Source organism: Mytilus galloprovincialis, chromosome 10 (assembly GCF_965363235.1).
Source record: "Mytilus galloprovincialis chromosome 10, xbMytGall1.hap1.1, whole genome shotgun sequence".
Taxonomy (NCBI): Eukaryota; Metazoa; Mollusca; class Bivalvia; order Mytilida; family Mytilidae; genus Mytilus; species Mytilus galloprovincialis.
This window is the reverse complement of record NC_134847.1, coordinates 24,302,756-24,591,113: the sequence shown is the minus strand read 5'-3', so window position 1 is coordinate 24,591,113 and position 288,358 is coordinate 24,302,756. Positions and strand designations below refer to the sequence as shown.

Below are 288,358 nucleotides of genomic sequence, written 5' to 3'. Positions count from 1 at the left end.
CCTACTTTCATCCCCTTTACTATTTTTTTGTGAAGCATATCAATTTACTCATTTTTTTTAAGTTTGTCTGATGTTTGGTTGAGAGTTAAAAAGTACTGCTATCAATAATTGTTTAATTGGAATGAAAAAATTAAAAAAAAAATAAATTCTTCAATTAATTGAGTGACTTAATTCATCAATTTATTTGGTGACTTAATACACTATTTTGTGAAGCACTTAATACTTCTATTATACTACCCCCGGTCGTCACCTGGTTCCCGCTCGACTCCCAATTCCATCCAACCTAACTCCCACTCATTCCCATACTTAGTTTCAAGAATCCTGTCCACCTCAGGGAAGGTCCGAGGGTTTGACCCCCTCTTCTCCAGGGTTGAGAACCACCTTTGAAAATGACTTGATCTGCCCCTGCACCCCTCGTATTTGTAATCATAATTGATATATGTACAATACACTAGGGTTCTAATTGGGGGGGGTCTAATTGGCTAAATAGGGTTCTAATTTTGGAAAAAAAAATTATAATTGAATTAGAATTTAATAATTGAGTCAAAGAGAAACAACAGCTAAACGAAATCTTCTGTATCAAAGACACTGTCTTCCGCAGTCAAGCGGTATGATGACCATAATTTATTAATTACCATTATAACAGCTAACAGTAACAGTTATGTAGACTATTTAACAACACTTTAAAGTAAAGAAATATTCGTTTGACCAATATGTAATACACACCTTGTAATAACCCTGTCCCATTGGAACATGAATTTCATATTGCATTACACAGTGTGACCGCTTATGCCTTCGGTCGGCCTGATTGTCACATAATATGCAAAAGGAATATACTTAAGTATAATTATGTAATACACACCTTGCAATTACCCTGTCCCGTTAGTACATGCTTTACACAGTGTGACCTCTAACACTTTCGATCGGCCAGATTGTCACATAATATGCAGAGGTGAAGGGGTATTTGTAAAGAGTCGCCTGCAACGGTCAAATGATGGAAAATTTTCTAAATTTGTGTCGTCTGCAACTGTCAAATGTTCTACCTGGATGGAAAATTTATAAAATTTGACCTATTTGGTCAAATGAATATTTCTTTTCTTTATATTGTTGTTAATCAGTTGTTTTGCACTTCCTTGAAATTAACATTTTATAAAGATAAATTTCCTTACTGTGCACTTTTCTTCGTCATAACTTTAGTATATGTAGGCATATATATAGTGATTGAATAGAACAACTAAAACACTGTATTAATAACCCCTCATTAACACCGAGTTATTATCAGAGGATTCAATTCAAACTTGCTTGCATTATTCAAAATTTTTAGTACAGCTCGTAATACAAGGTCAAAAAATTCACATTCAATTCATACAATTTGATCATATATCATCCAAAGATTATCCACGTCGACAAAAAGAACAGAAATTGTTATGTAAATAACTAGATCAAATGAAATTTTTCGACGATGCTTAAATTCAGGAGTTTAGAATATTAGCTACGAATTAAATATTTCCTTGTAGATTGATATAAGAAAACAAACAAAAAACTAAGGAAATTGCTACACCTACACCGTATATAAGAATATCAATAAGAATCCTCAATAACATGCAGTACGCGATTTCAGACGATTTAAAACGATTTGGTACATGCAAAGTTATGTCCATTAAAACTCTGGGATTGTCCGAACACACTAGGTGAATCCATAAACGCAAACTCCGTATATTCATCAGTTCGTTCCGGAACCACTTTTCTCTACTAAGTTTTGATAAATACCATTACAAATATAATATTTGTCTCAGTGTGTGATGGTCACATGAACATGAGGGTATTCCATTTAGAAAATACAATATACAAGGTTGTCGGGTAAATGTAGATTGCGGATTAAGATGATAGATGTCAAACTTGAATTAACCAACTGAGGCGAATTTAACACGAATATGTATCTTCTTTTCAACAGTGTTTTTATTCTCTGTTCTTTATTTTCATTTAAACTAAGCTAAATACGTTGTTTGGCAATTTAAATTAAAAAAAAACATTTAATGTATTTGAAGTCATTTTGTAATTAAACAACTTGAAGTATAAGATCAGGCAAATATATCACGCATTCCTCAAGAATGATTTTAAATTGAGGAAATTTTTTAACTTGAAATTGTGTTTACGAGTTTAAAATACAGTCTTTTTTTATTTTCTGATAAAATAGTTAAATATATGTCATTATCATAACGAGTCTTTATTTGAATAAAATAAACATGTAACACTTTCTCGGATTCACTGTTCATCGTGTTCATGATTGCATATCCGGGACACTGTTTATATTGTATGTCTAAAATATAATATTCGAAAAATAATTTACAATAGTACTTTGTTAACCTTCTCGGATTATTAAAGAATGACGGATTATGATTTCCATGGGGGTATTTTTTGTTCCGTTACTGAGGCTATTGTTTGACCTTTACGAATTCATATGACAAATTTGACTCCAATAGGGATAAATTTTGTCTCAAAGAAAAAACGGTAGTTTTTATCCGATAGATTTTTTTTTCATTTTTATCGGATATAAAAGTTATTTTGAAAAATACAAACAATTCATCGAAGATTCTAATGCATCTATCAAGATCCAGCAACTTTCTTACATTATGTATGACTTTGTCATTGAATTAACGAAAACAAAAACTATCAAAGAACATTTAAATCAACAGTAATGCATATCGTGATGCAAACCATAAAAGTACACTGACAGTAAATAAATGTAGAAACCCATTGGCGGGTCCAGAGGGGGCGTAGAGGGCGTACGCCCCCCCCCCCCCCCCCCTTTGCTCGGGCTTATTTATTATTTTTTTGTAAAATGATTAATCAGACTAGACTTCGTGAACTTTGCCATTTCCCGTGTACTGTAGTATTTAATTTTTATGCGACAATTCTTTACTTATAAAGATATTTTTCGCTGGAATTTACTGATTGTCAAAGTCATGCATGTCATTATCTATCGTGGAGTTCCGATATATATGAACAAAAAACGTATCGAATTCAGCAATGGTATAGTAATCTTTTTAGATGGTCTGAGTCGCCAACTAAGTAATTTCGTTCAATCATGCTACTTTAAACTAAATTTTAAAAATATACTTAAAAAACTAGATACACAATGTATTCTGTTTTTATTCCTTTTCAAGCGTGTCGTACTATCTATAAAACGAGAGTCGTTTACCTCGCGAATATCTAAAATTTGCTAACCATGCTTGTCGTACACATGTCCTTGAAAAAAACGAATGTCATTGTTCTAAATGATAACATAATTGATATGATGATACAAAACTATACGGTTGCTTTGATATCTATGTCAAACCGGTGCATCAATAAATGATTTAAAACTGTTGAATATTTAAATATGAATGTTTTATGTAAAAAAATAATAACATGTTTATTGGTCATAAGGCTTTTTATTTTCATTTCTTATACATCCTTGGCTTTCAAATCTTCGGCGTTCCTGATGGAGGTTAATTCTATAAAAGCGCTTCGGACGCATTAAATTTATAACGTGTTGTTTTCATTTTTTATAGCACTGGATCGATACCTCTGCTGGTGGACTATGAGTCCCCGATGTACTTCGGTACTGACATGATTTATAACAAACATTTCTAAAATTGCCCGTTTATAAATTTTGAAATTATAAAGAAACTGAGGTTTTCAACTCCCTCAGGCAATATGACCTTAGATGGATTAGATGTCCCAAGTCAGGAGCCTGTAATTCAGTTGTTGTCGTTTGTTTTTGTGTTACATATTTGTTTTTCGTTGTTTTTTACACAAATAAGGCCGTTAGTTTTCTCGTTTGAATTGTTTTACATTGTCTTATCGGGGCTTTTATAGCTGACTATGCGGTATGGGATTTGCTCATTTTTGAAGGCCGTACGTGACCTATAGTTGTTAATGTCTGCGTCATTTTGGTCTTTTGTGGATAGTTGTCTCATTGGCAATCATACCACATCTTCTGTTTTATATTGTTTATGTTTTAAGTACTTTTGGTCATAAAGCTCTTCAATTCTATCTACCGAATGAAAAAGAACTAAGAAATATTTGAAGTCGAATGACACATTCCTAATTGATAATTCAGTGCAATTCTTCAAACAAACTGTAAATACTACATATGTTTTATCGCATTATAATGTTTGGAAACTAAACAGAACTTCAAATGTTAAATATAAGATGACAAATCCGAAAATTATGTATATAATAAGAGCACTATGGAAATTTAATCATTTTAAGCACTTCCAATTTAAACAAAGTTACGTATTTTTTTTATCTGTTTGCTAAATAATAAAAGGTACAAAAACTAAAGGTTTTATGTACCCATGGGTTCTTTTAAAATATATTGACTGCGCATATGATTAGGGCTATGACAACCTACAGGGTAGGGTGTTTATGGATTCATATATTGAACAAGAAGGAACAAATCAATAGTTTAGGGCCCGAATTACAAAATGTTTCCATCGCGGTAAACAGTAACTAAGTCAGTTATATATGTCATACTAACCACAGTTACAGTAAAGCATTGCGAATATATAATAATGTAGTGTTACATGTGAATAGAATGCTGTTTAAAGCAGTGATGTCCCTTGTTGCTACGGCTCGCTGAGATAGCACTCCGCTTAAAAAGTTGATAAAATAGTAAAATTAAGGTAAAATGGATTCAGAAATTCAGAAATTGAATCTATGTGTAAACGTATGACAGCTGATCGTATAAAACGTCTGTTAAGTGTCCTACAAAGTGAAGAAAGTAAAATTATCAGTGATGAAGTGGTCGAACAAAATCAAAACAAAGAAACAATGGCGTCTTTTTCTGAGGTGGTAACTAATCATCAAACCAATCTAAATGTAACATCTCAAAACACTGACAATGACCCAGGGAACTTTGTAAAGCCCATTTTTCTTAAGGACGAAAATGTCCATGGCTCAGGGAAACCTCCGAAATCTCTACGGCTGACAAATGTCGAGATATATAATGCAATAGATGCCAAGGTACCTGCAGAACGAATCAAAGGTATACAACAGAGATGAGAAATGTTAGCGACAGGGTTACACCTGCGTGGCACCTCTGTACTCGCAAAATCCTCGAAATCCGGGTTGGCTACAAGAAAACACCATTCGCATTAAGGTAAAAAATGTCCCTCTATCCGCGGATGATGGGCAAATCCACAGAGCTTTAACATTGCAGGGTTGTAACATCCAAAGTCTTTTCAGAGAATGCTTGAGAATCAATGGTAAAGTAACTGCTTGTCAGACTGGAGACAGAGTGGTTATTAGTAAAGTACTAGATAAAGTAGTGCCAAGAAATTTACAGATTGGTAAATATATGGCTAGAGTATTCCATGCTGGACAACCAGAATTTAATAGAAGTATCAACTATGATACTAGTAGCAATGTAAAGACATGTCATAAATGCTTGAAATCAGGTCAATTAATATATGAATGCCCTAATGATTGGGTTTGTAGAACATGCAACAACAGTGTTCATAAAATGTTAGATTGCCAATCTGACTTACAAACTGAAAAAGAAAATTCAGAAACCAATTTTCTTGCACCAGATGCGCATTTCGACAATACATGTCTCTTCAGTGATGCTCGTGGCCAAAATATTTGAAATCCAAAGCTTATATAAAAGATGAAGAGCTATAATCAAAAAGGTCCAAAAAGTATAGCCAAATCCGTGAAAGGAATCAGAGCTTTGCATGAGGGAGATACATTCCTTAATTTATAATAATTTCTATCATTTTGTAACAGCAAATTTTAATAACACAAAAAAAATCCGTATTTTCATGCCAGTACCGAAGTACTGGCTACTGGGCTGGTGATACCCTCGGGGACTAATAGTCCACCAGCAGAGGCATCGACCCAGTGGTAGTAATAAAATTAACAGTACCAATTTTCTTGCACCAGATGCGCATTTCGACAATACATGTCTCTTCAGTGATGCTCGTGGCCAAAATATTTGAAATCCAAAGCTTATATAAAAGATGAAGAGCTATAATCAAAAAGGTCCAAAAAGTATAGCCAAATCCGTGAAAGGAATCAGAGCTTTGCATGAGGGAGATACATTCCTTAATTTATAATAATTTCTATCATTTTGTAACAGCAAATTTTAATAACACATAAAAAATGCGTATTTTCATGCCAGTACCGAAGTACTGTAAATGTCCAAGAGAGTGAAAGTGAAGTTGTACGGTCCAATGACAATCAGACAATAGAACATATGTCTGAAACAGCTGACAAACAAACATCAAATACAGCTATACTAAAACCATCACATACTAGTAGTACATCCAACAAAGCTAGCACAAAGACAGGTCCAGCTAGGAATGTGCAAAGGTCAAATGTGAGCAACACAGGTCAAGACAAATCGCAACCATCCATTGACAAATTCGTAAATACACCTAAAATCTCAAGAAAATCAGCTGCAAGGAATCACTCCATTTTCACCTACTGAAATCATTGGACCAAATAAATCAAAAGCATAAACCTTATCTAGTCAAATAACTGTTGTATCATAGTTTTAAACCATATAATTTATTAACTAATTATATTTTTCTATATTTTTATGTTATTTAAAAAAAAAATTAAAAAAAAAAGAATAAACATGAAAAAAAGATCAAGCTCAAATACAGAGTTTAATTTAAATGATGATGAAAACAGTAGAGAGTTTTTAAAAAAATGGCTGTATGCAATAGTTAATATAGTGTTGAAAATGATATACATGTGTATGTGCAATACTTTACAAAAGTAAGATGTTATAAAATGTCAATTAATGATTTTAGATACAAAAATATGGTGTAACATATATGATTTAAAAAGACAAGCGCTTATATTTATATCTAAAAAGATGTTCAATCGGACTATATGTAAATTTTTGTTCAAAAACTGTTTCTATATACGAAAAACAACTGATAGACTTTTTCCAAAAAAGTCGTGTTTCCCTTTTATATTTATAGAAACATCATATCGCATAAAATTTGTCACGTAAATTTTAGGTCATTTATTCAAAGGTAAACCATTATTCATTCAAAATAAACCACATGAAATTTCTGTGGAAAGACTTATTGTTTTTCTTCTGATTATTTCCGTGGTGTTTTTCTTTTTTTCTTGCGTAGTATTGTTGTTTCATAAGACGGCGCTTACATATTTGGAATATGATATCACATAGTTTATTCGCTTTAAAAATTTAAAACCGCGTAACAAAATACTTTACGTTGTAAGAGTTATCTCCTCAAACACTGTTTTCCTTGTGGCCACTACTGCTTCGCAACCGTAAAAGATTACGACAATTTATTTTACCAAATTGCTCGTTACATTTTCAGGATAAGACTATTCATTTTGACCAAAGCTATTTGGAGACTCCATATGAGAGTATTCCCCTTTTTTCATTTGATTCAAGTGGTATGGTATGCATTTCTAACTGGTAAACCATAAGTGATAAAGACCTAGGGTCTTCAGATTTGAGGTCCTTGGTCCAAAAAAAATAAAATGAGGTCAAGGTCAAAGGTCAAGGTCATGTTCAAAATTTGATTTTGGCTTATTTTGGCTTATTTTCAAACACTGTATAACATATCGACAAATTATGTTTACTAAATGGTTAAATGTGATATGTCCTAACTTATATATTTAGGTTGAACGGGTACGTAGACAATTAATTGGAATTTTCACCAATCCTTTATTTAGAATTACGCGTAAAGTGATATAACTCATTAACCATACAAATTAAAGACCTAGAGTCTTTTGATTTTAGGTCCTTTGTTTGTAACCTTGAAATTAAGGTCTAGGTCATAGGCTAATTGGACGTTCTAGATTTTGACCTTTGCTTCAAAATTCATATTTATGCATCATAAAGCCATAGGAACTGACATTTAAAACTGATTTATTATATTTTAATATGAAAATAGATCTTTACTAGTAGAAAGACCTTCAATTGTTCTCTGAACAATTGGTTTTTAATTATTATTATTATTTTTTTTTTCTTCGGCCTAATTTTTTTCTAGCGTAATATTGATGTTTCAAAATATTAGATATTTAGAATATGATACCGTATAGTTTATATGCTTTTAAAATTGACAACGGTGTAACCAAATACTTCACGTTGTAAGAGTTATCTCCCCAAACACTGTTTTTCTTGTGGCCACTACTCCTTCGTAACCGTAAAAGATTACGACAAAATTATTTTACCAAATTGCTCGTTACATCTTCAGGATTAGGATTTTAATTTTGACCGAAGCTATCCAGAGACTCCATATGAGAGTTATTCCCCCTTATATATTTGATATAGGTGATATGCGTTTCTAACTGGTAAACAATAAGTGATAGAGACCTAGGTTCTTTTGATTTAAGGTCCTTGGTCCAAAAAAATGAAAATGAGGTCAAGGTCAAAGGTCAAGGTTATAATCTAAAATTGATTTCAGCTTATTTTCACTTATTTTCAAAAACCTTAAAAGAAATCGACAAATTATTTTTATTAAATTGTTAGTTGTGACATGTCGTAACACTAAAACTTTTATTGCGAGGGTACATTGACCGTAAATGGGAGTTTTCTCCACTTTGATATTTAGAATAATGCGTAAAGTGATGTAAATCATTATCCATACATATTACAAGACCTAGGTCAGTAGGGTCTTTTGATTTGAGGACCTTGGTTTACGACCTCGAAATTGAGGTCAAGGTCATATCAAATTCGACGTTTTAGATTTTGACCTTTGCCCTAAATTCATATTTTTACATTATAAAGCCATAGGAATTGACTTTTTAACTGAATATAAATGTTTTCATATCAAAATATAGTGTTAGTGGTGGAAAGACCTTCAATTGTTCTTTGAACAATTTGTTTTTAATTTTTTTTTTTCTTCCGCCTAATTTTGTTCTTGCGATAAATATTTGTTTCGCAATATGTTGCTTAGATATTTGGTATATGATATCGAACAGTTGATGCGCTTTTGAAATTTACCCTGCGTAACCGAATACTTTTCTTTGTAGGAGTTATCTCCCTAAACACTGTTTTCCTTGTGTCCACTACTCCTTCGCAACCGTAAAAGATTACGACAAATTTATTATATAAAATTGCTCGTTATATCCTTCGCCTGATTTGTCCTATTTTGACCGAAGCGATATAAACGCTCCATATGAGAGTTATTTCCCCATATGCATTTGATATAAGTGATATGCATTTCTATCTTGTAAACCATAAGTGATAGAGACCTAGGATCTTTTGATTTGAGGTCCTTGGTGCAAAAAAAATGAAAAAAGGTCAAGGTCAAAGGTCAAGGTCATATACTTATTTTTTGAATTTGGCTTATTTCCACTCATTTCCAGAAACCGTATAAGATATTGACAAATTATTTTTTTCTAACTTGTTAGTTGCGACATGTCGTAACACCTAAATTTTGATTGCAAAGGTATGTTGAACGTAAAAGGGAGTTTTCTTCCCTTTTGTATTTAAAAATACGTGTATGCTGATATAACTCATTAACCAAATATAATTAAGACCTATGGTCTTTTGATTTGAGGTCCTTGGTTTATGACCTTGAAATTGATCTCAAGGTCAAAGCTTAATTTGACGTTCAAGATTTTGACTTTTGCTTTTACCTCATATGTATACATGATAAAGCCATGAGAGTTTTGGCAAAAGGTATCAAACCATTCAACCTTGAAAAAAAACAACCGGAAGTGAACTTGTGTAAACCGGAAGTAGCTATTTTTTGTACTTTATTAATATAAAAGTATATAGAACCAGATATTTTTGGAATCAGTGTCAATTAAATATTCAAATATTATCGAAAGTAACATTTTTCAAACCGGAAGTAACAAACTATCTCCCTTATTTAAAAGATATTGTATAGAAACCATATATTTTTGGAATCAGCGTACAATAAGCCATCATTTCACGATTGAAATGACACTTTAAACTTAATTTTACAACTTTCATATTAAAATACATTGTTTTTGGTTGAAAGACCTTCAATTGTTTTCTGAACAATTGGCTTTTAATTATGATTGGAATGCTAAAGACATTTTATACTTATTTGCTATGTTGGGTTTTTCTAGGTCTATTTTTAGACAGACTTGACGGTATTCAAAATTGTAAAACTATTTTTAAACATACACAAGAATCACTTGTTTTAAATCATAACAAAGTAAATTATAATCACAAATGTGCAATCGATGTTTTAAAGAAATACAAAAGTACTTACCTTATTAAAAATGGACTCTCCTTCAGGACACAGTCGCTCCAAAAACGTTAAAATAAAACAAACAGGCAATCCTGTCTCAATTCTATGTTATTAATTAGATCCTTTCTAGATACAGATATTATTATTTTGAATTTCCACTTATATATTAAGGTTCATCATAACAAATGGACAAATATGGCCGTATTTTCACCTCAAAAACTACTCTGTGTACAGACTTACCTGTGCTGTTTGGAAAGTTTTAATGCCTAGCATCCACTAGATATAAGAAAGTTAAATGCATTTTGTGTTTAAGAAAGATATAATCTTTCTTGGTTTTTGATGGGCATTTTTTTCCTTTCTGCAGAAGGTGTAAAAATAAGCAAACACCTGAATTACTTTGATACTGTCCACTCACTGACTCAGATAAACTCTTTAACTCACCTAAAGCTATGACGATACCTCTTGTCCATGTCAATTAATGACAATCAAAACAATACAAACCGGTTTTTTACCTGAGGAAGCATCTCATAGTTATACCAAAACTTAGTTGATTTTCACACCTTTTGCATGAAGGAAAACCAATTCCCATCAAAATCCAAAAGAGATTTTATCTTTCTGAAACACAAAATGCATTTAACTTTTTATATCTAGTGGATGCCAGGCTTTTAAACTTTTCCAACTTCACAGGTAAGTCTGTACTCAGAGTAATTTTTGGCATGTAAATACAGCCATATTTGTTCGTTTGTTATGATAAACCTTAAGTACATCTGGCAGTTGCGATATACAAGATTCACTTTTTTAGAAAAGTTCAATTCAAACATTTACTGTGTTCCACATATTTTCTATAGACTCCCTAAATTGAGAGTCGTAGATTTATTCATTCAATGCTTAATACGCTATATTACAAATAGTTTGTACCTGGTTACGTCCGTACTTCACAGTTGATAATTAACACGAGGTTAAGTATGGTCACACATTGTTACCTTTTGTCGATTGACAAATTGTATCTTAAGGTTTATCATAACAAACGGACATATATGGCTGTCTTTACATGCCAAAAACTACTCTGATTACAGACTTACCTGTGAAGTTGGAAAGTTTGTATGCCTGGCATCCACTAGATATATTAAAGTTAAATGCATTTTGTGTTTTAGAAAGATAAAATCTCTTTTGGATTTTGATTGGCATTTTTCCCCCTTCGTGCAATAGGTGTGAAAATGAACTAACTTTGAGATGCTCCCTCAGGTAAAAAACCGGTTTGTATTGTTTTGATTCTCCATAATTGTCATGGACAAGAGATATCTTCACAACTATAGGAGAGTTAAAGATTTTATCTGAGTCAGGGAGTGGACAGTATCAAAGTAATTCAGGTGTTTGTTTATTTTTACACCTTCTGCAGAAAGGAAAAAAAATGCCCATCAAAAACCATGACAGATTTTATCTTTCTTTAACACAAAATGCATTTAACTTTTATATATCTAGTAGATGCTAGGCCTGAAAACGTTCATAACAGCACAGGTAAGTATGTACGCAGAGTAGTTTTTGAGGTGGAAATACAGCCTTATTTGTCCATTTGTTATGATGAACCTTAAGGTTTATGACCCCTTCAGTAGCCATTTTTGTACGAACTTTTCAGAATTCAATTGTATCAAAACTACAGATATAATGAATAATAGATAGGCCATTTTGTACATATACCAGGGGGCAACTTGATGCAAAGCATTATTATTTACTGTTTCATTGCATTTAGTAGAAAAAGAGTACATTGTGGCAAATAAACCAATGATTTTATAGAAAATCCACAGCCTTTAATACGGAGATTTTTGTTATTAAATTTTAAATATAGATTACTCACTTGCTTTTCTATGATGTGCTAGTGTTAAGTTTTTACAAAAAGTTCTAACCAACCTGTAAATTCAAAAATACCTCGTGCTGAGTCGCTTAAGTCGAGCGCACCCTCAAAGGTGTACTTGATTTGGTCTATATTATTTGTTTTAACCAATAACTACATTAATCAACTTTTTTTAAGGAAATCAATGCTTGCACTGCATGCAATAATCCTATATCTTTCAGTCATTAAATTGTCAAATATGGGTGTACAAGGATAAAGGCTGTGGATTTTCTATAAAATTTCCATATGTTTAGCATTGAGTCAACAGAAGGGTACATAATCCTTAAAGTAGTAGATCATGTAGATAAATCATAGAAACTAAATACTTTTTTAAACTATCTATACCATTATGAAAAATATTAATTTTTGTACACTTAATGTTAATGGTATAAAAAATAAAGAAAAAGGATTGATGGTTATAGAGTGGATTAAACGCAATAAATGCTCCATTGCCTTATTACAAGAAACTCACTTTAACGAAGACACAGAAACAAATCTTGAAAAAAAGAATCTGATTTTATTTTCTACTGCAGTAATGGCACTACAGCTAGTAGGGAGGTAGCAATCGCTATAAATAAATACGCAGACATCGAGGTAATTGATAAATTCTGTAATAACGACGGGATACTTATCCTATCAAATAGCGTTAAGAAATATTGATAGAAAAAGTTTAAATAAAAATGCACGATTTACCGAGCCTGTTAATAGTTTAAAAACTTTTGTTAAAAATCATAGCCTTATAGATATTTGTCGCTTTCTACACGAAAGCACACAACGATGTACATGGAGAAGAAAAGATTAGACTCAAGCAAGTAGGATAGATTATATTTTAATAGAGATTTCCAATAAAATGACTTTACTCGACATAACCGACCTAACTCAACGTTTTCCGTCTTATTGCATTGAAGCATGACGGAGGGGAGAGTACACTGCATGCATGTTTTGCTCTTTAAACACGCATTGTTTTCTGTAATATACTTAGCCTGAAAATATTAAAATAATGAATTCCGAAGCGAGAAGGTTGCTTTTTTTTTTATTGTTTTGATGTTTAAAGTAGATTCCAACACACCCGAATGTAAAGGATGTACTTCACTATTTAAAAAACAAATCTATAATTTAGATGAAGATTAATTGATGTGGGCAGAAATTCATATCATTGATATATACATCAAATAGTATTTTTTCGTCTTTATCTATACCAATGTATGGGACGGGGGTTTTGTCCATGTATACATAAACGTGCATTCGAGGATACGGGGGCAGAGGGCGTACTCCCCCTTTCGATCGCTAAATAATTTGAAAATCTCATGTTTTCCACAATGTCTATACAAATTTTTAGAGTAAAAAACTATAATCGTCCAAATTATTTTTTGCATCGCTCCGCTCGTCAGCATAAATTCAATTTTCGGGAACTAAACCCTCTTTGAAATATCTTGGATACGACCATAATCACAAATTGTTTTGTACGAAAAAAATCTTTTATGATTGTCGTTTGACTTTGATAAATACTTTTTTAAAACAACAATGTCTAAACATTAGGCATTTGCATGAAATTTAAAAGTTTAAGACTACACACTGAGTTTTTTTTCGTTACTTAGTATCTCGCTGAACACAGAAATGTGATACTGACGTGTAATCTAATGGACACATGGAAACTACCTATAATCTGCAATAGAGTTGTGACGACTTATTGTCCTACATATAATCTCTCTCTCTGCTTTTGACATGACAAAAGGTCTTGCTTTTCTAGACTGTCTATGAGTTTGTTCCACTTAATTTGTACAAAAAACAAGGTGTAGTATATGTTTGCCAATGAGACAACTCTTCACAAGAGACAAAATGACACAGAAATTTTAACAACTATATGCCACCGTACGGCTTTCAACAATGAGCAAAGCTCATACAGAATAGTAAGCTATAAGAGGCAATAAAATGAAAAATGTACAACAACTGAAACGAGAAAACTAACAACCAAATTAATTTGCTGAAAAATTAACGAAAACACAACAACAAACGATAAGCACTGTATCATAGGCTCCTGACTTGGGACAGGCACATCCATACTAATACAATGATGCAACGACATAATTGATCAATATTATAAACTGGATAATTATTTTTTTTTATTTATTAGTTGTAGTTGTTTTTAAGAAAGTGCTCAGCAGATGTGGATACTTTCAGATCGGTACAAGGAGTTTTTTGTGGAAATACTGGAAATTGCTGTTTTTATGCTTTGTTTCGGTCTCACGAGTCAATCCCTTTCTTACTGTTTTAATTATTACATGATCATTTGATAAACATACTTATTTGATTTCTATTGGCTTTAACTTGGATATTTATAAAAACTATGTAGCATAGAGATGCATGCTTAAGATAAGTTCTCGACATAAATTGGCTAAAATATCAGATAAGAATTAAGTCTCAAGTTATCATACTTACGACGAAGAAGCCTCAAGCCATATATAATACATGAACTTACGACGGAGGTTTAGCCTCAAGCTATAGTACTTATAATGATGATGATACTGATGTATGTCTTATATCCAGCGACAGATATTACATATATATTAAGGATGATGAAATGATAATGATAAATGCATATATAAGCTTTTTATACATGCCCAACACTAAGAGTCACATTTTCATATGCTAGTTAACAAGAGAGCGTAACTACTATAAAGACACACTTGTCTTTCTACGAGTAAACCAATACCTGCTCTTACTCGTGAATGCGTCATGCATTAATAATGAAAGTGAAATAGTGAAATAACAATTCGCTTTTTGCAGCCAAAAAGGTTCAATTTTGTCAAATTACGCCAAGAAACATTGATAATCACTAATTCACTTGCAAGTGAATGAGTCGACCTCTTTAAATCCGTATTCATGTGAACTTCAATTTAACCCCTAGTTAGAGATTGACAACGCATGCATTGTACGTGTACTGGTTATTTAAAGAAAAAGAATGTCAACAATGAAGGTGAAACTACGGTAAATCATTTGATTGCTAATTCGATGCACATAAAATCATTCTTATACGGTTAAAAACAATGAGAAACATCTTTTTTTAATCTATTAAATAAAATCAAACAGACCTATAAAAATCCAATTGCACGTGTTGGTTTAATCTATTCATATCTTTATTTATGTTTACATCAGTTATATGGTCATCTGAGGTCAAATTGATAGGTAATTAGATGGCTCTGGACTGAAATACACACGAAACGAACCTATATATAATCTACCCCATGCTCTGTAAACTGTTTATTTTAGACTTTTGATAGTTTGGATAAATGTTTTACATTGTTATAAATCAAATATGAGAATTTGAGTCAAATCGGTGACCATGAATTTGACAGCTAGTGCCCCTTTAACAAAATTAATAGGTTAGCAATAACCGGTCCCGTTACTTGCGTACGTCGAGTTAGGTACGTATGTCATTTTATTGGAAATCTCTAATTGGAAAAGACTTTCAGTCTCTTGTTGAGAATTGTAAAATAAAACCAGCGCTTTTTAAAGAGACTGACCACCAAGGGGTAGTAATTAACATTTGGGTTTTAGATTCTGAAAGAGGGAATGGGTACTGGAAATTAAATAATTCTATATTAAAAGATATTGCATATCAAGAGAAAACCAATAATGTGATAAATAGGTTTAAAGGTCGTATAATCAATAGCGACAGCAGTGATATCCGTTTACTATGGGACAATTTAAAAGTCGAATTAGGGACGAATCTATACTTTACTGTAAAAGAAAATCGAAGTTATCAAGGGAGACAACAAGAAAGTTGGAAAACGAATTAGAGCAACTTACGAAATTAAGAGATGAACAATTAAAGGAAGATGAAAAGTTAACAAATGATATAAAACGATAAGAGGTCAATTTAGAAGATATTTATAAGTATAAAGCCAAGGGGGCTCAAATTAGATCAAGGGAAAAATGGGTGGAATAAGGGGAGAAGAATAACGCTTATTTTTTTAGGATTAGAAAAAACAGCGACAGGTTAAAAAATCTATTAATAAGCTTAGAAACGAAAGAAACGAAATAACAACAAACCAGGAAGAAATTTTGGAAATGATAAAGAATTATTATAAACTATTATACACTACAACATGCCCCGATTAAAATTTGTTACATTCATACGTTTCTGATACTATTATGGAAAAGGATATAAATATTGATGACTTTACAGAATGTGATGGGGAAGTAGCTATAGATGAATGCACTAGTGCGATAAACACGATGACGCTAATTTTATATAAATAAATAACCAGGTCTTGACGGCTTGACTTTGGAATTTTATAAGACTTTCTGGGAAAAATTAAAACCAATGTTAGTTAAAGTTCTTAATAAGGGACACGAAGACAAACTTTTATCGTATACCCAACGGACAGGTATACTATCTTTATTATTTAAAAAGAATGACCCATTATCTTTGGACAATTATCGTCCTATATCATTATTAAATGTAGATTTGAAAATACTATCCTAATTTTTGGCTCAGAGACTTAAAAAACTGCTTCCTAAACTAATTAATGAAGATCAAACTGGGTATGTAAAAAATCGATTTATTTGATTCAATTTAAGGCAAATTCAAGACATTATGGACTATGCAGTATCATACTGAATAGATGGGGCTATTGTATTTGTTGATTTTACTAAAGCTTTTGATTTTTTGGAATGGGAATTCATGTTAAGCGTTCTAAAACATTTCGGTTTTAATGAATCATTTATATCATGGGTGGAAACTTTATATAAGGGAATACAAACATGTGTAATAAATAATGGATGGGTATCTGAGATTTTTGAAAACTCCAGAGGAATCCGTCAAGGGTGCACTTTATTTGCTTTACTTTTTGTTTTGTCAGTAGAAATTATGGCTTTGAGATTACGACAAAATCCCGACATCAAAGGTTTTTCGAATTACTATTGATAAAAAAACACATAGCATAAAAATATCTCAATTGGCGGATGATACAACTCTTTTTTGTAGTTCAAAAACCGACATATCAAATGCTATGAATAGAATAGAAACGTTTGGTTCTTTCTCAATTCTGAGATTAAATTGTAGTAAAACAGAACGAATATGGATAGGGGCGCTTAAACATAGTAAAGATAAAATTGAGGGCGTACGCTGGACGGACAAACCAGTTAAAGCCTTAGGAATTTATTTTGGTCGCAACACAAACGAATGTGAAAAGTTAAATTGGTAAACTAAAATTGATAAAATGAAATCCTTACTTAAGGCATGGAAAAAAAGAAAATTAACTACAATTGGAAAATTATATTTGTGTCACATGGAGAAAAAAATAATAAAGTGGCGAAAAAAATATTGTTTTGGCAAAAGAGGTGGCGAAAAAAATAATTGACCCAGGGGAAACCCTGCTAGTAGATCAAAAATATAATAAAATTGGTATCAATATTTGGACAGGAAATTTAAAGTTAGATAGCAAGCGAAATATGTCATTCGTAAACTATTTTATATTTAAATTTTTAAGAGAGAATAAGATGAAAATGTTTAGATGGAAACTGCTAAATTATATTATTCCCACAAAGCAATTACTATTTAAATTGAAAATTTCTACTTATAGTAAATGTAATTTTTGTCAAACAGAAGAGGAAGATTACTTTCATTTCTTTATAACATGTTCTTTTTTAAAAGACTTTTGGGATAAAGTGGAACATCTTCTTGCACAACCCAATTTTAAAAATAAGATATCGGTTAAACAATTAGTTTTTTGGATACAAAATATCAGATAAGGGTTACTATGGTTTTAACTATTTTTTGACAGTTTTAGGTTTTTGCATTTTCAAGTCATACTATGTTTCAGAGCAAAAATTGAAATATATAGATGTGTATGAATTGTTTATAAAGGAATTGAGAAGGGTTATGAATGAAAGCAAAATAATTTCTCAAAGTGTATTTTTCATAAATTTGAAGAAATGGATTTAATAGAATAATTTGCATATATTGTAATAGTTTATGTAATATTGTTTATTATATTCCGAGTATGTTCCTGTCAACTCAGAAGTTTTTCTTCACAGGAATACTCCTCTGGCACTTGGACAGTGAAGTATAATTGTAACAAGATATCTTTAGAATAAAAAATATATCTGTTGTTAAAAAAAAGCTGTTTAAGCCTCAGAACATCATTTCTATTGGTAGAAACTCATATTGTCAGTGCTAGCTTTATTTGTACTGTTTAACAAATAAGTTACTCCTGTGAATGAATTTTAATTTAATACTTATACTTTAAAGTTTTTTTCTATCAGTCAATTTACAAGTAGTTTAAATTGACCATTGATAACTAATTTCTCGATAACGTTTGAAACAAGTTTGCCACTCCCCCCCCCCCCCCCCCCGGGTATCAAAAGACTGTAACAAATATCAAAATCACCAAACATTACCTGACTTAAGACTTATTCAAAACAAGGCTTATTTAAAAACAAACACACTTAAAACAGTTATCTAATCATTGTACATTCGGTCAGTTTTCTGTAGTAAAAAAATTTTGACGATATATTGGCGATTTATGTCTATGGGCCACTCGATATCTCTCAACCGAAAGTCGGAATAGAATTCTCGGAACGTCTCGAAAGTTTTCGATCATTTATACAGGTAGTTATCTACGTCTTTGAACGGTTCCTCTATGGCTAGGCTACCACGTGACATTACACAATTATCTTCAGTGATGCTTGAGGCCGAAATATTTTCACATCCAAAACTTATGTTATGAACCAGTTAGCATGCATTATTTCATAAATCACATTAATGGTTGGCCACTTGAACGGTTCATCGGAAATCATTGGTAACCACCAGTACAAAAACTAAAGCCAGAGAGATCATCGATGTTATCGTTGAATGAAGACATGTACAATATATAATTTCCTATCGTATTCAATGTTTAATTAATTTTAACAAAATCAATCAAAAGTTTACCTGCAACACCAATATCTTTAGAATCTAGGTATGCTTAAAGGAATTAATTATCATATTATGGAAAAAAGTAAAATCACAAAAATACTGAACTCCAAGGAAAATTCAAAAAGGAAAGTCCCTAATCAAATGACAAAATCAAAAACTCAAACACATCAAACGAATGGATAACAACTGTCAAATTTCTGACTTGGCACATACATTTTCTTATGTAGGAAATGGTGGATTAAACCTGGTATATTAAGATGAGGTGCTGCTGTTTCTTTGTAAACAACAGCGTAATAAATTTCCCAATATGTTTATCATGTTTATATTTAGCATAATTACAAATACGTGCATATGTATGGCTATTTTATTTTCCACCGTTTTAATAACATTAACGGGTTCCAACTTTACTGCACCAGATGGGCATTTTGACAATAAATGTATTTTCAGTGATGCATGAGGCCTAAATATTTTCACATCCAAAACTTATGTTATGAACCATGCATTATGTCATAAATCACATTAATGGTTGACCACTTGAACGGGTCATCGGAAACCATTGGTAACCACCAGCACAAAAACTAGAGCCAGAGAGATCATCGATGTTATCGTTGAATGAAGACATGTACAATATATAATTTCCTATCGTATTCAATGTTTAATTAATTTTAACAAAATCAATCAAAAGTTTACCTGCAACACCAATATCTTTAGAATCTAGGTATGCTTAAAGGAATTAATTATCATATTATGGAAAAAAGTAAAATCAACAAAATACTTAACTCCGAGGAAAATTCAAAAAGGTAAGTCTCGAATACAAATGGCAAAATCAAAAGCTCAAACACATCAAACGAATGGGTAACAACTGCCATATTCCTGACTTGGAACAGGCTTTTTGTTATGTAGGAAATGGTTGATTGAAGTCAGAAGAGGATTTATTTAACTACCCAGTATTTAAATTAAGAGAGTAATGTAACATCTGTTTTTCAACGATTCGTCTGAAACAAAGCCTCATTTCAAACGCAACATGAACTGTCACAGGGGTTAAATTTCTTTTGCTTTTTTCATCACTTCATTCATTTTGTGATTATAGATGTATGGTTATATGTAAAATTGACAGCAGACTTCATATATTATTTTAGTGGCCTTATTGACCATGTTAACCATCATACAGATGCCTACTTGCCTAATTCAGATGATTAACCAGTGAAGAATTGAAGTTCAATATATTTCATTCCACGACCAGGAATAACATTGAGTGTCCCTTTTGTTTGTTAAAGGGAAAAAGAAGAAGACTTAAATGTATAGATATGCTGGACATACCATGTATGGTTGGAGTGATTTTCATTTGCAATGCAATACATAACTTGGTGCATCTCAGAAAATATACTGATAATGATGATGAGTTTCATGAAGAAGAAAATATTCAACCTCCTTATTTAGATGTTGGGTTTTTTTTTTGTATTTCAGACGAGGGATTTGTTTGTGATTTCTATTCTGTTAATTGCATTCAACATTGGCCTTGGGTTTGGTTATTCTGTCCCTCTTTGCGACCACAGATCACTGCATTAAATTGGACATACTTAAAATCATGAGTGTTCCTGATGAAGGAAACATTAAAAGAGTGTTTCAGACTGAAAAATAGTTATTTTTTTAATTCAAATTTATTATTTTTTTACAACATTGTCCTAATTTCAGATTATATTAAGAAGATCTCACTTAAATAATTTATTTCTGTTTTCCAACCATAAACACTAAGTATATAATTAAAAGTGTGGTTATTCCTGTAAAAATTTCAAGACATGGTCATTAACTGAGGCTCAGATATTCCTTTATTCACATAAAAAATTTGGTGATCAATGTATGTACTTTATAATTTAGTAGTTGAGAATTATTTGAAAATATTTACAGTTATGTTAATGATTTCCTGATATAAGATAGCGTTCTGACCCCGCCTTCTATTTAAAGGTGTTTAATCATAAAAACTTATCTCGACTAGGTTCGATGTATTTCAATGTAGTGATTGATTGACTGACAGTACTGAAAACTATCAATTTAACCTCAACCTGTTAATATCTAATTAAATTGTTGATTATTAAAAAAAAATTAAAATCGGTGTTATGATAACTTTTTTGTTCTTCCAAATAACAAAAACTGATTAAAAGAATTGAAATAAGACTTTTAGTATAATATTGCTTGTGACCGAACATACAAAGAAAAGAAAATTCTACCTCCACCAAACACAATGAAACAATAGAAATACATTTATAAAAAATGTCATTCTATTTTAGTAAACTCTATAACCATAGATTTATATATAAGAACTTATGCATACCTGTTTATGGCCTTCTGTGCAGAATGTTAAAATTCTATTGAAATGCATTTTGTTTGAAAAGCAAATTTTTTAGCATGTATCTTGATTCTTTTTTTTAGCTATGATGGTCATAGCGACAAATATTTATGTTTATTTTATTATTAATGATATATTTTCCAAGATTTACTCAAACTGTGCAAATATTTATAACTTCATGTGAACTAATATTATAAAAATACAATTCGCAAAATAAATATAAATATCATAAAGAAAAGTGGAAACCGACTGTAAAATGGTTTGTAGTATTTCATGCAGAATAAGTAGAAACATATGTAAAATTTTAGTTCATAATATATTTATGAACTTAAGTATCCAAAAAGATGTATTGAAGAGATAATGCACTAACTAATAAAAATTCAATCCAATACAAGTATAAATATTTGTTTCTTAACTCTACTGCTCTGTTGTTTTACCTCCAGATAGTAACATTTAAAAAAAAATTGTTTTGTAAAAATCCTTGAAATGTTTGTTACAAGTGTCAGATTTACAAATTTGAACATCTTTCGTAATAACAAATGTATCAATGTTGACCAACTTCCCTTACCCTACAATATGTCATATTATCGCTACATATTTATCGATCGGATATCGAATACCCATACTGTCAGAACATCCGATTATAAAGTAATCTTCCCTTCCTGGTGTGTTTTCAATTGTCTAACTCATTCAAACCAATAGAATCTTAGCCACAGTTATAATCAACTAAATATATATAACTGGTAGCCCCGAATCGTGATGCAAGAATAAAAGGAGATGTGTAGTATGCGTCAATGATACACAAACGGTAAACACATATAGCAAAAATGTATCTTGGGGACAATATACAGTGTTCAATGAAAGATTAGCGTCAATACAATATTTCAAGTTAAGGATGTTTGCTCCTCTATTTTTGGAATTTTTGCCGGATTTCCGGAATCCTCTGGTTTTATCAATATATTACCATTAAGAAATTTTGCCCACTAACCCCTTCTTTTCTTTTTATAATTTTATTACATAAAGTGTAAAATGACATATTTCAAAGTTTTAAAAAATCCTTGTTATGTTTTCATAGTTTTTGAAACAAAAAAGTTGCCAATGTTAAATATATGAAAAATCGAGAGAGAATTATTTCCCGCCAAATTTTCAATGGCTTATATCTCGAAAACAAGCACACGGTCCATCCATTTTTTTCTGCTTTTTTAGTTTCTTCATTTATATACTATCAATTCATAAAAGCCATTTAAAAAGCTTGTTATTTTTAAACAGAGTAGCGAACATCCTTAAGCAATGCCATAATCACTAAATTCTTCTCATTAAAGCAAAAACATCAACATCATGAACATATTTTTGATTGTTTTAAGACTCCCACTCGTGAGGTTCCTGACTTATTGGGTAAAACTAGATTACTGATATCTCCCACTTTTAATCTCTATTGAAAGGACATACTTCAAAGGTCAGTGCAGAAAAGGCGCTATATCTGAAATAAATGTCATAAAATATATATAAAAAAACAAGTGGAAACAGATAAAAAAAACAATGCTGAAATGAAACGATACTGTCCTACAGTCTGATATCGGTTGCTGGTTATATTTTATCAAAATATGCTAGCAGTAACAGAAAGCCAGTTGACAGAAATTAATCTGTTTTTATAAAAAAAAAAACAACTCATGCCTTCATTTCTCTTATATTTGTTGCTAAACACCATCAGTCTTGATTGTTTTACATTAAAGTTAAATACATATTGTGTTCCGTTGTTTTTGTTTTTTTAAGAATATTTATTGTAGCACTTACGGTATTATATATTTTATAACGGGAAGATATTCAAAATTTCAAAATTATATAAAACAGAAAAGCATGGTTGAAACAGAACAACATCAAGAGTAAGACACTAATTGAAGTGAAGTAAATACTAGATGCCTTAGTAAATGGTAAATAATTAGTAAATATAAACTTTTAAATTCTATTTTATATCAGCTTATATTCTTTCTTCTGCAGAGTGTTATTGCTATCATTTAAATAACTTTTATTAGATGTATACTAATATACAACATGTTTTATGGAATGTAACAAATTGCTTTCGTTTCCGTAGTCGGGAGATCTGAGACAAGAGAGGCAATACTTCCTTTTCACCCTGAAAGATTGGTGCAAAAACTTTCTTTCCCATATAGACACACACTAACTTTAGAACACAAGTGAAACATGAACGAATAATTCATAAAGAGCCTTTGAAATCAATTTATTCAGTGGAAATTTGGCAATAACTACAAATTATTTCAGACAAAACCTAAAAGCTGATATACAGAAGATATCGAAGGCCAATCAAAATCGAAAATCGAAAATGACAAACAATACCATGTCATTTAGAAAGAACAGTCCACATAACAAATCACAGAAAACTCACGATTTCCATTTCCATTTCTATTAGAGACCACCGTAGTGCTGTTCGTGTCACGAACAATCCATAAGTAAGGATAGAGACAAAGTTAAAAAACGGGATTGTTCGTCACCTAATTATATTCGTAACTACCTATATGGATCTGTAAAGCCAACGAATGTAAAACGATATTCAAATAACAAACTCTTACAAATAAATCGAATTTTCGCTATCACAAACCTTTACGTAAAGAAATAAATTTTCCGACAATCTGTTAGATCTCAAACTTCCATCTGCACTTAGTAAAGGTCTGTGATAAATGAAACCTCTATCGAACGTTTGAATCAATAACCTTTTAAACCTGCTTGATGCCAGAAGTATAAAATAAGTATAACAGTTGTTTCTAAACCAGGCTTTTAGATGTTTAGTCTTAGATGCATGATTTTTTTATTAGTTGTTAGTGGTTTTGAACTAGCTGTCAGATAACTGCGAGTACTCTTAGATCTGTTCATTGCGTCTTTTTGTGTCGGGATGTATAAGTACCCGGCCACGTCCACTTGTATTTTTGTCCATCTGATGAGTTAAGTCTTTTTCAACTGATTTTTATAGTTCGTTCTTGTGTTGTACTGTTATACTACTGTCCCAGGTTAGGAGGAGGGTTGGGATCCCGCTAACATGTTTAACCCCGCCACATTATTCTTGTATGTGCCTGTCCCAAGTCAGGAGCCTGTAATTCAGTGGTTGTCGTTTGTTTATGTGTTACATATTTGTTTTTCGTTCATTTTTTTTTACATAAATAAGGCCGTTAGTTTTCTCATTTGAATTGTTTTACATTGTCTTATCGGGGCCTATTATAGCTGACTATGCGGTATGGGCTTTGCTCATTGTTGAAGGCCGTAAGGTGACCTATAGTTGTTATTGTCTGTGTCATTTTGGTCTTTTGTTGATTGTTGTCTCATTGGCAATCATACCACACCTTCTTTATTATATTTTATATATCCTGCTTCTAATCCAAAACAAACGTTTAGGACAGTACAAACTCTTAGCCTAAACAATTTTCTCTTATTATAATAGTATGTTGAATTAATTTCGCAAAACATAGTCACAAAAAGGAAAATAACAAAAATACCAAACTCCGAGGAAAATACTAAACGGAAAGTCCCTAAGCAAATGGCAAATTCAAAAGCTCAAACACATCAAACGAATGGATAACAAATGTCATATTCCTGACTTGGTGCAGACATTTTCTTATGTAGAACAAGGTGGATTACATCTTGAGTTATAGCTAGCTGAACCGCTCATTGACAACCAATTTTGAAACGTTGATAGCAGGTAAAATGTCTCTGCACTCAGAACTGTTATAAATGTATTTCAACAGCAGCTTTCAGACATTGAACAATCTGTGTTCAAAATCGTTTCTAAATTTATGTACGAGACTAGACCGATTTTCATGTTTACTACCTCTAAGCATCATCATCATCATATTTCCATCTTTTCTAAAAGCCTTGTACTCAAAGGCAATTTGCCGACTTGATCTTTTTTCAGATAATGCCATAAGCGTATAATTCGATGTTAACGGACTCCTTTTTCTTTTTTTTCTTTTTTTTTTTGTGAAACAAGAGGTCAGCAAATCAACTAACAATAATCGGAAAGTCAATGCTAGAGCCCCTCGCAGTTATATTGAAAGTTGTGTATCTGTTTTTGTACTTTAGTTTCACCGTTATTTGTGTGTTGTTTCTTTTGGTCGTGTGACATTTGACGTGACGTATTTTTCATCCCGCCATCAGGTTTTGACATTTTGACTTCGACCATTCCTGGTGCAGGTGGGTCCTGGTGTGCCATTCAGACACAATGGATTTTTACATTGCTATTTCTATTTTGTTTACCCTTGTTTTCATAATAGTACTTAATTTTTACCTGATCGAAAAAGTGAATATTACATGTCGTATGTACTATCAACGACAAAACATTTTTTGTTGAAGTCATTGCCAAATTGACAACTCTCTACAGAAGACCAAATGCACGGAAATTAACAACTATCGGTCACTGTACGGCCATAGACAATGATTAAAACCCATACCGCATAGTAAACTATAAAAGGCCCCGAAATCACTAATGTCTGTTTGGTTTGTTCATCCAATTTTGTCAATATAACGGAATTATAAACAACTGTCAAATATACGGTAGGTTTAGCTAGCTATAATACCATGTTTAATCTACCATTTTATTCGGAAAATGACTGTATTGAGTTAGGAATATTGAAGCTGTTTTAAACTTGTACTTTTGATTAACATCGTTTTAATTTGTAAGCTTTTATGGACTTCCCTTTTTATAATTGCCTTGGAGCTCGGTATTTTTGTTTTCCTTTTTTATTTCATTGTATATACGTTCTCCTATTTATTTGTATTGTAGTCCTGTAATATTATGTTGTCATTTTCTAAGTTCAGTAATTTTGTGATTTTACTTTTAAATGTGATAGTTAACATTGCCATTAAAGTGCGAGGTTTAGCATGCCACAAAACCAGGTTCAACCCACCATTTATTTCTTTTAAAATGTTCTGTACCAAGTCAGGAAAATGGCCATTGTTATATCGTTTCGGTGTGTGTAACATTTTTACGTTGTGTTTCCGTTGTGCCGTTTGTTTTCTCTTATATTTTACTATAAGACGTGTCACGATACTTTTCTATCCCAAATTCATGTATTTGGTTTTGATGTTCTATTTGTTATTCTCTTCGGATTTTGTCTAATGCTTAGTCCGTTTCTGTGTGTGTTACATTTTAATGTTGTTTCGTTGTTCTCCTCTTATATTTAATGCGTTTCCCTCAGTATTGGTTTGTTACCCCGATTTTGTTTTTTGTTCATAGATTTACGAGTTTTGAACAGCGGTATACTACTGTTGCCTTTATTCATATACCTTTCCATTGCATAATCGTTATACAGTCGGTAATTTAAAACATTAGTCTAGGGTTTTTATTTCTGTATCGTATATTATAACCCCTCAGATTATTATACAATTATAAAATGATAAACAAATAACGTGGTATAATGCGAGCCATTGTTTGGTCCCTTAAATTGCAAAAATAGTTAAGTATTCAACCCTTTTCAAATTATGATATCACTGTTTTTAAACGAACAGGCAATAACCTTGACACATACATGAAGGTCGTTTGTGATGTTACTATGATGGCATGACGCTGTCAACGCATCATAGAACCCAGGATTAAAATTTTTTATGCCAGACGCTCGTTTCTTCTACAAAAGACTCATCAGTGACGTTGAAAAGTTAAAGAAATCAAAAGTTATCATTATAAAAAAAAAATTTATACTATGAAATTTTCAAAAATGTATGTTTTAAAAACTATGAGGTACGAGAAACATTAAGTTTTGAATATTTAAATATACCAAGCACATTTTATCATTGTTATCGTCATGCGTTTTTTTTTTTTTTTATATTTGTATATAAAAATGTCATACATTTGAAAAACCTTTTAGCAACTAATGAGTATGATGGCAAAAAAATATATTGGAGCAAAATATCCGAAGAATAGATATTGGATTTTCTTTAAAAGTATTAATTCCTTATTGTCTGAACTCAGTGTTTCACGGTGTGTTCGATTCGAACGCGTCAACGTCCGGTTTCATCTATATCGGGGTTATACAGGGTGAACTTTTAAGTAGAAAAGTGAATCACATATTTTGTTCACATATAAAAGTAAAAGATTATTAAAAAGAATATGAAATGAATGAGACAACAGTGCACAATATATATTTTAATATAACCTATTAGGTTCGTATGGCTTCACACAATGGTAGGTGATCTTTGGTACAATCAGTAGGAATTAAGTCCTCTGTAGTTGTCTTATTGGTGTGAACCACAGCAAAACCACAACCATGGTTATTAGTGTGTGTAGTTGAAAGGTGTCTAAACTGGCTCCGATCAATAGACTGACCATTGTGGTTCCAAATCCATTTGTGGTGTACATAATGTGCATCGGTCCAAACTCTAGTATCTGTTAAATCAATTAAATGCAGTCATATTACAGTAATGCATTTGTATATGATATATGACTACATCGTATACTGGAATGTCGACCTATTGTAATAATTATTGGTTTCATGGCTAGTTAGAATAGAATAACGCTTGATATCAAAGCGAGTTTCTCAATTTCAATGTAATAATAAACGAGCATTTTTAAATCAGTTTATGTCAAGCGATATCCAATTATGTTTCTCTTATGGTCAGCACTCTCATTTTGTTAAATAAAATATTCCACGAATTGTAGATCTAGTCTTTTGCACATATCAGTGTGACATCATATGTCCGGTTCTGGCGTTAAACTTTAACATAAGACATTTTAAATCTTTTTTGTACACTTCAAAAAGTAATAAATCTTTGTCAAAAAGAAGATTTCTATGTGAAAAGTGTGATTGATTGTATATTATTAATAAAATCACATGTGTCCGTTGCCATGGACGAAATGTACATCCATGACCTAACGAATAGCCAATGAAAATGTCGTAACATCGTCACACAATGCTGGATAAGCCAATCAAATTAACGCAGTTTTCGTATCACTTTTTCGTATCACACTCCGTGCAGTGTGATATGAGATACATCTCTTCATGTAAGAAATAAATATCAGGCCTCAACCGTGAGCGGATTACTTTGATAATAACCACATTTCATATGAACGTACGAGAATAGTCAGAAATATATAATTGATACTGTTTATATATTTTTTCTTCTTTCAACTGTCAGATGCATCCAACTTTGGATTAATACAAAATTCTAGAATTTCGTCGATTTATATGTATTCATTAGAATATGAATTCATGAATGTCGATCAGACAAGGATAACAAAAAATGATACTTTCTACTGACTAAAACTGTCCGGATATATGTGGATAGATGCAAGCTTCAGTGTACCTTACATAATAACCTTTAAATCAATAACAGGATGACGTTCCTCGAGATATTGATCTGATTTTAAGATGTTATATGTAAGTCAGTTTTATATTCTCATTTATTTTTGCATTAAATGATTATTGGTCATATATGAAAATCATATAGTTTTCAATGACGTCATTTTGACATTTTCCTATTATTTGTGTATTGAATTGGATACAGTACAAGTTTCGTATTCATTTATTAATCAAATTTGAAATGTTCATTTCAAGCATTATAGAAACATATATATAGTAAGGAACCAGTAATTTCTCATATATAAAAAAAAAAGGAATTGTAGTATGATTGCCAATGAGACGGCAATCCACCACAGTTCGAATAAAGAGAATGTAAGCAATTATGGGCAACAAGAAGAAAAACCCATGCAAATAATTTGCTATAGAAGGCCCCGACTTGAAAGATATCAAACAAAAATCGATTGACAAAACGCGTTTAATTAGTTTTTGTACAAAATATTTCTCAGATGTTCGTTAGTTTTTTAATTTAAATAAAAATTAATTACAGCCTCTATTGAATTACAACTTGCAGATTTGGATCTTTAGAGAACTTTCAATAAAATTGTAATTCTGGTATCTATGATGAGTTTATTTTCAGTAATAATATGCATTGTACTCGCCTGTGTAATGGCCATGACTATGGGGAACTAGTGATGCAAATATATGTTGCATGTCGTGAAATGATGAGAAGTCTACCAGTCTTCCACAATGAGATGCACAAAATTGCTGAAATGTAAATAAGCACTAAATTGATATGATATTCTCTGGGTAAAAGTTAGCTTATAAATTTTAGAACATGTAAATCCAAATTTTTGGTTGATTCAACAACTTTTTGTTACTTAACTTTGAAAACAAGCTCTTCATGCTGACTTTGTCCTTTATTAATATGAGGCTGACTTCATACATGAACCTTTTAAGAAGAAAGAAATGAACTTCACTTTCTGCTATATAGATAATGTTCTTTCACTAATGATTCAACATTTGGTGACTATGATGAACGTATATACCTCATCGAACTTGAGATAAAGGATACAACATATACGTCTAAGTTTGCCTCATATCTGGACTTACATCTAGAAATCGACAATGTGGGTCGGATGAAACCAAAACTTTACGACAAAAGAGATGATTTCAGCTTTCCCTATTATGAACGTTCCATTTCTATGTATCAACATTCCAGCAGCGCCTGTATACGGAGTACATATCTTCCATTTGAAAAGATATTCCAGGGCTTTTATTTCCCATCAAGATTTCCTTGATAGAGGGTTGCTGCTTACAAGGAGGCTATGAACCAAGAGTTCCAAGTGGTGACGTTGAATTCATTCCTTAATAAATTTTATGAATGCCATCACGAGTTGGTTGATCGTAATGGAATATCTGTTTCGCAATTGACAAAAGATATGTTCTAATTGTCGTGACTACAATCCCATTACTGTTTCCTCGAATGTGACGTACCGAATTAGACTTATCACCAGGTTTGTACTAACAATACGGCGGGTGCCACATGTGGAGCAGGATTTGCTCACTCTTCCGAAGCACCTAAGATCACCCCCAGTTTTTGATGGGTTTCGTGTTGCTCATTCTTTAGTTTTTTATTTTGTGTATTGTGTACTGTTGTTTTTTGTCGTTTATGTTCTTTTGAAGCCATTGCGTTGTCAGTTTGTTTTCGACTTATGAGTTTCAATGTCCCTTTGTTATCTTACCCTCTCTTTTTTAAAATAAAACTATAGCAATGAGGCCCCTCATGGGGGGGTCCTAGTAATCACATAATCACCATTTTTTTGCCAATATAATCACATAATCATTAAATATTTGCTTATCTTTAGTAATCAAATAATCATAAACTAAAAATACAGTCCTAGGTAATCAAATAATCATGAAATATTTGGCTTAATAATCAAATAATCATTAAAAAAAACGGCCAAGTAATCACATAATCAAAAACCCCATGAGGGCCCTCAGCAATTATAATCTTAGGTTTAATGATTTCATAGATTACCTTTGATTCATACCAAGTCATTTTGTGTTGACCAATCATTACACATGTTGATGAAGATGTCGTATATCCGGTTGGACAGTGTCTGTGATTATGAACACATGGATCTTGGTAAGATATAGAAAATGCAGTTATTTTGTAAAACAAATAGTTAGAATCACTTCTTTTTTAGACGAAACGCGAGTCTGGCGTTCAAAATTTCAATCCTGGTATTCATGATGAGTTCATTTAAAAGAAGTTAAAAGGTACGGTCAAGAACAATGTAAGGTTAACACGAAAAACATTAAATTTTCAAAAATAGAAACAACAGTTTCAAAATTCATCGAGATGACATTACACTCATCATAGATACCATGATTAAAAGTGTGTACGCATTACGCACGAATCGTCTACAAAACACTCAGTCAGTGACACAAAGGCGAAATCCTAAATGTGTTGTGTTTCCTTATCCGCTACACACTTATTTCTTATATATACTGGTATATGTATATTGTATAAGTATCTTTACACTCCGTATGAACTTATATTTATTATATTTACAAATATATGGAACATTCTTTATATGTCCAATCTGCTATTCACGTCACCGACAAAAACAGTTTTAGTATAGTACTAATTGTGACAATAGATTGAAAAAGATACTGTTAATAATTTCCTCTCATATAACCAAGTAAGGAACTTTCTACGAAACATTAATGGTGCTTATTAAAACCCAGATATTTCGTTTGGATAATGATAAAACTGAAACTATTATAATAACAATTATAATTTAGGCATTTCTATAGAAACAGGACAAAATCTAAAAGATGTAAAATTCTACGGTAATATGAATATCTGAAATTCTTTATAAGGAACTTACTTACATATTTTTGAACAATATTACAAAACTTTCCAAACATTCAGGTTGTACTGTAAAGTAGTATGGGTTTGTTTTTTTCCATTTCTATGGTTGACCTGTTTGTTATGTTATATTTTTGTCTTTGATACTAAGTAAACTTTTATACAGTCAAATTAACACCAGGTTATGTTTTTTGCGGTTTTATCCTAAGCGCAAAATAATTGAAAGGAATTGAATTAAACTTGAAATGAAGCTTCTTTAGATCAAGAGAAGTTATCTGGGGAAATATTGTTAATTATTTTTTTTTCTGATTTGCATCTTTTACTGATAGGAATATTTATTTTTTTTTTTTTGGCAGTAAACATGCATTTCAAATTTACATATTTTTGAACAATATTACAAAACTTTCCAAACATTCAGGTTGTACTGTAAAGTAGTATGGGTTTGTTTTTTTCCATTTCTATGGTTGACCTGTTTGTTATGTTATATTTTTGTCTTTGATACTAAGTAAACTTTTATACAGTCAAATTAACACCAGATTATGTTTTTTGCGGTTTTATCCTAAGCGCAAAATAATTGAAAGGAATTGAATTAAACTTGAAATGAAGCTTCTTTAGATCAAGAGAAGTTATCTGGGGAAATATTGTTAATTATTTTTTTTTCTGATTTGCATCTTTTACTGATAGGAATATTTATTTATTTTTTTTTTGGCAGTAAACATGCATTTCAACTCAATTAATGGTTAACGATTTATAAGCTTGTGAAATATCTATGATATTACAAAATTTATTAAAGTTTATATATGTATATCGAAATAAAAATGCAATACCACACAGAGCAAAATTTGGATATATGTTTTTCTTTTTCATTTCTGGAATATTTTACCAATAATGGACTTCGTTCATGTCTGTCATATTTGTTTTTCGTGAATTATTTTGTGAAAAATTATGCAATTATTTTGTTTTTTTAATTGAATTGTTTCATATTTTTTATAGCCAACCATACGGGTATGGGTTTTTTCATTGTTGAAGGCCGTACGGTTGCCTAAAATTGCTAACTTCCACTTCATTTGAACTTTGGTGGATAGTTGTCTTATTGGCAATCACACCACATCTCCTTATTTTTATATTGGTTTTGAGCAGGCAACATACCACTTTTCACTCTGTAAACAGCGAGTCTTTTGGAAGCACAAGATTTTTCATAATGTGTCAAATGTGTGGTTTTGAGCTTTTGTCAGACTTTTAAGTCGGTAGTCTGTAAAGAAATTAGGCCAAACTATTGTTAGAACTTCATAGAACATCCTTGGCAATGTGATAATGATAATTTAATCAAATATTAAGAGAGGTTTACAGAATGTTCCCTCCTTAGTATACATCTGGTTATTTATTGACAAATATACTATGTCAATATGAAAGTTGTTTATGATGATTATCATACAATGGATGTTTTTTTATTGCAATAATATTAAATCGATTGCATGCAACGAAATATTGCGATTTCCAAGATAATACTACGTATTAAATATTGATGATGTCTTACTAGTAGGTTTATGTGTTGTCGTTGTGTGGTATTTTTCAAAATGGTCGTTACACAGGTCTGTTTTACAACATCCTCCTTTTAAAGCAAATCCATCTCGTCTTCCAAAGATATTTGCAGTACTTGCTTTGAACCTTGCACACAACTTGTAAAGGACGAAAGAAAAATAGGATAGTTTTACAGGTTGATAATGTTTTATACCAACTACAGATGGGTGCGGTCCTAACCTTGACAAAAGTTAACTTAGAGTTAACTTGTTGACTGCTTTTTAAGTTAACTTGAGAATTTTTAAGCAGACCAGCGAGTTAACTTCGTATACGGTGGACCAGACCTACGGTCTGCTTTTTTATGACTGCTGCAGACCTATCGACCTATCGACCTGTGGACAAGTCTGCTTTTGACCAGTCCTGAGGACAGGTCTGCCCCAGACCAGACCCGTGGACAGGTCTGCTCCTGACCAGACCTGTGGACAGGTCTGCTCCTGACCAGACCTGTGGACAGGTCTGCTTCTGACCAGACATAAGGACAAGTCTGCTATTGACCAGACCTGGGGACATGTCTGCTTACGAAATGTAATCGTTTTTGCGACTTTTCATATCAGACTTGAGCTTTATTAAAATATGTATAAACAACATTCGCATTGTTCTTCTCCAGAAGGCCTCTGATAGCAGATTTCTTTACTCGCTATACTCTACTAGACATTATTCATAACAACACAATTCTTTCTTTCTTTTTATTTTATATATTCTTATATACATTAGTCAATTACTACTGAAATTTTGGTACGTATCAATATTTTGAATAAAAGGAGGACATGCTGGCACCCTAAATTTATGCGAACAAAAATGTGTTGTTCATGTTGTTATTGTATTGCAATATAGCTGTCCATTGTATTATACATTGAATCCTGACATAAAAATATGGCTGATTTACTATGCGGGTATATAGATTTACAAATTAAAGTGCACATATGGTCAGTTTTGGTGGACACAGTCAAATTATTTTGTTGTACAAGTCAGCATGAGGTATTAAAACTTCTGAAATTTTGTTACATATTAATATTTTGAATAAAAGGAGGATATGCTAGCATCCTTAATTTATGCGAACAAAAATGTATTGTTATTGTATTGCAATATTGCTGTCCATTGTAATATACATTGAATCCTGACATAAAAAATATGGCTGATTTACTATGAGGGTATATAGATTTACAATTGAAAGTGCACATATGGTCAGTTTTGGTCAACGCGGTCAAATAATTTTGTTGCACAAGTCAGCAAGAGGTATCAAAACTACTGAAATTTTGTTATGCATCAAAATTTTAAATTAGAGGACATGCTGGCACCCTAAATTTATGCGAACAAAAAATTGTTGTTATTGTATTGCAATATTGCTGTCCATTGTATTATACATTGAATCCTGACATAAAAAATAAGGCGGAATTACTATGCGGGTATATATGGTATATAGATTTACAAATCTAAGTGTACATATGGTCAGATTTGGTGGAAGTGGTCAAATAATTTTGTTGCACAAGTCACCATGAGGTATCAAAACGACTGAAATTTTGTTACGTATCAATATTTTGAATAAAAGGAGGACATTCGAGCACCCTAAACATATGAGCACCCTAAATATATACGAACCACAAAAATTTGTTGTTATTGTATTGCAAAATTGCTGTCCATTGTATGGTACATTGAATCCTAACACAAAAAATATGGCTGATATACTATGCGGATATGCATGGTATATAGATTTACAAATTAAAGTGCACATTTGGTCAGTTTTGGTCAATGGCCCTTGGGGTCAAATCATTTTGTTGTACAAGTTAACATGAGGTATCAAAACTACTGAAATTTTGTTACGTATTAATATTTTGAATAAAAGGAGGACATGCTGGCACCCTAAATTTATGCGAACAAAAATTTGTTGTAAGTTTATTGCAATATTGCTGTCCTTTGTATTATACATTGAATCCTGACATAAAAAAATATGGCTGAATTACTATGCCGGTGGTATATATGGTATATAGATTTACAAATTTAAGTGCACATATGGTCAGTTTTGGTCAATGCGGTCAAATAATTTTGTTGTACAACTGTTAACATGAGGTATCAAAACTACTGAAATTTTGTTACGAATCATTATTTTGAATAAAAGGAGGACATGCTGGCACCCTAAATTTATGCGAACAAAAATTTGTAGTCATGTGTTAAAATGATGCTTTCATTTTGTATAGTAAATTCTATCCTGAAATTAAAATATTGCTGATTGTGGCTACATAGATTCAGGACATATAAATAACAAGGACGTATATAGCTAACATCTAAAATACGTCCTTTTATAAATATATATATAAATAAAGTGCAAATATGGTTGAATTTGATAGGTATTGGAATATATATTCAGTGCCCGTTATCATTGTAACCAAAGATCGTATTTCAATTTATAGATTGGCAGATCACAGATTTTGTGTTACAAGAAACGTTTTATGCGTACTTTATTTTCAAATATTTGTATTAAAACCTGTTTATATAACGGAAGTATTAATTTTACTTTATTTTCGATGTTTATACTACGAAACAAATATTTTTAAAAAATTGATGTAGAGCGGTCCTGGTTACAAGTTAACTTAGTGTTAAGCAAACCAGTCAAAAGTTAACTTGGGAACAGGTCTGGTTTTGATCGGATTTGTCAAAGCAAAAGTTAACTTATGTTAACTTTGTGGCCGGACTGGTTTCGAAGTTAACTTATGTTAACTTTACGACAGGCCTGGTTTCGAAGTTAACTTATATTAACTTTAAGATGGGACTGGTTCAAAGTTAACTTATATCAATAGCGGAACTGTATCGAAGTTAACTTTTTGGCAGACATAAAAACAGTCCTAGGACCAAGTCCGCTTTTCAAGTTTGGCCCTAGGACTGGTCAAAGCAGTCCTAAATCCGGCCACAGGTTAACTTTGACCAGTCAAAATGACTGGTTATCAAGTTAACTTGCTGTACAGGTTAGGACTGCACCCATCTGTATATGTGTGTTTTATAATTCGAAAACAGAATTTTTGAAAACACAGGTTCGCTATACATGTACTAATTAAATTAATGCATAATAAGAACATTGCAACTCTTCATTCATGCAAGGTTTAATCTTAGCTTCGACGTTGGCCAGGTGTCAAATTTTCGAATAACTATTTTAAATATTATCGCCTTTTGACTCCGGATTACATAACTTTTCGACAGGTACCTACTCTGTTGAAGGACATCCTGATACTGCGTAAAATCCAAAAAAATAATTTTCCCCAAAACTGTACTATTTGTAAGCTTGATTTTACTTGTTTAAGTTGCTCTTACCTGACTAAATATCAGGATGTCTTAAAACAGAGTAGGTCGCCTGTCGATAAAAAATAAATTCCGGAGTCAAAAGTTGGAAATATGAAAAAAGTCTATTGATGTTTATACATTTATATAGCTAAGTATGTGGCGAACTCTGATTGTCGACCCACATTTAAGATTTTTTATGGCAGCATATAGGCTGATTTTGTGTTGCGAATTGTTAATCTAATATGCTGTAAACGTTCCAATAAAATCCATACCATTATGACCTTTACTATAATCATTAAAACTCCATCAAAGACATGCACAAAAAACGGGGGTAAAATTTTATGATTCAAGTTAGCTCTTTTATTTGTATTATTTCAAGATGTACTTAGTTAATAATTTCTTTCTACCTGTTCCTCAATACAGCCTACTCTATAAACTGGTTTCAGGTCAGCGCTCAGTGTCTCCAATGTAAAACATTCCTATCGGTATAAATGTGTAATAGTCAGATATGAAATCGTTAAAAGAAAATTAATGAGATGTTAAATAAAAAAAGGAAAAGTCATTGGTAATTAAAAAAGCTAAAAGACAAAAACATGCACCCCAATGAAAATCAGTGAGAGGTCAATCAGTTGTTTTGAAAATTGACACCTGCAAACAATGGAAGATCCCTAGGGGTCACTTGAATATAATTTGTGTGCTCCGAATTTCATTCTCCAATCAAAAGTTGATACACGTGCTACTAAGACTGTAAATTGCGTCACTTATTCATGTTTGGATATCTTTTAATTTACGTTCCTGTGTGTGGATGTAGAAGACTATGTTATCGTCGTTTTTCAACGAAACTTTTCTCATTTCTTTGATATTTTTTTTATCACAATAAAATAAAATTGAAACTAGTTAAATATAAAAGATGGAATATTTGTATTCCACATCTTTTTTTGAGAAACAATAAAATATCTTAAACTCGTGAAAGAGCTTAACACTTCGTCAACAATATTGAATTCAATATTTTTCTCAAGTTAAAAAAAGATGGACGACAGATACCAAAGGGACAGTCAAACTCATAAATCTAAAAATAAACTGACAACGCCATGGCTAAAAATGAAAAAGACAAACAAACAACAGCACACATGACACAACATAGAAAACTAAAGAATAAACAACTATGCAAAATTTGCGGATGATACCAAAGCATATTTAACCTCATAAGTCGAAAACGAAATGACAATGCAATGGCAAAACCGACTAACGACCAAAAGACAATAATAGTCTACGAAAACTAGTGACTGAGCAACAAGAACTCCTCCAAAACTTGGGGGATCTCAGGTCCTCCGGAAGGGTAGGCATATTGATTAAATAAATCAATTTTACCCTACATGACTTATTTGTAAAGTAAAACACTACTTGCTAATGCTAACATATACTGATTAAACTTAGCAATATTCGAATCGTATTCCAGTATTACAGTTATAAGTTTTGAGTAGGTACATCGTGCTTAAAATTTAAGTTTGCTGATGAATATTAAACTACTATTATTAATATACAAAACAGACTGCTTAAATATGTTTTTTTTCTCTAATTTGAATGGATAGAAGGACTTACCATCGTGAACAATATCAATACTGATTTCATATTTATCCTACCGTTTACATAACGTTATTGGTCTCTCTTTATAGTCAAAAATACATGTTGTATAATGTAATTGATGGTTAAGATTGTTCTTATCAAGAAAACCCTGTTTGAAAAGTTTAAAATTAACTTACATGTCCGGAATGGCAGACATTTGTAGAGTTACAGTCGTCGACATTATTAATATCATTGCAGGTGTAACAGTTAACTGCAAATAAAGGACAGCATAGGAATAGAGCTTCGATTACGAATTATTCAATCAACGTTCAAAATAGACGTTACTATGCATGTATATATCCTGAATAACTTCACAGAAACTCAGTAAGAAATGTAACCTAGTGTCTTGTTTCCATAGAAATGGGATACTTTTAAATATATTCAATTTAAAATCATCAATAAGAAAGGGCATTGTTGCGTTTTTTATTCATCCTCCAAACAGGTTTAATTGACAAGAGCAGGCCTTGAAGAAATAAAACTTTACTCAGTGCTTGGAGCACAAAAGTCATGCTCGAAACATGAAATCCAGCAATTTGATTGGTTGATTTTCGAGTCTGAGTACAAAAATCATGCTCGAAAGTTTTATGACCGTGAGGTTTGATGTTTGTCAATTTCCGAAGAAATTCTTTTTTTTCAAATCTTGAAAGTTATGTTTTTTTTTAAATAATGCTGTTTTATAATCAATTAAACGCAAACTCAAATAAGCATAGTTAACATCACCACATAATAAGATACACTTTGCGATAAGGATGCGTGTCTTTGGAAATAAAACTATATTTTATTCTATGATATCAATTTCTAACTGGAAAACAAAGATATTTTTACACTCAAAGTCATTGATGACCATCAATGTATACCATCCTATGAAATAATAACTATAAAAAAAAAGTTCATTGCTAACTGTAGTTAGTTGTAGCAATAAAGGCAACAGTAGTATATCGCTGTTCAAAACTCGTAAATCTATGGACAAAAAACAAAATCGGGGTAACAAACCTAAACTGAGGGAAACGCATTAAATATAAAAGGAGAACAACGACACAACAGAAACGGGCTAAGCATTAGACAAAATCCGATGAGAATAACAAATATAACATCAAAACCAAATACATAAATTTGGGATAGAAAAGTACCGTGACACGTCCTATAGTAATGTGAATTCACACTAAAATATATATAAGAGAAAGCAAACGACACAACGGAATCACTTAAAAAAAAAGTCATGTATGAGTAAGATAATGGATGAATTATATGGACGTCAATATAATACTTCCAAGGTAAGATTAAGAGATTAAGGATTTTAAGTTAGGCTTAACGTACGTTAGACTCTTTTTTACAATTGCAAAGTAAATTAACCGTTCGATACGACAACGTACGTACAATAAATGACTAACGTATACCAAACTACATATTAACACAAAGGGCAATTCTAAAACTAATCTCTATTGTATCAAATTCTCATTTGTTTTTCCAAGACAGATGTGACATTAGAAAGGTTACTTACAGCATTTTCCACACATACGTGGACAAATATTCGACGAAAGACCGTCTTTACTGCATATAAGGTTACTGCTGGATTTTAGTCTGTGACAGGCAACATCGTCTAGATTTTCGCAAGCATTTGGATCAGCAGTGGTATTTACGGACATATCTACAATAAAATGTGTTGTCCTAACTACAATTTTGTAAAATTGTAGTTGTCAACTTCTTAGCTTATTAATTATCACCGGGGAGACATTTTAACGCATTGATAGGTCATTTTAGCAAGAACAATGAACGTTTTAGCCTCAAAGTATAGTATAGCCCATGTTAGCGTCAGATTTTTTTACCAATTTTTAAGGAAAAATGAAACTATCAATGCCCATTTTTGCGGCAGAAATTTCAATAGTATCGAGACAGCACAATATAAAAATATTATGTCCATAAAACTTCAACACTGAAAGTCTAAAAAGTTAATTCAAATGTTTTATTGTCAATGTACGTACCAATAAACGTACATGATGGGCTATTGACATATCTCATATTAAAAAACAATTAAAAAATTGTAATATGAACTATTCCTTCTTTTTATCATGTCTAGATCGACGAGCGAATCATCCGTTCTTCTCATTTTCATTTAAATTATTGTTTGTAATTTGATTAAACTAGTAGTATCAAGAAAACGAAATATGATGCGACTGTCATACAAGTGAGAGGTTTAGCGCTATAAAACCAGGTTCAATCCACCATTTTCAGGAAATGCCTGTACCAAGTCAGGAATATGACATTTGTTGTCCATTCGTTTGATGTGTTTTATCATTTGATTTTGCCATTTGATTAGGGACTTTCTGTTTTGGATTTTCCTCGGAGTTCAGTATTTTTGTGATTTTACTTTTTACATGCACAAACATTACTTTTAGGCTCTTGAAATATGCTAAATAGATTCAATCTCAGACTTGAAGTTATTTAACGTACTAGATGGTGAAGGTGTTGGTGGTATTTCTTGAGATAAAATGACCAATGGTAGCTGGTTATTACAATTGTCAGTTGTGCAACATGCGCCGTTAACATCTACATTTCTTTTTCTGTTCTCTGGACCAAAATATTGCTGGCATTTCTGTGTAAGGTATTTTAATATACATTTTAAATGCAGTTGATATGATTCGAATTTTCTGATTATATTAGTGTCAAACAAACATCCTGCTCCATAAAGGTTTCTTTTTTAACATAATAATCAAGATACAATGTCAAATTGAAAAAAAAAGAATTTACTAAATCATACACGCTTACTTCAAAAAGACAGTAAAATAAACTGAAGGCCCATACACATAGACGGTATTGCCATTTTTGTTTTTGAATGCAGTCTACATTTTTTAACATGAATGATTAAATCGACAATATTGTGCAAATTATGCTCAACGTCATCTTAACTAAAAAATTTAGTCGATATGTTAAGAAGAAAGCTCGATTGCATTACTAAATTATTCGGGATAAACGTCATCTAATCCGTTTTTTCTTACCCTGCTTTCACAAAAGAAGAGGGTTCTTTATACTAGCCTTTTCTTTAGACGTATATATTATTGTTTAGGGGCCAGCTGAACCCAACATTTGGATGTGGGATTTTTTTGCTGTGTTGAAGACCTATTGGTGGCCTTTAGCTGTTGTATGCTCTTTTGTCGGGTATATGTCAATTCTTCCTTTCCATTCTCATTCTTATTATTGCGGGCTAAGGACTATAAAAATACAATCGATCACACAATCTACTAGAATCACCTGTCTACAACTGTTTCATATATTCAGTGTTAAAACAAATAAGAAAACACGTCAATGAGGCAGTAACCCAACCCAACGACATTATTTGTTTAACTTGAAAGATATCTATAAACTCTCTTGTCCGTATAAACAACCAAGAACACAAAACAATACTTACACTTTTTTCAGCACATCCCATTTTATAGACTTCTGAGAAATCATTAGTAAATGTTTGTGTAGTAAAACAATACTAGAAGAGAAAATCTAAATTAAACAATATCTACAGCTAAACTATTAAGATTTGTACTTTAATATTTGGCAATCGTGCTGAAAGTTTGATAATTTTTAAAATTCACACAAATTTTAAAGGTGCAATAAAGACATTTTTGTTTGTTCACAACTGACAATTGCAGAACTCCAGACACATGTATGTTGAAACAGAACTTTGATCATTGTTCTTTTACGGATATCACCTATCTAACGTTTTATGTCTATTTATCATCAAAATATTTTCCTATGAACGTACCAAGTAAATGTTTCTTATTCAAGTAGTTTGTCTGTATTAGAGTCTAAGACTTTTGAACATTTGGCATTTGAAATGATATAACAGTTTTATAACTCGGATTTCGACCTCCTAAAAGGATACATACATGATCCATGGATGGACAGGCAACAAGATGTGTACAGTTTGATGGGTCGTCAACTGCAGGACACTGGTAACATTTTACGGCTATGTAAAGCAATCATAACGTATTAGGTATTGTTCGAAAAATAAGAAGAATATTCATCAAGGAGGATGTTAGATATATGGTAGCACTACAACCATACATTGGTTACTGTTAATGCGCTATAATAAAATACAATGTAGTATTATTCTAGAAAATACATGTTTAGAAGATTTTTCGGAGGTAAATAGGGTTTTAATTTAGAAAACTTATATTTCATTTCATTTTAATTTGATTTATTAATTCTATTTTCAGTTGTAGATTTCACTTTTGCTGAAAGTGATGTGACTGTGTATAATGTTTTGTATTTCAATTATTCAAAGCATGCGCGGAACAATTAACAATATCAATGTGACACCATGAACAATGAAAAGATCACATCCAATACATTATAGAATGGAAATTATCATATACTATTACGAAAAACAAGCAGTGTCACAGTACTATTTATTATACAAGAGTTGAAAACAGAATAGAGCATACATGGTGGTCGAGACATGAGCCTACTCAATAGAATAATTAAGAAAAGAACATCAACATATGAAACAATTGTCTAGACAAACAAGAACGAATGTGGAAAGAATGGAAAGTGTTAGCTAGTGTCAATGTGACAGCAATCTAACAATACAATGAAAGACAAACCCAATAGCATTTAGAGGAAAACATATTACGTGTTTTAAACAAATAAACATAAAGTAAGGTACAGGCACGAGGACATTCAATTTAGTGTTCACTTGTTGATATTATACAGTAAAGATGAACGTACTGAATCAAATGTGATTTGTGGTGAACTTTAAATCATTTCTTTGTCATTTAGAAGAGTTATGAGCACCGTTTTGAATTGTTAGAAGTTAATGGATTATCTGTGTCACAGAGGACTATGGATATCATGGTATCTCGTTGATCTTAATTCATTCATTTTATCACAGAAACTACGAAGGGACCTCATAATAAACATATAAGCAGAAAAATGCCCACATACATACTTAGTATACAAGAGAGGGACGAAAGATACCAAAGGAACAGTCAAACTCATAAATCTAAAACAAACTGACAACGCCATGGCTAAAAATGAAAAAGACAAACAAAAACAGCACACATGACACAACATAGAAAACTAAAGAATAAGCAACGTGAACTCCCAAAATAACTAGGGGTGATACACGTGTAAGTAGAGACGTTACCACATAACGTACACTATACATATCATACAATATAGCAGAAAAGTGGGTACATTATATATAATTATAGTAGAGAAACAGAAATATATATTTGAGTACAGAAGTTTGCGTACAGTACAGAAGTGATTACACAATATTCATACTTATTATAAAGTGACCGCATGGTAGTCATTATTTTCAGAGAAGATCTGCAAACATAAGATTCTGTAACTACTTACGGCATCTTCCGCAGAACCTTGTACAAACGGCAGACAGATCTGCGTCACTACATAAATTAGGTCGTTTAAAGGCTAATAGTTCGCATGCTTTCGTATCTACATCTTCACAAACAGCTGCCAAGGATCCAAGAACGAAACTGGCTACAATGCGATAAGTGTATATTTTTTTATAACCACTCAGTCCTCAAACTTCAAATATATTTCGATAGTGTCTCCTCGGTAATTTTCACATCCAAAATATTCAAAATACAAAAATACAAACGTTGAAGAGATAATAAAACCAAAAAGAATCAACAGTTAAGCCATTCTCGGAGAAGTCATCAGAGCTTTGCATGATGTGGATACGTTCATTAGTCTTCTAAATAATTTCGGATTTTTAAACATCAAATTTTGATAATTAACAAGCTATGATTAAATTATAGATTTAAGTGAACAAACATCACTGTGATATATAAAACGACAATCCCTGACTTGGCCATGCACACCAGCATACGTCTAGCTGTTATTGAGTAAATCAACCTATCTTTCGTATCAATAATCAACATAAGATCAATGGAATAAAAAAGAGAAGGAAGATGTCGAGTTGACATTCAAGAGAATCAAAACTCTAAAGATTACACAAAACACAACATAGAAAGCTATAGACTGATCAACACAAACCCAAACGAAAAATGGGGGTGATGTCAAAAACTCTGGAGAGTAAACAGATACTGTTTCACTAGCGGCAGATACAATCGATGAATGTAAAAACATCTTTAGCTAACAAAGATTAATCTTAACCTTAATTGACACAGATTCTGCATCTGTGACATTATTATCACACCTATTAAGCAAATAATTAAGCACTTTATAGAAATGGCGTTAACATGAACCAGAAATGCTTGATAGAAGCAACCCTCTATAAATGCAGTTCATAAAATTATTGTACAATATGTGCGCTAAATGTAATGATATTTTATGTCTGATAAGGCAATTACATGTTCAAATTATTAATCTGCAAAACTAAACGATTTTACATATGAATCCATATTAACATACAGTTGAATTTATGCTTACCAAAAATTAAAACTTGATTTGCTTCAAACATTTAATGGCCTTTGATAGGGAATTATAAGCTTGTAGATTCTTATCTACATTATTTCTCTGTTAGAATTGGGTTAATATGTCTTTATCTTAATGATTTACTATTGTATCGTGTATACTTGTTCATATCTATATCAACTAATTTTAAAGCGAAAATATCATATATAAGTCAGTTTGTTTACATGGTCAAAGTATGAACATAGGTCATTTCTGATCAAAATAGATGGATGCCATTCGGAAAGTTTGCGGGTTTTTTTCCAACTCATCTATGTATATTTATGTACATTCAGTCAACATTTCTCACAAAGTTAAATTTTGGCTTAAGTAGAAAAAACACGTTCAGAATCTATTCGTCTGGTTTGTCCAATCCCACCCTCGACCGGTTTTTCGTCTATGTCTGATAATTTCAATCTTATTCAAAATAAGCATACATAATTTTAATTGAAACATATTATGTAGTTACTTCACATGTATCATCTTATTAATATATATAAGTAATGCCTCTCTAAATATTATAATATGACACCGTGCAATCTGACAATATTGCTGTGGAAATACATCTGTAATAGAGACCGTTTTCATTTTAACCACATCAAAATGTCGTATCGATAACTTCTTACTAAAAACTAAAATAGATTTGTGAAGTCAGAGGGCAAACCACAACAAGACTAACAACATTAACATTATATAGTAAAGTGTAAACACACTTTTTTCTAAAAACAAAAAGGAAAGTTCCTTTAAAAATAAAGCCATTAAGTAGTACATCGTCAGCCTTAAACAGTTCTATTTAGAATAATATTTACCATAAACATGCGACGAATATTTGGTTGTTTATAAAATTAGATGCATTTCATTTCAACATTTAGTTTATATAGTATAGCAATTGTTTTTATAAATTAAACGAGCAATTATCACCTCATCAATAATTATGGCATTTTCGTTATTTTTCAGAGCCAGAAGATTCCTGGATTGCTTTATCTAATATTTGCCGGTCTCATGTTCCTATGGGCGTTCCTTGTGATTTTGTTACCAGAAACAAACAATAAAGCTTTTGAAGAAACAATTTACTTTGATCCAAACAACTCTATATCAAATAAAATAAAAAAATATTTTTTTTTAAGTTTTTGTTCACCATGAGTCCCAATTCCAAAACCATCATCAATGAACCGTTTATAAAACAATGGTTTCTCTATGAATAGCTCTTAATATTTCGATGATTTCTATCGAATGCATTTTTTTATAAGTATGTCAGTACCTTAAATTTAATCTTTTTATCATAAAAATGGTTTTAGTTATTGAAAAGTTTATTGAATATGCATATGTCAACTGAGACGATGTTGGTATTGACTAAAACGCTTGAATTTTTTTATTGCCTCAATTATCTTTTAAAACCGTAATCGTCGAAAACAATCATGTCTGACAAAACGATGTTTATAAAATATAATGATCGCACACCACTTAATACCGGAGTTGATCGCAGACCACTTAATACCGGAGTTGATTTCAGACCACGTGCTCTCGAAAGGTTAACAGGGCTTGATCCAAATGTGACACCGTCGTGTTGGTCTAAGTACAAGTTCTGAGATAACTCTTATTCGGTGGTGTCACGTTCTGGTGAAGTCTGGTACACATAAAAGAAGACAAAAGGCTCTGTGGTTACAACTTGAAAGGGATAAATAACGGCCAGATTATTTTTCTAGTTTAATAGCTTTTCATCCTATGATAGACAACATCCGACGACGAAAACATCAAGCTCCTTGCTTGGAATTGGGTCATAAAGATTGAGGTCACATGTTTGTGGCTAATGCATCCTCTTCTCAAAAGAACAGTGACTAACAGCATTGCATGTATTTACAACAAAATACTATAATCTACAATAAAATTCTGAACTTCCTTTGGACTTCTTGATCTCCGTTTCTTAAACTTTATTAATCAGTGACAAGTGGTCCATCAAATTATCAAATTGAGTTTTAGCAACCTCATACCTTAAACAAAATAATACGACCAAACAAAGGAATATTCAATACAGTGACAGAAGTACTGTATCACTGGCCTATCAACATCGAGGTGGTAAGTTCGAATCCCGCACTTATCCAGTGTGGTCGAATCTAATTAGACTTGGATTGTTGGTTTTTCTACAGAAAGCCTAGACTTTTCTATCCAGGCACTCCGGTTTTCTGCACCAAAACTGACTGCCACGAAATATCCCAACGGTGCTGAAAGTTGTGTTAAACACCAATCAATCAATCGACCACCAATAGAATGATGACAGTGACACGAGAAAATGTTTTCATCGTATCATTATTTGCTGAAGCTGGTTGTCAAATAATAGACTATGGATCAAAGTTTTTTGTTATCTATTATTATGCCAAATCAAAAGTGTTTCAGTTTTTGTATCATTCTGTACATTCTGCTCACATGTTTTGATACCATCTGATTAAAAACCGCAAATGAGTTTCATCAATCAAAACATACATGATACATGTAGAAATAAGGTATGTTAGACACACATGTAATGGATTCGTCAAACTTAGTTAATGAGCCCTTTAATGTTGTTTTTCCCAACAAAGGATCATTAATTTTCTAATTGCACTCAATTGTTTCTTTACATATGTTATCAATAATAATTTTCTTGTATGTACATAAGATCTATACGTCATTCAGTCCTTCAGATAGAACCATTGAAGTACATGTACATGAAAACGCAACTTAATAGAGTCGGCTATATGCTATCCAAATAACAGCCTGATAGATAGATTGAAAGTCCCGATTGTTAGTATATGTACCGAAAATTGCTTTCGACTCGGGCATCATTGCCTTTGACATTTTAATCTTTTTCGTATTTTTTTAACTGCAATGAGGGAATATCAATTTGAATGTATGTATTTACAAAAAGACTGGGGAATGCAATTTCGTGGGCGATTATATGTGTGTAAAATATACATGTGTATCTAGTAAAACAATCATTTTCGTTTTTACCAAATTATATATTGTGCTTCGTGTTGTTCCATCTTCTTTTGTCTGTGTAGCGGTTTTGGTGACTTATCTGTGTCTTCTTGTCGTTTGTTTCTTAAACGTGGTTCTGTTTATTTTTCTTCGACTGTAATGTACGTTTTGTAGTAGTTCGCGCTATAAAAATTGTCCACTAGATTTAATTATTTTAATATGATAAAATGTTCTATCCCTTTCTTGGCAAACACATCGACTTTAAATACCCATAAAATGCACAATATTGTTTAAAGTCGGGAAAAATTAATGACAGATCAATTTTTTTTATCTCTTCTCTGCCAGATAACTAGTATTGTTGAAAGGAATAGGGTTTACAGAGTACAGAAAAATGGGCATTGTTAAAGACAACAATAGAAAGAATAGAAAACATTAATAGACCACATACATTATATATATATATATATGTTGATGTTGATGTTAAGACGAGTTGTATATAGTACATAATGTACACAGCCATGTATCACCATCATTGCTGGTGATCCGATGGATACATCTGTTGTAGAGTTGTCACTGACTCAGACGTACTTATAAATATAATTATTTTCTGTGACTGTATCTTGCATTAATTTGTAGGATCCTTTACTATAGAGAATTGAGCTGATCTGTAACAATAACATCTCCATGCCTTATATATAATGTACTGTAGTACGACGCTAGATTAAAACTGACGAGGAAAGGTAACACACGGCCACTGAAAGCTTTATTATTGTGCGAAAGCAAATTTACAGATCTAACTTTGTTGGGTTGATGTTAAGACGAGTTGTATATATATATATATATATATATATATATATATATATATATATATATATATATATATATATATATATGTATATATATATATATGTATATATATATATATGTATATATATATATATATATATATATATATATATATATATATATATATATATATATATATATATATATATATATATATATACAACTCGTCTAAACATCAACCCAACAATGTTAGATCTGTAAATCTGCTTTCGCAAATTTTTGGTTCTTCCCTCGCCGGGATTCGAACCCATGCTACTGTGATATCGTGACACCAAATCGCCTGCACTGCAGCCGTCCCGCTAGACCACACGACCACCTGGGCTCTCAAAAAAGAGCTTTCGCTGGCCGTGTGTTACCTTTCCACGTCAGTTTTAATCTAGCGGCGTACTGCAGTACATGATATATGAGGCATGAAGATGTTATTGTTACAGATCAGCTAAATTATCTATAGTAAAGGATCCTACAAATGAATGTAAGATGAATGTATCTTACATTCATTTGTAGGATCCTTTACTATAGATAATTTATCTGATCTGTAACAATAACATCTTCATGCCTCATATATCATATACTGCAGTACGCCGCTAGATTAAAACTGACGTGGAAAGGTAACACACGGCCAGCGAAAGCTCTTATTTTGAGAGCCCAGGTGGTCGTGTGGTCTAGCGGGACGGCTGCAGTGCAGGCGATTTGGTGTCACGATATCACAGTAGCATGGGTTCGAATCCCGGCGAGGGAAGAACCAAAAATTTGCGAAAGCAAATTTACAGATCTAACATTGTTGGGTTGATGTTTAGACGAGTTGTATTGTATCACCATCATTGATGGCGATCCGATGGATACATCTGTTGTAGAGTTGTCACTGACTCAGACGTACTTATAAATATAATTATTTTCTGTGACTGTATATTACATTAATTTGTAGGATCCTTTACTATAGATAATTTAGCTGATCTGTAACAATAACATCTTCATGCCTTATATATCATGTACTGTAGTACGCCGCTAGATTAAAACTGACGAGGAAAGGTAACACACGGCCAGCGAAAGCTCTTTTATTGAGAGTCCAGGTGGTCGTGTGGTCTAGCGGGACGGCTGCAGTGCAGGCGATTTGGTGTCACGATATCACAGTAGCATGGGTTCGAATCCCGGCGAGGGAAGAACCAAAAATTTGCGAAAGCAAATTTACAGATCTATATATATACAACTCGTCTAAACATCAACCCAACAATGTTAGATCTGTAAATTTGCTTTCGCAAATTTTTGGTTCTTCCCTCGCCGGGATTCGAACCCATGCTACTGTGATATCGTGACACCAAATCGCCTGCACTGCAGCCGTCCCGCTAGACCACACGACCACCTGGGCTCTCAAAATAAGAGCTTTCGCTGGCCGTGTGTTACCTTTCCTCGTCAGTTTTAATCTAGCGGCGTACTACAGTACATGATATATAAGGCATGAAGATGTTATTGTTACTATTATTCATCCCTATATATATATATATATATATATATATATATATATATATATATATATATATATATATATATATATATATATATATATATAGGGATGAATAATAGACCATATACATTATATATATTAAAGTAGAAAACATTAATAGACCACATACATGTATATATATAAGGTAGAGAAGAATAAGGGCCAAATAGAGAAAAACGGCCGACAAATAATCACAGAAATAAAGGACTCCTTATTAAGACTCTCCGTTACGTTCTACTGTTTCAATAGTGTTTTCAGACAAATTAAGTCTGTAAAATTTAAAAGATATTTTTTTTTTATTTTCTATCATGTAAACAGATTTGACCACCATTTGATTAGAAATACATTAAAATATGTGTTTGATCTATCAAAAAAATAAAATACGTGATAGAAAGTTAGAATAGACACACATGTTATAGATTCGTCAAACTAACAACTAATGAGGCATTTAACGTTTTATCTTGTTAGGACATAAGATTCGTTTATGTTGTTTATAATTTCATGAAGTACTGTCTTTACACATAATGTTAACACTAGTGACAGTTTTAGTATGGACCTATCTGGCTTTGGTGGGTAAGGTATTTTTAAACTTTTACGTAAGGATATAGATAAAAAAAAAGTATAAAAAGGAAAGGAATAATCTGTAAATAGTAATTATTCATAATAAGTATCTTTTACATTTCGTTCTTTATTACTTATTTTGCTATCATTACCGAACAACATCGATTTCGAAATACAAGTATTTGTAATGAAACTAATCTCTGTAGATAATCGGATATTGGAAGTTATTATATGTTATAAATATATACATATAAAAGACAAAGATGATACCAACAAAATTATAAAAAAACTCGTATGAGAAAACAAACAAGTATACAAAACACTACAGATAGGTTTTATGAGGGAAAAATCAGAAAACGCAAACTAGTAGTTTAATTCTATATCCGAAAGCTGTCTAGAAATATATTATTCATTTATTAACTGCTGTTCAGACTAGTAGTAACAACCAAACTTCCGGGAACCAGTACGCTCTTATATGAAATAAAGGTATATTAAAATTTTTAAAAATATATTTAAAAAGTCAAGATAAGGCATAGTTTTGAAATCATTTTTTAAGAAATTACTGTTACTTTATTTGAACTGTAGAAAATGTGGACATTGATGCTTGAAATTCTAAAATTTAACATAGTAAGCAATAGGCTATCAATTAGTGTCTTTATTCCTGACGTTGATATAATATTTGTCCATGACATTATGAAACCTTTTATCCAAGGTGGTACAAATAAAGAAGCACGATACAGCTTTGCGTCTTGATGCGCAAACAAATCTTTTATATTTTATTAAAAGCGTATATACGCCGTTTCAGCAAAATAGGATGCGGGATATTCATCCATGACACAAAATCATGCCTAGCATTAAACATAAAAAGCTAAGGACTAACGCTTGTATTGTTGTTTTTAATCTAAAGTCAGTATCAAATACTAGTAAAAGGAAACCTGTGTTAACAGTTAATGTAAGTTAGAAATCCAGTTACAGTGACTTGACTGTCAGTGTTGCTCTCCACCAATTGCAACTCATTCAAAATTTTGACCAAATTGCAATTTGTTTTATAAAATCAAATTGTGCAACTGGTCAGATATTTGAACCAACTGCTGTAGAAAACCACAGGCAAGTCATGAAAGTGCAAGGTGATAAAATAAAACATACTTACAATCCTATAAGACTTTAACTCCACTTTAATGATGTTGTGACAAAATTAGTTTATCAGTTTGTATATTTATATTATATTCATTTCCATCCTGAAGGGGAACTGTTTATTTTGAATTGCTATTAAATTGTCCAAACTAAGCTTTCATATAATTTTTCTTTCTAAAAGTATTCTATATTTATAATTTATAAGAATCAGACATTATGTGAATTAAAACATTTCATATTCAGTAAAATATGTGTAAAATTGCAATATATGTTTGTAGGAAGTTTGGGAGATAATAACTTTTCCTTCAAAAAGTCTTTATTCAAAAGAATAATATTTTAGGTTATCTCCCCTGAAAACTTATCAATAGCATATTGTTATTTCACACATATTTTACTGAATATATGATGTTTTATTTAAAATGATATCTGATTCTTATAAATATAGAATACTTTTAGAAAGAAAAACTATACGAAAGCTTAGTTTGAACAATTTTATAGCAATTCAAAATAAACAGTTCCTCTTCAGCATGGAAATGACTATAATATAACTATACAAACTGATAAACTAGTTTTGTCACAACATCATTAAAGTGGAGTTAAAGTCTTATAGGATTGTAAGTATATTTTATTTTATCACCTTGCACTTTCACATTTTGACTGAACAATTTGTTCAATATTCTGACCAGTTGAACAATTTGGTTTAATAGAACAAATTGCAACTTGGTCAAAATTTTGAATGAGTTGCAATTGGTGGAGAGCAACACTAACAGTCAAGTCACTGTAAAAATAGATCTGATGATATATGACAAAAAGTTAATCAGGTACGACTCGTTACAAGATGTATATGTTACAGGGAATTTGTATAATCAGGGATAATGTATAATCACTAGAAAAAACGTCAGGGATTATACATAATAACTGAAATGAAGAAATAATTTTATTTATAAAGAAAATAAATAAAAGTCAAATAAATTATGCTATAAAACCATATTAAAACAGCACATTGTAAAGTGTTAAGCAACAAAATATCAAAATGACAATCCTATTTTTTGTTAAATGTTGGGCACAAAATATCGAAATGTTAAACACAATATATTCCTCACATCTATTTTTACCACAATATCCACATTTTAGAAAACATTTTCCTTCACATATCGAATCAGATTTTATGAACCGCCTAAGACAAATAAATTATTCAGTAAAAACATCTGAAAAAAAAGGAATTAGCAACCTCGAACTGGTTCGAGCAAAAAGATACAGTGTTTTTGGCCAGACGATATCCTTTTTCAAACTTTTGGTGAACAATTACCATTATGTTTTTTTGGGATTCTCTTTCCTTTTTTACCTTGTGGAATTGCTATGAGAACATTACACCAAATGCTAGCTTCCTCTAAAATTTTGTTCTAATTGTCAATCCTTAGTTTTTCTATACATTTAGATGTGTAAGTTCTCGCTGTTTGAATTTCTTGTTCATTTGAACAAAAACAAAAACAAAAAAAAACAAAAAAAAGATGTTCCATAATATTCTTCACCATTTGTTTTACATGTACCACAAATAACATGCTCTGTGGATTTACAAATAGAACATGAATATACATTTGATGCTGGTATTTGATAAACAAACGATACATTTTAAAAAGTTATCGCTATAAAGGGAATCTGGATATTATTAATTTTGAAGTCCCAAACTTTATCTCGAAACCCTGTGTCGGTTTTATCTTTAAGATCATCATCTGTGTTTAAAAGCAAAATTATTTCATCTGGCAAGGAATATAAAAGCAAAAAATGATAATTTGTCTGTATTTATTTAAAAAAAAATATCAAACAAAGGATCCTTAAAATATTTATTATCCCTGAAATTATATTAGGGAACTTGTAGAATAATTATTAAAATGTTCAGTGATTATGTAAAATCACTGGTCATTTTCGGGGATTATGTATATTTACTAATGATTTTAGTGATTCTACATATTCCTTGAAAAATCAATCAGGGATTCTACATAATCCCTGATTATACATATACAAAGGAGAAGGGAACTTTGATACTCAATTGTTTATGATATTAATGAATTCTGTTTTCTGTTTATTCTTTTTCAGAGTCACAAACACGGTATGCTTGCTTAATGTTATTTGATGACGGTCTGTTACCTCTCGGTGGTCTTGGTTCTTCCGAGGAAGTTATCGGGGCAGCAATGGCATTCGGAGGTGGTAGTTCAATGACAGGATCGTTGTCATGTTTGTCTAAACCGAATTCTAAAATTTTAGTTGCACGGATTGTCCATGGGTACGGAAATTCTAGATCCTGTGCTAATCCGGATGAGTCTTGTGATATGGAACTTTTCAGCGATCCTGCTATAGCTTCTAACTGCGATGGGAGAATCACTTGTACTTTAGATGTACTTCCAAAAAGATTAGAAAAGTGCAGCTACACGAGTGATTTTGTGCATGTGGAATATGAATGTGTTGCTGGTAAGATAATCAATGACACAGTTGTCCATTCTCATTGTTTAGGTATATTTATATTGCTTGATCTTTAATTAATACCTGTGTAAAAGATTTGTGGATTGTTGTTTGTTTTGTCGTGTTGGTCGAGGTCAAGGTCAAGTGTTATTTTCGCGACGTCAAACTATGACTTATGGGGAAAAGATGCATTTTTTGCCATATTTTTATCATTAAAACTGATTTAATTTGAAAACGAGTTCATGGACCCCTCTTTTTTAAAATGACATTTGCTAAATATGAGTTATTTCTGAATAAAAAAAAAGGTATAAATCTTTAGGATACTTATAAAATACAGAACTTATAAATTATTTAACAAAAAACAATTTGTGTTTATCTTTTAAAACAAAAAAAATCTGTCTTTCTGTCGAAAGAAAAAATACGGCCACGAATCCGAATTTTGAGCAAATATACCAAATTTCCACCTCATTTTACTCAAAAAGTAGCACATGAAGGTATATTTTTTGTTACATATTTGATTTAATCAGGTAAAAAATAGGCTATATGGAAATTTTTATAATAATGTAAATACCGGATCATAGATGTATCGTATGCCCTTAAAAGCTCAAGATGTAAAGTGATTGTTTGTCCGTTCAAAAATGTATGGGTTTTTATCTAAACCGATTAATGGACGTATTCAATCTCCATTGCTATACAATATGTGTCAGTTGGAAAGTACTGAGTAGCTTAACATATTAAACCTGTTTTCAAAAACGATTTAAACAAAATTTTCTAATGGTCAACCTCTTTTGTTTCTATTTATACTTTTTTATTTGTTTTCTTGCAAATTTTGTTTGCAGTCGTTAACCGTTTATCAATAAAACTTGTGCTTAAATATTTCTTATTTTTTTTTCCAGATAATTCAGTCTTTGATGTTTGTCGGGAAATAACGACGACTGTCTCTGATACGTCATTTTTTGTCGTATCTCCAAATGTTTTCCGAGGCCATTCATCTGAATCCAATCCATGGAAAATATGCGAATGTATTATACTTTCCAGAAATAACTATGACATCATGGCTGACTACATTCATTCGGATATTCGCGTAAGTGGATATAATTGTTCAGAAAGTTACATATTAATAGAGAGCAAAAAATCTCCAAGTCAAGCATCTGTTGATAAGATGGTTGAATTGTGTGGACGTCGGTCAATCACCAACCATTTGTTCCAAGGGTCTGTTCGACTTACATATTACAACAAAAATTTTCAAACAGATGATGGCTTTCTGACTAAATTTAGAGGTAAGTGATTTTGTTAAATTGCGTGTGTTTCCTTGCTTCATTTAGGCACACCAAACGAAACATAGGACAGTAGTAAACACTTGTTTTTGACATTAACCATCTGAATTATAAAAAAAATAAACCGTTAAAAATCGCTAATCAAGTAAAACTAAATTTATCAATAAAGAATGGATTTTTCTTGCAGGTATTAATGTCTAACGTATACTAAACATTAAACGTATACTAAACACGTTAACACACACATATACCATATTATAAAATGCACACAAGTTGGTGTTTACTACTACTTGTCTTGAAATAGTTATGGTAAAAAATCCTTAGGTTTTCTTAATATTTTTAAAGTAAAGACGTATCCAAATAATTTGTTTTAAATAAAACACAACCAAAGTTTAGTAACTGTTTAGCACTATATATTTATGTTTATCAAAGAACAAAGGGATACTTGATGTGTTTTTTTATCCAAAGATCTGCAAGAGGACATTCAATTTACATGTATGACCCTCTTCTAGTTCAAATATGGATAACACATGAAAACAGTAAAAACGAATTGGAAATATAGATTTTTTTATTTGGATGATATATGATTTATCTTTTATTTTATTTTTTTTTTGCATTTCATTATTGTTTTCTTGGGTTCACATTGGACTCTAAATTAAAATCCATTACGCTTTATTTGTAAAGGAAAACATAACAACAAACCATCGATGTATATGACCAATATAGTTCTCTCCTTCTCTTAATCCCTCGGAAATATAGTATTTAAAATATTTTTATTTTTAAGATGTATTCAAATATATATTTCCAGTGACTCAGTCAATGGGTGGACCTGAAATAAAAATGCAATGTGGTCCTGTTACATCAGCAGGACGGGGTACTCCCCGTAACAATTCCCCGAATGGAAACATCCATCGATCATCAGTATGGAGAGATGCCCTTCCGACAACATATCCAAACTTCTTTCCATATAATCGGCCGTTCTGGTATCCGTCGGAGGATATGTATCATCCTTTCAATGACCCATTTACAGGCTATAATTATCAGGGCGGATTTCCCATCAGTCAACCATTAACCTCTACAATCTATAATAATCAGGACAGATTTACCAACAGTCAACCAGTCAGAACAGGTGATCAAAGAACTCTATTGAATCCCTCATCTATCTCAAATGAATCGGGTTTTCAACGGAACGAAAGGATACAATCTACATCTAGCGGTTCTAATCAACCAGTAGATTTTGACAAAACCGTTAACCAATCATTTATTCCGTTCCCCAGGGATCCAAGAAAATTTTCACTGACAAATCCACAGCATATCTTAGTTTCTACTTCACCTAGTGATTCATTTCAATCCAATAAAACTGCGCCTCCCTTGCGACTTTTAGGTGTTGACCCAAGGGTATTAAACAGCAACCGACTTAATTCTAATACAACCAAGAAGATGAATCCGAGTGGGAAACTTGTTTTTCTCAAGAAACTAACGCTTTCATCATCTTCAAATGAGAATATTGTAGCTGAGACCGTGAGAAAGCTTATAAATGTAAATAATAGCAAAGACAGCTCCCTACAAACAGGAAGAACACAAAAGTTGCTTGAAGATGACGATACCTTACCAATGACCACTAAAACAAAAGAGTCCTCTATATCACAAGGCAGAAAAAATAAATCAGAATTAATCATGCAAAACCCAAGGACTCTTCCTCAAACAGGACAAAGACAATTCAAAAAAGACAATGAACTTGGTGATACTATCTTACTACAAGGTATGCAATAATTAATTTCATAATTTTCTTCTCTTAACTTTTTTACAGAATCTTTGCCATTATCACTCCTTATCCAGTGTGAATAGAAAACCTACGTATTCGTAAAATATGTTGACGAAAAAATGCAAAAAGGACTACAGTTTCATGATTGACAATTTCAATCGGCCATTTTTTCCTAGCTTTTTCGTAAAATAATTACATAGTAATCCCTAATTTGCTGTTGTTTTGAGGGGGAAATATCACAATGCGTACATTTAAGGGATATTTGCTGTCGGCGTTTATTCATAAACATTATATTTTTTCAATGAATATGTATAATGCACAAACATGAATAACGAGTAAATCAAACAACATTCAAACTCATTAGTCGAAAACTATTAATGTCATGGCATTTAATGCACATAAATATAGGAAGATGTGGTATGAGTGCCAGTGAGACAACTCTCCATCCAAAAGACAATTTATAAAAGTAAACCATAATAGGTCAAGGTACCGCCTTCAACACGGAGCCTTGGCTCACACCGAACAGCAAGCTATAAAGGGCCCCAAAAATAGCAATGTAAAATCATTCAAACGAAAAAACCAACGGTCCAATCTATATAAAAACGAGAAACGAGAAACACGTATGAACTACATAAACAAACGACAACTACTGTACATCAGATTATTGACAGATGCAAACATTTCCAGCCGGATTAAACGTTTTGATGGTACCAAACCTTCTCCCTTTTCTGAAACAATAGTATGACATCACAACATAGAAAAACACACTATAAAATATCAATTGGAAGGCTTAACTCAATCAAAAAAATTATGAATGTATGAATTTGCAATCTTTAGCCTTTACTAGACTACTCCGTTTCTGCATAGGTAACTTTGCGATAATTACAATTTAGACTGTTTGTATAAACACAATACACTGATATCAATGTTAGTATTTGCTTTACTCTGCTTTTACAATTTTCAGAAGCTTAGCCAGTCTTATAGATAATCTCGTCTGTATTTTAAATACATAAATTAAATTCTTGCCACTTCTGTATATGTTATTCTAATCGGGAATATAGTTTCTATTAATGTTTCCTATGATAATCGTTTTGAAATTATTGTATGCCATGCAGTCACATTTTATTCAAGTAAAGTGCAGCTGCTACTATTCCAGCTACTTACCTTATTTCCTCATCTTTGACATAAAAGGATTCAGTACCAAAATTATGACCATGATATCAACAAGATTTACAATAATTGAAAGTTTTGATACTGATTTATGAACACACATAAAAATGTGACTTCGAACGGCAAATAGCCTAACACTTTTAATATTTAGAACATAATTTATTTTTATTTTGTAGATTCAGAGAGGTTATTGGTGTATATAGTCGCTGTTGTTGGGTTTGTCGCAGTAGCTTTAGCTTGCTTGATAGGTTTCATTTACTGCAAACGACGGTAAGAGTTAGGTTAATATTTAAAAATCCTTACATTCAACCAAGCCGTGTATGAAATCTAAAGTTAAACCACTTTTGTAGACGAAAAGCGCATCTGGCGTATGTACAAAATTTAGTATGATGAGTTTATTTACAACCACTGGGTCGATGCCACTGCTGGTGGATATTTATTTCCTCGAGGGTATAACCAGCCCAGTAGTCAGCACTTTTGTGCTGACATGAATTATCATTGATATGGTTATATTTATAAATTAACTGTTTACAAAATTTTAAATTTTTGAAATACTAAGGCTTTTCTACCTCAGCAATAAATTACCTTAGCTGGATTTGGCAAAACTTTTAGGAATTTTGGTCCTCAATGCTCTTCAACTTCGTACTTTATTTGGTCTTTTTAACTTTTTTGGATTCGAGCGTCACTGATGAGTCTTTTGTACACGAAACGCGCGTCTGGCGTATGTACAAAATTTAGTCCTGGTATCTATGATGAGTTTATTTAGAAGATGAATAAATATAAAATCGTTGATCCTTTGTTTATGAGGAAAATCATATTTTTGTATAAGTTACATACTAATAGTATATAACATTTCAGTTTTAGACGGCGACGTTGAATTCTAAAACAAAAATTATTTGAAAAGAATAATCTTTTTTCATTCATGTATAATAATAAAAGTGCATTTACAGTGTTTTACTTTTCATTTATTTGTATTTAAACCAACTATATGTTTATTGCAGGAATAACGCTAGTCACAATGAAACATCAATGGATGAAGAAAAGAATTACATAAGTTCTACCTACAAACACTGCTGTATCCAACAGCCTTCCAAATAACACTTTCAAATACTAAAATGGTACTAATAGATGTCAGAACAATGATAGCAAAGAATAGGACAATCCCAACAGCGAAAGAAATGACTCCGCCAGAGATAAATGAGATAAACTAAAGTTTATTTTTGCCATGACTTATATGAGAAAATATTTACTATTCCACTTTTTTATTAATAAGTTTTGCTTGTTTGAATTATTAAAATAAAAGCATATTTATTGTTTAATTCATATAAAACATCTTTTGATGTTTCATTTCAAAATACAACCTGTATTTGTTTTACAAAACGATATCTGCTTTTACATTTCTTAAAATATATATTCTTAAATCTTCATCCCTAATCTCAACTACCTCTGCTATTACGTCCTACCGCCTCCGAAACCACCACTGCCTATGCCTTCACCACTGCTTTCGCGTCCACCATCACCATTCTACCGCTTCCGAAACCACCATTGCATGCGCCTACACCACTGCTTTCGCGTCAACCATCACCATCCTACCGCCTCCGAAACCACCGGTGCCTACGCCTACACCACTGCTTTCGCGTCAACCATCACCATCCTACCGCCTCCGAAACCACCGGTGCCTACGCCTACACCACTGCTTTCGCGTCAACCATCACCACCACCACCCCAATAATTTCCACCCCATTCTCGTCACCATTAACACCTAACAGGGGGAGGATATGTGCAAGTGGGTAAAAGGAGAAATGAGAGGATAGATGGAAGAAAGAAGATTAAAGGTAGAAGGAAATCAAAGAAGACTTCAAAAATTGTAAACTATAACACGGAACGAAATCCATTTATCATCAACATACATCGTCAGAAAGAAAAATATTTTTTTCAGATAGTATTTCTTCATTTTTGGAGATCAGCTTCTGACCAACTTGTCCAAGTTAAATAATAATACACGAATTTTTTTTATATATTTTTTTTTTTCTTATTTTTATTATATATATAAGTCGACTGTCGTGCTTTCGATAGAATCATGAAGGTCTAATTCATAAGCTTAGAAATATTGGTATAAGAGGAAACCTATTAAAGAGGTTTATGAGCTATTTACCAAATCGGTAACAAAAAGTTTGTTTTTCTGATCAAACCTCGGATATACTTTTGGTGTAAACGCGGCCGACCCTCAATGATCAATATTAGGCCCTTTGCTTCCTTTTTTTAGTATAATATATAAATGACATGACAACCGACACCGACTGTAATATAAAGCTATATGCTGACGATACTTCCCTTTTCATAGTAGTTGAAGATGAATATGCAAAAAAACAAGCTTAATTCTGATATAGAGACTATCAACAATCTGTCAGTCCAATGGCTAGTTAACTTTAATGCAAAAAGAAATCAGTAAAACCTAATCAGCCACCTCTTTATGTGAATGATAATATAATTTCAGAAGTAGAAAGTCAAAAACACCTTGGTTTAATTTTTCATGAGGATGGTTCGTGGCATTCTCATCTTAATAAATAATTGAAATGATAACACCCAGATTAAATTTATTTCGTGCTTTAAAATTCAAATTGAAAAGAAAGTATTTACAAACTATATATTTAAGTTTTATCCGACCTTAATTTGAATATACAGATATTATTTGGGACAATATTCCAGACTATTTAAGTAATAAACTAGAAAATATGCAATTAGAAGCGGCTAGGATAGTCATGAACTCATGGTGGTACTTAGTTATCATCCAAAAATAAATTATACGACGAAACAGTATAGAAGTTACTATCAAAAGGACGTAAAAAACACTTAATCCCATGCATATGGTGCCTATATTCGTAAAACACACTAAAATAAAAACAAACTTTAGAGAATGTTTTTGTTTTGCAAAACCATTTTTACAAGAACTTTCAAATCTACATTTATAGTACCTGCATTTCTACGCTTAGTGCGTGACTTCTCTGGATCGGGTGTGTAATATCATCACGAACATTATCAGTTATCCTTTGGATAGATTGTCTCCCAAATCTATATCTGGAACGAAGCTGCTCGTCTGTCAAATTATTTAGGGTGGGTAGCCTTTCTCTATACTTTCTTGGTGCCAATGGTTGCCTTATATTACCAGCAAGGTTGCCGAAAAGGAGCATATCTTCCATATTTAATCGATATTTAAATATTTAAAATTACCCCTTTGCCACTTTTAAATTAAAGTAACCTTTAAGTGTTACTTACCTTTAATAAACCTTTGTACAACGTTTGTGCAACCCAGTCCATTTATTTTTAAAAGCTGTTTTATCCCAAAACAACTGTTTAATATTCATAACTATGACACAAGACGAACGACTGACACACAACATATAAAGTGTAGAACAGCATTTTATCAGAAATTGTTCTTCCTTCAGTTATTCGATCCTGGAATGCTATTCCGGACGATATCAGATTAAGTCCATCAAAGTTTACACTTAAACGTCACCTTTAATCAAAGTGTAAGTAAAATACCAAATTATTTTTCTGGGGAAAGGAAAGGACAAATACTTCATGCCAGACTTCGGATGGACTGTAGTAATCTAAACGAAATCTTGTAGAAAGTAAAAACTGTACTTGCGGAAGAATCGAGAGCAGTAAGCATTTTCTTCTCGAGTGTAACAATATATCCCTTGTCCCAATACGTACGATAGAAACAGTTCCGTTACCATACAATATAAAAACTCTTCTTCAAGAGGGAAATCTACTCGTGTTTAAACAAGTGCAACAATTTTCAGTAGATTCAAAGCAATTTGACATAAATATACAATATTAGGTTAATGCCAGAAAAATATAAACTGTTTTGTATGAGGCCAGCTGAGAAACTAGGGAAGTGCTAGGTTTTACCGAGATACAAAAAAAACAATATTTTTCTGACATTGACCTTATATTGTTTTTATACTGCAACTCACATTAAAAAATAATACTTGATCGTTATTTTAAATTGTAACTTTAATTTCATACTTATAATCATCCCTTAATGAATCTCTGATTGTTGAAAAAGTGATGCATGATGAAATTGACATCGCACAAAATATAGCTGTGTTACTATATTAGGAAATAAACACAACTAGTTGCAGTATAAATAGACAATAAGAGTTTAGTGTCTTTAGACTAAGAAATAGACAATAACAGTTACTGTTTAGTGTCTTTAAATATCTACTGTATTTGTACGAGGCTAAGAAACAGGTGAAATGCAAGCTTTAGCAAGCTATGACTCCTGTTTCGAGTCGAGTACAAATACAACTGATATTTAAAGACACTGAACGGTTATTGTCTTTATCCTGCATATAATTCTGTAGATTGTTTGTGCTTTGAAAAACTCGCATTTTTAAATCCCTTGAGCCCGCGTATTAATATTAAAATCACACATTCAGCTGAAGACGGGTTCGCAAAAAAAGAATTTCTAATGGTCAACAACATTACATCGCTCATGGTGAATAATTATCTATTTCAACATGGCAGCTAATTTCAACAGTAAAAACAAATAACAAAACATTATCCAATTTGAAACAGAAGTGTACGAGTTTTCCTACGCTTCAGAATTTTGAGCTGAACTTGACATTCACTTAACATGCATGCTGAAATGGACATGGTTAAATTTGTGACGCATATAATTACATTAGATGTATGTTTCATTATAATATTTTATTCTGATTGGCTAACTGCACATCACGTGTTATTCCGTAAGCAGTTGCATTGCTCAATACAACTTTTCATTCATGATAACACGTGCTCCAACAATAAAGTGCACAGGTGAATTAAAGAATAAAATATATAAAATTCGTGTTTTCATAATCATAGCTAAAAAATGTAATTATAAGTATTGAATGCTTTTTTTTTTTTGTAACTTTATAGGGTTGTAAAAGCGTTGACCGTGCGTACATTTTTAAAATGAAGCGCTTCCGCGCTTCATACAAAATGTACTTCGGTCAACGCTTTTACACCCCAATAAATTTACAAAAAGAAGCATTCAATTCTTAAGTAAACATTCAAGTTTTGAAATCGATGATTGTCAGTCTATGGAAGAAACGATTCGATAAAAACTTTTCTAATATCAACGAGCGATATTATCTTATAGACACGAGTTGCATTGTGGGAAATTTCAGACAAATGTATGACGTTACGCGCGATGTTCGTTCTTCATTGGAAAATCGGTGTAGTTGTCAAGATGCAAGTCCAAAATATATAATTGTGTGATATCATATTCATTGCTATTGTACGTATTTTAAAAAATAACGATTTTTAAAATAAACTATGTTTTATGCTGCATGCGACAAGCTTCACTTTAAAAAAAACGGCGATTTTTAGGTTTACCTTTTAACATATTTCATTTATTGAAACCATTAAACTATGATTTTCGTCAAAACTATTTAATATTTTGAAAAACGTTTTTTTTTTTTTTTTCATTATTAAGGTGGTACCCAACACTTTCACTAAAATTAATCTGGCTCGTTTAATTTTCATAAAATTTTGTCAAAGTATTTACTTTGAGACTTCAATAAAAATATAAAAATTTAAAAATTTTTGAACCAACCGTTGTGTCAGAAAAAATACACTGGTTATATAGCAATTTGACAAACACCAATTTTGATCATTGAGAAGCTTTAATATTCCTTTTACAACACAACGTATAATTAAAACGTTTAGCTGACTTTACAGAGTTATCTCCCTGTAGTGTTAGGTACCACCTAAACAGAATGGTTCCTTCAGTCTTTTATGCATTTTTTATGACGTTATGATGACGTCATAGAAAAAAACGCGTTCCATACTACAAGGGCAAATCTGTCCCGCGGGGGAAAATATTGGGATTCAAGATTTGAAAATCAAAAAACATTTATCTAAAATGAAAAAAGTTTAGTATTTGTATTTACTACATCAATGTACCACCTTAATAATGAAAAAAAAAAAACGTTTTTCAAAATATTAAATAGTTTTGACGAAAATTTAAAAATCTCTATTCGTCAGGCCATCCGTCTGCGGATGCGCAAATATTCAATATCAATAAAAGTGTCATGTGACGTGGAAAGTGTCCCGGATGAGGTGTCGGATAACACACGCGGAATAAGCCTGAAATTAAAGTGAAATTGATGATTTACCCCCATTTACCTTATGGAGGTAAAACGCATTCGGAAAAAATACTATATCAAACTTGCTTGAATGCATTATTTTTTAGTTATACTACAACGCAGATCTATGAACATACTGATATGCCTGGACTGGGAATAAGACACCAGGGTTTGGGTATCCCCCCTTTTTTTGTTGTATCTAATATACATTTTTTTTCTAAAATTTTTTTTATCGAAAACACAATCCTCCTTTTGGGTACAGGTAACACGTGCGTGCCCTTCTCATATTTCATATGAATTCAAAATTGCCGAACAATTTAAATGAAGAATGGTGCATAATCATATGAGGACCTTACTTTAACCAAACTTCACAGAAACTATAAATTCAGGATCTTTTGAAATCATAGATGAAGCCAATAATGATTGGCCCGACTATTTCCCTTACAGGAAATTCATAGGCAGAACAACAAAAGAGAGAATCATTTTTGCCCCCCCCCCTAAACCCAAGTTCCTTTAGAATATTAGAATTAAAAAAATCTGAATCAAATGTATGTTGGTTTTTTTTATATAAGAATGAGGTTTTTTTTTCATAAAACGAGGTTAGACAATATATTTTAAAACAACCCGTGCTTCATTCAAATCCTTCAAAACACGATGTTATATCTTCATCATTATACATTTGGCCGGACAAATAGCGAAAAACCGTAAAATTGCTATTTGTCCGGCTTGCCGGATTAATAGACATTTTTGACTATTTGTCCGGCTAGTGCCTTTATTATATCAATGCGATATTTGTCGTAAATCATAGCGATGATTTTTTAATATCAAAAATTTATGAATGCCATACTTTTTCTAATATAACTGCTATAGTTTTCTAATATAAATGAATACGATAACACGTCACAATGCATGTCAAGAAAACTGCAAACATAATTCACAAACTTAGATCATGACCGGTTTAATGTTTTAGGATCAATATCACTAAAATATAAAATTTCGTAACTGTAACAAAATTAACGCTTACATGAACTTATCATTTCAAAAATGTTGCTTGACCCTATTGATAGTTGAAAGTGTTAACAACCTGTTCAGTCTATTGTTTTAAATCACATGGTTTAACCTTCTAACTAACATGTTTAACCCCGCCACAGTATTTATTTATGTGCCTGTCCCAAGTCAGGAGCCTATAATTCGTTTGTTTATGTGTTACGTATTTGTTTTTCGTTCATTTTTTTTATATAAATAAGGCCGTTAGTTTTCTCGTTTGAATTATTTTACATAGTCTTATCGGGGCCTTTTATAGCTTACTATGCGGTATGGGCTTTGTTCATTGTTGAAGGCCGTACGGTGACCTATAGTTGTTAATGTCTGTGTCATTTTGGTCTTTTGTGGATAGTTGTCTCATTGGCAATCATACCATATCTTCTTTTTTATATTCAAGCAATTCAATCCAATATAGCTCCAAATTACAATAAATAGCCAAGTGGTAAAATAAATAATCCAAACAATTTAAAATGTACAAATGCTGATGTCCCGAACTTTGAAGATACCAACTGAGTAGCCTCAGACTATAAATTGGACAACTTCAGATACAACGAAAATCGATCGAAAATGTATTTATTATTAACATAGAAAAAAAATATTGAGAAGGAAAACAGTTCTTTTTGGATATCAAAGACATTTCCCCTTGGTAAATCGATATCTCTATGAACATAATCAGCTCGCCGCGTGGACGCTCTTTTACATCGCGATGACCGTGAGGGCATTTCGATGTATTGTTGCCACAGAGACTTGACTCTCGTTTTTGACTAGTAACCGATCGTATAATTACGCGAAAATTTCTTAGTGCAAAATAACAATCCGTATCGCTTGTTATAAATTCATTTCATCAATGAGTACAAAAAAAAATGTTTAAAACACAAATAGATAAGATGTAAATGTCTTTTGACGTTAGAAATGTGTATATATCTTTTCTATATTTATAAATTTAGATCGTTCAGTTGGAGGACAGGAAAGCAGTTATTTATAAGGGGAAATTTTAAAGATTGATTTATAGATATAAGAAGACAGTGCATGAGTTCGAATGAGACAACTTTCCATCAAAGTAATAATTTGTTTAAAGTAAACCATTATAGATCAAAGTAGGGCCTAAAACACGGAGCCTTGGCTCGCATCGAACACCACGCTATATAGGAACATGATTGATTGATTGTGGGTTGCTTAATGTCCAGTGGCAAATATTTCATGCATATTCAGGACGAGAACAAGTTCACAATAAATACAATAGGTAGGTCTTGTCACAATAGAGGCCATCTGGGATGATAGTCGGGGAAATTTGGACTGCCACTGGAAAATGAGGGCTTGTCTGTAATTAGTTTAATTCTTATTGCTCTAAAGAAATGTTTGAAAACAAACAGAACGTATAAAAGCAATGGTCGTTAATTCGCACACGGTCAAACAATACTAGTACACCAATGAACTGCAATACACATTCTGAGGTCATGCAGGTTCATACAACACTCGTCAACAGCAATACACAAACGTAGACTAGTCCGGCAGTATGCGGAGCTTTATAGTGATATCTGGGCTGCGTTCAATATCGTAGGTGCTACGTAGCGCTACGTAGATTTTGACTATTGAACGTGTAGCTATATACTAGTTGTTACATAGATATTGATCGCTACGTAGCTGCTACGATATTGAACTCAACCCTGTACAGTATACAGATACATCATAGCTATATCTGTAGGGCTGTATCTCTATAGTAAGACACTCAATTACAGGATAAAGCGTCTTTCATGCATGGTTAGGATCGTAATTGGGTGAGACAGTCTTGACAAAGTCATGGAAACACACACCGCCGCTGATACATATATATACAGGAAAGATCTGACAAAAAAAATCAACTTTTTTATTTGCAGTTATTTCCCTTTATCTTTTTGACAGGGAGACGGTTTAATATTAGGGAAACCTTGTTTCCGAATCCCTTAGTATTAATGTATCATTGTACTTATATGTGTGTGTCATGTACAGGATTTTTTTAAATAAAATGTGTTTGAAGTAAAACAAAAAATATATCATACGTTTGCACGAAAGCACAAAGTCTTGTAATTCAATTGCATTATACATTATTAATAAGTAAATTTGAAATAATAGTGCATATATTTTTAAAATTAGTAATTCAGCTAATCTTGTATGTAGAATGATCATCACTTGATATTTTTTTTCAACTACTTATATGCGACCTTGTATTTCATTTCATTTCGTAATATCAGTTCGCGTGTGGTTTTGTAGTCATACCACGCCGGTTCCAGTGGCATTGCTATAAAATAATGTTTTAAATTAACTTAATACAAGTTGCAACATCTATATCCTCTCATTCCAAACGTCTACGCTATCTTTCATAATAAATCACACCAGTTTCACCCTTCGAGGAACGCAAGGACGTAAAAATAACAGCAAAATATACCAACATGGCTTATAAAATAGTACGCCAACGTCAGTTGTGCGTCTTTTCAATATACATGTAATACTCAGTCTTCACTAGATTTTTTTTTTTTTTTTGGTTTGTTGCCGTTATTTATCTTAAATATACTGATGTTGATTTAATTAGTATTTTCACATCTTCAACTTTCCGTTACCCACACATGTGTTCATCGAGTTTTCCATTTGAGTTTTCTGTTTTTCTGAGCAATGAATCACTTTTCTATGAAAAAAAATATGTTATCCTGGTTCTTTCTGTTATGCCTTTATTAATTTTTAAAACCGTTCTAATGTCATCTGTCGTTCTACGTCTGATTTTTTTTTTCATTCTTGTAATATCAATTATTTTTAAGACTTCAAAATACAAATGTTATGACCTTTAAAACCTTCGGGTCAATACCTGAACCAAGATTTTGGTTGTCAAAAGGGTTGGTAACTTTATTTTTAGTAATTCTATTTATTGCGGTATACTGTATGGCAGAAAGTAAGTAAAAAACTTAATTGCACATTTTATAACAAATATGTTCCCCCATACAAATAACAGTACTAGTATCTTATGTTATCTTATCTTAGTACTAGTATTATTATACAATGATAAAATCTTTGAGAATGATTGTTTTTTCTAATTCAGAGATCTATAGCCCTTCCGTTCTGATTTGTTAAATACAGATTTGATTTTCTTTGATACAGAGGTTTTGGAATCGACGTCAATTGTGTCTTCTAAAGCTCGATTGTTTGTTTCTGGTAACAAAATTACGAAAAATGCTGATAGAAACATAAGGCCGGCAAAAACCATATAGAGCAGACCTGGAATCTTCTGACTCTGAAAAGTAACGGAAATACATGCTTTATTATTAGACATTTATCTCATAGGAAAAATGTTTCCTTATCAAGCAAAATATACTATAACTGAATATACGATTAGGTGTTGGTCTTGTTGATCATAGTACATTGAACTATAACTGAATATACGATTAGGTGTTGGTCTTGTTGATCATAGTACATTGAACTATAACTGAATATACGACTAGGTGTTGGTCTTGTTGATCATAGTACATTGAACTATAACTGAATATACGATTATGTGTTGGTCTTGTTGATCATAGTACATTGAACTATAACTGAATATACGATTAGGTGTTGGTCTTGTTGATCATAGTACATTGAACTATAACTGAATATACGATTATGTGTTGGTCTTGTTGATCATAGTATATTGACATATAGCTGAATATACGATTATGTTCTGGTCTTGTTGATCATAGTACATTGAACTATAACTGAATATACGATTAGATGTTGGTCTTGTTGATCATAGTACAATGACATATAGCTGAATATACGATTATGTTTTGGTCTTGTTGATCATAGTACATTGAACTATAACTGAATATACGATTAGGTGTTGGTCTTGATGATCATAGTAAATTGAACTATAGCTACTTACCGGTATATTCACGCCGTGTTTGACTCAATACAGAAAAATGAATAAGCTGGTCGGTTTTCGTTAAGATCAGTATTGTCTATGTTGATCCATTTATCGTGAACTCATTCTGTGTTTTTTAAGTTATGGTGACTTGATATTAACACTTTCATCATTAAAGTAAGTGCTATCTAAACAATTTCAAAAATCATATATCAAATGATTCTCCCTTGATATCCCCTACTATTAGCATTGGTCGCTTTTTTTTGGTTCAAAATTTAAAAAAAAAAAGAAGAAAGTAACAAAATTTTCAAAAATCGCTTTTTAAACTATATGTTTTAAAATTATGAAAAGAAAAGTTATGATCAGCGGACTTTTTTTCATAACAATATATGGATAGAACCAGAGGATTATGAAAATCTGGCAAAATTTCGAAACAAGAGGCGCAAGCATCATTAAGGTAAATTTCTTTAATATCATGTTACTTACAGCACAAGTGACCATTGGAGCGACCATTGTACCGATTCCACCTGTTGCATTATGTAAACCAGATCCTATACTTCTAAAAAAACGTAATATATTTTGTTAAAGTTTTATTATTGATATATAAGTATGTGAATAAGAGAAAACTTATTCGCTAATCTTCGTTGTGTGACTTATTTTAAAATCGGCAAGACGTCCCTTTGAAACACCTTCACGTATGTCTAAGCTTATTCAGTAAGAAGTAGTTGAAAAGGAATTCTTGGAATTCGAAATTTTTTTTTTTTTTTTTAACGTTCAATTATTTTATCTTAGTAAATAAAATTTAACTTATTTTTCTAATTCATTATTAAACTGCTATTTATTTTGAAGGCTTAAATACGCAGTCTCTGTTGCATTTGATCTACCGTTGTCAAATTTGAAATATTATACCAACTTAGATCGGTTAGAAATGGTTAGGGCCGTTATGTTTGGGACAGTTTTTCCACGCAGTTGTTGTAACATTTTAACCGTCGTATTCTTTGGAATTTTAGAGGTGTGCCAGTTCATATCGCAAATTACTATTTTTATTTTGGCATATCTTTGCAGAATCTTTCGTCGTGTTTGGAAATTATAGAATGGTACCAGCGTCTCTGTTGTTCGCTTAAACTGTTTTTTTTTTTGTTTTTTTTTTTTTTGTATAAATTTCAAGATTGTGATAGTTTTATAATTAGAATAGATTGACATGATTCATTTTACATCGTGATCATACTGATGAAGAATATCTGTTATACGAATTATCTAACATTTGTTCATTTGTTGGTTGTTTTATGGTGATGTTGTACCCTTTTAGACTTGCTATATATATTATTTTGTAGTGTGCTGTATCATAATTATATGATCCATCGCCCCGTAAGATTTATCGTTGACTATTATTCGGTCATTTTATTTATAAAATTATATATATATATATATATATATAACACCTCCCGAAAGGTTAGCTTATTTTGATAAGCTAGAGTTAGAGAAGGGGGTAAGGTCTCTGCGCAATGCTAGGCGGTGTAGTCGTAGAAGTTGAAATAAAAAGTACAGGTCCCAGCTCCGACCGGGGAGGAAGTTACGAATCAAATCTACTCTAACATCGTTAGGTTGATTTTTTATGCACTTCCTCCTCGGCGCCGGGGCTGGAACCTGTACTTTGTGTTTCTAACTTCTACGACAAGACCGCATAACAACAACACCGCCTAGCATTGCGCAGAGACCTTGTCCCCTCCTCTAACTCTAACTTTAAAAAAAATAAGCTTTCGTTTCGGGAGGTGTTTGTTACCTTCTTGTAGGAATTAAACAAGGATCTCTGATACAATACACGAAGTATTTATTTTCCCACCATTTCCAAAAAAAAAAATATTTTGTCGAAATTGAGGCCAATAAACTATCAATATATTAAGCTCATTTGATCCATAGCTTATGCTTTTCGACTTCTAGTATCAATTTTGAATTCTAGATTTTTTTTAATTTCACCATAGTATATCCTTAATCACTTTTATTACCCTACCTGACAACAGTAGGATATAATTCCGCCGTCAGCAACATAAGCGACATCCAGCCAGTAGTCACACATGATTTAGATATGAGTGCAAAAATAGTGACAAATGTCTCCTTATCGTTTATATCTGTAATGAATGTAATTATAATGGATCAACACATTCAGACCCTTGACCTAAAAAACAATTTCGCATTTATAAATATACAAATTTATTGCAAAAAAGCAAATATAGATCAGGCTTACAATTGGAAACTCAAGACGCAAGATTCACGTTTTGTCTATATGCGACTCATGACAGTTTTATTGCGAACCCAATTGTACCTTTCCATAGATTCACCTGATAGTTACCTGTCCATTTAAATTTTGGCAGTTCAATTATCTCAATGAACAAATACAACAGGTATTGTTCTCTGTTTAGTTTATTCACTCAGACTTTTAAATTTCTTTTAACAGAAATCTATCACTCATTGGTTAATTTACCTGATTAAAAAAAATATCTGCTTAATTGATGGAAATAACATGTTTAATATTAATTAAAAACTGCATATGAGTTTGAATTTATTATATTTTCAATCTGTTGAATATAAACACTAATACAAACATTTATAAATGTTGATTTTGGAAAAAAAAATCAACATTATTCATATTTTAAAAAAAATGACAAAAAAACTTAAAAATGATGATGTTTATATATTTATGCCTTCTTAAAAGTATTTTATAACTAAACAAAAATTTAAAAATGCAACTTTTGACAGGAACAATACTATTTTTTTTTAAAAACAAACATTTTATGATTAGATTAGTATTTATTTTGAACAGATTGAAAAACATTTTATTAATTTTATCATATGCAGTTTTTATACGACCGCAAACAAAATTTCAAAACAAAAATCATGTCGTCGGCGTCGTCCAAAGACGGATTTAGTTTCCGGACAATAACTTTAGTTTTAGTGAATGGGTCTCTATAATTTTTTACCAGAAGGTTCAATACCACTAAGGGGAGGACAATAGATTTTTGGGATTATGGTCCCAATGGTTTTGGAATTAGGGGCTAAAAGGGGGGCCGAAAATAAGACTTTTTGTAGTTTTCAAACACTTACTTGTGTTTAAGTGTGTGAATTTCTCTAAAATTATACCACAAGTTTCCATATCACGAAGGGATATTTGGAATTGATTTTGGGGGTTGTGGTCCCATTAGTTCAGAATATAGGGGCCAAAAGGGGACCCCAAATCAGCATTTTTGTAGTTTTCAAACAATAACTTGTGTTTAAGTGTATGAATCTCTCTTAAATTATACCACAGGTTTCCATACCATTAAGGGATAGTTAGGATTGACTTTTGGGGGTTATGGCTCAAAATGTTTTGGAATTAGGGGTAACAAAGGGGGACACTAGGTTTTTCTGGTCAATGGACAATTAAGACAATTTAAAAGCCGTGTAAGGGAGGTAATTCAAAACCATTTAACATACAATTTTGGGTATTTTCGGATTTACCTCCATTACACTACTTGTAAATTATGTATAAAAAATGTCAGGATTTAAACTAAATACAAAAAAGGGTTGGTAGTAGTTTTCAATTTTTTCCCCAAAATTTCTCAAATTTCAAAAAGTTTGAAGAAGAAATCTTTAATTGCACAATATTGTGCAATATATTTGTAAGATCTTGACATTTGTTGTGTGTCAGAAATCCATATTATGTCAAAAATTTGATCACAATCCAAATTCAGACCTGTATCAAGCTTGAATGCTGTGTAAACACTTGTCTTAACTGTCCAGGGTTCGCCCTGTGTGGTCTTTTACATCCGCCCCCTGCGGAGCACCTGGTTTATAAATAGTAAACATGTTATTTCCATCAATTGAACAGACAATTTTTACACCGGTAATTTTTACTCAGGTAGATTAATCAATGAGTGATAGATTTCTCTTAGAAGAAATTTAAAGGTTCCAGTGAATAAACTACACAGAGAACAATACCTGTTGTATTTGTTCAATGGGACAAATGAACTGCCAAAAGTTTAAATGGACAGGTAACTATCAGGTGAATCTATGGAAAGGTATTATTGGATTCGAAATAAATACATCCTCAAATATGTGTTTTAGACTTGTCTATAGTAGAAAGTTATCTTCTATTATTACACTTCATGCTAAAATGCCATATTTTGATTGGCTTACACGAAGGTGTTAATTTACTCTATCACATGGCTGAGCGGGTAACCCTCTGGTCCGGACCAATCAAAATCAATAATTGAAAGGACAAAGAATTGAATTTACATCAAGAAATTAAATACAATGCTGAAGTTCTGCGTATTGGCGCAGATTTTAGTATTTGACTGTCAAAATAAAAACAAAATAAAACACCTTGTCTCATTTTTGTTGTTTTCTACAGCCTCGGTCACACCTTACCGGATAGCACGAGCGGACGCCTAACGGATGAAAATAAAAGTTGTCCATTGACAAAATTGTTATCCGTTTGGAGTACGTTGATGTACTGACCGAATAAAACGGACGTGTAACGAATGCATAACGGACACACACCGGACATGAAACGTACGAGAAACGGAAACGTACCGGACAGAACGGATGTCGAACGTTCACCCAACGGACGAGTACCGCATAAAACGGACACCTAACGGAAGCTTACCGGATAAAACGGATGAACTAGATATACGGAAAAATTAAAGAAATTAAAGGAGACAATAATAATACATGTAAATTGCATAGATATTCAAAATGTTTCTGGGCAACTGGTTTTGGTTTGTACTTCAAAATGCCGCCAAAGGGCATTGTCTGGCCTGAATAAGAGCTGATTGATTACGAAGACATGCCTTTACTCTAAGATCGATTGAATAATAAGAATTCATGAACCTTTAGAAATCTGACATACCAATAATTGGCATTTTTGACGCGAAATTTTCAATTGGCATTTATCCGTTTCAAATCCGTTCATCATCCGTTTTATGCGTTATACGTCCAGTAGAAGTCCGTTTCTCATTCGTTCAACATCCGTTTTATCCTTTAAACGTCCGGTAGGAGTCCGTTGGTGAATTTATCTTCCAAGACCTCCAACGGGTGTATAACGGACACGTAACGGATACAAAACGGAAACGAAACGGACGAGTAACGTACAAAACGGACGCCTAACTGGACGTTCAACGGACATTTTATCTGTTGGACGTCCGTTGAAAGTTTTGAACATGCTCAAAATTTTCAACCGAACATAACGGACGTCGATGGATAAAACATACACTTAACGGACATGCAACGGATATGGACGGACGTCTAACGGATAAGAATGGACGTCTAACGAACATGGACGGATTGAAAGAAAGTTATCCACTAGGCGTCCGTTCGAACTATCCGGTAAGGTGTGACCGAGGCTTTATACCCGTAACGTTGTTATGTACGCGACGTTATAGAAAATACTTTTAAAATAAAATTAATCTGTTAAAGACAACAATGATAGAACATTCAGTATAATATATTAGATAACGCATAGCTGAGAGGGTGATAGAGCAGATTGTAACCCCTCGAAAAAGCATTGTCAACCTTTGCTGCGCCGCGGTTGACAATGTTTTCTCGGGGTAACAATCTGCTCTGTCACCCTCTCAGCTATGCATTATTTATTTTTTTCAACACATACGCTTATAACTGTTGCATTTCATTTGCATTTTCATTTGAATCACTCTAATGCATTTTCGACTCAATATGCAATCTGTCTGATTCGACCTAAATCATCATTTATGAAATTTCAGATGTCGAAAAAAGTCTCAATAAAATTCATTAATTCACACTAAGATAACTACACACAATACATGTCATTTCTTATTCGGCTATATACAATTTAAACGGTGTTATATTACCTAATGTTCGTAATATGCCAACAATGACCCCCGAACATCCACCAATAACAAAGAACATCGAGGTTGTCCATTTTCTTCCAATGCTGTGGATATTAATGATAAGGGTTATAACATTTACTGATTAAGGGGCTCAGCTAAGCCCCAATGTCCACAAACCTGGTTGACCGTAAGTCGCTAAACCCGAATGTCACAAACGTAGGTGACCATAAGTAATTTCACACTTTTAGTTTTCCAATTATGTACTCATAAGATAGGGCTGATAATGGTGGCATTGTGCTGTTTTCTGCTGTTTGGTTCGGTTATTGTCTTATTTCTAACAGTTTTTAGCATCGTTTTCATATTGGAAACCAGGAGGTGGCCATTCGGTGTCGTTTTCATATAGAATTGATAAACTTTAGTTTTATAAACATATTCCTGAATTGACTTCATAAATATAGCACTTTCAATTGTTTGATCATGATTTTATTTACTTTGTTCTTTTCTTTTCTATTGTTGGGGAGAGTCTGCATCATCACAAAGAATTCTGCTGAAAGGGGATTATAACAAGAGGCTCTATAGAGCTTGTGTCGCATCTTTTACAATAACCACTTTTTAGTTCGGCAGGTGTCTTGAAAAGTCTTGTTCATCCAGTTAAGTTGGTTATATTTGATTCCACAATTAAATAATCACGGAGATACACAATAGAGGGCCCTCATGGGGTTTTTGATTATGTGATTACTTGGTCGTTTTTTTTAATGATTATTTGATTATTAAGCCAAATATTTCATGATTATTTGATTACCTAGGAATGTATTTTTAGTTTATGATTATTTGATTACTAAAGATAAGCAAATATTTAATGATTATGTGATTATATTGGCAAAAAAATGGTGATTATGTGATTACTAGGACCCCCCCATGAGGGGCCTCAATATTTATAAATGTGTAACAGGGGCATTAGCTGTCAAATTCATGTTCACCGATTTGACTTCAATTCTCATTTTTCATTTATAACATACTAAAACATACATTCAAATTACAATAAGTCTGAAACAAACAGGTAACACTGCATGTACTCGATAATATATGTATATCAAAAACATAACTAAATATCTTAACTTATCATTCTGGAAATGCTCTGTGACGTTATACTTACCAGTTAGCAAAATACCATCCAGTTACTTGAACAAATCCAACAACATTCAGAAGAATAAGATTTATGTAAATATTTCCTGCAAGTTGTCCTACTCCAAAAAATATTCCGTATGCTCCGTAACCACAACTGAACCTTCAATGTAAATTGAATGTACTATATTAGACATTGATAGTGTAGATTTTAGAAAAATAAATATTCTTGGAGATCATTCCTCCGAAATGAGTTTAGTAATGTTAACGTGTGATCTTCAAAAGTGTAAGTCGATCGTATACATGTAGATAAAGAAAAATATTATTACTAAAAATCCATGGCGTTAAAACACAACCCTTGGGATGTGTTTAGTAATTTTTAGTGTCTGATGTATGATTTTTATTGTTTTTGTCATTTAACTAGCTTTCAGTAACCACGAGTAACTGCGAGTACGCTTATATCGTACTTTCGTGGTAATTTGACCTGTAATTTGTAAAGCATTTTCGTTGTTTATTGTTTACTTCTTTTGCGTTATTTGATGTAGTGTCACTATCTTTATTATATACCACCTTTGACAAGTATTTAGTATGAACTTTAAGATAAATATCCGCATCTGTTCTCGTACAATAAGCAACACATTCCTTTATTTTGTAAACAATAATTTCGTACACCATGTACAGTAACTCCTTACAACTATTTACCTGTGTTTTCTTTCTAATTTTGTTTTACATCACACTTCCTTTCTATCGATTTTGTCTTTGCATTGTGTCATATAACATTTGTTATAGTGCAGTGTACTATGTTTACTTGTTTTTTGTTAATACTTTTTTTTTATTGATTTAAGCCATTTTATAGCGAGTCTTTCTAGGTTGTGATGTTACTATATAATTTCAGGTTACGGTGAAGGTTTGCACCTGATAAATGTTTAAACTCGTTGCATTTGTTTGAACCTGTCCTAAGTCAGGAACCTGTTGTTCAGTTGTGGTCGTTTCTTGATGTGGATCGTAAAAAAATTTCGTTTCTAGTTTTTTATATAGAATAGACCGTTGGTTTTCCTGTTTAAAGGTTTTTATGCTAGTCATTTTGGGGGATCTTTATAGCTTGCTGTTCGATGTGCAAGCTATAAAGATCCCCCAAAATGACTAGCATAAAAACCTTTAAACAGGAAAACCAACGGTCTATTCTATATAAAAAACTAGAAACGAAATTTTTTTACGATCCACATCAAGAAACGACCACAACTGAACAACAGGTTCCTGACTTAGGACAGGTTCAAACAAATGCAACGAGTTTAAACATTTATCAGGTGCAAACCTTCACCGTAACCTGAAATTATATAGTAACATCACAACCTAGAAAGACTCGCTATAAAATGGCTTAAATCAATAAAAAAAAAGTATTAACAAAAAACAAGTAAACATAGTACACTGCACTATAACAAATGTTATATGACACAATGCAAAGACAAAATCGATAGAAAGGAAGTGTGATGTAAAACAAAATTAGAAAGAAAACACAGGTAAATAGTTGTAAGGAGTTACTGTACATGGTGTACGAAATTATTGTTTACAAAATAAAGGAATGTGTTGTTTATTGTACGAGAACAGATGCGGATATTTATCTTAAAGTTCATACTAAATACTTGTCAAAGGTGGTATATAATAAAGATAGTGACACTACATCAAATAACGCAAAAGAAGTAATTAAAACAATAAACAACGAAAATGCTTTACAAATTACAGGTCAAATTACCACGAAAGTACGATATAAGCGTACTCGCAGTTACTCGTGGTTACTGAAAGCTAGTTAAATGACAAAAACAATAAAAATCATACATCAGACACTAAAAATTACTAAACACATCCCACTGAAGGCTTCGTGTTAAAGGCCATACTTTGACATATATGACTTGGATGGAGAGTTGTCTCATTGGCACTCATACCCTTATCTTCTTATATGTATAAACGATCTAAATCAACATATTTAGAGTTCCCATTTTCAAATCATAAGAATATAAAGTGTTGTTTGAACTAACTTAATAGACATTTGCGAAAACTGTCATAAACCTACGATTAGGATTACAATTACACTTTCAGGTAGCATTTGAATCTTGGGTCGTTTCTAAGTGTAAATATAAACCGTCGGTTCAAAACAAAGACTAATTAACTCCTATAATGTTTTTCTATAGTTTAAACAAAAGGATTTTGAAAGATATATCGGTACACAAAATGGAATCTTGACAGCTTGAGGTGGAATCAGGACAACTCGGTTCAAAGCAGACTCAGACAACATGGGTCAAATCAAAGACAAATAAGACTGAGATAACTTGGGTCAAATTAAAGACAATCAGACTGAGACAACTTGGGTCAAATCAAAGACAAATCAGACTGAGACAATTTGAGTCAAACCAAAGACAAATCAGACTGAGACAATTTGAGTCAAAGCAAAGACAAATCAGACTGAGACCACTTAGGACAAATCAAAGACAAATCAGACTGAGACCACTTGGGGCAAATCAAAGACAAATCAGACTGAGATAACTTGGGTCAAATCAAAGTCAAATCAGACTGAGACCACTTGGGGCAAATCAAAGACAAATCAGACTGAGACAACTTGGGTCAAATCAAAGTCAAATCAGACTGAGACCACTTGGGACAAATCAAAGACAAATCAGACTGAGACCACTTGGGTCAAATCAAAGACAAATCAGACTGAGATAACTTGGGTCAAATCAAAGACAAATAAGACTGAAACAACTTGGGTCAAATCAAAGTCAAATCAGACTGAGACCACTTGGGTCAAATCAAAGACAAATCATAATGAGACCACTTGGGTCAAATCAAAGACAAATCAGACTGAGACAACTTGGGTCAAATCAAAGACAAATCATAATGAGACCACTTGGGTCAAATCAAAGACAAATCAGACTGAGACAACATGGGCCAAAGGCAAAGACAACTATGTCTCCTTTTATAGACATCTCGGACCAGTTTGAAACACACATCGGAACAGTTTGAAAGGGCTCTTTTGTAGTTTTTACGGTAAATATTATTTTTGTTTGTTTTTATTTAGATTTTTAGCTTCATATAACAACTTGTCGATTTGTCGCATGTCAATTAGTTCTTTTACTGAAAAATCTTTTATGACGGCCTAACGAGATCAATCAAAATGATTAATCAACGAATATTATGGCAAGCCGTTCTCGTCAAAACTATGTTTAAACCCTTTTTTCGAAAAAAATACACAATGAGGTCCGAGACCACAATTGTCGTCCCTTGTTCACGAATATAGTCCCTAGTGTTGACAGTTTGTTACTTGTCATTTATTTTTATACCCCTTCCAAATTTATTTCTCCATATTTAATGCCTCAAATTGCAAGTAGGGGGTTGAAATTACACTGTAAAAAAATTTGGGTCCAGAATTTTAAAGGAAAGTAGTGATTTGGTCCAGCTGAAAAAGGTTAAAAATGAGCACTTCGGAAGCTGTCAAAAGATTTCAAGACGCCCTAAACATAACATTGTCCATATTTTGAGTAAGAGCCGATGATGTTTTCTATAATTTTGATATAATTTGTCCCAAAAGTAGTACAACTCACTGTAAAAATTTCATTGAGAAAGCGGTGCGATTTTTTTAATTTTCATTTATGTTCTAAAAGAAATGCACTACGAAATAATTGTGTTCTCGGACCATGAGATTAAAAAACCTAAAATAACACACTGAGAAATCGAAATTACATACTGAGATTTTAAAATTACACACTGAGATTAAAAAAAATGAAAAACACACACTGAGAAATTAAAATTACACACTGAGATTTTAAAAAGACACACTGAGATTAAATAAATTGAAAAACACACACTGAGAATTGTTAATTTTTAAACACTGAGATTTCAAAAATACACATTGAGATTAATATGCAAATTACTAATGAATATTCCTGAGATGAGCAATTCAACAGATTAATATCTTGGTCTCTAGAACTCTCGTCTATATAATGAAATGCGGTTCCTTCAACCAACGTTCATGATAAATTCCAAGACTTAACATCGTTTTTTGCTTACTCATATTCATAAGTTATTTTTCAATATAATTCAGATTAATATTATTGCTAACGGTGTATCGGGATTGTTTGCTTAAAACTGTTTAAGTATAGGTGCTTTTTCAAAAGTCTTCAGCTGTTACCCTGATTTCGCAAGGTAATCTTTTATTTTTTTGTTGTTACGTTTATATGTTATAATAGACACTTGGGTGAACATGTCATTGCATTATTTGTCTTTTTGTAGATTGTTCCAATGATTTCTTATAATTTTAATAAAATGTTCACCATTTGGTTATATCAAAGACATGTGATACATGACTCTAATTATATTTTGTAATGAGAGTAAGTGGGTATTTTTCTTGTTCCATTAGTCTTTAACGTTGTATCGCTAATGTATTTTATAAAACATTTGGCACCAGATTGAAGGACTAATGAGTTATGTCCCCTAGTTGTTTTACGCTTGTAATAGATTAAGATTACGTATGCTAATTAGATATGTGCGCATAAAAAGTGCGCACAAATCTCAGTGTGTAGTTTTAAATTCTCAGTGTGTAATTTCAAATTCTCAGTGTGTGTGTTTTCAGTTTATTTCATCTCAGTGCGTCTTTTTGAAATCTCATGTGTAATTTTCAATTCTCAGTGTGTGTTTTTCATTTTTTCGTAATCTCAGTGCGTCTTTATGAAATCTCAGTGTGTAATTTCTAATTCTCAGTGTGTGTTTTAGGTTTTTTAATCTCAGTGTGTTTTTTTTAATATTCAGTGTGTAAAATTTTCGAAAAATGTTTTAAACATAGTTTTGACGAGAACAGAATGCCATAAAATACCTCTCAATGGCTGCAAGAAAATTTAAATTAGATAGATATCGTATTAAGTAATTTCCGACTATTGTTAGCGTCAATGTGATTCAAATTTATACTGTGGTATGTCAAGACGTTATAGAAGGAATAAATATACCCTGATTCGTCAAAATAAATTGATTTTTAATCGTCACAGAGAAATTAACTCTATGTTTCCTTGAGAAGTTTTTGTTGACTTTTGATTCGTCACTTTTTGACATGTTGGAGCCCGACTTATTTCAAATGCCCTTTTACATCGTTTCATTGTTTAAAAAAAACAAAAGTAACTTAATTAGTTGCATATGCATTTCATTTTAAATCAAATCAAAAATTTTAATGTATAGACTTTGTTTAAATTTTCTAAAAGCAGTCTTTTTTAAAGTACACGGATGTAATGTGAACCTAATTTTAGATTAAATGCAATCAAACGATTTTGTTAAACGATGACATTTTTTTTATATTTCTTAAGAAACAAAGTTGTTATATGTTATCAATTAAACTTTCATTACATCCTTTTAGATTAAAGTGCACTTTGCTCTTACAGATATTTGAATGCACACGAATATTTATTCGGAATATATAATGAACTGATATGCTAACGCGAAGTTATGTTGAATGCAGATTTCTTAGACACCAGCAACACATATTGATGGCAAATAAGGGAAAAGAATTACCTTTGCCGACTGAGCCAAATTTGTTTGCAGTCCGACAAAATATATCCGAAAATATATCCAGTATTGACAACTTACATAAGACAAACTTTGAATATGCAGAGGTAGTGTAGGAAATTAAAAAGACATATTATATTCTTCTGAGTAGGGCTTGAACACTCCATCGGAGAATTTAAAAAAAATCTGCATGGGTGTGCCTTCGAAAATAATTTACGAGATATAAAAAAATCATTTGATTTTACTATAAATGTTAATTAGGTTTATTTTTTTATTTTTTGAGACGACCCCTTGTTTTTCGTCAACTGTAATCGTAAGTCTAAGTGTAATTCTAGGTATAGACATAGTTTCCGCAAATGTCTATGATGCAGTATTTCTACATTATAACATTAACATCTTTATACATCATTAATTACTTTATTTAAGTCTTACCAAGCGACCATCAGTAAAAGTGTAAACTTTAAAAGTCTAGGATTATCTATGATATCTAGAATACTGTATTTCTTTTCTTCAGACACTAAATCTTCTACTTGTATTACTTCTGCATGGAATTTTTCATATTCTGGTGATTTTTTATCATTCACTTTCGCTATTCTTTTAATGACTTCATATGCTTTCTGAATTTTCCAATGAGTAACCAACCATCTGAAGCTTTCAGGTACAAACCTTTAAAATATTGTTTTAACATTAATAAAAACAAACAAACAAACAAGCAAACAGACAAATATTTTAGTTGCCAATCACGGCGCCCAAAATGAGAGATAAAAAGCCAGAAATTAGTACTCAATAATGCAATGTGTATTGTTAGTTGCTATAAATATCTCAGGATCATAGACAAATTGAATTACATACTCGTTCCTTTTTCTCCATACTTTTTTATAAATCATTACAATATTTTCAAGACCAGCATTTAGTACTGACACAGTTTTGTTTACTCACCAAATAATTAACAGCAAAAATGGAACAACTAACGTTGCAGTACCTATTTGGATGTACCGCCAATCATGGAGCCACCAGCAAAGACATGCATACAATATTCCAAACACTTCTCTACACGGTAGAAATCTTAGCATTGATCTGGATTCTCGTGTTGTGAACTCCAAAATAAATGTAAAATTTACAGAAGAGACAAACCCACATCCAATGCCGATAAAAAATCTGAGTGCTGCTAACATTTGCCAGGATGTTGAGAAGGCAGCCGCGGTGTTGAATACTAATAATGCAGACAATGCTGAAGCGTATGTTAATTTACGCCCTATTGTATCTGCCATTTGTCCAGAAATAAACCCACCAGCTATTACACCTCCCATTTGTAATGATGTAATGGTGGATGGAATCCAACTTCTTTCACATACCAGGTCCCACTAAAATAAATAATTTACAATTGATATTCATATAAAATAAAACTATGTTAAAACACATACGTTTTATTGAAGATGATTGTTTCTCTTTATTATTTATTTTTCTTTTGTTCATGTTATTCTTATTTTAACATTGATTGGACGAGGAATATAATACATTGTACGAAATATGCATGGACATATTCCAATAAATATCTTTCAAAAGATATTTATTCCTTTTATTTGTTCAAATTACTGACCAAAAGTTTGTTTATTACGTCTATCCCTTTTTATTGTGTTTTGTTCTTTGGATGTACCTGGCATTGGAAAATATAAAGGTAGTAACCGTTACTTTACGAGGGGTTCGTGTTGTTTATTCTTTAGTTTTCTATGTTGTGTCGTGTGTGCTGTTGTTTGTTTGTCTTTTTCATTTTTAGCCATGGCGTTGTCAGTTTGTTTTAGATTTATGAGTTTGACTGTCCCTTTGGTATCTTTCGTCCCTCTTTTACATCGTTTATCCAAAAAAAATTTCATAAAAAAGACTACCGGAAGAATTCTCGTGTAATAAAGTATTTCGAAATATGCAAATCATATCAAAAATATTAAGGAATAAATGCCTTACACTGCATTAGGCAACATTTTTACATGGCAGTTGTCCCCTCATCACCAGTCATTACAAATATCTCAAACATGACTCATTCAGATCATCGTACTAGTGAAAATACCAATACTACACATATACAGCCATGGCATCAACTTAGGCAATATCCTTCATCATAAATTAGTTCAATCGAAAATACATCCTTATTTAAAAGACCAGTCTGTACCAATCATTTCTGATACCTATACCTAACCCATTGCAACTAAAATTTTCAATTACAAGCACGTTTTGCAGGATCTCAGTAATGACGACTTCAAGTCTAAACCTTCTGATTGCACTTGTGCTAGTTCCAAATTCACATATAATCCAGCTGACCATACTTTATTACCGGTGACCTCAACATTGTTTATAACACTTCCCTACGAAATGTGTTATCGAAAGGGCCAAAATATCGTGACTCGAAATCCATCAACTGGAAATACAACTTTAAATAAAATGTTGATGGATTCAGTCGAGGATTATGCCAGGCAATGGGCTAAGAGTGAGTAGGAAGACGTAGACACTCTTTCCGAATGGATTAAGGCAGTGAGGTCGTTGATACCAATTAGAATTAAGAATACTTATAACGTACGTTCGGAGGACGTGTTTTTCAACAGACTATCGGCATTCCAATGGGAACGAATTGTGAACATCTTCTTGCCGACTTGTTTCTTTATTATTATGAGGCTGAATTCATACAGGAACTTCTTAGGAAGAAAGATAAGAAGTTAGCAATATCTATGGCACACAATTTAACTCTACTTTCCGATATATAGATGATGTTCTTTCAATGAATAATTCAAAATTTGGTGACCATGTCGAACGCATCTATCCCATTGAAGTAGAGATAAAGGATACAACAGATACAGCTGAGTCGGCCTCATATCTTGACTTGCATCTAGAAATTGACAATGAGGGTCGATTGAAAACAAAACTTTACGACACAAGAGATGATTTCAGCTTTCAAATTGTGAACTTTCCATTTCTAAGTAGCAACATTCCAGCAGCACCTGCATACGGTGTATATATCTCCCAATTGATACGATATTCCCGTGCTTGCATTTCCTATCATGATTTTCTTTATAGAGGGTTGTTGCTTGCAAGGAAGCTATTAAATCAAGAGTACCAAATGATAAAGTTGAAATCATCTCTTCGTAAATTTTACGGACGCCATCACTAAATAACCGTTTTACAAATGATATCTGATATGTTACTTACGTCGTACCTACAATCCCCTTCCCTTTCATAAAAATGACATACCAAATTAGACTATTTACCGGATTTGTTATCTCATAAGCAACACGACGGGTGTCACATGTGGAGCAGGATCTGCTTACCCTTCCAGAGCACCTGAGATCACCCCATGTTTTTGGTGGTTCGTGTTGTTTATTCTTTAGTTTCTATGTTGTGTCATGTGTTGTATTGTTTGTCTGTTTGTTCTTTTCATTTTTAGTCATGGCGCTGTCAATTTATTTTCGATTTATGCGTTTGACTGTCCCGCTGGTATCTTTCGTCCCTCTTTTACGTTAATTGTACCATGACATAAAATATTTTAACAAGAAGTCGCAAGGTTAAATATTGAACTGAAATCTTTAATCTCTTATTAAACATACCTCAGAGACAACAGTAGACATTTCAGGTTCAAATAGCCTGGAGTTGCACTTGACAGAACTATTACTTGTAGTTAGCTCACAAAATGCTAAGTCCGATATATTATTCTCGTTAATTTCAAGACCGTCTAATGTAGTCAAGTCACATCTCCAATTCGGAACGGCACCTCCAAAGGTCATCATCAAAGTGCTCCAGTTATCCGTTATTTTACTTCCGAAAATAAGTATCACAAGTATCCATTGAAAAAGTCCAAATCCTCCAATATCATCTATAGTCTCTTCTAAATATTCATTTAAGTCTGTCATCTGAAATCTGATCTACTGCAAATAAAGAAATGCATTAAAAGTTAGTTATACATTAAAATTTATCTTAAAAGTTAGTTATACATTAAAATTTATCTTAAAAGTTAGTTATACATTAAAAGTTAGTTATACATTAAAAGTTAGTATAAAAGTTAGTTAGTCTCGCCTGTCGATAGAAAATTCAACAAATGATAAATACTGATGGACATCAACATTGCTTATTAATTCAAACTTGTTTGACTAAGATGATAGAGGACAGCGCGTCAAAATGACCGTCAAACTGAGATGTACTTAAATAGTACTATAAGTAATACAACTTATTAAACTATCAGTGTTTATTATACGTAGTTAATATTAAACAAACGTAAGCAGAAAACGAAACATTGGAAATTGGAAATTCTTTGATAGTATCTGCATGGACCTTGGGGATATGACCTCGAAATAGTCGTCAAACTGATACATGTATTCACTGATAGTAACTAATATATATACAATGTATATGAAACTTTTAGAAAAAAATAGTCGATCTTCACAATTAGTTCCTATCAAACTAACTTAGGCAGAAAACTTAACATTGAACATTGAATATTAATAGAATTTTGCTGGACCATGAGCTAGGATGCAAGGCCCCGGAAAGAGTCGTCAAGCTGATATAATGGTTGATGTGTTACATATTTGTTTTTCGTTCATTTTTTGTACATATATTAGCCTGTTAGTTTTCTTGTTGAAGGCCGTACGGTGACCTATAGTTGTTAATTTCTGTGTCATTTGGTCTCTTGTGGAGAGCTGTCTTATTTGCAATCATACCACATCTTCTTTTTATATGAACTGATAGTAATGTAACTTTTAGAAAATGAAATTAATCAAACATAAGTAGTTCCTACGACGCCTTAAGACAACAAACATGTCTCGCCTCTCTCAAAACTGTTGATGTGTTATTATTATCAATGAGAAATCTACCAAACAGAAACAAAAAGACGAGTAAGCACATATTTACAACTATATATACAAGCGTATGGCCTTCATAGGCCGGTGACCAAAGTCGGATTTATGAAATTTAAATCGTCAAAAATGGTATACAGCTATATCATGTTTCATTGGATTCGGAAATACTTTGAGATTCTTCTGGTCGTGAAAAGAAAATATGGAACATTTTTTTAGAAATCACGATCAAAGGTCACATGTCGTTTTCAAGGAAAAACAACATTGAATATCTATCTTTAATTCAAATACCCTTTTTACTGTAGAATGATTAAAAACTTGAATCTATTTTCTTCTTCATTGAACTTTTCACCGAAAAAGTGGAAACCCATCATTAAATAAGATTTCCGAACACACGTATGCGACTTTACAAAAAGGGGGTAGTTTTCAGTTTTAAATGATGTGGTTTTAAGTAATAAGAACAACGTCTGTCAAAACTTAACACAATTTATAGAAAATTATGAACAAATATGTATTTATTAATATAACCATCTAGAATACCTCAATGAAAGTGAAAACTTAAGCTTTTGCCATATATGTTGAATTCGGTACATGCAAAACAGACAAAAAATAACTTCGGACGCTTTCTATTAAATTATTTTGTATTAATAGGAATATAAATCATTTTACCATAGACTAACAACTTTAAAAATATATGTTTTATTATAAAACAGCATTTTATTCGTTTCAAATGGAGACATTTTCGGTTATTCAATCCCAAACTAAGTGACGCACCATCATGTTTTTTCTATGCAGAATTATTTAACATAGCACTCAATATACGTAACTTAGATAAGTAATTCAGACCTTAAATGACTTTTGTAATGTGGAAAAGTTATTACGAAGTTCTGACCTTTGGCTGAAATACTATTTGTTCGTAAGTGGAAGGTTTAGCAAATCTCCAATGTCAGTATTGGTCTATAGTGTTTAATAAACACGACAAAATCTTAAGCCACGAATTCTATAATAATATTGCGAATTTGAATGTTAAACTTGGGACATTTAACGTGTTGTGCATTGCAAAAGAGTGGTGGTCAAATATGTAAAATTGAGAATGGAAATGGGGAATGTGTCAAAGAGACAACAACCCGACCATAGAGCAGACAACAGCAGAAGGTCACCAACAGGTCTTCAATGCAACGAGAAATTCTCGCACCCGGAGGCGTCCTTCATCTGGCCCCTAAACAAATATATACTGGTTCAGTGATAATAAACACCATACTAAACTCCAAATTGTACACAAGAAACTAAAAGTTAAATAATACAATACTAACAAAGGCCAGAGGCTCCTGACTTGGGTCAGGCGCAAAAATGCGGCGGGGTTAAACATGTTTGTGAGATCTCAACCCTCCCCCTATACCTCTAGCCAATGCAGAAAAGTAAACGCATAACAATACGCACATTAAAATTCAGTTCAAGAGAAGTCCGAGTCTGATGTCAGAAGATGTAACCAAAGAAAATAAACAAAATGACAATAATACATAAATAACATCAGACTACTAGCAGTTAACTGACATGCCAGCTCCGGACTTCAATTAAACTGATTGCAAATTATATCTTCATCATATGAATATCAGGCACAATCCTCCCCGTGAGGGGTTTAGTATCATACCATCATAACATATATGAGAAGAACATAACCCGTGTCATGCCAACAACTGTGCATGATAAATGTGTTTAGTTCCGATGCAAAGACCCTATAAGTGAATCAATATTAACGCCAAAATATGCAATCTTTAATGACCTGACAACAGTATCGTAACTATATCCCTTCTTAAAAAGTCTATTTAAAGGTTTTGTTAGCTTCTGAGGTAAATACGGACATTTTTGCGCTTTATAAAGAATATTTCCATAAAATATTGGATGTGAATACTACATATAGCGAGCTTTCATCCAACATCATTGGACATCAATTTCAAAACATTTCGTCATTGCAAAATACTTTGTCATATCAATTTATAAATAGGGGACATAATCGTCTGAAACATTAGAGCAACTCTAGGACAAATATCAAAAGAATAAAATTGAGAATGGAAATGGGGAATGTGCCAAAGAGACAACAACCCGACCATAGAAAAAAACAACAGCAGAAGGTCACCAACAGGTCTTCAATGTAGCGAGAAATTCCCGCACCCGGAGGCGTCCTTCAGCTGGCCCCTAAACAAATATATACTAGTTCAGTGATAATGAACGCCATACTAATTTCCAAATTGTACACAAGAAACTAAAATTAAAATAATACAAGACTAACAAAGGCCAGAGGCTCCTGACTTGGGACAGGCGCAAAATGCGGCGGGGTTAAACATGTTCGTGAGATCTCAACCCTCCCCCTATACCTCTAGCCAATGTAGAAAAGTAAACGCATAACAATACGCACATTAAAATTCAGTCTAAGAGAAGTCCGAGTCTGATGTCAGAAGATGTAACCAAAGAAAATAAACAAAATGACAATAATACATAAATAACAACAGACTACTGGCAGTTAACTGACATGCCAGCTCCAGACTTCAATTAAACTGACTGAAATATTATGATTTCATCATATGAACATCAGGCACAATCCTTCCCGTTAGGGGTTTAGTATCATACCATCATAACATATATGAGAAGAACATAACCCGTGTCATGCCAACAACTGGTTTTTGAATAAATGTGTTTAGTTCCGATGCAAAGACCCTATAAGCGAATCAATATTAACGCCAAAATATGCAATCTTTAATGACCTGACAACAGTATCGTAACTATATCCCTTCTTAATAAGTCTATTCAAAGGTTTTGTTAGTTTTTATGTGAATACTGACCCCTTTGTGCTTTATACAGAATATTTCCATAAAAAATTGGATGTGAAATACCTGAACGTATAAGAAGTCTGCATGTTGAGCTATATTTACGAATGATGTCCTTATACCGATGATAAAATTTAGTAAATGTTTTGACTAGTTTGTGATATCGAAAACCCTGGTGTAATAATTTTTCAGTAATACATAAATTTCTCTCGTTAAAATCTAAAACATTGTTACATACACGAGCGAATCGTACAAGTTGAGATATATAAAAACCGTAAGATTAGACAAGGGAACGTCACCATCTAAAAATGGATAATTAACGATAGGAAATGAAAAATCATCTCTGTTATCATAAATTTTAATATTCAGGTTTCTGTTAGTGATATAGATATCAAGATCGAGGAAAGGACAGTGGTCATTGTTAGTATTAGCTTTATTTAAAGTAAGTTCAGCAGGATAAATTTCTTTAATATACATACTGAAGTCGTCATTATTGAGAGCCAAAATATCATCCAAATATCTAAAAGTATTATTAAATTTGTTTATCAGATGTTGTTTCGATGGGTCTTTGCTTATTTTTGTCATAAATTGTAACTCATAGCAATACAAAAACAGGTCCGCAATAAGTGGTGCACAGTTAGTCCCCATTGGAATTCCGATAATCTGACGATATACGGAATTCCCAAAGCGAACAAAAATGTTATCTAGTAAAAATTCAAGGGCATATATAGTATCAAAGCATGTCCAATTGACATAGTTTTTTTGTTTATTGCTACTAAAAAATGACCTAAAAGAGTTTGAACATATATATTCACACTCTGACTTTTTAAATGCCCATTTAATTAGGTGTGTGAATTTTTTCTTAATGAGAATGTGAGGCAATGTGGTATATAGGGTAGAAAAATCAAAACTTTGAACAGATTCAAAATCACCAATATAAGCATGCAATTTATCAAGTACTTCCAACGAGTTCTTGACACTCCAAAAGTAATTAATTCAACTATTTTCGAAGGCCTTATTTGAACAATTTATTATCAGATTTTTAATTGTACCAAGTGTGCTGGTAAGAAGAATAGACAATTTAGTAGTGGAACAATGGCTTGAAGACGAAATAAATCTATATTTGTAAGGTGTTTTGTGTAGCTTCGGAAGCCAGTACATAGTTGGGACTTTCATTGTATTTGGCTCTGCCTGTAAAGCGGTAGCTAAAAGTTTATTTTTGTTACAGATGTCGTTTTCTGAAAATGGAGTCAGTTGGAATGTTAGTGAATTGGTGATTTCTTTTTTTCAGAACCTCAATGTAAAATTTACGTCAAACAATAATAATGTTATTAGCAGCTTTATCGGCCGGGACAAAAACAAATTTCATGGCTATAGTTCTTTAAGTTTATGTTTGATACGAGAAATAGGTTTTTTGTGGTTATTGTTAATAATAAAATGTTCTTTAAAATGTTGAACACGTATATCAACTATCTTCATTACTGAATTAAAAAAAGAGTCCAGAGATTTTTTGTCAGCTTTTTTCCCGTTTTATCCATTTCATACAGTAAGTATGGAGTGAGTCGTGGATGATATTACGACACTCATTCCAATTAATAATTGACGGGGGACGATATTTAGGTCCTTTACTGAGGAATGATTTTAACTCTCGGTCTTGAACGATGTTAAGATCTCCTGTTATAACATGGGAAATGGGTCCATAAATATATTCGGAGGTACTACAATTACATGAAGTAGGTGTATTTTCACTGATATTAACATCTTTACACAGTTGACTATAATTAAACACAAATTTCCGGGTAGATTTCTTGTAAATATAACAAATAAGAGGTAGCTCAGTATTGTCAAAATATCTAGGAATTTGTTCTTTAACAGAATGGTCGTTAAATATACCGGCAATATTTACAAAATCAAAACCTTTATTGACATACTTTATTTTAATAAAATGTTTTTTATGATCTTCAGGGCGATCAATTTTGGGAAATAGTTTAGAATAACAATATGCCATAATAATTTGAACAATTTCATACTTAGGACTGCTATATGAAATTGTGTTGCAATCCTCCAAAATTTTATTTAACTTATTAACCGGTAATGAACAGAGTTTTGTTAACAGATAATGTCTTCCGTTGTTTTTTGAAATAGAAATTAGGTCCGAAATATTGGTATGATTAGTCCGAAATTTTCTTTGATTGCGATTTGTTCTACGGCCGTGAGAACTGTTTTTACGAACAGTTTTAGAAACTATATCCAAAATGTTAACGGAATCGGTTCTAGATATATTACCAATTCCCATGATATTATCATTAAGACCGAGAGGGTAGACTGTTTGTAATTTTTTAATCCAATTTCATTCAATTATTTTCCATGATCGTACAAACTTTGAATGAGATTCACCAGGCTGCTTATTTACTACTTCTAAAGGTTGAACTGCTAAATATTTAAAAGGATGGTTGTGTTTTTTAAGGTGTTGGTAAATGATACTTTTGAATTTATTGGGTCTTTTAAAACGATACAGATGTTCTTGAGTGCGTTTAGATAAATATCGTCCAGTTTCTCCTACGTACTGAATACCACATCCCGGTTTGTTTCATGTGAGTAAATAAATAATACTGTTTGTTTTTCAAGTTATATCAGTTTCAAAATTCTGTATTGAAAAAAAAACGTCTTGTCCTGCTGCTTGCAACTCAAAATATCTTTAAACAAAAGTTAAGAAAAAACTCATCCCTGATCGACAGTATATACTTGCCATGAGTACATGACTGAAGTCTGCGGAATATTTCCGATTGTCGTGGTAGTTGTGCCCTACAGTCTGGTCTGTATAATTTATTTGATACCTAAACTAGGGTTAGCATTTTTATCGCACGCCTGATGCATGGTAATTTCTTCTTTGAATGTCCTTGTGATTTAGAATACAAATTGACTCCCAGTAATGGTTTGTAGAGGCTGTATGACAAATCAGCATTAAACAGCCTATACTTAGATGTTCTGTTTTGGGAAAAGAAATTCCTTGTATTGGTTGTAGATTTTTTTACGATAGATGCAAGCATATGAGAGACGAAATATACCACAGGGACATTAAAGTCATAAATCGAAAATAAACTGAAAAAAGTTATGGCAAAAAAAAAAAGGAAAACACCCACAGACAAAGAATAGTTCACAGAGCACAATCTTTGATAGCCGTGACTTCGATTTCTTGACTTAAGTCGGCTGCTATTTTATCTGTATGTCTTAAAGAAACATTAGAGGCAACAATAGTTAACCGATGTTTATGTTTTAAACAAAAGCTAGGGAAACTCCAAAAAAAAAAAAGAGTTCAGTTCGGTTGTCTTATCGACATGTAGCCCGTGTCATGCGAATCAAAAGTATCAATATGTTACAAACAGAAATAGAACACAAATTAATTGCAAATTTTATGATCTGATCTGATACGTACATGTAGTATCTAAAAATCTTAAACTACAAAAGATGTTGCTATTGAGTTGGGTCACGACAGAGCTTAAATGTTACATTATTCGTAATACGGTGCTATAAAAAGAAATTGTGTCTATTTCAGTCGCCAGTACTTTTTCATTATTTTAAAAGTACATGTCACCAAAATATTTCCACGTACGACACATGGAGGTAACAATTAAATCAGAATCAGCTAAACCTTCCGGGAGCACACGAGATAACCCCTATAGATTTTAGTATGTTTCGTGTTGATCTGTGGTGGTTTATGAAGAGTTTTGTAGAAATTTTGTTTGTCATTTACGTCGTTCTTCGACTTTTACCATGCGGTTTTAATATTAACGTCAACTAATATGTTTGAATATACCGTTGAAATATTCGGCCTGCTTTAATTAGTCAGGAGTACACCCCTGTTCATAAAGTCTGTATTGACTCAATATGCACCAGCGGAGGGTATCATTTGAGATATTTGGACATAATACGATAACACAGAGGAGCGTAGTACATTGAGACATGGGGAAATAGACAATTGGAAAGTTAATATTGGCCTCTAAAGTTTTTCATATTTTTTTTTTTTTGTAGTCGTCAATCTGTATAAATATCAAAGAAAGGTCAAGATATGACGCAAACATTATATTTTCTGTAGTATCCTTTATCACAAACTAACTGGGAAATACAAGTACCGACTGACTGATGTCTAGGTTAAAGAGAGACAGTAAAACTTCAATATATCTGAATTTTAAAATCAAAGAACTAAGCATTTCAAATTGCAGTGCGATCTGTAAATACCATATGTTATGTAGACTTATGCATCATTTGTATCCACTTTTATTATAAACAATTTTTAAACAATTAGAATGAACCATAGGTGACTATCTATGAATGAACTAAAGTCACCATCATCCGAGCAGTTTCGGGAAAATTTCATTATTACACCAATGAACTTTGTCAAAATATCTCGATTTACTGTAATTGGTAAAATTAATCAATTATTCCACTTTCTCATTTAAGAGAATAATACTATTTAAGGGATTAAACCTAATGTTTGCTTACTTTGAAATATTAAAGCCAAGTTTCATCGGACTTTCTAGTTTTGTTATCTTTTTGGGGATTTTGTCGGATCCCTCTTTCTTATAAACAACTGAAACACTTATTCATCCTCTTATATACATAAAATGACATTAACACAACATTAAAAAAGAAGTATGGACGCCTAAATAATTCAACGAAACAATAAAACATTAACAGAAACAAGAAATATCAAGTCCAAAATATTACAGGAAAAGTATGTAATCAGCCCAATAATGGACGGGATACAACTATCCGGATTTTTTAAAAAGTAAATAATTTTAAAAATAGCAAAGATTTTTCCAAGTTTAAATAATATCGTTTTAAGAAATCTTACATCATAAAAACAGGTGTACATGAAAAGAAAAATTGCAGTTTTATTACTTTATAGTAAATACGACATAATCCATTCATCAGCGCTTTATTGTATGATGTTGGAATCAGGTAAAACACAAAATGTTCGCGTTAACAGTTGTGTTTACTTCATAATTTGTCATCAAAAGGCTTTCATGATTATCTTTTTCGCCTAATGCATAGAGCATTATGTCTGATGTTTAAATAAAACAATAAAGAAAGATATTCGAGGGCAGCTTTTGAATAAAAAGCCAAACTGCATGCCACTTATGATCTGCATTAAAAGTTAAATATGCTGACTAAAAGCTTAAATAAAAAAACTGCACCATACGACTTTTTGACGACCAATCTCAAATTAAATCATTTTTCTAGGACTGTGCCAATTTTTAGCCGTATACCATGAAGTTAAATTAAACTCTTTTAATAATCGACTTTTTTCTATTCTGTCACCCCACTATCAAAGAGATAATTAGCTCTGACAAAGACTATGTTTTTTCAAACGTTACAAATATTGAAAAAATAAATCGTAATTAGCAATCAATTCATTAAACTTTGTAAATAAGCTATACAAAAAATGCTGATGTATTATCGGATTGCCAGTCAATAATGCAACATATTTAATTTATATTCATGCGATCTCTAGTTCAACCATTATCTAGAGATGAGTTACTTATGGGATAATATAAATATGAGATGACGTGGTATGATTACCAATAAGGCAAATCTCCACCACAGACCAAATAAAGTAAAATATAACAGCTATAAGTCAACGTACGGCTCTCAAAAATTAGCAAAACCCAAATCCCATAGTAAGCAATATAAGATTCAGAAATGGCAAATGCAAAACAATTCAAACAAAAAATCTATCGAATCATAGACACGAAATCTAACAGAACTTTAGGTTTATGACCCTTCTATGGCCCATCAATCACAAAATTTTCAAGCTGCAATAGTATTAAAACAGCAAAGATAATGAATAATAATATTATCGGCACCAATTTTCCTGCACCAGATACATGCATATCCACAATACATGTCTCTTCAGGGATGCTCGTGGCCAAAATATTTGAAATCCAAACCTGATATAAAAGATGAAGAGCTATAATCCAAAAGGTCCAACAGGTATAGCCAAATCCGTGAAAGGAATCAGAGCTTTGGGAGATACATTCCTTAATTTATAATAATTTCTAAATTTTTGTAACAGCGAATGAAAAAGATTGTACATATATCAAAGGGGAAACTTCGTGCAAAGCATTATTACTTATAGTTTTATTGCATTTTGTAGAAAAAGAGAATTTTGTGAAAATAAAACCACTATTTTTGTAGAAAATCCACAGACTTTAATGCAGAGATTTTTTTTATAAAATTTTAAACGTAGATTACTCACTTATTTTTTCTATGATCAGCTAGCCTAGCGTTTATTGTTTACATTATAAAAGTCATAAACAGCCTGAAAATTCCAAAACACCTCGTGCTGACTCACTAAAGTCGAGCGCATCCACCCTAAATGATGTATTTGAATTGATCCATATTTATATTTGTTAAACCAATATCTAAATTTATAAACTTGTTTTAAGAAAATCATTGCTAGCACTGCATGCAATAATCCTCCATCTATTAAGCATCATATTGCAAAAAAAAATGAGTATACAAAGGGAAAGGCTTTTGATTTTCTATAAAATTTCCATATGTTTAGCATTTAATCAACACAAGGGTATATAATCCTTAACAAATCGTCATCTTACTTTATATGTATTTCTATATTCATATTTATGTTTTATTGTATCATTTATTTACACAAATGTTAAGGTTTATGACCCCTTCTGTGGCCTTTATTGTACGAATTTTTCAAACTTCAATTGTATCAAAACTACAGATGTAATGAAATAATAGAGATAGGCCATTTTTTACATATACCAAGGGGAAACGTGATGCAAAGCATTATTATTGTGTCATTGCATTTAATAGAAAAAGAGTACTTTGTGGCAAATGAAATAAGATTTGTATAGAAAATCCACAGTCTTTAATACGGAGATTTTTATTATAAAATTTGAAACATAAATTACTCTATTGCTTTTCTATGGTGTGCTAGTGTTGATTTTTTATAAAAGTTCAAGCAATCTGTAAATTCCAAAATACCTCGTGCTGAGTCACTAAAGACGATCGCACCCTAAAAGGTGTACTTGATTTGAATAGATAACGACATTCATCTCCTATACCATTTCCACAGAGATGACAAATTCGCGCATTTTTTGGTATTCAAGACCATCTTATTTAGTTTCTACAGGAAATTATAAATTTGAGCATCTGAATTTTGCTATATAAATCCAACTTTATTGAATAAGTCTCCAAACGAAATTCCTGTTTATAATCTGAATAAAATGAACCTCTTGAAGAGTTATTCATTTGTGAAACCCAATGTTGGATAATTGATAATTCAGTTTTTGCGAAATAATGTTCTTTAAACCCAGTTTATCCAATGGTAGTTGATCTTGCCAAATAAAACTAATACCATTTTCGTCAAATATGGATATAACGTACGTAATCCATTTAAACTGTGTGGGGTATTAAAAATGAAATTTGAGCATTAATATATACATAATTGAAGATAACTTTGTTATTCTCCAATAATAAACTATTCCAAAACAACACTATTTTACGTATAACAATAGTTTCCAAAGGGAATCTTCCGAGTTCCCTATACACCATATAATTTGGTGTACTGCTTCTTAGTTTCAAAATGCTTTTTGCAAAATTGAAGGTGTATTTTCTTAATGCTATCTTTACTTTCAAATCCCTATACCTCTGAAGCATATATTAAAACAGGACTAACCAAAGAGTCAAAATGTTTTAGCTGCAAATCGACTGGAAGTTCCAGACGGTAGCACTAGGAATAAACTATTTCAATGTTTTCTCTATATATCATAAAATTCTGATTTCTTTTTACTTTCTTTTTACTAAAAATCACTGCTTTAGTTTGGCTTGTTATATTCTTCAGTTTCCATTATTTACAATATTTTTTCAAAGCATACAAGGGTTTTTTGTAATCCTTCTGCACTTTCAGACAATAGCACAGTCTCATCTGCGTACAGTATAAGAAACAATTTAACATAAATTTGTAATGATTCCAAGCACAGATTTGAAATATAATCTAGACTTTCTATATTATTTTCAACAAAATAACTTTCTAGATCATTTAGGAACAAAGAAAAAAAAGGTGATATTTTTCACCTTGTTTTACTCCCACGTGAGATATAAAAATTTCGGAAAATTCATTTCCTTTCTTGACACATGTTTGTATATTTTGATACATATTATATATCACATTAAATATTTTACCTTTAATGTTTGATTTTTGCATTTTTTGCCACAATCCTGATCTCCATAGTGTCAAAAGCTCTTTTAATGAGATGCTTGGGTTTTTGAAATCATATTAATAATTTTTTATAAAAGATACTTATATAATGATTGAGGGCAAATCTGGTTTAATATTGAAATCCATTATGTGGTTCTTTTAAAGAAGACATTATGTGTATGTATTTCTCATAGGATTTACATACAGTGTCAAAAGCTCTTTTAATGAGATGCTTGGGTTTTTGAAATCATATTAACAAATTTTTATAAAAGATACTTATATAATGATTGAGGGCAAATCTGGTTTAATATTGAAATCCATTATGTGGTTCTTTAAAAGAAGACATTATGTGTATGTATTTCTCATAGGATCCTATGTTAAACTAAGTCCCCCACTGGCGTCTTGAATGCTGGATCGGATACAAAGTTAAAACACTTGATCAGCACCTCATAAGGAATATTTATGCTATGTTTGGTTTCATTCCATTCAGTGGTTCCCTAAAAGAAGACATTTGTATGTATTTCACATAGGGTCCTATGTAAAACTAAGTCCCCTGATGGCGGCCAGCTTGGATGATGGATCGGCTACAAAGCACCAACACTTGGTCAGCACCTCATAAGGAACATTCATGACATGTTTGGTTTGATTCCATTCAGTGATTCTCTAGGAGAAATTCAAAATGTAAAAAGTTAACGACGACAACGGACTACAATGATGAGAATAGCTCACTTGGCCCTTCGAGCATGGTGAGCTAAAAATGTAGAAAAACGTAATTATATCCTATACGTCGAGCAGATGTTATAAATAAGAAGATGACATAACGCTTATCATAACAAAGTGTTCTGGCAGTTACTTTACATAGGACAGGATACTTTACAAATTTTGCATGATTGTATTGCGGTCTCAATATTCAATTTGAAATATTTTAAGAATATCAATTCAAAAGTATGACCATAAATTCAATTTTTTCTGGTTGTACCCATTGGCGGTTAACTTGTGTTTATCCTCTTTATTCAAATTTCGAAGTGCATTTAAAAAAAATGTAAAGTGTTATCCAGGCTTTCCTTATTACTTAGTGGCCACCCTCAATTGAGGCCATTTCTGATGAGTTGAAAATGTATAGGGGCTCTGATGAACAACTGAAGACGCTATCATGGCGGCAGAAATGTATAGGAAAGTCCAAGAAAAATTCAGAAGATTTTAAAATGATTTGGTCCGTGCAAAGTTATGTCCATTTAAACTCTAGGATTGTCCGAATACACTAGGAGAATCCATAAACGCAAACAACAAATAATATAATCATCAATTCGTGGACGCAATACTTTTGTCTGCTGACGTCAAATATTAATCTAAAACATTACATTTCACGGTAAAATGATAATGATGATAAATAATAACAATAATTTTATTGTAAGGAAAACATGACATTTTTCACTGTTTTAAAACATGCCTGGGTGGTGTTCTCGAAGCTATCTTAGGATTAGGACCTGTCCCAGGTCTATCTTATGACAATTCTTTGTCCTATGTCGTGTTCTCGAAGCTCTCTTAAATTATGATATATCTCTTTTTTCGTCCTAACTTTAGGACACCCAATAAGGTGTCTTAAGATCATCATATCTTCATCCTAGCATAATAAAGTTTAAATTTCGCTTTTTGCTCATTATTTTATGTGAAAATTAACATGAAATGAAACGCACCATCGGTTATAAACTCGTATATAAGGAAATTGTGCATGATCTTAAACTTTGAACTTCGTGTTTCATGATACGATTACACTACACATTTAATTCTCATTTTAAAACAAATTGTTTTCCAGTTTAAATTACAATCCTTTTTGATATAATTACATTGGTAATTATGCATTAACTCTATACATGCTCTAATAAAATTCGTAAACAATTTTATTAATCAATGTCGGCATAAATAAATGTTTTATCAAAAAATTACTTTATGATTTAATATTTCGACTTAGGATATGTTTAGGACGTCCTAATATAAGAAGCGTCTGAGATAGCTTCGAGACACAACTTAAGAGTGTTCTAAACTGATCCTAACTCCATCCTAAAATTGGTCTAAGATGTGTCTTAGGACGAATCTTAGGATACTTTCGAGCACAGCACCCCTGGTATACATTTTTATCTATATGATAAAAGTATGGAATTCAGCAATGTTATGAGTCTTGTTTTAGATAATCTGAGTCGTCATCAAAGTCATTTCATTTACCATGCTGCGTGAATTGTTAGCTAAATTTAAAAATTAAAATAAATAAACTAGATACACAATCAGTTTAGGAATTTAAAGCGAGTCGCCACTCCGTATCTATTTAAAACGAGAGACGTTAACCTCGCGAATTACCATAAATTGCTAACCATGCTTGTCCTACACTTGTCCATGACTATGACATGAATGTCGATGTAAATGATAGCTTTATTGATATGATGATACAAAGCTATACGGTGGCTTTAATATCTATGTCAAGCCGGTACATCAATGAATGAATCAAAATTGTTGAATGTTTAAATATCAATGATTTTCGTAAAAAAAGAGTTAACGATTCACCTTTGCTTGACAACTGAATATATAAGGGCAAAACAAGATAAAAAGTCTAATAAAACATTTGATGAATACTTCATGTGAAATTGCTTCATCGTGTTTGCATGGTTTGGAACTAAAAGTAAAATACAAGATGAAAAATTCGAATATTGTTATGTAATATCAAATCAATATGTAAATTTCAACATTAAAAAACTCCCACGTCCAATCAAGTATTTTTTGCACTTGACTATAAAAATCAAACGTCGTTGTAAATGATAACATAATTGATATGATGACACAAAGCTATACGGTTGTTTAATATCTAGATCAGGGCGATGCATAAAAGCTATTAGATATTCAAATAATTTCTTTAAAAAAAAATATTCTTCAATTGTTTCATTTCTTATTCCTCCTATTGGCTTTCAAATATTCGGCTTTAACCGTTCCTGATTGGCCTTTTTAACTTTTTTTTGGATTCGAGCGTCACTGATGAGTCTTTTGTAGACGAAACGCGCGTCTGGCGTATATACAAAATTTAGTCTTGGTATCTATTATCCGAGTGTATGATCTGCTTTGTACTCGGTACTTCGGCACTTTTGACGCATTAAAAGTATAACGTGTCGTTTTGGTATTTATGCATGCATAGAATATAGTATTTAAATAGTGCAGCCTAAATGTGCATGAAATGTATGTTCTATGTCTTTTATGTTTTAATATTTGTATTGTGTATGTTTGTTATGTAAGTATAGATTATTACATGGCATTTTTCATATCATACCCTTTATCGGCCCAAGGTTATGATATTAGCCCAAGAGCCGCAGGCTCGAGGGCTAATATAGTGCATGAACGAGGGCCGATAAAGGGTCTGATATGAAAAATGACATGTAATTATCTTTTTATCATATACTTCAGCAGAAGAAATACAGACAAGAACTATTAAAATTTAATTTTGTTTATCTTTGCATTTTCAGATAATATTTACAGACAACCAAAAAAAAATCTTATTAATAACTTTAATTGTTTTTATTGCATACTATTACAAGCATTCATTGATCTTTTCGCAATAATTATCGTGTTCTTCAATAATATTGTAAACTCATTTATGTCTTTCAAAACAAGTTTAACTTAATTCATTTTTGCTCCTCAACCATTTTTGGAAAAGTCTTATCACTTGCCGATTTCCGCGTTCTGTTAGTCGTTTTCATACAAATTTCCGGAAATGCACGAAGTATCATGTGATAAACGTCACGGAAATTAACGGAAAGGCATGTGATAACATACCGGAAGCAGTCAATAAAGGCACCTTTATCAGCCCGCTATTGAAATTCCAAGGAATCTGGTCAATAAACCTAGTAATCCTTTCATAGCCTTATGATATTTTCAAATGTTATTGAACTGTAAAATTTAAGTAATATTTTATACAAGTATATGATAAATGTATGTATTTGTCGGTTATAAAAGCTCAGAGAGCTTATGTTTATTTGTTATGTAACATGCCGACTATAAATAAAGCTTTGAATTGAATTGAATGATTTATAACAAACATTTCTAAAGTTGTCCGTTTATAAATTTTGCAATTATAAAGAAACTGAGGTTTGGACATCATCAGGTAAAGTTGACCTTAGATGGATTTGTCTATTTTTATGTACTTTTGGTCATAAAGCTTTTCAACTGTTTTGGTTCTTAAACATCCTTGGCTTTCAAAAATTCGGCGTCCGTTGTTTTTTGATGAAGGTAATTCCCGAAAAGCACTTTTGACGCATTAAAAGTATAACGTGTCGTTTTGGTATTTAATGATGTAGATTTCTTTGATTTTATTTGTCGAATGAAATAGAAAAATTAAAAATTTGAAGTCAAATGAAACATTCGTAATTGAGTTACTTCAATTTAAAAAACTAAAATACTACGTGAAAAATCGCATTATCATGTTTGGAAACTAAATATAATTCAAATGTTAAATAAAAGATGACAAAGCCGAAAAATATTATGTATTATATAATTCAAGCAATATGGAAATTTAAACAAAGTTACGCATTTCTTTACTGGTTATGCTATTTTCAAAAGGTACAAACATTAAAGGTTTTATGTACCCATGGGTTCTTAAAAAACATATTGACTGTGCATATATGTAGGGCTATGAAAACCTCCAGGACAAGGATTTTATGGATATATTGAACAAAGAAAGAACAAATCTATAGTTGTTGGCCCTTGTTATAAAAGTTTTCCATCGCTGTTTTAATGTATGTCATACTGACCACAGTTTTAGTTAAGAATTTCAATTATGTAACAATATAGTGTTACATGTGCATAAAATGCTGTTTAAACCACAAATCACTAACTATAAATAACCATTTATGTTGGTAAAAAAAAAACATATTGTCAACGCTAGCTTTAATTGTACTGTTCAACACATACTCAACTGCTTTAAATGCATATTGAATTAAAACTTATACTTTAAAGTTTTATGTATCAGTCAATGTACAGTAGTAAACGACCATTGATAACTACTTTCTCGATAACGTTTGAAACAAGTTTCAAACTCTCCTCCCCTGTATCAAAAGACTGTAACACATATTAAAATCATAACTCTCCTCCCCTTGTATCAAAAGACTGTAACACATATTAAACTCTCCTCCCCTGTATCAAGACTGTAACACATATTAAAATCATTACTCTCCTCCCCTGTATCAAAAGACTGTAACACATATTCAAATCATTACTCTCCTCCCCTATATCAAAAGACTGTAACACACATTCAAATCATTACTTTCCTCCCCTGTATCAAATGACTGTAACACATGTTAAAATCACCATACATCTTAGAAAAGATAGTAATTTACCATCGTTTGTAAAAAAAAAAGGTATTTAAAAATGAATGTTTGAGACTTATCAAAAAACATACATACTTAAAACAGTTATAATATCATTGTACATTCGGTCAGTTTTCCGAATTAAAAAAAAATCCATTTTTTTTATTCAGCAACATTTAATATAGGAGAAAACTTTAATATTCAGTATATTTTTTTATAATAGAAATTTGCCGTGCCACATATTTTTTTCAAATCAGTAAATTGTGTTTTTCCCTATTAATTTACACGTTTGATAAATTTAGAGGGTATACCATATTCTATAAAAAGGTCTATTTATTTCATTTTATTCCTATCCAATTTTGAATTTTTACAACTTTTACAAGAAACATTTTTAACATGTTGAGATTTTAATATGGGAAAAAATATAAATAATTAGATTTGATGCTGCAAATTTTCAAACAAGGTTATTTAGTTCATTGTACATACAGTGTACAATTAGTGCAATTAGTTTTAAATTTGGAAAAACATAGTACTTACTTAGTTCTGTTCTTGATGTTGATATCAAGACTTAAGATGCATGATCTTTCAAACTGCTCGTTTAGCTTTTCGCACTACTTCATAATTGAAAGGCATTGTTATGTATATCTTTTCATGTTGACCCGATGAACTATAGTTGCTTTATAATGCGTATCAAACGGGTAGACCAGTCACAAATGAATGCATTAAAAAAATGTAAAATATCTGAATATCAATGATTTTCAAAATTTTACTTGCCCACGATAAACGAAGAAGGTTACATAGATTTTATCATCTTAAAGAGAAAGATAATTCATTCAGCACAAATCTCTACAAACTTAACAGATGTAACACAATAGATAGTCTAAACACAGAGAATATATAATTCTTAAATGCAGTATTACTATTTTTTTTTTAGAATAGTATTGTCATGAATAAAAAGGAAAAAAATACTTGATCTGAAAAAAAAAACCGCTCCTTTTAAAGAGATCAAACCACCCACTCATAAACATAAACTATACTGATAACACTGAATAGTTGTATAAACCTTGTACACTGGTTTCCTTTTATGTTAGTAATTAAATAAATTGTTGAGTTCTCATGTATACAAGGAATCAAGTATCAAACTGAAGGCCATTTTTAAAATAAGAAGCATACAATCATTTTCTTAGTCAACCTAATCACATCAGATGTGTAGGGGGTCGTTGAATGCGAAGCACACAATCATTTTCTTAGTCTACCTAATGACACCAGATGTAGAGGAGGCCGTTTAATGAGAAACACACAATCATTTTTCTTAGTCAATCTCCTGACACCAGATGTATAACAGGCCATTTAATGAGAAACACACAATAATTTCCTTAGTCAACCTAATGATACCAGGTGTGAAGGAGGGCATTGAATGAGAAACACAAAATCATTTCCTTAGTCAACCTAATGACATCTGATGTATAGGAGGTCATTAAATTACTGTTTCAATAAAAAAGCAAATGCGTTCGGAGTTTTAATCCTGATATTTATTATGAGTTTATTATAGTAAATTTAACTTGTTATTTCTTCAAATTGGTAATTTATATACCATGTTTATTAAATGTTATTAATTAAGTTTATTTTCCCTTTCTAATTCCTTAAAATGTCAATGTCTTATCGCCTGGACTACGCTCATAGGGAAATTCCCCAAAATGGTACCCCAATAGGGAAATTCCAAACACAATATACAAATAAATTTCATAATTCAAGACACTATACGTATATTGTCTAAATATGTGCATATTTTTTTCTATTTTGTTTTTCCGTTGTTTAAATAAAAACGCATTTCCAATTTATCGGCCCCAAATGCGCACTTTCACAAATAATTTCTTTTCCGTAATGCGTGATCTGAGCCTTACTATTTTCATATCCTAATCTTTTTTGATAACTGAGTTAACATGCATTATTCAACAAAACACAATAATGTTTGGTAAATGAACCAGCACAGAACTAATGCCAGAAATGCAATTCAATTGAATGAATGATGACATATGTAAAGGCTTTCAGTTACCTAACAAGACTGTATTCAAGTTTTGAATAATTTGAACACAATTAATCTATAATTTTAAGATCTAGGTATGCATAAAGGAATATACTACGTAGTACATGTATAAATTATAGTCAAGGGTCAGACTTTTTTTTTTTAACTTACCTTGTATTTTATTTATAAGAAATATTTTTAATATTTTTTTGCTATCAAGACGTCCGAATCAAAGCATCATTTCAAACGCTAAATGGGTTGTCACAGGGATAAAAAAAGTTTCAGAAGAAAAAAGAATATGTATCTCTAAAACACAAACAGTTCGCTTATTTTCACACTGCATTGATTTTGTGCTTAATATTAGTAGATGTATGGTCATATGTAAAAAAAAATACAGCAGGCTACATATATTATTTTAGTGGCCTTATTGACCATGTTAACCGATAATACAGAAGCCTGTTTGCCTGATTCATATGAAATACAAGATGATTAACCAGAGGCGGATTTAGAGGGGGGCCCGGGCCCCCCTTTTTAGGAAAAAATTGGTTGCTTATATAGGGAATCACTGAAGCGTGACTCGAGCGGGCCCCCTCTTAGGTCAGTCAGTGGGCCCCCACTTATGAAAATTTCTGGATCCGCCACTGTTAACCATTGGTTAATTGAAGTTCAATAGATTTTTATTCAACAACCAGACATAATATTGAGTGTTCTTTCGGTTTGTTAAAAGGAAAAAGAAGAAGACTTAAATGTCTAGATATGCCGGACATATCATGTATGTAGTACGTTAGAGTGATTTTCAGTTGCACTGTAATACCTTTCTGTTGTTATCCTGTTGATGTTTGGTGTGTTTGAACTTTTGATTTTGCCATTTGATTTTTTGACTTTACGTTTTGAATTTTCATCGGAGTTCAGTATTTTTCTGATTTTAATTTTTGTACATCTCAGAAAATGTACTGATAATAATGATGAGTTTTGCGAAGTAGACAATATTCAACCTCCTTATTTATATATTTTTCTTTGTATAAGACGAGGGATATGTTTATGATTTCTAATCAGTTAATTACATTTCACATTGTCCCCGAGTTTTGGGTTTTCTGTGGGAGTGCCTCTTCTTGATGAAAGAAAAATCAAAACAGTGTTTCAGACTGATAATTTTTTTTTTTTATTAATTATTAATTGTTAACATTGTCCTAATTTCAAATTGTATTAAGAAATTCTCACTGTAATAATTGATATCTGCTTTCCTACCATAAATACCAAGTACTTAAAAGAAACTTGTGGTTATTTCTGTAAACATTTTCAAAACAAGGTCATACACTGTAAATGCTAAAATTTTATGGTGATGTTGAAAATTGAGTCTGGAATTGTAGTTACTATCCGGGTAAACTTAGCATAAAAAGGATACTACAGATACAGTTAAGTCGGCCTCATATCTTGACTTACATCTAGAAATTGACAATGAGGGTCGGTTGAAAACAAAACTTTATGACAAAAGAGATGATTTCAGCTTTCCAATTGTGAACTTTCCATTTCTAAGTAGCAACATTCCAGCAGCACCTGCATACGGGGTATATATCTCCCAATTAATACGATATTCCCGTGCTTGCATTTCTTATCATGATTTTCTTGATGGAGGGTTGCTGCTCACAAGGAAAGTATTAAACCAAGAGTTTCAAATACACCTTATCGCTAATCCCGGCTGACCCGGCCGCTTGAACTTTTGACGCACACAACAATCACTTTTCCATTGTGGCGTCAGATATTTTGCTTTATGACGTCAAAATTTAACGGGAATCTGTGTGATTTCCAGTAATGGCGGACAAATAGCAATAAGGTGTATGGTGAAGCTGAAATCATCCCTTCGTAAATTTTACGGACGCCATCACGAGTTGGTTGACCGTTATGGAATAACCGTTTCACAAATGATATCGGATATGTTCCTTACGTCGTAACTACAATCCCCTTCCCTTTCATGAATGTGACCTACCGAATTAGACTATTTACCGGATTTGTTATCACATAAGCAACACGACGGGTGACACATGTGGAGCAGGATCTGCTTACCCTTCCGGAGCACCTGAGATCACGCCTAGTTTTTTGGTGGGGTTCGTGTTGTTTATTTTTTAGTTTTCTATGTTGTGTCGTGTGTGCTGTTGTTTGTTTGTTCTTTTCATTTTTAGCCATGGCGTTGTCAGTTTGTTTTAGATTTATGAGTTTGACTGCCCCTTTGGTATCTTTCGTCCCTCTTTTAGCAATCCTTTAGATAAACTTTTTCTAAAAGGTTACACATTCAACACTGTAATTAAATTGAATATTGTTTTATTGGTGTAAATACTGGTTTTGATATCAGTCAATTAAAATTATACTAAATATTACACATATGTACTTTCACAGTACTACTATCTGCCGATACCTATATTTTGACATGGCACAATGAGGAACAATGGAAAAGTTTTTAAAAAAATCAAAAGTTCGCATATTTGACCTTAAATGACCAATCAACACATAGTGTATTGGACAAAATGAACAAGTCGTACGCAACAGATATTTCACTCACATTAACATCTTTGAAAAACAAACTTGAAGCTAGAATTTTCGAATTCAATGTTCAGAATAAGAGGTCTGAGCATACTTTCTTCTTAGTACTGACACATTTACATATATGTATATGTCAGGCGTGAGTTGCAGTTTACACATAGAAGGAAACATGTTGAGAAACATCCACCCAGTTAAACTGACCAAAATCATATAAACACTTTTAACCCAACTATGCATTATTACATATGGTTTTCTCCGAGTACCTGTTGTACAAAATTATACATGTCAAGTATTTATAGTATTTGAAATCTATGTTTTTAACTTTTTGGATTCGAGCGTCACTGACCGGAGCCTTTTGTAGACGAAACGCGTGTCTGGCGTAAATACAAAATGTAATCCTGGTATCTATGATGAGTTTATTTACTTTCCAATGATTTTACTTATACTTTATATGAAAAAAAGGATGTCCAATGCTAGATTTAAGTATATACAACTGTTTGTAAGAACCAGGAAGAGTGCGATATATGAAGGTTTCAGATTTTATCTATAATTGACATAGTAGAAGCAGTAAATAATGAATACTGCTCAAAAATAATTATGAGTGGGAAAATATGAATGGTTGCCATGGTAACGAACAATCTATTTTTTGGTTGTTAAGAGTAGAAAAAGCTTTAAAAAATCAGCTAAATCACCGCAATTCAGAGCCTGATTATGAATAGAATCATGCATTTTTCATTAATGTTCATATGTAACATTGATACAACTTGGTTTAAGCTTCATTTTAGTGAAGATTGCATGTCAGCCAAATGACAAAATGTCGTGATATTTTCAACTTTTCTGAAATTGTTTTTTTTTCTTCTAAATTATCAAATTTTCTCTGGTGTTTTTCAGAAAAGTCCAAATGTGTACAGAATAGTTAGCACTGTAGTTAGGAAGTTTGGATACTACTTTACCAAATTAAATGAACAAAAAAATATGTGGGATTTTCTATAGTTTTATCACCATAGCAACCGATTTTTTATTTGCAGAATATCGCAGTTTGAGAGCTTAAATGTCATAACCGATAAAAATATATAAAAGCTAACGCAAACTTTAAATTACTATCGTCAAGTGTTGTTGACTTCAATTGTTACTATGGAAACATATATTATCTATAGCAACATCCACTCAAAAACTGCATAATTAGAAATTTATATAAAAAAATATGTAAATAGAGTGTTTATTTTCAAATTAGAATATGACTTCACTCTTCACTCATAGTCTTGTCTTGTTTGCCCCGACTTTATTCTAAAATATCCTATAAATCTCATTCATAGAGTTATACACATGGGAATACAATATGAAATAGATGAGGAACAATTTGATTGGGAACTCATGTTTGTTTTAAAACAAAAAAGAAAAACCTTAACCATTGTCCTTACAACAAAATTATTTTTAATGTTTAAACCCGCTGTATCTTTTTGTACCTGTCCGCGGATAAGTAAGGAACCTGTTGTTCAGCGGTTGCTGTTTGTTGATGTGGTTCATAAGTGTTTCTCGTTTCACATTTTTTAATTAGTTAAGGCCGTCGGGTTTCTTGATTGAATGCTATTACACTAGTCATGTTTGGGCAATTTATAGCTAGCTGTTCGGTTTGAGCCAAATAAGGCTCCGTGTTGAAGGCCGTACTTTGACCTACAACGGTTTACTTTAACAAATTATGACTTGGAGAGTTGTCTCATCATGCTCATTGGCACTCATACCACATTTCCCTTGTAGATTTCTAAAAAAAGAGCAACATAATGCCACTACAAGGCAGCACTCGCACGCGCAAAAAAAAAAAGAAAAGTAGGTAAGTAGGTAAGTAAGTAAGTAAAACTTTATTTGGACTCGGCATATTGACAAACAGTACAAACATAAGCTCTAATGAGCTATTCACCGAATATAAAAACATATGCAATAACAAATAAAACAAGGCATGCAGCATGCAGAATAAATTTATAATAAAATGCAGCACCAAAAATTAAGAAAGGGATAAATATGAGTTTCAATAGCGTGTTCCCCAATCCACTATAAATAAAAATGTTTAAACTAAAACTAACTAATCTAACATTTTCTTATAAAGTTGAGCCGGGTTGATCATTTTTCAAACTTATTCTGAGAAATACATGTAAAGAGGGGCGGCAGAAAGTGACGACAAAAAAATAATAATCAGAAAATTAGAATGATTTATATAATCTATGTGATACAAAAAGCAGTAACATAAGCCAAATCATACAATGACTACAAAAATAAAACAAACCTAAATGATTTCACTAAACACGGAAATTATAGCTTTTTCATAACCGAAGTTGGTTAAATATTAAATTTTAGTCATTATTATTGTCGTGTTTTCTTACACAAACAAATACGAATGCATTAAAAAATACTATTGAACGTTGAAGAAAAATTGTTTGTGTTCCCCTTCATGGTTTTGCAAATCAGAAGTATTTAGCTGATAGACCATACAGACGGTGCTTCATTAGCTGGCAGGTATACAGGTTTATGAACTCAAAATATTTATAACTTTTTGATTTTAAGATTACCTGTAACGTTAATGCCAAAAGTAGGATGATGACACGAACGTATACCCTACAACTACAAGCTGATCGGCATAAAATTCAGCAGATATGAAATTGCTCCAACTTGTCAAATGTGCAATCAAGAACCAGAAGACCTTACTCATATGCTTACTACCTGCTCAACATTAAAGTGAGACAAGAAAAGAAACTTTCAACCAGATAAAAACTTATGTAACCAAATATCATTGGAGAAATGTCAAATGAAGTGGAAAGAGAACATTCATTGATAGACATAAAATTACAGTCCTTGTAATTGACTGTACAAACTTCACATATATATTTAGTGAAAGCAAGCTCAAAATAGAAGAACTATAGTCGCCGTTAGTTGAAATTCGTAGCGGTTATCGGTAAAAATAATCTAACCTATCAATCGCTTTCACTCCAGATATAGTTTTTCACATTCCATTCATAAATCGCAAAAAGTAAAACCACTACTGACCTACCTTTTAAGTGATCACACTGTAGTAATCATAATATGAGGCAGGCATAACCTGTGAATGGGGACGAAGTCTGTATATGTATTATTTTTTTACTTCAAACATCGGATTTTTTAAAATGTGTTGACGTCTTTTCTATTATATTTATGTGTTATGGTAAAGAAAATTAATCACCGCCTTCATTTATCAGATTTGATTTTGTTCAACGTAATCAGTACGATATTTTACGTTTGAAGTTAGATTCAAAACAAACCGGACATAGTTTTATAATATAGTTATAGCGAACCCTATGATAGTTTTCCATAGATTCACCTGCAAGTTACCTGTCGATTTAAACTTTTGGCAGTTCTATTGTCCCATCTAACAAATACAACAGGTATTGTTCTCTGTATAGTTTATTCACCAGGACCTTTAAATTTCTTCTAGGAAAAATCTATCACTCATTGATTAATATACCTGAACAAAAAATTGAACTGTCAATGATGAAAAAATACTTATACCAATACTAAGAAAGGACTCACAAAACTGCATGTGGTGTTGTATTTATTCAATACCAAAATCTCGTTTTTACAATGTTTTAATTAATGTGTTCAATATTAATAATGATTTAAAAATTAAAAGTTGATTTCTGATCAAATATTCAATAAATATTTTTGTGTGTTTGATAAATAAAAATGTGAATATTATTATTTTTAAATTAAGGTCTTCATAAACATAGTCTATAAATTAACAACAACAAAAACATGCAAATTCATTGGAAAATACTAAAAAATGTGTCTAAAATAAACTTTTTATTATTAAATCAGATTTTATATTGAACAGATTGAAAATATATTAATGATATATTGAATAAATACAATATTGCAGACAGTTTATGTGAGTTTATAGAAGTATTTCAATAAAAAAACAGATAATTTTTTGGTCAGGTAAATTAATCAATGAGTGATATATTTCTCCTAGAAGAAATTTAAAGGTCCTGGTGAATAAACTATACAGAGAACAATACCTGTTGTATTTGTTAGATGGGACAATAGAACTTACAAAAGTTTAAATCGACAGGTAACTTGCAGGTGAATCTATGGAAAACTATCATAGGGTTCGCAATAATTGCTACCTTAGTTTGATATTAATAAGTATTAAAATGTGCTTTGTTATTAAATGCAATATCAGTATTTAGTTCAAATATATAATCTTAAATCAATCCTAATTCTATCTTATTCATTCTTATGTGACGTCATTTTTCATTTTTTGATGATCTGTTTTACAAATTCAAATGACGTCATTTTTTCGTCATTTTTCAGTTTCAAATAGGACGTCACTTGGCGTAGAGGTTTAAACTTATTCGGATGTGTCTACTTTTGTGTTTCAAATGTCTGGTTATGTAAATGTATTTCAGTTGTTTCCTGTAATTAGTTAATACTTCAGTTTTATCATGTACATCTTTTGAATATTCATTTTATAAAATTTACTGTTTGCAAAAGTATAAATTATTCTAAATTATAGGGATTTTCTGGTAACTAACAGAAAACCCTTTGCCGTTTTTGGCACAACCTTTTTGATATTTTGGTTCTCGATGCTGTTCAACTTTGTACTCGTTTCAGCTTTCAAACTTTTGTATCTGGGCGTCACACGTAGGTCTTATGTGGACAAAATACACTTCTGGCGTATTAAAATTTTGAACTTGTTGCCTTTTGTTGGCTGTTGTTCGTGTGATTCTTTGTCAATTGTGTTCTCCAATTTATTTATATTGTAGTCCTGTGTTGTCATTTTGATGTTATATTTCACATGGCCATAAAAGTGCGAGGTTTGGCATGCCACAAAACCAGGTTCAACCCACCATTTTTTCCTTTAAAAATGCCCTGTACCAAGTCAGGAATATGGCCATTGTTATATTATAGTTCATTTCTGTGTGTATTACATTATGACGTTGTGTCGTTTGTTTTCTCTTATTTTTGAGTGTAAATTCACATTGCGATAAGACGTGTCACGGTACTTGTCTATCCCAAATTCATGTATTTGGTTTTGATGTTATATATATATGTAATATTTGTTATTCATGTGGGATTTTGTCTATGTGTGTTACATTTTAGCGTTATGTCGTTGTTCTCCTCTTATAATTAATGCGTTTCCCTCGGTTTTAGTTTGTTACCCCGATTTTGTTTTTTGTCTATGGATTTATGAGTTTTGAACAGCGGTATACTACTGTTGCCTTTATTTAGTAAAGGATACGGAAATACCGTAACGTTCCCGATTTTGGTTTTGTTGTTAGGGATTTAGCTGTGACGTTCTTTAAGTTATGACGTCAAATTCAATGTAAACAAAAGAAACGCTTCCATCAGGTAACGTTTTTTTTTTTCAAATCAAACAATTATTAAAAATGAAACTGTAATGAGTTCCAATCTTATATTTTACTAGACTGATAAATATATATTTTTTTTCAAAGTCTCGTGCAAACAAGACAGATTTCTGCGCAAATGCAGGGAAAACCGGAACAGGAACTAGATCTGAAAAAAAAAGTTAACGATTTTGAGTTCATTAGTAGAATGAAAAATTCGGGAAATTTTCCCGATTTAAAAAAAAAAAAATTTTTTATTGATTTTTCTACCGTAAATGGGGACTTCGTCCACATATAATCCTGACCTTCACATTTTCCACAATGTTTTCCATTGTAATTCCACCATCTTCGTTTCTATGAGGATCATTTGTTTACATATGATATTCGTCACTTACACAGTTTTCTGAAATGTTCTTTTCATTGATGTGATAAGGTTTCCCGCGCTTTATGCAAATTTTATGAAACTGAACTCCACGGAAACACTTCCGGTAAATACAATGGCGGATTCCACCATTCAAAATCGTCTTGGAAAATGTGAAGGTCAGGATTATTACATTGCAATCACTTAAAAGGTAGGTCAGTAGTGTGGTTTTTCTTTTTGCGATTTATGAATGGAATGTGAAAAACTATATCATGAACGAACGTGGTTGATAGTCTAGATTAGTTTTACCGATAACCGCTACGAATTTCAGCTGACGGCGACTATAGAAATGCTCACAAGAGATATGTGCTACAAGATGCATAACTCAAGACTAAAACTGATAAGTGTGTATTGGCTGTTGACAATAATCAGTCAACTCAGAAACTTAAGTCTAATTTAGATTTTAGCAAGTGTTTACATATATTCACAGAGTGTGTACATAGTTAAAGACTTTTATCCATATTACCCTCAAAAGAGGGGTGTTCCTAAAAGAGGAAGATGAAGAAGAAGTTAATAATGTTTTATGCATATGGTTCATCAAAAATTGTAACTTGTTAGGTTCAAAATTAATAACAACTTAGATATACATGATATACAGATACATGTACACAACTTGTTCGACCACAGTACCATTTCATCTATAGCCGTTTTGCCCTCTTCATTTGATAATGTTCTATTTGCAGCCCTACCCTATGATTATGATATTAAAATAAGGCAGGCATTAGAAGCCACTACCTATCTAAAAAAAACCAGCTAAACAGCCATGATACAATCAGTGGTTTTGCTAGCGCTCTTCACTTTCATAATTTACGAAACGGTTTTCGCATTGACTAAAGTATTTCAAATCAATTTCGTTATTTTTTTTTAAATTTTGGAAGTGTAAAAATATTTTCACATTAAAATACTTTAAATTTACCTGTCTTTATGTTTTTGACAAGTTTATGACCCTTAGGTAATTTACATTTATAGGTGTTACAAGTTGTGATTACAACTAATCCTCTTATTGCCATCCTATGGGTCACTAATCTGTTAATTATTTATAAACCTCATAATTGACCATCACAATTATTTTCCCCAGGAAAATCAGTAAGTCTGCATTTCAACATCCAGGAGTATAGTTTCTTCATTTGATCAAAATTGTTTCCCCACTGACAGTTCACATTTGAATTTTAATACTTCTCCAACAATCACAATTTGAAGTTCCTTTGTCGTTGATTCATCATTTAAACGCATTTTCGTCATATTTGATATGAGGCTGGTCATCAACATGATTTACATGGTCATACTGGTATATATACATATACATGTCCAAAAATGATTTAAAATTCTCATCCAATCAAAAAGATCTGGAAATTTTAAGATTCTTTGAAAACAATTAAAAAAAGAAGAAATACATTTTTTACAAAACAAAACTCCATAAACATGTTAAATTTGCATGTACAAACCATGTTCAAAACTGTTTGTATTTCAATATCAAGCAATGATTGCTTTCAGTTTGTTGTTCATGTTGTTTAGACAGTGAACTATGTCTTCACCAGAAGTAGAAAGATTTGAGGTTACAGAAGATGATTTGGCAAATGAATTCTACCCAAGAATGGGAAGGAGACAGACCAAAAACCAGGCCATATATGGTATGTAAAATATGAGACAGAATTTGTTTTAAAGTCAATTTATTATTTATAACATCAAGGGAGATAATATTGTAAAACATTGTTTTTTATTTTGCTGTCAAAGCTATACATGGAACTTGATTGGAAGACATGTATTTAATCATTGAATACATTGAAAATGTAGCTGAATGGTAGAATTTACATGACTGTATCATTGAGCTGGTAGTGTTCAATTTGCTTCACCAACAGAGCAACTTAATGCTCTAAGTTTGATAGGAAGAATATGTAACTAAATTCATCATGTGGAAATAGTACAGATTTTGGGATCAAATTTTTTGGTAAACATTTAATTTGTGTAAGTTACATATTCAATGATAAGCACAGTTATATTAACTCAATTTAATTACTTTACCACTGTTTACCAATTGTTACTTATTTAAATTTATTTATTTGAACCTGCATTATGTTTTATATTCAATTAAAATAACAATTGATATTAACTCTATTATTTAATTTACAGTTGATACTTACAATGTATATATTATTTTGATTTATGAAAGTGAACCTGTATTACATTATTTACATGTACATGTATTATGTTTTCAGGAATGTGGGCTGACAATGACAGTGACGATGAACGTCCTGGATTTGGAAAATCTAACAGACGTAATAAAGACATGACAGCCCCTATTGGCTTTGTCAGTGGTGGCTTCAAGGAAGGAGATAAAATCACCAAGAATGAAAGGGATGCCGATAACACAGTAAATCTTAACAAATATTTACTACCAATCTTCTACCATTGAAATATCAGAAAAATTTACAACTAAATATTGACTAATTTATCAAACAATCTCTTTAATAATGTGATCATATTATGGGATTTGTCCAGGGTTAGGCATAAGTTTTGTCATGGTCAACTGTCTTCCCTAAAATCTTTCTTATGTTGAGTAAACACACATATATGAAGGTTCAATTATATTACTGTAAAAATTATGATAACATAGGAATCTAGTACCTTCCCAGAAGTTCTGGCTACAGAAAGGAAACAGTATTTACAATTAAACAATAAAGTACTATATTAGATATGAAAAATTTCAATTGAATTTATCCATCATGCATCCATGTGACTCAATTAGAATTGTTGATTGAAGGTGATTCATTGAATAAAGAGCCTGTCATATATGACACATTCAAATATACAGGGAGATATTTTAGAAAGCAACATTCAATGTGAAAAATCAACGCCATGGGAGAATGTTCACTGTACCACAATGCCTGTGTACTCTATATAAAAGTTGAAATGTTTTTTTTTATTGGAACTACAAGAAATCACAAATCCAGAACTACTTGGGGTCTTTTTAGAGGAATTTCTATCACACAATAAAAAAAGTTGCCTGTCCAATGTTTTGTGTTTTTAAAATATTTCTTTAACAATAGGACGTGATTAAAACGTTCAGCTGATTTTTACAGAGTTGTCTTATTGTTGTGTTGCTGTTGTGTTATGTGCCACCCTAATCTATCTGTAAATGTAAAAGTGTATTTAAAGTCATGAAGAGATGTACTGAGAAATGCTGATGTCACTACCTGATTATGATGATGATATCATTGTTGGATATTATATAAATTTTGTATGTTATGGAATCATTGATCAGTCAATGGGTAAATGTTGGAATCATAAACTAACATGATTATTTATAGCTATGATTAAAAGGAGGATAATTATATTTTTTAGGACTCTGACAGTGGTGAGGAAGTACCTATACCGAAACAAAGAAAACAGAAATCTGGACCTTATCCTGGATTTGGCCACAAAGATCAAACAAAGTAAGATAATAAATTGTCTATACAATTAACATAACTCTTTATGTCCCACCTACGATAATAGAGGGGCATTATGTTTTCTGGTCTGTGGGTCCGTTTGTTCCTCCCGCTTCAGGTTAAAGTTTTTGGTCAAGGTTGTTTTTGATGAAGTTGAAGTCCAATCAACTTGAAACTTAGTACATATGTTCCCTATGATATGATCTTTCTAATTTTAATGCCAAATTAGAGTTTTTAACCCAATTTCACGGTCCATTGAACATATAAAATGATAATGCGAGTTGGGCATCTGTGTACTTGGGACACATTCTTGTTCAGTAGTATTTCTTTTATAAAGCTCATATATTTTAACCCTACATGTACAATGATGTATATGGAAAATAGTTTAAAAGCAGAATGTGAAGATTTTCATATTTGACAATGAAGTAGAGGTCCATATTTATACGACCGCAAAAATTTAAAAATTTTTGGTCGTATATTGGTATCACGTCGTCGTTTTCAGCGTCGTCCGAAGACGAATGGTTTCCAGATAATACTTTAGTATAAGTAAATAGAAATAAATTAAATTTTAACACAATGTTTGTAACCACAAAAGGAAGGTTGGGATTGATTTTGGGGGTTATGGTCCCAACGTTTTAGAAATTAGGGGTCCAAAGGGCCCAAAACAAGTATTTATCCAGTTTCAGGACAATAAGTTGGGTATAAGTATTTCAATTGCTCTGATATTGTTCCACAATGTTCATACCATAAAGTAGAAGATTGAGATTTATTTTTGGGTTATGGGGCAAAAAGTCTAGGAATTAAGGGCAAAAAGTCTAGGAATTAAGGGCAAAAAAAAGCATTTTTGTAGTTTTGGGACAATAACTTATTTATAACTGTATGGATCTCTCTGACATTATACCACAAGGATCCATCTAATAAAGGGAAGGCTTTCATTTAGTTTGGGTTAATATCCCTGAACATTTAGGAATAAGGGGCCAAAAAGAAACATTTTCTGGATTACAGGCAATAACTTGGATTTAAGTGAATGGATCTCTCTGAAATTATACTACAAGGTTTCTTACTACACTGGAAAGGCTGGGATTGAGTTTTATGGTTCTTGCTCTAAGGTGGGAGGGGTTTCAATAAGTGAGGGGTCAAAAAAGGGGCCCAAGAAGCATTTTGTTTTGTAGTTTTCAGTCAATAACTTGTGTTTAAGTGTATAAATCTCCCTGAAATTATACCCATAAGTTTCCATACTATAAAGGGATGGTTATGGGGGGGTTATGGCTCAAATCATTAAGCAATAAGGGGCAAAAAAGGGGGAAAACATGGGTTTTTCTGGTTACAAGACAATTTAGACAATTTAAAAGCAGTGTAAAGGAGGTAATGCAATTAAAATTTTAAAAATACTGTTATATATTTGTTTGATTACTTGTTCTAATTGTTATGCTTTTTCACATTTCTTAATAAGATAATGTGGTTACTTTTTTTGAATTTTAATTTTAGAAGGTGTCTAGTTTGTTTAATATCAATTAACAGAATACTTTACTGATACCACAAATATTCATTACTTTGTTTTGTGTATTATATCCTTTATACTTGTTTCAGTGATTATAGCCTGAATATAAACTCAAAGGGGACTCAATTATTGAACTATTTACAAAAACTTGGGAACAATCATTTAGAATCTATGATTCATTGATAGCAAGTGATGTCAATAAAAACGTTAAATTCAGTAACCAATCATATTGATTTGTCAATACCGGTCATGAAGAAATTATGATACATTATGTATCTATAATAAAATGAAAATCTGCATTTTATGAGAAATAGCAAATATTTAACAAAATTCACACTCTGTATACACTGAGAGTGAGTAGACTGTCGATGTTTTATAAACAAAATTAATTCTTTTGATTATCATGATTATTTTAGACCTTGGTAATCCTTGAGTTTTAAGTCATTTTGGCATTTGAAAAAAAATACTTCATATTCTGTATTTTTAGAAGATTTCAGCTTTAAGTCTTTTAGATCTACATATGTCTAAGCTTTTATGATTTGTTTGTAGAGAATTTGGTGGATGGGAGAAATACACAAGAGGAATTGGTCAGAAACTTCTGCATAAGGTATAAAGTACAATAGTTATAATTAACAGAAACTTCTACATTCTACATGTATATATTAGAATTTAAAGGGTGAATTTCAGAGTATTTTTTGGTTGTGTAGGACGTTGAATATAACTTCTGTCATGTATTACCTTATCCATTGTAGCTATAACTTCTGTCATGTATTACCTTATCCATTGTAGCTATAACTTCTGTCATGTATTACCTTATCCAATGTAGCTGTAACTTCTGTCATGTATTACCTTATCCATTGTAGCTGTAACTTCTGTCATGTATTACCTTATCCATTGTAGCTATAACTTCTGTCATGTATTACCTTATCCATTGTAGCTGTAACTTCTGTCATGTATTACCTTATCCATTGTACCTATAACTTCTGTCATGTATTACCTTATCCATTGTAGCTGTAACTTCTGTCATGTATTACCTTATCCATTGTACCTATAACTTCTGTCATGTATTACCTTATCCATTGTAGCTATAACTTCTGTCATGTACTACCTTATCCATTGTACCTATAACTTCTGTCATGTATTACCTTATCCATTGTACCTATAACTTCTGTCATGTATTACCTTATCCATTGTAGCTATAACTTCTGTCATGTATTACCTTATCCATTGTAGCTATAACTTCTGTCATGTATTACCTTATCCATTGTACCTATAACTTCTGTCATGTATTACCTTATCCATTGTAGCTATAACTTCTGTCATGTATTACCTTATCCATTGTACCTATAACTTCTGTCATGTATTACCTTATCCATTGTAGCTATAACTTCTGTCATGTATTACCTTATCCATTGTACCTATAACTTCTGTCATGTATTACCTTATCCATTGTACCTATAACTTCTGTCATGTATTACCTTATCCATTGTAGCTATAACTTCTGTCATGTATTACCTTATCCATTGTAGCTATAACTTCTGTCATGTATTACCTTATCCATTGTACCTATAACTTCTGTCATGTATTACCTTATCCATTGTAGCTATAACTTCTGTCATGTATTACCTTATCCATTGTAGCTATAAGTGCTAAAGGTGGTGTAAAAAAGTAATTTATATGATATTACTTACAAGTAATTTCAAAGAAAAAGGCTTTTTGTTGTACATTTTTATTTTTAATACTTGAATTATAAAATGTATGTGATAAGAAATATTTTATTTTTGAAATTTTAACAAGCTGAACATAAGGTGTTGCACATATATAATCAACTGACTATTTATATTTGTTGTGTTATAAAGTGAGATAAATGACTAAATCTATTTATATTATATTTTAAGATGGGTTATGAACAAGGTAAAGGTTTAGGCAAAACACACCAGGGAATAACAACACCAGTCGAGGCAAAGTTACGTAAAGGTCGAGCAGCAGTTGGTGCATATGGAACAGAGAGGACAGAAAGGTCGTTGAGAGATTTCCCTGTCTATGATTCAGAAGAGGAAGAAGAAAAACAATTTAAAAATGAGTTACATCAATGGAAGAAAAAATCTGAGGTAAGAAATCATGATATTGAAATGTGACGAGAGAAGAATATCTAATGAAGAAGTAATTGGCAGCTAGTAATTTGTGAATAATTTTATCAGGTTTACATTATTAATTATTTTTAACAAATAAAAAAGACACAGACTTTAAACTTTTATTTTGAATTTGAAATGGCTAAAAACAAATTTCCATTTTAGATTTTTGAGGTATTTTCAAAATTCTTTATATGAGGTGCAAAATAGCAAGAAGTTATAAAATATATTTACTGCAGTATATATGGCACAAACACCAAATCAGATACAAAACAAACAAAAATTAAATTATTCGTCTTTATTGAATTATCATACTTTCATTTTGAAGAATTGATATGTTTATGCATAAATCTTGTTGGATTAATCTAATTAACAGTAAGTAGGGTATTCAGATTATTTTCTGGGTAAAGGATATTGATATATATTTTAAGAGTTGTCAATTCTGAAATATTCATACTTGTATATAAGATAACCCTTAACAAAACCTCACTTTTAAGTATTCATAATATTTTATGTAAAATTGAAAATTAAGTGGGCTGATAAAATTTTAATAACAGAAAAAAGGATGGGTTATTAAGTAAATTTGAAAATGTATTAATGGGTTTATCCTGAAATGACTTCTTAAAAATAGGATTGCAGTAACTTATTTAGATAACCAAATATATTTTTGTTAAATGTTTCATCAGAATGTTAGTTTGATTAATTATTATGAATACTAGAACACACCCGTGATATCGCGGGTCCGTGACTGAATTAAAGTATATAACTATGCCTAAGCCTTATTTTAGTAATTGGTATTGTCATCTGATAAAGTCATGCCAATTATAAGATACACAATTTTCTCTGCTTTCAAATCTTTCTGTTTGAACCCGTCGAACTGGAACTTATCAATTATTGGTAATATTAATTATTTGGAAAACAAAAGGTCCTGGAATGGAGTATTTTTTAATCAACAGCATTGTCCTATATTAGTTATAAATAAATTTGAATTCTTTGATTCCCTGTTTTACGTCATGCCTGCTAACAAATTGAAACTTATTTTTTAGTCCAGATTTTTAGTTTTCGTATTGTTATCTTAGAAAGTCTTACGGATTAAAATACTACAATAGGTAACAATTTGACAATTAAGTAGTGTCAACCCTGTGATTATGACCCGTGTATATAGCATATTAATCCTGAATACACCGTTTGGTGGTGCGCCTGTCAGATGCGGAACGTACAGATAAGGTAAAAATGGGTAACAGGTGATTATACTATTGGTATCGGTATCGGACTCGACCCGGAACTTCCTAATTATTGGCAATATTAATTACTTGGAAAACAAAAGGGCCTGGAGTGGTGTAATTTTTAATCTACACCTTTGTACTGTATTAGTTGTATATAAAGTTGAATTCTTTGATTTGTCGTTTTTACGTGATGACGGCTGACAAATTGGACCTCGCAATTTTAGTATTATAGATATTATTTCATGTATACTTTGATATAAAATGAAGAAGTTTTATTTTTAGGGTCAGGTTGCTAAGAAGAAACCGAAATATGTTTACAAGACTGCACAGGAATTGATAGAAACTGGAGGGAAAAGTAAAAAGTCTTTACCGAATCGTTCTTCAAAGGTCAAGGTCATAGATATGACTGGTAAAGAACAGAAAGTAATGACAGGTAATTTTTTTTTATGCGTAAATTAATTACTTTTTATACAGTTATCTCAAAGTAAGTTGGATTAAAAGAATATTTCGAGATACTATTAGATATCTAGCAAATACTGGATACAACTCTTGCTTAGCTTGCAAAATAGCAAGAATTGGAAAATATTTTGGCATGAATGTATTTGGAATGTGTGCTTTTTTCATGATTACAATTTTAATGGTTGCAAAAAATGCACTGCCCAGGTAAACATCATTTGGGATTCAAAATATGAAGTAAAATTAATGATAAATGTAGCTATCATGCTTGAACTGAAAAAAAAAGGTATCTTACCAGTTAGATTATTTTCTGTTACTAGGTTACCATTCTATATCACAGCGACATGACAGACCAGAAGAAGATGAGGATATTACTATGCCAGAACCTTCAAGAAAGAAAGCATTTGCTATGCCAGAACTGATACACAATCTTAACATCCTTGTGGATATGGCAGAGGAAGAAATTATAGTAAATGATAGAAAGTAAGGCTTAGGAAATGTCATTGGATGGTGATATGATATATTTGTTAGTTGTTTAAACTAGAATTATGAGTTTTATACTAATATCACAGATAGCTACTGTAGATTGATATTTGAATGAATCAGTAATAGATTTTATGATTGTCATTTTACTTTAGAATGACAATATTGAAACTGGTAAACGTAGAATCGTGAAGGCAAAAATTGTATTCCATGCTTAATACACTTGCTGTTTTAAGAAAAAATAGATAGTCGAAAGGCCTGGGGGAGAATATCAATTAAGGGTTGGCACAGCTTGATAAGAAAAACTTTACCATGTATTGTATGTATGACTTCAAGTTACATTTCAGACTTAGATATGAAAGTGATCACATTATAAACATGAAACATGAGAAAGAAAGAGTGGATGCTGTATGTGAACAGGAAGAAAAACAACTTCAGAAATTACAGAAAGTCATGGAAATTGTTGAAACGTATGTTTAACTACAGTATAGTGGCATGTAAAAATTTGGTATACAAGCATATTATTTTATACATCAGAAATATGAATACAATCTTACTTCATTCATCAAATCACGTAAAATCCTGTGCAAACGGTGTTTATAGGATAGACTACACATAGAATAAGGTAAAATCCTGTGCAAACGGTGTTTATAGGATAGACTACACATAGAATAAGGTAAAATCCTGTGCAAACGGTGTTTATAGGATAGACTACACATAGAATAAGGTAAAATCCTGTGCAAACGGTGTTTATAGGATAGACTACACATAGAATAAGGTAAAATCCTGTGCAAACGGTGTTTATAGGATAGACTACACATAGAATAAGGTAAAATCCTGTGCAAACGGTGTTTATAGGATAGACTACACATAGAATAAGGTAAAATCCTGTGCAAACGGTGTTTATAGGATAGACTACACATAGAATAAGTAGATGTGGTATGAAAACTTTTAAGTTAAGGACGTTCGCTTCTCATGTTTTGGAATCATAAAACTTTGGATAATAATTCCCTATCAATATATACTAGTGTTAGGCCAATTAAAATTAATTGCTAGATTTTCATCCCCGCCCGCCCCTCTGAAATCGTCCCGCCCCGATTTTTTTTATTTAACAAAAATACGATTTCCGGATTTTGGTCGTGTCTTTCTCCATGTTTTATGCCTCATATAGCAAGTTGGGGGGTGAAATGACACTGTAAAAAAATTTGGGTCATAAATATTAATGTAAAGTAGTGATTAGGTCCAGCTGAAAAAGGTAAAAAATTAGCACTTCGGAAGCTGTCAAAAGATTTCAAGACCCCCTTAACATAAAATTGTCCATATTTTGAGTTAGAGCTGATTAAGTTTTCTTTAATTTTGATATAATTTGTCCCAAAAGTAGTACAACACACTGTAAAAGTATTATTGAGAAAGCGCAGGTGGGATTTTTTAAATTTTCATTTATTGTCTAAAAGAAATGCACTACGAAATAACTGTGTACTCGGACCATTTTATGACGACTACAAACCATTGCTTAGAAAGCAAAATAAATGTGGTGTAGGTATACTAGTAGTCTAACTGAAGACTGAAGAGAGCATTTCTCTTCTTTTTGATGTCTACTATAAATAGGTTTCTAAAGCGGCAATTGCATGTATAACAGTGGTTGCCAATCAGGGATTTTTATTTAAGAGTTTGAAAAATAGTGTAGGATTCCTTATACAGCATGTATATACATTATACAAGCTTGTTTCCCACTAGCATATACCCCGCGGTATGAAAAACTCATGACGAGGGTTTCATATGAAATAAAATTTAAAAAATAAAATCCTCCCACCCGCCCCATTTTTTTCAAAAATTTGGATGAAAATCTACTAATTAATTTTAGTTGGCCTTATAAAAAGCTTGTTATTTTGAAACTGAGTAGCCACTAGCGAACCTCCTTAAGGTCAAAGATGTGGACATGAACAGATCATTGTGTGGCCTATAATAAAACCCACACCATGTAGTTACCTACAAAAGACCTTGGGTTATCAAAATGTGAAACAATTTAAAAGATTGATACAAACAGCCTGATGTAGGTTAATGAGTTGACATTTTACATTAGTGTTTTTCATGTTTTTAAAGGGTCATGAATTTTGCCAAAACTTTCCAAATTTAAGTGTCGATTTATTTTTTTAATTTAGAAATAGTTTTAAGATTTTACAATACCATTGCAATTTCTGTAGATGTGAAGAGAGAACCAAACCAGGATGTGAGAATCCATTAACATTACCAGAATGTGCAAAGATATTTAAATGTCTGCAAGATGATTTTTATGAAGAGTACAAGATGTATGACCTGGCTTCATTATCAGTAGCCCTTGTGTTTCCTATGGTATGTACCATTAAATAAATAAAACCGAACTTACTAAAATAAGAATGTAAAAGATATTTTGTTTAAAGTCACAGATTAATGTAGTGTTTTGAGTGAGTAACTCTGTGGAAGTAAGAAAATAACTTGAAAATATCCCCATCTGATGAGATTAAAAATGAAATGGAAATTCACACCTAAGTCATCAGTAATAACAGTTTCACAAATTTACCATGTTAAAGAGTTAAATCATTCAATCTTCCTGTAGGTAGGGGACAACGCTTTCTTGTTGATGACAAAATAACCTATAGTTCATACATTAGTCATTGAAGTTCTTTTTGTTTCATTTTCTTTATCTAACCAATAATGATATGGTGGTTTATTCAAACAAAGAACTTTAAAGATTGCACACACTATTCAAAAACTAGATACAAGTTTGTGACTCCAAAGTCTAAATGATTTTTAAATGTTTTATTTGACAGGTTAAAGATTTCTTTAAAGACTGGGACCCCTGGAAGGATCCTAGTCATGGAGTAACCACCATCAAGGAATGGCAGTATGTACTGGAAGATTATAACAATAAATACAACACAAGTCTACATAATATGAATATATTCCAAAGATTGTTGTGGGATATCTGGTTGCCATTTGTTAGAACAGCAATATTGTAAGTTCATGTTATTTACATATTTTCTTTTTTTCACCAGTATCTGTTCATAGTTGAAAACTAGATAGTACTTAAGGATAGTTTAGAAGAATAAAAATTACACCAATTCCCTAAGATAACAACATTACAACTTAGAAACATGAAAACAATTTGTGTAGGATGTTAATATGCTCTTACTATAAAGAATTCATCATGTGAGATATATATATATATGTATAACATGTAACAGGGGAGATAATTGAGACTTTATAGATTTCAGCATGTGAGATATATATATATATATGGTTGATGTTTAGACGAGTTATATATATATATATATATAACAAGTCAAAAAGGGTACAACATCACCATTAAATAACTATAAAATATACAAATATTAGATATTTCGGATAACAGATATCCTTCTTCAATAATAGCACGATGTCAAATGAATCATGTCAATATATTCAAACTGAGATACTTTTTCTAAATCTTGAATTTATACAATTTAAGCGAACACCACAGACGCTGATACAATTTTAAAATTTCCAAACACGGCGCAAAGATTACTAAGATATGCCAAATGAAAGTAGTTATTTTCGTTGTGAACTGGCACAACTCTAGATTTCCAAAGGTTGTGACGGTTGAGATGTTATAACTGCATTGAGGGCAGTCCTCAAACAAAAAGATCAAAAATGTCCTAACCGATCCAGGATGGTATAAATTAGACAACGGTAGGGCAATTACAACAGAAACTACATATTTAAGCCTCCCAAACGAATAGCAGTCTAATAATGATTGAAAAAATAAGTTTTATATAATGAGGTAAAATAATGTTGTATACCTCCTTCAGTGTCGATGTGGCATGCAGTATGTTGGCGAGACAGAGCAGCCATTTAACAAACGCATGAATGGTCATCGAAGTGACTACACTTGCAAGCCCGACCTACCCGTAAGTCGTCATTTGAGATCACCTGGACACACACAAGCTGATCTCAAAAACCTTACCATCACAATCATAGACCACAACGAGGGTTGGTCGAAGGTCGACAGAGTCGCTCGGGAAAGATTTTGGATAAGAAAGTTACGGACAGTTTCCCCAGAGGGCATAAATGAAAAAACATAGAACGAGTCCTTCATTTTCCTGTGACCACCTGTTTCAAACAACGCCGGATTAAGTACTGGCTTTACAGTTCGAAATTATTTTTAAAAATAACAGTTTAAATTACAGGTTTCCATTGATTCGGGATGATGTATAAGTACGTTGCCACGTTCAATTATTTTACCTCATTATATAAAACTTATTTTTTCAATCATTATTAGACTGCTATTCGTTTGGGAGGCTTAAATATGTAGTTTCTGTTGTAATTGCCCTACCGTTGTCTAATTTATACCATCCTGGATCGGTTAGGACATTTTTGATCTTTTTGTTTGAGGACTGCCCTCAATGCAGTTATAACATCTCAACCGTCACAACCTTTGGAAATCTAGAGTTGTGCCAGTTCACAACGAAAATAACTACTTTCATTTGGCATATCTTAGTAATCTTTGCGCCGTGTTTGGAAATTTTAAAATTGTATCAGCGTCTGTGGTGTTCGCTTAAATTGTATAAATTCAAGATTTAGAAAAAGTATCTCAGTTTGAATATATTGACATGATTCATTTGACATCGTGCTATTATTGAAGAAGGATATCTGTTATCCGAAATATCTAATATTTGTATATTTTATAGTTATTTAATGGTGATGTTGTACCCTTTTTGACTTGTTATATATTATATTTTGTAGTGTACAGAATCATATTACATGATCCATCGCCCTGTAAGATTGATCGTTGACTATTTATTCAGTCATTTTATATATATATATATATATATATAAGTACGTCTGAGTCAGTGACAACCCTACAACAGATGTATCCATCGGATCGCCATCAATGATGGTGATACATGGCTGTGTACATAATGTATATACAACTCGTCTAAACATCAACCCAACAATGTTAGATCTGTAAATTTGCTTTCGCAAATTTTTGGTTCTTCCCTCGCCGGGATTCGAACCTATTGTAGGATCCTTTACTATTGATAATTTAGCTGATCTGTAACAATAACATCTTCATGCCTTATATATCATGTACTGCAGTACGCCGCTAGATTAAAACTGACGTGGAAAGGTAACACACGGCCAGCGAAAGCTCTTTTATTGAGAGCCCAGGTGGTCGTGTGGTCTAGCGGGACGGCTGCAGTGCAGGCGATTTGGTGTCACGATATCACAGTAGCATGGGTTCGAATCCCGGCGAGGGAAGAACCAATAATTTGCGAAAGCAAATTTACAGATCTAACATTGTTGGGTTGATGTTTAGACGAGTTGTATATATATATATATATATATATGTATAACATTTGGCAGGGGAGATAACTAAGACTTTATAGAATTCAGCATGTGAGATATATATATGTATAACATGTAACAAGGGAGATAACTGAGACTTTATAGAATTCAGCATGTGAGATATATATGGCCGAGTTCACTTGAAACTCTTCAATCGACTTCAGAGTTAATAGATAATCACGTGAACGCACTAGAGTTGATATTTGGAACAATTCTAAGCAACTCTAGGGTAAGGCCCTGAACAAGCATAAAAAATAAAATATTCTCATTGGTTTGACGTCATTCAAGTGTGTTATAGTAGTCTCAAGTTGGAACCAGGGTACGAGGGGTTAACTCGAGTGGTTCAAGTAAAATTATTTTGTTGAAACCCGAGTAAGTAAAGTTAACTCGAGAGTTTCAAGTGAACTTGGCCTATATGTATAACATGTAACAGGGGAGATAACTGAGACTTTATAGAATTCAGCATGAGATATATATATGTATAACATGTAACAGGGGAGATAACTGAGACTTTATAGAATTCAGCATGTGAGAACATGTAACAGAGGAGATAACTGAGACTTTATAGAATTCAGCATGAGATATATATATATATATATATGTATAACATGTAACAGGGGAGATAACTGAGACTTTATAGATTTCAGCATGTGAGATATATATATATATATATATATATATATATATATATATATATATATATATATATATATATATATAAAAGTCTATAAAAACGACCAACCAGCAAATTTACTATGTACCGGATCGTCTAGAATAGGCGATACTATGCAGATAAGGAAAAAATTATATCAGTCTAAAGATATGCACAACGGTACTGATATAAGATGTTATAATACGAAAATGTTGTTATTAAATCGTGCTGACAAATATTTCGGCTCAACAAATGGCCTTCTTCAAGTGTCACAAGTTTTAACAATACTGATACATAATGTATAAGGTGTAAAAATAGATCAGTAATAATACAGGTAAGTTTTGGTCGATTGATTTTAATCCAAAAGCCTGAATATCATAATATAAACAAAACACTATAAATCAATATACGTGACTGTGTATATTAACAATAAAAATGAGTGAAAAAACAAAAACGCTAGTATTTCTTATTGATGCCGTTTGGATGATGTACATTAAGTTCCTTTATCCAAAAGCTTTCCCGAACCTGTCGCTGGGCATCACTCCAGTGAATATTCTGTTCAATCACTAGAATTTTCATGCGGTTGAAAATTATTTGGAACAATTCTAAGCAACTCTAGGGTAAGGCCCTGAACAAGCATAAAAAATAAAATATTCTCATTGGTTTGACGTCATTCAAGTGTGTTATAGTAGTCTCAAATTATTGGTTCTTCCCTCGCCGGGATTCGAACCCATGCTACTGTGATGACCGCATGAAAATTCTAGTGATTGAACAGAATATTCACTGGAGTGATGCCCAGCGACAGGTTCGGGAAAGCTTTTGGATAAAGGAACTTAATGTACATCATCCAAACGGCATCAATAAGAAATACTAGCGTTTTTGTTTTTTCACTCATTTTTATTGTTAATATACACAGTCACGTATATTGATTTATAGTGTTTTGTTTATATTATGATATTCAGGCTTTTGGATTAAAATCAATCGACCAAAACTTACCTGTATTATTACTGATCTATTTTTACACCTTATACATTATGTATCAGTATTGTTAAAACTTGTGACACTTGAAGAAGGCCATTTGTTGAGCCGAAATATTTGTCAGCACGATTTAATAACAACATTTTCGTATTATAACATCTTATATCAGTACCGTTGTGCATATCTTTAGACTGATATATATATATATATATAGATTTCAGCATGTGAGATATATGATTTCAGCATGTGAGATATATATATATATATATATATATATATATATATATATATATAGATTTCAGCATGTTAGATATATATATATAACATTTGACAGGGGAGATAACTAAGACTTTATAGAATTCAGCATGTGAGATATATATATGTATAACAATGTAACAGGGGAGATAACTGAGACTATAGAATTCAGCATGTGAGATATATATATATGTATAACATGTAACAGGGGAGATAACTAAGACTTTATAGAATCCTAAATCATGATAAATGTTTATCACTATGTTTTCAATAATCTCCCTAACAGAACTTTAATTTTTTTTAAAACTTAGACTTTTGTTACCTCAGAAATAGATTACCTTAGCTGTATTTAGCCTTTTTTTTTTAGTCAAGTGTCACTGATGAGCCTTTTGTAGACGAAACACGTGTCTGGTGCCCAAATCTGTAAATGTGTAGACTGATTTGCAATTTTATTGGTTAAACTGTTTATTTATATGAAAGAAAATATGCTGATTTATTAAAAACAAATACTAAACATTTGTGTTTTAGAATCAATTTTTTCAACTAAGCCATTTAATGGGACATAACTCTTTAAGTAAAAAATGATACTGGACTGATTGGGAAATTTTACAATTTTACTTGTAGCAAGAAACCAAGTTTGGTGACACCAATTTTTATTTTCTGAAGAAAATAAAACCGGTCTTCTCACAATTTATTTCAAAATTCTATCTCATAGATTTCTTGTTTTATGATCATTCTAAGCAAATTTAGACTCCTAGCTTGTTGAAAAATAGCGCCGTGACCCATCCTTTTTATTATATTTTGAAAGAGCATAGTAAAATCTTCATTTTGGCAAAGTATAAAAAAATTCTATCTCGGGGAATATATACCGATGATCAACCTTAAATGAAGATATTTCTTTTTGTTAACACAGTTTGGATTGGTATAGCACAGAGATATTTACTACATGTACTACAATGTATACTTATTGACTGGGTATGAGTGGAATAGTAAGTTTGTTGTCCCGAGGAGCAACTATTGTCCTGAGGTGTAGCCTGTGGCAATAGTTGTACCGGAGCAGAGATGGGTCCGATTACTTTCAATGTAATTGATTAAATTACAATTACTTTGTCATTTGTACGATTAAATTAAATTAATGATTACATCATTTCTGAAAGTATCTGATTAAATTAATGATTACATTGACAAAGTAATCATGATTACATCTGATTACAATGAATTAAAAACAAAACATTTTGAATGATGTGAATGAATAAATGTTCAATATAACTATAGCATTTTTGAGAAAGTATTTCATTTGGTTCAATTATAAAATGATAACTTTAAATTAAACTTCATTTATTTAAATAAACACCAAATTAGACTACATATTTATACATTACACTTTATCACCAATGATCTCTGAATTATTTTGAATTGAATTTAATAAAGATATATCATAATCAAGAGTTTTTTGTTTGTCTTCTGACCGCTCTTTCATAATTTATATGTATTCCAAGTTTCAGTTTATGGAAGTTTAAATATGGATGAAATAAAGTTACCAGTTAAAACTATGTTAAATTTTAATAGAAATGTTAAATCAAATTGTAAACAATATGTAAGTACTAAAAATCATTGCATTTTACATGTCCAGTCCAAATACAAAAAAAAATTCAACAACATATTTGTCCAACTTTTAATTAATGTGCTAATTAGATAAATTTTCATGTCTGATTTATCTTTTATCATATATATTTCCCTACAGCTATACTCAATTGGTAATTGCAATAAAAACAAACATTAATTAGTCTCCTACCTGTCAATTCAAAGTTGACAAAAATCACAAAAATTAACAAAAGATTACAATTCAGGGTTAAAGAAAAGTATTACTTGAATATATAACAGTTGTTATCAAAAATTAATATGAAGATCATTATAAAACGATGAATATACATGTATGTACAATATCTTTTACCAAAAAGATATATAATTGTATTATATGTCTCTGCTTAGGCTAATGATGACTTTTCAGTACTGTAACTTTATTTTTTACTGAAGTAGACATGCTTGAAGTAACCAAACCATTTTAGTATGTTTAAAATTTATCATATATATGAATAACAAAGAGGTTCATTTAATGACCAAAAACACAATTTTAGATTTTTTTCATTGTAATCAGAATGTAATCAAAAAGTAATCATGATTACAGGGTATTTTGAAAAGTAATTGATTAAATTAAATTACATGTAATCAGATTTTTGGCTGATTAATGATTACACTGATTACTTGAAAAATAGTAATCAATTACAGCTGATTAACGATTACAATTACAATTACCCCAAGTCTGTATCGGAGGGACAATAAACTTACTATTCCATGTTTATATAGTCAGTAAGTGTTTTATTATATCAAAAAAGACAACAGACAATAAATGGCGGTGATAAATCAACTATCATTATATTAAAAAGAAGAAACCAAACCATAACGTTTACTTCATAGATATATTCAAATGCTAAGGCTACGTCTTGCACTGACGTCAATCCTATACTAGATACAAAAGGTAAAACATAACGTTGTTACTCCCGCGTTATTTTCAAAGTCCTCTAATCCTGTAGCTGCATTTAAAATTCCGGAAAATATAATGACGCTTGCAGTTTCACCCAGGTCCAATAGTTGGGAAATTTTTGACTGGTCCAATAGTTCAAAGCTTGTAACTTGCAAAATAGGGAATATTGTGTACTTATTTTTGATAGAAAATGTTAACTGAGGTATAATAATTATATATAAATATGATTTTTTTAAGATCCCTCAATCAAAATGGGGTGTTTTAGAATAGATAAGTAGACTCTAAAATTTTCATTATCGAAGTGTACTTTCTTGAAATAATTATAAAGTTGTATTTCTACAAGAATTTAAAAGATGGAAATAAAAGAAGCTAAGTTTTAAGATATTTGCTATTAAAGTTGTATATATATATATATATATATATATGCATTTTCTATTTTATTCAAAATTTATTTTATAAAGACTTAAAATTTGTTAATTTAAACTGGCAATTGAGTACAGATAAAACATTTCATTTCTTTATGCCTTCAGAAAATGGAATCCAAGAAATTATGATCCTCCAATTGAATTGTTAGAGACATGGAAACCAGTTGTACCATCCTGGATGATGGAAAACATCATAGATCAACTGGTTCTGCCTCGAATTCTTCAGGAAGTGGAGAACTGGAACCCCCTTACTGATCCTGTACCACTACATTCATGGCTTCATCCATGGTTACCTCTTATGGGAGATAAACTGGAGCCCTGTTATCCTCCAATCAGACATAAACTTGCAAATGCTCTTACAAATTGGCATCCCTCAGACAGTTCGGCTAAAGTTATTCTTCAGCCATGGTTAAAGGTGTTCAAACCTGGTCATACAGAAGCTTTTCTTGTTAAACATATTTTACCTAAACTTGGCATGTGTATGCAGGAGCTTGTTATTAATCCTCATCAGCAGATGCTAGGTAAATATTTAAATTAGAATTAGTCTTCTTGTTCAGATCATGCAGCAAAAAGATATAGGAAGATGTGGTATGAGTGCCAATGAGACAACTCTCTGTCCAAGTAAAACAATTGATAAAAGTAAACCATTATAGGTCAAGGTACAGCCTTCAACACAGAGCTTTGGCTCACACCGAACAGCCAGCTATAAAGGACCCCAAAAATTACTAGTGTAAAACCATTCAAATGGGAAAACCAACAGTCTAATCTATATAAACCATTAATACATATCAAGACAACCAGTATGAATTATACAATATTCTAACTCAAGAACTTCTGAATAGAATTACTTCTTATTTGATAAGCAGATTGACAGTGATGAATTGTAACATGGACATGTCAGACACCTAATCCTGTTTACCTTGTTAACCAATAAGATGGTGAACTAAATTGTTAAGTAAACATTTTAACTTGAAAATATATACCAGTTGTCATAGATATGATTGATCAATGATAAGTTTGAAAAATGAATGTTTATTTTGAAAACTATTCAAAAATTTATTACAGAAATTGACATTTTTGGTTTTTGTAGAGTCTTGGCATTGGGTAATGTCATGGAGTGATGTTCTACCTATAAAACATATGGTGGCTATGCTAGAAAGGACATTCTTCCCTAAGTGGTTACAGGTTTTATGTACCTGGATGTCAAACATGCCAAATTATGAGGAGATTACAAAATGGTATTTAGGATGGAAATCATTGTTTTCAGAGGAATACAGAAACTACCCACCTATTACAGGTAAGTTATGTAAAGATGGTGAAAAAGTTTTGGGTCAATTTTGGACAATTGTATTACTGAAAATTTTGGGATCCAGAAAAATAATACAAAACTAAGACATTTTAGGAAAGATTATAGTCTGCACAAGTAGAGAAATATGCACAAGTAAAATAAAGGTAACGCCTCAGGTAGTACAATCTCTCTTAAAAAATTGCAGTGATGTAATGTGCTCAAGAAGAGTAAGAATCAGAGAATGTTGGCGTCATTTCATGTAATATGTCATTTGACTTGTAATGCATAATTTGATGCATAAGGTGAAACAATATTTTTCAATAGTAGAATTTAGATACATTCAAATTTGAATCTGGCAGACTTGCTGTTGATTTTGAACCTTTTGATTATTGATAGTTTTTTGAGTAATGTATGCCACTAGATCCAATATATGTTAAAGTGAGTGAATATCTCAATTACGCAGCAATCCATTAACACTCAGGAAACTAAGGGGGTACATTAATTGTTTTAATGGACCATTGGTTAGTTTTTTGGATACAATTGCTTTCAAGCAATCTGTACACTTTTACCATTGACTCATGGCCATGCCATCACATCAACCACTTTATTCTAAACATTAAGGAACATCTCAGATTCTTAAGATTGTCTTGCTTTTAAAGGTAAAAAACAAAAGGATTGAATTTAAACAACTGTCCTATAATGTTCTTCTCATAATCTTCATGGTTCAATATTTCCCTCACTATTATGCGTGTTTTTAACAACACTGAAAATCAGACTTAAGCAGTATTTATATTTAGTATTTTTATAAATTTAGAAACAGGTCAGAGGGAATTCTCCAGTTTTGATAAAATGTGAGAGTTCTCTGAATTCCGATAAATCTATTTCTGTAATATAAGAACTGAAGCAGTGTTTTTCTTATATGTCACCATTATGAAACTGATATTTGATGATGTACTTCCATAAAGAAATGGAGAACCATCTAGGTCGTTTAATCAAAATTGAATATACGTCCTTGCTACAAATCAAAAGTCTTGGGTTTGCTTAGGTAATTATGCACATGTGTATAGTTTTCTTGACTTCAAGGGATATCAGATTGAATGATTGCTCTAGATTCCCAACTTCATTGATTAATTTGAAACTCATGAGATCCTTTCTATATCCGTCTGCTATTGAGGGTTATTGTTGTTGCATAATTTTAAATCATATGCATCATTTAAATTAAAATAAATGTAGTCCAAAACATAAAGGTGTAACTAGAACAGCCCTTCAGCCGAAATGGCGTCTTCCATATTATCACTTCTAGTTGTCTCCCTTATACTTCTGTCAATTCTGAATCAAAATACCACGATACGTCGAGAAAGATTAACTTGTTCTGTCGATAGACGTCATATTATTTTAAAAGTGATCACAATTTAAACACAGGAATGTGTAAGGAAAGGAGTCATGACCACTGACCCAAAGGAAATTAAATATTTAAAAAAAATAGAAATGAGATTTCCCCTAGAATTCATGTAGGAAAATAAGCGATAAGGTACAAAGTGAAATACCTTCTCTCACTCTCAGTGACTGCTGTGGAAAGTAAACTTGGAATTGATAGTACAAAAATAAAACACAATAATTACATTATTCATACACTTGTTTCGATGATTGGCTTTTTTAAAAGTTGAATAACTATTCAGATTATGTAAATTACATTTTACATGTGCAGTTGAATTATTTTTGAAAATAATAGACTAATACATATATCAGTGAAAATAATGTCAATCATATTCCTCAGAGCAATCATGCTCTTTGATTTAATGCTACTATTGTGTGAAAGAAATCTAAGAGAAACTATCTATGACTAGGTTTAAGCCTTCATAATCATACTGTTATATGAAGCCTTAGTTCATACTTTTAATTTACAAACTGGCCAGTAACTTACAAGATGAAGAATAACAATAAAAGCACTGTTCTTTCGATACTCGTTTAAACATAGTAAATAGTACAACAGTCATTTCTGCATACTTTTTTGATGAACAAAATAATGTATGTGTTTATTCAGAACTATCATTCTATATTTCTTTATTAGAACACTTTAAAAAAGCTTTGGAGTTAATGAACAGAGCAGTCAGCGGTCATTTTCAGCCGGGAGTAAAAGAAAATATAGCCTACTTTACACATACAGAAAGACGACAAATGCTTGATACTCCACCAACGAAACCACCACTACCGCCACCACCACCGCCATCATTAATCAAAACTGAACCAGATGTAGGTTATTGAGAAGTTATAGGGGAAATGTTTATAAAACTCAATTGTTCTTTCATTATGGATTCATTATTATTCCTGGACTACTAATTTTCAAGGGTTTCGTGGGTACAGGTGAAGCCTGAATTAAATGTTCAATGAATTACAAATTTCCAATAGGCTTATATTAAGAATATGGCAAAACCATGTTTCAAATATCCATGAAAAAGCAATTTTGCATTGACATTCATACCACATCTTTTTATTTATGTTGACTCAATCCACGAAAATTGGTTTCCATGAAAATAACTCATCCACAGTAATTGATCATAGCTTTGGATGTTGCATTGGGATAATTTCACCAGTTATGTTTTCCAGACCTCATGCTTTTATCCATATGTTTTTCATGTGTTCTAGGTGTTAATTTATCATTTTGTCCATTTTTGTTAATTCAAAAATTATTGTGAGGTTTATATTAATGGGAATAATGTGACTGGGTGAGAATCTCAATAATAAGAACTCATATTCTGATGTCTGATACATATATGGGTATGCATTTTTCCATAAATCACAATTACTAATTTTGCATGAATGTCTTTTAAAGAAAAGTTGCAATGATAAATGCATGCAACTATTTCTAAAATTACAGAAACTGATAATGAAGTTCATGCAAACTAACAAAAAACTCATTCAATTAGTGGATTTGGTTAAAAAGAAAGAAAAAAGACTAGTGTCATGACACATTTTTAATGATCAGGTTATCAAATATAAAGTTAGGAGAAATTGTATCACACTTTAAAGGTCTGAGTAATTTTGTAAACAATTCTTATAATTTTTTTCCTGCACATTCATTGTTGATTTAGATGTTATCTTCAACAAAAATAAAAAGGTCTCTCAGGGTGCCCTCACATGTTATCTTCAACAAAAATAAAAAAGACTTTCAGGGTTCCCTCACATGTTATTTCAACAAAAATAAAAAGGACTCTCAGGTTTCCCTCACATGTTATCTTCAATAAAGATAAAAAGTCTTTCAGGGTTCCCTCACATGTTATCTTCAATAAATATAAAAAGACTTTCAGTGTTCCCTTACATGTTATCTTCAACAAAAATAAAAAGGACTTTCAGGGTTCCCTCACATGTTATCTTCAACAAAAATAAAAAGGACTCTCAGGTTTCCCTCACATGTTATCTTCAATAAAGATAAAAAGACTTTCAGTGTTCCCTTACATGTTATCTTCAACAAAAATAAAAAAAGGACTCTCAGGTTTCCCTCACATGTTATCTTCAATAAAGATAAAAAGACTTTCAGTGTTCCCTTACATGTTATCTTCAACAAAAATAAAAAGGACTCTCAGGGTTCCCTAACATGTTATCTTCAACAAAAATAAAAAGGACTTTCAGGGTTCCCTCACATGTTATCTTCAACAAAAATAAAAAGGACTTTCAGGGTTCCCTCACATGTTATCTTCAACAAAAATAAAAAGGACTCTCAGGTTTCCCTCACATGTTATCTTCAATAAAGATAAAAAGACTTTCAGTGTTCCCTTACATGTTATCTTCAACAAAAATAAAAAGGACTCTCAGGTTTCCCTCACATGTTATCTTCAACAAAAATAAAAGGACTTTCAGGGTTCCCTCACATGTTATCTTAAATAAAAATAAAAAAAGGACTTTCAGTGTTCCCTTACATGTTATCTTCAACAAAAATAAAAAGGACTCTCAGGTTTCCCTCACATGTTATCTTCAACAAAAATAAAAAGACTTTCAGGGTTCCCTCACATTTTATCTTCAACAAAAATAAAAAGACTTTCAGGGTTCCCTCACATGTTATCTTCAACAAAAATAAAAAGATTTTCAGGGTTCCCTCACATGTTATCTTCAACAAAAATAAAAAGGACTTTCAGATTTCCCTCATGTTATCTTCAACAAAAATAAAAAGACTTTCAGGGTTTCCTCACATGAAATCTTCAACAAAAATGAAAAGACTTTCAGGCCACCCTCACATGTTATTGTCAACAAAAATAAAAAGTCTTTCAGGGTTCCCTCACATGTTATCTTCAACAAAAATAAAAAGGACTTTCAGATTTCCCTCATGTTATCTTCAACAAAAATAAAAAGACTTTCAGGGTTTCCTCACATGAAATCTTCAACAAAAATGAAAAGACTTTCAGGCCACCCTCACATGTTATTGTCAACAAAAATAAAAAGTCTTTCAGGGTTCCCTCACATGTTGTCTTCAACAAAAATAAAAAGACTTTCATGGTTTTCTCACATGTTATCTTCAACAAAAATAAAAAGACTTTCAGGGTTCCCTCACATGTTATCTTCAACATGTTATCTTCAACAAAAGTAAAAAGATTTTCAGGACTTTCTCACATATTATCTATAATAAAAATAAAAAGGACTTTCAGGGTTCCCTCACATGTTATCTTCAACAAAAATAAAAAGATTTTCAGGGTTCCCTCACATGTTATCTTCAACAATCTTCAACAAAAATAAAAAGATTTTCAGGGTTTCTTCACATGTTATCTTCAATAAAAATAAAAAGGACTTTCAGGGTTCCCTCACATGTTATCTTCAACAAAAATAAAAAGATTTTCAGGGTTCCCTCGCATGCATCTTCGCGAGCCAAGGATGACGATCCACTCCCGTTCTCTTCAAGGGTGAAGAGAATGGGAGTGGATCATAACCATTGGCTAGCGAAGATGCCTCACATGTTATCTTCAACAAATGTTTTTCACAGTCTAAATTTTTTAATTTATTCTAATAATTTTTATTTACAGTTCACAACAGCAAGAAGTGCAAGTCCAAGTTCATCCTTTGCATCAAATTTCAAAGGTCTGGTGGAAAAAATGGTATGTAGTAGTATATGTGAAATCCTATTTATTGGAATGTGTTGTTATGTTTAACCTACGAAATGTTCCAGGATTCATATTTCAGGCACCCGTGCACTAGGCCTAATACATGTTCTTTTTCATAAATGTCTGTCACAATCAAGTGAATAATTACTCATGAAAACAATATTAAACATAACTTTTCATAAATTGAATAATAAGCATATTCACTTGCAAAAAATGTATATTTTCCTCTAAAAAAATCACATGCTTTTTATAACATGTATAACTATGTAAAAATAGGTAACAAAAGAAACTTAAGCAAAATGACAATGATACATAAATTAACAAAGGACTACTAGCAGATTCTGACATGCCAGCTCCAGACCTCAATTTAACTGATTGAAAGATTATGTATCATCAGATGATCAGGTGTTTTCCCTAGGCTGTTCATGCATTGCAGTACCGCTACGCACAAAACTCGGCCGCCATGCGTTTATCAAAGCTGCAATGTATCCTGCTATGTGTGAAATTATGATCATATAATGCGAAGTGACAAGTGACAAAACTCTACAGGTGTATTAAACTAATTGGACTGATAATTGTCAATTGATCATAAATAGATGCAACGCTCTGATGTTACAACCCAATTGATAAGATAGAACAACATTCAAGACTTCCATTACATAATAGGAATCAGGAGTCGAGATTGTAAATAAATATTATAGACTGACACATCTTCCAAATATTCTTCTGTGAAAAATAAAAAGTAAACCTTTTGCAGTATAAATTTTACCTTTTGAAATGGTATGTTTGACATAGTTAATTTATTGAAATATTTATATCAAACACAGTTGCTTAGTTGTATAAGAGAATACACATCATCGGTTTGAAAAATGATGTAACTTGACCTCTGTAGCAGAATTCAAAATTTATTTGGGTCACAGAATATTCACAATATATTTCAGATCGTCTGTTGTTAAATTTTGATGTCAAAGATTATTCTATTTCTTAAATTGGTCTTTCAAACTAGTTTTAAACCAGAAGAAAGTAAAAACATTGCTTGACTGTACCTTAAATTAAATATCTATATCCAAATTAAATTAATTAAAGCTGTAATCCATGATCACAAATTGAATGCTTTGTTTACAATTGTTGAAAGCCATGTGCTTTTTGGTGGGATAATTTGGGAAACCCCCTTAACAGGAAACAGTTATTTCATTGTTATTTATAGACAGTATTAATTTCATTTTGATTAGCTGCTAAGTATTCATGAAAAATGAATACTTTCTAGGGTGAATATGATAATAATTTAATACTCTACAACTAGGTCCGTAGTAAAAAAAAACTGGTAGAGCCTAAAAAATTTCTACTGGGTCCTTGGAAAAAACTTTGGGATCCAGGCTGGCCTTTGGAGAAAATGTAAAGTATTGTTCCTGACTGTATTGCAGATTTATGTGAAGTTTTTAAACTGACATGCACAATTCATTTCACTAAGATAAGATAAGATTAATTCTTCAAAACGCTGCACCCTGCATTGTAAATTCACTTTAGACCCACCATGCATCAAAAAATTTCTAGAGAAGACACTGTAGGGGTTTAGTATCATACCAGCATGAAATATATGAGAAGAACATCACCCGTATCATGCCAACAACTGGTTTTAGAATAAATGTGTTTATTTCTGATGCAAAGACCCTATGAGTGAATCAATATCAATACCAAAATATGCAATCCTTAATGACCTGACAACAATATCGTAACTATATCCCTTCTGAATAAGTCTGTTAAAAGGTTTGGTAGGCTTTTGAGGTAAATGCCAACATTTTTGTTATGTTTTTGTTAAGATTATTACCATAAAATATTGGATGTGAAATACCTAAACATATAAGATGTCTGCATGGTGATTTATCTTGACAAATGATGTCATTGTACTGATGATAAAAGTTACAAAATGTTTGTGTTATCCAAAAACCCTGGTGTAGTAATACAGAGATTTCTTTCATTGAAATCAAATATGTTGTTATATACACGAGCTAATCAAACACACCATAAGATGGTGACAAGGGAACAGTCTGAATAGCCCTTCTTTTTTAACAATTGTTACACATGTATGATGTAGCTTTTTGGGGGAATACAGTATTCATTGTAGAAATAAGGAGATGTGGTATGATTGCCAATGAGACAACTATCATGTTGGTTCAATTTGATTATTAAAATCAATAGTTATTTAAAGTCAGTAACTGAACAGTGATTATCATTCCATATTTTTTCAGATTGAAATTGTTTAACGGTAACTGTGATTTTTATTATTAATTATTTTTTTCAGGCTCAAGAAAACAATATACTGTTCATGCCTCTTCCAGGAAAAACACAAGAAGCTAAGCAAGTGTACAAGTTTGGAAAGTTTCAAGTTTATGTGGACAGAAATGTTTTATTTGTTTTTGAAAATGAACAGTGGATACCAATATCAATACAGAAAATGGTAGACAAAGCGATAGGAACATAATATCAGACAAAGCAATTGGAACATACTATCATCCAATAAAGTCATTTTGTTTTTTTCTATTTTTTTTTTTAGTAGTAAAATTTTGAGAAGTATGTCTGTCTGACATGTCACCACATTATTTTTTTCTTAGTTGTGAGATGTACAATGTATGTCTGACATGTCATGACAGTATTTGTGACTTGGTTGTAGAAAGTCATGACAATATCTTGCCAGTAAAATAGTTATCAAAGGTACGTCAGTAGTTGTACAATTCTTAGTAAGCAAATCAGAGATGGAGGAATTTGAAGATGTATGTACTTTTCTGCACCGTGTATATTGGATGTAGATAGAATAAAGGTATTAGGTTTTCAGCAGCACAAGACAAATTCAGAACTCATAAATTACCTAAATGATGTTATCAACCACTGGACATGCTCCAGCGTTAAACAGTAAGTTATAGGTCTGTCTGACATGTCATTGCAATATTTGTGACTTGGTTGTAAGAATTATATTTGTCTGACATGTCAATACAGTGTTTGTGACTTGGTTGTAAGAAGTATATCTGTCTGATATGTCATTAGTGTTTGTGACTTGGTTGTGAGAAGTATATCTGTCTGACATGTCATAACAATGTTTGTGACTCGGTTGTAAGAGGTATATCGGTCTGACATGTCAATACAGTGTTTGTGACTTGGTTGTAAGAAGTATACCTGTCTGACATGTCACTACAGTGTTTGTGACTTGGTTGTGAGAAGTATATCTGTCTGACATGTCATTACAATATTTGTTACTTATTTGTGAGAAGTATATCTGTCTGACATGTCATCATATTATTTGAGACTTGGTTGTAAAAAGTATATCTGTCTGAAATGTCATTACAGTGTTTGTGACTTGGTTATGAGAAGAATATCTGTCTGACATGTCATAACAATATTTGTGACTTGGTTATGAGAAGAATATCTGTCAGATATGTCATGACAATATTGTGGACTTGGTTGTGAGAGGTATGTCTGTCTGACATGTCATGACAATATTTGTGACTTGGTTGTGAGAGGTATGTCTGTCTGACATGTCATGACAATATTTGTGAATTGGTTGTGAGAAGTATATCTGACATGTCAACACATTATTTGTGACGACTGTGAGAAATATATTTGTCTGACATGTCATCACATTATTTGTGACTTGGTTGTGAGAAGTATGTCTGTCTGACATGTCATTACATTATTTGTGACTTGGTTGAGAGAAGTATATCTGTCTGACATGTCATTACAATATTTGTGACTTCGTTGTAAGAAGTATATCTGTCTGACATGTCATTACAATATTTGTGACTTGGTTGAGAGAAGTATGTCTGTCTGACATGTCATGATAGGTATATTTTGATTATGAAACATTATAACTTTCTGACACTTCATCACATTATTTTTGACTTGGTTGTGAGATGTAAGTCTGACATGCCATGACAGTATTTGTGACTTGGTTGTAGAAAGTATTTATGTATGACATGTCATGACAATATCTTGCCAGTAAATTTCTTTTGTACATGTCCAACTGGCAGGTGTCATGATCTGACCATGACCTCATTTTCATGGTTCAGTGGTTATATTTAAGTTTTGGTCTCTTTTTCTTATACTGTATACAATAGGTCTACTATATTTGGTGTATGAAAATATTTTTTGATGTACATGTGAGTCTCACAGGTTTTATTTGACCTTGACCTCATTTTCATGGTTTTTTTATACGACCGCAAAAATTTTAATTTTTTGGTCGTATATTGCTATCACGTTGGCGTCGTCGTCTGCGTCGTCGTCGTCGTCGTCCGAATACTTTTAGTTTTCGCACTCTAACTTTAGTAAAAGTGAATAGAAATCAATGAAATTTTAACACAAGGTTTATGACCACAAAAGGAAGGTTGGGATTGATTTTGGGAATTTTGGTCCCAACATTTTAGGAATAAGGGGCCAAAAAGGGCCCAAATAAGCATTTTCTTGGTTTTCGCACTATAACTTTAGTTTAAGTGAATAGAAATCTATGAAATTTTGACACAAGGTTTATGACCACAAAAGGAAGGTTGGGATTGATTTTGGGAGTTTTGGTTCCAACAGTTTAGGAATTAAGGGCCAAAAAAGGGCCCAAATAAGCATTATTCTTGGTTTTCGCACAATAACTTTAATATAAGTAAATAGAAATCAATGAAATTTTAACACAAGGTTTATGACCATAAAAGGAAGGTTGGGTTTGATTTTGGGAGTTTTGGTCTTAACAGTTTAGGAATAAGGGGCCCAAAGGGTCCAAAATTGAACTTTGTGTGATTTCATCAAAAATTGAATAATTGGGGTTCTTTGATATGCCGAATCTAACTATGTATGTAGATTCTTAATTTTTGGTCCCGTTTTCAAATTGGTCTACATTAAGGTCCAAAGGGTCCAAAATTAAACTTAGTTTGATTTTAACAAAAATTGAATCCTTGGGGTTCTTTGATATGCTGAATTTAAAAATGTACTTAGATTTTTAATTATTGGCCTAGTTTTCAAGTTGGTCCAAATGGGGGTCCAAAATTAAACTTTGTTTGATTTCATCAAAAATTGAATAAATGGGTTCTTTGATATGCCAAATCTAACTGTGTATGTAGATTCTTAATTTTTGGTCCAGTTTTCAAATTGGTCTACATTAAGGTCCAAAGGGTCCAAAATTAAACTAAGTTTGATTTTAACAAAAATTAAATTCTTTGGCTTATTTGATATGCTTTATCTAAATATGTACTTTGATTTTTGATTATGGGCCCAGTTTTCAAGTTGGTCCAAATCTTGGGCCCAGTTTTCAAGTTGGTCCAAATCAGGATTCCATATCAAGTATTGTGCAATAGCAAGAAATTTTCAATTGCACAGTATTGCACAATAGCAAGAAATATCTAATTGCACAATATTGTGCAATAGCAATTAATTTTCAATTGGAGTTATCTTTCTTTGTATAGAATAGTAGTTGATAATATATGTTGGAAATTTGCCAGACATGACTATGATGTCATTTTCTATTTTTATTTGCCAATAACTTTATGTAAATAACTTCATTGGAAATTTGCCAATATAAAATGTTGCTGGTGAAGTTTTTTTTATTGTTTTATACAATAAACAATGTATATTCACTTTTACTACCAACCAATCTTTACCATTCAGTGATAACAAGCACTTTATTTTACATTTTAATATTTTATGATGTATTTAAAAAAGTAGTTATTGTTGCAAACTCCATTAGAAATTTGAATTGATATCAGTTTTGGAAAAAGGGAAATGGAGATGTGAAAAAAAGGGGGGGGGTTTAAATTTTACTCATTTCAGATTTCATAAATAAAAAGAAAATTTCTTCAAACATTTTTTTGAGAGGATTAATATTCAACAGCATAGTGAATTGCTCAAAGGCAAAAAAAAACTTTTAAGTTCATAAGACCACATTCATTCTGTGTCAGAAACCTATGCTGTGTCAACTATTTAATTTTAGATTTAAAAAGTTTGAAGAAGAAATCTTTAATTGATTTGTAAAATCTTGACATTTGTTTTGTGTAAAAAAAAAACCATGTAATGTCAAAAATTTGATCACAATCCAAATTCAGAGCTGTATCACGCTTGAATGTTTTGTCCATACTTGCCCCAACTGTTCAGGGTTCGACATCTGCGGTCGTATAAAGCTGCGCCCTGCGGAGCACCTGGTTTCAGTTTTAAGATAATGAGTTTTGGTCTGTTTTTCTTAAACAATAAGCAATAGGTCAACCATATGGATGGATTGCAAGGTGTATATGGCTGTCTGGCAGGTATTATCTGACCTTGACCTCATTTTCATGGTGCATTGGTCGATGTTACGTGTTCGTTGTTAAGTTTGGTTCTTTCATACTACAACCAATTGGTCAACTATATGCCAATTAATGCATAGATTGATAGGAAGATGTACTTGTCTGTCTGGCATGGTTCATCTGACCTTGACCTCATTTTCATGGTTCATTTGTTAATGTCTAGTTTTCTTGGTTTAGTTTGTTTCTTTGAAACTATAAGCATTAGTTCAATTATATTTGGTGTATTTAATGATTGTAAGGTGTACATGTGTATTTATCATTTGGTTTATCTTACCTTAACCTCATTTTCTTTGATCATGCGAAGCTTATGTGATACTTGTAATAAAACTTTATATTTTGAACTATCAACATAAAATCAATGGTTAGTAAAGCAGAGGAGACATTTCAGCATGTGCACTCTTGTTGTATGTTAAAAAAAATGGTTTGATTGACATATAAGGACTATCCAACTGAGACCAAAACACTAGAAAGTAACCATTTATAATTTACCATATAGAAAAGTATTTTTTTGGCCCCTTATTCCTAACCAGTAAGGGCCATAAACCCCCAAATCTATCCCAATCTTCCTTTTTTGGTATGGAACCTTGTGGTACAATTTCAGAAAGATCCATAATACTTATACACAAATTATTGTCTGGAAACAAGAAAAATACTTATTTGGGCCCCTAATTCTTTTAAAACTGTTGGGACCAGAACCAAAGTAAATCCAACCTTCCATTTGTGATTATAAGCCTTGTGTTTAAATTTCATACATCTGTATTTAATTATACATTTTTGTATTAAAGTTTTTTTCCAGAAACCAAATGTCTTTGGACGACGCAATACCAATATTCAACCGCAATTTTTTTTTGTGGTTGTATAAAAACACAGAGTGGAAGTGGTTTGGCAGTTACACAACAGAAAAACACTAAGTGCAGACCAGACTCACGGTCACTGACAGCCAATAACAACTAATAAGAAAACACAGCAGAAATCCGTCTACTTTACATTCTCACATGTGTAACGCTTTTCATTCTGAAGTAACAGATCTGATATTAGAGACCAAATAAAACTCTTACTGCACCCTCTCTATCATTCACAAGTCAGTGAATTTTAGAACAAGACAGGTACAACAAGTAGACCAGGATCTGCTTACCCTTCCAAAGTCATGAGAATGGGCGAGATAATATCCAGTTTATGGTTGGGTTCATGTTCCTTACATTTCTATGTTAATTGTTGTGATCCTATCTTTTTGTTGTCTCATATTTTGTCATGTGTCTTTCAGTTTTGACTGTCCCATTTGTATCTTCAGTCAATTTTTACAGTATGGTCACCTTTTACTGCCTATAAACCTGAGTTTTGACTGTCCCTTTGGTATCTTCTGTATTGTCAATTTGGTTGTGGATACTTTTTTTGTTTGAGACTTCTAGATGTATTTTGAGGTTTTACCTTGTATTGTTGGGTTTTCATTTATAAATATTATACTTGATTAATAAGGTCATCAAGAAACAAGAATGTGTCCAAAGTACATGGATGCCCCACTCGCACTATCATTTTCCATGTTCAATGGACCGTGAAATTTGGTAAAAAAAATCTAATTTGGCATTAAAATTAGAAAGATCATACCATAGGGAACATGTGTACTAAGTTTCAAGTTGATTGGACTTCAACTTCATCAAAAACTACCTTGACCAAAAACTTTAAACCTGAAACTTGCATTTTCATTTTCTATGTTCAGTGGACCGTGAAATTGGGGTCAAAAGTCTAATTTGGCTTTAAAATTAGAAAGATCATATCATAAGCAACATGTGTACTAAGTTTCAAGTAGTTGGAATTCAACTTCATCAAAAACTACCTTGACTAAAAACTTTAACCTGAAGCGGGACAGACGGACAGACAAACAGACGAACGAGGGGATGGACACACAGACCAGAAAATATAATGCCCCTCTACTATCATAGGTGGGGTATAAAAAAAATATTACAAAAATGCCAAAGATCATGCTATCATGTTTAAAATTAAACTTTTATTTTCAATTTTCTGCTTCAAGTATGTACAATAATAAATATTTTATCTCTCATACAATCCTACTATCACATCTTTACATGACCTAACCTGTTATACAAGATAAATTCATACCTTTACAAAATCAGAATTTCTCATAACCAAATTTTGTATCCTGAACACATTTTGATACCAGGAATTGTCAGAGAATGTCAACAATTGTGGAAAATAATGAGAAAACTTAAATATGCACCAAAATTTAAAAAAAGTAAGATTTTTTTGTGTCTGATACTTCATGCAAGAATTGATTTTTAATACAATTTGTAAAGTTTAAAAGTAAAGATTTGTTCTATACTATTCACTTCAGATACTTTAAGGAAATAAAACAATTAATGTTCAAAATAGCATATCACAATACACTACAATCAAATCCAATCATTTGTTCATCACTACAATCCATGCATTGTGTTTACAAAACATTGACTTAGACTTATGGGACAGTTGGAATATGCAGCATGTATTGTATTGAATGAACTGTTACTTGAGAAGGCCCAAAACTAATTTTCAGCTTACAGTGTAAGTACTCAAAACTGACTGTAACTGGTGACTTTAATCATAAGGATAGCAAAGACAGTAATTGTGTTATCGATTTTTATTAAATGTTTACATTTTCTTGGAAATTATTTTACAGGTAAATCATTTCAGTATGTGATATAGGTTCACAAATTTAAATTTCCTTATTTGCAACCTGAACTATATATTAAAGGTCAGCTAATTATAAGAATATACTTGGTACACATACCGGTATGCAAATGTAAAACCTGAATGGTTGATCTGGTTTTACAAATATCCTGATATCTTAAGTTATTGATATCTGAACTGAAAAAATAAGGGACTTTTAAGACAAAAATGAATCTTTAATATTTCTGTTTAATACCTGACATTTAAAACCAAATTCAACAAATATACTGCATGTACTGTATAGTGAAGACTTAATTCCATTAGAGTACACTAAACTTTTGTAACGTCTTTATATAGCAAACAGAGTGTTATAACTACATGTACTCTCTAATCTTCCTGCTGTCTTGTGCACTGTTTTCTGTATGTACATGTGTGAACAGAAACTGATACAGGAATAATAAAGAATCGTAGTAAACCAATGATTTTAACTTTTCCTTATGCACGCTTCATCTACCATATTATATTTAAACAGGCGTAAAGATCAAAGTTTAGTTCCTCTTTGGTCCATACAAACATGGTCAGACTTAAAGATCAAAGTATAGTACCTCTTTAGTCCATGCAAACATGGTCAGACTTGAATGAAGAGCATTTTATGTTATGCAATTTAAAAGTTGACATTGTCTTGCAACAAGTTTGGACTGTATAAAATGAATGGCAACAAATGTCAACAAAATTCCAGAACAATTTAATGATTTAACAACGCTGCATTTGTTTTTGTAATGAAGATGGATATAAAACAAAATGTAATATAGACAAAAACTACATTTATAAATAGCTCAAACATAATATAACACAAAACAATGCATTTAACAATTCTATTCTTCTATCTGTTAAATCATAAATTAAACATAATCCTAAATATGTATATAAGTAGACAATAAATTCATAGGCAGAAAAAAAGTCTTCTCAAAAAGTTGAAAATTATAGAAACTTTAAAAGTGCCTGCTTTATTTCCATACTCACTTAGTTTTAAACTCCTAAAAATTATAACCAGTTACTCATTCACAATTAGAAGCTCTATATGAAATTATGATTTGGAAAAAATCTGGTAATTGGTACTATGATAGAGAAAAGGTCTTTAAAAAAAGCACAGAACACCAAGCAAAAATGTTCAGAGAAAAACTATTCTCTATTAATACAAAAATCTTATTTTCTTGCAATTTAAAGCATGTATTTTACACAAGAAATTAAATAAAAACATGCCTTTTTAATTCAGGAAAACTGGATATTTAATTAATTCAAATTATGAATTATTTTAATGTGTTTGACTTTAACTTGTAATGTAACATGTATTCATCATAGTTCCAAATAAATAAACAGCTGATGTTCAACAGCAATTTTTAAAATACTTTGTTAATTACAGTTTCCTGGCAGTCAATTCTCATTTCATGCAATTGTAATTTACACACTGTAACAATATCTCTCATACACTAAAGTTCATTCTTTCTCAAATTTAGAGCTATTCTAGAACTTAATGCATTGAAGAGTAATACAAGTACACATACATGCACAACACTGTGTACATTCAAATGTTTACTATATTTGAAACACTATACATTAAAGGTTGTCATAAATAAACTGGAATAAAAAAAATACATTTAAATATAACTATCACAATTTCACAGAAAATTCTATGTTTCAAAGATAAGGCTACTTAAAAAGTATGTTGGGAGTAAATAATAAAAAAAAAAATGTTTAAAGATATTTTGTAAAAATACTGGATATTTAGATTGGCTTTTTGGGAGTCAAACCATCAATAGTAATATATTGTAATATAAATTTTATGTGCATGATACATGTATAATTATAATTTCTTCATCTTTATTATTAACTTTATAAGTTACATATAAATGCTATTAAAGCAATGATGCTACTGGTAAATTCAAACTCAAATGAGTATCGTTTATAAATGTCTACTGGATTTCTTGATATTGTCTCCAAAGTTTTTGCAAATGTTTTCAATTTAATTGTAATCCTTTGTTAGAAAATAAAGTCAATAGTATTTCAAGAATGATTCAGAACTAACAATCCATTTCAATCATAAGATTATAATGAGCTTTAAAACAATTATTTTTTATTTCACGTAATACATTTCAATCGATCTAAGGATAAAACAGAGTTTGTACACAGAATATTTAATAAAACCATATCTAAAAATATTTCAAGAGCTGCAATGTAGATCACAGTTACATATATAAAGGTGTTTACAACAGTAGAAATGTTTATTTAAATTTCAAAAAATATAAGCACTATTATGATTCCACATATGTTGCGGAGAACCACCATAACACATCTGGTTACATCTGGTTATGACATTAACAATAGAGGTTACCATTTTGATATTGCAGACGACACTATCACATATTAACAACAACCACCACCACTTTGTTGTTGTGGCTGTTCATCGTCCACAACTATTACACTTTTACTTTTTGTCATTGTCCTATTATTTTTACCGCCATTTTCTGCAGATTTTTCTATCATACCTAAAACAGAAGATCAGAAACTTGCTTAATTGGCACACTTTAATCTCTCAAGATTCCAATATCATTTTATTACTCTCATGTTAATTCTTTAATATTTAATTTTTTTCTGAATGAATTCTAAAGATATATTACCTTGATTCTACATGTCAATTACCTTCAAGTTTTACAGGGCTTAAATTAAAATATTGTTTGTTTGCCCTTTACTGACTGACCCTATAAATTCGTTCCGCCTGAAAATCTTTTATTTGTATTTACCAGCAAGATTTTATTTTATTTTATTTTTCCGTTCCTACAAAAAATCTTATATTTGTATTTCCCGCTCAAAACTTTTTTAACGGAATCCTCGGGTTTTATCTTTCCCGTATAAGGTCTAGTCTGTTTGGTATCATGTGAGTGTTTGACATGTTTGAAATTGATGTTGAAAGCTTTGAAATCATGATATGACGAACGTTACTTTGTGTCTTTATACTTGAAGAGAAGGGTTCATTCAAAAAAAAGTTTGTCCAATACAAAATTATCAACGTGTGTACAAAATATCCTATGTAGGAATGGTCTTTGATGATCCATAGATCAGGATGATTATGTTAACGATGCCTTCGACCAGCATTAATATATAAGAAAAATAAAATATTTTACCTACCTACCTACCCTGTTTCAAAACATAGGGTCGGAAAAGGGCAAACAAACAATATTTTAATTTAGGCAAAGTATTTTCTGTTTTCCTGGTTATAAGTGGTCACACAGATTTTACTGACAGTTGATACCAAAATAAATTTCACATGCAGTGTATTGTGTTTATTCCAAATGTGTTTTTCAGATCTATTGTGCAATCACTTATTATGCAATTAAAGGAATTATATTGTTCATCCATTCTCATGTTAGTTTCTATTAAAACTGATTAAGTAGTCATTAACTTACAGTTCTCAAATGTCAATGAAAAAGTTATTAAAAACAATTAAACATTCTTCCAATTTTTAGTTATTCCAAAAATACAATATCCTTTATATCATGTTATATCGATCCAGTTAATATTCCTGAATTGAACAAAACAGTTACATAATCTAGTACCCTGAATTACTGTAGATTGCCAATATTACTTCTCTTACATTCCTTTCATTGCTCACTCTTCTTAAAATTTCATGATCAACTATCCACAAAAGAATTCATAAAATACATTAACAGATAAATTGTATACTTACTTTTACTAAGATCTAAAAACATCTCATCAATTCCTTTACTAAGTTTTGCTGAAGTATGAAAGTGCTTTGCACCAACTGATTTAGCGTATCTGAAAATAAAAGTATTTTTTTTATGAGGGTTCTCAATAGTTTAAAAGAATAAATTACATATAAAAGCAAATGCATCAAGGTGATGAACTTTAAACCAGTATCAACTATGGAAGAATCAGATGTAAAAAAAAGCCACAAAGATGTGAAAACATAGCCATTATACATGTTTAAGAAAATATAAGTGTATGCATGGTTAACATGAAATTGATATGTGATGAATGAATTATGAAAAAAAAAGATGTGGTATGATTGCCAATGAGACAACTATCCACAAAAGACCAAAATGACAGACATTAACAACTATAGGTCACCGTACGGCCTTCAACAATGAGCAAAGCCCATACCGCATAGTGAGCTATAAAAGGCCCTGATAAGACAATGTAAAACAATTCAAACGAGAAAACTAACGGCCTTATTTATGTAAAAAAATAAACGAAAAACAAATATGTAACACATAAACAAACGACAACCACTGAATTACAGGCTCCTGACTTGGGACAAGCACATACATAAATAATGTGGCGGGGTTAAACATGTTAGCGATCCCAACCCTCCCCTAACTTGGGACAGTGGTATAACAGTACAACATAAGAACGAACTATAAAATCAGTTGAAAAAGGCTTAACTCATCAGATGGACAAAAATACAAGTGGACGTGGCCCGGTACTTATACATTCCTACACAAAAAGACACAATGAACGGATCAGAGAGTACTCACAGTTATCTGAAAGCTAGTTCAAAGCCACTAACAACTAATAAAAAAATCATGCAACTAAGACTAGAGACTGTATTTCACAGTATAGAATATGTTCACACGATGACTGATATAAAGTTTGATGAAAAATGTAGTAGAAATTTCCTGGACTAAGGAACACATTGACAGACAGTGGTATATATAAGTAAAACCCTTCCTTTGTGGTGGAACATCTAAATTTAAGAACTCAAAAAAAGGAAAGCACAAAAACTGCCATTACAATATATCTAAAATCACATTTACATGAATAACAAGAATGTGTCCCCAGTACACGGATGCTGCATCCGCACTATCATTTTCTATGCTCAGTGGACCGTGAAAATGGGGGAAAATCTCTAATTTGGCATTAAAATTAGAAAGATCATATCATAGGAAACATGTGTACTAAGTTTCAAGTTGATTGGACTTCAAATTCATCAAAAACTACCTTGACCAAAAACTTTAACCTGAAGCAGGACAGACGAACGGACGAACAAACGGATGCACGGACCAGAAAACATAATGCCCATAAATGGGGCATAATAAAGGTACACATTTGATGATAAATGTAATTGTCTTGTATATTATGAATTCAAAAAATCTTTTTTTTTGTATTGGAAGGGGGGACTGCAGTGAATGGGTGTTTTGTCTCAACGTTTGGTAATTATTTGCTTATTATACCATGATATTAAATGGTTCAAACTCAAAGATGTTTAAGTGTATCATATATATTAGTTCCTCTGTGAAAATAAAGCAAGAAACTTAAAGATTTTTACTGGCCCTTCAAAATTGAGAAGAAATTACCTCTTGGAATTGTAGTTATATTTGTACACTATAAAAATATCTACATGTTATATCAACATTTATTAATGATAAAGAAAGTTACAGTCACTTTTTATTGGAATTTGACATGAAAATTTGCAAACTAAAAGTAATAACAGTGGATTGGGAAACAAGTTTTGCAACTTATATTAATCCCTTTCCACTTTGAGGGTGTGAGTGCTGCCTTGTAGCAGCATTAGCCTAATCTTTTTCGAAATCTACAAGGGTGTCTCTTATGTGCAAGAGATATGCTCTTAACATCGGTCAGCCATTTATCGTCCCCTTTCGGACGGACTATCATTGTTTCCTAAAGACCATACTCACAGATGGTGTCAAGGGAGAGCCGAAAATTGAGTTCCTGAAATTTTCATCCCTAACAGGAATGGAACCAGGAACCTTTGTGTTAGTAGTCGGATGCACTAACCACTACACCACGGCTCTCTGCTTATTATAAAAATACTGTGATTAAATAGTTGACACAACATAGGTTTCTTACACAGAATGAATGTGGTCTAAGAACTTAAACTTAAAAACCTAAAAATTTTAAATTGGACATTTACCTATTATGGTCCAATATCCAAAATCTAAATACATGGTTAGATTCAGCATATCAAAGAACCCCAAGAATTCAATTTTTGATGAAATCAAATAATGTTTAATTTTGGACCCTTTAGAACTCAATGTGGACCAATTTGATAACAGGGCCCCAAATATTAAAAATCTAAATACATGGTTATTTTCAGCATATTTGAAGAACCCCATACTTCCAATTTTTGTTGTAATCAACAAAGTCTCATTTTGGACAAACTTGAAAACTGGGCCCATAATCAAAAATCTAAGTACATGTTTAGATTCAGCATATCAAAGAACCCCAAGAATTAAATTTTTGATGAAATCAAACAAAGTTTAATTTTGGACCCTTTTGGCCGTTAATTCCTAAACTGTAAAGACCAAAACTCCAAAATGAATCCCAACCTTCCTTTTGTGGTCATAAACCTTGTGTTTAAATTTCATATAATTCTGTTTACTTATACTAAAGTTATTGTGCAAAAACCAAGAAAAATTATTATTTGGGCCCTTTTTTTGGCCCCTAATTCCTAAACTGTGGGGACCAAAACTCCCAAAATCAATCACAACCTTCCTTTTGTGGTCATAAACCTTGTGTTTAAATTTCATAGATTTTTTTTTGTATACTAAAGTTATTGAGCAAAAACCAAGAAAAATGCTTATTTGGACCCTTTTTGGCCCCTTATTCCTAAACTGTTGGGACCAAAACTCCCAAAATCAATCCCAACCTTCCTTTTATGGTCATAAACCTTGTGTTTAAATTTCATAGATTGCTATTTACTTATACTAAAGTTTTAGTGCGAAAACCAAATGTCTTCAGACAATGACGACGAAGACGCCAAAGTCATACCAATATATGACCAAAAAAATTTCAATTTTTGCGGTCGTATAAAAATCTAAGTACATGTTTAGATTCAGCATATCAAAGAACCCCAAAAATTCAATTTTTGCGAAAACCAATGTGTCTTCCGATGACAATGACGACGCCAACATCATACCAATATACGATCGCAAAAGTTTTTTGCGGTCGTATAAAAAGACTATAAATGAAAACAGAAATATATCATCTTCACATAATGCAGGGACTAAACTTAACGCTCGCCCAGTAGCCCAAGGCGACCAGATTTTCGGCTGGGCGAATATATTTAATCATCCTGATCGCCCAGCTGGCGACTGTAAAAAAATTGAAGTAAATCCAATTTGTACCCTTTCCCACGCGATATTAACAAAGACTGTTCCCAAAAGGAAACCTGTTTGTCTTATCAAAGCGATATAGATATATAGAGTATTTCCGAAAAACCAGTAGGTTCTTTCTAATAGCCTAAACCCAGTCGGACAGCTATGTTTTCAATCCGGAGTCACGGTATGGCATATACCTTTCTTTCCGCATGTTTTCGTAATTCTGAAAAATTTCTACAATTATTTCATTATTGAATAGTGTGTTCTTCTAAACTGTTCAATAAGCATTACGAAAGGGGAATTTTAAATGTGCGTATTGTTATGCATTTACTTTTCTACATTGGCTAGAGGTATAGGGGGAGGGTTGAGATCTCATAAACATGTTTAACCCAGCCGCATTTTTGCGCCTGTCCCAAGTCAGAAGCCTCTGGCCTTTGTTAGTCCTGTATTTTTTTAATTTTAGTTTCTTGTGTACAATTCGGAAATTAGTATGGCGTTCATTATCACTGAACTAGTATATATTTGTTTAGGGGCCAGCTGAAGGACGCCTCCGGGTGCGGGAATGTCTCGCTACATTAAAGACCTGTTAGTGACCTTCTGCTGTTGTTTTTTCTATGGTCGGGTTGTTGTCTCTTTGACACATTCCCCATTTCCATTCTCAATTTTATGTTTTCTTATTGCCCTGGGAGTCATTACAAGCCAGTGTTACACGGTAACTTGTCCCTGAACGGCTATTTACAAAAATATCTAATGAAAAAACAAAACGCAAAATCTCGTAAATATATATCCTAATATCTAGTTCGATACCCAATCTTCCTTAAAAACTTATTGAACAATATATTTTGATCAACATTATTAGAGGATCGCTTGGATTGAGATAGTATTTAATGTTCAAAGAAAGAGACTTAAAACCTCCATCTTTCAAAACTACTTATTTTCATAGAATGATATATAAAAGTTATAAAACATTGAAATTTCTGATGATTCTTTTCCTAACCAAATGTACAAGTTAGTTTACATAAACATCAAAATGATATATGCTTTGCTTCATGGTATGATAATTGGATAAAACAAGAATGTGTCCAAAGTACACGGATGCCCCACTCGCACTATCCTTTTCCATGTTCCATGGACCGCGAAATTTGGTAATTATCTAATTTGGCATTAAAATTAGAAAGATCATATCATAAGCAACAAGTGTACTAAGTTTCCAGTTGATTGGACTTCAGCTTCATCAAAAACTACCTTGACCAAAAACTTTAACCTGAAACTCCCACTTTCATTTTCTATGTTCAGTGGACCGTGAAATTGGGTTCAAAAGTCTAATTTGGCTTAACAATTAGAAAGATCATCTCATAAGCAACAAGTGTACTAAGTTTCAAGTTGATTGGATTTCAGCTTCATCAAAAACTACCTTGACCAAAAACTTTAACCTGGACGGACGAACGGAACCACAGACAGACGGACGGACAAACGGAGCCACAGACCCGAAAAACATAATGCCCTTCTACTATCGTAGGTGGGGCATAAAAAATCTAACTGGAATCAACACCAAGAACATATTAATTTCTGAATAAGATTTAAATACAACTAATTTTCTACAGCTGAGCCTATAGCTAGCAATATTCAAGGTAATTTATACAAAGTACCCTTACAGTATGTGCCCTTTAGTGCCTATTTTAGAAAACTAGCACCCTTCTACCCTGAGTTTCAAGCTGGAACACCGTTAGTAAGTATATAAAAAGTAATTTTCAGTTTTATTTTCTTTTAGTCTTTTAGTATAAAGATTAGTGGGCTCCTAAAATTTCAAGTTGGCCCCTGAAAAAAAATATCTTAGGGGCCCAGCTGGCCCATTGAGAAAAACAATTAAGTTTAGTCCATGTAATGATTGAATGTTAGGAAAGTTGACTTTAATCACAAAGAGGGGATAGCAAACAATTTTTATTTTAAGCCTAATTAACATTAAAACAATTTTCCACTAACAAATAATGTTACTTTATACAAATATAAGGATAAATCTACTAATTTTTTAGATATTATGAATTTTTATGACAATAGATAAACATGCTATATTTTTCATCATCATAGATGTATTGTCTCCTACCTGGATTTAAAAAAAAAATTGCATTTGATCAGGAAACCGAATTAACCCTTATCTGCCACCGGAATCTGATCCAGTATTGTAATGTCTTCATTTCCAGTTCATGGCATATATTGTTTTTCTATGTTTTTTTTGTCAGTCAGATAGGATTTCATTCTGATTGACACATTACTTGTTGGCGATTTTCGGTATTAAGCTAGCTGATGAATAAAATTAACATGGCTGTCATGAATAATAAAGATGAAAATAAATTTTGAGATTGTTTTGAAAGTTTGGTCAGCAAAGTTAATTTTTATTTTCTTTCAAATCAAAGGTCTTTTTGGGCATAGCTTGTAACCAAAAGAAGAGTACGATTGCAATTGTGGAAGGTGGCTGACCTCAGACCACCGCTAATTTGAACCACTGCTGAATGAAAAATACTTACGCTTCTGCATCAGATACTGCCACATGGCGATCTTTTTCTAAATCTATTTTATTACCAGCTATACATAGACTGATATCATTCCCTAACATCTTCCTTAATTCTTTAACCCAGTTCTTAACCTAGATTTCATAAAAAAAAAAAATTAATTAAGAAAGTAAATAACATTAATAATAAATATACAATTCATTGTTAAAATGTGTACAAAAAAAAAAAAGATTATTTAATATTGGCTAGAAATATATATATATATATATATATATATATATATATATATATAAATCATTGATATTATGTTGATAGTCCTAAGTATAAAGCTAAGCTTTATTACAAGCTTTATTACAACTGTCACAAAAACTTAACATTAACCAAGATAACTAAACAAAGACCAATGAACCTTGAAAATGAGGTCAAGGTCAGATGAACCATGCCAGACAGACATGTACAGCTAACAATGCTTCTATACAATATATATAGTTGACCCATTACTTATAGTTTAAGAAAAATAGACCAAAACACAACCAGGTGCTCCGCAGGGCGCAGCTTTATACGACCGCAGAGGTCGAACCCTGAACAGTTGGGGCAAGTATGGACAAAACATTCAAGCGTGATACAGCTCTGAATTTGGATTGTGATCAAATTTTTGACATTACATGTTTTTTTTTTACACAAAACAAATGTCAAGATTTTACAAATCAATTAAAGATTTCTTCTTCAAACTTTTTAAATCTAAAATTAAATAGTTGACACAGCATAGGTTTCTGACACAGAATGAATGTGGTCTAATGAACTTAAAATATTTTTTTTGCCTTTGAGCAATTCACTATGCTGTTGAATATTAATCCTCTCAAAAAAATGTTTGAAGAAATTTTCTTTTTATTTATGAAATCTGAAATGAGAAAAATTTAAACCCCCCCCCTTTTTTTTCACATCCCCGTTTCCCTTTTTCCAAAACTGATATCAATTCAAATTTCTAATGGAGTTTGCAACAATAACTACTCTTTTAAATACATCATAAAATATTAAAATGTAAAATAAAGTGCTTGTTTATCACTGAATGGTAAAGATTGGTTGGTAGTAAAAGTGAATATACATTGTTTATTGTATAAAACAATAAAAAAAACTTCATCAGCAACATTTTATATTGGCAAATTTCCAATGAAGTTATTTACATAAAGTTATTGGCAAATAAAAATAGAAAATGACATCATAGTCATGTCTGGCAAATGTCCAACATACAGTATCTAAAAACATTTTAGATAAGATAAGGAAAAAAAGCTTCATCAGCAACATTTTATATTGGCAAATTTCCAATGAAGTTATTTACATAAAGTTATTGGCAAATAAAAATAGAAAATGACATCATAGTCATGTCTGGCAAATTTCCAACATATATTATCAACTTCTATTCTATACAAAGAAAGATAACTCCAATTGAAAATTAATTGCTATTGCACAATATTGTGCAATTAGATATTTCTTGCTATTGTGCAATACTGTGCAATTGAAAATTTCTTGCTATTGCACAATACTTGATATGGAATCCTGATTTGGACCAACTTGAAAACTGGGCCCATAATCAAAAATCAAAGTACATATTTAGATAAAGCATATCAAATAAGCCCAAGAATTTAATTTTTGTTAAAATCAACCTTAGTTTAATTTTGGACCCTTTGGACCTTAATGTAGACCAATTTGAAAACTGGACCAAAAATTAAGAATCTACATACACAGTTGGATTTGGCATATCAAAGAACCCATTTATTCAATTTTTGATGAACAAAGTTTAATTTTGGACCCCCATTTGGACCAACTTGAAAACTAGGCCAATAATTAAAAATCTAAGTACATTTCTAAATTCAGCATATCAAACAACCCCCAGGATTCAATTTTTGTTAAAATCAAACTAAGTTTAATTTTGGACCCTTTGGACCTTAATGTAGACCAATTTGAAAACGGGACCAAAAATTAAGAATCTGCATACACAGTTAGATTCGGCATACCAAAGAACCCCAATTATTCAATTTTTGATGAAATCAAACAAAGTTTAATTTGGACCCTTTGGGCCCTTTATTCCTAAACTGTTGGGACCACAACTCCCAAAATCAATACCAACCTTCCTTTTATGGTCATAAACCTTGTGTTTAAATTTCATAGATTTCTATTTACTTAAACTAAAGTTATTGTGCGAAAACCAAGAATAATGCTTATTTTGGCCCTTTTTTGGCCCCTAATTCCTAAACTGTTGGAACCAAAACTCCCAAAATCAATCCCAACCTTTCTTTTGTGGTCATAAACCTTGTGTCAAAATTTCATAGATTTCTATTAACTTAAACTAAAGTTATAATGCGAAAACCAAGAAAATGCTTATTTGGGCCCTTTTTGGCCCCTTATTCCTAAAATGTTGGGACCAAAACTTCCAAAATCAATCCCAACCTTCCTTTTGTGGTCATAAACCTTGTGTTAAAATTTCATAGATTTCTATTCACTTTTACTAAAGTTAGAGTGCGAAAACTAAAAGTATTCGGACGACGACGACGACGACGACGACGCAGACGACGACGCCAACGTGATAGCAATATACGACGAAAAATTTTTCAAATTTTGCGGTCGTATAAAAACTTAACACTGTGCAATCAACCGTGAAAATGAGGTCAAGGTCAAATAAAACCTTCGCAACTGATGTAAAGATCATAAAATATTTCCATACACCAAATATAGTTGACCTATGGCATATAGTATTAGATAAAAAGACCAAAACTCAAAAAATTAACTTTGACCACTGAACCATGAAAATGAGGTCAAGGTCACATGACATCTGCCCGCTAGACATGTACACCTTACAATCATTCCATACAACAAATATAGTAGACCTATTGCATATAGTATGAGAAAAACAGACCAAAACACAAAAATTTAACTATAACCACTGAACCATGAAAATGAGGTCAAGGTCAGATGACACCTGCCAGTTGGACATGTACACCTTACAGTCCTTCCATACACCAAATATACTAGCCCTATTGCTTATAGTATCTGAGATATGGACTTGACCACCAAAACTAAACCTTGTTCACTGATCCATGAAATGAGGTCGAGGTCTAGTGAAAACTGTCTGACAGACATGAGGACCTTGCTAGGTACGCACATATCAAATATAGTTATCCTATTACTTATAATAAGAGAGAATTCAACATTACAAAAAATTTGAACTTTTTTTTCAAGTGGTCACTGAACCATGAAAATGAGGTCAAGGACATTGGACATGTGACTGACGGAAACTTCATAACAGGAAGCATCTATATACAAAGTATGAAGCATCCAGGGTTTCCACCTTCTAAAATATAAAGCTTTTAAGAAGTGAGCTAACGCCGCCGCTGCCGTAGCCGCCGCCGGATCACTATCCCTATGTCGAGCTTTCTGCAACAAAAGTTGCAGGCTCGACAAAAACCAAGCCATATTTTGAGGCATGTAGGCCTTTGATAGTCTTGTGTTTTTTGTTTTTATTCATTTTTGTTTATTTGTGTTTCAGAATTTAGTTAGGCGATCATTTTGTTGGACTAGTATACATAATTGTTAAGGGCCAAATGATGACTGCTTCCTGGTGTGGAATTTCTCACTGCATTAAAGACCCATTGGTGGCCTTGGGCTGTTTTGGCTGTTTTGTTTGGTTCTTGTGTTTTTGATACATTCCCTGTTTCTATTTTCTATTCTATTTCAAAATTTAAACATGAATGGATTTTAATTAAAGTTCCAATCCAAGATGACACTTTTAGAAACATATTTCATATGCCTTAAACATGATAAATCCTAAAAGGAAAATTATCAATCACCAAAATAAAGTTTTATATTAAGAAGGCAGCAAGATACATATAATCCTATAAGCAAGCAAGTGTTTACAGAATGACTGAAATGTAAACAAACTTTTTGAAATGAGTCTTCATCTGTTATATCATAAACTAATATGGCACCATTGCTATCTCTGTAATATATAGGACCTAAGGCATGAAATCTCTCCTGTCCTGCTGTATCCTGAAAAATAATCACATTTCATTTTGGAACTTGTAAAAAAAATTTAATCTGTTACAAATATTCTGATCAGCAATTTTAATTATAACATTTGAACTGGGGCAGCTGTGCTGTTATTTAAATGATTGCTGGTAAAATTTTATATAATAAGTTTATGCATGTATTCTTGAATGAGACATTAAATTCAAACCTAGACCCCCAATGAGGAGGAGTTCTGAAAAAGTTAGACTTACAATTTATTGCAATATCAAGTAATTAAGTTTGATTATCTCCCTTTTATCAAAATAATTATGTTGGACAAAGATTATATGCTTTCTTATCGGACCACAGATGAATTATCACGTTGTGATTGGTTAAACGCCGTCACATGGTGACCCCCTATGAGACCGTATGGGGTTAGTAAGTTTCATATGGGGTTCATGACGCGTTAATGGCGACGTCATCTTTTAATGTTGTTGTGTTTCATTGTTTATTTTTCAACAAAACGCCGCAGAAAAAGTCCAGCGTCCGATAAATTCGTTATACGGTTAACTACTGACCCCCTACGGATCCATAGAGGGTGAATAAAATTCATAGGGGACTCGGCCTCCGGCCTCACCCCCTATGGATTTTACTAACCCTCTATGGATCCGTATGGGGTCAGTAGCGAACCATATAACTTATAATGTGCATCCTTGTTTTGTGTTTTGTCAATATCTGGAGGTTCATATCTGACATGTTTACCTGTTTGTTTACATAAAAAATGGACAGACTGACAGATAGTCAGAGTGATTCCTTCATAAAACACCTTCCACACTGTTAGAAGGGGGATAATCAGGAAAAAGATGTGTACATGTAGTCTTTCAAGTGAAACATAACTTTTGTCTATTAAATAAGCCATATTTGTTTGAATTTCTTGTCTGTATCATATTTTGTCTAAGAAATATACCTTTAATGCTCAGCAAAATCAAGAGACAACTGAATTTATGGATTTGTAGGTGTAAATTAATAAATCATGCATCCACCTAGTGACTGAGAGAATGGGTTTTCTAGGTAAATAAATTAAAATGAGTAATCTTAGTCCAACACTGATGATTCTAATAGCTAAATTGTAAAGTGTCAAACTACAAAGAATGTATGTACATTGTAAGTATGTACCCAGGTAAACTGCTTAGAAATAGACAGCAAGTCTGAAAAAAAGCTTAATTTAATTTTAAGTGTGTTGCAGGATACTCATAAAATGTCAAGATTATAACCTGACAGATATAATCGAAAGATGGCTAACTTAAATAAAACAACCAATGTTCAAATAATTCTCAATGTCAGTCATTTTTTTATTTTTTTCTTATTTTAAATTAGTAATAATTACATTAGATGTATGTTTCATCCTGATTGGCTAACTGCAATCTTGCGTCATTTCAACTTCATTACACAACGAAATTCATCATTCATGATGACACAAGGTCCCATAATAAAGTGCACAGGTAAATTAAATAAAAAATTTGATAAAAAACGTGTTTTCATGATCCTAGCTAAAAAGTGTAATTATAGGTATTGAATGCTTCTTTTTGTAAACTTCATAGAGTTGTAAAAGCGTTGACCCTGTCCACATTTTTAGAATGAAGCGATTCTACACTTCATACAAATTGTACTTCGGTCAACGCTTTTTCACCCCAATGAATAGCAGCCATTTCAGGAATCTTGTAAAAAATAGGTAAAACATGTACATGTATTCTCAATTGGCAGTGATAATTAAATGTACTAAAATTACAAGGTACATGTACAGAACCTTTTTGTTCATTACATTCTGGTTCATGCTTATTTACACCTCTATGAATACCGCTACATTGACAACAACACCTAAGTAAACTGCATCTTTTATTGTCGACATGTTTCGCTGATTAGATCGGCTTCATCAGGACAAAGTATACAAAATTGGAACCCCTGAAGTACAATCATGTATGGTACGTCATAATTGTCCATTGTTGACGTTGCTATCATATGGGATACTCTATATCATTATGTAATGTTGAACAGAAAATGAATCAAACATAGTACAATGCAAATGAAGTTACTAAATTTAGAGTTAATCTATAATTGTTCGAATTGTCTTTAACTTTAAAATGGTTAAAATTCCCACCACTATTTCCAGTTCAACTAACATTGCCAAGACATTTTGCGACAGTAAACCACTTTACGGCCTTCCCAACGTGATTGGAAGTAGTACCTCCGGCCAAAGGGAACCCAGTTGAGTGGTAGAGGTGTGCCCTAAAAGTGTTGTCCAAATTAGGAAGAAACTTTATAAAAATGTACATCTGTACACTGACATTGTACTTACATTCATGTTACATAAATTTTTATTTCTATTTAAAAACACATTTTATTTATACACTTACTATTATAATAGTTTACAACCATTTTAAAGTTAAAGACAATTCGAACAATTATAGATTAACTCTAAATTTAGTAACTTCATTTGCATTGTACTATGTTTGATTCATTTTCTGTTCAACATTACATAATGATATAGAGTATCCCATAGCAACGTCAACAATGGACAATTATGACGTACCATACATGATGCCACTTTTTTGTACTTCAGGGGTTCCAATTTTGTATATACTTTGTCCTGATGAAGCCGAACTAATCGGCGAAACATGTCGACAATAAAAGATGCAGTTCACTTTAAATAAGTGTTGTTGTCAATGTAGCGGTATTTGATTTTTTTATCTGACAACCCTGCATACCATCTGGTATCCACTTAAGGGAACTCTACCAGCACAAAACATAAGAGGTGTTGGTTCAGCAGCTCTTTATTTACCTCTATGAATAAAAAAATTCATTCATTTATAATATGTACAAACATGATATATTACCTGAACTTACCCATATAGCTAAATTAACTCTTTTTCCACCAATGTTTAACTTTTTGTTCAAGAAAGATGCCTAAAATATAATAAAATTCAATTTGTAGTTAAATAATAATAATCTTCATTATAACTTTTCAGCCTAAATAGGGAAAAAACAACACAAATCTATATCTGATCCATCTGTCATATTAATTAACCAACCAATTATCAATCAATCAATCATCAATCAATCAATACTTTTTTTATTTACTGCAAACCACCGGTTCACATGAAAGTATTTGATAATGATACAGGTATTGTTATGTATCCTTTAATTTTGATGCATATTTACATGCATATACAATATAGTCCATATGTACTTTGGAACTAGTTTTGTTGTTTTGATGTGAAAGACCCCCCCCCCCCACACACACACACATGTACTCTGTGTGATGTATTTCTATTTGTATCTAATTGATAAGTTAAAGCTTTTTTAACTGATTTTTATATATAGTGTGTTCTTATGTTATGGATGTTGTGCTGTAACAGCACTGTCCAATGTTAGGAGAGAGTTGGGTTCCTGTTTATATGTTTAACCTAGCCACATTCTGTCTGTTTGAGTCTGTCCCAAGTTACAATCCTGTAATTTAGTGGTTGTCGTTCGTTGCTGTGTTACATTAAATTGAGAAAGGAAATGGAGAATGTGTCAACCAACAACATAAAGAGACAACAACCCGACCAAAGAGCAGACAACAGCTGAAGGCCACCAATGGGTCTTTAATGTAGCAAGAAAACATATTTGTTTTTTGTTAAATTTTTTTTACTAATTAGGTCATTAGTTTTCTCTTTTGATTTTGTTTTACATTTGTGATTTTGGGGCCTTTTATAGCCGACTATGCAGTATGGGCTTTGCTAATTGTATAAGGCCTTGCAGTGACTATATGGCTGTTGATTTCTGTGCCATTTGGTCTCCTTGTGAAGATTTGTCTCATTGGCAATTGTACCATATCTTCATATTTAAACGGAAATCAATTCTTCAATAATACTAATAATTTTGGATTTGTATATTTTGTAAAGAAGCAAAAAAGTTCATATTTTCAATTTTACTAATGAAAAGATATTACATGTATCTATAATACCTATATGTGTTTAAAATTTTTGTAAAGCTACAAAATCAAAATTTGTGACATAAACTTGGAATTTGCTTCTAAATAAATGATTTAAAAATCACTTATTTCAATAAGTCCCTTGACTGATATATGAGGGTTGTTTTGCGGGTAAATTGTACCTTCATGTTGAATGATAGTAAAATATGTTGCCAAATGACATTAACAGTAATTTTTGGTGCATGACTTAAAAACGATCACTTTCTTTATGACGATCAAACAATAGACTAATTTTCACTAATACAAGTAACGTTAATTTTTTTCCTTAAATAAAGGTGCTTTAAGTATTTGAGATATCTGACACACAATAAGATTATATTGAGTGAGATAAAAACAAGAATATGTCCCAAGTACATGGATGCCCCACTCGCACTATCATTTTCTGTGTTCAGTGGACCATGAAATTGGGGTAAAAACTCTAATTTGGCATTAAAATTAGAAAGATCATATCATAGGGAATATGTGTACTAAGTTTCAAGTTGATTGGACTTCAACTTCATTAATCAAAGTGCTGGATAGCACTTCTGGAAAATTTGCAACTGTAGTTGTGTATCATTCCAAAAAGGTTATAGAAGTGTATTATTTCTATGTATTTCACCACAGCTTTGATATTTTAAACTAAACCATTGTCTCATCAGTAATTATCAAAAATCACTTTTTTTCATGTTTAGTTTTGATATTTTCTATTGCAACCTAAAACTGTAGATCTAAAATAATGAAATTTTTTCATCCGGTATCTTTATACGTCCTTGACGTGAGACATTAGAAATATAATTATAGAGTATTTCATATTGTATCACCTGTGTTTTGTTTAAACAAACCATTATCACTTGTCAATTATCCGACGGCTTGGTCAAAATGTCAACTTGTTCTCGCATTTTAATCAGTCATTCCCGATTCTTTCGATACACTCAGGCTTTTACCATGTTTACGTACATACGTATAGTAAAAGTAGAGCGGGAAAATGTTCATTCATGAAACATTCATGAATGAAAACGCAATCTCGCGTAGAATTCTTGTGATTTTCTCTTCAGCGCATGGCAGATCCATGAAGTAGTGTTTGTGATACTCATTTTCAAAATGAAGTTAAATTCATCTGAATCGTCGGTCAACATTCATTTCTTTTTTATTCAAGCTGTTATCTTTTCAGTCAAAAGAGTAGTTACTCAAAATTTCAAAAGAATCTTCCAAGAATCAGAATTCAAACACTAGTACTACATTATCTTGGAGCAAAATAATTGCGATAGTCTGTCACGGGAAGTTTGAGGCCGACACCAAAGGAAAGTAGCAATAGCAAGCTATAGCAAACTTTCCCAAAAACTACCTTGACATAAAACTTTAACCTGAAGCGGAACGAACGGACAGACGAATGAACAGACCCACAGACCAGAAAAATAATGCCCCTCTACTTTCGTAGGTGGGGCATAAAAAATACCAATTTGACGCTTAAGGTAGCCCAAACTGACTGTTTGACTCCTGTATCTAAGGGTTTTTCTACCCTCGTAAATCAAATATTGGAGTATATTATGAATAAAATCTTCATTAATTCATTAGACAAAGTTGAACTTAATCATGTTAAGGCCAAATAAAAATATGTGTGGTTCCAGTAACCCTATTGTCCCTACTTTTTTTGGCTTAAAAATAGCCTACCTTAAAGATTTTATTGTCATTTTTCATTAAGCACTGTTAAAGTCAGAATGTTGCTCCCATAGACTCAATGTAAAAAAAAAACATAAAATAAAAAAAAACCCTACCTACCTACCCTAACTTTTTTTCAGATGTAACTGGAACCACACATATACTTTTTTATTTGGCCCAATCAATTTGTTACTTAAAATTGTTATTCTGTAATAATCATGATAATTATCAAATTAAATTGACAGTCAGCATGGTCAGTTATGACAATATAATGTTAATTGAATTATTCTAAAAAAAAAATTAATAAAACATTACAAAATTAATGTTATTTAGGCCTGCCTTTATGACATCATAATTATATACCATTTAGAGGGGATCGCCTGTATCACTGCACTATTAACGTTCATCAAGTCTTAGTGATCGTCATTGTGCAGGATAACATCAAAAATAATGTTTGTTTTGTATGTACATAATCACAATTCCCTAATAAGAGCAGTGCTGATTGTCAATTATGAGAATGCAATTTGCCAAATGAACAGTGCAATATTCAATGTAGCATTATAGTTTTCCAACCACTTGCTCAACACGGGGACCGAAGTGCCAATGACCCTTAACGCATGATTGATGTTCGCTTAAACCAAAGTTTTTGATGGAAATGCATCAAACTCCAAAGTAGTCCATTGTAGACACTGAGCTGTCTTTTTTCGTCATTTCAATAATCAAGGCAGACATTGAAACTTTAATAGAGAATTCTCTTCAGACACATTAAATCATTTGTTTCGTCAAAACTCTTATTTGATACTTGATCTTACAAATGTGGTTGGCATTTAATTTCATAGATGGTCCAATTTTACCTTTTGATGATTTGAATTGAATTTAACAGAAGGTCCGAATTGTGTTCATAAAGAATCCTTCTAGTAGACATTCTGAGTTGTCTATGTTGTCTCTGCCTGGGCCATATTGTCTCTCGTCCTTTTATTATAATAAATATGTCATGAAACAATTTTATCTACATTTTACGTTGATCTGTCAAACTTGACCAATACTCAACACAGCTTCCAGTGGGCGCAAGAAAAAGAGCATTTTGAGAGATACATGTAACCATAACATGTCCCATTTGCTATTAGTTCATCTGGCCTGAACCAATCCGGCTTCCCTAGAGGTACCAGGGAATCAAAGCCTTAAAGGCTGTAAAAGCAATTGCTGTCATGTTAATGTTTGGGGACTTATATATAATAATTAAACCTGACATGAGTGTTGTCTAGTTAGAAGTAAGAAGGTTTTAACTTTATATAAATAAAAGACTTTAGCAGAAAGTCATTTTTAATATGTTTTATATTTCACAAGGAGAAAACACGTTTACCAGGCTAAAGTTGGGGTCAAATATACATGTGCTGAAACATATAACTCAAAAAGAAATCATCATGGATTATCCCCTGGTAGTGTTTGTAACTGGGCAATAATTTCCTTTATTGATTTAATTTTAACAATTTTCATTATTAATTTATATTTAACCATTAACACAAATGATTAAGTTAAAACATTTCAACTTTCCAGACGCAAATGTTAAAAAACGGGAAAGAAATAAAATATCTTACAAGACATAAACATGTAAAGAATAAATGTATATTTCAGCTTAATAAAAATATTTTCATAATGGTACTTTGTCATCATTTTTAAAACTAAGTTCCAAACATTATTGCTCAGTTGATATACATGTATGTCCTTCTGATGCGGTATGAGCACAGGCACTTGTTTCTATCCAAAATAGTTTTATATGGATAGTCGACCTTCCTATGGATAGAAACAAGTGCATGTGGGTACGAGATAACTATAATTATCATGCAATCCCGAAAAGGGGGGTCATCACAGACAAACATGACATTAAATCGTTATCACTGAACTAGTATATGTATTGTTTAGGGCCAGTTGAAGGACGCCTCCTGGTGCGGGAATTTTTCGCTGCATTGAAGACCTGTTGGTGACCTTTTTGCTGTATGTTTTTCTATGGTCGGGTTGTTGTCTCTTTGACACATTCCCCATTTCCATTCTCAATTTTATTATACGAACAAGAACAAACAGCTCTACGTTGCTTTGACATTTATCAATTTTCAGGAAACATTGTGAAAAATGATCTTCAATATTTCGAAAACATGTGAAATAAAATTGCTAACACGGTGGACCGTCGAGTGTCAACAAAAGTAGTAGACTTGTTCACTGAAAAGACGAGGATAATGGTTTCATCTGACATTTGTTATGCATACCCAGTTTTGATCATGATATTTAAAGACGTACTTTTTTTCAATCTATGTAACTAGAAAATTCCAAATTGAAATATCTCTTCATCTGGACCGACTTGGCATCTACTACGTTTGGATGGGTCCATTTCATTAGTAAGGTGATCGATAAATATTACGGAGTTTTGACAGAAAAGGAAAACGAACTTATTGTTATGTGTTTTCAACAAGGGTTTCGTTCCGCTAAATTATTTGCGCAAACAAAGTTTGTCTATTTTTAGATTACAGGTAATCATTTGACACTACGCATTAACCTGTGTAGTGATTTTGATTTTACGATAAATGTATGAATGAACGATAATTTTATGAATGAACAAGAGCACCTGACCTCTTAAAGAAACACAAATTAAACATATAAAACCGTATTTAATAGGAGATAATTCAGTTAAATTTTCAATACTAAATCAACAACTGAAATGAATCCATATTTTGTTGAAACATCGTACGAACGGCGGAAAACGGAATCGCAGTTATAAAAATGTACTTTTTTTCACTCGGACTTCTATGTTATTTGATAGTCAAACGGTTGATCCTTTAAATACAAAAATACATCTACAAGAACATATTCTGAAACTTCTTAAATCCACTAACGTTTTTTTAAAGTTTCAAGCTATGTATTGCATTAGAAAACATACATAGGTGTTAAAGAATGACAGACCAGGAGCCTGTTTAACAAAATACTATGGCTTGATATGGGCGGAGTCTCTGATCTGGGTCACAAAGATGGCCATACGCGATAGCATAAAAGCAATTGCTTTAAAAATGATCCCTGCTGGCACAGCTCCAGTCCATCATTTGACTTACTTGGCAAATGGGGGACTGCCCAGATTAGATTAAAAGTGTTGAAAGCTCCCTCTTGAAAGATACCAAGGAGGGAGCTTCAGCTTTAGTTGCTAGTAGTGAGTTCCAAACTGTCAATGTTATAAAACACAACACAGAATAATTTTGAACAGATCTGAAAAGAATAGGTATGCAAGGAGACAAGTGCTTTGGCCAAGTGTCATGATCTTTGCCTTTGGCAAAAAGACTAGGATTCAAATTTCTAATGATTGGTATATTATTAAAGGGATAATTCGCGATTTTTCACTTTTCATCTTATTATGTTCATAATACCATAAAAAACATATTCACCAAGTTTTATTTTGATATGAAAAGTAATAAAGAAGAAAATTGGGAATTATTAATTTTATTTCTTCAAACTTCCTGACTTATGTGACGTAGTTTAAGTCTATAAGCATGCCGGGAGTGAAATCAATCTCATTTAAGTCTTGTTCGTTAACCATATAATAACGCTATTTAAAGCTTATCGACGACTTTTGGTGTAGCTATTAACCAACGAAAAATAAGTGATAGCCACGCAACTTTTAAAAGTAGATTGTAGGATTTATGTGTTTATTTTTTTATATGAATTTTAGTTATTAAAGTAAATAATACAATAGAACATTTTTATGATTTTTTTTTCTACAAATACTTTAAACAAACATAGAAAACTGACATGATCGATAGTGTATTAAATAAATTAAAAAAAATACATGTTTGTATTCTGACCTTTTTGCCGTTCATTCCATTGCTTGTGGAAATAAAATGTGCATGGTTTTGTGACACTTAGTGAATGTTGAATGCGTAGTTAAACTCAAGGTAATTAAAAGATTAGCATTATGTAAATCTAATCTTTGATCTTCATGCAGTGAAATCTAGGCGTCACGGGTTCATCATTTTAGGTGTGAACAACATTTCGTATTACACAGGTATGAATGACAGAGTTTGATATACGGGAGTCAGTTATAGTTTTAGACATAGAAATGTGAGAAAAAGAAATAAAATTAATTTACGGGAGTACTAAGGTCGCACAATAACTGGAAAGCTGTTGTATATTTTTATATATTTATCATATTAAAGCTCTCTTTTAAATGAATTTTGACTTCTGATTACTTTTGTAACGATAAAATACTGAATTATTTTGATTGGATAAATTCATATATAAAAATAGCCTTCTAAACACGAGTGTATGAACTAAAAATTGTACTATTTTAAATTAGAATCGGCAACCTTTAATATTTCAAACAGATCGTTAACAATTGCATTTTTTAATTTAGTCCATCCAAAGCGATCTCTATTTATCTATTTAGGAATTAATGTTCTCATCAAAATATTTTAAATCTCACAACGCATGAATACTTCAGCTATTTAAAGAAAAAAAAAGATGTTTAAAAAATTGACAGGAAATTTAAGGATCGTCTTGGAATGGTATCGAAAATTTACGAACAGATATTATTTTCAAGTGTGAAAAACATCAACCAAATTTATTCATAATCGGGAATGTCCTTATTAAAATAGTCTTCGTCTCACACTTGAGCCAACGATGTTTAAAAAAAAACACAGAACGAATTTATGTCATCCTTTCATATTTTTGAATGTAATTATAAGTCTGTTTAAACTGGCAAGAAAAACCCTAAAGTGGACAAGCAGTTTATTCTTAAATTGCTGTCATTGAATATCAAGAAAGAAAATAAATCCCGAAATTGATTTGAAACTTTAATACTCAATAGTTTTACTGGAAAATATTCACATCCCTTTGGGATTATTAGTGTACGTCCAGTTGCATATAAATTACATGCATGTCGGAACAATTGTGATGATGACGAATTTCTTCCTTTATTCAAGAACAATCTAATTGATATATAAATCTGTGATTTTACTATGTCCATAACTTCGATGAACCAAAGCAAGTTATATATCGACCTGTATTTAAATCAAATTGGTTCTCTTCTTCTTTAGGTATACAATAGTCTATCGACATTCGATGATTACATTCTGTTAGCATACGTGGACTAGTCTATTTACAAAACTTTTACCTCAATTTACACAAAATGTATGTTTCTTTCTTATGTTCAATGTATACATGTATATATTTTAAATTTCGTAATTTTCTATCCAGGCGTATGAACGAATCGTCGACAAGTGCGTACATTTTTTTAAATCAATATTTCTGGTTTGTTCCAATCTGTCCTTCACTTATATTACATTTTCCCAAATTTACCCTTGGAAAAAATATGTAAAAAGAAGTTTATTTCATCAAATTTGTTTTTTGGGGTATTATTTATATTTAAATAAATAATATTCTTTACACCAGAAATGTTATTTATAAACAAGCGTATGAGTTTAGTAATGACTAGTATATTATATCACTTTCGGACACGCAAGACAGAGATGTATATTATACACATGATAGTTCAAAATGGAAAGTTTTAAGTCATCGGCCGTGTACACTGATCAATACCTTCACAAGTGAAACGATGCATGAACTTGCAAGCCCAACAGGAAATCGCTTGAATACCTGGATGTGTCACCTCACACCCCTCACAATATCTTTGGGAATAATACCTTTAACCATGCTGGTGATCAGGTGAAGATCCGAATTTATTTTAATAAAGTTTATGCTTTTTACACGATTCTCAAAGCTATTTTATTTAGAATAGTATTTAAAATTGATATGCATTTTCATTAAAGGCAATACTTGTAGCTGTTTTGCCGATACCACCATAATAGATAATATGCTATTTTGCCAGCTCAGATTCAAATAACTCAATTAAAGTCGGCTATTTTATAGGCACCGGAAATATTTTTGAACTTGGACAGAAGCTCATAACAATCAAAATATAGTGTCTTGATTTTGTTCAGCCTCACCCTGAGAGTTCAAGTTTACGGCAAACGAAGGCGAGACATTGTGTTCCGCGAAACTCTTACTAATTTTATTTCATACAGTTAAAAATCGAGATTTTATTTTTATGCATACAATGTCCGACGCATTATATCTACAGAGAGTGACTGGTTCTAGAAATTATTTTAACTAACATGTTCCGAATTTATTTTAATAAAGTTTATTACTTTAAAGAATTATGAACAAATTAGATTTTCGAAAACAATTTTCACGGAACACTTATTTATTTATGATTTGAACTTTGACTTTTTAACTAATTCCAATATTAACAGTTTAAAAATAACAGACCATGGTTATTTAAAAAAAAATAAGAACATTTTCCGTATCAAGTTAGTTATTTGGATAAAACAACAGTACGATTGACAAGATATCGACAAGCAATTAGGACTACATCCGTTACTGTAGTTTTGGTCCTTTGTGGTTTATAGACATATAGTGGTTTTTAAACAGACAAGGTGTCAAAATGGCGGCACGCAGAGGATTGATACTCGAAATTTAAAATCGGTGATCTCTTATCTAGCAAAATAAAACTTTAATATCTACGAAGTTGAGTTTTTATATACAGAATGGACACAATATCAATTTTTAATTTTTTTGCGAAGTTTCCCTTTAATGATATTGATAGAAAATTACTACTGGAAATCAAATTGCAAATATTGCATGAAGTGACCATACAACAAATAAATTATACATGCTTCAAATTTTATGTACCTGAAGTGTGGTTAAATGTTTATCGTTAAATTTGTTTTCGACGTAACGTAAAACGAGAGACGTTTTTCCAACACATCCTTCTCCAAGAAGAACAACTTTGAATGAATTACGTCCACCTCCGGCGTTAACGCCAGCCATAGTGTGTTCCTATTAACAGTTTGTTTTCAGTTTATGTATGTATATGTCATAAAGAGGTTAAAAGGTGTAACATAAAATTGTCTATAATGTTTTCACTTCTTTCCGACGTTGTTTAATACAGCAACATGGCGTTTCTATATTTTACGTCATGGTGGGAGGTCACGAGGAAGTTCCGCTAAGACCCTTACACCATGTACAAATGTAAACATATCCATTTTTTCGCACTTTGATAACTTTCAAGATAATCAATGAAAAGTAAAATTACTTTTATTCAAATAAATAGCGAAAAGAACAATACGATATTATCCTCACATTATAATGATAATCGAAATAAACCTGTCATAATCATTGATTTAAGCGGCAACAGGTGATTTGACGTCATGTACAAAATCAAAACATTCTGTCAGAAATCGACTGTTTAGATAAATATAGAAATGGCAACACAATCACAGGTAAAATAATTACATAATGTGTTCTAGCGTATAGAATAACCCTCCTTTAGCACTTGATGATCAGCAGTGTAGGGTAAAGTGTTTTGACAAGATACAAAACAATATTCACTAATCAGCAGTTCAGTGTCATCAATCATGAATGGTATTTCAAAATTATCTGGTCATATGTCACATGTACATCCGTAAACGGTTATTTTAAGAATTTTTCTGGAATAAGAATGAGTAATGTCATGGTAAATAACACATGATTATAAGAGTAGGAAATTGAATGACTTAACTTGTAAAGCAAAGCTAGTCTTCTAAAATAAATCTTTAAAGGCACCATCTTTAAAATGCACCCAATAATTAAAGTGAAACTCGGTCTTCGATCTAGATATAACAAGTACAATCATAAATACAAGCATCATAGAATGATGAGAAATAAACAGAGAAAGCCAGATGTGAGTTGCTTATTGTTTTCATATTTCACTTAAAAGATATCAAGTATCTATAGATACTACATTTTTGTAACTACATGTACATGAACAGGTAAATGAAGAGGTCCAATTTGTTAGAGGGCATGACTTCAAAACAACAAATCAAAGATTTTTTCTTTATATATGACTATATAGGACAATGGTCTTCAAGTAGTAAGAAAATGAAGACGGGTTCAAACAAAAAATATGTGAAAGCAGAGAACTCTGCACCTTAAAATCATCACAAGCAATATGTCTCTAAGGTTTTTTTTATGATGATCACAATAAGAAAACTAAAAATCTAGGCATTTCTGTTTTTGATAACCAAGAAGGTTAGAATTTAAAAATATTTGTTATCACTTCCATGAACTGCAATGTTAAACAACTCCAATTGAATTCTTCAGAAACTCAGTCCAGGCCTACTCAGACTGTAAAACTAAATTAGGAATACTCTGAATAATTCTTGTCCTACAATATCAGTTTATCACTCAGATCTTCTGAACTCATTTATTGTCATGATTGTGATGATTTCTTACTTTTTTGAATTTGCTGCTTCTGCTTCAGTTTTATTTATTTTGATTTAAAATTTTGTAACACACCAATTTCAAGTTTGTTTTTTAATGAATGAGTAGTAAAAGTAAATGAACAATCAGTTCTTACTTTGCCTTAAAAACATTAAAGATTTGTGACGTTGGAATTTTATGGGAAATTTAAACAAAGGGCAAGATGAATATGATAGTCATGAAAGTTGTCTATTAAAATTGTTATATTAGATTAGTTAGAAATCTTTTTAAACAATCTTTGTGTATAATTGACACCAACATGGTCAACCCTGTCTTCTTTATTTACTGCAAAAGATATTTTTGTTTTAACATGTTATCAAACTGTACTTTGTACAAAATGTTGTATATTTAAGATTTTACATATTTTTTCATGTCACATCAATATGATTAGAGTTGATGTGAGTGTACAGAACTACATATAAATAAACATATACATATATAATTTGTGGTAGAAGCTTTAAATTTGTATTTTTTTTATTGTAGGTGTTGTTTGAAAAAGATAGTGTTTTCATCCATGTTAATGTGAATTCACATCATTCAGACAAAGATGCACACATTCCAGGAAAGGTGTTTATAATACAAAAGGTAAAACTGTTGTACCAATGAAGCTGGTTTAATAAAGAATATTATATATAAAAAAGAATATGTGGTACTATTGCCAATGAGACAACTCTTCACAAGAGACCAAATGACACAGAAATTAACAACTAGGTCACAATTCAGCGTTCAACAATTAACAAACCACATACTGAATAGTCAACTATAAAACATCCTGAAATGGCAATTGTAAATCAATTAAAAGGAGAAAAATAACTAATGTACAAAAAAATGTCAACACCTTTTCAACCCTTAAAGATTACCAAAAAAGCATTCAATACTTCTGATTACATTGTTTTGCTAGGATCATGAAAACAAGATTTCCATCAAGTTTTTCTTTGAATTACTTGTGCACTTTTTTGTGGAAGCTGGTGTCAAAATGAATGTTGCATTTTATTTTGAAATGAAGGTCAAATTCAGAATGACAAGAGATTGCTGTTGGCCAATCAAATAATGTATCGAAATGAAACATACATGTAATGTAATTATGAAACGAAAAGACAGAAGTCATTTTAAAACAGTTGATAAGTTCATAAGAAATTATGATAGTATTTTATCTGTATTTTATCTCCTCCTCATTTCCTTTATTGTGACATTATCTAATGAAACTAACTATAGATTTTTTTGTGCACCTGACATCACCCTTTTTTTATGGTGTTCATCATAAATTCATCATTCTTTGTCTAACTGTTTGAAATATATACAAAAACCAAATCATAATATATACTAACATATAATATATATGTTGAAAGTAATATATACTAACTACATATTGAAAGTAATTGAAAAATTTTGGTTGAAAAAGATTCACAAAAATATGATTTTGAATTGTTGTCTTGTGTGATAAGGAATTTGTGTTTTCTCATTGTTTCTAACATGATGGTTCTAAATTTCAGCCTGAAGGGACATTTATAGAATGGAAAGCAGAAGAGATACTACAGGTAGATGGTCAGAATGAACAAGAATGGGCTGTTATAGGTTCCTCTTTATCTGTCGGCTATAAACCAGATACCGGGTCAGGATCAGATGTTCCTAGTAAGTAAATTTTTCAGATGTACCGAACAATAAACAAACAAATCATTCTTCATAATGAATATTAGCATATTGAACAAATTGAAACTAATTGTAAAATGGGAAATGACTGATTTGTTTTATGAAAAACTATAATCGTTAAAAAAAAACACCTTTCTAAGTAGGAATCCTATATCCATATTAACAGAAACATTCAATTTACTCTATTGAAAAATAATGGGCTCAACAGATTTCAAAAATTTGGAAAAAAGCATTAAAAGTCTTTTGAATTGATAATAATGGTTTACATAATACATATGTATTATTTTTCACCTTGCAGCAAAAGAAGAGGCAAGAAGAAAGTATAATATAAGTTTTGATATCTTGGATTTAAAAAGTTTCAAGAGGAATGCACCAAACCATGGCTGGGCCTATGTGATATTTATACTGAAGGATGGGACCACATATCCAGCATTACATTTCCATAGTGGAGGTAGTAAAGCCATGCTACAATTCTTAGGGAAAACTCTTCACATTCAGAGGTGAGCATGACTTTTGAGTATTTATTTAATATTTTATGTTGAAATAAACACAAATGAGATTATTATAAATATTCATGTTTATTGTTGGTACATGTATGTCTCTTTATTTTATATTAGAACATTGTAATTTTTATGTGACCTTTATATTTAGATTTGGCCTCTTTAATTACTTGAATTGAATATATGTCAGCAATCCCGATGTCTATACCCAATCAGCCAATCCAATGGTCACTAATAGCTATTTATATTTCAGTTCAATGTAATATTTTAAACATATTTTAGAAACAAAATTTTTACTTTTGATTGAACAAATATAGTAGATGAAATGTGGAAGAAAGGAATTTTGCCTCTCAAAAATGCAGATGAACTTGAATTGGAGGGGATGTGTTTTATAAATGATAAAAGAAACAAGCAGTCAAATTAGAAAATTTGTTTTGAAACATACAACATACAAGACATGTACATGATGTACAGATTTATCTTTTATCAACATACAAGACATGTACATGATGTACAGATTTATCTTTTATCAACATGCATAACTAGAATATCAGCATATATTCAGTATAGAGTTTTATAAACTTACTTCACCAAAGTACTATTTATTTTAAGAATTATGCACTTGAATAATTCTTCCTTGTCAAATGTTTGAACCTATAGGACAACAATCGTCTTCTTCCATAAGTGATCTCTATATACTGGTTTGTAGTAAGATTATTTATCATACATAAAAGAATATTAATTGTGTCCAAGCCATATGCATTTTGCCACCAAATGTGTTTACCATTACCAATACTGATAGCTTATTTAGGAGGCAGAAAATCTTATACATGTACATGAGGTCCTTGTTCGATGTTTCCTCACAGATCAAAATCAACAGAGCAGGTATGATGGTGACATTATTTTATTCTTCCAAATATTTTACATGTATATAGGGGAATGTTCTTGATTTCAAAACAGCTGAACTTGAATTTTATTTCTGTGGATTTTTGTAGATATTAAATGTCTTTGCTTTGCAAAGTCAGCATTACATTCCTTCAGAACAATTGTATTTGTTTTGAACATTTTATAAATTTGTGGTTCCCCTGTAAAAAAATCCATGAAAATTGGTATCCAACAAATATTAATCATGATCATGTTAATGAATCCCCATAAACTTATACATGAACATTTGAGTAGGTAGTATAGGGAGGCAGGAAACTCTCCTATATTTAGAGGTCTTATACAAGATTATGATGTGCAGATCAAGCCTTCTTACATACATGTATAAAATACCATCTGTTATTTTAGGTCACCAAAGGATAACAGATTATTCATTGTGCAGGAACACGATCCTGATATGCTGTCCAAGTCCTTCGATGAACTCAATCTGTTTGCTGACTCTCAAGGAGACCTTGTAACTGTAAGTTATAATCTCAATCAAACAATAATTTACAATTTCAAGGACCAAGAATATTGTAATTATAAAGATTTTTGTTAGATAAAAGGTTTAATTAATTCAAATAATGCGTATAGTATTGCAATGATAAGAAGTCACATTCTGATCATGATATCCCATTAATATTTCTGTACATGCAGTTTTTTCCAAAAGAGCAATAACTAATCTCTCATTTTTGTTCATTTTTCAAAATCATAATAAATGCATGTAATAATTTCTGAATTTACAGTATTTGGTTTCTGCCTTTATGATTGTTAAGATAGATTTAGTTTAAGGCATAAATTAGATGTATAATTTACTCAAGACTGTTTTAATAGTTGTAGAGATTAAATCTTTATCATTTCATTTTTAGCTCACCTGGCACAAAGGGCCAAGTGAGCTTTTCTCATCACTTGGCGTCCGTCGTCGTCGTCCGTCAACATTAACTGTTACAAAAATCTTTTCCTCTGAAACTACTGAGCCAAATTAAACCAAACTTGGCCAAAATCATCATTGGGGTATCTTGTTTAAAAAATGAGTCCAATGACCCGGCCAATCAACCAAGATGGCCGCCATGGCTAAAAATAGAACATAGGGGCAAAATGCAGTTTTTGGCTTATACCTCAAAAACCAAGGCATTTAGAGCAAATCTGACAAGGGTAAAATTGTTCATCAAGTCAATATCTATCTGCCTTAAAATTTTAGATGAATCAGACAACCTGTTGTTAGGTTGCTGCCCCTGAATTGGTAATTTTAAGGAAATTTTGCCTTTTTTGGTTATTATCTTGAATATTATTATAGATAGAGATAAACTGTACACAGCAATAATGTACAGCAAAGTAAAATCTAAAAATAAGTCAACATGACCAAAATGTTCAATTAACCCCCTAAGGAGTTATTGCCCTTTATAGTAAATTTTTAACAATTTTCAATAAATTTGTAAATTTTTACTAACATTTTTCACTGTTACTACTGGGCCAAGTTCATCATAGATAGAGATAATTGTATGCAGCAAGAATGTTCAGTAAAGTAAGATCTACAAACACATCACCATCACCAAAACACAATTTTGTCATGAATCCATCTGTGTCTTTTGTTAAATATTCACATACACTAAGGTGAGCGACAGGCTCTTTAGAGCCTTAGTTTCATCTCATTAAAGGGGCACTAGCTACGAGATATATAAAAAAATGAATAATGATTTTTTTTTATGGTATAGTGGATGGGGGCATTAAGTTTTACGATTGTCCATCTGTACGTATGTACGTACCAAAGTTGGTTTCCGTTCTCTGACTTCAGTTTGCTTCAACCAAATGATATGAAACTTATATACTAATGCTAATTACCACAAAACACAGATCAAGTTTGAATTTTGGTGGCTTCATGTTTCCTGCTGTTGAGTTATAACCCTTTACAAATAAAAAAAAAAGCTATTTATTTTCGTTCTCTAACTTTAGTTTGCCTCAACCAAATGTTATTTAACTTATACACAATGCTTATAACGACAAAAAAATACATAGTTCATGTTTGAATTTTGATGGTGTCACTTCAACCCTTCTAGAGTTATGCTCCTTTACAAATGGAAAATATGAATCTTTGTCTGTTCTTTTATTAAGATATCAATGATGTAAAACTACAATTATGGACAAAGGAAGATAACTCTGATTTGAAAAAAAACAGTTTTAACAATTACATCAACTAGGCCAACCTTAAAAATATGTTTGTTTGCAGTTTTCCGACTGTACCTTCAGACTGAAGGGTCGGTCGGTAGAAAAAATATTTTATTTTATCAGCCAAAATACAGTTTAAACAAGCAGTTATACTAAACCAAGTTTCTTGTGAAGAAAAAAAAACATTTTAAAACAACAAACACTGGACATGCTGAAAACCAACATCAAATGAACAGGCATTTTCAGATAAAAAACTTTTTAACCAAAACTGAAACTTAGTGTCATTATCCAATTTATGACATAAAATATGGTATAATTATTAAATACTGGAACACTTATAAACAAGGAATGTCATTATGACTAGAACTGTTTTAAAGAAATATATTCAGACATGTATGCTTCTTGACTAGAATGTTTTCATGAGTAGAGTATGTTCATCAGAAAAATGTAGATATTAAAGATTTATAAGACAATGTATTAAAGAGTGTATTTTTAATAAAAAAAAATAACCATTGAATCTTCCTCAATTGAAAAAAAAGGCAACTTGAAAAAAAAGTATTAAGACATTCGACTGTTTTCATATTTCTAACAATATTTAATTATATGTGATAAGGTTATATTTTTGCCAGGCTTTAATGAAAACCAAAAAAATCTAAAGTTTGGGGTGAAATCCATAGCACCCCATTAAAAGTAAATGGTCTGTACTGAAATGTTTTTAATGCATAAAAAAAATTGGCAGAATAGCTCCTAAGGACATGTTTTAATTGAATTCACACAGGCCACACAGTTTGGGTATATTTAATATTGTAAGAAAGAGAATAATTGCAATGAGTGGGGCAGCCCCCCTTATCCTAAAGGAGCATATTCATTGCAATCGAAGATAGATTTAATATAGAGAGAGTATATTTATTTTTCAAGCTAACCATTCATTTTCTCTACATCTTTGTGTAGTTAGGGTTGCTTCTTATTGATTTGGCATGATCTATATCCATTAACATTTTAAATGAGCCCTTCCTCCGTACAGGCGTGTTTACAGATATCCATGAAGATTTAAGTCACGGAGGAGTGGTTTCATCTTTGTCGTCTTCACAACGATTTGTAGAAAATATGCCATACTTCAAGCTGCTGTCGAATTATTTAACCACTGAAATTGGTTCCATAAAGTCAGGCTCCACAGATTCTATACCCGATTTGTTTGAGACAGAATGGTTATCGTGTCAGTTATGAATATCCGCTGCATCATCGTCAATGATATCATCACACATCATTACATGTGCCTGAATCTGTATAAACAGTTTACTAATAAACTTTTTTGTTTGTTATTTGTCTTAAAATTGACACAAGACGACAGCGTAAAGTACTCCTCCGTAACTTCATGGATACCTGTAAACAATTTCCATGTGCTTTATCATTAAATGGTCACATGAACGCTTGACGGGAAGCTAAGAAAAACCGAACTTGAAATGCGTAATTGACCCAGACTTTAAATCATTTCCGGAAAGGACCCAAAGTTCCGGATCGCGTCAATAGAAGTATTAAAAAAAATTTCTTCAAATTTAAAGCAATAAAATTTTCACAGTCGGGAGGATTTTCAAGGGTCGGTCGGTAAACTGCAAACAAACAATATTTTAATTTAAGCCTTACATATGTACAACCAATGCTTTACACAATGCAATGTTCACTGAAAAAATTAAAACAGTCTTTACCCATCGGTGCTTACAAGCACTTTGATTATTGTTCTTCAGTTTTGTCCCTTGATAACCTTATATGATATTTTGTTTCAGTTCTCTAACATAATTTTGTCTCAACTAAATTAAATGAAATGTATATACAATGAATAATGCTTATTACAAATGTACCACTAAACTAAATTAAACTTCAAATTTTGGAACTGTTATATGCTAGCTGGGGCATCTGTCCCTATGGACACATTCCCCATTTATTTTGTTCAGTCATTATTGAAAGTGAAGTAGTGAAATGATAATTCGCTTTTAGCAGCCAGCATGGTTCAGTTATGTCAAAATAAGCTAAGAAACATTGATGATGAATAATTCACTTGCAAGTAAATAATTCGACCTCATTGAATCTGTATTCATGTGAACTTCAATTTAACCCCTTAGCTAGAGATAGATAACACATGAATAGTATGACAGCTAATGCCCCTTTAAAATAAAATCATCAAATTTTAAGATCATTTTTTTGGTTGAAAATTACTTTTACAATTAAGTGTGTATGGGAATAATAATGTCCTTGTACATTTTCCTTGTTCAACTCTTAATACCAAATTGATTATTATCTTGATTGTATAAATATTATGAAAATAAAGTTTCCTGTCAGGTTTTAAATTTCCATAATACAAAATAAAGTGAGAGAAAATTATTTGAACTAAGTTCACTTAATAAAAAAAGCAAACCAAGACAACGCAAATAAGTCCATAATGCTGACACAGTTAATCAGGTTCTTACATAACAAGACAAGGAAGAATTAATGAGGTGTGATGTGTGTTTTAAAAGATAATTTTGTGTGTATTGACCTTGAGTATACAATTAAGTATTGATATCCTTATTGTTCTGTATTAAGTGGTTTGTTGATAAAATGTACAGATCATTATGACTAAGGATATAAAGTGTTGGTCTTACACCTGTATCTAAGGTAAAGTGAGGTCATTGTTTGTTTATTAGGGAGATTGAGATGGCTAAATTCATTATTAACTGGACATGAATGTTTAGAATATATAAACATATATGTACAGGTATTAAAAGATATAAGGTTTAATTATGTTATGCAACTTTACAGATACACCTTATAATAGGAAATTTTTATTTTTTTATTTTATGAACTCTAATTATGTAAACATATATAACATGTATAAAGTACCTTAAAATAGGCTGTCAATACAATGCACAAATATTATGAAAATTAAGACTTAAAAAAGTTACCAGGAAATTAACCAAGCATTGTGTTTAGAATTTTCTTTGTAGACAAAAAGATATTGCTATGGTCTTCAATTGTAAAATGTTGTTTTTTATCACAGTTATGATAAATTTCTAAAATATCAAGCTGTTAGTGCTTTCCCTAGGATCCCATTTCACCATGGTACATGTATCATGGTACTTCATTTTATTCAATGGTGTTATTTAAAAGCTTTTTCAAAATCAGGAAGCAATGCCTAAAACTAAAAAGATGATTTTTCAAAAAACACCTGAAATTAATTAGTGGTTTCTCATTTTCCGATTTAAAAGAAAAATGTATAGTTTCAAATTAATATACATCAAAGCCCCATGACGCTCAAACATCCCCTAAAATGATAAACGAAGATATATCATTGAGACAACAACCCAACAACACTAAAATTGGAAAGACATCTAAATGTCAATGAATGGTTTTTACCAACCGTATACAATATGTCAAGCTGTGTACTGACATGAGTCTGAAAAAGTTGTGAATGAATTCATCATAGAATATCTATGTTCAGCTGCCATGATCAGAAAATTCACCAAATCACATCAAATATTTAGTTCAGTAGTCTGAGTACCGTAATCAATTGTTTTTGTTATGTCAAAATGATTTCTATATACATGCATCAAAGGGATAGTAGAACTAAGGCAATTCCATCTAGTTATCTTTTATTTCAGTAAATATCTGTTTGAAATTGCTTGGGATAAGTCTTTATAATTTTTGTTTAGTTTATGGTCAAGCTGAACCCCTCCTCCAGGTATGGTATTTTCTCACTGAAGACCCATTGGTGGCCTCAGCTGTTCTGCTCTTTTATCAGGTTGTTCTCTTTGACACATCACCAATTTCCATTCTCAATTTTATAAAATAATTAAAACAATTGAAGAAAATCCGGTTTGTATCGACCACAGACATTTTTGGAGGTTTATATAATGCTATGATGTCGTCTGTGTCGTTGTCCGAAGACACATTTGGTTTTCAGACAATAACTTTAGTTTTAGTGTATTGATCTCTGTGCAGGTTAACCATAAGGTGCAATACAACAAAAGGAAAGTTGGTATTGAATTTGGGGGTGATGGTCCCAACCGTTTAAGAATTATGTGCCTAATAGGGACCCAAAGCAAGCATTTTTCTAGTTTCAGGACAATAACTTGTGTATAAGTATTTTGATTGCTCTGAAATTGCACTTCAAGGTTCAATATCACAAGTAGAAGGCTTGGATTCATTTTGGGGGTAAATGCTTAAGCCAAAAAAAAATTGGAGGGGGGGATTTTGAAAAAAAAAATCTTCAATTGAATATAAGTTCCAATCATATTACCAATTTCAAGTTCTTTGACTACATTTATACTGTGTCATAAACCTATAATGTGTCAAATATTTAATTACAATCCAAATTCAGACATGTATCAAGCTTTAATATTAAGTCCATTTTTGCCCCCACTGTTCAGGGTTGGACCTCTGGGATGCAATCAAGGTACTCTCAGCGTAGCAGTTTATTTTATATATTTTATAAATCTATATTTCTAAAGACATCGTTCTTTCAGTGTTTATGAATTTTGGGGAAGCAGGAGGGAAAGCCATACAGTGCAAATCATGAAGTAAATAAATAGGGGAATAAGATACTAGGAAAAGAAATTTGATTCAAATGAGATTAGTTGACCATGCTTTGCTTTCTTAGTGATGAAATTACATGTATATGTATTTTTACACAAAGGATCAAGGTTTCACTGTCATGTGTACAGTTTATCTTCCAAGAGTCGTAGTTCATATCTATAGCAATCACACCCTCAAAGTGGAAAGGGATTAATATAAGTTGAAAAACTTGTTTCCCAATCCACTATAAAATATATACAATGTATGTTTAAACTATTATTTTCAGAAATTTATTAAAGATCCCTACACAACATCCTTAGCAGGATTTTCCAAGGTTACAAATTTCCTGAAAGATGTGTTGTTACAACCTGATGCTCAGATCCCTAGACAACGGGAGGAGGTAGCAGATATCCTCAGCGAGGACATTCCTGGAATGGAAATAAGTAACCAGGACGAACCAGGATATGAGTTAATAACAAAGGTATTTATTGGTTTATGAAAAGAAATATACAACACTACAGATATTAAGCTTGAAGATTTAGATGAATTACGACATTTTATTAGCTGTATCTGACAAAAATTATACTAGTTTTATTCTACAAATTTATTTTTTTATTTTTATGCCCCATTTATTATGCTCCATTTTCTGGTCTGTGTGTCTGTTTGTCTGTCTGTTTGTTCCTCTGTCATCCGTTCGTCCGTCTGTTCGTCCCGCTTCAGGTTAAGTTTTTGATCATGGTAGTTTTTGATGAAGTTTAAGTCCAATCAACTTGAAACTTAGTAAACATGTTCCCTCTGATATAATCTTTCTAATTTTAATGCCAAATAAGAATTCGAAATTTATCCCCTTTTCATGGTCCACTGAACATAGAAAATGATAATGTGTACATGGTGTATGGGGCATCTGTGTACTTGGAACACATTCTTGTTCTCTCATATTTTTTTTACGGGTCAGTGTTATGCATGGTTATGGCAAACAGAAATATGTTTTTATGCCCCTGTCGTAGCGGAGGGAGCATTAAGTTTAACCCTTGTCTGAAAGTATATATGTACTTCCTAAAATTTGTTTCCGTTTTCTAACTTGAGTTTATCTCAACCAAATGTTATGAAATGTATGCATAAATCCTTATTACCTCAAAACACAGTTCAAGTTTGAATTTTGGTAGTGTCACGTTAATTGTTCAAAAGTTATGCCCCTATATACACCGAGCTGTAGTGTAAATGGAAAATTGAAATTTTTTAGTTTCCGTTCTGTAACTTGAGTTTACCTCAACCAAATGTTATGAGATTTATACACAATACTTATTACCATAAAATAGAAATCAAGTATGCATTTTGGTGGTGTCACTTTAACTGTTCTAGAGTTATGTCCCTTTATAAATGGAAAAATTGCAATTTTTTTAGTTTCCGTTCTCTTACTTGTTTTACGTTAACCAAATGTTATGAAACTAATGCACAATGCTAATTACCTCAAAACAGATCAAGATTGAATTTTAGTGGCGTCATTTTAACTGTTCTAGATTTATGCCCCTTTATGAATGGAAAAATTGCATTTTTTTTAGTTTTTGTTCTCTTACTTGAGTTTACCTCAACCAAATGTTATGAAACTTATACACAATGCTTATAACCACGAAATACAGTTAATTTTTGAATTTCTTAGGAGTCACTTTTATTAATTCTATGTTTCATGAATTACTTGGAGATTTGTCAAAGAATCTACAGTTACTAATAAGTATTTATTTTTTCAAATACTGTCCATTGTTCAGCATATATTTGATGTTTAATTTGTATTGATCCTTTATTGTAGACAAAATTACCCAGCAGACCTTCAGTATCCAGAGGTACTCCACTTACAGGAGAGCAATGGTCTAAACATATGGATAGTGATGGCAAAATAAAAGATATAGATAAACTGAAAGATGTTATATTTAGAGGGGTAGGTAAAAGTCATGAAAAAAAAGATAATTTCCTAGCTCTAATACAAAGTTAATGAAAGTAAATACAAAAAATAGTCCTTAAGTTTCATCATAACAAATGGACAGATATGGCCGTACTTTTGCAACCAAATAAAAAAAGTTAACAAAACAGTTATTTCTGTGTATCAGATTGGTGCTGCATTAAACAGGTTTACATATTTCATATAAAGACATTTTGATAGGATTTCTTGAGTTGTTTTTTACAATACCAATTTAAAATTTGAATGCAACAACAGAAAAAGTACCTGCTTTTCATTTTTATACGACCGCAAAAATTGAAAATTGTTTGCTCGTATATTGGTATCACGTTGGCGTCGTCGTGGTCGTGGTCGTTGTCGTCGTCCGAATACTTTTTATTTTCGCACTCTAACTTTAGTAAAAGTGAATAGAAATCTATGAAATTTTAACACAAGGTTTATATCCACAAAAGGAAGGTTGGGATTGATTTTGAAAGTTTTGGTCCCAACATTTTAGGAATTAGGGGCCAAAAAGGGCCCAAATAAGCATTTTCTTGGTTTTCGCACTATAACTTTAGTTTAAGTAAATAGAAATCTATGAAATTTTGACACAAGGTTTATGACCACAAAAGGAAGGTTGGGATTGATTTTGGGATGTTTGGTTTCAACATTCAGGGTTCAACCTCTGCGGTCGTATAAAGCTGCGCCCTGCTGAGCATCTGGTTTTAACATTTTTTTATTTGGTTGCAAATGAAATGATAATAATAATAATAAATTCTTTATTTAAAGAGGGTAAACTCAGTTAGTTACAATAAACTAATCTTCCCTCAGGCCCTCACTGGTTTGGTAAGGCCATAAAATAGCCCCCATTTTTGGCTTTATTAAATTCCAAATTAGGATTTATAGCCCAATATTACAATGAATCAAAGCTAATATAGTGACTAGCAGGAAATAAGCCTTTTTGTTGAAAATTTACGTTCCTGCATTCTATTAAGGACGTCACAAATAGTACTCATTTAAATTTTCCATGAAAAAAATCAATGAAAATAGGTAAATTCCCATTGAATTTTGAACAGGAAACAAAGAGCGCATAAGTCAACAGATCTTATGTTGAAATAATATTTTTAATACATTTTACATATTTAATTTGAATATTTAGTTCGTCAACACCTGCGCTCTATGTTTCCTTGTCCTAGATTTGATTAAAATCTGGTCGATTTTGTCAAATTTCTCTTAAATAGCTTATCTTAACTTATTTGCAATGTAAAAATCAACCCTTTCGAAGATAACTTGACATAAATAGTTTATTCAACTTTCTCACATGTTTGTAAGTCATCTTAAAAATTTTTTTTTTATCATTTACATTGAACTTATAATCTGGGCCAATTAGGGCCCCTACAGAACTAACCCCTTTCAGTTTTAACATATTGAGATGTGACATTGCTAGATATTTTAAGGAGGGCTATTTAAGGTTAAGGGACATAACTCTTAAAAATCATTTGCATTTTTGTGTTTACAATTTTGATAAGTATATTCAAAGCTTCTAAGTATCAACCACACATGATTTTAATTCTGTTTCACATGGATGAAACAAAACATTGCAAAAGCATTACCAATTAAAGGGTTATCTCCCTTTATCTAGGTGGACCACATTAAGTAGCATATTAATCTATTGCAATAAAAAATCATAATATCTAATAAAATTTGTAGATTTAGCTAACAAAGTCCTTATATTTGTATAAAGTTACATTTGTTTATAGTGGAAAATTGTTTTAACGTTTTTAAAATAAGCTACAATTAAAAATTGCTTCTTAATCCCTCTCTGTGATAACCATTATATAACTCTAGTTCATTTCTCCATCAATATATCATCTATGGAAGATAAATAATTCAATATTCATTCATAGTCTTTTTCAAAAATGATGAACGGTTCTTTATATTGGTATGTAATCATTTTAAACATTTCAAATTTATGAAATTATATTCGTACATCAATGTTTTTGATACACCAATAACAAAAAACTGAAACATATTGAATTGATACATTTTGTAATTATTCAAAATTATATCAGAAACCTAAACTTAATTATAAAGTAATGAACCTGTTAAAGGGAGACAATACTCGCATAACTTTTTCGAATTGGCACATAATACAATGGAATGTCACTCTTGCATACAAATCAAATGGCACATCAATATAATTAATTAACTGTGCAATTGTGCTCCACTTTCAATGATGATTCTAAATTATAAATATAAACAAAAGTTGTTAATCTATAGATAGTGAAGACTAATGAAAGCTAACCCACTGTAAAAATATTTCTTTGCAATTTTTTAAAACTTCCTCAGAAAAATGCTCAAGCCACCTGACTTTCATGGCTCATAATTAACGTTTTTACACAATATTTGAATAAAATAGTTAAAGATTATTCGCTTCTCAAAGTGTAAGCCGCAATAAAAATTGTATACTTGCACCATCTTACCGAAATACGGATTTAATTAAGTCCTGTACATTTCGACATTTCTTCGTTTATTTTTTTATCAAAACCGGTTTTAAACAAATCACAAGTATGTGTTAAGATCTGACTAAATACCTATTTCCCGATATGGTCAGGTAAATTTGCTACATTAAGGAAAAAAAGAATTATATTTATTAGTGTTGTAATACATATATAGTTATAGAAGATATGTTTATTTATTTCAGGGAGTTGATCCAGCTTTAAGAATAGATGTATGGAAATTCTTGTTAGGTTATTATAATTGGCAGTCAACATATAAAACTAGAACAGACGAAAGGAAAAGAAGGGTGTAAGTTTACTTTTCACTACTACTTTATAGATATATATATATATTACTTATATATTTCTGTAAAACATGCATATTGATCATAAAAATAATGGTTTATCAAGAGTGATTTTGAGAGAAGGTTGATATCTGTGTTCGCTTATTTTTTTGTAAGAAATTAGTCATTGTTATATTTTGTTTGCATTGTTCCACATTTTGTTGTGTCTGTTCCTTTTATAACTGACTGTTGGTGTTGCTTAATTTTTGAAGGCTGACCTATGGGTGTTTAAATCGACTTTATTTGGAATATGTTAGCTAATTGTCTCATTTGCAAGCATTATTTTATATTAACCCTTTCAACGCTATACACGGCATATGCCGTGATGACATTCATCTTGTGCCACTGCTATTCACGACATATGTCGTGATGACAATGGATTTTTCATCAGGACTCTCAAACCATTCGGTTTTCATTCCCAGGGGCGGATCCAGCAATTTTAAAAAGGGGGGTTCCCAACCCAGGACAAATGGGGGGTTCCAACTATATGGATCCCCCTTCAAATGCATTGATCAGCCAAAAAAAGGGGGGTTCCAACCCCGGAAACCCCCCTGGATCCGCCAATGATTCAGGTCCTCTCTACTTTTTCCTGTTATGAATCAAGGATATACAAGGTCTCATTTGCGCTTAAAATCCGGGCCATTTTTATAGTAAAATCGTGCAGTAGAAGGAAAATAGAAGGAAAATCAAAACAAAAATTTTGACAAATGCAAATGGCAGAAATCAGAAACGAAGCTGTAAATATGGAAATATTTGATCATTTCTATGGCGCAACTGACAAAGAGGATAAGTTAAAAGGTTTCTTGTTATCTCAATGTGTTTATTACATTTAATTCGTGTGGTAAAAATGATTTGATCGATCATTATGAGACGTAGAAAAAGGGATGAAAACGGAGGTTGACTGAAAAATTTGAGGACGGAGACAATTATTTGACCCAAGATTATATAATACGTTGTGTATAGAGCAAATACGCTACAGAATCGAGCCACTGGTGTCTTTTATATTATATGGCAGATAAAACATCAAATAATTACCTGAAAATGCAGGTAACCTGATAAAAATTTTACTGAAATAATTGCCTAACATTACAGGTCATGCTCTCCTGGGCATTTTTCATGCAATAACTGTCTCTGTATCTCTTATAATAAAAAAGATACAGCAGTCTGAAAAAGAATATATTGTTTAATGAATGAACACAAAAAAAATGCAGCAGCAGCAGCAGCCATTTTTCTTGTGTAGCGTTGAAAGGGTTAATGCCCCAAAAAGGTTAAAATTTGGTGTTACACATCTTGTGCCTAACTTTTTTTATAGTAAGCAAAAGACTCTGATAAGATGGTCAAAACTAATTTTCAATGAAACTTACTTTTATTTTTCAGAGATGATTACTTTAGAATGAAGTTACAGTGGAAAACTATAACTGCTGAACAAGAAAAAAGATTTGCAATGTTAAGAGAGAGGAAATGTCTTATTGGTAGGAACTAGTCAATCCATTCTGAATTAAAAGAAGAATTTTTGTTAATAATTCCATCTACAAATATAGTAAAGAAAATTAAAGACAAATAACAAACAAAATTTTAAGTCATCAGAATTAGTTTGAAATAAAAGGAGAAATTGATAAAAGTCAATTGCAAATTTCAAACTTTTTAATTTTGTTTGTTTGTTCTATTTGTAATTAGAAAACCATACAATCAGTTAAAGTCATATGAAACCTCAAATTTTAAAAAAATGATGCATACATGTATGTTTTTATAACGAAATGGATATTGTTCATTATAAAACTTATCATGCTTATGTACATAAACTTTTTTTCTGAAGATTTTTTTTTAATTTGACCGCATATAGAAGACGTTTATTATTTTCAATTGCTTGCTTCCTAGAAGCAATTCGCTGACATATATTCAGTATGCAAGTGACCTTAGCGTGACAGTAACATGTTATTTGAAAATAGAGTAAGCACCTAATGACACAATTTAAGAATTTCCAATACATAATTTCTGTACAAATACTTGACACTTTCCTAGGTCCAGTGTATATTTTTATGAAACAGAACTATGGGAAGGGTATTAGAAAAAAACTTTAATTTTAATTTCAAATCATGACTGTAAGATAATGAAAAAAAACTCTTTGATAATACATGATTTGAAATTAAAATTAAAGTTTTTTTCTAATACCCTTCCCATAGTTCTGTTTCATAAAAATATACACTGGACCTAGGAAAGTGTCAAGTATTTGTACAGAAATTATGTATTGGAAATTCTTAAATTGTGTCATTAGGTGCTTACTCTATTTTCAAATAACATGTTACTGACCTTAAAAGGAATAAATGGAATTACCTAAAATGAGTGACAATACAACAGACTATTCCAGCTATAGTGTACCTACACCAGTAACCTCTGAGAAAATAGACACACAAATATGACAAACAACAATGAATAACACATAGTTTAGATAGTCTGCCAAGGTACAAGCATGAAATGTGTTAGAATTCATCTAGTTTTACCTATATACCCCCCCCCCCCCCCCCCCCCACACACACACCTAATATGAAGAGTCTTTATGGTAGGATTCTGTGTTGCCTGTTTATCAATGGGAATGATCAATCAAACAAATGATATGGCAACCACACAACACATTTAACAATAAAAAACATCACTATTGTCTTCTATAATTGAAACATACTATTTCAGAGAAAGATGTAACAAGGACAGACAGAACACACAAGTTTTTTGGGGGAGAATGTAATCCTAATCTACAAGTATTAAATGATATTCTGATGACATACTGTATGTACAACTTTGATTTAGGTAAGTTTTGGGGGAGAATGTAATCCTAATCTACAAGTATTAAATGATATTCTGATGACATACTGTATGTACAACTTTGATTTAGGTAAGTTTTGGGGGAGAATGTAATCCTAATCTACAAGTATTAAATGATATTCTGATGACATACTGTATGTACAACTTTGATTTAGGTAAGTTTTGGGGGAGAATGTAATCCTAATCTACAAGTATTAAATGATATTCTGATGACATACTTTATGTACAACTTTGATTTAGGTAAGTTTTTTGGGGGAGAATGTAATCCTAATCTACAAGTATTAAATGATATTCTGATGACATACTGTATGTACAACTTTGATTTAGGTAAGTTTTTTTAGGGGAGAATGTAATCCTAATCTACAAGTATTAAATGATATTCTGATGACATACTGTATGTACAACTTTGATTTAGGTAAGTTTTGGGGGAGAAGGTAATCCTAATCTACAAGTATTAAATGATATTCTGATGACATACTGTATGTACAACTTTGATTTAGGTAAGTTGGTAGATTCCCTTATTGATGATAGTTCAACTTTTATTCTTTTTAAAATAGCAAATCCATTATTATATTTGACCTCTCATACTTTAACTTTTGTACGATTTAGGAATTGATAAAAAGATCTTAGAATGGAGACTATGCTTGAAATTAAAAAACTTAAAATTAAGATGATTCCTTTATAAAGAATATTATTATGCATACATTTTCAATTTTTACATCAGCTGTGACATTGATGTTACTGCAGAAATTTTCTAGCCCTTTTGACTGATAGCAGAATATATAACAATATACCATCTGGATTATACTGATAGCAATGAGAATATCACTATAATATGATAATTATTATGGGGAGGTTGAATTCCATGTCATTTATTCATTAACCACACAGGATCTTGTCTCAGAAGAGATAGATCTATGTACCTTAACCTAACTTTTCAGGAGTCAGTTTCACAAAAAACTTACAATTAAGATTGATCGTAAGAACAATTCTGTATACTTGTGATAAATCTCAGCAGTAGTTTTAAGTGAATCGACTTCAGTTATAAAGATATGATTTTTTTTACCTGAGACCATCCACCAGAACTTGTGGTTATGTGATGGTTCATTCTTCAGTACTTTGATTAATTGAAGTGGTTTTTTTTATATTTATATTTCAGGTTATGTACAAGGAATGAGTGATTTACTGTCACCAGTACTGGTTGTCATGGAGAATGAAGTAGATGCTTTTTGGTGCTTTGCTGGATTAATGGAACGAGTGGTATGTATGAATATCTAATCAAAGCTTTTTTTGGTTTTCATTGTCAAAAACTTATGATAAAATTGAGAATGAAAATGGGGAATGTGTCAAAGAGACAACAACCCGACCAGACAACTGCAGAAGGTCACCAACAGGTCTTCAATGCAGCGAGAAATTCCTGCACCCAGAGGGGTCCTTCAGCTGGCTCCTAAACAAATATATATACTAGTTCAGTGATAATTAACGCCATACTTAACTCCAAATTGTACACAAGAAACTAAAAGTTAAAATAATAAAATAATACAAGACTAACAAAAGCCAGAGGCTCCTGACTTGGGACAGGCGCAAAAATGCGGCGGGGTAAAACATGTTTATGAGATCTCAACCCTCCCTCTATACCACTAGCCAATGCAGAAAAGTAAACACATAACAATATGCACATTAAAATTCAGTTCAAGAGAAGTCATATGCCAGAAGATGTAACCAAAGAAAATAAACAAAATGACAATAATACATAAATAACATCAGACTACTAGCAGTTAACTGACATGCCAGCTCCAGACATCAATTAAACTGATTGAAAGATTATGTCTTCATCATATGAATATCAGGCACAATCCTTCCCGTGAGGGGTTTAGTATCATACCATCATAACATATATATGAGAAGGACATAACCGGTGTCATGCCAACAACTGGTTTTTAAATAAATGTGTTTAGTTCCGATGCAAAGACCCTATAAGTGAATCAATATTAACATCAAAATATGCAATCTTTAATGACCTGACAACAGTATCGTAACTTCTTAATAAGTCTATTTAAAGGTTTTGTTAGCTTCTGAGGTGAATACTGACATTTTTATGCTTTATAAAGGATATTTCCATAAAATATTGGATGTGAAATACCTGAACATTATTGTCATATAAGAAGTCTGAATGTTGAGCTATATTTACGAATGATGTCCTTATACCAATGATAAAATTTAATAAAGCCTGACTAGTTTGTGATATCGAAAACCTTGGTGTAATAATTTTTCAGTAATACATAAATTCCTCTCGTTAAATCTAAAACATTGTTACATACACCAGCAAATTGTACAAGTTGAGATATATAAACACCGTTAGATGGTGACAAGGGAATGTCACCATCTAAAAATGGATAATTAACAATAGGAAATGAGAAATCATCTCTTTTATCATAAATTTTAGTATTAAGCTTTCCGTTAATGATATAGATATCAACATCGAGGAAAGGGCAGTGGTCATTGTTAGTATTAGCTTTATTTCAACAGAATAAATTTCTTTAGTATAACATACTGAAGTCGTCATTATTGAGAGTCAAAATATCATCCAAATATCTAAAAGTATTATTAAATTTATGTATCAGATGTTGTTTTGATGGGTCTGCTGATTTTTGTCATAAATTGTTACTCATAGCAATACAAAACCAGGTCCGCAATAAGTTGTGCCCAGTTAGTCCTCATTGGAATTCAGATAACCTGACGATATACAGAATCTCCAAAGCGAACAAAAATGTTATCTAGTAAAAATTCAAGGGCAGATATAGTATCAAAGCATGTCCAATTGACATAGTTTTTATACGACCGCAAAAATTAAAAAAATTTTGGTCGTATATTGGTATGATGTTGGCGTCGTCGTCGTCAGATTACTTTTATTTTTCGCACTCTAACTTTAGTAAAAGTGAATAGAAATCTATGAAATTTTAACACAAGGTTTATGACTACAAAAGAAAGGTTGGGATTGATTTTGGGAGTTTTGGTCCCAATGTTTTAGGAATTAGGGCCCAAATAAGCATTTTCTTGGTTTTCGCACTATAACTTTAGTTTAAGTAAATAGAAATCTATGAAATTTTGACACAAGGTTTATGACCACAAAAGGAAGGTTGGGATTGATTTTGGGATGTTTGGTTTCAACAGTTTAGGAATTAGGGGCCAAAAAAGGGCCCAAATAAGCATTATTCTTGGTTTTCGCACAATAACTTTAGTATAAGTAAATAGAAATCAATGAAATGTAATCACAAGGTTTATGACCATAAAAGGAAGGTTGGGTTTGATTTTGGGAGTTTTGGTCCCAACAGTTTAGGAATAAGGGGCCCAAAGGGTCCAAAATTGAACTTTGTTTGATTTCATCAAAAATTGAATAATTGGGGTTCTTTGATATGCCGAATCTAACTGTGTATGTAGATTCTTAAGTTTTTGTCCCGTTTTCAAATTGGTCTACATTTAGGTCCAAAGGGTCCAAAATTAAACTTAGTTTCATTTTAACAAAAATTGAATCCTTGGGGTTCTTTGATATGCTGAATATAAAAGTGTACTTAGATTTTTGATTATTGGTCCAGTTTTCAAGTTGGTCCAAATAGGGGTCCAAAATTAAACTTTGTTTGATTTCATCAAAAATTGAATAATTGGGGTTCTTTGATATGCCAAATCTAACTGTGTATGTAGATTCTTAATTTTTGGTCCCGTTTTCAAATTGGTCTACATTAAAGTCCAAATGAATTCTTGGGCTTTTTGTGATATGCTGAATCTAAACATGTACTTAGATTTTTGATTATGGACCCAGTTTTCAAGTTAGTTCAAATCAGGATCCAAAATTATTATATTAAGTATTGTGCAATAGCAAGAAATTTTCAATTGCACAGTATTCAGCAATAGCAAGAAATCTTCAATTGCACAGTATTGTGCAATAGCAAGAAATTTTCAATTGCACAGTATTGCGCAATAGCAAGAAATCTTCAATTGCACAGTATTGTGCTATAGCAAATATTTTTGATTGCACAGTATTGTGCAATAGCAAGAAATATCTAATTGCACAATATTGTGCAATAGCAAGAAATTTTCAATTGGAGTTATCTTTCTTTGTTCAGAATAGTAGTTGAATCAACTTAAATCATTGTTTTATACAATATACAATGTATATTCACTTTTACTACCAACCAATCTTTACCATTCAGTGATAACATTCACTTTATTTTACATTTTAATATTTTATGATGTATTTAAAAGAGTAGTTATTGTTGCAAACTCCATTAGAAATTTGAATTGATATCAGTTTTGGAAAAAGGGAAAGGGGGATGAGAAAGAAAAAAAAAGGGGGGGTTAAATTTTTCTCATTTCAGATTTCATAAATAAAAAGAAAATTTCTTCAAACATTTTTTTGAGAGGATTAATATTCAACAGCATAGTGAATTGCTCAAAGGCAACAAAAAAAATTTAAGTTCATTAGACCACATTCATTCTGTGTCAGAAACCTATGCTGTGTCAACTATTTAATTTTAGATTTAAATAAGTTTGAAGAAGAAATCTTTAATTGATTTGTAAAATCTTGACATTTGTTTTGTGTAAAAAACCCATATAATTTGATCACAATCCAGATTCAGAGCTGTATCACGCTTGAATGTTTTGTCCATACTTGCCCCAACTGTTCAAGGTTCGACCTATGCGGTCGTATAAAGCTGCGCCCTGTGGAGCACCTGGTTTTGTTTATTGCTACTAAAGAATGACCTAAAAGAGTTTGAACATATATATTCACATTCTGACTTTTTTAATGCCCATTTAATTAGGTGTGTGATTTTTTTCTTAATGAGAATGTGAGGCATATAGGGTAGAAAAATCAAAACTTTGAACTAATTCAAAATCACCAATATAAGCATGCAACTTATCAAGTACTTCCAATGAGTTTTTGACACTCCAAAAGTAATTAATTCCACTATTTTTCAAAGGCCTTATTTGATATCTAATTTTCGATAGTGAACACATATATTTATCAACTACATTAAGCCTACCTCATGAAATACATGTCATGTGCATGGAAATTGGTATGATACATTGTTTTGTATTTTCATATGTAATGTAGTTCACCTATAAAATCTTTTTGTCACTCATGAAGGTTATTTCAGAAATGTTTCAGGGAAATCAATACAATGTAAAATTATTTTATTTAAATCAAACCTTTAAGATTACATAAATACAGTTTATAAAATAAGAATATTCCATCATGGAAATGAAACTGACAATTATGATTAATAGAAAATATTCTCACATTATGGTTATTATATTAATACAGTGTAACAATTTTGAAATGGACCAAGGTGGAATGAAGCATCAGCTGGCACAAATACACAAACTGATGCAGCATACAGATCCAGAATTGTGTAGTTATCTAGGTAAGGACAAGTTTATAGATAATGACATCACAAAACACATACACAAACTGATGCAGCATACAGACCTAGAATTATGTAGTTATCTAGGTATGGTATAGTATATAGATAATGACATCACAAAACACATACACAAACTGATACAGCATACAGACCCAGAATTGTGTAGTTATCTAGGTATGGTATAGTATATAGATAATGACATCACAAAACACATACACAAACTGATACAGCATACAGACCCAGAGTTATGTAGTTATCTAGGTATGGTATAGTATATAGATAATGTCATCACAAAACACATACACAAACTGATGCAGCATACAGACCCAGAATTATGTAGTTATCTAGGTATGGTATAGTATATAGATAATGACATCACAAAACACATACACAAACTGATACAGCATACAGACCTAGAATTATGTAGTTATCTAGGTAAGGACAAGTTTATAGATAATGACATCACAAAACACATACACAAACTGATGCAGCATACAGACTCAGAATTATGTAGTTATCTAGGTATGGTATAGTATATAGATAATGACATCACAAAACACATACACAAACTGATACAGCATACAGACCTAGAATTATGTAGTTATCTAGGTATGGTATAGTATATAGATAATGACATTACAAAACACATACACAAACTGATGCAGCATACAGACCCAGAATTATGTAGTTATCTAGGTATGGTATAGTATATAGATAATGACATCACAAAACACATACACAAACTGATACAGCATACAGACCCAGAGTTATGTAGTTATCTAGGTATGGTATAGTATATAGATAATGACATTACAAAACACATACACAAACTGATGCAGCATACAGACCTAGAATTATGTAGTTATCTAGGTATGGTATAGTATATAGATAATGACATTACAAAACACATACACAAACTGATGCAGCATACAGACCTAGAATTGTGTAGTTATCTAGGTATGGTATAGTATATAGATAATGACATCACAAAACACATACACAAACTGATACAGCATACAGACCCAGAGTTATGTAGTTATCTAGGTATGGTATAGTATATAGATAATGTCATCACAAAACACATACACAAACTGATGCAGCATACAGACCCAGAATTATGTAGTTATCTAGGTATGGTATAGTATATAGATAATGACATCACAAAACACATACACAAACTGATACAGCATACAGACCTAGAATTATGTAGTTATCTAGGTATGGTATAGTATATAGATAATGACATCACAAAACACATACACAAACTGATACAGCATACAGACCTAGAATTATGTAGTTATCTAGGTAAGGACAAGTTTATAGATAATGACATCACAAAACACATACACAAACTGATGCAGCATACAGACTCAGAATTATGTAGTTATCTAGGTATGGTATAGTATATAGATAATGACATCACAAAACACATACACAAACTGATACAGCATACAGACCTAGAATTATGTAGTTATCTAGGTATGGTATAGTATATAGATAATGACATTACAAAACACATACACAAACTGATACAGCATACAGACCCAGAGTTATGTAGTTATCTAGGTATGGTATAGTATATAGATAATGACATTACAAAACACATACACAAACTGATACAGCATACAGACCCAGAATTGTGTAGTTATCTAGGTATGGTATAGTATATAGATAATGACATCACAAAACACATACACAAACTGATACAGCATACAGACCCAGAGTTATGTAGTTATCTAGGTATGGTATAGTATATAGATAATGACATTACAAAACACATACACAAACTGATACAGCATACAGACCTAGAATTATGTAGTTATCTAGGTATGGTATAGTATATAGATAATGACATTACAAAACACATACACAAACTGATACAGCATACAGACCCAGAGTTATGTAGTTATCTAGGTATGGTATAGTATATAGATAATGACATTACAAAACACATACACAAACTGATACAGCATACAGACCTAGAATTATGTAGTTATCTAGGTATGGTATAGTATATAGATAATGACATTACAAAACACATACACAAACTGATGCAGCATACAGACCTAGAATTATGTAGTTATCTAGGTATGGTATAGTATATAGATAATGACATCACAAAACACATACACAAACTGATGCAGCATACAGACCTAGAATTATGTAGTTATCTAGGTATGGTATAGTATATAGATAATGACATCACAAAACACATACACAAACTGATACAGCATACAGACCCAGAATTATGTAGTTATCTAGGTATGGTATAGTATATAGATAATGACATTACAAAACACATACACAAACTGATACAGCATACAGACCCAGAGTTATGTAGTTATCTAGGTATGGTATAGTATATAGATAATGACATTACAAAACAAATACACAAACTGATACAGCATACAGACCTAGAATTATGTAGTCATCTAGGTAAGGACAAGTTTATAGATAATGACATCACAAAACACATACACAAACTGATGCAGCATACAGACTCAGAATTATGTAGTTATCTAGGTATGGTATAGTATATAGATAATGACATCACAAAACACATACACAAACTGATACAGCATACAGACCCAGAGTTATGTAGTTATCTAGGTAAGCTATATTTACAATAATGTTGAACAAGGTTGCTTTTATTTGAATATACAGTATTGTTTAATTTGAGAAATTTATTGAATAATTTTTATACGACCGCAAAAAATTTTGTGCTTGTATATTGGTATGACATTGGCGTCGGCCTCATCGTGTTCGTCGTCGTATGAAGACACATTGGTTTTTGCACTATAATTTTAGTTTAAGTAATAGAAATCTATGAAATTTAAACACAAGCTTTATGACCACAAAAGGAAGGTTGGGATTGATTTTGGGAGTTTTGGTTCCAACAGTTTAGGAATTAGCGGCCAAAAAAGGGCCCAAATAAGCATTTTTCTTGGTTTTTGCACAATAACTTTAGTATAACAAAATAGAAATCTATGAAATATAAAGACAAGGTTTATGAACACCAAATAAAGGTTGGGATTGATTTTGGGAGTTTTGGTCCCAACAGTTTAGGAATTAGGGGGCCAAAAAGGGGCCCAAATTAGCATTTTTCTTGGTTTTCGCACAATAACTTTAGTATAAGTAAATAGAAATCTATGAAATTTTAACACAAGGTTTATGACTATAAAAGGAAGGTTGGGATTGATTTTGGGAGTTTTGTTCCCAACAGTTTAGGAATTAAGTGCCAAAAAAGGGCCCAAATAAGCATTATTCTTGGTTTTCTCACAATAACTTTAGTATAAGTAAATAGAAATCAATGAAATTTAAACACAAGGTTTATGACCACAAAAGGAAGGTTGGGATTGATTTTGGAAGTTGAGGTCCCAACAGTTTAGGAATTAGGGGCCAAAAAGGGGCCCAAATAGGCATTTTTCTTGGTTTTCGCACCATAACTTTAGTATAAGGAAATAGAAATCTATGAAATTTTACCACAAGGTTTATGACCATAAAAGGAAGGTTGGGATTGATTTTGGGAGTTTTGGTCCCAACAGTTTAGGAATTATTGGCCAAAAAGGGCCCAAATAAGCATTTTGTTTGGTTTTCGCACTATAACTTTAGTTTAGTAAATAGAAATCTATGAAATTTTGACACAAGGTTTATGACCACAAAAGGAAGGTTGGGATTGATTTTGGGAGTTTTGGTCCCAACAGTTTAGGAATTAAGTGCCAAAAAAGGGTCCAAATAAGCATTTTTCTTGGTTTTCGCACCATAACTTTAGTATAAGTAAATAGAAATCTATGAAATTCAAACACAAGGTTTATAACCATAAAAGGAAGGTTGGGATTGATCTTGAGAGTTTTGGTCCCAACAGTTTAGGAATTAGGGGCCCAAAAGGTCCAAAGTTAAACTTTGTTTGATTTCATCAAAAATGGAATAATTGGGGTTCTTTAATATGCCGAATCTAACTGTGTATGTAGATTCTTAATTTTTGGCCCGGTTTTCAAATTGGGCTACATTAAGGTCCAAAGGGTCCAAAATTAAACTTAATTTGATTTTAACTAAAAACAAATCCTTGGGGTTCTTTGATATGCTGAATCTAAAAATGTACTTATATTTTTGATTATTGGCCCAGTTTTCAAGTTGGTTCAAATCGGGGTCCAAAATTAAACTTTGTTTGATTTCATCAAAAATTGAATAATTGGGGTTCTTTAATATGCCAAATCTTAACTGTGTATGTAGATGCTTAATTTTTGGTCCCGTTTTGATTGGTCTACATTTAAGTCCAAAGGGTCCAAAATTCAACTAAGTTTGATTTTAACAAAAATTAAATTCTTGGGCTTCTTTGATATGCTGAATCTAAACATGTACTTAGATTTTTGATTATGGGCCCAGTTTTCAAATTGGTCCAAATCAGGCAGGGATCTCCATGGCCTGTTATACGATGGCGGCTCGCCATCGTCAAATGACTCGCGCCATCGTTAAATTGTCTTTCGCCATCGTTCAAAACTTCATCGGTTTTTGTAGCCCGACGCCATTGTTTTTTTATCAATTATAATCAAATGCATGTAATTGCATAACCCTTAGGCTTTTTATTTAGGCTTTTTATGTTATAATCCAATACAGTTCTAACGCCTGAGGGATATCCGGATTAAGATCGCTAATCACTTGTACCTGAGCTTGTACAGGTAGATCAACAAACCAGACAGGAGAATACTATCTGAGGATAGACGATCCATTTGTCGAATTAATCAACTAAGTTTCAGCAAATGATTATGATAATTTAGATTAAATAAATAAATAATCCAGTTACAAAGAAAACAGTTTAACAAGTCGAACACATGCTTTATTTTGACTTACGCAATCAGCATCCCCCTTTTATAAGAAGTACAAAATAAGAAGCAAAACAGTAAATATTATTTCATCGGAAATAACTCGAGTACTGCTGTAACGATAATTTAGAATTACTTTAAAGTTTAAAAGTAAAAACTTAAATATTTCCTGTAAAGAAATATCGTATCGTAATTCCGAATTCATTTCGTATATTACAATCAAATTGATACATCCGCGTTTCCGGTTTCTATTCAGACTCGAAAGATGCATGTTCCACAGCATCAATTTGCCAGATAAGGTCATTAAAAACCTTTTCATTTGTCAACGTTTGCTTTACTAATCTCATAACCCATACGAATCGTTTTGTTGTTGCTGCAAATTAGCCATACCGGTAATGGGTTCTGAATTTGAGTGTCCATGAAAAATAAGCTCCGCATCATATGATTTTTAACCCCCATAACAATTACCAAAAATACAAGAAATCTACATGGGGACCTTCATGACAGCTTTTGGTCATTGTCGACTAAGGGGGGACCATGAAGACTTGTCAATTGAATGGTTAAAAACAGCAATAAATGAAAATATTGATACTTCTAATTCTATAATGAAAATTCAAATAAATATAATTTAAATAAGCAATGAATTAGCATGTTCACCATTCCTTGTATGGAGGAATAAAATACTTCCGATCGCGCTACACTGTACAGCATAGACACGGTTTGTAATGGTGAAAGTTCCTACATCGTTCAATTTTCATCCATGGAGATCCCTGATCAGGATCCAAAATTATTATATTAAGTATTGTGCAATAGCAAGAAATTTTCAATTGCACAGTATTCAGCAATAGCAAGAAATTTTCAATTGGCCAGTATTGTGCAATAGCAAAATTTTTTGATTGCAAAGTATTGCGCAATAGCAAGAAATATCTAATTGCACAATATTGCACAATAGCAAGAAATTTTCAATTGGAGTTATCTTTCTTTGTCCAGAATAGTAGTTGAATCAACTTAAATCATTGTTTTACACAATACACAATGTACATTCACTTTTACTACCAACTGATAAATTAAAACAATCTTTACCATTCAGTGATAACAAGCACTTTTTTTACATTTTAATATCTTATGATGTATTTAAATGAGTAGTTATTGTTGCAAACTCCATTAGAAATTTGAATTGAGATCAGTTTTGGAATAAGGGAAAGGGGGATGTGAAAAAAAAATTTGGGGGGAGGGGATTCAATTTTTCTCAGTTCAGATTTCATAAATAAAAAGAAAATTTCTTCAAACATTTTTTTGAGAGAATTGATATTCATCAGCATAGTGAATTGCTCAAAGGCAAAAAAAAAATTAAGTTCATTTGACCACATTCATTCTGTGTCAGAAACCTATGCTGTGTCAACTATTTAATCACAATCCAAATTTAGAGCTGAATCCAGCTTGAATGTTGTGTCCATACTTGCCCCAACCATTCAGTGTTCAACCTCTGCCGTCATATAAAGCTGTGCCCTGCGGAGCATCTGGTTTCAAATTGGTCTACTTTAAGGTCCAAATGGGGGTCCAAAATTAAAATTTTTTGAATTCAACAAAAATTAAATTCTTGGGGTTCTTTGATATGCTGAATATAACAATGTACTTAGATTTTTGATTATGGGCCCAGTTTTCATGTTGGTCCAAATCGGGGTCCAAAATTAAACTTTGTTTGATTTCAACAAAAATTGAATTCTTGGGGTTCTTTGATATTCTAAATCTAAACATGTATTTAGATTTTTGATTAAAGGCTCAGTTTTCAAGTTGGTTCAAATTGGGGTCCAAAATTAAACTTTGTTTGATTTCAACAAAATTTGATTATATGGGGTCCTTTGATATATGCTGAATCTAACCATGTATTTAGATTTTTGATATTTGGGCCCGGTTATCAAATTGGTCCACATTGAGGTCTAAAGGGTCCAAAATTGAACTTTATTGATTTCATCAAAAATTGAATTCTTGGGGTTCTTTGATATGCTGAATCTAACCATGTATTTAGATTTTGGATATTGGACCATAATAGGTAAATCTTCAGTTTAAAATTTTTAAGTTTTCAAGTTTAAGTTCTTAGACCACATTCATTCTGTCTCAGAAACCTATGTTGTGTCAACTATTTAATCACAATCCAAATTCAGAGCTGTATCAAGCTTGAATGTTGTGTCCATACTTGCCCCAACTGTTCAGGGTTCGATCTCTGCAGTCGTATATAGCTGTGCTCTGCAGAGCATCTGGTTAGAGGATTGTATTATAAGAGATAAATTACATTTAGATGAAGTAATAAACACTACTGATGGAGATTTCAGTATTAGTATTTATAAAGATTTGCTTCGTTATCAAATAGACTTTTTTCATATTACTGAATTTTGAGGCCAGAGTTTATATTTTTTCAACAGGTAACCTTGTCTCTGGTTGGACAGCCTGGTACTGTGTCAATCAAGAACAACACAAAGAAGTCAACTCAAACTTTTAATCAGTACATTTTTTTTTAAGGAAAAAAACTGTTTTATGTTTTCATTATATCATGTATATGACAAAATAAACGGAAAACAGTACACATTGCTTTCAAAAGGCTCAGATTTTATGTTTGATTTTACGTAGTGTCAAGATGTCTAACCACAGACTGCGTAACCTGTAGAAAAATTACTTACTCCAGAGTCAAAAATCGGTAATGTGAAAAAGGACAATTGTGTTTTACTATCTTATTGAACAAACTATCTCTTTTAGTTCATATATGAATCTTTTATTATTTTCAGAGAGCCATGATTCTGGTAACTTTTATTTCTGTTTTCGGTGGATATTGATATTATTTAAACGAGAATTTTCTTTTCCTGATGTTCAGAGATTATGGGAGGTAAGAACTATATCAGTTTTAAGACAAATTTAATTTTAGACAAGTTCATCCACCTGCCAAAATTTTGTAACTTTGGAGATATCTACACACAGCCTATTTAAAAAAATCATTAGAAAATACAACACATAGCCAGACCTTGCTACATATACAACCCCTGTCAATAAAGAGCAATTAGAAAATACTAACAACATACAGCCAGACCTTGCTACATATACAACCACTGTCAGTAAAGAGCAATTAGAAAATACTAACAACATACAGCCAGACCTTGCTACATATACAACCACTGTCAGTAAAGAGCAATTAGAAAATACTAACAACATACAGCCAGACCTTGCTACATATACAACCACTGTCAGTAAAGAGCAATTAGAAAATACTAACAACATACAGCCAGACCTTGCTACATATACAACCACTGTCAATAAAGAGCAATTAGAAAATAATTGGGTAGACTAAGGGACATAACTCAGAAAATTCCATGCACACTTGTTTCAATAATTTTTATAGATATAATTGTAAAATCTTTTAATATAAGGAGGCTTCATATTCCTACAGTTTTATATGTAACAACATGTTGGTAGTTAAATAGTAACATCCTTAAAAACAATAAAAATTGAAAGACTATGACACAATTGTATTGTTGAAATAAGTTGTATTCTTATATTATTCTTTTAGAATGTTTTGAGGTGTTATTGGTGAAATTTGCAATATAATGGATAATTTATTTTCAGGTTCTTTGGACAGACAGACCTTGCCAGAATTTTCATCTTATTATTTGCTTAGCCATACTTGATACAGAAAAATCTACACTCATAGAAAACAAATTTGGTTTTACTGAAATTTTAAAGGTATGTTTACTTACGAATCAATACTTCTTTTACAACAATTGATGAAACAAAAAACATTTTTCCAAGTAAAACCATTGAAGAAGAAGAATGCCTCCATTGACACGGATGCCTCACTCGCACTTTCTTTTTCTATGTTCAGTAGACTGTGAAATTGGGGTCAAATCTCTAATTTGGCATTAATATCAGAAAGATCATATCATAGGGAACACATGTACTAAGTTTTAAGTTGCTTGGACTTCAACTTCATCAAAAACTACCTTGACCAAAAACTTTTACCTGAGGCGGGACAGAGGGCCAAACAAACAGACACACAGACTAGATAAAATAATTCGCCTCTACTATTGTAGTAGGGGCATAAAAATTAATGTTTTTTATAAAAAGCCTCGTACTGAAATTTGTTTTTATAAAACACTTTTATGACATTGATAAAGAAATAATTGAGCCGATGAGACAGTGACCCAAAGATACATATAATTAAAGACATGTATAGGTCAACATGGTTGATTCATAAATCTATCATTATACACCAGATGATTGTTTCATGCCGCAGAAATACAAAGTTAGAGCACTCTTGTCAATCTTTTATTAATTGGTGAAACTAAAACTGTTAACATTAACAAAAAATGACAATAACATATGTAACTGTGGATTCATTTATTATTTTCATTAATCATGTTTGTATGGAGAAGAAATTTAATTTATCATTTTTTTATGATTTAACTAATTCAGCATAAAGAGTTTTAGAAATTTGCATTTATCACTTTTAATTTATGGTCCATCTATACTGACAAATAATAATGAATCTACAGAATCTGCTGAATGGTGGAATTTTGATTCCTGATGATTTTAACTTTAAAAACAAATACATTCTTTTTCTGTATTTCAGCATATAAATGATATGACAGGTGCAATACATTTAGAAGAAACACTGAAGAAGGCAGAATCTATCTTTCTACAATTAAAGGAGAGTAAAAAGTTACCTAACCATCTGAAAGAAATCCTTGGATTTGAAGTGTCACCTGATAATTCTGCATCAAGTTCTAACAAAACAACGCCATCAAGTACCCCTGTGTTCCCTGAAGTAGTTCAGAGTGCAAGTCCAGTCAAAACAACTCCAGCAAGTACCCCAGTGTTCCCCCCAATAGTGCCAAAACTAGAACTATCTGCACGTCTTTCAAGTATTCAGACAAATGGCCACAGTAATCCAAGTTCAGGGAGTGGGACAGCTGTCAGTACACCAAACAATGACAGTAGTATTGAAATATTGTCAGACACTTGTGACACCGCTGTCAATAACTTTTATAACTGATTGTTTTGAAATTAACTTGCTTTTCAGATGGGCTTTCAATTGAAAGTTTATGGTTGTTCTAGTCTTGTTTTTAGAATTAGACCTACCTACTTTCAGACTAGTTGATTAAGTATATAAGTATCCTATTAGAAAATCACTGCTACAGTCAGTGTGTCTTTAGGATTAATATTGGCAGATGGATTCAGAAAAAGAATTTCATCAAGTTGGTAACAAATCTGTTCATAGCTTTTGACTTATGAATTAAGATTAACATCACATGTAACTTTAAAGCTTTACTAGTATAGACTAACCGCAATCTAGAAGGATGAAAAGAGTGTGCTATTATGTAATGGTGTATTTTTTTTTCAAATATCAATATTTTATCTATTCAGCAAACTACATACCTCCTTGTAATTGATTTTTGTGTCTAGTCTGTTTTGTTTAATAAATAATTATGTTGTAACTTTATATATAACGAACTGTGATAAAAGAAATTCAGAATGAAGTGAGATTACAGTAACTATCTTTGGCATTTAGTACTATTTTTATTGTAACGTTACACAGCTGTACAAACAAGTACTAAACATTCTTTAGTAAGTCAATGGGAAAACATTTTTTTATATTCTTTGTATTTTGATCAACTTTTGTAAAGCATTCTACACTTTGACTAGTTTTAAAGTTACCTTCATATTTAGTTTTATAATTTGCCAATCTTATTGTCTTGGAAGTCAGCAAATATTTATATGCAAAAGACATTGCATGGGTACTGTTATTGCGAACCCTATGAAAGTTTGGCAGCAGTCCTTTTGCCCAATTACTGTTTTTCAGGGGTATCATTGTGCCAAATTTTGTTTTCCAAATGTATCAATTGCGCCAATATTTTCAGAACTCATTTGTGCCAATTTACCAGTACACATATCTATCATAAATATTCATGATTAATATATATTTATTCTTATTTTTGGCTTAAAAAGTATCATATGTTTGGATATATTTCACCAAGAAGATGAGCATCTGCAGAAAAATGACTTAAAATGCATAAGACAGTCAATGTATAGAGAGAGAATAAAACTTATTGCTTTGCTGAATATTTAATACAAGATATGCCAAAAGAGAGGAAAATAAAACTTTTGCTGATTATGTTTTAGCCACATATGTTGATGACACAGTGCTTTGTTCAAACCATGCATATGGGCTGAAACTATCTACCACAAAACGTACCAGTAATGGACCAGAATCATTCCACAGGAATTATGATTAACTGTTTTATACATTTCATCCTTCAATGTTTGTGTTTTTGGACAATAAAGTGAAGTTACAAGCTACTACATACATTGAATTGGGAAGTACCCATGCAGCAGCAGTAAGAACAAGATATGTTTCAGAAAAGGAAACATTTGCTGTGTAAACTGTCAGTTCTGGGTCCGAATAAAGGAGAACTGAGGGAAGTCAACATTATTCCTAGATTTCAAACAAACATTTGACATAAAAACCCTAAAAATGATGATATTCATATTAAGGCCTTCTTTTAAAAAAGTATTCTATAACTTAACAAAAACTGAAAAACTGAAAATTTCAATAGAAACAATGCTCAAGTTTTTAAAAAATCAACTTTTTATGATTAAATTAGTGTTTATTTTGAACAGATTGAATTTTTTTTTTATTAATATTGAATAAACACGAAATCACATGCATTTTTAATGGTAAACATGTTATTTCTATCAATTTAGCAGATATTTTTTTTTACTAAGGTAGATTAATCAATGAGTGATATATTTCTCTTATAAGAAATCTAAAAGTCCCAGTGAATAAACTACACAGAGAACAATACCTGTTGTACTTGTTAGATGGGACAATAGAACTGCCAAAAGTTTAAATGGACAGGTAACTATCAGGTGAATCTATGGTAAACTTTCATTGGGTTCGCAATAATTATGATAATACTAACAATATTGACCTAATTGTACTATACACACATTTAGAGAAATGTCTCTCCAGTGATGCTCAAGACTATAAATATTGAAAATCCAAAACCTTATACAAATGTTGATTATCTGATAATACCAAAAAAAGGACAAAAAATAAAGCCAAACCCAGACAATGAATTTTTAACACCTTATTCAAATGTAGGTATATTAGCTGAATTCCTCAAAAACTTTCACAAATTGCAGTTCTCAATGCTCTTCAGCTTTGTACTTATGGTATCTTGGCTTCTCTGATGAATCTTTTGTCGACAAATTTTCTGGCATACAAAAGTATAAGTCGTTGTTTTTTAAGCATAAGATTGAACTACTTTGATTTAGTCAACTTCTTATCTCTTGGGGATCTATGAGAAGATTCAGAAACGTTAGAGTTGTTTGTTTACTCTCTTGTTCTCAAAAATAATATGATCAGTTTTTTTTTATTCCTGTCAATCTCTTATGTTTCTTTTTTTCTCATCTAAAACTGGTTAAACTTTATAATCATGTTAATTGAATATTTAATTAAAAAAGTAATGTTGAATTTATTTATTCAATGTAAATAATCTGTGAGAAGATATATGAATTATGTTTGCTTATGTAATCATCTGTGAAAAGATTTTTTTTTGAGTGATCAGTTTTTCCAAAATATGCTCAATTCTAATCATTTAACATACTCACACACACTACTTTATTATTTTCTTGTCCCACCAACCAGTCTGAACAAAAATGATGATTATGTTTTTCATCTGTGATATCGTATATAGAAACACATTTAGTATGATAATTTGTGAATCTTATAAGTAGATATTGATAATTTGTAGTGGTTTCAGTGACTGAAAAAATAAATTGACTTATTCATAAAATGCATTTTAGTCTTGAACAGTTTGGAACAAAGATTTACCATAATTCTATTTTTTAGTATACAATTTTAAATTTCGTTTCAATTCATGAAAGATGCTGCTGTAAATTAAAGTTGATCATCTTCCATTTTTCCAAAGATCAAGTGCAATATTTAATTATAGGCTAATACTATTATTAGGTAGCAGAAGTTGTTGTCAATATTATGCATTTACTAATACCCTTATGGATCTTACCTCATGTAAACATTTAGAAAACAATATGTTGTACAATGTAACTTACAAAGTGTTTGATGTTTTCTTCCTTGATCTTGTTTTATAACTTTTCTGTTATTGACAAGTAGAGAACATCAAGCACTTCCTGCTAGGATGCCAAAATTATAGATTCATTGGGACACAAACCACATACATGCTTCTAAGAAATGTTAAATGTAGTATTTTCCATTTCATCTTGAAAATCAATTCTTTTGCATTTAAAGGTATCTTTATTGCAACAATATGGTGCGATCTATTATAAAGTGCTATTGAGATATTTGTTATTTTGGTTTGATGTGTTTTGAATGGATGTAAGTAATGCCGCCTTTTTGTTCTTAAAGTTTCTTACTAACTGTTATATTTATGTTAAATATATTATTGCAAACAACCTTACATCATTAATGAATATATAATAAGATAAGGGTTGTGCCAAAGGTTGGGACAGAAATGATCTCTAATTTCTCAGTTAGTCCTATAGATCAGGGTCATATACTTGACAGCAGTTTTGTATCTGTTGAGAATTTTGAAAATGACCTTATTTTGGTAATCTATACTGTCTTGATAATTAATCTGATACCTTTTGGTCATTTGTAGTATTTTCTATTTTGTATCATCCATTATAGCAGTGTTGATTTTACCTTGAATATTGGATGGTTTGATCAAGGCAAGTGTTCAAACTCACTCATCATTGTACATATTAGATATACTTTTGTTTTCTTAAATCAAAGTTGAATTTGAACTCTTATAATCAGAATTTATTGATTTTAATTTTTTAATCAGCATTAATTTATTTGAAATAAGTCTTCATTAATATTCATGACTTATCACATATATATAACATTCCTAAATATAGTATATCACATACACACGTGTTGTGAAGTTTATCTATCATTGTTGTTGTTGCTTTTATTTACAGTTTTGAATTTGTTTTAGTATTTATTATGTGTACATACATGTAAATATGACTTAAATATTAATGGTGAGTTTCTGATGGAAAAGTAAATGTGCTTTATGATAGTGAACAACATTCAGGTTTAAGAGATTGCTTGGATTTCTGATAAGGAAATGTGACCAACCCATAGATAGAAGAAAGTAGATAGTTTTAAAGTAGAATTGATTGGAATTTAGTTACAGCTTTGTATGGGTATAATTTTTGTTTGATTTCTTTCAGGGGAGGGGGATTTAAAAGGAAGATTTTTTCTTTCTCCTAATACCCTTCAGTCTGTACATAATATAATATTAAGAATTAAAAGAAAAATCCTGTGACAGTCATTAGAGTAATTAAAGGGTAGAATAAAAATATCTTTTCATAAAATCTTGTCATCTTGTTAAGATGGTACACTGAATAGCAGTGCAACATTTTGACAGAGTGAATTCTTTAAGTCTATGAAGTTGTTGGAAAAAAAATTATTTGCACTGGTAATTTCTGATAACATTCCATAATTTATAAAAGTAATTTAAAAAAAAAATCAAATACCGGTATGTTTTTTGATTCTATCAAAAGTATTGATTTAAAACAGAGTTTAAAGGGAAAAAAATGTTTTTAATATTTTTTTTAAATGTCCCTTTATATTTTTGGGGACATTTCTTTCAGAATTCAGTAACTTATTCATTGTTATATTTTTAACCGTGTCGATATAGAAGCTGTGATTATATATTTATGTAGACCAACCATGTTAAAGATTGCTTATTTGTGAGTATGAGAGTTTTATGGCTGATATATATGTTTGTTTTGTATTGAACTTGCATTTTTATGAAACTGAAACAAATAAAAATCTAAGATATTTTTCATGTCTTTATGTGTCCATTTGAGGATTTCTATACCTAAAAGAGTTTATTGTGTGGAAGATTTTGCATTTTGGCACTAATCACCTTTATATGTAAGATTTAATCACATATGTATATATGCAACTTCCTCAGTTAGGCTTGATTTATATAACAGTATTTAAATGGAAAAAGACTGAACTTTCGGTACTTTTGCCAGGTTTTTGAACTAGCTACAATCTATTAACTCAGTCTTTGCTAGTTTTAAGATAATGCTTCAATTAAGTTTAAGAATAACAGATGTAAATGACGATGAAAAATTTAGTTAATATAAATAAGAAGATGTGGTATGAGTGCCAATAAGAATACTCTCCATCCATTAGTCACAATGTATAATAAAATGCCTCGCTAAGCGCAGCCTGTTACGATTGCAGTGGTTGTACCCTGAACAGTTGGGGCAAATTTGGATACAAAATTCAAACTTGATACTGTGTGAATTTTGATTGTGGTCAAATTTTTGACATAGTAAAGGTCTCTGACACAAAATAAAAATGGTCAAAGATCTTACAAATCTATTGGGCAATACTGCGCAATTAGAGATTTATTCTTTAACCTTTTCAAATTTGAAATTTGAAAATTTTTGAAAAAAAATATGAATTCCTCAATAAAATTGGAAGAAATATCCCCCCCTCCCATTTGGAAAAATTAGCCCAAGACTCAATCCCATCCTTCCCTTTATAGTATGAAACCTTGTAGTACAATTTCAGAGAGATCCATACACTTAAACACAAGTTATTGTCTGAAAACTAAAAAATGCTTGTTTTTTGCCCTTTTGTTGCCTCTTAATTCCTTCAAGTTTTTGGCAATTATCCCAAAACTCAATCCCAACCTTCTACTTCTCTTTGTGATATGGAATATTGTGGTACAATTTCAGAGCAATCAAAATACTTACCGGTATACACAAGTTACTATCCCGAAACTAGAAAAAATGCTTGTTTTTAGCCCCTTTTGGACACCTTATTGCCTAAACGGTTGGGACCATCATCCCCAAAATCAATCCCAACCTTCTTTTTGTGGTACTGAACCTTCTTAAAAAATTTCATAGAGATCCATTCACTTAAGCTATTGTCCGGAAACCAATGTGTCTTCGGATGGCGTCACAGACGACGACAACATCATACCATTATACGATCCCAATTTTTTTTTGCGGTCGTATTATAAGTAAACAATTAAGGGTCAAAGTATGGCCTTCAACACAGAGCCTTGGCTCACACTGAACAGTAAGCTATAAAGAGCACCAACATAACTAGTGTAAAAAATTCAAACAGGAAACCAACTGTCTAATCTTTATAAAAAACAAGAAACGAGAAGCACCTATGAATCAAACCAAAAAATGCCAGCCACTGAACAACAGGCTCCTGAGCAAGTGAGCATGGTAAAGTGAGCTGAGCTAACATAGTTCTACCAGGATAATAACCAACTCAATAAAGAATATGTACATGCCAGGCTATATATAAACTAGAATTGCTGTTGATTCATTATTTGTTGGATTCCAGTTTATGTTTATTCAGAGGGTTTTAGTGAGCCATGAATTTAAATGTCATAAAACTTAAGTACAAATTTTGTATAGCCATACATGTAGACATTTTTTCTCAATCCACAAAAATAAAAGTCTTATGGCTAGGTCTGGTTCTCAGATACTGTAAGCAATATGTTATATGGTGCATGGAATTACTGTAAAAGAGGGACGAAAGATACCAAAGGGACAATCAAACTCTTAAATCAAAAATTAAACTGACAACGCCATGGCTAAAAATGAAAAAGACAAACAGACAAACAATAGTACACATGACACAACATAGAAAACTAAAGAATAAGCAACACGAACCCCACCAAAAACTAGGGGTGATCTCAGGTGCTCCGGAAAAGGTAAGCAGATCCTGCTCGACATGTGGCACCCGTTGTGTTGCTTATGTGATAACAAATCCGGTAAATGGTCTAATTCGGTAGGTCACATTCATGAAAGGGAAGGGGATTGTAGTTACTACGTAAAGAACATATCCGATCATTTGTGAAACGGTTTTTCCATAACGGTCAACCAACTCATGATGGCGTCCGTAAAATTTACGAAGGGATGATTTCAACTTTACCATTTGGAACTCTTGCTTTAATAGCTTCCTTGTGAGCATCAACCCTCTATCAAGAAAATCATAATAGGAAATGCAAGCAAGGGAATATTGTATCAATTGGAAGATATATACCCTGTATGGAGGTGCTACTTGAATGTTGCTTCTTGGAAATGGAAAGTTTACAATTGGAAAGCTGAAATCATCTCTTTTGTCTTAAAGTTGTTTTCAACTGACCCTCATTGTCAATTTTTAGATGCAAGTCAAGATATGAGGCTGACTTAAGGTAAGGTATTCATGTCTATCTGATATGTATCATCTAACCTTGACATAACTTTCATGGTGCATTGGTCAATGTAGAATCTTAATGGTATGGTTTGTTACTTGGATACTATAAGCAATAGGTCAACCATATTTGGAGTATGGAATGAATGTTAGGTGTAAATATTTGCCTTGCAGGGTTTATCTGACCTTTATTGTCATGAGTCTTGGATAATGTTAAGTTTATGACACTTGCAGAAAAATCTTTACCATTGGGACTTTAAACATTAAATCAATCATGGAATTAAAGCAGTAAATAGTTTACCATCTGCACTCTTGGTGTTAATTAATTGCAATATAAATTTTGATGTAATTTGATATCAGTTAAGAATGAAAAACAGGTCAGAGTGACCAAATTTCAGCTAGACACAGATTTTCTGGAAAGGTTCATTTGAAAAAATACTAAAGGTGTGATCCTATGAATGAGATTTTCCTGGTATTTCAACAAACATTGAAGAGACTTGAGCATTAAATATAAGTAATTTTGTATTTACTTTTGATTTAACAATTACCAGCTATGAAACAATTGTGACAGGTGCTAAGGATTTTGCTATCATATGCATATTAAAATAAATGCAAGAATGAAATGGAATTTTGTAGAAAGCATTTTATCAAAAGACAGTAATGGCAATGCAGAAAAAAAAAATGCAATTGGAATTGAATCATTGTATTCCACCAATTACAGTATTTGATACAATCAAAAGTAAGCATTTTTTCAGAGTTTCAAATATTTCATACAAGTTCCATGATCCCTATTATAGAAATTCCTTATTCAATTATTGTTGGCTCATAAATTTTGCACCGTAAAACTTTGGTAAACCAAACCTGGCATGCAGCTGCATATTTGGATGTTGTATGTCATATACCAAATACAGGTTACTCTGACCTTAGCTTTGACCTTTGACTCCTATGATAGTAATTTTACCTTTTTGGATTTGTGCCCTGTGAACATCTTTTGTACCAAAAACATAAGGTTGGTCAAACTTGGTATGCAGATGCATCATATACCTAAGTCAGGTCACTCTGACCTAGACTTTGACCATTATCATAGTCAAATATTGCCTGATATGCATTTGGTTTATAATTTTTGTAGAACTAAGCCTTTTGATTGACAAAACTATGTAGGCAGATGTATCAAAATGTCATTGCTACAATACTAAATTTCACAACAGGGGGTTACTGTGGATTCATCAATATTCGTTGGATACTAATTTTCGTGGATTTTGTGGGTACAGGGGAACCATGAATTTAAATGTTGAACAAACTACAAATTTTCTATAGGAATGTATGCAGACTTTGCCAAAGCCATGAAATCAAATATTCCTGAATATGCAAGTTTTCCTCAATCCACAACATATTGGTACCCACTAAAATAAATGATGCCACGGTATTAGCCTAGGTATGTAGACAGTCCCTCTGTTTACTTTGTAAGGAATTTATTTGACAGGGCCAAAACTACAAGTACAAAATTATGGTTTTCATATTTATTATAGGCAGTTTTGTTCATTTATGTAAATACACAATTATAATGAACATATTAACAAACGTAAAACAACAAAACAAGTATAAATATCTCTAAGCATTATGCAACGTTATACAGTTTGTATGATAACTGTGGAGAAAATACAATCATTAGCAGAGAATTAATTTCTGGTAATTTTACAAATAAGAGGGGATTGTGAGGTAAATATTTGAGACGTACAGCACCCCAAAAATTCAACACAAACCAAATAAAAAAGCAAACAGAGGTCAACATAAGGTGCCAGTCTTCACAAAATGTTTTCAGATGTTCAAATATTTTAATTAAAAATAAATCTATCAATTACAGTAATATGGCTAATGAGGCATCTGATCCAATACTAATTACTGGCTGTCAAGCTTTTGATTAATTGTCAAGACTAGAGTATAATCCTATAATCCAAAACAATTGAAACTACTGATGAAATACTCCTTGATAAAAAAAATAACATCAAGAAACCAGGACAACCAATTGCTGGGTTCCAGAATTTCATTTAAACCAAACAAATAATCCGGTAATTTTCCCCTCTTATTTTAAATATGCAAATCTGAAAAAAAAGCCTCCAAAATGCAAGCAGACCTCAACTTTCTTTCATTAATTGCAAAATACCAATGAATAAATTAATGTCAATACACAACAATTCATAAAATGAGGTTGTAATTTACAAGTAACTTTTAAAAATAAACAAAATAATTATGGAGAAGAACTATTATCTTAAAATATTTTTTTCACTTCTTATATAGTCTATAAGACCCAAGATGAACATGACAGAATTTTAAACTGTTTTTCCCCAATTCTGAGTCTTCAGTGGACTCTGAGGTTAAATGTCTGTCATGCATGCATATGGAATGAGTAACAAAAGAGGCTGTAAATTGGTGGTATGAATTGTTGTATTAAAAAAATGGTTTTTAAAAAAACAAATTTTATATTGAGATCATTTTGCTTGTACCAAGTCAGGAATATGACAATTGTTATCCATTTGTTTGATGTGTTTGAGCTTTTGATTTTGCCATTTGATAAGAGACTTTGCATTTTGAATTTTCCACAGGGCTCAGTGTTTTTGTTATTCTACTTTTTACTCTCAATCAGAAGGCATACAGTCTGTCCTGTCAAACTAACATATTACCATATAAGCAAACATTCATCATCAAATAAACCACAAGGATATCTTCATCAGTTCAGTCAATCTACTTTAAAGGTTGACTTATATTAATTAAACTTTCATAACCAAGTAAAATAAAGTTTTCCACAATTTTGATGATTACTGAGTCAAACCATGGATTTAGAAACATGTGAACAAATTTTATCCATTTATTTCTAATTATTGGTTTGGACTAATAAAGTAGTTCTCCACAAGATTATTTATCTGTAAAGGTCACACTTGGTTCAATGTATATATAAAAAGTTTTCTACAAGCAGGAATGTTATTTTAATTTTTAACACTCCTAAAACATTCCCCAAAAGGATGTCATCACTGGTTTGAACAAGTTAAGTGGTTCTATTTCCATCCATCAGAGACAAGGTTGGTATATTGGATATCTTAGTTGCATTTGATCATGAAAGTAATGAAAATCTATACCAAATTTGGCTTTAATCCATTTAGTTCCCTTAAAGAAAGTTCATGGATACCAAGAGATGGTAAAACCTCATATGACCCTTTAAAGCTTCCACTGAAATGATATAATTTATTACACAGTAATGCAAAAACTGCTCTGAAGAATTTGACACCACCAGCTAAAACAAATGATTTAAGTTCTATACATCTATAAACCATTATTGATAAAAATAAAAAAACACTGGGACAAAATTTGATCAATTCAGCCCATGACAGGAAAAAAATCCCATACATAGTTGACCCCTAAATTAAGCTAAATGGAAGTGTTTGTCAAGTGAGGTCAACAATAGAAAATAGTAAGGAAATCTGAATTGTACAAATGTTGTCTACTTTTATCTATAGAAACGACAAATCTTGTGCTAAAAACTTTGTTCTACAATAGCCCTTGTCCTTTACTGAAATAAAATAATAACCAGATGCTCCACAGGGCACAGCTTTATACGACTGCAGAGTTCAAACTCTGAACAGTTGGAGCAAGTATGGACACAACATGCAAGCTTGATACAGCTCTGAATTTGGATTGTGGTTAAATAGTTGACACAACACAGGTTTCTGACACATAATGAATGTGGTATAAGAACTTAAACTTAACCAGATGCTCTGCAGGGCGCAGCTTTATACGACCGCATAGGTTGAACCCTGAACGGTTGGGGCAAGTATGGACACAACATTCAAGCTGGATTCAGCTCTAAATTTGGATTGTGATTAAATAGTTGACAAAGCATAGGTTTTGGACACAGAATGAATGTGGTCTAATGAACTTAAAATATTTTTTTGTCTTTGAGCAATCACTATACTGTTGAATATTAATCCTCTCAAAAAAATGTTTGAAGAAATTTTCTTTTTATTTATGAAATCTGAAATGAGAAAAATTAAACCCCCCCCCCCCCCAACATTTTTTTTTCACATCCCCCTTTCCCTTTTTTCAAAACTGATCTCAATTCAAATTTCTAATGAAGTTTGCAACAATAACTACTCATTTAAATACATCATAAAATATTAAAATGTAACAAAAAGTGCTTGTTATCACTGAATGGTAAAGAGTGTTTTAATTTATCAGTTGGTAGTAAAAGTGAATATAAAACAATGATTTAAGTTGATTCAACTACTATTCTGGACAAAGAAAGATAACTCCAATCAATTGAAAATTTCTTGCTATTGCACAATATTGTGCAATTAGATATTTCTTGCTATTGCGCAATACTGTGCAATTGAAAATATTTTCTATTGCACAATACTGTGCAATTGAAGATTTCTTGCTATTGCACAATACTGTGCAATTGAACATTTTTTGCTATTGCACAATACTGTGCAATTGAAGATTTCTTGCTATTGCTGAATGCTGTGCAATTGAAAATTTCTTGCTATTGCACAATACTTAATATAATAATTTTGGATCCTGATTTGAACCAACTTGAAAACTGGGCCCATAATCAAAAATCTAAGTACATGATTAAATTCAGCATATCAAAAAAGCCAAAGAATTCAATTTTTATTAAAATCAAACTTAGTTTAATTTTGGACCCTTTGGTATTTAATGTAGACCAATTTGAAAACGGGACTAAAAATTAAGAATCTACATACACAGTTAGATTTGGCATATCAAGGAACCCCAATTATTCAATTTTTGATGAAATCAAACAAAGTTCAATTTTGGACCCTTTGGGCCCCTTATTCCAAAAAACCTGTTGGGACCAAAACTCCCAAAATCAAACCCAACCTTCCTTTTATGGTCATAAACCTTGTGTTTAAATTTCAAAGATTTCTATTTACTTATACTAAAGTTATGGTGCGAAAATCAAGAATAATGCTTACTTGTGCCCCTTTTTGGCCCCTAATTCCTAAACTGTTCAGACCTCAACTCCCAAAATCAATCCCAACCTTCCTTTTGTGGTCATAAACCTTGTGTTTAAATTTCATTGATTTTTATATACTTATACTAAAGTTATTGTGCGAAAACCAAGAATAATGCTTATTTGGGCCCTTTTTTGGCCCCTAATTCCTAAACTGTTTGAACTTAAACTCCCAAAATCAATCCCAACCTTCCTTTTGTGGTCATAAACCTTGTGTCAAAATTTCATAGATTTCTATTTACTCAAACTAAAGTTATAGTGCGAAAACCAAGAAAATGCTAATTTGGGCCCTTTTTGGCCCCTAATTACTAAAATTTTGGGACCAAAACTCCCAAAATCAATCCCAACCTTCCTTTTGTGGTTATAAACCTTGTGTTAAAATTTCATAGATTTCTATTCACTTTTACTAAAGTTAGAGTGCGAAAACTAAAAGTATTCGGACGACGACGACGACGACGCCAACGTGATAGCAATATACGACGAAAAATTAAAATTTTTGCGGTCGTATAAAAACTTTAAATTCTAAATTGGACATTACCTATTATGGATCAATATCCAAAATCTAAATACATGGTTAGATTCAGCATATCACAGAACCCCAAGAATTCAATTTTTAATGAAATCAAATAAAGTTCAATTTTGAACCCTTTTAGACCTCAATGTGGACCAATCTGATAACCTGGCCCAAACATCAAAAATCTAAATACATGGTTAGATTAAGTATATATCAAAGAACCCAATATATATACTTTTTTTGTTGAAATCAAACAAAGTTTAATTTTGGACCTCAATTTGGACCAACTTGAAAACTGGGCCCATAATAAAAAATCTAAGTACATGTTTAGATTCAGCATATCAAAAAACCCCAAGTATTCAATTTTTGTTGAAATCAAACAAAGCTTAATTTTGGACCTCAATTTGGACCAACTTGAAAACTGGGCCAATAATCAAAAATCTAAGTACATGTTTAGATTCAGCATATCAAAGAACCCCAAGAATTCAATTTTTGTTAAAATCAAACTTAGTTTAATTTTGGACCCTTTGGACCTTTATGTAGACCAATTTGAAATTGGGACCAAAAATTAAGAATCTACATACACAGTTAGATCTGGCATATCAAAGAACCCAAATTATTCAATTTTTGATGAATTCAAACAAAGTTTAATTTTGGACCCTTTGGGCCCTTATTCCTAAAACCAAGAAAAATGCTTATTTGGGCCCTTTTTGGCCCCTAATTCCTAAACTGTTGGGACCTCAACTCCCAAAATCAATCCCAACCTTCCTTTTGTGTTCATAAACCTTGTGTTTAAATTTCATTGATTTCTATTTACTTATACTAAAGTTATTGTGCGAAAACCAAGAATAATGCTTATTTGGGCCTTTTTTTGGCCCTTTATTCCTAAACTGTTGGGACCAAAACTCCCAAAATCAATCCAAACCTTCCTTTAGTGGTCAAAAACCTTTTGTCAAAATTTCATAGATTTCTATTTACTTAAACTAAAGTTATAGTGTGAAAACCAAGAAAATGCTTTTTTGGGCCCTTTTTGGCCCCTAATTCCAAACTGTTGGGACCAAAACTTCCAAAATCAATCCCAACCTTCCTTTTATGGTCATAAACCTTAAATTTCATAGATTTCTATTCACTTATACTAAAGTTATAGTGCGAAAACCAGACGACGACGCCGCCCACGTGATACCAATGTACGACCAAAAAATTTTCAATTTTTGCATATAAAAATTGACAGGAACAACATGTCCTTTTATGAGAGTAGCCAGTTAGGCTCCAATTTAGACATATGTAGTGACCTTGAACAAATATCATTGCCTTTCAATCAGACTTAAACTTTCAATCAGACTTAAAAAAAAGATTTTTTAAAATAGAATTTTTGCAGCTAGAGTCCTGTTTTCAAAACTCTTCAAGCTCTTCCTTTTTTATGTTGGATCTTTAGCCAATAAACTCTTTAATACCTTCTCCTTGAATCATATAGAAAGGTTACAAAGCCTAAACCAGATGCTCTGCAGGGCGCAGCTTTATACGAGCGCAGAGGTTGAACCCTGAACGGTTGGGGCAATTATGGACACAACATTCAAGATGGATTCAGCTCTAAATGTGGATTGTGATTAAATAGTTGACACAGCATAGGTTCCTTTGAGCAATTCACTATGCTGTTGAATATTAATCCTCTCAAAAAAATGTTTGAAGAAATATTCTTTTTATTTATGAAATCTGAAATGAGAAAAATTTACCCCCCCCCCCCCCCAATTTTTTTTTCACATCCCCCTTTCTCTCATTCCAAAACTCATCTCAATTCAAATTTCTAATGGCCCCTAACAATAACTACTCATTTAAATACATCATACAATATTAAAATTTAACAAAAGTGCTTGTTATCACTGAATGGTAAAGATTGTTTTAATATCATTTGGTAGTTAAAGTGAATATACATTGTATATTGTATAAAACAATGATTTAAGGGCATACGATACAGTTACAGGGAATGTAATGACGTTGCTAACGTAAAATGTTATTTTCGCGACGTCAAACTCTGACATATCGGGAAAAGATGCATTTTTCGACTGATTTTTATCATTCAAACTGATTTAATTTGAAAACGAGTGCATGGACCCCTATTTTTTAAAACAGCAATTTGTTTCATATTGCAAGGAGATTATGTGACCCAAATTTTATAAAACTGTAAATAGCGCAATTTTTTTAATTTTGATAAACATGCAGCAAAAAATGACGATTTTTCCTCTATTCATGAACATTTGATAAATATAGCGTTATTTCGGAATAAAAATTGCATAATTTTTAATGATACTTATAAAATACAGAAATTACTGATTATTTAACAAAAACCATTTTGTGTTTATCTTTTAAAACAAAAAAGTTATGTCTTTCTTTCGAAAAAGAAAATACGGACACAAATCTGAGTTTTGAGCAAATATACAAAATTTCGAACTCATTTTACTCAAAAAGTAGCACATGAAGGTATATTTTTTATTACATATTTGATTTAATGAGGTAAAAAATAGCCTATATGCAAATTTTCATCAACTTGTAAATACAGGTTCAATACTGTATCGTATGCCCTTAAGTTGATTCAACAACTATTCTGGACAAAGAAAGATAACTCCAATTGAAAATTTCTTGCTAGTTCGCAATATTGTGCAATTAGATATTTCTTGCTATTGCGCAATACTGTGCAATTGAAAATACTTGTCATTGCACAATACTGTGCAATTGAAGATTTCTTGCTATTGTGCAATACTGTGCGATTGAAAATTTCTTGCTATTGCACAATACTGTGCAATTGAAGATTTCTTGCTATTGTTGGAAGCAAAACTCCCATTGGCCCCTAATTCCTAAAATGTTGGGACCAAAACTCCCAAAACCAATCCCAACCTTCCTTTTGAGGTCATAAACCTTGTGTTAAAATTTCATAGATTTCTATTCACTTTTACTAAAGTTAGAGTGCGAAAACTAAAAGTATTCGGACGATGACGACGCCAACGTGATACCAATATACGACCAAAAAATTTTCAATTTTTGCGGTCGTATAAAAACCATCAATGTTTATATAGAAAATTTTCCTGCCTCAACAAAACATGGAATACTTTAAATTATACAACTACATTACATATTTGTTATATACATATATATCTAGCACCAGTGTTTAATGATATATTCTTTCAAACTACATGCAAGTACTGACAATATTAAATTTAGATGACTAGAGACAACTTTCTAAATATTGTTATACAAGTCTGTTCTATATTGCCTTGCATTTAGAAAATATTTCCCCATACTCAGTAAGTGGTTTCTTTTAGTGTATTTTTATTACAAACATTACGCTATGATACTTTATTTCATTTGTATATGTTCAACATGAACAAGTATCAAATTGACCAATACAAAAAATATTATGAAAAAAAAATCCAATTTGAAATGATCAAATATTTCTTAATCAAATTGTGCATTTTTATAGAAAAAATGAATTTTAAGTATGAATAAAAGTAGATGCGGTGTATACCATGTTTACTATACATTTAGAAATTTTTATGTGCAGTTGTTATTGACAAAAATGTTAGATAAATTATTGCGATATCAAGATGTCCTCTTAGGATTATTTTCATGTTGCTTTGCTTCACACTCATATCAACATATAACTTGATTTATTCATATTTCATAGATTGTAGTTACGATTTTTATTTTATTTAGTTACAATAAATCTAAGACAACCTGTCACTGTACCAAACTCTAATTTATAGGATCCTTGCCAATGTCCAACAGGACCTTTTAGGATTACTGCTTACAGTTGAGGGTTTTTTATTCTGAAATAATTAGATTGCAATAAAACAAACACAATTAGATCAAAGAGATATATATACTGTGAACTAAACCATTTAGGTGACTAAAATATTTCAATGGTCTGATTTTTTTAACTATTGTTTATTGTTTGACTATTTGTTTTGGCTTGCCTCATCCTTTTGCCCATTGAAGGATAGCATGTCTGACAGACCTTTTATAACTCATATTGAACTATATATCAAAACTTTCCAGTTCACAAAAGGACAAATGCAGATCTTTAGCAAAAATATCTTTTTTTCTTTTTTTTAAATTCAATATATTTGTAAAAATAAAATCTACATATAACACAATAACACTGATTAAATAATACATGTTTTGTACATTGGTTTTTGATGTCCAACAGATGGCAACACAGGTCGTCAATGGTAACAGTTGAAGAATACATAATTGCCATGAACAAATTCTTGGAAAAGTTTTCTGTCACATATAAAGGGATATAAGACTATGGCGGTCTACGTGTCTGGATAATCTTTGGAGGTTGGTTCATGTCGGGGTCTGAGGAGTCTTCACAAATATGTACAACAATGGCTGGGTGTTTGTCTGATGGAGGATGAAGTTCGTGACTTTGACCTGGGAAAAGAAAAGACAAAAAATTATGTGTGCCAATATTTATTGCATTCTTAATTAAACACAAAGTTGCTCTCAGTCTTGACCTTTCCTCTTTGCGGATCAATGCATGTGCAATATGACTTATTTCATACTCACTCTGCTTTAAAAACTTTACAAAATCAGTAATTGATTCTCTATTATTGGATTTGCTTTGAAATCAATAGCAGGAAACAATGTTATGATTTTAAACTTCTGGTCTATTAGATCCTGTTTGCTGAGGATTTTATACTGCTGTATCCATTTCACTCAAAAATGATTAATTTTCAAATTTAATAGCATCTGTTGCTAGGAATATCTGGTATACACTTCAAACTTCTGTTCTCAATAAATAAACATTACTCTTAGTTTTCCTAATTAAATGTTTAAACACTGCTGAAGGGGTTGTCTTTTCCTTATAAATGATATTCATTTTATTTAAAATCAATGTCATATTGCCTCAATCCAGTCAATATCAAGTAATATAATGAATCTTTTCATATTCATTTAAGAATTAATGACAGGAAATTGTACAATTATTTAAAGACTGGAGATTTATAATTAACCTGTTATGTAGCATGCTTTAATTAATGACCTACTTTAGACTCAGATTACAATGTAAGCCATGTTTCTAAATTAGATTAGGTACACATAAATGACCACTTTTACTACCAAAACAGCTACTCATGGCTGACAGTCTTCAACTAAATACCAGGGTTCATGTTATTCTTAAGTACAATGCTCTACAATAATGATTTTTGATTTAAAAATAAATACATTTCATTTGCTAATGCTGCATACATAATATTGTTCCCATGGGTATACTTACTTGCCTTTCTGAAGTCAGGAATGTGACAATTATTGTATATTCTATTCATCAGTTAGATATATTTATTAAGGGCTTTTCTGTTTTGCCGAATTATTCTATCTTTTCAATTTGAGAAATGATTCTTTTAAGCTTAAGGGGGCTCCTGGGTATAAATCTTTTTTTCTTTTTCTTATATAGGATTTCGCTATATTTTTTCATAAATGAACTTTATCATATACTTAAGGTGGTACCCAACACCTTTACTAAAATTAATTTGGCTCGTTTAATTTTCATAAAATTTTGACAAAGTATTTACTTTGACCCTTTGACATGAATATAAAAATTTCTACAAATTTGAACCAACCAATTTATCAGAAAAATTACACTGGTTACATAGGAGTTTGACAAACACTAATTTTGATCATTACATTTGTAATATTTCCTTAACAACACAACGTAATTAAAACGTTTAGCTGATTTTACAGAGTTATCTCCCTGCAGTGTTAGGTACCACCTTACAAGAAAAATGAAATAAAACTAGAGGCTCTAAAGAGCCTGTGTCGCTCACCTTGGTCTATGTGAATATTAAACAAAGGAAGCAGATTGAAAATTGACTACAAAGGTCAATAACTCCTACAGGGGTCAATTGACCATTTCGTTCATGTTGACTTATTTGTAGATCTTACTTTGCTGAACATTATTGCTGTTTACAGTTTACCTATATCTATAATAATATTCAATATAATAACCAAAAACAGCAAAATTTCCTTAAAATTACCAATTCAGGGGCCGCAACCCAAAAACAGGTTGTCCAATTCATCTGAAAATTTCAGGGCAGATAGATCTTGACCTGATTAACAATTTTACTTCATGTCAGATTTTCTCTAAATTATTTGGTTTTTGAGTTATAAGCCAAAAACTGCATTTTACCCCTATATTCTATTTTTAGCCGTGGCGGCCATCTTGGTTTGATGGCCAGGTCACCGGACACATTTTTTAAACAAGAAACCCCAAAGATGATTGTGGCCAAGTTTGGATCAATTTGGCACAGCAGTTTCAGAGAAGAAGATTTTAGTAAAAGATATATAAAATTTACGAAAAATGGTTAAAAAATTGACTTTAAAGGGCAATAACTCCTAAAGAGGTCAACTGACCATTTTGGTCATGTTGACTTATTTGTAAATCTGACCTTGCTGAACATAATTGCTGTTTACAGTTTACCTATATCTATAATAATATTCAATATAATAACCAAAAACAGCAAAATTTCCTTAAAATTACCAATTCAGGGGCCGCAACCCAAAAACAGGTTGTCCAATTCATCTGAAAATTTCAGGGCAGATACATCTTCACCTGATTAACAATTTTACCCATGTCAGATTTGCTCTAAATGCTTTGGTTTTTGAGTTATAAGCCAAAAACTGCATTTTACCCCTATGTTCTATTTATAGCCATGGAGGTCATCTTGGTTAGTTGGCGGGGTCACCGGACACAATTTTTAAACTAGATACCCCAATGATGATTGTGGCCAAGTTTCAAATAATTTGGCCCAGCAGTTTCAGAGGAGAAGATTTTTCTAAAAGATTACTAAGATTTACGAAAAATGGTTAAAAATTGACTATAAAGGGCAATAACTCCTAAAGTGGTCAACTGATCATTTTGGTCATGTTGACTTATTTGTAGATCTTACTTTGCTGAACATTATTGCTTTTTACAGTTTATCTCTATCTGAAATAATATTCAAGATAATAACCAAAAACAACAAAATTTCCTTAAAATTACCAATTCAGGGGCAGCAACCTAACAACGGAATGTCAGATTCATCTGAAAATTTCAGGGCAGATAGATCTTAACCTGATTAACAATATTACCCCATGTCAGATTTGCCCTAAATGCTTTGGTTTTTGAGTTATAAGCCAAAAACTGCATTTTACCCCTATGTTCTATTTATAGCCATGGCGGCCATCTTGGTTAGTTGGCGGGGTCACCGGACACAATTTTTAAACTAGATACCCCAATGATGATTGTGGCCAAGTTTCAAATAATTTGACCCAGCAGTTTCAGAGGAGAAGATTTTTCTAAAAGTTAACGCCGGACGCAGGACGACGACGGACGACGACGACGACGGACGCCGGACGCCAAGTGATGAGAAAAGCTCACTTGGCCCTTTGGGCCAGGTGAGCTAAAAAAATGGATCACCGTTCATTTAAGCTCACAATCTGCCTCCAGAAGAAGCATACATTTTTGTTAATGTCCTTTTTTTCTGTTGAGCTAATAGGAGAAATAGAGGTAATATCGAAATAAAAAAATAACCTAATTACAGAAATCGCTTAAATTTTACAATTATTTAGTTACGTACAGCTTATTTGAAAACAATAATAAAAAATATAGGTCACATTTTTGTTAATGTCCTTTTTTTCTGTTGAGCTAATAGGAGAAATAGAGGTAATATCGAAATAAAAAAAAAAATAACCTAATTACAGAAATCGCTTAAATTTTACAATTATTTAGTTATGTACAGCTTATTTGAAAACATTAATAAAAAATATAGGTCACTGATGAGTTAAAAAAGATATTTCAAATTTAATGCCAAAAAATGGCATTTTTGCACCAAAGGGAGATAATTTGGAGCTTTTTCAATGATATAAACATTTTAAAAGTCATCTTGGGCCAAACCGAATCGTTTTTTGGGGTTGATTTTTGTACCATATCATAAAGTTATAACTAATAGTGTAATAAATAAAATTTGTAATGAAAAAATAAAGGTTTGATTTTTTGCTGAAATTTTTGTACCCACGAGCCACCTTAAGCTAGAGTTGATAGCTAATTTTATTCTATTCATTTTAATGTGTTCTTTACACTGTAGACACTATTAATTAACTAATTCCATACGACTTTTGACTCTGAAGTATATAACTTTTTCGATTAGTTACCTACTCTGTATTAGAACATTCTGGTAAAAGTTCAAGTAAGAGCAACTAAAACCAGGTAACTGGTAATGAAGCTTACCCCCACCAATGCGTTTAATTCTGAAACAGTATTACTTATAGTCGTTGTGAAAAAACATTGTTAACTAACAGGTAACAATAGTGAAAATGTTGAGCAACTCATACCTTATCCTCAAGACAAAAAACAATTGCCACCAATTCAAAATTTTGGATTCAAAATGGGTAGATTTATATACAATTTTTTTTTTATAGTCCATTCAATATAAGAAGTATACTCTGACAAAAGGCCTCCAAGGATTTCAGTTCACACATATATATAACTATATATGACTACTTAACACTTCATCAAGGGAAATAACTTTTTTTTTGCCTTTTAAACATTTTTTTATTTGAGCATCACTGATGAGCCTTTGTAGGCGAAACGTGCATCTGGCGTAAGTGTAAAATTTTAGTCCAGGTATATAGGATGAGTTTATTTACAACCACTGGGTCGATGCCACTGCTGATCGAGATTTATTTCCCCAATGGTATCACTGGCCCAGTAGTCAGCACTTCCGTGTTGACTAGAGTTATCATTGATATGTTCATAATAATGAATTAACCGTTAACAAAACTTTGAATTTTTGAAATACTAAGGCTTTTCTACATCAGTAATAGATTACCGTAGCTGTATTTGGCAAAACTTTTAGGACTTTTTGGTCCTCAATGCTCTTCGTCTTTGTACTTTATTTGGCCTTTTACACATTTTTTGATTTGAACGTCACTGATGAGTCTTTTGTAGACGAAACATGGTCTGGTGTAAGTGTAAAATTTTAGTCCTGGTATTTGGTCCCAGACCACAATTGTCGTCCCTTGATTTTCGATGTCCACGAATATAGTCCCTAGTGGGTTACTTGCCATTAATTTTTATACCCCTTCCAAATTTGTTTTTCCATGTTTAATGCCTCAATTTGCAAGTAGGGGGTGAAATTACACTGTAAAAAATGTGGGTCCAGAATTATAAAGGAAAGTAGTGATTTGGTTTAAAAAGTTAAAAATTAGCACTTCAGAAGCTTTAAAAAGATTTCAAGACGCCCTAAACATAAAATTGTCCATATTTTGAGTTAGAGCCCATGAGGTTTTCTATAATTTTGATATAATTTGTTCCAAAAGCAGCTCAACACACTGTAAAAATTTCGTTGAGAAAGCGCAGGTGGGATTTTTTAATTTTCATTTATGTTCTAAAAGAAATACACTACAAAAAAATTATGGTCTGCAATATTTGTAAATATAGAATCTGTACTTTGGCCATTTCCCTAAATGATTTGATGGTGTCACTTTGTCAAATAGCATGAACTAAAAGGATTTAAGGACTTTCTGTAAAAATGACAAATTTTGGCATTTTATGGTCAAATAGTCATTTTATAGCTTTTTTCAATATTGATGCATAAATGGCATCCTGACTTTCTATCAGACAGGATTTCATGTGTCAATATTTGTGTTTCTATGCCTTTATCTAGTTCTTTTACTTATTTATGCACTCTGCAAAATGTGTTGTATAAATGACCCTTGTCTAACGCCCTGTTTGGATGTAGTCAAAAGTGGGAAGCTTGGTACATAAAAGCACTTTACAGATGTCTATTGTACCTGTTCCATTTCACATAATATCTTTCTTTTCTTCTGTAGGATATCAAGTGGTTTAAATATTAGCCTGTTGAGACTAAAATTGCATGCAAGTTTTTCACTAAAAAGGCAAAAATCTTTGTATCAGACCATACTGTCTGCAAGAAAAGTTAATTGCAAGAGTCTTTTGTGCTCAGATTTGTTGTATCATGTCACATATGAGTATAGAAATGAAAAAAAGACACAAATTTTTATTTCTTATAGCCTCAATATGCATTTTTAATGTAAATATGTGGCACAGCCTAAATTGACCCTAAATTTTGTCCAGTATTACTTGGCCTAAGCCCCTTTTAAACTAATATGATAGGTTATTTGTATTGTTTCTTTCCATTTAAAGTACATTCAATACATATGTAAGGATTATTTATAACCAAAAAGCTTCACAAATTTAAAATTGCTGGAAAATATTACATCTTCATGTAAGGCCCCCCCCCTATTCATTGAAAAACCTCAATTTTTAGGCACAGGCTCATATAAATTTGACTTTTGAATAATTATGCTAAGTCTGATAAATCAAATGAGCACTCTATTGCTTTAAATACATGATAAATTATATATTAAGGCATTAAAAAATTATTTTTTTGCAATATTTTAATTTTTAAAGCCCCAAATGTTGATAGTTGAAAATTTTCAATTTTAACTTCAAAATTTAACACGCAAAGATGAGTATAGAATTTAACATATTGTCTATGATATATATATCCTATTATTATGAAACTTTGTAAGCAGTGTTATAATTTATTAAGATTTGGTCCTACCAAGTTTTTTTAAGATTGGTCAACTCTTCTATCCTTTTAGGTTCGAAAGACCGAGACCATAATTGTCGTTCCTTGATTTTTTCGTTGTCCACGAATATAGTCGCTAGTATCAATTGACAGTGGGTTACTTGCCATTACTTTTTATACCCCTTCCAAATTTATTTCTCCATGTTTAATGCCTCAAATTGCAAGTTAAGGGGGTGAAATTACACTGTAAAATAATTTGGGTCCAGAATTTTTAAAGAAAGTAGTGATTTGGTTTTAAAAGTTAAAAACCAGATGCTCCACAGGGCGCAGCTTTATACGACTGCAGAGTTCGAACCCTGAACAGTTGGGGCAAGTATGGACACAACATTCAAGCTTGATACAGCTCTGAATTTGGATTGCGATTAAATAGTTGACACAGCATAGGTTTCTGACACAGAATGAATGTGGTCTAAGAACTTAAACTTAAAAACTTTAAAATTTCAAATTGAAGATTTACCTATTATGGTCCAATATCCAAAATCTAAATACATTAGATTCAGCATATCAAAGAACCCCAAGAATTCAATTTTTGATGAAATCAAATAATGTTCAATTTTAGACCCTTTTAAACCTCAATGTGGACAAATTTGATAACCGGGCCCAAATATTAAAACTCTAAATACATGGTTAGATTCAGCATATTGAAGAACCCAATATATTCAATTTTTGTTGAAATCAAACAAAATTTAATTTTGCCCAAATTTGGACCAACTTGAAAACTGGGCCCATAATCAAAAATCTAAGTACATGTTTAGATTCAGCATATCAAAGAACCTCAAAAATTTAATTTTTGTTAATATCAAACTAAGTTTAATTTTGGACCCTTTGGACCTTAATGTAAAACAATTTGAAAACAGGACCAAAAATTAAGAATCTGAGTAACACGGTTAGATTTGGCATATCAAAGAACCCCAATAATTCATTTTTTGATGAAATCAAAAAACGTTTAATTTTGGGCCATTTTGGGCCCTAATTCCTAAACTGTTGGGACCAAAACTCCCAAAATCAATCCCAACCTTTCTTTTATGGTCATAAACCTTGTGTTAAAATTTCATAGATTTCTATTTACTTACAGTATACTAAAGTTATAGTGCGAAAACCAAATGTCTTCGGTCGACGACGATGACGACGCCAACGTCATACCAATATACGACCAAAAAATTTTCAATTTTTGTGGTCGTATAATTAGCACTTAGGAAGTTGTCAAAAGATTTCAAGACGCCCTAAACATAAAATTTCCATATTTTGAGTTAGAGCCGAAGAAGTTTTCTATATTTTTGATATAATTTGACCCAAAAATAGTACAACACACTAAAAATTTCATTGAGAAAGCGAAGGTGGGATTTTTTTAATTTTCATTTATGTTCTAAAAGAAATGCACTACAAAATAATTGTGGTCTCGGACCTAAGATTTATGATGTGTTTATTTGGACTTCAATTTCTCACAATATTAACATGAATTGTCAATAAACAAGAACGTGTCCACAGTACACGGATGCCCCACTCGCACTATCATTTTCTATGTTTAGTGAACCGTGAAATTGGAATAAATTCTCTAATTTAGCATTAAAATTAGAATGATCTAATCAAAGGGAACATGTATACTAAGTTTCAAGTTGATTGGACTTCTACTTTATCAAAAACTACCTTGACCAAAACCTTCAACCTGAAATTTGCACTATCATTTTCTATGTTCAGTGAACCGTAAAATTGGGGTCAAAACTATAATTTGGCATTTAAACAAGTGAAACTGCGAGCTACTGCTCACTGATGATACCCCCGCCGCAAGTGGATAATATTAATAGTGTAAAAATATGCAAGTGTTCGGTAAACAGGAAGTTGTCGAGTGATGAATCTGAAAACGCATCACACGGTATAGCTGACTTATATAAATCCTGAAACCAAATTTCAGAAATCCTTGTATTGTAGTTCTTTTGAAAAATGTGACGAAAATTTTCAACTTGGCTATCATGTGTAAAATCATACAAGTGTTCGGTAAACAGGAAGTTGTCGAGTGATGAATCTGAAAACGCATCACACGGTATAGCTGACTTATATAAATCCTGAAACCAAATTTCAGAAATCCTTGTATTGTAGTTCCTGAGAAAAATGTGACGAAAATTTTCAACTTGGCTATCATGTGTAAAATCATACAAGTGTTCGGTAAACAGGAAGTTGTCGAGGGATGAATCTGAAAACGCATCACACGGTATAGCTGACTTATATAAATCCTGAAACTAAATTTCAGAAATCCTTGTATTGTAGTTCCTGAGAAAAATGTGACGAAAATTTTCAACTTGGCTATCATGTGTAAAATCATACAAGTGTTCGGTAAACAGGAAGTTGTCAAGTGATGAATCTGAAAACGCATCACACGGTATGGCTGACATATATAAATGTTGATACCAAATTACAGAAAGGGTGGATGTGTAGTTCCTGAGAAAAATGTGACGAAAGTTTCATGGGACGGACTGACTGACGGACTGATGGACGGACTGACGGACTGATGGACGGACGGACGGACGGACGGACAGACAGAGGTAAAACAGTATACCCCCCCTTTTTTAAAGCGGGGATATAATTAGAAAGATCATATCATAGGGCACATGTATACTAAGTTTCAAGTTGATTGGACTTCAACTTCATCAAAAACTACCTTGACCAAAAACTGTAACCTGAAGCGGGACAGACGGACGAACGAACGGACGGACGGACGCACGCACAGACAAGAAAACATAATGCCCCTCTACTATCGTAGATGGGGCATAAAAATTACAAACCTGGAGCAAGATTGGCCATAGCATGTAATAAATCAAAATTAATGACTGGTTCAGCTTCATGCACTGGTTCCCAGTCTAAAGGTGGAGAGGCTGGTGGTGAGATGAGGAATTGTTTAGTAAGAGGTGGCAGTTTCAGATGAGGACTGTTACCTCCACTGGTATGTATTGGCTGAAAAATAAAACAAGTATGTCTCTAGTACACGAATGCCCCATCATTTTCTATGTTCAGTGCCTCAGTGGACCGTGAAAATGGGGTAAAACCTCTAATTTGTCTTTAAAATTAGAAAGATCATATCATAGGGAACATGTGTACTATGTTTCAAGTTGATTGGACTTCAACTTCATCAAAAATACCTTGACCAAAAACTTAAACCTGAAACGGTACAGAAGGACAGATCAGAAAACATAATGCCCATAAATGGGGCATAAAAATAAAAAGCTTGGTCTTTTAATCTAAGAACAATTGTTATTTATGTTTTAATCTGAAGCATTAGATTTTTGTTACACTTTTTAAAAACAACTTTCAGACATTTAACGTGGTAAATTATAGTGACAAAGACGCAAAAATTTATCACCTGGTTTATTAATTCTAAAAAGTATATATCCTTGTATTTAAGGTTTCATTTTGTTTTTGTTCCACATTTGTAAGATTCTTTAATTAATATAAAGGGTGGACACGTTTGAACATTTTAAAAATATGGACACTATTAGGCGTTCATAAAAAGGACATGTTCATCAACTAGATATGTTTGAGAGTTCAGTGCCATCATATGAACACATTTTGAGGGGTTTGGACAGCTTTTTAAGTGTAGTGAACTGTGAATATAGATATAGGAAGATGTGGTATGAGTGTCAATGAGACAACTCTCCATCCGAGTCAAAATTGGTAAAAGTAAACCATTATAGGTAAAAGTATGGCCATCATTTACTGTATACATATATATGCTTACCTGAACAAAAAAACATTTTGACACCTGCCCACAAATTTGTGTTTCATGTAAATGTATTCTGGCCTTAACTGCAGCATCAGGCAATATGTAGTTTACTCGAACTCGTCGAAAACATTTTAAATATTGGAAAGACGCATCTTCATCAAAAACTCTAAACACATCTTCTAGTTTCGTCTGAAAACATAAAAGGTAAATTCATGAATACTTTTAATTCCTTTCAATCTTGGTAGATACTAAGATAGAGTAATGTTTATCTATATATGTCATACCAATTTAATTTTGGATGTAATTAACACATCTTCTGATTGCCTGAGATTTTAGTCTATCAGCACAGACACAATTTTGTCATGTGACAGTGACTTCATCAACATTTTCTTAATTTTCTACTCCTGAGTCCTTAAAAATGGAATTCAGAATTAAATTATAAAGATTGGCTGTAATACTTTTCTGTCCTTTTTACAATTACCCCAACAAATGTGGTGCACACTTTTAACCTGTGGACTGTGCACCACATTTTTGATGTTATTTCTTTGTAGACAAAAGAGGAATGTGTCAATGGAGATGTTGCCAACACTTGCATTCAACATTATAAAGGAACATAACTCAAGAAAAGTTATGCTACCAAAGTTCAAAATCCATCTGTGTATTGTGGTAAAAACATTATATAAAAGATTCATAACGTTTAGTTGAGGTTAACTTAAAGCCAACATGGCTAACATAAAGGAAAATTTCAGCAATCCTTTGTAAAGAAGCTCAACTTTAGAACGGTAAAAGTGACACACCCACATTAAAATTTGATGTGTTTTTTATAAAATTGTTGAATTAAGCATTTTGTATATATAAGTTTTATCACATTTGGTTGAGACAAATATAAATCATAGAAAGGAAGCTAAAATTCAACAATTTTTCGTTTTGCAAAGGGGCAGATCTATAGAATGGTAAAAGTGACACCCCCAAATGTCAAACTGGATCTGTGTTTTGTGGTAATAAGTATTGTGTATAAGTTTCTTAACATTTGGTTGAGGCAAACTATAGTTAACAAACAGAAACCAATTTCAGTATTTATGGAACGTAATGCTCCGGCCATATCCCCCATTAATAATTGGAAGGCTTAAAAATATAACAGTCAATCCTTAAATAAATTGTAACTGATTATAAATTGTCATAACTAGATGAATTAATTGAAAATTCAAAGTCACAATGTGCCTTCTAGCATGTCTAGTAATTAAGGGTGCAAATAAAGTTATACATGTACCAACAAATACTTAAAGGGATGTTCTTTGTTTCAGATAAAATATAAGCATGTATAATGATAATCCAAACTGTATAAAAAATTAATAAAGTAATTGTCTTCTTAGCAAATTAAAATTCTTAGTAAAAGGAAACCATAAAACAATTCATAACAGATTATTACCTTTCATCTTAATGTAAATTTTTTAAATGTTCTTTATATATATATATATATAGCATAATGTATGTAATATCTTAACAGTGTACTAAAAAGCTGATCAGATGCCTTTATAGCTTTAAATGTTATCAAATCAAAGAGACTAAGGAAAAGACTTAAGGTTAATAAAAAAAGAGGAATTCACTTTATTACCAAAAAAGATAACTTTGTGCTCAGGGCAATGCAGAAAAATTTAGGTCTTCTTTCCACTTAATACATCTAAACTCAACTATTTAAAGAAAAACACAACACAAACTTATGTTGTTGACTAGCTCGAGTACTGCATAAACATAAGTTTGTGTTGTGTTTTTCTTTAAATAGTTTAGATGTATTAAGTGGAAAGAAGACTAAAAAATTCCTGAGGCACATAAGTATAACGGGAATTTTTGGCGCCAAAAAATTAGGTTGTAAAGTGACTGTTTAAATAGTTAATTCTAGCCTGTACTTCGTACTGTGAACATCGTATTTTTAAGGGTTTTTTAAGGAAAAAAGATTTGCATAATTTTGTATTTGATAAATATATTGATTTTTATGTAGGTTGATTGGCTATACAAACGTAATCATATTTAGACTTTTGTACCAAAAATTTTCATAGCCCTTGAGTCCAAATGACTCGCTTTCTTTTCTATTTCCATATTTACAAACTAAATTATGTTTTTCTTTTTCTCATTTGATAAGTGAGGTCCAACACTTAGAGTTTCGTTGGCATGGACAAAAGGACATAAAAATCAATATATTTATCAAAATACAAAATTATGCAAATCTTTTTTCCTTAAAAAACCCTTAAAAATACGATGATCACAGTACGAAGTACAGGCTAGAATTAACTATATAAAACAGTCACTTTACAACCTAAATTTTTGGCGCCAAAAATTCCTACGCCTACACGTACATGTATTACACATGCGCAAGAAGACAATTAATTCCTGTTATACTTACATTGTAAGTGCCTCGGGAATTTTTTATACAGAAGTTTTCATTAAAATAGTTTATTGCATGATCATGTACATGTCATTTCAACATGTTCAAAATGGTTTAATAATAATTTTCAAATATCAAAGAACAATCCACCAGTGTTATGAAGTTTATCTTATCCTTTCATTTGTTATATGAAACGACAACATCCATGACTAAGAACTACATGTTACTATATATTTCTGAATCTAAAGTTGAGTACTTACACTAACATACTAATTCAGTTTTATTCATTTATTTCATTCAAGGTTATGCAATTCAATGGATAATGACAATCATAAAAGTATTCCATTTTTTAATCTGTACAATTCTTACTTCAATATTGTACACCAATTCTTGCTATAACATCGAACTCAAATAGTCATCATTTAGACTATAAATTCTTTTGTATGATTCTCCTAATGTATTTTGTTTACCATTGACGTCATACCATATTGATGTTCTACTAAACATGTCCCAAAATCTCCAATTTTTATCCATAAGCTAGAGAGTTCATTACTCATGTTTTAGCTGTATAATTTTGCAGATTTATGAGTTTTTTATTGATTGCCTTTAGTTTCCATTAAGATGATCATGACAAGTCAGGGCTTCATATAAAACACAATATTGTCACATACAGACAGACCATTTAAAATACTATTCAAATTAATAGGTTAATTCTTAATGCAAATTTCATACACTATATGATAGGAGGTATTTCAATATCCCCCTGTCCCCCTATAATTAAGAAAAATAGTATTTATTGCATATATAAAATAAGTTGTATAAGGGCCACAACCCTGTTCAAATCCTGGATATGTACCTGGTTATTGTACTTAAACTAGGATTACAAGGCAAAGTTTAGCATGGACAATAATTGTGGTTTTGTCTTTTTTTCTTTCGATGCTCTGAATTATTTTGTGCATTCACAGCTTTCTAAACTTCCAGTCCTAAATATAATTCCAGAAACCTGCCAAGTGTAATGAAATAAGTATCATATATGTACATTGTACATGTGCATATATATATTCAATCTTTAAATGTAAATGTAACGGTACATCAAAATAACATTTTGTGGGCTGATTAATGAATAGTCAAAATATTGAGGGAAAAAGGCCACAAAACAAAAAACCCTTGTTCTTGGTTGTCTGGTTGAAAGTTGTCTCTGATCAGAGCACATTTCCTTTTTTCATACATGTATTTGTGCACACTTTTCGAAAGGCTTTTAGACATTTCATATTTCTATTTATAACTTGATGACATATCAGTGTGTAAGACTTTTGTTTTTGTGTCTTTCCTTCAGTTAAAGATAGAAATTAATGTTATACAAAAAATGCAATTTAATGGTTTTAACATTAGTTTATAACTATAGCTATATTTCAAGTAATTTGCATGCAGAAAACTTAGTTTTGCAATACAAAAATGGAATATTTAAGGAGATTATGTAATTTTATGACAATCTAACCATGAGGAAAGATGATAAAATCAATAATTACTTCTTCCAATTAAAATGTATCTGTTTCCTTAAACAGTGCTGCATCATAGCATATAAATCTGATGTACAGAACAAGTGCCTGGCAATACCTTATAAAAACCTACAATGTATGTGATTGTTTTTATGTTGTGCTGTTAAATACATGTGACTGTCTCATGTATATGTTTGGGCTGGTTTGGCTGCTCACACACATATGTATTACCCTACAAAATTCTTCATGTGCCTGCAATTCACTAGTTGTCCTTGATTGCTGGCTGTCAAATGCATACATGTATATATTTGTTTTTCATATTTTATAATTCAATGGTCATAAATCAATCCATTGGTTTTTTTTTTCATTTCACATTTGAATAATTATATAGTTTCTACTTGACATCTAAAAACAATTACTAATACAGTGAGTTGTTTTAAAAAGTTTAAATTCAAAAGGCTACTACAACGTGTTCAAAAGTAATAGAGTTGCAAAGCATCTTTAATTACAGGGAAAAATTATCATTGACATATCTTTTTTGAAAAGAAATTATGCTTCCCGGGTGTGCTCCTACTGTTGCTACATGTACATTTGTACCTTCAAAGTCTTATACACAAGTACATTTATACTATCAACTATCAACAAATTATATAGCATGGCCATCCTTTAGTACATGTACATTTGTATGTGTATATCAATATTAGAAATGAAGACCGACAAGTACTGCTGAGAACCCAACAAATTTCTGATTATTAAAAAAGAAATAACAGAATGCAAATTACCCAATATCTTTTTATGAGTCCATTACAGTTTTCTTCTTACTGTAAATATGTCTTTTTTAATGTGAAACTCATGAAAACACAAATTATGTCCTCCTCTGAAGTAATTATGTAAAGTGACTGACCAAATCTATAAATTTTATACAAATTACTTTTGAAATTGAAGATCATTTCTGACCAATCAAATAAGAGGATTAGCTGTAACAACAAATAGACCTTTTTTGTATTTATAGTAACGCATGACTCTGGATTATCATGATTATACAAATTTTCAACAGTTTATATACATTGTACTCTGAACATGCTGAAATAGGACAGCTTGGTACTAGGTCAAGTAAGAGCAACTAAATAAAGTAAAATCAAGCTTAGTTACCTACAATTGATTGACTTTACTATACTGAAAAAAAAGTTCATCTGCTTATTGCCTCTGGAACTACAGTGTTTATGTTCCAGACCATATGAGTATTTGACCATACCTGAGTGTACGGTCGGACAGTATGAGTATACGCGTATGGTACAGTACGAGCTGACCATAAATGTTATTGGATCATATAGGTTAAATTTAAAAAAAAACAACATTTATCATAATCTTTTTTTCAGTTTTACAAATTGTTATTATTACAATTTGATGGATAAAATGAACAAACAAACAATTAGAATTAAATATTTGTTTATCTGAATCCAATTTTGGTACTCTAGCCCAAAGTGACACTTAATAAATGCTACCACAAGTTACGTGTTTACATGTTAGCAGTTCATGCATGTTCCTTTGCATATGCTTCTTTTCGTAAAGTTGCTAAATATTCTAGAACAATTGTCCTTCCACATTATGTTTACTTCCGATATCTTCAATTTCAGTGATCTTAATTCAATTAATGTATTACTGATGGACATGCTAATTTAACAGATTTAATAAGTGTGAATTTTTTAAATAGTTAAAATAGAAAGTTTCTATTTTAATTACAAATGAACTTTTTTATATTAATTTGAGAAGTAAAAATGCAAGTTATGTTGATCTGTTATATGCATTTGTATCTAATACACCAGTGGCGGATCCAGGGGGGGTTCCTGCATCCGCCCCTGTACACTTGACCGTAGATGAGTATTTTGAAAAAGTATGCATATGGGCCAGACCATACACGTACGGTCCAAATACTCATACGGTCTGGAACATTTATATTTAAAATGCAAATGTTCATGACCAATACCATTCTATTGTGAACTTTTAAAAACCTATTGTATCAGAGTGTAATTTACATCTGAACTTTGTCTGCAAATGACCTTAGTCAGCTGTTGCTGAAAAACATTTTGACATCAAGCAACAATCACTACACATGTATTATGATGTCAAACTTTTAAAATTGGAATGCCTTAATTTAAGTTTATATTTCAAGTACATGACAATGAAATCACTGAAAAATTTGCATATGTGTAATTACAAAATGTACAACTACATGTATTTATATATATACATGTATATCAAACTTTATGTCCCTTGAAAGACAGGAGGTGTCCACCTGATGAGACACTTGAAATTCAGGCTTATAATTCAAACAAACTTGGAAAACTGATTTCTTACATTTAGCTTAGAACTCAATGAATCTGGGTCAGTTGGCCCTTAAGTACCTGTACGACCTAGTATCTGTTCGCCTGATACTTGTTCGCCCTGGGTCCTGATTTTTAATCTTTCTTTATTATTGTCTAATTGTGAGTACTTGCATATTATGTTTATCATTTGAACAGAATAAGTTTGTTGAAAAATTTGCTGAGTATTTGTATTGCCGCAATCAATTAATTATCTTCTCTTTGATTTAATTTGCATGTATATACAATGTACATGTAGTATATATAATACTGGAAAACAATAAATGTATTTATCTTTATTGATATTTGTCAACAAAATAATTCAATAGATCACTTTCGAGTTTATCCGTCACCGGAAAAAAACTTGTCAATTATACACGCCTTTATGACGTCATTTAGGGTACAATCAACAGTTTTTCCTATGACGTCATATTTGAGGGAACATGTATAAGTGACCCTTAGTGGTGGACTGATTAATAAGGATACTTGTTTAAAACTAGATATCACTGGAATCAGAATGTTCTCTAGTTTATAAAGGAATAAAAAAAAGTGTACTTTTAATAGTATAAAAAAGTTTTATCCAGAGAAACTGGGAAAAACATTGCCTAATTTAAGCTTTAAAAAACCTGAAATCAGGTTATGTGCACACCCCTGAAGACATGATACCTGCACATTTTTCATAATCAAAATTGTATGAATTTCATAGATTTTTACCTGGTCTTTCAAAAAATTTGTGTTTCAGGATATGTTCGCCTGCTCCGAAAAGAGCTACAGAGGCTGCTAAGTTTTCAATTTTCACTGCCAAAAAAACAGACTGTTTACAGTGTTGTCTCCCCTCAAAACATTTATATTTAATCTAATTTTTTAAATTATTTTAATCATTCAACCTGCTTTAATTGAAGTAAATTAACCTATTTTTACAACCAAATACAACCAGATGCTCTGCAGGATGCAGCTTTATACGACCGCAGAGGTTGAACCCTGAACAGTTGGGGCAAGTATGGACACAACATTCAAGCTGGATTCAGCTCTAAATTTGGATTGTGATTAAATAGTTGACACAGCATAGGTTTCTGACACAGAATGAATGTGGTCTAATGAACTTAAAATATGTTTTTTGCCTTTGAGCAATTCACTATGCTGTTGAATATTAATCCTCTCAAAAAAATGATTGAAGAAATTTTCTTTTTATTTATAAAATCTGAAATGAGAAAAATTTACCCCCCCCCCCCCCCTCCCCCTCCTTTTTTTCACGTCATCCCCCATTCCCTTTTTTCAAAACTGATCTCAATTCAAATTTCTAATGGAGTTTGCAACAATAACTACTCATTTAAATACATCATAAAATATTAAAATGTAAAATAAAGTGCTTGTTATCACTGAATGGTAAACATGGTAAAGAGTGTTGTTGATTCAACTACTATTCTAGACAAAGAAAGATAACTCCAATTGAAAATTTCTTGCTATTGCACAATATTGTGCAATTAGATACTTCTTGCTATTGTGCAATACTGTGCAATTAGATACTTCTTGCTATTGTGCAATACTGTGCAATTGAAAATATTTGCTATAGCACAATACTGTGCAATTGAAGATTTCTTGCTATTGTGCAATACTGTGCAATTGAAAATTTCTTGCTATTGAACAATACTGTGCAATTGAAGATTTCTTGCTACTGCTGAATACTGTGCAATTGAAAATTTCTTGCTATTGCACAATACTTAATATAATAATTTTGAATCCTGATTTGAACCAACTTAATCAAAAATCTAAGTACATGTTTAGTTTCAGCATATCAAAAAAGCCCAAAATTCAAATTTTGTTAAAATCAAACTTAGTTTAATTTTGGACCCTTTGGACTTTAATGTAGACCAATTTGAAAACAGGACCAAAAATTAAGAATCTACATACACAGTTAGATTTGGCATATCGAAGAACCCCAATTGTTCAATTTTTGATGAAATCAGACAAAGTTCAATTTTGGACCCTTTGGGCCCCTTATTCCTAAACTGTTGGGACTAAAACTCCCAAAATCAAACCCAACCTTCTTTATATGGTCATAAACCTTGTGTTTAAATTTCATAGATTTCTATTTACTTACAGTATACTAAAGTTATGGTGCGAAAACCAAGAATAATGCTTACATGTATCTGGGCCCCTTTTTGGCCCCTAAACTGTTGGGACCAAAACTACCAAAACAATCACAACCTTCCTTTTGTGGTCATAAACCTTGTGTTTAAATTTCATTGATTTCTATTTACTTATACTAAAGTTATTGTGTGAAAACAAAGAATAATGCTTATTTGTGCCCTTTTTTGGCCTCCTAATTCCTAAACTGTTGGAACGAAATCTCCCAAAATCAATCCCAACCTTCCTTTTGTGCTCATAAACCTTGTGTCAAAATTTCATAGATTTCTATTTACTTAAACTTAAGTTATAGAGCGAAAACCAAGAAAATGCTTATTTGGGCCCTTTTTGGCCCCTAATTCCTAAAATGTTGGGACCAAAACTCCCAAAATCAATCCCAACCTTCCTTTTGTGGTCATAAACCTTGTGTTAAAATTTAATAGATTTCTACTCACTTTTACTAAAGTTAGAGTGCGATAACTAAAACTATTCGGATGACGACGAAGACGCAGACTAATCATTTGCTAATGACAATTCCCTATATATAGCTAGTGACAGCAATGCTGATTGTCAATTTTGAGAATTCAATTTGCCGAATAATTCGTACAATATAGCTCACCATTGGAATGGAAGTGACGACGCCCCTAAACGCACAAATGATGTTCACTAAAACCAGAGTTTTTGACGGAAATGCATCGACGTTCACTCAAACCAGAGTTTTTTATAATACTGTAGCAGTAGAAAATTCAATAAAAAAAAAAAAAAATCGGGAAATTTTTCCAGAAATTTTCATTGTACTAATGAACTCAATTTTTTTGATGTCATGTTTTGAATTCCCGGGCATCTGGGCAGAAATCTACGATGTACTTCCTCTTTCCGGTCTCGTTTGTATGAAACTTTTAGTAAAATATATATTTATCAGTCTTAGTAGTATAAAATAGGAAGGTCAACGCAATACCAATTTCATTTTTAATAATTCCTTGATATATAAAAATGTTACCTGATGATAGCGTTTCTTTGTTTACATTGCATATGACGTCATAACTTAAATAACGTCACAACTTAAATCCCTAACAACAGAACCAAAATTGGAAACGTTACGGTATTTCCGTTTCTTTTTTTAACAAATATTCAAGTTACAAAAAAAATAATTCATACAGACTTCGTCCCTATTCACAGGTAATGCGTGAATGGATCTGATGCCAAACTTTATATGTATAACTATGACTATAGTCTATATTAAAACTAACAGCTTCCAGCAAAAATTGAGTATCTCACCTTTGCATCTTCATCATCAAATACACATTCAGCAACGTTAGTGACAATTAATGCATTTGGCAAGTCTGTAAATGTATTGTCTTCCATAAACTCCCTTTCCATGCTGGCGCCGGTGCCAACATCCTCGGCATGACTGATATTATCTTCTATTTCCATTATATCCCATCGATTGTCAAGTCGCTCTGGTTCAATTGACTCTTTCAATGCTTTTGGCATGCTAAAATAATGCACTATGTGGGTCAACACCACTGAAGAATCAAAATACGAAAAAAGTACATGACGTCAATCTGTCAAACTAGATTCATTAAAAATACGAGATCTTTACCTTTTTGTCGTTTATAAAAACATGAATTTTAGGTCAAATTCGAAGCATCGTTATGACTCAGACTTTTAGGTCTAGCACGTTACCAAATGTCAATTTGAAACCAAATTCAATACAACGTACCAAAACAGTTGATGTCGTAACTTATAATAACATTACCTTTTGGGGTTTAAAAAACACTAAGTAATCAAAAAATATTTCTGACTGTCTCTTTAAAATGGTAACTTTTTTTTTTATTTTAAATAACTTAATAAAAAAGTGATTCAAATTTCGCGCCCATTTCCGGCAAACAGTGCACATGGTTTTGGTTGACGAATTTTTCTTATCCGGAAAATAAACAAGCTTCGGTTGAGCAGTGATGGATCAAATCCCGGCCGCCATGGATAGACACTTAGATGTGATTCAGTGTCACACAGGTTTGTAGAAATACTAGATAAATCAGACACAACTGACTGTTCATCAGTGAAAACGTGTTTCATGGTTTGACTTTGTTACCTTGCACATATCACAGTGCTTTGTTTCCCTTTTCTTTCTATTTGAATGCCACTTTTAACTTTTTCCATCGGATTATAAGATAACAATTACATGTATGTATTATAAATACACGTGGTTATTACAAAAAATGAAAAAGAGTAAAATAGTTGTGTTAATCAATTTAATTATAGTTATAAAATCAGTAAACATAATTTATTATACACGATTTCCCCAAAAGTGATCCCATCCAGACATTTTTGCCAGATAGATTAAAAAAACGTGCATGTTTATTTTTTACCAGAAGTCATTACTATAGGAAGCCACTGGATATTAACAAACTAGAAGGAAGTTTGCTAGTCCAAATAATTATGACATCTTGAATTGGACAGGTTGGGAACAAACCCCCTGTATGGTGATTATACCTGTATAGAGAGATTTATAATCCTTCTTTAGAGGGATAAAATTCTTCCTCTATAGAGGGGTATTTTTGTTTGCACTGTATTTAAAGCAAATTAGGGCAGAATGGCATTTTCTAGTTATATTGGCTATAATCTCTAGCATTATTGTAATAACTGGCCAAACAGGTGTCTTTTACTTTGCTGCCACCACCTGTGTTTACAGGTACACAGGGAACCTCAATAGACTAGAATAAGCTAGTCTAAAACAGAGAATGGTTTAAACACGGGTGTTCTTTATATTACCAGGCCAACAGGGTTAAAATACTTCTGACACATTAACTTCACTTTATATTTAACAAGAAACTCAAATTGCGAGAACAATATGGGTAAAGAATATTCAAATACGTAATAGTCAGTGTATCTAAACGCACTTTCTATCGTGTAGTTTATAGAACAGCATTACACTGTCAAATAGAGGCTGCACCTCTATAACCTGGAATCGCATATAAACTAACACTCAAGAAGTGGAAACTTCCAGGGCAGTACCATCAGACTATTCCACAAATAAATATTATCTATCTGACAATCGAATAGTCTCTTGTCTCGGTCTAACAAGAAGATCTGTTCTCTCACGAGACAGTGTAATGACAACAATCAGAGACCAGTTGGACAACTATGGTGTATTATGTGTTTTCAGCAAGGAAAAGTAAGATAATTGTGAGCATAAAGATGTTTTATCAGTTAATTCACGAATTGTTCAGTAAACAATATTACACTGTTTTTATCTAAATTATTTGCTACAGTGTTCAACCAACTATTAAATATGCTATAACATTAACATACATGTATATTATATCTATGCCATCTTCTAATAAATTATACTTTAAAAATAACAGTACCTTGTTATATTATCTAATAGACTTCAGCCTCCTGGAGTAAGCACAGGAAGACAAACTTCAATCACTGAGATTGAGAGTAGTTAAACAGTAATTATTCTAGCTTCTTACAATTCTTAGCCTAACAAATATACAGAATTTACAAATATTCTCTCTGAATGCTGGAAAATCTCAGCAAACAGGATACTTTACAAAATGTCCTTAACAAAATGGGAGGGGAAAAGGGGAATGGGGAAGGCATGTAACTTTAATCCGTTTACCTCAAAGAAACAGGTTAGCAAATGAAAGCTAGCCTGAATAATAAATAGACCAGCTATTTATATGTACATGTACAATTATATTAAATCCATTTTTATACGACCGCAAAAATTTATAATTTTTCGTCGTATATTGCTATCACATTGGCGTCGTCGTCGTCCGAATACTTTTAGTTTTCGCACTCTAACTTTAGTAAAAGCATGGAAGTAATATTTAAAAGGAATAACATCGAGTAATTAGCATGTATTAACGGCCTGTAGAGCCCTGTACTAAAGTCATATGATTTTATCCAATTATAGTCTCAGCGGTAAGACCCCTTTAGTTACTATCTGTGATACCGCGGTTGTAAAATGGCATCTGCAATTTCTTATCAGTCACGTGATTTTATCGAGTCCGGTAATTTTAAAGTACCTGTGTGAAAATTGTATTTAATTTAGCATATTTTTGCTTTTTACCGTTTGTTTTAAACTGTCCTAAAAGTATTTTCCGGTTAAAAGCGGATCCCGAGTTAAACAGATAAATACCGATGAATCGATCAAGTTTCACATGATGTTTAACAAAATAATGTAGGCAAATGACAGTAGGCATAGATTTTTTTACTGTTGAAATGTGCAAAGTTAATCGAGATTGAATAAAAGAATATTTACTTTCAAGTATTCTAAATTTATGTATATGTCATAAATGTTATTGATTGCATTATTGAAACTGGACAACTAAAATGGGGATAATATTATCGTAAATATATATTATTGTGGAATGCTTGTATTAATATAATAAGCTATACAGCAAAAATTATAACAAACCGACGAAATGGGCTTGAATCTATCTGTCTTACGGTAAATTCCTTTTTACACAAATTAGTTTATGTATCAAGAACTTAAATTGAAGGATAGAACCGTTTAGAATTGTGAATATTTTAATTGACTATAAATACACGAAGGATTTAGATTTTTCGTATTTAATAAAGGGGGTCCAAACGTATTTATTTTACAATCATCTTCTTAACTTACGGAAATGTTTTTTTAACTGTAAATATTAAAATTGAAATGACACAATCTTGTAATGTTCTCCAATTTCGTATGTGATAGCTGTCGGTTTAAACTATTATGATCAAACTAACCAAAAATAGGGAAAAATTGGACTAAAATAAAAATTGAACGAATGACTCTTTTCGGCAGCGTACATCAACGGAATGTAACGAATGGACTATTCGGGTTACTTCGCACGTATAAACGACAAAACATGTCTGTTCGTAGTTCTCCGTGAACACGAAAATGACCGATAAGTGTCAGTGATTTGATAGATCACATGCGGAGAATCAACTTCCATGCCAGATATTGAACCAATTAACAAGTTATTGAAAGATGGGCGGTAACGCAGATGAAACCTTTGAAGTGACGACGATGTTATTCCTTTCAATATTACTTCCATGGTAAAAGTAAACAGAAATCTATGAAATTTTGAAACAAGGTTTATGAGCACAAAAGAAAGGTTGGGATTGATTTTGGGAGTTTTGGTTCCAACAGTTTAGGAATAAAGGGCCAAAAAAAGGCCCAAATAAGCATTATTCTTGGTTTTCGCACAATAACTTTAGTATAACAAAATAGAAATCTATGAAATATAAAGACAAGGTTTATGAACACCAAATAAAGGTTGGGATTGATTTTGGGAGTTTTGGTCCCAACAGTTTAGGAATTAGGGGGCCAAAAAGGGGCCCAAATAAGCATTTTTCTTGGTTTTCGCACAATAACTTTAGTATAAGTAAATAGAAATCTATGAAATTTTAACACAAGGTTTATGACTATAAAAGGAAGGTTGGGATTGATTTTGGGAGTTTTGGTCCCAACAGTTTAGGAATTAAGTGCCAAAAAAGGGCCCAAATAAGCATTATTCTTGGTTTTCGCACAATAACTTTAGTATCAGTAAATAGAAATCAATGAAATTTAAACACAAGGTTTATGAACACAAAAAGAAGGTTTGGATTTATTTTGGGAGTTTTGGTCCCAACAGTTTAGGAATTAGGGGCCAAAAAGGGGCCCAAATAAGCATTATTCTTGGTTTTCGCACCATAACTTTAGTAAAAGTAAATAGAAATCTATGAAATTTGAACACAATATTTATGACCATAAAAGGAAGCTTGGGTTTGATTTTGGGAGGTTTGGTCCCAACAGTTTAGGAATAAGGGGCCCAAAGGGTCCAAAATTGAACTTGTTTGATTTCATCAAAAATTGAACAATTGGGGTTCTTTGATATGCCAAATCTAACTGTGTATGTAGATTCTTAATTTTTGGTCCTGTTTTCAAATTGGTCTACATTAAAGTCCAAAGGGTCCAAAATTAAACTATGTTTGATTTTAACAAAAATTGAATTTTGGGCTTTTTTGATATGCTGAAACTAAACATGTACTTAGATTTTTGATTAAGTTGGTTCAAATCAGGATCAAAAATTATTATATTAAGTATTGTGCAATAGCAAGAAATTTTCAATTGCACAGTATTCAGCAGTAGCAAGAAATCTTCAATTGCACAGTATTGTTCAATAGCAAGAAATTTTCAATTGCACAGTATTGCACAATAGCAAGAAATCTTCAATTGCACAGTATTGTGCAATAGCAAATATTTTCAATTGCACAGTATTGCACAATAGCAAGAAGTATCTAGCAAGAAATTTTCAATTGGAGTTATCTTTCTTTGTCCAGAATAGTAGTTGAATCAACTTAAATCATTGTTTTATACAATATACAATGTAAAATTGAGAATGGAAATTTGGAATGTGTCAAAGAGACAACAACCCGCCCAAATAAAAAACAACAGCAGAGGGTCACCAACAGGTCTTCAATGTAGCGAGAAATTCCCGCACCCGGAGGCGTCCTTCAGCTGGCCCCTAAACAAATATATACTAGTCCAGTGATAATAAACGCCATACTAATTTCCAAATTGTACACAAGAAACTAAAATTAAAATAATACAAGACTAACAAAGGCCAGAGGCTCCTGACTTGGGACAGGCGCAAAAATGCGGCGGGGTTAAACATGTTTGTGAGATCTCAACCCTCCCCCTATACCTCTAACCAATGTAGTAAAGTAAACGCATAACAATACGCACATTAAAATTCAGTTCAAGAGAAATCCGAGTCTGATGTCAGAAGATGTAACCAAAGAAAATAAACAAAATGACAATAATACATAAATAACAACAGACTACTAGCAGTTAACTGACATGCCAGCTCCAGACTTCAACTAAACCGACTGAAAGATTATGATTTCATCATATGAACATCAGGCACAATCCTTCCCGTTAGGGGTTTAGTATCATACCATCATAACATATATGAGAAGAACATAACCCGTGTCATGCCAACAACTGTTTTTAGAATAAATGTGTTTAGTTCCGATGCAAAGACCTTATCAGTGACTCAATATTAACGCCAAAATATGCAATCTTTAATGACTTGACAACAGTATCGTAATTATATCCCTTCTTAATAAGTCTATTCAAAGGTTTTGTAAGTTTCTGAGGTGAATACTGACACCTTTGTGCTTTATAAAGAATATTACCATAAAAAATTGGATGTGAAATACCTGAACATATTAAAAGTCTGCATGTTGAGCTATATTTACGAATAATGTCTTTATACCGATGATAAAATTTAGTAAATGTTTTGACTAGTTTGTGATATCGAAAACCCTGGTGTAATAATTTTTCAGTAATGTATATTCACTTTTACTACCAACTGATAAATTATAACACTCTTTACCAATGTTTACCATTCAGTGATAACCACAAAATGCTAAAATGAAGATTTTACTATGCTCTTTTTAAAAATTTAATAAAAAGTATGGGTCACCGTGCTATATTTCAAGCTATGAGTCGTTGAAAATTGTCTAAGTTTGGTTAGTTTGTTCATAAAAAAACACATTAGTGTGCATAAAAAATATTCTATGAGATAGAATTTTGAAATAAATTGTGAGAAGAAAGGTTTCATAATATGTTTTAAGAAAATATAAAGAAAACATGGTGTCACCGAACTTGTTTTCTTGCTACAAGTAAAAATAAAAAATTTCCCTATTAGCCCAGTATAAATTTTGTACTAAAAGAGTTATCTACCCTTAAATGGCTCATTTGAAAAAAATGATTTTTATGCCCCACCTACGATAGTAGAGGGGCATTATGTTTTCTGGTCTGTGCGTCTGTTCGTCCGTCCGTTCGTTCGTCCGTCCGTTCGTTCGTCCGTCCGTTCGTTCGTCCGTTCGTCCGTCTGTCCCGCTTCAGGTTAAAGTTTTTGGTCGAGGTAGTTTTTGATGAAGTTGAAGTCCAATCAACTTGAAACTTAGTATACATGTGCCCTATGATATGATCTTTCTAATTTAAATGCCAAATTAGAGTTTTGACCCCAATTTTACGGTTCACTTAACATAGAAAATGATAGTGAAAATTTCAGGTTAAAGTTTTTGGCTTCAGGTTAAAGTTTTTGGTCAAGGTAGTTTTTGATGAAGTTGAAGTCCAATCAACTTGAAACTTAGTATACATGTGCCCTATGATATGATCTTTCTAATTTAAATGCCAAATTAGAGTTTTGACCCCAATTTTACGGTTCACTGAACATAGAAAATGATAGTGCAAATTTCAGGTTAAAGTTTTTGGCTTCAGGTTAAAGTTTTTGGTCAAGGTAGTTTTTGATGAAGTTGAAGTCCAATCAACTTGAAACTTAGTATACATGTGCCCTATGATATGATCTTTCTAATTTAAATGCCAAATTAGAGTTTTGACCCCAATTTTACAGTTCACTGAACATAGAAAATGATAGTGCAAATTTCAGGTTAAAGTTTTTGGTCAAGGTAGTTTTTGATAAAGTAGAAGTCCAATCAACTTGAAACTTAGTATACATGTTCCCTTTGATAAGATCATTCTAATTTTAATGCCAAATTAGAGAATTTATTCCAATTTCACAGTCCTTTAAACATAGAAAATGATAGTGTGAGTGGGGCATCCGTGTACTGTGGACACATTCTTGTTAAACCCAAAAAATTGATATTTGTTAAAATATTTTGTATAAAACAATTAACAAGTTTTCTTTAAATAGAAAAAAACATTCTAACAATTGAATTGCAAATCTGTCTCCAAATTTGCAGATTTAGGCAAATATCTAGACCGATTTTGTACTGTGATTGTACAATCCAAGATGGCGGTATACCATGAATCTACCTTACACAACTTCATGTTTTACAATGTTATTATATTTGCGTCATTCTTGCATAACTTAAGAATCTTAAAAGTGCCAACTTTACTATTCCCAACACTTGTTTGAGTTTTCATTTAATTCATAATACTTGTGTTGCATACCATTGCATTTGCATAAGTTTATTGGGACTACAAACCATCGCTTAGAGAGCAAAATAAATTTGGAGTTGGTTGTCAAACTGAATAGAGAATTTCTCCATAGTTTTACTGTTTACTGAAAATAGGTTTTTAAAGTAGCAATGGCATGTAGAACAGTCGTTGCAAATCAGAGATGTTTATTCAAGAATTATGAAAAATATGTACGATTCTTTATACATGTTTACACATTTACATGGTATAAGCTACATTTTGTAATTATAACACTTACATATATATATATGAAGTTCACGCCACAAGAAGGTTTCGAATTAAATAAAATTTAAAAAATAAAATCCTCCCACCTGCCCCATTTTTTTCAAAACTTTGGATGAAAATCTACTAATTAATTTTAGTTGGACCATAAGAGATACAGATTTTATATCTACATTGCATGGAGGTGTTATTTATACTATATTATTAGTCCAAGCTATTACAATAAGCTTTAATACTATAAAAGCTCTTAGCAACATTATGTCGCCCTGTTCTGTACGATACTTGTTTTCAGTCGCTTCCGTCATCGAACATTTTCAATTTTTACCAAATTGATGAAACATCAATTTTTTATTGATAATTAAAGAAATTCAGACATAAACGATTCATTATCTTAAGAAGAAAAAAGGTTGAAGCATTGTAAATGTGATAAAAGTTGCCTCCAGTAAATGTTTAATCCATTTATTGCATTAAAAACGTCATGTTCCTTTCCAAATAACTTGTCAAACATCGTTTATTTTTGTAAATTTTCTTGCATTCGTCCGACATTCACTGATTTCTAAACTACGCATTGGAACCGCACCAGCTATGATCGAAATCCGTACTTTTACAATAATTACTACAGACGCACGGATGGAACAGCTGACAGAAGAATATTGATCCCAAAGGGAAAAATTATGCATTCCACACGCATTAACAGACTTTTGGTTACATCTAATTGATTGGTGTATATAAACTCCCTATAATTTTTATACGCCCGTCAAAATTTTGACGGGACGTATTATGGTATACAAATATCCGGTGTCCGTCCGTCCGTCCGTCTGTCTGTCCATCTGTCTGTCTGTCCGGCGTAAACATGTCGCACCGTAACTTGATGATGGTCAAATGATCTGTATACTTTTTGGTGAAAATAAGATTAAAACTTTTTGAGTTACAGCACTTTGTAACTAAAACAGGGGTGTGTTTTTTTCACATGTCGCACCGTATCTCAAAAACGATTCTTGATTATGGCTTAAACCTTTAAACACTTCTTAGTTATATTAATCTTAATATCTGTATACTTTTTGGTGATGATTCAAAATTTTGTTTTTGAGTTATTGAGTATTTTGTAAAAAAGGGGGAGGGGTTTTTTACATGTCGCACCATATCTCAAAAACGATTTATGATTATTGCTTAAAACTTTACATATGTCTTTGTTATATTAATCTAAAGATCTGTATACTTTTTGGTGATGATTCAAAATTTCATTTTTGAGTTATTGAGTATTTTGTAAAAAAGGGGGAGTTTTTTTTTACATGTTGTGCTGTATCTCAAAAATAATTTATGATTATTGCTTAAAACTTTACACACTTCTTTGTTATATTAATCTAAAGATATGTATACTTTTTGGTGATGATTCAAAACTTTATTTTGGAGTTATTGAGTATTTTGTTAAACAGGGGAGGTTTTTTTTTACATGTCACGCTGTATCTCAAAAATAATTTATGATTATTGCTTAAAACTTTACACACTTCTTTGTTATATTAATCTAAAGATCTGTATACTTTTTGGTTTTGATTCAAAATTTTATTTTAGTGATATTTAGTTTTTTTAGGGGTTGGGGGTTTCACATGTCCCGCCGTGTCTCAAAAACAATATATGGTTATTGCTTAAAACTTTTTCAGAAACTATTAATGATTATTGCATAAAACTTCCACACAAGACGTCGGGCGTATCATGCGCTCATGGCGCAGCTGTTTATTATGGATTGTTTCAAACTATTGATTAAAGTTGCTGAACACTGAGACTATACTAATATCAATATATTATGGCCCAGCTTAATAACTTTTATAATTTTTTATGAGAAACACTGAATTTCATACACCAGATAGATTTTGATTAAATTGTAATTGATATATTATAATTTCTATACATTTTTATACGACTGCAAAATTTGAAAAATTTTTCGTCGTATATTGCTATCACGTTGGCGTCGTCGTCGTCGTCGTCGTCCGAATACTTTTAGTTTTCGCACTCTAACTTTAGTAAAAGTGAATAGAAATCTATGAAATTTTAACATAAGGTTTATGACCACAAAAGCAAGGTTGGGATTGATTTTGGGAGTTTTGATCCCAACAGTTTAGGAATTAGGGGCCAAAAAGGGCCCAAATAAACATTTTCTTGGTTTTCGCACTATAACTTTAGTTTAAGTAAATAGAAATCTATGAAATTTTGACACAAGGTTTATGACCACAAAAGAAAGGTTGGGATTGATTTTGGGAGTTTTGGTTCCAACAGTTTAAGAATTAGGGGCCAAAATAAGCATTATTCTTGGTTTTCGCACAATAACTTTAGTATAAGTAAATAGAAATCAATGAAATTTAAACACAAGGTCTATGACCACAAAAGGAAGATTGGGATTGATTTTGGGAGTTGAGGTCCAAACAGTTTAGGAATAAGGGGCCAAAAAGGGGCCCAAATAAGCATTTTTCTTGGTTTTCGCACCATAACTTTAGTATAAGTAAATAGAAATCTATGAAATTTAAACACAAGGTTTATAACCATAAAAGGAAGGTTGGGATTGATTTTGGGAGTTTTGGTCCCAACAGTTTAGGAATAAGGGGCCCAAAGGGTTCAACATTAAACTTTGTTTGATTTAATCAAAAATTGAATAATTGGGGTTCTTTGATATGCTGAATCTAACTGTGTATGTAGATTCTTAATTTTTGGTCCCGTTTTCAAAGTGGTCTACATTAAGGTCCAAAGGGTTCAAAATGAAACTTAGTTTGATTTTAACAAAAATTGAATCCTTGGGGTTCTTTGATATGCTGAATCTAAAAATGTACTTAGATTTTTAATTATTGGCCCAGTTTTCAAGTTGGTCCAAATCGGGGTCCAGAATTAAACTTTGTTTGATTTCATCAAAAATTGAATAATTGGGGTTCTTTGATATGCCAAATCTAACTGTGTATGTAGATTCTTAATTTTTGGTCCCGTTTTCAAATTGGTCTACATTAAAGTCCAAAGGGTCCAAAATTAAACTAAGTTTGATTTTAACAAAAATTTAATTCTTGGGCTTCTTTGATATGCTGAATCTAAACATGTACTTTGATTTTTTATTATGGGCCCAGTTTTCAAGTTGGTCCAAATCAGGATCCAAAATTATTATATTAAGTATTGTGCAATAGCAAGAAATTTTCAATTGCACAGTATTCAGCAATAGCAAGAAATCATCAATTGCACAGTATTGTGCAATAGCAAGAAATTTTCCATTGCACAGTATTGCACAATAGCAAGAAATCTTCAATTGCACAGTATTGTGCAATAGCAAGTATTTTCAATTGCACAGTATTGCGCAATAGCAAGAAATATCTAATTGCACAATATTGTGCAATAGCAAGAAATTTTTTAATTGGAGTTATCTTTCTTTGTCCAGAATAGTAGTTGAATCAACTTAAATCATTGTTTTATACAATATACAATGTATATTCACTTTTACTACCAACTGATAAATTAAAACAATCTTTACCATTCAGTGATAACAAGCACTTTTTTTACATTTTAATATTTTATGATGTATTTAAATGAGTAGTTATTGTTGCAAACTCCATTAGAAATTTGAATTGAGATCAGTTTTGGAATAAGGGAAAGGGGGATGTGAAAAATATATTCAACAGCATAGTGAATTGCTCAAAGGCAAAACAAAAATTTTAAGTTCATTAGAACACATTCATTCTGTGTCAGAAACCTATGCTGTGTCAACTATTTAATCACAATCCAAATTTAGAGTTGAATCCAGCTTGAATGTTGTGTCCATGATTGCCCCAACCGTTCAGGGTTCAACCTCTGCGGTCGTATAAAGCTGCGCCCTGCGGAGCATCTGGTTTAAAATAAAATAAAAAATGAAGTAGTGTGAGCCCTGTAACTGTATATTTACTGTCTCTCTCATGATTGTTTTTTAAATTGGCTTAAATCTCAAGTCTAACAATTATCTTTTAATTATATTTCTAGGTGAAAAGGTTTATAAGATTCAGATTGAAAGGGATATGAGTAATATGAGCAAAATATGTGTATATTTCTTATCCAGTAGATGTATATACTGGCCCAGGGATAATATACATGTAAATGATATATTTACAACTCTTAAATTATTAAATACAGCATGAAGTTTCACACCTGTGCATAACAAAACCAGACTGCCTTACAGAGTTACAATAGTTTAATCATCATGATCATAGTTCATATCTATTAAATGTTATTTTAAGCCATCCAGTATCTGTACTTGATATTCTTTTAATTTCAGATGGCGGAGTATTACTTGGTGCCTCAAGTTTAACAGGCAGATATTGGCTTGGTTCATTATGGTTTTATCAGAATCCAAATAATGCACCTGATGTAGAAAAATGTACAGCTGGCGTCCAGTTAGAGGCTGGCCTTACCGATGCCAGATGGATAGATAATACCAAAGTTATAGTGGGCTTAGATACAGGTACATGTGACATGTGTAAACATGCTGGAATTGTCTTCAGTCAGGGGTGCTACTTGTACAAGTTATTTTTGAATACTTGAAGAAGTAATATTAATATACTTATATAAGTAAATTTGTAGGATACTTATACAAGTGAATTTTATTTACTTGATTAGTACAAAAAATATTGGCTGAGTAATGTCCCTTAGCTATATATAGACATTCAGATTTTTTACTTGTAGAAGTAAAAAAGTCATTCCATCTTCTTTTATTGAATTCTTATGATTTCTTTGCTCTAATAGAATTTTGAATTATCTGCCCTTTGCAGATGTCTTTACTAATCATTTTTATGCCCCACCTACGATAGTAGAGGGGCATTATGTTTTCTGGTCTGTGCCTCCGTTCGTCCGTCCGCTTCAGGTTAAAGTTTTTGGTCAAGGTAGTTTTTGAAGAAGTTGAAGTCCAATCAAATTGAAACTTAGTACACTTGTTCCCAATGATATGATCTTTCTAATTTTAATTCCAAATTATAGTTTTGACCCCAATTTCATGGTCCACTGAACATAGAAAATGATAGTGCGAAGTTCAGGTTAAAGTTTTTGATGAAGTTAAAGTTACATCAACTTGAAACTTAGTACACATGAATTATCTGCCCTTTGCAGATGTCTTTACTAATCATTTTTATGCCCCACCTACGATAGTAGAGGGGCATTATGTTTTCTGGTCTGTGCCTCCGTTCGTCCGTCCGCTTCAGGTTAAAGTTTTTGGTCAAGGTAGTTTTTGAAGAAGTTGAAGTCCAATCAAATTGAAACTTAGTACACTTGTTCCCAATGATATGATCTTTCTAATTTTAATTCCAAATTATAGTTTTGACCCCAATTTCATGGTCCACTGAACATAGAAAATGATAGTGCGAAGTTCAGGTTAAAGTTTTTGATGAAGTTAAAGTTACATCAACTTGAAACTTAGTACACATGTTCCCTATGATATGATCTTTCTAATTTTAATTCCAAATTAAAGTTTTGACCCCAATTTCACGGTCCACTGAACATAGAAAATGATAGTGCGAGTGGGGCATTCGTGTACTATGGACACATTCTTGTTAAAGTGTAATTTCATGGACAATGAAAATCCCATTGTCTGTTATCTTCAGAACACTGCTCATTTACAAGCCCCTAGGAGCAATTTTAGAAGGCCTTGCACAAATACTTATGACCTTTGCGCAATCAGTTTCTTTGTTGAATTAATGAGATGAAACATTGAACTCTAATAAAAAAAACTTGAGCATACCTGGGAAAAATCATTAAAGACATGATTTTACATCTCAAAACTTGAGGACTTTTGTGGGGATGTAAGAAAAATTTACTTATACCATTGTATACTTACACAAGTAAATTTTTGAGAAAATTAAGGGGAAATTATTCAAACATTATATATATTTACTTATATGTGTATATTTTTTTATGCCCCACCTAAGATAGTAGAGGGGCATTATGTTTTCTGGTCTGTGCGTCCGTTCGTCCGTCCGTCTGTTCGTTCGTTCGTTCGTTCGTCCGTCTGTCCCGCTTCAGGTTAAAGTTTTTGGTCAAGGTAGTTTTTGATGAAGTTGAAGTCCAATCAACTTGAAACTTAGTATACATGTGCCCTATGATATGATCTTTCTAATTTAAATGCCAAATTATAGTTTTGACCCCAATTTTACGGTTCACTGAACATAGAAAATGATAGTGCAAATTTCAGGTTAAAGTTTTTGGTCAAGGTAGTTTTTGATGAAGTGGAAGTCCAATCAACTTGAAACTTAGTATACATGTGCCCTATGATATGATCTTTCTAATTTAAATGCCAAATTATAGTTTTGACTCCAATTTTACGGTTCACTGAACATAGAAAATGATAGTGCAAATTTCAGGTTAAAGTTTTTGGTCAAGGTAGTTTTTGATAAAGTAGAAGTCCAATCAACTTGAAACTTAGTATACATGTGCCCTTTGATAAGATCATTCTAATTTTAATGCCAAATTAGAGAATTTATTCCAATTTCACGGTCCACTAAACATAGAAAATGGTAGTGCGAGTGGGGCATCCGTGTACTGTGGACACATTCTTGTTTTTTACTTCTTCAAGTAAATAAAAATAACTTGCACAAGTAGCACCCCTGACTGTTCTTTGGCTTATCCTGGTCAAAAATATATTTCTTATCAGAAGTCTAATAGTTCCTCTAAAGAGGAACATACAGATATTTTATATAATTACAAGCCTTAATAGTATACACCGACTCGACACTGAAGGTTTAAAAAAAACATAAAACATAATGGTATATGGAATTGTCCAAATAATAAAGGTGAACTATGAAAATTTAGAATTGTGTACACAGAAATAAGATTAGAAATATTGCCCTATGAAATGTTATTAAATTTGCTTACATAAGAACCGTGAAGTTAAAATTTATAACAATTACGTGTATCCTGTCAACCCCTGGAAAAATAATAATGTCTTCTTGACCACTTCAGTACGTGGTGGTCAGGAAAATTAATACTTTGTTATATAGTATGTTAAATATACAGGTTGTACTTATAATATAACTATATATACTAACATCTAAATAGAAAGCAAACATGTGCAATTGGATTTTTCTAGGTCTGTTGGATTTTATGTTACAAGTGGAAAATAAGAAAAATGTACTAATTATTGTTATACCCCCGCTTTAAAAAAGGGGGGGTATACTGTATTACCTCTGTCTGTCCGTCCGTCCGTCAGTCCGTCCATCAGTCCGTCAGTCCGTCCGTCAGTCAGTCCGTCCCATGAAACTTTCGTCACCGAACACTTGTCTGATTTTACACATGATAGCCAAGTTGAAAATTTTCGTCACATTTTTCTCAGGAACTACAATACAAGGATTTCTGAAATTTGGTTTCAGGATTTATATAAGTCAGCTATACCGTGTGATGCGTTTTCAGATTCATCACTCGACAACTTCCTGTTTACCGAACACTTGTATGATTTTACACATGATAGCCAAGTTGAAAATTTTCGTCACATTTTTCTCAGGAACTACAATACAAGGATTTCTGAAATTTGGTTTCAGGATTTATATAAGTCAGCTATACCGTGTGATGCATTTTCAGATTCATCACTCGACAACTTCCTGTTAACCGAACACTTGCATATTTTTACACTATTAATATTATCCACTTGCGGCGGGGGTATCATCAGTGAGCAGTAGCTCGCAGTTTCACTTGTTTTTACCTGTATAAGAACATTATTTTGGTTTTTTTTATCGACTTATTAGGTCCAACCTGTCTGCTTATAACAAAATATTGTTTCAAAATTCCACTTTTAATAGTTGAAGCAAAAAAGCTTATTTTAGATTTTTGTCTAAATCGTAGCTAATGCCCATTTTAAGACAGAATTGAAATAAAACCAGAGTTAAAGACGTTGCCATCATTTCAACAAGAAAAGACTTGCATATCTGAATGACATGTAACATTTCATGAGACCATTCTGCCTTTCAAAAGATTCCAAAGACCCTTATTTTTCATTATGTTGGTGATCTGATGAAATAACCATCTGCTAGACTAACATTCTCAAAGATACAATATTTGTTTTATAGGTGGTATAGAGATCTGGGAGTTAATAGAAAATTACCACACATTTGTACACGTTCATTCCTCCTTAGAACATGATAACATCATCAGTAGTGTACATCTGTCATGTGACAACAAACGAGCTGTATCATGTGGATATGATAAATGGTATGTATAAACATTGGAATACAGAAACCTCTATATAGTTGTGTCAATTAGGAGCATAAGGAGATAACAGTAATATGTTTTTGAATATTTGTTGGCTTCAAAGAGAGATTTAATGGTCAGAAATTGAGTTTACTGGTGAAAATTTACTGGGCTCAGTCATAGGGTATTGTGTGACATCAAACAAAATTTGAACCCACAAATTTTTAAATGCAAACTATCATTGACTGTTATCTTTATTTTATTGCAAGAGAAAATCATTCAATTTATAATCTCTTACACAACATGTGAACTTTATGGTGTAAACCAATCAAAATGAACATTACTAAAAATGTTGCATTATATCATGCCTTGTACAGATTGTTCTTTACATCAAAAAATATTCTTCATAACAACACAAATTAAAAAATGCATCAATTTTATATGTATGTTCTGAAAAGCTATTTGTTTCCAAAAGTATCATTGCATTTCAAAAACAATGTGGTTATTTTCCATTACTTGAATATTGCACATTTTAACCTTGCTTTAAAGTTTCCTTAAGTATAAGCTTTATTTTTTACCTGAATACTGAAGGATTTTAAAATTTCTTAATTTGAGTATAAATAAAGGTGTATTACCACCAAATCATGGTACGTCATATCCGGTTGTATACGAAAGTAGGTCGAAAAAATATTCCCTTGAATTTGACAGTTGTAAGTTATTCATCCTACATTTTATTGCAGTAAAACAATTTCTGTGTCATAAACATTTGTCTTGGGTATTTCAAAACACCATTATTTTTTTATTTGGGATTTCTATAGAATATTTTGTAATCTTCAGATTACATGGTGACTAAACCTTGAACACAGATAGAACAAGGGGAGAAATTTGATTGGTTAACTTCCAATGATGGTTATTTTCTTATAATCAATGAAATGTTATGTGAAATTTTTTCTATAGTACTGGACAGGATAAAACTTTAATTATGCCAAGTATTTCTTTATTTGAAACAAAGACAAATTCTGCACATTTTTTTGAAAAGTGCAAATTTAACAAAGACTAATAGGGGAAAATCAATGGTGGTATTACACCTATAAAGTTGAACAGTTCCACAAAAAGTTGTTAATATGTATATTTATATAAAATGAAATTGAGAATGGAAATGGGGAATGTGTCGAAGAGACAACAACCTGACCAAGGAGAAGGCCACCAATAGGTCTTCAATGCAGGGAGAAACTCCCGCACCTGGAGGCATGCTTCAGCTGCCCCCTAAACAAAAATGTATACTAGTTCAGTGACAATGGACGTCATACTAAACTCCGAAATATACACAAGAAACTAAAATTAAAAATTATACAAGGACTACTAAGGCCAGAGGCTCCTGACTTGGGACAGGCGCAAAAATATGGTGGGGTTTAAACATGTATGCTATTGCTTATTTTGAGTATAAACTGTATACAAGTAAAATAAAATGTTTTTCTATTTCAGTATCAAAGTTTGGGATGTAGAAACACTTTCATCAGTTCACTCATTTAGAGGTAAGCAGCCTCTTATAGCAATGAAAAGTAGGCTTTTATGATTAATATTGGTTTTAGGACCATTAAGAAGTTTTCACCTTTGTTATTGGCAACAGATAAATTGTAACATAGACAGATATTTTTAAAGGGAAACTTCGCAAAAAAATCAAAAATTGATATAATGTTCATTCTGTATAAAAATGCTCAAATTCGTAGATATTAAAGTTTTATTCCGCTAGATAAGCGATCACCATCGATTTTAAATTTAGAGTATCAATTCTCTGAGTTCCGCCATTTTGTCTTCTTTCCCGATTAATAAAAACGATATGTCTATAAACCACAAAGAAACAAAACTACAGTAACCGATGTAGTCGTAATTGCGTGTCGATATCTTGTCAATCGTACGGTTGTTTTATCCGACCAAGGAATTGTATATTTAAATATACAATTCCTTGATCCGACTAACTCACTTGATACGGAAAATATTCTTATTTTTTTTAAATTACCATGGTCTGTTGTTTTTAAACTGTTGATATTGGAATTAGGTGAAAAGTCAAAGTTGAAATCATAAATAAGTGTTCCGTGAAAATTGTTTTCGAAAATCTAATTTGTTCATAATTCTTTAAAGTAATAAACTTTTTTCAAATATATTTTGATCTTCCCTCATCTGATCACCAGCATGGCTAAAGTATTACTTCCAAAGGTATTGTGAGGGGTGTGAGTTGACACGTCCAGGTATTCAAGCGATTTCCTGTCGGGCTTGCAAGTTCATGCATCGTTTCACTTCTGCAGGTATTGATCAGTGTACACGGCTGATAACTTATAACTTATAACTAGGCTTTCCATTTTGAACTATCAGATGTATAATATACAACTCTGTCTTACTTGTCATTACTAAACTCATACGCTTGTTTATAAATAACATTTCTGGTGTAAAGAATATAATTCATAAAAATATAAATACCCAAAAAATAAGATTTGATGAAATTAAAATCTATTTAAATATTTTTTCCAAGGGTGAATTTGGGAAATGTAATATATACTCATTGTCAATAGTGAAGGACAGGTTGGAACAGACCAGAAATATTGATTTAAAAAAATGTACGCACTTGCCGACGATTCGTTTATACGACTGGAGAGAAAGTTACGGAACTATAGCGCAATTTAAAATATATACATGTATACATTGAACATAAGAAAAAAACATATATTTTGAATAAATAGGGGTAAAAGTGTTGTAAATAGACAAGTCCACGTATGCCAACAGTATGTAATCATCGAATGTCGATAGACTATTGTATACCAGAAGAAGAAGAGAACCAATATGATTTAAATACAGGTCGATGTATAACTTTTGCTTTGGTCATTGAAGCTGTGGACCTAGTAAAATCACAGATTTATATTTCAATAAGATTGTTCTCGAACAAAGGAAGGAATTCGTCATCACAATTGTTATATATGCCACTGGACGAACACTAATTATCCCCAGGGGATGTGAATATTTTGCTGGGAAACTTTTGAGTATCACAGTTTCAAATTAATTTCGGGATTTATTTTCTTTCTTGGTATTCAATAACAGAAAAAAGAATAAATTACTTGTCCGCTAAATAGGGGTATTCTTGTCAGATAAAAGACTTTTAGTTATATTTAAAAAATAGGGAAATATGACATTAAATTGGTTCTGTCTTTTTTTAAACATCGTTAAAAAGATGTGTGTCTAAGGTGAACGCCATGCACAAGAACCCTGTAATACTAGTACGAGAGTATAACATGTAAACATTCCTTCTCCATAATATGGTTGTATTGGAAATCTTTTCATACAGATTGACAACTCATTGTCCGATATGCATGTAATATTTGCCACATGACGCCCATAGTTCTTTCTACCATCATCATCTTATTCTTTGATATTGCTGTAAACATCGATGGTTCACACCCAAACAAAATGGGAGTAATGGACCTTCAGAGCTTCTCCGTGTTATACACTTGTGAAATATATAGACGAAATTTCTGTATTGAAATGAATCTACATCTCACAAACAGGATTTTCAAATAACGATTTTGAGTAATCACCTTACAAACCAATATAAACGTATGGCAAGATATAACCATGAAGGAATTTAGTTTTTGTCAGACGCAAGAACTCATCACTATATCATAAACGTATACGTATATATATGCATACAGTTTCAAATATCAAGAACAAGTGGTCGATGTCGATAGTCCGTTTTCGAACTGTTCAGAGTTAGACATGTCACTTGTTCATTCTTGGAAGCCTTCATATTCCCCGTCTAACGAGGGGAACTCTTTCTGATTGTGTTGACTATAAATGCTTGTATGGTAATTCTGTCGTTTATCTGTACAAGCGGTTGCATTTCCTCTCCTTTCCCAACAAACAAACGAACGAAACGCTACTAGTCTGATTTCTCTGGAGCTCATCCTCAATGGCTCTTATACGTCAGGAAACTTACATGTATACTAATAATGATTGTTTCACGATTTGAAAACAAGTTAAGAAATTCCGGTAAAGTCAATGATATCAAACAGATGTACAATGGTATATCAAATTGGGTAATATTGCATTTAGTTTTTATTAAAGATTAAAACTACTATTTTTTGCTTCATATTTTAATCTTTACGCCAATTGCCGCTAAGAAAGTAATCAAAAATTGTTTCCTTTTATTTTTATACACTTTAGGAATTAAGAATCTGAATTTTATTTTCAATTAAGTTACACAATTTAATTATTGTATCTTTATTCTCATCGTGTATTAAATCTTAGTGTATTAACATCGTGACAGCATACTCTTTCTAATCCTTTCTGTTTATCCTTTCCAAATAACAACATTTATACCTGTGTACGCTTGAACTCACACCTGCGGCTAAATAGCTACAAGGTAAACGAATTGACCTCAAGCCGAGAAATATACAGTGACCTTTACAAAATAATATACACACTCTGCTCACACATTAGTTGCATTGAAATGATTATCAAAACAATAACGGTAAATAGAACTGAAATATTTTCATTTCAATATTAGTAAAAATGTTCAATAAATATTTTATGAAAAAAATCTCAACAATAATTAATTAAATTTATTCAAAAGCATTTTACTAGAGATAATTTTATAGGAGTTTAATTCAATCAATACAAAACGGTATATGCATATTCATTTTCGTTCATTTTTATATTGTGGTTAATAACTACGACCATTCGTCAGCTGTGCGCTTTTAATTGCGTATATTGTCGATAAGCTATAAGAGTTAAACAGATTTTATTTTTTCCCAGAATTCAATAAATCGGGCTAATACGTTACGACCCACTCGAGAATTCAACCAAAAAAGTTACAAATACTTGATTTTCTCCGTTATTAGAAGGAATATAAATTTAAAACTTTGCAAATGTGTTTTTTTATGTTAAGATGAACATAATTAGATGATAAGTAAAAAATCGCGGAATTTCCCTTTAATGTTCTGACTAATTCATTAGGCCAAATAAAAATATATGTGTGGTTCGAATGACCCTACCGTCCCTACTTTTTCGTCTTGAAATTAGCCTACCCTAAAGATATTGTCATTTTTCATTAAGCACTGTTAAAGTCAAAATGATGCTCCCATAGACTCAATGTAAAAAAAAAAACCCTACCTACCTACCCTAACTTTTTTTCAGATGTAACTGGAACCACACACTATTTTATTTGGCCTTACAAAATTTACAAAAAAGTATTCACATGATGCTAAAAACCAGATTCTCATTTAAAGCTGATCATATTTAAATGTCACACCTGCGTTAATTCAGATAATGCTGAGGGTCGTAATCTATTTAGTATGAATAAAAGGATCTGTTAGTGTACATCAAAGAGACAGCATTCCAACAGCCCAAAAAATCATCAAGAGGTAAAACGTACAATGCACAATTTCATCAAGAGGCAGAAGTATAGAAAGATATTTATTTTTTATTTATTTTGTTAATTTTAGGGCATTACGATATAGTAGAATGTGTCAGATGTCATCCTTTAGAACCATCCATGTTCCTGTCTTGTTCACAAGTAAGATAACAAATTAATAATAACTAAAGATCAAAGAGCAATGCACATTTAATGATGAAATCATTTCAAATCATCGTTGAGAAATGACAAACCTATTGAATAATATGGCAGTTATTGTTCTTAATCTAGAAAGTGTTGCCTTGAACAGCATCTAGAGCTTTTTCCAGGATCATTATTAAAACAGTACCAACAAAAACGAATCTGTGATAGATGTTGAAGAGTCATTTAGAACTAAATAATTATATAATAGATGTATGGATTGTTTAAAGGTGATAGTTATTACGTAACAAAAAAAGTTTTTTTAAAGATGAGCAAGCAATAATCAGATATATTAATATTTGTCTTGTTTAGTCATTGTCAAAAAAACAACATTCCTATGAATTATGAATTGATGCCAAAAATCCTGTTGCCTAGTAAATGTTTGGTTATAAAAGTTGTAATTGCAATTACTTATAAAGCAGTTTCATTGAGAAACAGAGGCATTTTTATTTCTATATTTATTTTGAGATAAATTTTGCTGATGTGAATCACAATACAATTTTTGTTGAAAATTGCAGATAAATTATTGACATTATTTAGATTTCAGGACTTTTTTGTATGATGTATTTTACATTGTAAAACTTATTTCAAGACCATTTTTTCAGGATAATAGAATATTACTATGGGACACACGGAAACCTCGACCTGCATCAGTAGTAGGTATGTTTCCTATAGAACGAAAATTTTTACCCTCTATTGTAGGTAGGTGCATGTTGCTAGAAGATTGTTTTATTGCGAAATCTTATCATACTTTACCACAGATTCACCTGATAGTTACCTGTCCATTTAAACTTTTGGCAGTTCTATTGTCCGATTGAACAAATACAACAGGTATTGTTTTGTGTGTAGTTTATTCACTGGGACCTTTAAATTTCTTTTTCTAAGAGAAATCTATCACTCATTGATTAATCTACCTGAGTAAAAAATGTATCTGCTAAATTGAAAGAAGTAACTATCAGGTGAATCTGTGGTCAAGTATGATTGGGTTCGCAATAATATAGTAACTTTATTCAAAACAAGACACATTTTCAATCTCTTCCAAATGAATAATCACTCATTGTTAGGTACAAGTTTTCAGGAAATAAAATATATAACCAAATCATCAGAAACAAAACCAAATAGATAGAGAGAAAAAAATAAAACTCTAAGTAAGAAGTACAAATATCCAGAAAAGAAATGACTCACTCCAGTAAATAAATATATGACCCATATTTGTTCAAAGTCATAGATTCTTTTTCACAATTACTTGCCAATTATCCATGAAGTTTTGCAAAAAGGTTTTTCATAGTGAGAATGTATACATTTATGTTTCAAATTAACGACTTGTTAATACAAAATAAAGTTCCATTCAAGTTCCATAAAAACATTTGAGGTTTATAAAGTACAATTGATTTTCATGTGTCCTAGGCCTGAATATAACAATCATTTTGGAAACTGATAAGACTTTATATTCAAAGACCAAACAAAACATTTCAGTCATCTGATGGTTATATTCATTTTGAATATTATTTCAATGAGAAAACTGGGTTTGTTTCTTAGTATAAAAAACATGCTCAGAAGCAAAAAAATATTTATTTATCATTTTATCTACAGCACAAAACTAGTATGATTTTATGTCAGATATGTATCAACTTTCCAAACCAATTTTAGTGTGATAAAGAAATCACCCTGTCCGTCTATTTGTCTTGTAAGCCAATCTTGACCTTATCTTAACAAACAGGCTGTATGGATATTTAACAATACTCTACCTGAGGAAAAGAAATATATAATCTGTCCTACCTGTTAAAGGGGAGATAATCAAACTTCTTTTTTCAATATTTAATATGTGGTAATAGTCTTGGAATCACTATTAATATTCTTCTTTCCATTGATGAAATATTCAGTAATTCAGGACACATCCTTTTTACTGGATTGATTTTTGTTTAAGTTTTGGTGTGATTCATATTTTTATGCCCCATTTATGGGCATTATGTTTTCTGGTCTGTGCGTCAGTCGGTTTGTTTGTCCGTCCATTCGTTCATCCTTCCGTATGTCCCGCTTCAGGTTAAAGTTTTTGGTCAAGGTAGTTTTTGATTCAGAAGTTGAAGTCCAATCGATTTGAAACTTAGTACACATGTTCCTTATGACATGATCTTTCTAATTTTATTGCCAAATTAGAGATTTTATCCCATTTTCACGGTCCACTCAACAAAGAAATTGATAGTGCGGATTGGGCATCCGTGTACTATGGACACATTCTTGTTAAAAATCATTTGATTCCTTAGTTGTACTAATTTTTGTGTTGCACTCCTGACAGGGCACAACTTTTTTTTCAACACATATCTGTATCAAAACTGTTTAATAGACAAGCTTCATTTGTACCTAAAATCATCTCTAAGACATAATAGTTGTAATATAATTTAGAATCTATGGCACATATCATCATATTACAAGTTGCTGTGTCTTTATAAAAAAAATAATTTCAAAATGTCAAGAAAAAGTGTTGCTCTTCTAACAATTTTGGCATTTTTTTTTAATGTCATTTTTTTAGCTCACCTTGCCTGAAGGGCCAAGTGAACTTTTCTCATCACTTGGCGTCCGTCGTCGTTAACTTTTACAAAAATCTTCTCCTCTGAAACTACTTGGCCAAATTAAACCAAACTTGGCCACAATCATCATTAGGGTATCTAGTTTACAAAATGTGACCTTTGACCCGGCCAACCAACCAAGATGGCCACCATGGCTAAAAATAGAACATAGAGGTTAAATGCAGATTTTGGCTTATAACTCAAAAACCAAAGCATTTAGAGCAAATCTGACTGAAGTAAAATTGTTTATCAGGTCAAGATCTATCTGCCCTGAAATTTTCAGATGAATCGGACAATCCGTTGTTGGGTTGCTGACCCTAAATTGGTAATTTAAAGGAAATTTTACTGTTTTTGGTTATTACCTTGAATACTATTATAGATAGAGATAAACTGTAAACAGCAATAATGTTCAGCAAAGTAAGATGTACAAATAAGTCAACATGACCGAAATGGTCAGTTGACCCCTTTAGCAGTTATTGCCCTTTACAGTCAATTTTTAACCATTTTTCGTAAATCTTAGTAATCTTTTACAAAAATCTTCTCCTCTTAAACTACTGGGCCAAATTCATCCAAACTTGGCCACAATTATCTTTGGAGTATTTATTTTAAAAAATGTGTCCGGTACCCCAGCCATCTAACCAAGATGGCCGCCACGGCTAAAAATAGAACATAGGGGTAAAATGCAGTTTTTGGCTTATAACTCAAAAAACAAAGCATTTAGAGCAAATCTGACTGAAATAAAATTGTTTATCAGGTCAAGATCTATCTGCCCTGAAATTTTCAGATGAATCGGACAACCCGTTGTTGGGTTGCTGCCCCTAAATTGGTAATTTTAAGGAAATTTTACTGTTTTTGGTTATCTTGAATATTATTATAGATAGAGATAAACTGCAAACAGCAATAATGTTCAGCAAAGTAAGATTTACAAATAAGTCAATTTAACCGAAATGGTCAGTTGACCCCTTTAGGAGTTCTTGCCCTTTATAGTCAATTTTTAACCATTTTTTCGTAAATCTTAGTTATCTTTTACAAAAATCTTCTCCTGAAACTACTGGGCAAAATTAATCCAAACTTAACCACAATCATCTTTGGGGAATTTAGTTTAAAAAATGTGTCCGGTGACCCGGCCATTTAATCAAAATGGCTGCCACGGCTAATAATAGAACATAGGGGTAAAATGCAGTTTTTGGCTTATAACTCAAAAACCAAAGCATTTAGAGCAAATCTGACAGCGGTAAAAGTGTTTATCAGGTGAAGATCTATCTGTCTTTAAATTTTCAGATGAATCGGACAACCTCTTGTTGGGTTGCTGCCCCTGAATTGGTAATTTTAAGGAAATTTTGCTGTTTTTGGTTATTATCTTGAATATTATTATAGATAGATTTAAACTGTAAACAGCATTAATGTTCAGCAAAGTAAGATTTACAAATAAGTCAGCCTGACCAAAATGGTCAGTTGACCCCTGAAGGAATAATGCCCTTTATAGTCAATTTTTAACCATTTTTTTATGCCCCACCTACGATAGTAGATGGGGCATTATGTTTCCTGGTCTGTGCCTCCGTTCGTTCGTCCATTCTTTCGTCCCGCTTCAGGTTAAAGTTTTTGGTCAAGGTAGTTTTTGATGAAGCTGAAGTCCAATCAACTTGAAACTTAGTACACTGGTTGCTTATGATATGATCTTTCTAATTTTAAAGCCAAATTAGACTTTTGATCCCAATTTCACGGTCTACTGAACATAGAAATGAAAGTGCGAGTTTCAGGTTAAAGTTTTTGGTCAAGGTAGTTTTTGATGAAGCTGAAGTCCAATCAACTTGAAACTTAGTACATTTGTTGCTTATGATATGATCTGTCTAATTTTGAAGCCAAATTAGACTTTTGACCCCAATTTCACGGTCCACTGAACATAGAAATGAAAGTGCGAGTTTCGGGTTAAAGTTTTTGGTCAAGGTAGTTTTTGATGAAGCTGAAGTCCAATCAACTTGAAACTTAGTACACTTGTTGCTTATAATATGATCTTTCTAATTTTAATGCCAAATTAGACTTTTGACCCCAATTTCATGGTCTACTGAACATAGAAAATGAAATAGAGAGTTTCAGGTTAAAGTTTTTGGTCAAGGTAGTTTTTGATGAAGCTGAAGTCCAATCAACTTGAAACTTAGTACACTTGTTGCTTATAATATGATCTTTCTAATTTTAATGCCAAATTAGACTTTTGACCCCCAATTTCATGGTCTACTGAACATAGAAAATGAAAGTGAGAGTTTCAGGTTAAAGTTTTTGGTCAAGGTAGTTTTTGATGAAGTTGAAGACCAAACAACTTGAAACTTAGTACATATGTTCCATATGGTATGATCTTTCTAAATTTATTGCAAATTTAGATTTTTTATCCAATTTCACGGTCCATTAGACATGGAAATTGATAGTGCAAGTGGGGCATCCGTGTACTTAGGACACATTCTTGTTGTAAATCTAAGTAATCTTTTACAAAAATCTTCTTCTCTGAAACTACTGGGCCAAATTAAACTAAACTTGGCCAAAATCATCATTGGGGTAACTTGTTTAAAAAATGTGTGGTGTGACCTGGCCAATCAACCAAAATGGCTGCCACGGCTAATAATAGAACATAGGGGTAAAATGCAGTTTTTGGCTTATAACTCAAAAACCGAAGCATTAAGAGAAAATCTGACAGGGTTTAAATGTTTATCAGGTCAAGATCTATCTGCCCTGATGTTTTCACACGGATTGGACAACCCGTTGTTAGGTTACTGTCCTGAATTGGTAATTTTAAGGAAATTTTGCTCTTTTTATGCCCCACCTACGATCACCTACGATAGTAGAGGGGCATTATGTTTTCTGGTCTGTGCGTCCGTTCGTTCGTCCGTCCGTCCGTCTGTCCCGCTTCAGGTTAAAGTTTTTGGTCGAGGTAGTTTTTGATGAAGTTGAAGTCCAATCAACTTCAAACTTGGTACACATGTTCCCTATGATATGATCTTTCTAATTTTAATGCCAAATTAGAGATTTTACCCCAATTTCACGGTCCACTGAACATAGAAAATGATAGTGCGAGTGGGGCATTCGTGTACTGAGGACACATTCTTGTTTGTTATTATCTTGAATATTATTATAGATAGAGATAAACTGTATACAGCAATAACGTTCAGTAAAATAAGATCTACAAATAAGTCAACATGACCAAAAATGTCAATTGAACCCTTAAGGAGTTATTGCCCTTTATAGTAAATTTTTAACATTTTTCATAAATTTTTGTAAATTTTTATTTCCACTGTAATTACTGGACCAAGTTCATTATAGATAGAGATAATTGTAGCAACAAGAATGGCAGTAAAGTAAGATCTACATACACATCACCATCACCATAACACTATTTTGTCATGAATTTATCTGTGTCCATTGTTTAATATGCACATAGACCAAGGTGAGCGACACAGCCTCTAGTTAACTATAAATGTTATTTATTGTGGTCGACAATACTCTACTTTCGTTTTTGACCTTCATTCTCTGTACACCACGTGGGCTTTGAAAATGTAACTACAAAAGGTACTGTTTTCCAGATTTTTAACAGCATTATATATATCATACTTTCTTTTATTTGACTGATATTACTTCATGACATGCTATTGTCATCTTCCTTGACTTTCTTTGCTTTCTTGAAGCCAAAACCGTGATTGCTTCATATTGTTAATGACCATAGGAACACCTCTCTTGTTATCCCTGCAAGCATAAGATACATTCCGACTTTAAATAGACGACCTGAATTAACGTTAATATATTAAAAGTCACAGGTAAACACTGATTTGACATCCTTGTTTATCGCGACCGCGACTTTGATGCAATACATTTTAAATTTTTGTCCATGAAGTAGCCAGTACTTGGAGTCAAGGTAAATGGGTGATTTCAGTCAGTCAAGAACTTGTTTTCAATTCGCCACCCTGGCTACCACAACTGAGTAAAAAGATCGCCCAGGTCAATTTCTGTTCGCCATTTGCGACTGGGCGACCATTAATTTTTTTCCCTGCTGTCAGTTACCTGACCGTCGCTATTTTGAGCGCCAACCCTAAGTCATTTTTATTTCCGACGTTAAGTGAAAATAAACTGAACTGGTGTCAAAAGTGAAGTTAGTGTAGCCAATAATAATTAATTGTCTGATACATCCCAATGTTCACAATCGTGAATACGTTAGCTGTTTTAAGGAAATTGGCAACTCTTGTGATGAAGTAACTACTTTGCGGCCATTTTTTGTCCAACCAATAAGTAAGGGATATAATCCAATCATTTAAATTCAGGTAAACTCGGCCCATGAACAACTCGAACCACAACAAGACAAAACTGCATGACACAAAATTATGTCACAAAAAATAAAATAAAATGGAAATACCGACCTACCTACCCTAGTTTTTTTAAGCATGTAACCTTAAACAGACATATACTTCTATTGTTTTTGGCCCAGACACTGGGTTCCACGGAACCCTTACAAATTTTACCATATGTATTCTGAAATTGCATGGTAATGTTGTTGCTTGCTCTTATTTGAACTCTATCTGTCGGATAAAGATATAGTATTGCTGTCAAGAAGTATTGTTGTATTTATCAATAAGTTTTTTCTTTCACATTTTTTCCAACAGATTCTTCCCCATTAGAAAATTCTCCACGGAGCTTAGCATGGCAACCACAATCCAAGAACATGTTTGCTGTTGGTAGCAGCACAGGGCAGATTGTCTTTAAGGACACACGGGCCTCAATTGGAACTCCTTTATCATTTACACCACACACAAGGGATGTGTATAAATTAGAATTCTGTAGTAACAGGTAATCTATAATTCAAACTCATATATTAAAAAAAAATTGGCGTTTTGATTGGCTGTATGCAATTGAATTTTTCACATATTTTTTAAGTTTTGTTGTCTAGATTTTATTTGATTTCTATTTGATGAAAGAATATATTAAACCCTAGCATTGGATGAATAAAATTCCAATTGCAAAAATAACACAAAATTGTAAATTTGGAATTGAATTAAATTGTAATGAATCCTAAGTATCCACTAAAGGTATTATAATTATTTAGTTAGTTCAAATAAGTATTCAAATTAGTAAACTCAAGATAAGACCAGGAGTACACAGTTTTGAACAAAGTTCTCTACAGAATGCTTCAATAAATACATGTTACAAATATTCATGTTCAATCTGGAAGGCTGACAAGCCATGCATGGGAATTCAACCAAAATTGCACAGATTCTTTAAGAGGTCATGAAGTTGTTCATCTACTTATAAAAAAAAAATCTGAATTAAGTGTCCTAAACCAAAACATGGATTTGTTCATGTTTTCATGTATGACTTGGAAAAGGCAAAAACAAGCCTTGAATGGATAAATTTTATTTTCATGATGTGATTGTTTTTAGAAAGTGTTCAAAAAATTAGCACAATTATTTTTATTTTTTTAGACCTCAATTATTAGCCTCTGTATCAGAGGATTGTACAACTGTTGTGACATCACTGGACACACAGAAACAAGTGTAAGTATTCCAACTTAGTTGTGACATCACTGGACACCCAGAACAAGTGTAAGTATTCAAGTTAGTTGTGACATCACTGGACACCCAGAACAAGTGTAAGTATTCCAACTTAGTTGTGACATCACTGGACACCCAGAACAAGTGTAAGTATTCAAGTTAGTTGTGACATCACTGGACACACAGAAACAAGTGAAAGTATTCAAGTTAATTGTGACATACTGACAACAACTGACCATTTTTCAGCTGCAATAAATAAAAGGGCAGTTCATTGAGGGATTGAAATAAAAAAAATATTTTCAACATTCAATATTAGAAGATGTGGTATGATTGCCAATGAGACAACTCTCCATCGAAGTCACAATTTATAAAAGTAAACCATTATAGGTCAGGTTTGGTCTTCAACACAGAGCCTTCAGTGGCTCACCCCGAAAACAGAAAGCTATGAAATGACTAGTGTAAAACCATTTGGATTGGAAAACCAATCTATAAAAAAAATCAGGACACAGAAAACACTTATGAACCACACCAGCAAACCACAACTACTGAACGTCAGATTCAAGTTTAAATAAAGACAGATATTTTACATCATGGTAGATTTTTTTAGCTCACCTGGCCCAAAGGGCCAAGTGAGCTTTTCCCATCACTTTGCGTCCGTCGTCGTTAACTTTTACAAAAATTCTCCTCTGAAACTACTGGGTCAAATTAAACCAAACTTGGCCACAATCATCATTAGGGTATCTAGTTTAAAAAATGTGTCCAGTGACCCGGCCAACCAACCAAGATGGCCGCCATGGCTAAAAATAGAACATAGGGGTAAAATGCAGTTTTTGGCTTATAACTCAAAATCCAATGCATTTAAAGCAAATCTGACATGAGGTAAAATTGTTTATCAGGTCAAGATCTATCTGCCCTGAAATTTTCAGATGAATTGGACAACCCGTTGTTGGGTTGCTGCCCCTGAATTGGTAATTTTAAGGAAATTTTGCTGTTTTTGGTTATTATCTTGAATATTATTATAGATAGAGATAAACTGTAAACAGCAATAATGTTCAGCAAAGTAAGATTTACAAATAAGTCAACATGACCGAAATGGTCAGTTGACCCCTTTAGGAGTTATTGCCCTTTATAGTCAATTTTTAACCATTTTTAGCTCACCTGGCCCAAACTTGGCCACAATCATCATTGGGGTTTCTTGTTTAAAAAATGTGTCCGCTGACCCGGCCAACCATCCAAGATGGCCGCCATGGCTAAAAATAGAACATAGGGGTAAAATGCAGTTTTTGGCTTATAACTCAAAAACCAAAGCATTTAGAGCAAATCTGACATGGGGTGGAAATGTTAAACAGGTGAAGATCTATCTGCCTTTAAATTTTCAGATGAATCGGATAACCCGTTGTTGGGTTGCTGCCCCTGAATTAGTAATTTTAAGGAAATTTTGCTGTTTTTGGTTATTATCTTGAATATTATTATAGATAGAGATAAACAGTAAACAGCAATAATGTTCAGCAAAGTAAGATTTACAAATAAGTCAACATGACTGAAATGGTCAGTTGACCCCTTTAGGAGTTATTGCCCTTTATAGTCAATTTTTAACCATTTTTCGTAAATCTTAGTAATATTTTACAAAAATCTTCTCCTCTGAAACTACTGGGCCAAATTAATCCAAACTTGGCCACAATCATCTTTTGGGTTAGTAGTTTGAAAAATGTATCCGGTGACCCGGCCATCAAACCAAGATGGCCACCATGGCTAAAAATAGAACATGGGGTAAAATGCAGTTTTTGGCTTATAACTCAAAACCCAAAGCATTTAGAGCAAATCTGACATTGAGTAAAATTGTTTATCAGTTCAAAATCTATCTGCCCTGAAATTTTCAGATGAATCGGACAACCCGTTGTTGGGTTGCTGCCGCTAAATTGGTAATTTTAAGGAAATTTTACTGTTTTTGGGTTATTATCTTGAATATTATTATAGATAGAGATAAACTTTAAACAGCAATAATGTACAGCAAAGTAAGATTTGCAAATAAGTCAACATGACTGAAATGGTCAATTGACCCCCTAAGGATTTATTGTTCTTTATAGTCAATTTTTAACAATTTTCATTTTCCACTGAAACTACTGGGCCAAGTTCATTATAGATGGATAACTGTAAGCAGCAAGAATGTTCAGTAAAGTAAGACGTACAAACACATCACCATCACCAAAACACAATTTTGTCATGAATCCATCTGCTTCCTTTGTTTAATATTCACATAGACCAAGGTGAGCGACACAGGCTCTTTAGAGCCTCTAGTTATTTTCAGGATGTTATTTTTCTCGTTTAGAACATGTCCTAAATTTTAAACTTTATCTAATTACCGCTTATGATCATAAAAAAAATACATCATCTTTAACTGTAAATTAATCCCTTCAAGTCGGACAATAGAAGCAATTTAGAGTGATTAAAAAGGTGTTAATTGCCCTTTGGATGATAACTGTTTGGATAGGAATACCCCAAGCTGTCACTTGTGACATGATTAATACAACGTGGTCTGCAATTGTAAATTTCAACAAGGAGAAAATGTAGTCAAAAAATCATAAAAAAAATTGAAATATATGTTTACAAAATGAAAAGTCAAAGAAACATACAATTTTTCTCTTTCAAGAAGAGGTTGAGTCGTATCTTTTTATGACTTTCAAAATATTAGTATTAATTTCTTTCTCTTCCTATTACTTTTTGTAAATCGAGAGTGAACATTTTGATTATGAGCTTAATAAGTTTTGTACTTTCTTTAGAGAGTGATTATAATTGGCTTTAGTTATGTTTCATCCATTTAATTGCATTAAAAACGCCATATTCGTCCAATCTCTTGTCAAACATTGTTTATTTTCGTATTTTTTATTGCTTTCGGCGGCCATTGAATATTTTAGTTTAAACTACTGATCGGAACCGGACCAGATATGACAAAAATCTGCATTTTTCGATAATAACTACATATACATGTATATGCACAAATGACACAGTAGACAGAAAACAATGATACCTGAAGAGAAAACTTAGCATTAACAGACATTTTGTTAGATAACAATCATTTTGATAAAAAGAACCAAGTGGGACTAATTCAATGAGTACCATAAACCAATATATGTCAAAGACATGATAAAGAAAAAGTTTTTTGATTTAAATTTTATTGCTTTATGAAACTTTCTCTTCCTTATTTTTATACGACCGCAAAAATTTTAATTTTTCGTCGTATATTGCTATCACGTTGGCGTCGTCGTCCTGCGTCGTCTTGTGTCGTCGTCATCCGAATACTTTTAGTTTTCGCACTCTAACTTTAGTAAAAGTGAATAGAAATCAATGAAATTTTAACACAAGGTTTATGACCACAAAAGGAAGGTTGGGGTTGATTTTGGGAGTTTTGGTCCCAACATTTTAGGAATTAGGGGCCAAAAAAGGGCCTAAATAAGTATTATTCTTGGTTTTCGCACAATAACTTTAGTATAAGTAAATAGAAATCTATGAAATTTTAACACAAGGTTTATGACCATAAAAGGAAGGTTGGGTTTGATTTTGGGAGTTTTGGTCCCAACAGTTTAGGAATAAGGGGCCCAAAGGGTCCAAAATTGAACTTTGTTTGATTTCATCAAAAATTGAATAATTGGGGTTCTTTGATATGCCGAATCTAACTGTGTATGTAGATTCTTAATTTTTGGTCCCGTTTTCAAATTGGTCTACATTAAGGTCCAAAGGGTCCAAAATTAAACTTAGTTTGATTTTAACAAAAATTGAATCCTTGGGGTTCTTTGATATGCTGAATCTAAAAATGTCCTCAGATTTTTTATTATTGGCCCAGTTTTCAAGTTGGTCCAAATCGGGGTCCAAAATTAAACTTTGTTTGATTTCATCAAAAATTGAATAATTGGGGATCTTTGATATGCCAAATCTAACTGTGTAAGTAGATTCTTAATTTTTGGTCCCGTTATCAAATTGGTCTACATTAAGGTCCAAAGAATCCAAAATTAAACTAAGTTTGATTTTAACAAAAATTGAATTCTTGGGCTTTTTTGATATGCTGAATCTAAACATGTCCTTAGATTTTTGATTATGGGCCCAGTTTTCAAGTTGGTTCAAATCAGGATCCAAAATTATTATATTAAGTATTGTGCAATAGCAAGAAATTTTCAATTGCACAGTATTCAGCAATAGCAAGAAATCTTCAATTGCACAGTATTGTGCAATAGCAAGAAATTTTCAATTGCACAGTATTGCGCAATAGCAAGAAATCTTCAATTGCACAGTATTGTGCAATAGCAAATATTTTCAATTACTCAGTATTGCGCAATAGCAAGAAATATCTAATTGCAATTTCAATTGGAGTTATCTTTCTTTGTCCAGAATAGTAGTTGAATCAACTTAAATCTTTGTTTTATACAATATATATAATTAATATTTTAATTGGAGTTATCTTTCTTTGTCCGGAATAGTAGTTGAATCAACTTAAATCATTGTTTTATACAATATACAATGTATATTCACTTTTTCTACCAACTGATAAATTAAAACAATCTTTACCATTCAGTGATAACAAGCACTTTATTTTACATTTTAATATTTTATGATGTATTTAAATGAGTAGTTATTGTTGCAAACTCCATTAGAAATTTGAATTGAGATCAGTTTTGGAAAAAGGGAAAGGGGGATGTGAAAACAAATGGGGGTGGGGGTTAAATTTTTCTCATTTCAGATTTCATACTGGTAAATAAAGAAAATTTCTTCAAACATTTTTTTGAGAGGATTAATATTCAACAGCATAGTGAATTGCTCAAAGGCAAAAAAAATATTTTAAGTTCATTAGACCACATTCATTCTGTGTCAGAAACCTATGCTGTGTCAACTATTTAATCACAGCTTGAATGTTGTGTCCATGCTTGCCCCAACCATTCAGGGTTCAACCTCTGTGGTCGTATAAAGCTGCGCCCTGCGGAGCATCTGGGTTTGTTTTTTTTTTTTTTTAAACCAGTGTTTTTTCCTACATATTTAGTGCAATTGTATCTATACAGGTTGCACTGTAATGAACCATTCATTAAGGGTAGGTAGGGTAACTGGAACCACACATATATTTTTATTTGGCCCAAGAGGAAAAAAATAATTCTGGATCTATAAAGGAATATAGAAAACATAAACTGAAAATACTGTTATCATGGTTATAGTTTAATTGTATTCTCAGTTATGAATTCAACAATATAGACACAAAGAAAAGGGTTGAATAGAATATTTTATTCACCAAATAAGGGCCTATAGCATACAAACAATATAATACATTTTGTAATAAACAAAAATGTATATAACATAAAGGAAAAGGAGCATTGCCACGACGTGACAAATTACATTGACAAAAATACAATATTTTTTTTTATGTCAAATGTGATGCTATCCAAAAATCTGTGGAGAACACTGTCAATTTAGCAAAATTTTATATATTTTCAGATATAGAGATTGTTCACATAAAGATTATGTACGAGGAGTGTCTTGGATGAATGACTTACAGTTATATACGTGTGGTTGGGACTCACAAGTCAAATTAAACAATGTTGTGCATTTATTGTCTAATAAAAAGGAATCAGCAGAAAACAGTGTTCAAATGGACGTTAATGGTGGATCAGATGACAATTCAAACGCAAAACAATCAACAAAGGAAGTAAAATGTAACGGGAATGGTGTTACTATAGAAACTGGTGCTACAGATACAAAGCTAGACACAACATAACTACTACCTCTCTTTACATGTAACAAACTACAACAAGACCAAACACAACAACTTGCATTTATATTGTTTTTGTTTTGTTATATCCTTAATTGTTATGGATCTGAAAAAGTAGTGATCTTGAAGCTATACTCAATTTTGTTATGATTTCTTTCAATTATTAACCAGTCCTTGGAAGGGAATGCATTTTTCCTTTTATTTTATTCCAAGCCCTTAGAAGGGAATGCATTTTAATGTATATTTTATTTCAGTCTATTTTGACAAAATATAAGATTTGTTGACTGAATATTTTATATAAAATTTTTTTGGATAGTCTTAAATTGAAAAAAAAATGTCCATGGATAGTTGTTTTTTATCCTGATAACACGCATTTTTAAACCATTTGAGCCAATGAACCATATGAGCTTTTACCATTCCTTTTATGTTGTAATAAATGTGCTAGGGCAGTTTAAATATCCTTAAGAATCAGTCTTAGCTTGGATGGAAGAGAGCAGCATTTTCAATGATGAAGTTTGTACAAACAAGATGGAATAACAAATGAATTAAAAAAAACAAACAGTTCATATGACAAGTTTAATCAGGGTTTTCCATTGTTTTTTTATCTATCTTGTATGACAAAAAGATGAAATTTGTGCCATGTCAGAGAAAATGATTGTTCAGTATCATGTTGATTTTTTAATAAAATCATAACAATTCAATGCCAGTCAGCTTGTTTTTTGGTCAGATTGAAAGGATTTGAAACTGCAGCATGTGATCACTTTTCATTCCAATTGATTTCACTGTATTAAGCTAACATTTGCTTGATGTAACCAGATATGAATTTGTTTGAAACAACCATAAGCACTGTTTTTAGCTCACCTGGCCCGAAGGGCCAAGTGAGCTTTTCTCATCACTTGGCGTCCGGCGTCGTTAACTTTTACAAAAATCTTCTCCTCTGAAACTGCTCGGCCAAATTAAACCAAACTTGGCCATAATCATTATTAGGGTATCTAGTTTAAAAATTGTGTCCGGTGACCTGCCAAACCTTCCAAGATGGCCGCCATGGCTAAAAATAGAACATAGGGGTAAAATGCAGTTTTTTGGCTTATAACTCAAAAACCAAAGCATTTAGAGCAAATCTGACATGGGTAAAATTGTTCATCAGGTCAAGATCTATCTGCCCTCAAATTTTCAGATGAATCGGACAACCCATTGTCGGGTTGCTGCCCCTGAATTGGTAATTTTAAGGAAATTTTGCTGTTTTTGGTTATTATCTTGAATATTATTATAGATAGAGATAAACTGTAAACAGCAATAATGTTCAGCAAAGTAAGATTTACAAATAAGTCAACATGACCGAAATGGTCAGTTGACCTGTTTAAGAGTTATTGCCCTTTATAGTCAATTTTTAACCATTTTTCGTAAATCTTAGTAATCTTTTACAAAAATCTTCTCCTCTGAAACAACTGGGCCAAATTAAGCCAAACTTGGCCACAACTATCATTTGGGTATCTAGTTTAAAAAATGTGTGGCGTGACCCACCCACCCAACCAAGATGGCCGCAACAGCTTAAAATAGAACATAGGGGTAAAATGCAGTTTTTGGCTTATAACTCAAAAACCAAAGCATTTAGAGCAAATCTGACACTGTGTTAAATTGTTCATCAGGTAAAGATCTATCTACCCTGAAATTTTCAGTTGAATCGGACAACCCATTGTTGGGTTGCTGCCCCTGAATTGGTAATTATAAGGAAATTTTGCTGTTTTTGGTTATTATCTTGAATATTATTATAGATAGAGATAAACTGTAAACAGCAATAATGTTCAGCAAAGTAAGATTTACGAATAAGTCAACATGACCGAAATGGTCAGTTGACCTGTTTAAGAGTTATTGCCCTTTATAGTCAATTTTTAACCATTTTTCGTAAATCTTAGTAATGTTTTACAAAAATCTTCTCTGAAACTACTGGGCCAAGTTAATTATAGATAGAGATAATTGTAAGCAGCTAGAATATTCAGTAAATTAAGATGTACAAACACATCACCATCACCAAAACACAATTTTGTCATGAATCAATCTGCGTCCTTTGTTTAATATTCACATAGACCAAGGTGAGCGACACAGGCTCTTTAGAGCCTCTAGTTTAAACACTTATGTATCACTTGAAAGGATCTACAACTATTGAGAAACTCTTATGGTAACACCATTATGTTATACTGTGGATTTATTATTATTCATTGGATACCAATTTTGTGGGTTTCATGGGTACAGAAGTACCACAATAATAAATGTTCACCTCACCTCACCTATCCTCTTCATGCCGGTCTGCATTTAAGGCCCTGATACATTCTTTCCATTTAACACGGTCTTTAGCTGCTGTTCTTGCTGTAGCCCAGCTGTTCCATCCAAGTGATGTTCTTTCAGTCTCTACAGTCCGTCTCCAGGTAGTTTTGGGACGTCCAACTTTCCTCTTTCCCTCAGGTTTCCATGTCAGTGCAACTGAGCATATCCTTAGTACATGGCCAATCCATCTCCATCTTCGTTCTATTATATCTTCACTTAGCTTCTTTGTTCCAGTTTTTATGTGAAGGTTTTCGTTGTATATTGTATCAGGCCATCTTATTTTCAGTATCTGTCTTAAACATCTAAGGTGTTTAATTTCTTCTTGTCTTGTTCGGTTGTTTTCCAGGTTTCACATCCGTATAGTAGGACTGATGTGACTAAGCTGTTAAACAACCTGACCTTCGTTTTAAATGTCAGTACTGACGATCTCCATATTTTTCTTAGCCTGCTAAATTGGCCTTTAGCTTTCTTCAACCTGTTGTCCATGTCATTGTCACAGCCACCTTTTGTTGTTACTATTCCTCCTTTCTCATTTAACTTCACTGGGTTGTTGTTTGTGGTGTTCATTCGCATTACTTTTTGTTTTAGAGGTGTTTATCTTGAGTCCTATTTTGCTGGCATTCTCTTGAAGTTTATCTGTTTTCAGTTGTAGGTGGAATTTGGAAGACAGTAGTGCTAGGTCGTCAGCAAAATCAAGGTCCTCTAGATTAAACTAGGTAAATTTCCATCTGATTCCTGTTTCATGATCTTTAATCGTTTGTTTCATGACATAGTCAATGGCTAATAGAAATAAGAAACCAGACATCACACATCCTTGTTTTACTCCCGTTTTTACTTTAAACCATTCCGATTGTATTCCTTCGTCTATGACTGCACACTCAAATGAGTTGTAAAAGAGTTTTATAACTGTGATGAGTTTGTCTGGGATGTGGTAAGCTTTTAAGATGGACCATAAGCTTTCCCTGTGGATGGAATCAAACGCCTTTTCAAAGTCTACAAAGTTGATGTATAAAGGAGCATTCCATTCCGAACATTGTTCTATGATGTTTCTTAACGTGAAAAGTTGTTCTGTAGTGCTTTTACCCCTTCTGAAGCCAGCTTGTTCTTGTCTCAGCTCTTCATCTATTCCTTCTTGTATTCTTTGGATAATGATTTTTGTGAATACCTTACTTGGCACAGAAAGTAGTGTTATGCCTCTGTAGTTATCACAGTATGTTCGATCTCCTTTCTTTACTATTTTAACTATCAGACCTTTATTCCAGTCTTTTGGTATTTCATCTCCAATCCATATCATATTGTAAAGTTTATGTAAATACTTGGTGGTTGTTATTGTATCTGCTTATAGTATCTCAGCTGTTATGCCATCTATGCCTCCTGACTTCCCATTTTTTAGTCTTTTCAATGCTTTTGAAATTTCCTCTTTCCTGATTGGACCTGTATCTATTTCTCTTTCCTCGATTTCATAGTTTAAATTAATGTTAAATGGTATTTCAGGTTCAGGTCTGTTCAAGACTTCTTGAAAGTGTTCTTTCCATCTTTTTAGTTTTTCATTATGGCTAGATAAAGGATTTCCAGACTTAGCTTTGATGACTTGAGGTGGTTTCTGTTTTTCATTGAAAATTGTTCTTGTTACTTCGTATACTGTTTCCATCATACCATTGCTTGCTGCTTTTTCTGCTTCTTCTATTAAGTTGTCTGTCCATTGCCTTTTGTCATTTCTCATACTTTTCTTCACCTCCTTGTCTTTGTCACTGTACTTGGCATGCAAGTTGTTCTTAACTCGTTCTGATCTACTGTTGTTAGTTCTTTCCTTTAGTTGTCTTCTCTCATCTACAAGTTTCCATGACTCATTGGAGATCCATGGCTTTTGCCCACGCTCTTTGAAACCTAGGGTGTTAGTTGCTGTTTCTTTATAGCATTTTGTTATACCTTCCCAGAAGTACCACGATAATAAATGTTCAACGAATGAAAAATTTTCTATAGGCTTGTGTGCAGATTTCAGCAAAACCACAAAATTGAATATCTACAAACATGCGAGTTTATGTTCATCCACTAAAATTGGTAGTACCCACAGTAGCTATTAATATCTTAAAACCAGAATTTAGCTTTCATTTTGAATAAAGCAAACATTTTGCATATTTTATATGACCGTATTTGCGTCGTATAAGGCTATCATGTAGTCTGCGTTGTTGTCTAAAGATGCATTTAGTGTCCAGACAATAACTTTAGTTTTAGTGAAGGATCTCTATAAATTTTTACCAGAATGTTCAATACCACTAAAGGAAAATTGGGATTGATTTTGGGGGTTATTGTCCCAATAGTTTAGGAATTACGGGATAGAAAAGGGGCCCAAAATAAGCATTTTTGTAGTTTTCAAACAATTACTTGTGTTTAAGTGTATGAATCTCTCTGAAATTACACCACAAGTTTTCATAAAGGGATGGTTAGTATTGGCTTTGGGGGGTTATGGCTCAAAATGTTTTGGGATTAGGGGCAAAAAAAGGGGGAAAACTAGGTTTTTCTGGTCATTGGACAATTATGACAATTTAAAAGCAGTGAAACTGCAGTTATTCGTAACATAAAATGTTGGGTATGTTTGGAATTACCTACCTTATACTACTTGTAAATTATATATAAAGAAATGTCAGGTTTTGGACTTATTGCAAAAAAAGTTTAATTTATTAAGAAAGAAGAATATTTTACAATTAAAAACCAATTGTTCAAAGAACAATTGAAGGTCTTTCCACCAGTTAAGATATTTTTTATAACAAAATTTTAGAAATCAGTCTAAAATGTCAGTTTCTATGGCTTTATGATGTATTGAAATGAATATAAAGCAAAGGTCAAAAAAAATAATTTAGAACGTCCTTTTAACCTATGACCTTGACCTCAATTTCAGGGTCACAAACCAAGGACCTTAAATCAAAAGACCCTAGGTCTTTAATATGTTTGGTTAATGAGTAATATCACTTTACGCGTAATTCTAAATGTAAATTGGGCAAAAACTCCCATTTATTGTCTTCGCACCCTTTAAACCAAAATTTACAAGTAACGACATATTGCAACGTACAATTAACTAAAAATTATTTGTTATGTCATAGGATATATGAAAATAAGCCAAAATTAAAATTTAGAATATGACCTTGACCTTTGATCTTGACCTAATTTTCATTTTTTTGGACCAAGGACCTTAAATCAAAAGACCCTAGGTCTATCACTTATGGTTTACCAGTTAGAAATGCATATTACTTATATCATATGCATAAAGGGAAATAACTCCCATACAGAGTCTCCGGAAAGCTTCAGTCCAAATGAATTGCTTAATCCTTAAGATGTAGCGAGCAATTTGGTAAAATAAATTTGTCGTAATCTTTTACCGTTGCTAAGGAGTAGTGGCCACAAGGAAAACAGTGTTTGGGGAGATAACTCTTACAATGTAAAGTATTTTGTTACGCGGTTGTAAATTTTTAAAGTGAATAAACTATGTGATATCATATTCCAAATATGTAAGCGACATCTTATGAAACAACAATACTACGCAAGAAAAAAAATTAGGCGGAAGAAAAAAAAAAAAAATTAAAAACCAATTGTTCAGAGAACAATTGAAGGTCTTTCCACTAGTAAAGATCTATTTTGATATTGAAATATGAAAAATCAGTTTAAAATGTTAGTTCCTATGGCTTTGTGATGTATTAATATGAATTTAAAGCAAAGGTCAAAATATAGAACGTCCTATTAACCTATGACCTTGACCTCAATTTCAAGGTCACAAACCAAAGACCTTAAATCAAAAGACCCTAGGCCTTTAATATGTTTGGTTAATGAGTAATACCACTTTACGCGTAATTGTAAATTTAAGATGGACAAAAACTCCCATTTATTGTATGCGCACCCTTTCAACCAAAATATACAAGTAAGGACATGTCGCAACTAACAATTTATGAAAAATTATTTGTCGATATGTCATACGGTAATTGAAAATAAGTGAAAATAAGCCAAAATCAAAATTTAAAATATGACCTTGACCTTTGACCTTGACCTTATTTTCATTTTTTTGGACCAAGGACCTCAAATCCGAAAACCCTAGGCCTCTATCACTTATGGTTTACCAGTTAGAAATGCAAATCACTTATACCAAATACATAAGGGGGAATAACTCTCATATGGAGTCTCCATATAGCTTCGGTATAAACAGCCAACCTAATCCTGAAGATGTAACGAGCAATTTGGTAAAATAAATTAGTCATAATGTTTTATGGTTGCGAAGGAGTAGTGGCCACAAGAAAAACAGTGTTTGGGGAGACAACTCTTACAACGTAAAGTATTTGGTTACGCGGTTGTCAGTTTTTGAAGCGTATAAACTATGCGATATCATCTTCCAAAAATCTAAGCGACAACTTATGAAACAACCATACTACGCAAGAAAAAAATTTGGCGGAAGAAAAAAAAAATAATAATCAGAACAAAACCTATAGGTCTTTCCACGGAAAGGTGGAAAGACCTAATAATAATCAGAACAAAATCAATAGGTCTTTCCACGGAAAGGTGGAAAGACCTAATAAGTATAACAATCCATATGCTTATACCAAAGTTAAATGATTGTGGATTCCAAATTTGAAGTTCAAATGTTAAAAATTCAGAGCAAAGCCAATCTTCTATACATCAACATGTCCTGAGTAACTTATTCAAAAAACTACCTTAAACATATAAAGCTCAAAAGAACATCTAGACAGCACATACAGTCTTCACCAGGGCCCTCAATGGCCGAGTGGTCTTAAGAAGTTGCTGTAATCACTAGCCAGTCAACACTAAGGTTGTAAGTTGGAACCCTGCTCGTGTGGGTGCATTCAATTTTAATTGATTAGGATTGTCAGTTTTCCTATTGAAGGTTAGTAGGTTTCTCCAGTGACTCCGGCTTCTTCATCAAATAGAAACTGGCTGCCAAGAGATAGCACAAAGCAGTGCTTAAAAGTGCTGTAAAAACACACAAAACCTAATCAGTCTTCAACAAATGTCAGGTGTCTATCAGGCTATATGTAATCCTGAGACTTGACAAATATCTAAACAATGCTCTATGTAGTCCTGAAACTTGAAAAGTATCTATACGATGTTCTATGTCTTCCTAAGACTTGACAAGTATCTGTACGATGCTCTATGTAATCCTGATACTTGACAAATATCTATACGATGTTCTATGTAGTCCTACGACTTGACAAGTATCTATACGATGTTCTATGTAGTCCTACGACTTGACAAGTATCTATACGATGTTTCGAGTCTTCCTAAGACTTGACAAGTATCTACGATGTTCTATGTCGTCTTGAGA

The 288,358-nt window shown here is 31.9% G+C and overlaps 8 protein-coding genes across 13 annotated transcripts; 4 read left to right on the top strand and 4 right to left on the bottom strand.

Annotated features, from left to right (window-relative positions):
* Positions 1 to 29,278: 29,278 nt before the first annotated feature.
* Positions 29,279 to 44,508, bottom strand: LOC143047232 (uncharacterized). Its single transcript, XM_076220240.1, has 11 exons — positions 44,424 to 44,508; positions 43,368 to 43,508; positions 41,894 to 41,973; positions 41,422 to 41,493; positions 40,467 to 40,608; positions 39,517 to 39,663; positions 38,153 to 38,226; positions 36,797 to 36,868; positions 33,073 to 33,214; positions 30,699 to 30,802; positions 29,279 to 29,425 (listed from the first exon to the last, which is right to left on the bottom strand). The coding sequence occupies exons 1-11, from the start codon at positions 44,452 to 44,454 to the stop codon at positions 29,294 to 29,296; spliced, it is 1,137 nt and encodes a 378-aa protein (XP_076076355.1). The 5' UTR covers positions 44,455 to 44,508; the 3' UTR covers positions 29,279 to 29,293.
* A 9,059-nt stretch (positions 44,509 to 53,567) lies between these two features.
* On the top strand, positions 53,568 to 59,417 carry LOC143049047 (uncharacterized). Its single transcript, XM_076222844.1, has 5 exons — positions 53,568 to 53,907; positions 54,795 to 55,178; positions 55,984 to 56,937; positions 58,287 to 58,380; positions 59,112 to 59,417. The coding sequence occupies exons 1-5, from the start codon at positions 53,631 to 53,633 to the stop codon at positions 59,206 to 59,208; spliced, it is 1,806 nt and encodes a 601-aa protein (XP_076078959.1). The 5' UTR covers positions 53,568 to 53,630; the 3' UTR covers positions 59,209 to 59,417.
* Positions 59,418 to 68,352: 8,935 nt separating this feature from the next.
* On the bottom strand, positions 68,353 to 85,571 carry LOC143048898 (organic anion transporter 3-like). The gene is made up of 8 exons (XM_076222764.1): positions 85,259 to 85,571; positions 82,605 to 83,029; positions 82,098 to 82,331; positions 76,153 to 76,284; positions 75,018 to 75,100; positions 71,168 to 71,285; positions 69,643 to 69,715; positions 68,353 to 68,553 (listed from the first exon to the last, which is right to left on the bottom strand). The coding sequence occupies exons 1-8, from the start codon at positions 85,559 to 85,561 to the stop codon at positions 68,353 to 68,355; spliced, it is 1,569 nt and encodes a 522-aa protein (XP_076078879.1). The 5' UTR covers positions 85,562 to 85,571.
* Positions 85,572 to 109,815: 24,244 nt separating this feature from the next.
* LOC143047230 (tuftelin-interacting protein 11-like) lies at positions 109,816 to 141,614 on the top strand. Of its 3 annotated transcripts, none has more exons than XM_076220237.1 (16): positions 109,816 to 109,972; positions 114,749 to 114,885; positions 115,471 to 115,625; positions 116,597 to 116,688; positions 118,733 to 118,790; positions 120,082 to 120,294; positions 121,824 to 121,974; positions 122,318 to 122,480; positions 122,828 to 122,950; positions 124,685 to 124,832; positions 125,291 to 125,475; positions 132,805 to 133,220; positions 133,790 to 133,996; positions 136,059 to 136,240; positions 139,000 to 139,071; positions 141,380 to 141,614. In XM_076220237.1, the coding sequence occupies exons 2-16, from the start codon at positions 114,780 to 114,782 to the stop codon at positions 141,557 to 141,559; spliced, it is 2,451 nt and encodes an 816-aa protein (XP_076076352.1). In that variant the 5' UTR covers positions 109,816 to 109,972; positions 114,749 to 114,779; the 3' UTR covers positions 141,560 to 141,614. The 3 variants fall into 3 exon arrangements, with proteins under 3 accessions (XP_076076352.1, XP_076076354.1, XP_076076353.1); XM_076220239.1 differs by having other exon boundaries at positions 109,871 to 109,972; positions 114,770 to 114,885; XM_076220238.1 differs by lacking the exon at positions 109,816 to 109,972 and adding an exon at positions 113,321 to 113,405.
* A 5,759-nt stretch (positions 141,615 to 147,373) lies between these two features.
* On the bottom strand, positions 147,374 to 174,664 carry LOC143047229 (ras-related protein Rab-21-like). The gene is made up of 6 exons (XM_076220236.1): positions 174,101 to 174,664; positions 164,605 to 164,664; positions 161,635 to 161,742; positions 157,714 to 157,832; positions 151,798 to 151,886; positions 147,374 to 150,598 (listed from the first exon to the last, which is right to left on the bottom strand). Exons 1-6 carry the CDS (start codon positions 174,236 to 174,238, stop codon positions 150,477 to 150,479), a joined length of 636 nt encoding a protein of 211 aa, XP_076076351.1. The 5' UTR covers positions 174,239 to 174,664; the 3' UTR covers positions 147,374 to 150,476.
* LOC143047228 (TBC1 domain family member 15-like) lies at positions 174,589 to 213,213 on the top strand. Of its 3 annotated transcripts, none has more exons than XM_076220234.1 (15): positions 174,589 to 174,690; positions 176,192 to 176,293; positions 177,202 to 177,340; positions 177,657 to 177,858; positions 179,149 to 179,260; positions 185,780 to 185,974; positions 187,301 to 187,429; positions 190,131 to 190,234; positions 191,646 to 191,740; positions 192,957 to 193,073; positions 194,248 to 194,348; positions 198,412 to 198,511; positions 206,118 to 206,215; positions 206,950 to 207,066; positions 207,953 to 213,213. In XM_076220234.1, the coding sequence occupies exons 1-15, from the start codon at positions 174,673 to 174,675 to the stop codon at positions 208,373 to 208,375; spliced, it is 2,052 nt and encodes a 683-aa protein (XP_076076349.1). In that variant the 5' UTR covers positions 174,589 to 174,672; the 3' UTR covers positions 208,376 to 213,213. The 3 variants fall into 3 exon arrangements, with proteins under 3 accessions (XP_076076349.1, XP_076076350.1, XP_076076348.1); XM_076220235.1 differs by lacking the exon at positions 174,589 to 174,690 and adding an exon at positions 174,737 to 174,832; XM_076220233.1 differs by lacking the exon at positions 174,589 to 174,690 and adding an exon at positions 174,948 to 175,130.
* Positions 213,214 to 224,831: 11,618 nt separating this feature from the next.
* Positions 224,832 to 245,498, bottom strand: LOC143047227 (calcipressin-2-like). Its single transcript, XM_076220232.1, has 4 exons — positions 245,151 to 245,498; positions 235,516 to 235,689; positions 234,566 to 234,734; positions 224,832 to 225,567 (listed from the first exon to the last, which is right to left on the bottom strand). Exons 1-4 carry the CDS (start codon positions 245,364 to 245,366, stop codon positions 225,440 to 225,442), a joined length of 687 nt encoding a protein of 228 aa, XP_076076347.1. The 5' UTR covers positions 245,367 to 245,498; the 3' UTR covers positions 224,832 to 225,439.
* Positions 245,499 to 245,728: 230 nt separating this feature from the next.
* LOC143047226 (methylosome protein WDR77-like) lies at positions 245,729 to 281,408 on the top strand. Of its 2 annotated transcripts, none has more exons than XM_076220230.1 (9): positions 245,729 to 245,888; positions 257,369 to 257,554; positions 261,141 to 261,282; positions 262,747 to 262,796; positions 266,754 to 266,824; positions 267,469 to 267,565; positions 274,074 to 274,257; positions 274,890 to 274,961; positions 280,434 to 281,408. In XM_076220230.1, the coding sequence occupies exons 1-9, from the start codon at positions 245,831 to 245,833 to the stop codon at positions 280,711 to 280,713; spliced, it is 1,140 nt and encodes a 379-aa protein (XP_076076345.1). In that variant the 5' UTR covers positions 245,729 to 245,830; the 3' UTR covers positions 280,714 to 281,408. The 2 variants fall into 2 exon arrangements, with proteins under 2 accessions (XP_076076345.1, XP_076076346.1); XM_076220231.1 differs by having other exon boundaries at positions 245,730 to 245,888; positions 267,469 to 267,523.
* Positions 281,409 to 288,358: the final 6,950 nt, after the last annotated feature.

Bases quoted from the DNA above. Each gene is read 5' to 3' on its own strand.
- LOC143047232 (XM_076220240.1), bottom strand. From the start codon at position 44,454: ATGTTTGAAGCAAATCAAGTTTTAATTTTTG. The intron at 40,609-41,421 runs GTAAGTATTGTT...TACCTTACACAG, and splicing joins TGGGATGTGCTGAAAAAAGT to AAATGCCAGCAATATTTTGG. The intron at 36,869-38,152 runs GTAAGTTAATTT...TTATACCGATAG, and splicing joins ATGTCTGCCATTCCGGACAT to GAATGTTTTACATTGGAGAC.
- LOC143049047 (XM_076222844.1), top strand. From the start codon at position 53,631: ATGGCATTCGGAGGTGGTAGTTCAATGACAGGATCGTTGTCATGTTTG. The intron at 55,179-55,983 runs GTAAGTGATTTT...ATATATTTCCAG, and splicing joins CTTTCTGACTAAATTTAGAG to TGACTCAGTCAATGGGTGGA. The intron at 56,938-58,286 runs GTATGCAATAAT...TTTATTTTGTAG, and splicing joins TGATACTATCTTACTACAAG to ATTCAGAGAGGTTATTGGTG.
- LOC143048898 (XM_076222764.1), bottom strand. From the start codon at position 85,561: ATGACAGACTTAAATGAATATTTAGAAGAGACTATAGATGATATTGGA. The intron at 83,030-85,258 runs GTATGTTTAATA...TATTTATTTTAG, and splicing joins TGTCTACTGTTGTCTCTGAG to TGGGACCTGGTATGTGAAAG. The intron at 71,286-75,017 runs GTAATATAACAC...CATTCATTACAG, and splicing joins TGGCATATTACGAACATTAG to ATATAAACGATAAGGAGACA.
- LOC143047230 (XM_076220237.1), top strand. From the start codon at position 114,780: ATGTCTTCACCAGAAGTAGAAAGATTTGAGGTTACAGAAGATGATTTG. The intron at 121,975-122,317 runs GTAATTTTTTTT...TTCTGTTACTAG, and splicing joins AGAACAGAAAGTAATGACAG to GTTACCATTCTATATCACAG. The intron at 133,997-136,058 runs GTAAGTTATGTA...TTTCTTTATTAG, and splicing joins AAACTACCCACCTATTACAG to AACACTTTAAAAAAGCTTTG.
- LOC143047229 (XM_076220236.1), bottom strand. From the start codon at position 174,238: ATGGCTGGCGTTAACGCCGGAGGTGGACGTAATTCATTCAAAGTTGTT. The intron at 151,887-157,713 runs GTAAGTATTTTT...TTTTATTTTCAG, and splicing joins GCAGTATCTGATGCAGAAGC to ATACGCTAAATCAGTTGGTG. The intron at 150,599-151,797 runs GTAAGTATACAA...CTTCTGTTTTAG, and splicing joins GTTTTTAGATCTTAGTAAAA to GTATGATAGAAAAATCTGCA.
- LOC143047228 (XM_076220233.1), top strand. From the start codon at position 175,023: ATGCACCCAATAATTAAAGTGAAACTCGGTCTTCGATCTAGATATAAC. The intron at 177,341-177,656 runs GTAAGTAAATTT...TTCACCTTGCAG, and splicing joins GTCAGGATCAGATGTTCCTA to CAAAAGAAGAGGCAAGAAGA. The intron at 191,741-192,956 runs GTAGGAACTAGT...ATACTATTTCAG, and splicing joins AGAGAGGAAATGTCTTATTG to AGAAAGATGTAACAAGGACA.
- LOC143047227 (XM_076220232.1), bottom strand. From the start codon at position 245,366: ATGCCAAAAGCATTGAAAGAGTCAATTGAACCAGAGCGACTTGACAAT. The intron at 235,690-245,150 runs GTGAGATACTCA...TTATGTTTTCAG, and splicing joins TTGATGATGAAGATGCAAAG to ACGAAACTAGAAGATGTGTT. The intron at 234,735-235,515 runs GTAAGCATATAT...TTTATTTTTCAG, and splicing joins CAAAATGTTTTTTTGTTCAG to CCAATACATACCAGTGGAGG.
- LOC143047226 (XM_076220230.1), top strand. From the start codon at position 245,831: ATGGATCAAATCCCGGCCGCCATGGATAGACACTTAGATGTGATTCAG. The intron at 262,797-266,753 runs GTAAGCAGCCTC...TGTTAATTTTAG, and splicing joins ATCAGTTCACTCATTTAGAG to GGCATTACGATATAGTAGAA. The intron at 266,825-267,468 runs GTAAGATAACAA...CCATTTTTTCAG, and splicing joins TGTTCCTGTCTTGTTCACAA to GATAATAGAATATTACTATG.